The sequence below is a fragment of the Chaetodon auriga genome, chromosome 1 (genome assembly GCF_051107435.1).
Source record: "Chaetodon auriga isolate fChaAug3 chromosome 1, fChaAug3.hap1, whole genome shotgun sequence".
In the NCBI taxonomy this organism is placed as follows: domain Eukaryota; kingdom Metazoa; phylum Chordata; class Actinopteri; order Chaetodontiformes; family Chaetodontidae; genus Chaetodon; species Chaetodon auriga.
The window spans coordinates 17,156,429-17,432,766 of NC_135074.1; the positions used below are offsets into that span (position 1 = coordinate 17,156,429).

Below are 276,338 nucleotides of genomic sequence, written 5' to 3' on the forward strand. Positions count from 1 at the left end.
CCTTTATACAGTCATGTGTTCACGAAGTGGTGAACCTCGCTTATGAACGGCTGAGTCTTTCCAGGATGCCCAGGAACCCTAAACATAACATAACAAAACATCTTGTCTTTGTCCTGTTTCACCAAATTATCACATTCTGCTTTATTTATGTTTTACACAGCGTGCCAAATTTTTTTTATAGAATCTTAGAAAACTACAAATCATAAACATAAACTCTGTTTGTATACAAAATCTAAGTCTAATCTAATCAAAGTGACCACAGGATTAAAAGTTGTTTCTCAGAAGGAGCCTGACCACATTGTATCTGAATCAGTGGGTGAAGAGACAGCTGAGCATTGCATCAGTCTCCGTCCTGGTTGCTGCACTCTTTGACAAGACTGATCCCTGACCGCCTGATCTGTCTCCGGACAAGAAACACAGGAAGGAGCCCAGGAAGATGGTCCAGCACACAACTTCTCCCCTGAAAAGAGGAACAGTCAGCACACAGGCCATCTGGGGCAAAGATTTAGACAATTCAAGCTTTCTTTGTCAACTTTGGGTTGTGGGAATAAAACATGACTGGGAGGTAATCCACCCATTTGTGACAAAAAGGATTACATTAAGTTTTAAGAAATGTTTGTCGTGCCTTAAATACATGCCAGCATTTTGAGCACAAGAATTTACAGAAAGGACATCTTGAGAACAGACCCTCAGAGGTGGTTTATCTCATCTACTGTGCAGTACAGTGTGTGTGTGTGTGTGGGGGGGGGGGGGGGGGGGGGCAAAAGCACAGAAATACTGATAACCATTTTCCATGCATGGTGTACTTCTGTTTCATATTCAAGCAAAACAGAACTTATCAGTAGAAAAAGAAGGTGATGGATGTCGAGATGGAGGGGAAGACCAGGGTGGGGGTGACAGTCCCTGGGGAACCAGTGCCAGGGGCACATGAGAGCTGTATTGACATGCACCTCACAGCTCAGTGCTCACTGTATGTGTGTGTGTGTGCATGCAAAGCACGGAGGCGACGGGATGTGGGTTGCCAGAAAGGTGATAGTTATGAGGTAACAAATAAATACCTGAGAAATAGATTTTCTGCCGTCTCAACAGACATTGTATGGTTTTTTAATCAGTGTGTATACATACTGTATATAACAGATATACTACAGCTTTTAAAAATGGCAGACATTAATATTTATGTGCAAACACTCAGCGGCAATAAACCCTCTGAACAACATTACTCACACTTAGGAATGCATCTCTGTTAAACATAATAAAAAGGTTACCACAAGTATTGTTTGCTCCAAAACTTACAGCAGACATTTTTTTTTGTTTGTTTTTTTTGTACACTGCCGTGATAATTTGTGAATGCTTTTGTTTGCGCTTTTTATCTGGTAGGTGGTTGCTTACATGTAACTCTGTTATCGATTGAGGAACAGGATCTTTGTGGTTTTGAGCCTTGTTTCCAACTATCTATCGTTAGACCGACTTTATAAGTTACATTGATTACGCAACCTCTTTCTGAGTGAGAAGCCACACTCTGGCGAGGCAGCAGGTGCTGCTGGGATGGAGATTATTTAAAGTTGCTCTAAAATGGTTCTAGTACAGCTGAAGGAGCCTGTGGGCCAAGCGTCTGTCAACCACATGCCTTAGTAGAAAGTACAGTGACAGTACATACTTCCCCCTTTGAAAAACCAGAATCCAAACATGACCATCACATGACTGAGGTGGAATTACCTGGTGGCACAGTACTAATCATTTACACTATCAGTCTGTTTAGTTAATTTAATCATTCATCATTTGGAAACTGTGGTAGGTGTACTGTGTCGTCCTAGCTTTATAGATTCCATGATGAGGAACGTGACGCACTGATAAAAATGTGTTTTGGCCCAATTTGGGATTTTTGGAAGGAAACTAAATCTGGTAGACAGGAGAAATTGTGAACAATTTGCATGTTTAAAAGCAGCAACCCGGTGAGAGGTTCAAACGTATTTTTAGCACAAGATTTGCATTTACTGTCCTCTGCCGTGGAGAGGAGAGGAGAGAAAAGGGAGCAGCCCCGAGGAGCACTGAAGCGCGTCGTCTATGGCTGGTTTAACTGTGATGGTTTATACACTTACAGTTACTTACAGTTCACATCAATAGAAAGTGCACTGGGGAAAATCCTGCTTATGTAACTTAGGGCAAAAAGTAAGGCTCATGTCATAAGTGTGCTCAAAAGCAAGAGAAGGAAATAGTGAAACTTATGAAAAAGAGGAAATGGCCTTTTGTTGGAAGATGTTCCATTACTGAAAGATACTTAGTTTGAAGCATTATTTTAATTTTTCTTTTCATTGCTTTGTTTGTGATCAAAGATTTTAGCCCGACAGACTGAAAGGCAGCAGCTTGATGAAACGCTCAAAGCTACTACAGTTATTTGTTGCCATCTAGTGGCAACATAAACCAAAACCTTTTTACATTACATTACAGTTCTTCTGTGTTCACTTTGATAAATAAGTGTTGAAATTTATACTTTTGAGCCAAAACACACAAAATAAAAAAAATATTCATTTTGTAAGTTTTTTTTTTCTTCCTGTGCTCAGTCTTTCCAGCATTAGCACTGTTTTCCTTTTTGTTTGAACACTTTGTTTAAGATTTTAAGTTTTGCACTTATAATTGTAACTTCTTCTGTTCTGCTAGATAGACTAGAATGATGGTCTGTGATATTCAGACTTCATATCTTTAGTTCTGTGATAGAAACAGAAACTGCATTTTAGGCTCGCCAAGACCTACATTCTATTTTTTTTTATGTCCCCCAAATGCATTTGTGCTACTGATAACAAACAGGTTTTGGCTCTGTTTGGCAGTGTTGCTCATCTTGATGCACGATACAGTCAATTCCATTCCCTCATTTTCCAAAGTGATTCCTTCAGGAGAAGCAGATCATATCTATGCCCTTTCTGGGTAAATTGTTTATTTGTTATGACAGATATTTTCTTGTGATTGCCCTGCAGAATATGTTGCACACGTCTTTGTTTTAAATTTTGCATCGTCTGCAGCGAGCCTATTTCTTAGAGCTTCAATGAGGCTGTATTGTCAGAGAAGCTTTTGCTGTGTTTATTCAATCTAACAACTGCGCTCTTTTCCGTCACTCATGTTGGTTGTTGCAACAATTACAGCTGAGCATAAAGGGAAAGCAAACAGGAAAAAATAGATAACGCAAGAGACAGTTGATTTCAAAAGAAACTTAAGAGTCTCAGTGGAGCTTATTAAGGGAAAGTCAGCGGGGAGGTGCACACATTAACTAAGGCTGTGGTCCTGCGTAGAACTCTGAAGTCTGATCTTATCTGGAAACCAGTCATCCCATAAAACCACTATGGCTTAGTGTTAAAGTTACTATTTTTTTTTATCTTTTTTTTTTTCTTAATGTAAAAAATGCAATTCCCTCCAAGACATACATATGTAGAATTTTGGGAATTAAATATAAAAATAGTTTTGATACTAGACAATGTTATGTGAGCTGCTCGACATCTTTAATGTGCTCTCCTATCTTTCTCAGTTAAGTGATTTAATTAATGAGGCACACAAGCAGATGTGGGGAAGCCCTGGACCAATCCAGAGATGTCTGCCTCAATGTTTATGTGGCCTGTACAGAAACTATTTTTATTGCTAAGTCACTCAAGACATGATAGGCAAAATTCTCTCTCTCCCTCTCGCTCTGTTACACACACACACGCACACACACACTTCCAAGATTTTCCACATTGAGCCTGGCGATGATCTCTACGTCATCTACACCCAATTACTCACTGACCCTAATTGAATACTTGGCAGAGAGTGCGGGTGGTGATGGCGCGCACTGAGCTATCATCAGTCTTGGTCATTGGCCCCATTAGGTAGCTGGAGTGACCTATGATGTCATGATGTAGTAAAGCAGAGGAAACTAATGGACAACATCTTGTAACAAAGATGGCGCTCTTTTTTTTATTGCACGGATTTTTAGAGCTGAGCACTGGCTTCAACTCGTTCACATGTCCTCTTCATGGCTGTGTGAGAAGCATAGATAAAGTTGTTTTTCAGTGTTATTTTGGGCATGAAATTGAGAGAGTTCCTTCAAAGTTTGGGGATGTGAGAGTACCTTTTGTGGTTTGAACAAGCATGTTTCCATAAGAGAGGGGCTTTTTTCTTGTTTCTCACGTGGAAAGAGGTTTTCACTTATATTTTGATATTGCAAAACACTGCAAAGATCCAGTGTGAACTTGCGCATTGAGATGGTAAAACTGACTTGACACTGAACCTTGAAAAGGGTTATAGCTTTGTCCATTCTGAAGAATCAAAGGCCAATGACACTGCTCACAATGTTTACCAAACTAAAGAAAATGTAGAAGACTGAAGGCTTTTTCCCAGCTCACACTCAGACAGGATCATATTCACACTGAACACTGGGCCATGAGTGTATCATGCTGTAGTCATATCCTCTGATGACAAAGAATGTGTGTAAATGTGCATGAGTGCGTAAGTAGTCTGTGTGCAATGAGGCATCACAGAAAAAACATGCTGTATTTCTGGTTGCACCATACGGCCTTCGTCCTCAGCCCAGCACTCTGTAGAGTTTGGAGAGGGGACAGCTGGGGCTGAAGATTTACTCCACCTCTCCTTGAAGCTCTGCTGTGGCGGCTGAGCTCTCAGCTTCTTCATTGCATCCTGGATCCAGGAGAAAATGAGTGTGGAGCAGAAGAAGGGACCTGGTCCGCCTTCAGCCTCTCCCAGGGGCTGAATTACGATTTCCCGAGTACATATGAACCCAGGGAAACAGTCTGAGCGGTCATCCATCAGCCTGGTGTCTGCATCCTCCTGAACAATGTGTGACCCCTGGGCGCAAAGAAGGTCAGAAGAGGGGTTACTTCCACCTTCATGCACACACTTAGAGAGTACCACCCCACCCTGCAGTAAGAAGTCCTCAGAAAAAAACGACCCTGGGAAAAACAAACAAACAAAAAAATCACACAGGATGACTGAATTTTTACTATTTGAACAACAAAAACTGTATTCTCTTAAAAAAAACGTATCTATGAATTATTTAGTCGGCATTGCTGCATATATGGCAAGATTTGGATTTGGATGTATATACAGTATATACTATATATAAAATCCACATTTCAGTATTTACAATATTACAGTATTCAGAGTGAAATATCAGAATTCTGCATTACATATTAAGCCCACAATGACAGACAGAATAAACCAGGTATATTGGGTACAGGGATATGTATTTAGTGTATGTAATGTGTGTTGCTGTATGGAAAATAAGTGAATAAAAAAATACCAAATTCTATTATAAAGAAAGGATTGTTATAAAGATGTGATTCAGCTGTTGCTTTCTTTCATCATTTTTTCTGTATTATGTGGTTTTTTTTAACCGCTCTTTTATCTTTAATCTTTGTTGAAGTTTATATCCACATTTTTTGAAGGCCTTTTCATTACAGTATATTTCTCCTTGAGGTAGCAATTATGCGTTGAAAGCAGCCTAAATCTCTCAGGCTCTGTCTAATCTGGCAAAATTCACAAAAATTAGAAGGAATAAAACCTTTTGCCGATGATTGAGCGGTCTATTTCAAGCAACAAAACACTTACCCAATGCCACCATTATGTGTCCCCTTAGGCGGAAGGCAAAGGTCGGGGCATTGCTGTGATCTTAATATGTAGAACTTAAAATGCTGGTACTCAATGAACACAAGCGTGGCTTGGATTTAATATATTCCTGTGTGCGATTTGTTTTTCGGGGGCCTGCTCATGACCCCATCACCACAGTGAACTCATCATCTATTGGTCTGATGGTCATTAAGCTCGGCTGATAGGTGGGAAGGTTTATGGTGCTGTGTAGACCAAGTGGCAGTGTGTGGAGGGATGGGATCTATCTGTATCTCTGTCTGGGATCCTGACAGCTCTGGCTTTAGTCTGCACCCAGACCTCCTACATGCATGTCTCAGTGTTTACTGCCCCCACCTCATGCTCCTCCCTCTCCACACATCTATCACTTCAGCAGGACCACACGCACATACATGACATACACAAATACAAATACACACATGCATTCATGCAAAAACTAAGGGCAAAGGTTATTATCTCTTGATTTTAACCTTAACCTAAAACAAAGTCATCATCCTAAACTAAGCATGAGCACAAATCCTAAAACTCTTGACCAGCCCTTTTAAGAAGTTGAAAGCCCCAACTGATTCACACAGCGACTGCAGAAGATGAGCACACACACACATACTAGCTGAACCAACTCACTCCATACTTTAATTTTTGACCACCGCCTGTGTCACTGGGCTCCCCCCTCTACAGATGTCATAGGGAGACAGATCGGTGCTCATTCCACACGCAATTTCCTGCAATAAAAGCAGTTTGAGATGATGAGCTCTGAGCGAGCTGATGCCAGCTGGTGATACCTCGACACCGGGGAATTCTCCCCACGTCTGAGCCCAGAAAATGTTTGGTCAGCACACTGCCATCAGTGGACATTTACTTGGCCTTAACCAGTCAATTGTTGTAATTTGGTGTAAGTCTCATGTATGTGTGGTGTCAAAAGAGCAAATTCTGGCTTTTTACTGATGCTGTTTATGTTTATGTCCATGAATGTATGAGCATTTTTGAGTGTGAATGTCTTCATTGCTGGTAGGAAAAGGGAGATTGTTAATGTATGCTTAAAAACCAGGAGGAATGCCCCCACCCACCCCCAGCCCAACCCCTCCACCTCATATTTTCTTTCTTGCTCTGTCCATCCATCATTAGTCAGCTCCGGGCCCATGCACACTCTAACCATAACCCTACCTCTAACCCTTAAACCCAACCTGCCTTTGACTCTCACCTTTCCCACATTAAGAGACTTCCTGGGAGAGCTGGAGCTGCACTTTGCTCGCCTCCTCTCTCTCTCTCTCTCTCTCTCTCTCTCTCTCTTTTTCTCAGGAAATGACTTCTATCTCTGGCTACATGCATACTTGCGTGATGTTTTTCTTTTTTCCTCTTTTTTTATCGCTCTGCTAACCCTTCTGCACTGTGAGAGCATCCATCTGTTGGGCTGGGGAGTAGCGATCCTCAGGGTTATTTACACCTCTTATTCAGTGCAAGTGTGTGAGATAGTGGAGGGTGGAGGACTTTACTTGGAATAAAAGTGTTTTGTTCCCGTCTCTGCTGTCATGCATAAAAAAAAAGATTTGTAGGCAATTACATTTCAAAAGCTATGTGGTTAAAGGGTTGGATTGTTAAAAATACTTATTTTCTCACTGGTAATTAGCCATGCAGCCACATGCAGATAGTTTTGTTTTTATTTGTCCAGGTTTTTATTCATTTTTTTCTGTCTGAAATTATGTTTGCAGTTTTTTGCTGAATGATTAGAATGTAGCCTACTGCTCAGCATCTTAGTTTAACATATTAGCATGCTAACGTTTGATAATTAGCTCTAAACAAAAAGTGATGTCATAAACCAAAGTTTTGGACAAATTAAAACTGAACATGATGTTAAAGTAATGCCAAAGTGATTCCAGTTCATCCTGGGGAGAAGATAAATATCGGTACCCAGTTCAGTGGTAATCCATCCAATAGTTGTTGAGATTTTTCATTCAGCAACATCTCTTTTTGGAAACAGCATCCCTATTACTCTGGAAAACACAGGACATGCTATTTTTCTGTTGAATGGTCATTTATTAAGAAGAATAAGTATGAGAACATTGTTTTAGAATTACATTTGCCTCATTGTGTTGTGTTGGAGGAGATAGAGTAGCTCAAACTAGGTTAGGTGAAGAAAACACTGCATGGTAGGCACCACTATAATTATATAAAAACAAACTGCATTGAATAAAAAACAAAGCTAATAAAACAGCTACGTAATTACAACTTAACGCTAAACTTAAGATAATATGATGGCATGAAACTTTCTGTGTGTGTGTTTGTGTGTGTGTGTGTGTGTGTGTGTGTGTGTGTGAGAGAGAGAGAGAGAGACAGAGAGACAGACAGACAGACAGACAGACAGACAGACAGAGAGAGAGACCTTCGTGTTTTCTTTTTTTGGTCTCAGAGGGATTACCAGAGCCAACAGATTGCTGTCTTACATGAGCATTAGCACCAGGTCACACAGACAGGATGTTGATAACATCCTGCAAAACTCCACCTCTCTCCCTGTGTCTCCCTCCCTTTCTTGCTGCCTTCCTCCACCTTTGCGTGCACACACCAGAGAACGATTCATCATTAGAAAACATCACCAAACAAATAAAAACAAATAAGACACTATGCTTACAGACCATGTCTGCAACAGGTATTTATGTGAAGGATCACAAAAATAGTCTTCAGACACTTCCTGCTTTGCTGAATCATCCAGTGTCATCCATTTCTGATCCTACTCACTGTGGGAGACAACACTCGTTCTTCTTAGGAAAACCCATCATTGGTCAAGATGTTAAAGTTTCACTCTGACTGTTTGCACTATACATATACTCCCATGCAATCCAAAATAACTGAATTTAAACATACCAAAGCCATATTGTACCTAAATGTGTTGCTCAGAGCAGTGACGCTGACCCCCAGAAGATTTCTAGTGAAGCATGTCATGATGAAGGCTTCTTTCCAGGTGGATATTCATGTCCAATCATTTATAAATAATGATGTAGCATACACTTCTCTTATGGTAAACTCTTGATTTCCCAAATTTTCTCCTTACATTTCTTCAAATTAAGCAAACCTTTTCGTCTAACAGAGTCACATGCAGTATACTGAGTATCAGCATGTTCCAGCTATCACTAAAGTTATATGAATATTTACACTGAGAGAAGTCTTTCAAACCCAAGACTCCACGTTCTTTATGGCTGCACCGTTTCATTAGATCATGGAAGTTTTCCAGATTTCGAATGAATCATTTCATACAAAAAACTGTGGGGTCTCTGCTACAACTTAAAATAATGGTCAGGGTTTAGTTAAAAACATGATTTTTTTTTTTTTCCTGTTAATGGTCAGTGGAAAAAACTTTGTCATCAGTTTGTTTCATGAACTTGTGTATTTCCCTTTCTAACTAGACGATTTGCTGTTTCACATTTCATTTTGACACACTGATAGCCACACAGCCTGCATCCTCTTTAGTGGCACCAGTGGAGTCCAAGTCAAAGCTAATTAATTGAGTTATTCAACAGCTCTCAGCAGCGTTGTATAAATTTGTCCTCCATTCTCTGGAATTAGATTGAGTATGAGGTTTATGCTGTGTTTACTCGCACGCCTCCCGTGGGTTGGCAGCTGTCCAGCACGCTCAGGATTGCTCAAGCCCCTCGGCGGGTCCGGCCTGTAGGCAGGATCTTCTAGGCCTGATTACAATACTGTCACAGAATGACAGATGAAGGCTCTGAGGAGCTCTATCTTTAGCTCTGGGTAAAGCCTCCACTACTCCAGCCTCCACTTGGCTCTTAAGGCAAGAATGGAGGGATGGAGAGGAAAGGAAAGACGGAGCAGCAGATGGAGAGTGAAAATAAGTCACCGCATGGGAAGAAAGTCACCTATGTTATGGCAAGCTGTGTTTTTCTTTTAAGAAAAAGAGTTATTGGAGCAAGGAGATGTGAGGCTAAGAGAGGAAAGAAAATTGTGGCAATCTGTAGAATAAAACCTGTAAAATAAAATCAAAATGAAAACTCTGCAGCCGTGAGTATCAATAGTGAGCAATGCCAGAGTGTGTCTACAGTGAGAGTTTCTTTTGCGTCTTCACTCTCGAGCGCTGACACAGTTGTATTGCTGTCAAGTGAAGAAGACAAAGCAGCATTTACTGAGGCCTCCCTCTGTCTGCCCACCTCCCCTCTCAGGCCTCTGTTGGTTTAACCCTGGTGGGCAGCAGCCAGGCCTGACAGCACCCAGACACTGTCATGTGATTTATGGCTCGCTCTGAGAGTGGAGAGGCGATGACCACTCAGATTTGACCCCTGTTGTCTTATCAGCCACTCATCAAGAAGTAGACAACACTCAGACCTATCGTCATTTACTCACGCAAAACCATGAGCCGTGGCAGCACTGAGCATAGTTAGTCATAGCAGTTAGCTCAGGTAGTGCAACTATGGAGCTAAAACATACTGTGTATTTCTTTATCTCCTTTTTTAGCAGATGTTAAAATCTCTTTATATTTGTGGTTTTTACAGTGAGAAATCATCACCCATTTGCTGTTATTCTGTTATTCTGTTCTGTTCTTCATTTATTTGAGCGTGTGTATAAAACAGGATCAAGGTTTCCTCTTGTGTGTCTGTACAACATGCTGTAGTTTGGTGGCCTAATTCTCACAATCTATCACAGAGACCATAGAAATATCTTCTGCTGCTTATTATTTCACCACTTTTGCATCTATGTTGCTCTGATAATTTAAATAGCAGTTGTTTCTAGTGATGATGCTGGTATTTCTACTTTGCACTGCACTCTGTGTCCTGTAGGGGGAGTCCTGCACAATGCTATAAAACCAAAGGAACGATCATTTCCACGGCACCCCACTTCAGCAGATTTGAAAGCCTCATCAGAACCCCTCAACTAAACACTGGCCATGACATGAAATCAGGAAATGTTTCATCAGAAATTAATATCTAAATACAGAGTAGAGACATTTGAAACATATTACTTCAAAGTTGTCAAAAATTAGGACTCGTCCTCGCAAAGTCAAATCCCTGTTAATTCAGCCGTAATGGATATTATACGTATACCTGATGATTTCTTTTCCAACCCAAAGAAAAAGAAACATTTTTCCACAAAGTTCACCACAGAACATCTTTCAAAACAAGCACCGGGCTGGGTTTAAGGTGATGTAAACACAGATCTATTTCTGTGGCTATGACACACCGTGGTTTCTCTGGAAAGGGAACAGCAGCCCAACATTACAACAAAGGAGGCCACACAGACAGTGGTGGTTAGAGCATCTCTCTGGACCCAGACAAGGACAGATGGATGGATAAAGAGATGAAAGCATAGACCATTGTAGCCAAGTACAATGAATGCACAGAAACACTATAAACATATACAGTATACATGTCTTAAACTCCAAAAGTTAATGCCTGCTTCTTTACAGGCACAATCACAAGTGAATGTGCAAATGAGCTAAAATGTAAGCACATTATCTCTTCATATCACTACACTTTATCCACTGAGAGGACAGCATCCACTGGCAAAGTCAGTTCAAGCACCGAGGAGAGCACAATGGATAACGTGAGTGACTGGAGAGGGAAAAAGGAAGTAAGAGAGAATTTAATTTTACATTTCTTTAAGGTTTTCCAAAACTCGCTTCCATGGTAGAAAATAAAGAAGTGAGAGAAAAACATTTTGGAGCAGTGGAGAGAAAGAAACGAGCCAGATCACTGTGGTAAAGTCACCCTGACACAGAGACACAGAACAGACTGAGCTCCCCCTCATAAACTCAGCAGCGAGGCTTCAGCAGTCTGGCACACACTGACATTCAGTGACACACACTCTCAAGCCTTGACCCACAAATATAGATATTTTAACCGGTTTATGGACACTGTCTCATGCAAGGAGTTTAATCTGTGGGTGTATCTGCGGGTGCCTTTTATCTGTAGTAGGATATCTCTGGCAACCACCGAGCAGGGATCGATCAGGCGGCAGACACTTGAGGGCAGACGTCACCCACACACTCCTCCTTTCAGTGAGCCCTGGCCCACCCAATTTCCTCCATCAATCAGTGGATTAGGTGCCAAAAACACTCTTCCATAATCCAACAACCTCCCTCCCATCCCAAACACACAAACATATCACAACAGATCTTCCTCACTTACACTGCTGACCACGCTGTGGCTCATCTCCAAAGAGCAAAGGGGAACGGAGGGTGTGGTGGATGGTAGGGTGAGGTACATATCGGCTTAACTTTCACTGCACCACACACAGACAATCGCAAATGTGTTCAGGAGATAAATGTTACCGATAAGAGCTAATCTGAACAAGTTGCTCAGGCAGGTTTTGTTCATTTCGGTCCACTTGCCAAGCATGCTGACATGGGGAACAACGTGGGTATGCTATTCTCTTCATCACCTAGATATGTGGGAGCTGGATGATGAAGAGCAGACGATGTGCGCAACACGGATGCATTTGTCTGAGTGTATCGGAGGCGGGTGAACATGACACATCTGATTTTGCGATCCACAAAGGTCACAGGCCAAGGTGTTTTTCAGCTGAGTCAAGACTGGGGCAGATGCCATGTCAGCGTGTGAGGCCGAATCCAGGAGAAGGCTTCTTTTCTGGGGGAGTACACCAGAGCTATAGATCATGTGAAGACAACTATCAGGGTGGGTCAACCACTCAGTGGAAGCCCAGAGAGATTGAGGGTTGATAGGGTTTGGTGGCGTTGTCTAGCTGGTTAAATCAACAATGCTCTAGCATGTATTTTTTTGTTTTCACCTCCAGTACTATTCCGTTACCAAACCCCCAGTTAATAGCAAGACATTCACCGAAAGGTAAAAATGCCTCCAGTTAGCTGCAGACGCACGCTAATGATGACTAACTGGCCACAAAAGCGTCATCAAATTTACAAACAGATAGAAGAAGCCATTTTTCAGAGATGTTAACAGTGACAGCATCCCTAAACACTGATTTCATCTCCTGGTGCCCCTGAGTGAAATAACTTCACCATGACAGCATTCAGCAGCAACACGCACAAAAAAAGAAAAAAGTCCGTCTGGACTGAGGAAGCAAAAAGTGTCATGGAGTAAAAGCATTCGCTGATACAGATGATGATAAGATTACCGGACAAGTGTCCTGACACACAGCCTCTTGCCACTATGGGGAGTTGCTACAGTACATTATCAGACTGCCTGGGGTAAATCACTGAAAGACCTGTCTACTTTTCTTCCCTCCTTCATGTCACCCTTCCAGTGTTCAGGCCCAGCTTCTGGTTTATTTCCACCCAACTCGGGTCAAGTGTGACGCACATTTGAAATGGTTAGGAAAATAATTGCTGGTTTTTATTGCAGTGGTGTCATCCAAACACTAAAGAAACCTCACTAAGTTACTATTTGGGTCTCCTGCCTGGACTCACATATTGTGCAACAGCAGAACCAACTTGGCCAAGAAACCAATGCTAACACCACAGACAGGAAAAAAGGCTTTATTCTGGTGTGTCTGTGTAGCAAAGCAAGAAGGAGACCGGTCAGCGAAAGGTCTTCTGTATTTTGGGATTCAAGGGAGTGGCGTGATAATCTTCTTAAAAACCCATTAATGTCATCAGAAGACAAGAGATGTGCATCATCACAATAAACTCCTTAAGACCACAAATGGATCACCTTTTGTATTTTAGTCAATAGCTGTACATTGTTTTGCAGCTTTTGTGCTTGTTGTTTCTTTTTTTTTTTTTTTTTTTGAGTAAGCTGTGTTATTGATCATAAATATGATATGATATATCATATATATTTGTATTTGCTGCTGTTCTTTTTTTTGGGTTTTATTTCTCTATTCGCCAGCTTTACACTTATGTTGTATAATACTGTACTGTATTACTGTATGAGCCACCTTGTAAACAGAGATCTTCATGTTTTAGAGCAGTTTTGTAACTTAAAATTATTGAAATTACAACTGCAATATAATTTGTTATATAACAGAAAATTTACCTTGTATATACATCTATTACATTAATGTACCATATTTATCATAAACTATACAAATAATCCATTTCTCTAATGTGAACATTTTAGAAAATCAATACACATTGGAAGTGTTAGAAAAGGATTTTTTACTGTATAATACTGTATAATATTATGGGATGGAATTCCCTCTGCACATCTTATACAGCATATCTGAGTGAACAGGCCTGTAGTCAGTGAGTCTCACAGCAGAACAGTGAAGTCATGACTTCTGTTCGAAGAGCCTATTCATTTATCAGTTGTGTTGTTGTTGCGCTGACACAGGGGGTTAGCAGTTCAGATAATGCAATTTAAAAGCACAAGCAAAAATAATCTAATAGAATAATGTGTGTGTGTTCATGTGCGCTTGTGTTTGCATGCCTGCGTGTGTGTTTGTGGTGATGACGCACGTGTGCGTGTGTTAAACTGCCACTGCTTGCCTGCTTGTATTTCCCCTGCAGGGACTCTGATAGTCCTTCAGATAAGCCCCATCTCCATTTACAATTACAGCTCCTGAGATTGAGTCTTTTTTCTCTAATAAGTAAATTACCTCTAATACCTTCTGTGCTGTACTTGGCTGCTCTCAGCCTGGACAGGCCCTCATGGAAACCAGATGTTACACCAGCCTGCCAGCACATACATATGCTGTCTAATGTATACTGGGGCAGCACACAACCAGCACTCAGAGGCACTTACATTCACATACATGAACGTGTGCTCAGTCATCTTTTTTTTCTCTTTCAGTCAAAGGTGAACCCTTCACCTTACGTTCAACATCTTCAGTTCTATATACTTCCTTCCTCACAACACCACTTTCCCTCTCTCCTGCCTCTCTTTATTTTCCCCTCTGTCACCATCCCTCCTGTCCTTTTATCAGTATGGCCAGCTTTATCCCCACTGGACTCATTTTTTTCACACAATAACAAACACAGACTTCGTATTGTGGTTAGGGCCAAATCCAATTGGCTAATGAAGGTATCAATCGATCTAGTTGGAGGAGCAGACCTCTTGGTGATCAATAGTTCCACCTGGAAGATGTATTTACACACACGGTTTGTTTGACAATCCTCAAGAGCTGTGTATCAATAATGTAAACACCGTGAGGCTGTTAACTATTGCTAATGATATATCCTCAGTTAACGGATGTATCCATCATTGAGTTGATGATAACTTCTGGTTCTGAGGGTTAAACTGGTACCATATGGGATGCTTAAAGTTAGTACATGTATGCCTGTGTGTGTGTGTGTGTTTGTGTTCGTGTGTGTGTGTGGTTGCAGAAAATAGCGTGTTTGTATGTATAACCTGCATATGCTTTTGGGTCCAGTGGTGGTTCAGAGGGGGGGGTAGTGGATGCTCACACTCACGGACAGCCCTCCATGAGTGCTGTACCATGTGTGTGAGTGAACTTGCTGTTTCATAACATATGGTTTCCAAAAATACAGAAGTATGGACACAAGCTCACACACACCTCCACCCTACACAAACACACAGCAAACACTAAGCACAGACACAGTGAGAAAGCACAGGCTGAGCCTCCATGTGTGCTGTTGTCTGTGACCCTTACCTGTTTCTGTGGGTTTTACAGGCAGCTTCACACCGCTGTGTCACGCATCGCCACACTGAAGGCCCCCGAACACTGACTCTTTGTACAGTTACAGCAGCGCGTGGGAAGAACCGACTGCTAGACACCACACTGGGTTCATCTGTGTGCATGTGTCAAACACACACAGGCACACACACACACACACACACACACACACACACACACACACACACACACACACACATAGACATACACACAACACACAATAAATTGCACATTACACATTTTGCATAAAAATATATGATGAGCTAATAAAATAAAACATACTGCAGTAAATTAAACTATGCAATAGTACAGAAATTGTTCATATTAGCTCGGCCTTGATCAGGGACCACAGTGCATCTTATATGTTGATACATCATTAATGGTAATCTTGCAATATATTACAGTAATTATGATATTTTTATCTATAATATATATAAACTTTTACATTTGATTGTTACATTTTGCTACTTATGTAATTGTTTGTGCTTGAATAAGTTTGCATGCATGATGTTTACTTGACTGAGTATTGAGCCCAGTAATGAATATTTGAGATCGTTAAGGGACCAGTGTGTAGGATTTAGTATCTATTTGTAGAACTGGAATATAATATTCATTGTTATTTACTTTGTGACCTCTATCCAATGTAGAAATATTCAATTAACTCAGTTTTACAGTTATGTAAAAGGGATGTATCGGTTCTTCATGTCACGTATGAGTTTAGTATGTAAACCAGTGTGGGGACCCAACCACCCATTCAGAAGTGATTGGGAGAAATTTTTCCACATGGTCTCTCGTTAATTTTGTCATGATATGTGCAAAAAGATGGACATGTAAACCCCTTTCAACCCTGTCATAGGCCTGTAGTGAAAAAGCCAGGGCAAAGTCTGGGCTATCCATATTTCTGCACATTATATGCCATCTCAAATTATCAGCAGAAAGCAGCTGATTTATTGTTCAGACAGTGTGGTGTCATTACTTTATTTAAGTAAGTGACCTGAATACTTCTTCCACTGCTGAATGAAAAACATTCAATTTCCAACATCGATTTTTATTTGAATTTATTTTCTGTCTTCCTGTTTTACCTGCCTGTTTTCATGTTGGTTTGTTTTATGGTATTCTGTATGTCTCATCAGTGTGTTTAATGTTTGTGTGCATGTGCACGTGTGTGTATGGACATCCTTGGTGGAGGACAGTGGTCCATGTATTGGAGCAGTGTAGGGCAAATGAGACCCATCTGGAAACCATTGCAGAGGCTGAAGCCCTGCAGCTACAAGAGCTTCTACCTTCCCTATTCTCCATTCACAGGCCTCCACCAAGCCTCTCTCTCTCTCTCTCTGTCTTTTTTCGGTCCCTTCATTTGTCTCAGGGGTGCATACAAACCTTCACTGAAAGAAACGTAGGTCTAATGTAGATAAACTTTCAGAGGGACACATGTAAGCGTACAATACATACAGAGTGACTGACATGATGACATCACACACACACACACACACACACACACACACACACACACACACATAAATACACACATAAATACACACACTAACATCCCTGTTATTGGCAGCATCTCTTCCATTCTGACCCCAGAGGGAAATGGTGAACCAGGCAGGAGATCCCTATCATTGTGGCCCCAGAGACACTGATCTGATTGTGTGTGTGCGTCTGTGTGTGTTTGTGTGTGTGGGTGGGTGGGTGCGTGTGTGTGTGTTTTTGTGTGTGTTCACGTATGTGTGTGTGAGAGGTGGCCATAGAGGAGCCCTGAGGCCACAGGAAATCCACAGAGACAGACAGACTGAGAGAGTGAAGCCTGTCAGAGAGAGCAGAGGAGACTGTGAGAGAGATGGGGGGAGAGAAAACTGAGGGAAGTGGAGGCAGAGGGAGTTTGTCTGCTTGTGTCTCTCACAGAGACTGAAGTGCTTCAATAGATAAAGATAGACCTAATTTCATCTCAGGTCCGCCCTTTGACATCAATGCACGGAAAGTAACTATCAAAGTTGAGCGTGCTCATATAGAGGGCTGTGACATCATATTACTGCAACAGCCAGCTACTCTTTTAGATGTTGTTGGAGGTCATTTTTCTTAGCAAGTGCAAAATTTCACTTTTGATGGGTTCTACCTGTATGATCTGAGGGCCTGGTTGAAAACTGACTGGCTTCTGTCATGTATTTCGCTCCTCTAAAGAGCTCTTTGAGTCCTTTTTTTTTCCAGCATTGCTCATGTGAGCGTGGATTGAGGAGGCTGCAGTCAGAGCAGCTAAAGCAGCGGCAGGCTCTTATGACTCAAGGCCGCCTGCTTCACACCACTCCGACCTGGCTTTGGTTGTCCAACTATTTAAATCTATTGAAACTTTATTAGGCTAAACAGCCGACCCATGTATGTTTCCCCTTGTGAAAGAGTTGCTTTGTAGAGAGAGGCAGCCAGGCCCATCCACGGCCCCTCAGCATGTCTCGGCGGGACGCTGTTTTCCCCTCTCCGTGTAGTTTTTTCATTTGGCCATATTGTGATTTCATTCAGGCTGCTCCTGTGGCCTTTAACAGTTCACTTCCACTCGCAGTGTAGAACCTTCATGGCCATACGCTCGCGTTTCATGAGACCACCCACACACATACATTCATCTGCTGTCTCATTCACTCCTTTCCTCTGTCTCTTTTACAGGAACGCAAACGCACACACACACGCACACACACATACAGTGCACTATCCAAACAGAACAATCATCATTCCTACATTTATCCTCCATGATGGGAAAAATAATATAGGGGAAAAAATCAGTAAATAGAAATGCTGTGTCTGTGCTTTTCCTTCCAAATCTACCAGTGGATATGTGTCCTGTCCGTCTCTGTGTTTGATTATGATGACTGGGCTCACTCTGGGAACTTAGTCTCACTGGACTCCTTTTGGTTCCTAATCTATTGGTGCATTATCTGTTCAGATGTCTGGCCCCTCCATCTGCATCCCTCTGTGCCCCAGGCCTGGACCAGCTTCACCTGGGGCACAAGCATTAGCTGTGGTATGATAACCATAGGCAGACCACCACATTAAGGGGTCACCCAAATCAAGCACACAAAAATAATTCTTTGGCTCATCCTCAGTGACCTCCAAACATGCAGAGTCAATATAGGTGAAGAGTTTGCTGTGGTCAGAGCACAAAACAAAAAACAAAACACAATTTTAGCAGTATGTTCTACAAAAATGAAGAAATTGCCCAGTAACAATGCATTTCTCTGTGGATTTCACTAATTTGTACTTGTAATATAAAATGATTCTTAATTGAAACCGCTCAAATGCAAGTCTGTAGATTATTCAGAGTAGCCAGTGCATTATCTCTGACAGACATGTTGCTGTGTAGTTGCTCAGATGAAATTCACCGTTCACCTGTGTTTTGAGATTTTGTTTTAAACTTTTTCACTTTAGATGATATGAAGGAGGGAGGCTAACTGTCAACCAGATAATTTCTTATTTATTATGTAAAATGATGCTTATCTGTCTCAGTAAAGGGATTTAAAATAAATAAATGCGATTTTAATGAATGCATTTCGTTTTAATGCTAGCAGTATTGAATCACTGTAATCACAACGTGATTTGTTTTGCAGGAGGATGAATATCTTGTTATATGAGGTTTTATTATTGAGATGCATTGCAAACAGAGTAAAATAAAAGAAATGAAAATACCTCTAAAGGTTTTGTGTTTATGGGATGAGTTTTGGGGGACACTCGGCTGAAGTGATAACAATTCTAACTTCCTAATTCAGTAGCTTGTTCAGACGAACGCACATAGCCAGAGACACGCAAACACACACACACACACACACACACACACACACACACACACACACACACACACACACACGCACACACACACACACACACATGCAACCACCCACTGAGGGTTTTAGAGCCATGGTGGATATCAGATAGATGGCAGATCCTCTAAAGCTCTAAAACTGAGCTTGCAAATTACCATCACCTCCTCCAGCCTTTCACATGCATACTTTTGTTCAATCTCCCTCTTTCCTCTCTCCGTCTCTCTCTCTCTCTCTCTCTCTCTCTCTCTCTCTCTCGACATGCAGACTCTCATGTTACTTTGTGTAGCTTTTGCATGGTTTACAAGACAGTTAAGTCTGGAGAAAGCCCTGTAACTAAGACAGGAAGACCAGAGTTGTTCCTGAAAAGGCTTCTCAGTGACACTGTTTTTACTGGCAGTTGGAAGGAAAAAAATCAGCTCATTCAGCTCTCTGCTGTCTTTTTGATTTTGTTGTTTTCCAGCAAAAATATATAAATTCTAAATATATTATATATGGAAGGCATCAAATCTATAATGTTGTTTTATTTGGTGCTGAAGACTAAAACTGTTTTGCCAGTCAAGACAAACGATTACTTATTATTTTTACTGTAGTCTCAATTTTACTTAATAGAAAATGTCTCCATCATTAAACTTTCTCATGTTATAATCTTGACTGTAAACGCTTCAGTCTGTGTTTGAAAAAACACAAACTTTAGCCAGAAGCCAGAAGTCAGAGATCTTGTGCAAAATTCGATATACAGTATGTGATGGGAAACCTTTGATTTACAATGCAAATCGCATTGTATAATTTTATATAATTTTACTGATATTTTGTAAAAATTGGTTAATATTAACAGATGGCAACACAAACTTGTTTCTCATAATGAAAGGCAATATGGAATCAGTGTGAATGTGAACAGATCCTCATATCTCTACCACAACAAATACTACTCCATATACTATAACTACAGCTACTTTGACTAATGATTCTAATAAGAATGTATTATTTAAAGTTGGAAGTAAAGTAAGTGTGTTTGCTCTCGTTTTTTGATTTTCTATTTCATATTGTTTAATATATCACAGAGACTCACACATTTCATGCACACTCACATGTATGTGAAATGTAATGTAGCAGCATTGAGATGATGCTATGTATAATTAAAAAAAACATTCCTGGCCTCATGATTACACCAGTTACCGCTTATGTAAAATGATGTTCAATTCTTCACTTCCTGCCTCTCTTAAACCCACTGACTCTGAGTGTGTGTGTGTGTGTGTGTGTGTGTGTGAGAGAGAGAGAGAGAGAGAGAGAGAGAGAGAGAGAGAGCCTGAGTTCCCTGCATGCACATTGCATCTGTGTGCGCTTGTATGAGTTTTCAGGTGGCTCAGCGAGTGTATGTTGTGTATATGATGGTGCATGTGTGTATTTCTTGGTATGCGTGTGCGCATGCACGTGCGTGACAGAGAGAAGACAGAGAGACAGTACCTTGTTAGGTAAACTGTTTGACATTCACGTGGAAGATGTGATAAACAGGAAACAGTGAGACCCCCCGCAGTGTCCCACAGCCACACGCCAGGGTCATACCAAACATCCCCAATGTAAACATGTCTGATACATGGACGTTCATAGTTATCAGCCTTGTCAAAACATCAAAGCATAGCATGAACATTGTCTCCTTGCATACAAAACGGATTTTGTGATATGAGTCTGACTCCATGCCAAAAAATGAATCCAGTCCTTTAGTGACTAAATCCTGTATGTCATTTGATGAAACGTGTACGAAAATACATTCTGACCAGAATAAGAGCAAGTTTTGGAGAGGTTAGCTGTCTAAGACTAGCAGTTTTTACATCCATTTAATTTCTATTCAATATACTTTCTGTATTCTAGACAGCATTTTTAAAAGAAAACAGATTATTCTAACTTAAAGCAGCATCATCTATTTATCTGTCCATCCTCTAAAGTCAGTTATTGTTGTTTAGACTCACCTCAAAACATTCCTACTTTTCAGAATTTATTCTCTACTGTGAAACCTAAGGGCAAAGTCGAAGAACGCGGCATAAACGACATGTTTCTCTGTGTAGTACATCACTCTGGCAGTCATGTGGTAAATATTGTGTTTCCTGTCTCCTCCTTAACTGTTTTGGTAATTGGCTTGTGTTAACCCTGTGACCCAGTGACTGCAGGCCTGGGCCTGGTCTGTGTGTGTGTGTGTGTGTGTGTGTGTGTGTGTGTGTGTGTGTGTGTGTCCATCGGTGCATGACAGTAGACTGAGTGAGTTACATACATTTACATTTACATACATACTATAAATTGATTACTGTGATTAATCAGATAAAGGAAACACTTTGCAGTAACCACGACAATAATTCAAAGATTTGTTGAATAGAAAATACTGAAGGAATGAACAATAACTTAAAGACATCATCTGATAACAACTGAACCTCTTTATAGGCATTAACGTAGTATTTTGCATTACATATGCTTGTATGGATGTTTTAGTTTTGTTATCCTGGTTTTGTCTTCATCTCTTCACTTGTAAGAGTTGAAATTTGGATTAAACCACAACATATAATATATTAATACAACAGTAACTACTGCAAAACAGCAGCAGCAACAACAACAACGACAACAATAATAGTTGTAGTGATAATAATAAATGAACAATGAGTGATAATGTTATAGTGATTATACAGATAACAATATCAATTTAAAGAATAATAATACCATTTATATGTCTAATGTTATTCTGTTGTTTGATTTATTAATTTAAACGTTTATTTATTTATTTTGTACTTCCCATTGCCATACAGCTGTACTGTATGTGCATGTATGTATAAATGCTGCTTTGCAACATTTCTCTGGAACACATGCACACCCAAAATAAAGGAAATAAAAATCAAATTCTCCTGGACGGATGGCACGCTGCTATTATTGGGTTACATATACTCTGAGTGCAAGCTTAATTACCCTAAGATGAGGTGTTTACATGACAGTCAAAATGTTTGGAGCGTTGCTTTAATCTGGTGATGATAAAAATATTAAAAGTGCCCGTAAACACACTGATTCAGTAAATAAGAGAGCGAGATGAAAAAATGGAAGTCCCTTGGCGCAGAATTTGACATTGAGGTTGCATTAAGTGGTGGTTTTTTGACAGTTTTCCTGCCCAGCTGCCTGGTGGCCGCCTCAGTTCCTCCTCAGTACCGAAGCTGCCGTCCTGCCAAGTTCTACTGCATCAAGTTCAATCAGCTCTTAACAACTACGACTACTCACCCTGACACTGGCCACTGGACTGAGATTTTTTCTCTTTCTAAAAGAGGTCAGGCTAGATATCCTACCTGCTCCCTCTCTGTAGGCTGCTCTGTATAACAGTGTCAGCTAAGTGCACATTTGTAACTCTATAATAGCAAAACTGAACTTGGCTCCAAGCATCTTGGTCTACAATGATTTGTATTTTCCATGTCATGTACACGAGGAAATAAATTATTGTAACTGAATGCCATGATTACAAGTAAACATCTACTGTGTGGGCATGTGCGTGTGTGCACTCAGTTAGTCAAAGCACGGGAGAGCTTGCGGGCTGAGACTGGGGCCAGTTAGCGCTGCTGAGTGGTTGGAGATACAGAACAAAGGAGCAATTAGGGAGCTCCTCTGTACCCCTCTTTTGTCCTGGGAGGCTGATTAGATTGGCTGTGACGTGCTAACAGGCAGAGGGCTTTCAGAGACCCCTCTCTTCTCTCTTCCTCTCTCGCATCTACTCTTTCCCCGCAGTCGAGTTATCAAGACTTGTGCCTTGAAAAGTTGGTCAAACAAAATATATCATGTGAGGATTAAATAAATTTTATCTTACCAGAAACACTGCAAGAGTTTAGTCTGTAAATAATGTAAAATCTTTTCTCTTCAAAGGTGAGAAATATCAATTTGTCAGTGGTGACTTTGAATATCTTGAAAAACTTTTTCTGAACAAAAGGTGCACTCTAACACAAATAAATGAGGGCACTCATTTCTCTAAAGACAAAATTTAGACTTGGAGCTCTTCTCAGGTTATGAGCCACCAAAGCAAATAAACAAGTTTTACATGATAGTGATTGTTCACACTGAGGTTAAGATATAAATGAAAATCTCCAATTAGGCAGTGTAATAACATGAGTTAGACTTTGTGTTTGCATTAAATTGCACAGACATGTATGTGTGTAGATAAAGATACTCATTTTGTGAATAAAATAAAGAGAAACAATTTAAGTCATTCTTATACTTTGACAGCTGACATGAAAGTCATTATGGCAAGGCAAGGCAAGGCAAATTTATTTGTATAGCACAATTCATACACCAGGCAATTCAAAGTGCTTTACAGAAGCATAAAAATACATTAAAATCATACATTTATTATGATTTATTATGACATTTATTATTATGAGCAACTATGTGGCCACAACAAAATATTTTCTTATGAAACAGTTCATGTTTTTAGGGCAGAATCATCTGAGTTTTGTTCAAACTTTAGCTGATGAATTTCAGGTAGCAGACATTTTTAAAACTGACTCAAAATACATTCTGCAATGAAACCAAATCCAATATATGTAAACAGAACAAGCTTGCATTCATGCATTGCATAATATATATATTTTTTTCTAAAAGTAAGCGGTGCACAACCATGCGCCATGAAAAATATACAGCGCTATACAGCTTTAGCAACTGATGTCTTTATTTAGAGTCTCCTGGCTTAGCAAAAGTTTAGCATCAGTGACTAAACCTTTACTGATTTCATATGTATTTTGCAGATGCTGGTGTTTAATGAAACAGCATTAGCTGAGCCAGAATTTCATCATGAGGCCAGCAGTCTAATCGTGTGCCATTCCAGTTGGTGTCCAATTAGACCGCCTGCACTTCCACTCACCCATCCGGCCCTATCGCAGTCAGACATGGAAGTCCAGTCCAAACACAACAACTCTTTGTTTCCACTGGCACTGCACTCAGCAGCGCTGGCCTCTCATCAGCTCTGATCTGCAGCACTCGTCCACTCTGTAAAACTAATCCATGTGTCTGCGTGTGTTACGTTTCCCATTTGAGTGTTTGCATTTACAATTGAGAGAAAAATTACACCAAAGTAATAAGAAATTGTGAGCATTTTAACCGATTCCGTGAAATCCTGAGCCATGTGAAAGACTCAGATCCTAAGCAGAAATCAACAACGTGCATCAGTATTTTCAGGCTCTTCTGTGCTCACTGTTGTTCTCAGTAAAACCTGAGGTCTGTCAGTCATGGCACATGCCCTGCACTGTAAAGTGAAGCAAACTTGACTGGAAAACAAAAAGCATTTCCCCGCAGTCAAGTGATGAGTCATTCTTTTCGTGCCATGCATGGGGTTGCCATGGCAGTGCAGAGACGGGCTATTATGGTCCATCCCCGGGGAACAGGACACGACCAAGAGATATGAGAGGTATCTGCAGCTACAGAGTCCATGACCCCAGTGTGTAAACAGTGAGCTTGTGCGGGGACAGGGCTCATGCTCCAGCCAAAAGACACTACTCTCTCAGCCACTCTCAGTCTGCTATTCAACAACCTACAGAGAGAGGGGGGGTGAGAGAGGTGGAGGGAAGAAGACAGAGCTCATGTGGAAGTGTTTGTGTGTAAAAATAAGAAGAGAAGTGAGCATGTGAAGGAGAAAGAAAGAAATAAGGGAAGGGTAAATGTGTTTGCAGCTGTCTGTGCATGTGCATGTGTGAGAGAAAGGGCTGCAACCGACAATTGTTTTCATTTCTCTGCCAGTTATTTTTTTTTTGATTGTTCATTTTATCATTTCCTCAATAAAATGTCAGAAAATAGAGAAAAGTGCCTGTTCCAGAGCCCAAGATGATGCCTATAAATGTCTTGTTTTGTCCAATCAGCAGTTGAGACCACAGTGATATCAAGATTACTATTACATATGATCAAGAAAATCCTCACATTTGAAAAGCTGGAATCAAGGTAGAAAAGATATGTTTTCAGTCTGTCTCCTGTTGCAGTATACGACCACATTGTAATATTCTCACCATTGTTTTGGCAGTAGAAATACGTTTAAATATCATGGCAGCAAATTGAAATTGAAATTGAAATAAAGTGAGGGCAAATTTGTTATTTGACCATAAAACACACCCATGTAATAGCGTCCTATCGCACCACTCACGAGAGTCGAGAAAAAATCTGATGGAAAACCTTGACGATGTACAGACTCGGGAACGACAGAGATGAAACCTGTGAATCAGGAGAAGACAGGCTGTGTTTTACTGCTGATTCACTTCCTCACTGAATGCACCAATTATACTAAATTAAGAGAACTATTCTTACAGAAAGCCAGTATCATATGTCCAGAAATCCCCCGTCAGACAAATGAGGGCAAACATTTTGGGAGAGATCTCTTGCCTGCAGAATATACAAGAAAAGACATGAAATCACTCTTTTGTTCTACTGTTTTCTGTTCATCAACACTGTATATGTCTATAGAATTATTCTGCTTAGAATATTTGTCTTCTCATGATTTGTGCTTTATTTAAATTTGTTCTCTTGAACATTCAGTAAGATGTAAATTAACCTTGAGAACAATGCAGCATTAACATCTATGCCAACGAACATTGCTTGAGTTTAAGACAGAGAGAACGAAGCTGAAGCCACTTCACCATTCCAGAAATGAGAGAGTTACAAATAAACAGACGAAATGAGAGGCACAAATGCAGAGAGGCCGAGAAAGCAATGGAAAGAGAGAGAGAGAGAGAGGCTAGTACCACTCCACTGTTCTCCTGGGTGGTCCCAGTTAGGAGGAGTATAGAGGACAGGCAAACAGGCAGATGTAAACTGTAAACCAGCTCTATTCTACAATGGGCCAAACTGCCTCTGGCACTGGCCACAGAAACAACATAAGACTACTGCAGTGACGTTTAGGGAAAGACACAGCGACGATGACAAGAGAACATCGAACGCCGAGCTGAGGAACATGCTGGACAATGCAAATATGATGAGTCACTAAAGTCCAGAAAGAGGAGGGGGAAGGTAGGGCTACAGTTTCTTGAAAAGTAGAATAGTTGCCCTTGTCGTAGACCTCAGATACACAGGTCATATAATAGCCTGCAAACCGTTGGCTGACTAAGGAGATCAGGCAGCCACACACACACATGCACGCACACATACATACTGAGAGCTGCAACAAGTAGGAAATGACACAATTTGCTTGTGATTCCAACTGTCAAACATGAGGACGCTGACCCCAGCTGAAAGGGAGCAGTGTAATCTTGTAGCAATCAACTGTATGCTTAAACGGAGCCATGGCCCAGCAGTTTACCTTGTGCACAGCAGCAGCAGCAGCAGCAGCCGCACAGAGACATGTGGAGGTGGGAGACCCAGTGGGCTAGGGTCGAGGCAGTGGGGACGTGGGGGGTCTTCACAAACCATGTTTGGTGACAAACCCTCTCTTACGGGTGACCTATTGGGAAACATGCATGCCTAGCTTTCTAGCTGCCTTCTCTGGTAAACAGGGAAAGAGACATGTTGAACTGGCTGGGAGAGACAGGAGAGCCGAGCTGGCAGGCAGGCAGGCAGGCACTCATCATCCCTCACCACAGGAAATTAAAGTAAACAATCAGGACCTCACATCCTGTCCATGAGACCACACTATGCTCTGATCAGAAAAGTTTGTGCCTGTGTGCGTGAGTGAGTATGTGTGTGCACCTATGACTGGAGTTAACCAGTTCAAATCGGTCAATGTGCTCTATTTTCTGAGTCAGTAAAGGATCTGTGTGCTTTATAAATGATATGTTTCTCTTCATAATGATGTATCCTTCATGCATATGACCCCTGTTATGCAGAGATAGGATGCAGGCTGCTTTCCACAGGTCAGGGATGCTTTCAGTGTCCACAGTCAGATCAAAAATATAAGATAAGCATTCAACTAAAAATGGAGCTGCTAATAGCAGCTTTGGCTGTAACTGATCCACTGATCCCCGTGGACCTTTTATGATCAGTAGATCTAAAAGCATTAAACACTTCAAGATTCATAAAATGCTTCAGGGAAAAAATCTGGAAATTTGGACATGGAAGTACTTTCTGATACAGAAATTTCTCCTTTGAAATATGCTGTAAATATGTTCTGTGGAGGACAATTTTTAAAATGTGACTTTTTAGAAATATGAGCGCCACATGTGAAATTCTCAGACTGATATCTCATAAACCCAGACACATAAAACCAAAACTACAACTTACAGTTTTAACTTGGCTGCAACTAACTGTAACTTCACTAGCTTATTTAAGACTGGAGGAAAGTGAGAAAATGTCTTATAATTTGAGGGAACCATCCCTTCATTGGTGAAAAGAGGGTGTAGTGTTTTTTAATTATGCAAACGGAGAGACGAAGATGACAACCTGCTGATCTGAATCCCTCCTTCCAAACAGCTCATATAAAGTTCACCTGGGTTTGCAACTGCCAATGTTTGTCCAGCCTCACTTTTTGATTTCTGTCCTCTCCTCTATCTCTTCCTCCTCACCTTCACGTCCTGCTCTCTTAATCCGCCTACTTCCCCTGCCTTCTTCTGTCCTCCCTCCTTCCTCCACTCTTCCTCCCCTGCCTCCCCCTCAGGGGCTCTCAGGTTACCACGCGTCACTGATCCAGACAAGCTGGGGATTCTTTCATCGAGCAAATTACAGGCAATTAGGAGCCCAAAGGATAACATTTAGTGTGCAGGGGAAGGCCGGAGCAAGAGGAGAGAGGGTTGTGCTGTGGAACACCCAGATCCTGGACAGAGAGGGGAGAGAAGTGTGTGTGTGTTTGTGTTGTAGTAGGTGTATGTGTACATGTGTAGACTAAGTCCTGATAACCAACTCTGCAGTCCTGATGACATGGTAATCCAGCAACCACGTTCCTTACCCCAACGCTGGCACGCAAACAGACACATATACTCCAGAAGAAGAAAGTGAAGTGTCCTGAAAAGGACAGATACAGGCACAATGGGAGTGCCACACACACAGGAGTGTTTAGAGTAGCAGCATGGTTAAGTGAACCACAGCCATATAAACTGCAGCATTCTTCAAGACCTCTGCAGCTTCAAACCAATGTGTCTCTCAGTTCTGTGTGTGTGTGTGTGTGAAAGAGAGAGAAAGAGAGAGTGAGTGCGAGTGTTAGTGTGTGCTGCCATCATGCATTTACTATTCTGAACCAACTGTGAGAGGAGACTGAGGAGATTAGATCTGAATTGGATGAATAGAGAGGAATGGAAAAAAGTATCTCACCATCTCCGCACGATGGGGTTTGATTTCTCTGAATATCTCAAATGAGTCCAATTTATGCTGGGGGAGCTTTGTGCTAAATGCACATTTGGTTTGTGTTCAGTGTGAGTGGAGTTCAGGAGGTCAACGTCATCTCACTGATCACTGCTAATAAGATGAGGTTTCATCAGACAATGAGGAGAAAATTAGAAAGCGACTCCAGATGGATATTTTACAGTTTTTTACACAGAGAAAGACTAATTCTAACTAGAAAATCCTCAACAGGGCCTCAGAGCAACTAAATCTTGACATATTTCTCATAGAAACAAACGTCATGACAACCCTATGCTCTGTACTCTCTGAAAAGAGGTGAGAAAAGAGAGAGAGAGCAAGAGAGGATGAGTGCACAAAGGATGGTGCACTCTACAGCTGTGAACAAACCCGGGCCTGGAAGAGCCAACATCATAATTCCAGGCCTATCATTGTAATCACAGCTCCATCACAAAATGGATTTTGTCAGGGCACGCCAAGTCCACTAAGAGCTGCTCCAGTTAAACATTAAGCAGCTGGTCTCTCTCTCTCTCCCTCTCTCTCTCTCTCTCTCACACACACACACACACACACACACACACACACACACACACACACCAAGACAGATACATGCTGAGACACACAAATTCACTACATGGTTTTGTTTGTGTTCTTGCGAAGGATAAAAATCTTGTGCAGCAGACTTTGACTATACCTGTTTGTATGTACGTGCTTGCCTGTGCATGTGTGCGTGTGTGTGTGTGTGTGTGTGTATGTCTCAAGTGAAGCCTGGAGCTGGTTTGGATTAGCTCTGTGTCTTGTTCAATCTGACAAGAGTGACGTGTGGCCTGGTGGCCTGCACTATTGCAGCAGTGTGAGTGTGTGCATATGTGCCTGCGTGTGTGTGTTTGTGAGAATGTTTGTGCGTGTGCATGTGTGTACGTGCGTCAACTCGTGCACGTATCAGCCGCATCACTGCTGGCTGGGAATGCAGGGAATGCTCTGTCCCCACCCCCTTGTCCTGCCTGCCCAGCCCATCCACAGGGACATTGATGGGGAGTGATGGGGGTGCCGGTAGGGGGTGGTGGTGGGGTAGGGGGTAGTGACAGTTTAGTAACACTCACCAGAGCCTGCCGTCCCCTGTCGCAGAGTGGCATCGCCCACCCTCAGTGCCAGAAGGGAGAGTTTATTTTTTTAGCTCCTGCTCTCCCAAGCGCCGGCTACAGAGGACCACCGAGCGCGGGGTCTCTCTCTCCCTCTGCCCTAAGCCTCTTCTCCCCCGGCCGGAAAGAGATTTATTGGGGAGGGGGGAATGAAAGAAAAAATGCTTGTGACCTCCACTTAACTAGAAGTAAACACATGGCTGTGGTAGTTTAATCAAAAGTGCACGCTCTTCTCTCACTGTCAGAGCAGCGGGGTTATGGGAGTGCTGTACACAGGTTGGCTAATTTGGAGCATGAGATGGGAATGTGGGGACGTCAGTGCAGGGGCTTTTACAGTTTCCTCAAAATGTCAGGGGACACATCCAAAAGGTTCATTAAAAAAAATGATGACAGTTTCTTTTGCTGATGACTGAATGTGGCAAAAACATGACATCCACAGTTGTGGCATCTGGGTTGAGAGGATGAATTCTGTCAAACGATGTGACGCATCACATCAGTGTACACACCACGACAGCTGTGTCTAGGACAGCAACTCATCTCTGATAATATCTCCATCTGAAACCAGATTCAATCTTCCTGCCCAGCAATTAAAACACACACACACACACACACACACACACACACACACACACACACACACACACACACACACACGAATAAGCTTCATCTGTTTGACATTATATTTATTTTACAAATAAGAAGTCTCTACCACCGTTTGGGTTTTTCAGTCCAGTGCTTTTAAAATCAATCTGTGGGTAAAAGTTTCTACACACTTCTCCTGTTATAATCTATACAGTGAACTTAACCTTCATTTACTCATAAATTCTTGAAAATCTGTTCAGTTTCTGTTTCCTCACAAACCACCATGGTGATTCCTAATTTATATTCAATGTATTAATGTTTATAGACTCATCTTTCATTATTAGACAGCTTCTCGCCACAGTAGTTGATTTGGCATTTATAAGTATATAATCAAAGAGGTTTAGAACTGTAATGGAGTAGCAATCAAACAGATATAAGAACATTGCTACAAGTTACATGTTTATATACTGCTTATACTGCAAAATGCTAAATGCGGGTTGAAATGTGTGAGGTTTAATATAAAGTGTTACTGTTGACTTCAACTATTATAATGTGAAGATATACTGTTATCAGAAACAGAATCAGCTTTGTTGGCCAAGTATGTGTACACATAAAAGAAATGTGACTCTGGTTTTAAGTTGCTCTCAGTACTACACACAGTTCTAGAAACAAGTTACAGGATAGAAATAGGGCTAAAAACAAGAACATCAAAGCTGAACAAAGAGAGGTAAGAAATCATGTATTATATATTTAACAATAACACTGATACAGTTAAATCATTTAGTTTCATGTTACAATGTAATTGACACTGAAATTATATCCCAAAAAGATCCCTAAATCCTGAAGGATTACTTGGAGCTGTTTGATGTCCAGTAAAATGTCGAAAACACAGGTGCATAATTATGCTGATACAGAGCAGGAGTGAGACATCACTGTTAAATGCCAGTGATTACACCACTGTTCTGAGCATTGCCAACAGTTACACAATGTTTTTCACATATCAGTGAATAAGACAGGTTTTCCACTGGGGCTGTACTGCCAACTCTTCTATCCATTTCCCCCAAAAACATAGTCACTGATCCCTATCCCACCCCCCATATCTCCATCCAGCACCTTCCAGTTTACAAATGAACAATAATAACTCTCTTTGCTTGATTTCCGCTGTGTTTTGCACGCTGGCCTTCTATTGACCTCCTCCCGACTCCCTGTTTCTCCTCACCTCATGACATTTTCTTGGTTTTGAATTCGGTAGTCCGTACTGGGAGCAATGTGGAAACAGAGAGATGTCCTGTGCATCTGAAAACCTCAGTAACCATTTTAAAGAACAGTCTGTGGATACACACAGCTCTGTACACTAACAGAGCTAAATAAACAGGCTCTGCTCCTCTGGGGAGCGGGTGAATGTGGATCCAGCCCTCTGACCAGCTCCCCTCACAGGGCAGTGGTTGTGTGCGGCCTGATCCTGGCCTTCCTGTCTAGACCGGTGGAGATAGGGTTAATGAAATGCTCAACACTGTCTGAAAGCTGTCGGAACATCGACTGCGGCATCCATCTTCAAGTCATTCCTGCTGAAGCAGACCATCACACCTCAGCATACACCTTTTTTTCTTCCGCCCTACCCCATCGCTCCCTTTCCTCTCCACTGCCTGCCCCATTTTCCTCCACCCTCCATCCTCAACCACTAACTTACACTCAGTGTCACTGTGGAATTCTTCTTCCCCCCACCCACGTCTCTTCCGCTCTCACGCATGCGCTTTCTTCTCACGGAGAAGCACCGTCTATGAGACAGTCCTAGAATAAATGGTGGTCAGCAGTTCAGCATGTTGGCTCGTCCAGCTCTCTCAATATGGATGACTGGACCCAGCCAGAGGGAAAATGTGTGAGTGTCTGAAACAGCAGCTCTGCCAACAAGAGCACCTGGACGGTGTTAATCACAGCTTAACATAAACACCGCTTCAAAACGACTGCACACATACGACCATGTGCAAGTGCACGCAAACCGTGTCCTTTATGTGTGAGGACACATATATGCTAGCAGAGTGCCACTCAGACACCTACTGATGTAATACACACTGCACCCACGCAAAAGCATTCATTATTGTGTTTTCTGTAAGCGAGCCAAAAGGGAATGCAGGAAAACTCATCCCACTGGCCTGATATTCATGAAGGTCCATTTAGTTTCCACTTCATTGTTCAGTCTTTTTTCTGGTTAGATGTTTTCTGTGAGGGGAGGATTTGATTTGACAGGAGCAACAAAATACTGGGAAAGTTGTGGAATTCTCCAAAAACACCTGTTTGGAACATTCCACAGGTAAACAGGTTGATTGGTAACAGGTGATCACCCGTTTGTGAGCACATGATTGTATAAAGGACGTTACTACACGGACTCAGGAACACTTTATAAAACCATTGTCTGTAAACACTGTTTGCAAATGACTGCATTCTGTTTTTATTTATGTTTTCCATAGTGTGCAAACTTTTTTGTTTAAGAAGGTTTACACTGTATAGCAGGTAGTTAATATTAAGAATAAATATAACTCGCCATTTTTTGCTCAGACAGTGTGCAATAAAGCACAGCTTGGTGTTCTGACAGAGGACAATCACAAATAAGGCTGAGCTAATGTTAATTATCACTAACATGGACGTTGCAGTTTCCTGACAGTATACTGCTGTTAAATATATATAAATGTTAAATGTTCCAAAAGTTTAACTGTATACTGGGCTCACAATTATGCAACAAGATGCTACTCTCACAGATCAATAGTACAAAATGACACAAAAAAAAAGAAGTGAAAAAATGAAATGCACATCAATGGTCTGCAATTCTCACTACAGATTATACTGTAACACATTTTTTAATATGTGACTGGATATTGTTTTTAATCCATAGTACAACCATAACCTTTTTTTAAAGGTAAAAACTATTAGGCAGTCTTCTTCTTGAGAAAAGATGAAAAGCAATACACCGAGGTTTTCACTGAGCACACTCCTGCAGTCCTGCAGCCACACACAGACATACATAGACAAGACACGTTTCAGTAGTATACTCTCTCCACTACTAACGGGTTTGTGCACCAAAGCATTTTAAATCGCTTTCATGGAACTTGGCCATCCCAGTATTTATCTCTGTGAGACCTGGACTTGGCCATAATGGATCATCCTCACTGTCACATAAGATACAGTCAGCTTTGTAATAAGTAAACACATGCTGTCACACTTTAGCCCGCCAGCCAAGGCTCTCCAGGCTCTCCAGCGGAGGGGGCCCTCGGTCCAGCATCTCTGTGCCGATGTTTGTTGGGCAAACAGGAGTACACGTCTGGCCTGGGCGCTGAAAACAACCATGCTTTATTGCCCAATGCCTGGGCTGAGATAAACAGTCAGCATGCCACTAGAAGGTTGGGTGTATGTGTGTGTGTGTGTCTGTATGTGTGGGTGTGCGTGTGTGCATGTGTGTGTGTGTGTGTGTGTGTGTGTGTGTGTGTGTGTGTGTGTGTGTGTGTGTGCTCATCAGTCAAAAGAGAAAGACGTATTATCTGTTTGAACTTTCTCAACACAGTCAGGCCACACAGCAGGCCTGCTGCCGCTTTCATTTCAGCTTACACAATCTGGCCTTCCTCTCATATCTGCAATATTTAACATTTTTTAAAGAGCTTGACTAAATTTCCTTTCCTATATCAAGTGTCTGAACTGTAGGAATATTAAAGTATGATTGCTGCAGACAAGTACCAAATGAAAATTTAATAGCAGAGTTGACCGCTGAATTTCAGATAAACTGGTTTTGATGGTATTGATAAGTATTGAGGATCTAATGGAATTTCGGAGCAAAAGTCTTAATTTGTGTTTCTTGTTCCCGCCTGTCAAGTTAATCTGTGCTGCTGTGCTGTATGTTTCCCATCAGACTTACCATATGACATTCTCTGAATTGTTTGCTTACCCTCCTGTGTAATAAGCCCACAATCTGGCAACCACACTGTCCAAGCCTCAACCACAACAGACCAGGTCTTGGTTTTCAGGACAGGGTCTGGTTTTACTGGAGAAGGACGGGATGATGACGGCTGAAGTGAGCAAGTATATATTACTGGCAGCGGTGGAAGAAGAATTCAGATCCTTTATTTTAGTTAAAGTAGCAATACCACAATGTAAAAATACTCCATCACAATTTCCACATTCAAAATAAAAGCACTGAAGTATTATCATCAAAATAGACTTAAAGTATCAAAAGTAAAAGTACAAATATTTTACAAGTAGATTTTTATCACTCGTGCATTAATATGTAAGCAGTTTGATGCATTTTGATGAGGCTGATTATAATCATAGGCAGTATGTGAAACATTAAGCTTTTAGGCAAATAACAATTATAGCTGTTGCATAGTGGAACAGAAGCATAAAGTAGCATTAAAATTGAAAAAGCACAAGTATCTCGATTTTACTTAAGTACAGTGGAGTAGAGCACAGTATAGTGCATCCATGCAAACTTTACAGTGAGAGAGAATCTAATCATTTTACATGTTTGAAAGTAGAAAAATGTGAAGTTTATGTGCAAATCTTTCTCAGATGAAGTTAAGAAGTGATCAGAAATTCTGTGGGGGTTTTTTCTCCATCAGTCCCCGTGAGCTTTGTGTATTTTCTTCTTTTTATTTACATGTATATGCATTTTTTCTTGCATTGTAAGGACTTCGTTTTACGCTCTTGGACAGAGAAAACTCAGACTGAACCTGTGACCTTTACTTTATGGGAGGCACTGTAGTGGTCTCACTTCTCCTGTGGAGCCAGCTGGAGTCTCTTCAATTCCAGCCCATTAGCACTCAGTGGATCCAGCAGCGTCTCTGTCAGACAACAGGCCTGATCCACAGCACATTACCAGCTCCTCCTGCTTCTCTTCTCACATGAAGATCAAGCACACAGGAAGAGAGGTAGTAAACTAGGATCAACAAATTAGTTTCAGCGTGTCCCCTCACTTTTTTACCCTAGAAAACACACACATGCATTGCACACACACACACACACACACACACATTTGGTGACCTGTGTGGTTGTGAGGCCCAGACCTGCCCTGTCTACTCACACATTGATTAGCCCTGAGAGTGTTTGGCCATTAGAGCCCGATCTGCAGAAATCAAACCAATATGTGAACTCTGTGATTAGTGTCAAAAGTGTTACAACGCCTTTCACTCAGAAACCAGAGCTCGGTGCATTCCAGTCCTGCTCCCCATATCTCTGGTATGAAATACAAATACTCTACGATGAGGGAGAGAAGCACACAAGAGATGCAGGGTGGGGGTTATCGAGCAGCTACATTTTTTCCATGGCAATTCGGAGAACATGTCACGCTGGTGCTCCCTCTCTCCCACCTTCTCTCTCACACACATACACGCCATACAGATACACACAGACAATCAGTTATGAAAATATTTCTCTAATGTCAAATGTCCAGAGGCTACTGAGGCAACGCAATTCTCCCCAGTGGGAGGCAGATCAGAGGAGAAGCCCGCTCTCTACCTGCTTTACTGACAGACCTCCCTGAAATCCACTGGCTGCCTCTCAGCTGTAAAGGCAGCCGCAGCGAACAAATACAATCCTATAACCCCAGAGGGCGAAGGGCAGCAATACAACAGAGGCTTTCTCCAAGTGTAGACAGAGCCCCCGACTCTGAACACCAGCCAAAGACATAAATGCCTCATGTATAGTTAACGGTGTCCAAAAAACCCAAGAGCCAAGGACAGGAAAGAAAGAGAGACAGTAGGGTTACAGTACAATGGCAGGGCTGATGGAAGGATGGGGAGGCAACAGGAAGGACTTTTACCACACTGCGTGGGTGATGAGGACGCAGAGGCAGTACAATGGCGGAGTGGGGATGTGTATTTACACTAGGGGTGATTTCTCTGCCCCTTCCCCACCTCTGACTCAACGGCAATATGCTGACTGGAAACTGCAAGATGGTCACTTTCCATTTCACCTTGACCAGACATGTCTTTTAACTGTGCAATGCACACCAATTTAGAGGAGGCTTCTGACCTGGAGTTGAATATTTGACATAGAGCTGTCCCCCTGGAGACAGAGCTTTCTTGCGTAGCATAATAATCTAAATTGCACAGTCATAATTGAGATATGATATCACGTATCTCTCTCAGGGCTGGCTGGCTTGAAGGCAGAGGCCGAGCAGGAAGTTAGCGATAGGAACAAATTGTTAAGAGGAAGGAAATGTTTAAGTCCAGAGGGATGATAGCTGCTGATTCTGCCATAACACATCTCTTAGGACAATTTAAGACGCTATCGAAGTTGTGCAAACTGTCCTACCACTAAATCCTCTACGTTTAGCACTGCACACTGTTTTCCTGTACGGTCACCGTCAACTACAGGCATTCAGATCAGGGCGTCATTCATTCTAATCCCTTTTTAGATAGATAGATAGATACTTTATTCATCCCCAAGGGAAATTCACATTTTATGTTTCATTCATGTTAATTTGGAACAAGGAGTACACACTTTATGGAGGGTAGATGACTATGCTAAACACTTCATGTGTGACAGAAGCAATTTACACATCCAGACGTGTTCCTTCGTGGTGTTCCTACCAAGATCACTTGAGGACATTTTCTCTAAAACAATCAGATTATATTCTTGTAAACTATCCGTCTAGAGTGCTCTACAACACGAGGCTTAATTAGATCGACTGTCAAAAACCCAAGAGCCACATAATTACCAACAAGATGCAGGATAAAGGGCATTTGCAGGTATTTTTTGTTGTCAGGTTATGCTAGCCCCATGACAACAAACAGGACGTGGTTTAGATAATAGGTGGGATGATGGGATTTGCCATTATGGAACAATAAAAGGAACACCAGATTGTTGCAGTAAACATATGCAGTTTTGGAAATTTATCTGACACCGTATAACGGACATAACATTCACATAACAGTTACCTAATGATGGGTGGAGAAATACTTCCACACAGATGCACTGCTTGGTACAATTAAGCAGTTAACATCTAATCATGCTCTGTGGCATAACAACACTGAGCAGGACTAGATGATTCTGATTTTCTATTAACTGGTGTTTCAATAGGAACAGGGACTTCAGTGACATGAGCAAGTATATCTATGGGGAAGACATCAGTAAATAGGATCGCAGCTTGTGGTCAACAGTGCACATTTCATGATGGTGATATCTGTGCACTAGTGTGATATGTACGGAAAAACAGTTTCTCAGGTGACTTAGGACGTCAATGCAGGACGTGATCAGACAATCAGCAAGAACAGTCTGCCAGCAATTACACAAAGAGGGATATTATGGTTCAGTTGCAATGAATAAAAAAAAAACTTATTACACAGATGAATCTATTGGTTTTAAGGTACATTTACAGCCTACAACAAACAACAAGCACAGCGAATAAAAATGAGCCAGCAAGGTCTTTTTTTATTTAAGCAAGATGCCATTTAGAGTAATTCAGAGCTGATATTTGTGGCAACAGACCAAATTATATGATGAAAAAAAACCTACTTTGACACCTTGAAAATAAATCCATGGCACAGTGTTATTCAATCAAACTTTCAACAGCTGAACATCAAGTTAGGTTATTCAAAACTAAGCAAGACCCTCTGAATGACGTTGGAGTTGTTCCTTTGTCTTTTAAGGAACAGAAATGCAGATGAGCTGCTTATACTACTTAAACTAAAAGGCCAGATGTTGAGGGGGTTTTTCAGTGTCATCCATAATGATGTTACTTTCCAGTATGATACCAGTGCCAGATGGTTACAGGTGCAGAGCCATTTGGACGAGGCTGTCAGTTCCCCAAAAGCAACCTGTTTGATTCTGTAGGCATGAAGGAAGTTTGCAGAGATGAGCCAAAAGCTTTCCATGCACAAACCCTTTGTATTTGCTGAGTAACAACCAAAATAAGCTATACTTACCAAACAAGCTTAGAAAAATTCCCTGTCATCATTTCTGAGGAAGGAAGACATAGCAGGACAGCAGTCCACATGGCTGCAACGTCATGGGTCTAACAGGGAGGGGAAAAAGAAAAAGGAAAAGCATTTTTTGAAGAAAAACCACAGGAAGAAAGAGAGACTAGAACATTGTCAAAAATTAAACTTAAAAAACTTAGCACTGCAGATGCCAAATACGCCATACCAAAAAACAAACAAACAAAAAAAATTCAATTTGTAGCCGACAATATAAATAAATATTCAGTTTGAATCTTGAGACCTTAAGATCTTGAGAACTAGAGACTGAGAAAAACTACTTCCTCAAGTAAGTTTACTCAAGTGAGCTTAAGGAACTCTTTCATACAAACAAAAAGGAGTACATTACTTAAATAACATTAGCCAAATCAACAGAATACCGAGTAAAGTACGCTCATAAAATTTAAGAAAACACTGGCTTTACGTTACATAAAGTACTGCCTCTGATCCATACAGAAGGTAGTCCACCAGAGGCAGCATTAAGCCTGTGGATCATCGTTCCTCCCTGCCGTACGTGATGCAACATACCGGGCTTATTGACAAGTTTTTGTTGTAAATGGGGTGTGTAACAAGGAGTGGCCGCCTAGGCTGGATGGTGCACATGTGGGCCACAGCCCTGCGGTGGAGAGCTGAGCCTATGGAGGTCTGGAGCTCCTCTCTCCACAGGTTTAGTCTACATGACTACAGGACTAGGCCCCACATCTGGACTTGACCACCATCAATGCCATTAGCACTAACACAGTGCTGTACCCAACAGAGGGTATTAGAGGACAGTGCAAGCTATTGCAGGCACAAGTGGAGGCTGTAGTACTTTTATCGATTGCATAACCAGGATACCCAACAAACACATCTAATAACTAGATAACACACTTCTGAAGGGATTACGCAGTTCAGAAGTGACTAAAAATGTACGTGTTGGCATATTCATTTATTTTTTGCGCTTAAATAGTTTTGGATGATGAGAGGAGCCTCACTAAGTGTTAGGGAGTAGTAAACCGATATGGAGCAGAGCGGACTCTTATGGTCTACCTACCAGCAGGCCACTCACAGTTCACCACGTATTGCACACTGGAGTGCTCTTTCTCTTTATGACTTTCTGTCTTTACCTCCTCTGTCTGTCTGCTCAACTTTAGAACTGGACACAGTATCAGTTATAAGATGGGAGTTTGTCCAAGCTTACAGATTAAGACACAACTTTTCATATCACCCCTGATTATGTTTTGTTTAGACTCGATAAAGCCTCCTACCCAGCCCTCTCTGTTTCAGCACACATATACACACACATACACACACACACACACACACACATCTACCTACCAAAGCAGTACAAGAATATAAGAGTCACTTGATCACAAGGAAGAGACTGTTTTCCACTACCTCTCTTCTCTTTTTTCATCCTCTTTGTCCTTTGGTGAAAGATGTGGGAGAGCGGGAGCATCCAAAGTCGCATGTAATGGCAAAATTCCAGCAGCCTCACTCGGATGTCCCCTCTTCCTGCTATTCTATATATGTCACCAGGCCTTTTGGAGGGGGCTCTTATGGGAGCCTTTCTGGCGAGAGATTTGTCTTCACACACTCACACACACTTGGCATGCACATACATGCATATAGACAAGTCACACAGATGCCTGACCCACACACACCTAAAGAGGAATAAATGAGAGGGATCAGTTGCAGGGTCTGGGTTTGACCATGAGGAATGCCAGCCGAGGGTTGTGGTCTGACACCTCTCGCTGTCTGTGTCGCTGTCAGCCATGGGAAAGACTACAGCCCAGGAGAGCTCCGGCCAGAGGCTGACGTGATGGGGCAGGATGTGTTTCCAGTGGTGAGGTTTAGCCATGCATGTGGACACGCTCAGAGACCTGTGGAGGAAATTCTCAGCACCCCTTGGCCTCTTCGTCTCGTGGGTGTCAGGAGCAGTGTGCCCCACCAGCCACACACACACACACACACACACACACACACACACACACACACACACACACACACACACACACACACACATTTTCCCCAAAAATCAGCTCCTTCACCATGAAACAGTGTGGCATTTCATATTCAATTTCACTTGTTAACAGGGGATATTCACCTGGAATCTTCCTCGTTATTTGGCATTTACTGTATTTTATTTATTTTTTTTTTTGTCTAAACACACTCCTACAAACCAGAGGACCAGTGAAAGGCCCCTTGGTGACCATATGGAGTCTTAATAACACTAAATGGAGTGATTCATCCAGCTCTGCAGTGGAAGTTATGACTACTCCCTGATGCTCTCTATAAATCCAAGCCTGTGATAAAAGCATCAGTCATTTATATTCAAAAGCAATCTGGAATTTTAATTGTTCCCATTGCACCACATGTTGATTTCCTCTGACAAGAAAATGAGCGGTTTCTGTGCTTAATGGACTGTGACAATCCTTCAGAGTCTCACAACATGGCCACACGTTTCCAATCACAAACTGTACTCTTCCATTCATTCTCTTATTTCTCTCACTCCCTCTCTTTAACCTATCCCACTCTTTTCCTTGGCCTTGAAACCCTCTTTCTTGCCCTCTGATAGAATTAGGGAGTCCTTGAACCATGGTGATCACACTTCCTGAAGCAATTACTATTAAGCAGCGGTGGCCAGAGAGCATAGCGTGGAGTGTGCTACAGAGGCAGGAGGCTGTTTAAATGGAGCCCAGAGAGGAGCCTGGTGACACCCACACCAGAAGCAGCCAGAGGTGCTTTCCACAGGCTGGCAGAAAAAGGTTGGGGTCAGTGGGGGTAGAGGGCTTAAGGGGCACTGATCTGTTTTTACAGGATCCAAGCTGTCAGGATTTACCCACACAGTATGAAATGTTAGGAAACGTTACATTACAGACAGATGTACCTCAGCTTCACATGGAAAATCGGAGGTCCGGTTACACACATTGTATACAGAAAGACAAGGAATGAAGGCAAGATGAAGAGAGGCGGGTTGAGAAATGGTGAAACGAAAACCAGGGTTCCTCACATTCACAGCAATTTGGAAGTTGCTTATAAAATGGAGATTTTCTTTATACATCCCATGGCATGGTAAGCATGTTCCAAAAATTATCTGAAAAGCATCGGAGTAGATAACAAAGCTTGTTTTCTAAATTTTGACAGAATGTCCAGAATCGACATGAGACTTTTATAGCTCAGTGATAATTCATGTTTTTGTTGCACTATTGCATTATTCCACTCTATTTTGAGACGTCAGTAATGCTTTTGTATTCATGAAACACACATATCAAAGTTCTTTAGAACTTCTTTTTTTCAACAAAATTCAGAACCAGACCAACAGTCCTTCTCTCTGTGTCACCCCATCAGCACATCATTTTATTCAGCATCATGGTCTTCAGGACAAACTCAAGCATAAACCAGCTGTTTATTTTTGGACTGGTCTGCTTTAAATCTAATTTGTGCAGGATGGGTGCTGGTAGACCCATGAATCCCCTGCAGCCTTGGAGGAGGAAGAAGAGGAATGTGACCCCGAGAGGTCAGTGGTCCCCTCTCCCGGGTTACAGGGGCTCCTGCACAAGGGCTGGGCCAGGGTCACAGGTCAGTAGGCTTGCTCATTCGGCTCTGCCCTGGCGCCTGCCGGCACAGCCCTCAATTTGTAAAGCGGGAGAGGGTGACCCCAGAGGGCCTCTCCTGGCTTCCCTGGCCAAACACAGGTCTTAAACACTACCAGCCTCCCCCTGATTCTCTTGTTTCCCCTTGACTCCCCCATGCCAAAACCAGGACCCATAGTCTAACACACATACACACACACTCAACACCAAGCCATCCTTAATAAGAGGAATTACCCCAGGCGGGGGCAGAAGAGAAGGGGAGGGGGGAAGCAGGTATACCGCCATCCCCGCCTCATTACTCGGTGGATTTATGTAGGATCATATGCCCTGTGTTTAGTGGCACACTTGGGCGCTTAACTCCTTGACCTGTACTGTGAATAAGTAAATGAAAAAATACAGGGCTAGGATTAGAGAAGCTGGGAAAGGTTAATACAACAGATATAGTGCAGACAGTGTCACTGGCACCAGATCTAAGCTCCAAGTGGACTCCTAACCATTTTGATATGCATTGAACATGTCTTACATACTAAAATACTAGAAAATCATTGAGGCTCGGCGTCAGAACAGAGAGCCTCAATGATGCCAACTTCTGGAGCTTGGCTTTGGAAAAAGCAGTTGGTAACCTTCAACGTCTGACTGTCTGCATCTGAGTGAGTTGCCAGTCTGTCTGTTTCCACTGATGAGAGAGACTGAGCTGTTTCTGATAGTGACTGTTACAGAGAGACCAATTATCCTGGCCAATGAGGACAGGCCTCTGACAGCATAATTACAGGCAGCCTTGCCTTGCAGCAACCATAAGCTTGGGTATGGCTACCAGTCACCCAGCAGTTGGGAACAGGAGACGAGAGGAAGGCAGAGTCAGGACATGGGGGTGGGTCTGAAGGTGTCTTAATCCACCAGGACCCAATGTCCTGTCTTGTCCCAGACTCTGGGGCCTCTCCATGGGCTGCTGAGAGTCGGAGCTGGGGCCTGATTTGGCCCAGCTGGAGGAAGCGGGCGATCAGAGTTCAGTTGGTGCAGACAGAAGTAAAGTAAACAGCCGTGGTCACTGGGCAGGCCGTTAGCAGGCCTCGGACAGATGAGCAGGGGGCCAGGAAGACCACACACATACACATACAGCCAGACCACACAAGGGCCAGGGCTCAGGGGCCTACGCACGCAAGCACACGCCCCATCGGCAGGGTTCCCTTGTGGGCAAAAGCATGCTGCAGGTCAGGGCGGAGCAACATGGAGCACAGAGGAACAACAGACTGGCACAGAGTTGGCCTGGGACCCTCTGAGTGTCTGGATGAACCTTAACAGCATGAGAGAGATACTGGCAGGTCTGAGCCAGTGACTGGAGACATAATCCTCCTATAGAGCAGAGCTGTAAGAGACAGTAAACACAAACAGGAAGAGATTCATAAGTACGCTGCTGTTCCACTGCCAAATCTTAAAGTGCATTTTGGAGAGTCTTTCCGCCTCCATGTTGGAGGCACGCACTCTCGTCTGAGGGAAAATAACACGTACATTAGCTGGGAAATCACATCATGTTGATATAGCAATGGTCAAATAAGCAATTGTCAATAAGATTTATTTTTTGTTTAGTTATTTGCTTAACAAAATGTCCCATAAGGGAAAGCAGCTACATTATGGGACATAATGTGTTGTTTTATATGTTATTGATCTTTACATTCACAACTTATCATGTGTCATATTTTGGAGTAGATAAGTACATTTTGATACAAATATTCTGATGGTGTATGTGTCGATAGTGTAGAATTATCTCTAAATCTCTGATTTCATATTTAATTCCCTGGAGTGGTATTTCAAGAAAAATAAGACTCCCTTTTGGGGGGTTAAGAAAAAACAGAAATTGTCCTGGTGTGCTGCTTTAAAACAACACACAAACATGCACAGGCATAAAAAAGGTCCTGAAATTAATTCATAAATCACCGTGCTGTTTTTATTTTACTTAATCTGAAACTTCAGCGAAAATCAAAAGCACAGGAAAAAACTCTCTCTCATAATTGATGCATCTCTCTCTCTCTCTCTCTCTCTCTCTCTCTCTCTCTCACACACACACACACACACACACACACACACACACAATTAGTACTTTGGCAAACACATTAACACGCAGAGGCTAAACAAAAATAAATATGTACCACACAAACTAACTCCCTCTCTCTCTCTCTCTCTCGCTCTCTCTCTCTCCCTTTCTCTGTCTCTGCACAAGTCCACATAACCATCAGTCTCTTTCTTTATCTGGACAGTGTCAGAATGACCCATGGGAGAGCCTGTGAACGTGTGTGTGTGTGTGTGTGTGTGTGTGTGTGTGTGTGTGTGTGTGTGCGTATCACCCTGACATAGGGTGGAGTGAGGAGTAATGCTCTCAATCACAATTACTCCCCACTGCCACCAGTCACGCTGCCTGCCTCGCATCACCTTACCATGCACGCACGCACACACACACACACACACACACACACACACACACACACACACACACACACACACATTGAAACACAAGGTCAGCATTTCCACTGGAAACACATGATGTACTCTGAGTTCGGCAGCGAGTCCAAGCTCACCTTTGCTGAGGATCTAGTGCAGCTGTCAGAGGGATCAGGCGGAGCAGGGCTGGGCTGCAATATTTGCCTGCTTACAACACACACCCTCCTGTGTATCAGTAATCCTCAGCACCCTGCCTCCCTCTTCTTTCATCGCTTATCTCCGTATTTAATACCACATTTATGATAACGAATGACAGGTAGCTTGGGCTGTGATCCCCCCTCATCTGGCCTTTATCTCATAATGGTACGAGCTGCATTCTTCCCTCGAGCACAGGGCCCTGCAAGCCTTGATAAATCCTGATCACAGGGTGGGCAAACCGTCTGCTAAAAGTTTTTCTGGCTGTAAAAGTGGGCAGTTGAGAAACAAGTACAAGACTAATGAAATATGCAGGACACATGTTTGTCAGTAAGATGTGTGTGCATGCATTGTGCATTGTGCATGTTAATGGGAGGAGGCACAACCAGCAGCGTTGCCGTATTGTCTTGGGATGCACTGTTGAACTGACCTACAGATTCAAGGTCTTTTTGAGTAAAAGGAAGGACTCCTTAACAAAATCTGACTCAAGTCTCAAGTTTTTTGACCTTAGCAGAAGCTGACAATTTGTGTTTGGGGGTCAAGCTTGACAAGGACATGGGTATGGTTCAGTGTCTGCACAGGAGGCTGGGATCACTGGGGTGAGAAATGGCTCTGATTTGAGGTCATGTATGCATGTTTGAGGAAACAGACAGGCAGCAGTTTGTAAAGGTAGAAAATGCTATTGTGAGGCAGAGAGATGATTTAATGTTGCGATGGTGAGGTTAGGTCAGGGTTGTGGGGAGTCTGAGGGGTACTGAGGAGTGGAGGCAGAGAGTTTCAGGGGGAGCTGGACACTTGTCTGCAGGGTAGGGAGCTGTTGAAGGTCACGGAGCAGTGAAATATGGCTGACAGGTAGAGGGGAAGAATAACACAGACTCTGTCCTTCCTGCCACAAGAGCGTCTGGGTCCCCGCCGGGTGACACGCTGGGGTCGTGCCCTGTTCGCAGGCTGAGACGAGATTCTCACACACATAATCATGTAAGACGGACATTCCCTGAAAAGACATCCTATAGAAATGATTGGACAAGAAGATTTGCTTCTGCAAACAGGGAAGATAAAGAAGACAAGACCTGCTGGGGAGACACATTAAGCAACATAATTTAATTGTATTTTTAGAAATGTTAAAAATAATAATGACAGTGATGATAAAACAGACTAGTTTATTAAATATTTTACTCAAATGGAAAGTTTAATTAAGTCATGATATCAGTGAAAACATACAGTTTTTGTAATAAGCGTAAGACAATAATTAAAATGCAATATGCTTCCTGTTTACTGTATGATTCTTAGAATTTTTTATTAATAGATATTAACTGAATTATAATTGTATGGATTCTCCAGGAAAATTTCAAATGAACTAGCAAGAGTAAAGGCTTTAGTTTTAGCTATAATGTTAAAATCTTATATGGCAGGGCAAAAGTGAAAGAGACTCATTGTTGCATTTAATGTCTTTATTATATTAAATATGATAATTGATACTTGCAGAGGCCTTGGCCCAAAGGCTTCAGAGAGCAGGATATTACTATAGCTTGTTTTCAATGTTGACACTGAGCCTGATTGAAAGTTGAAAGACTTTGGCTCTGGTTCCTCTATTGTTTGATCAGACAAGAGAAGTCCTTACCTCTCTAAATTGGTCCTTAATGAGACACGCACGTAGGCCACTTCCCTTTGACCCCCGACAATCCCAAGCTTGTCCTGCAGTTCCTCCTCGGAAAAGGAGGACCAACTGGTGAGGAAACCTTGCTGAGGGAGTAGAGCCGCAGCACAGGAAGGCTTGAGAGAGAAAGAGAGAGAGAGGTGACTCATTTAATTTTTCAATCGTAGACATTTGGTCCTCAAATGCAACACACACTTCCTGTCTTGGCTGCTGCCAAATGCTGCGTCACTTGCATAGGCTGCACATATCAGTGACAAACCCCGTGTGTACAGATGAACTCTGAAAAATCCCACAATCCTAAATTATGATGGAATTATTTCTGAATATTACTGCTATTAAATAGACTTACAGTTTTTTCAGATGAACAGTTTGGACAATAGTTAAGAAAAACAGTTGCATCCTATCCTATAATGATCTTCTTATTCTTCTTCTTATTATTATTCTTATTTTTTTCTATTGGAATCCTGTACACCAATATTATATATAGGACATCTATAAATCACCTGCCGATTATTTTTATTTATTTCATAATGTGATTATGGATACAAAAATATTCTGTACTTTTTCTAATACTTTTTGTAATAACAGTTGTTGTTGTAATGTCTTGTTTACTGTGTGTCCTATTTATTGAACAGTCAAAATAGCAGCAGTTGTCTTTAAAACACAGAGTTATTCTCAATGGAAAATATAGGAGTTATGGTTTAGGTTTGTCAGACAAAGCTGGACGGATGGACTCAAAGTGACTCTGCGTCTGGCTTGTGGACATGTGGAACTCCGTCCAACTTTGACTGCTTTCCAGATGATGGCTTTTTTTTCTGTTATTATTGCTGTCTAACATGTCGAGTACCGATGACGCTTTGCACGGGTTATAACCAACACATTACGCATGAAACATTTAAGTCTGCTCTTAAAATAGCACCTGTGCACCGTCTGTTTTTCAGCTCTGTCTACTACCAAGCCCTCGCTTGTCTGTCCGAACCTACGTGTATTATTTATTTGTCACAAAAATAGAAAAGAAAATTGCCATCAGTCTTGTAAAAAAAATAAAAATAAATCAAAGATATCAGGGAGCAGTCAGGACAGACATTGGTCAAATGAGGATGCAGCTCTGTATCAAATTATTTATCACAGTGATGTGACCACAGAATATTACTGTTTCAGCCATCAGTGACTCCTTCAGGTGCAGCTGTAAGCAGGCTGTAATTTTGGTGCCAAATGATAAAATAATTTTACTCAGACATGTTTGAAAAATCTATTTAAATATTGAAGAGCAGGTAAAGCATTTCATCAGAATCTCCTCTAAAGACATTGACCATTAAATTTTTTCCTTCATATTCAAAATGTCTCCATATCAGATGAAACACAATCACACCTGAGATTACAGTTGTTGTGTTTCCTCTGCAGCTCAAGGCCAGGCTTCAACCCCTTTGTATAGCCTGAAAATGAAACAAAAAACACATTAATTCATCAAAAAGATAAGAAAAAAAAGACATTTCTGTTTTGCATTTTGCAGAAGATGGATGTTTAATGTTTTCTCCAAAAATAAATAAGACCGTGTTTCTGCTTATTGAAACTGAACAGATTTTTATAGCTATCATCTCACCTCATGAGAAATTGTCACATAGAGCCCTCTTTAATTTCTTGGTCTTTTTCATTACATCACATTAATCTGACATTCATTTTTTGTCCAAGGCACAGTAAATAGTTTCCATTCAGCTCTATGGCAGACAATGTTGGACAGACGAGAAAGGCTTTACGATACCGAAGAGCTATTTTAATGTTCACTAATCGATGTCACATAATTTCAGCGAGTGTGCAGCTGAGTGAGCGAGTGTTCGGTTTACTATTAGACCCCTCTAGGTGGCGTTAACATGCTTTAAGGGTCTGTGGGTTGTGATCTGAAAATAGATACTTCACTGAAAAAGAAAATCGTAATTACTGCTCTGTTATTTCAAACAAAACTGCTTCATAAAAAAATAAACATCTTTATTTCATTCTTTTGAATGACATCAGTGATGTGCACAGAATGTGTTTGCATTTGCCACAAGCAGCAGCTGATGAATTGCTTACTGACAAAAGTTATTTTGAGCGCACAACTGCAGCATAGTATTAAAAAGTATGATGAATAGGAAAAAATACAGAAAAATGTCTAAGACATTACATGAAAAAATGATAAAGAAATAGCTGAAAATATATTAGACTGAAAAAGACTGAAACAAAAAAATCTTCATAAATTAGAGATTCTAGAGCATCTCTCTCTCATACACACACGCACACACACAAACACACACACCCACACACACACACACACGCACACACGCGCACACACACACACACACGCACACACACACACACACACACACTGACCGGGTCATCATTCAGAGACTCTTTGGGGTGCCTGTTGCCCTTTCACATATTTTCACATATCTGCTGCACTAAATGCTCATAATTGATGCATCTGTCGGTCAGCTGGCAGCACATGATTGGGCTAAAACAGTCCTGTGAAGAGAGAAGAGGGGGGTGGGGTGGGGTGCATGAAGTAGAGTCTCACAGACCCCTTATAGCTAATGATTTGGGGTCCCAGGGTCCCAGGCTCCATGGCTGTGTGGTCCTGAGCAGACACAGCAGGCTCAGTGAAAAGCAGCCGTCCTCTGGGACAGAAACAACATTCATTCTCTGGATCAAATAGCAGCATAACACTCTAGTCCACATCAGATCTCACTGCGGCACAAAAGAACTGTTGTGTCACTCAATATCAAACAGAGACGAGCATTTAGACAACTCACAAGGTCAGTGTCACCAGAATGTGCAAACACCTTCACCTAGTGAGAGGATTTCACTCATTAGAGTTCACCCTGTTTTCAGTCAGTTTGTCATTCTCTATTCAATTTTGATGAAAACATAATAAATGGGAAAAAAAAAAAAAAAAAAAAATATATATATATATATACACATATATATACAGACATGATACACACACACACACACATACATATGCTTAATTTTTGGAAAGGAATTCATTAATTGCTGGTGTTTCTCATGAGTCCAAGCTTTTCCTTCATCTATATATAGAAACAGTAATGGAATACAATCCTGAGGCATCCAGAGATGGAATAAAAGCCGAAGGGATCTGAGTGATTGCTACTATAAAACGTCTCCCAGGCCTTGTAGAGCTGTAAAGGACAAAGAGAGATAGTTGGACAGGCCTGTTCTCAGGCTGCAAACAGGCGTCTGGCTGCCCTCAAGACAGCCCTGTCTCTCTCACTCTCTTTCTCTCTGAGTCCTGGCCTCTTTCTTTTTCTCACTTTCTCTTTGTTTCTCTTTCTGTCTTTCTCGTCTCTCTCTTTTCGCTCTCTTTTTCCCCTTAACTCTCTTTTAGCATAATTTCTCCGTGTCTCTTTTGGTCTTTCCTTGTAGAGAGCACCGAGCATTGGTCTGACAGGGCTATTTAAGGCTATGAATGTGTGTGTGTGTGTGTGTGTGTGTGTGTGTGTGTGTGTGTGTGAGAGAGAGAGAGAGAGAGAGAGAGAGAGAGAGAGAGAGAGAGAGAGTGTGTGTGTGTGTGTGTGTGTGTGCGTCTGTATTGGCAGGGGTTAAGGCAGAAGTCTGGGGAAACAGTAACCAGAGAGTGTCCCTGAAGTGTCGGATCGGGTCACAGAGAATCGTGAGTCTTCTGTGACCCATCATGAAGCAGAGCAGTCGACAGGGAGTTCTTATCACACCGCAGTGTCATTCACAAATCAACTTCTCCAGACACACACACACACACACACACACACACACACACACACACACACACACACACACTTTTCTCTTGACAGGCAGATAGACTTTTCTCCTGAAGTTCTGTATAAGCAGCTTTTAGCACCACTTATTTCATGCGCTAAAACCAAAACCGCACTATCCACTTTATTTGTTACTCATCCAGTTTCCCTTAAGACAGACACAAGCATGCGTAGGCGCAAACATGCATAAGAACGCATACAAACAAACACACAGATTGACGTCACAATCAGAAATTATGGGGTGATAAAATGATGTTGAGAGAAAAACCGAGGCTAGAATGTGTGCTGCACGTCACTTCAGCATCAAGGTAAACAGATAACATTTCAGAGTTTCCAAATCAGTTTTTCATCACATGCAAAAGCACTCAAGAGCAAGATGAATTATGAATCACAGCCATTAAATCTAAATTTACCCAAATTCCTGTGCACTCATCACGGGCAGTAAGTTGATTAATGCTTATGTGAGTGAGTGAGCGTTCAGGTACTTTAATTCTCGTCTTGTGTTTCTGTTGTGTGTGTCTCTGCCTCCATGGTGTGTGTGTGTGTGTGTGTGTGTGTGTGTGTGTGTGTGTGTGTGTGTAAGCGGTTGGGGGAGCAGCACAATATGAGGAGAATTCATGTTAGTCAGCTCTCAGAGAGGTCTCAAATGTCTGTTTTCCTGACGTGTGATCCATAAATATTTGAAGTGGAAAGGGCTGCGCTGCGTTGTAGGACAAATCTAATTAACCCAGAACTTCCTAAGGGTTCCTCTGTCTGTGGGCCTGCGTGGGTGTCTCTTACATCGCAAATTCACCTCCCTACAAGAGTCTGACTCCTCATTTAAACCACTCAAACCTTGAAACATCAATCAGTCACTTAAGTTAAAGACCTGATTTCAGTAAAGGAGTTCAGGAAGAATTATTGAGAGGAAGAAATGCTGATTTCTTCTTTTTTTTAGATTTTTAATTTGTTTTTATTCTGAAATTTCCCTGAAAAGTGTTGCGGGTTCACACTGCAACTCAAGAATTTGCTTAGACTAACTGGTAATGTAAATGGGATATTATTAAAACATAGTGCAGATGAAGCAACGTGTATTTTGACGCAGCTGCAGAAAAGATGATAGCCTGTATTTAAAGAGTGTTGCCACTGTGGTGAGACAGAAAAGAAAGACAGAGACAACCATATGACCAAAGAAAACCTCTTTTTTCTGTCATTCTGTCCCATTTCTCATCAGACGATCCATATAAAGTTCAAATTACGACTCTTGGCATTGTCTGTTTCTCCAGCCCAGTCTGTGTGTTTAGTACAGAACTACAGTAGCCTATGATTCAGTGCATTAAACATCTCTTCCCTCTCTGTTCTCAATCTGACCCGGGCAGGAAACACAGTGCCTCTGACATACTAAAGTGCTGCTGATTCCGAGATAGTCTGCCATCCTTTTAGCCAGATGGGACATGAGGCCTCGTCTTCTTAAAACCAGCGCTGGAACGCCCAATTGAAAAGACGGCTTGGGTGAGGATGTAGGGAATGAAAAGCCGTGCATGGATCTCATTCCTGAGGCCTGGGGTTGCTGATTTCATTAGAGTGCACCACACTATTAGAGCCGCCTCAGTTTGCTTTGCAGTCGCCCCCGAGCCTCACATTTCCATAATGCAGCAGAGGATTCAGTTTCACACGAGAGGGCCACGCTCAAACCATTTCCGCCGTAAACCGCTCGTTTAAGTTATTATACATTTTCACAATAAATACAAAGGGAAATGCGGCCAGCATCTCGTTAGAGGAGGTTAGCTCGAAAAGCCACGTCAACCCACATGGCGTTCCTGTCGGTACAGCGTCATGTGTCGATTTACTCTGCGATAGAAAAGCACTCCATCCTTCTTCATCGCATGCTCCACTATTTTTGTTTAACACTGGCAGCCAGCTGAGGAGTGTCTGCAGCTGCATGAGTTGAAATAAGGTGAAGGTGCTGCGTACTGTAACAGGTAAACCTTCAGTTCCATAAAAGATCACCGAGCTTGCTGGGAGGAGTACGGCCTCATGGGCAACCAATGAGCTGTGTTTGGGTCTGCACTCTCAGGCCTGCCAGCAGTTATTAGACACACAGAGGGAGGGCTAACGCCTGCTCCAGATGTTCCAGCACAAGCAGCAACAGGGAATTGGATGAGACCTTGAATTAAAAAGCATCACACACTGAGCATATAGTGCACTTCCCCTGTGCCCCTTAGAAGTGCTATACCATTTCACTGCATACCACCAACAGTGGACCACTGAGGCAGGATAATGAGAAGGGCCAATTAGGAGCTGTTGGACGGGATAAGACATTTCAGAACAATACTGCCTTTATTATGATTTCTCAGTAGCATTAGCACAGCCAGTGTGTGTGCTCATAGTTGAAGCTGCCTCTAGAATACAGTCACCACTTAAATCCTTCTGCTTTATGTATTTAGTGCTGACATTAAAAAAGGGGGAACTCTGATTTTGGATCAGAGGCATTTCCATTATTTTTTTTAATCTTTTTGTTTTTTGTATGCATGCGTAGCTTTGTTAATGGAGTTGTATGTGTTTCATGTGCCAACCAAGAGGTGTGTGTCTCCTGCAGTGACGGAAAGTAACTAAATACATTTACTCAAGTAGTCTTAAATACAAGTTCATGACCATTTCTTTACATGACAACGTCAAAATGAAATAATGTTAAAGTGCCGCTAAATAAAATAAGCAACATTTTGTAAGTAGTCATTGTACAGAAAAAACTTTTACTTTTTATACCTAAAGTAAAGTCTGTTGGCAATACTTGTGTATTCTTACACATATGTGTTAAAGGCAGCATTTTTAATGGAATATTTCTACTATGCAATATTAGATTACCCCTTTCACTTACATAAGGTTTCCAAATACTTCTACTACTGGCCCGACATGTTCCCTGGCTCTTTCTCTCTCTCTCTCTCACACACACACACACACATATTCACACGCATTCAGTAATAGGAATATACTGCATTTGTATGTGTGCAGCACGATTTCAGCGTCTGAGTTCAGCGTCACTATATGATTTGCTTCCTGACGTTCACAGAAACCAGAGTTTTTGGACTTTGTTCTACATAAAACATAGCTTTTATGTTTAAAATGACCAAGATATATATGGAAGACCATTCATGCTTTTTTTAATTTTTTTTTTTTTTCAGCTGTGATGCTAATGAAAGGCTACTTCACATAACAAATGAGACATTACAAAGAGTTGTTTAGTCTCAGTGGTTGTTTAGTGCAGACCACCTCAGGCCCTGAATGACAGACAGAGAGAGATTTGGTTTGGGTGAGTGTTTTCTTGTGCCTGTGCAGTCCCTTGTGGCAGCAATTAACCTCGTCATATAAGGCAGTCTGATGGTTTTTGTCAGTATCTATTATCAATCTTGCGTGTATCTTATGGTAAGAGAAATGAATAGCATTTGCTCAACACATTGCAGTCTGGCAGCTGAAGCAAGGCATTAAAATTAGCTTTAATTTTGATTATTTTGCATTGTCTTTCTCAGTAGGTAACACTGTGAGACAGAGAAGCTCACAAGGTTCTGCAAATCAATCAACTTAAAGATTTGCACACAGATACTGTCTGAGTCATGATTTCGATGTTTTGATTCTGTCGCTGTATTTGCCAAACCATGTGACACTATCAACATTTGTGGGAAGGTGAAAGAATCAGCAGCGGTGGAGAATACCCTGAACTTCCCAGCTCTGATTCACCGGCTACCCCAATTAATACACCCTCAAAAGGAGAAAATAGTCCATGTTAAGTGGTGCTGTACTTAAGTTAATTTGTCAGATAAAATGAGATGAAAAACATCATGTATGAACCGGACGAGCTGACAAGCATCAAAGAACGTCTTTGTAGATAGTATAATTATCTAACTCGTTGTTGAAAGCTATACCCTTATGAGTAAAAAAGTCAAGAGTTTTAAACCTCGAAATAATTGCTCCCCTCTTTCCCCTTCTCCCTCATTTGGTCTTATCTAGGTTGTAGCCCTTGATGGTGAGACAGTGTTAGACCACGGCGGGAAATAGAGAACATGCATGCCATGTCGTCAAGTCAGATAAGAGACTACTCAGAGTGCGTGTCTATGTTTAAGTGCAAGTTTACGTGTGTGTCTGTGTATGGCGTAGGAGAGTCTGGGTCTCTGATTGCCTTTGCTAGGCTTCCCACATTAAAGTGGCCTCTGCCCCAGGGAAGAGATTCCTGGCTGCATGGCAAAATGGAGAGGGGTGGGGAATATGGCAAGGGAAAGATATGGGAGAAGGGAGTAAAGTGGGAGGATAGGGGCATTTAGGTGAAAAGGAGCTGCCAAAACAACTCCCAGGCTTCATCTGGCCTGCATCCAACTGTCCGACACACTTGTTCACTCTCTCTCTCTCTTGCAAACACACAAATACACACAGCTTCGCCCCCACCACATGTTCCTAAGTGCGGACCGCACAGGGGGTAGCCCCCTCACCTCCCTGCCCCCATATCCCGTTCCTCTCTTCCCCCTCTCAGCTTTAATTGAGAAGACAAATGGATCTTTCAGAGCCCACTACTGCACCACCATACATCAGTCATGACAATGTTAGCTTTATAACGGTGGGCTTGCCATGAGCCGAACCATATGTTAGGCTCGCGCCACATGCACGAGCAAACACCTCAATACCATGCTAATGGCGCCCCAGTAATTGCCTGTTGTTTTATTATTAAAGGTAATTTAGGCCCTAATGGAATTCATTCAGCATTGTGCGTCCGCCCCACCCAGACGGCACTGTGGAGAGAGCACGCTTCCTGTGTCCCACATCAAGAAACCCTTTAATCTCCTGAAATAAAATATTATTCTACATGATGAAACATACGACAGAGAGCCGGATACCGTCCCGTTTTTCATGCTAGCCTCTCACTAGCCGCTGTAAGGCGATGTATCTTCCCATGGATAGATTCTTTCATCAGACTTATTCTCTTGTTTTCTGTCCATACTCTCAGCTAAATCATCATCGTCTCTCCTCAAAAGCTAACCAAGTGTCCTCTATGTACATTGAGTTTGACAAACCCCAAACGTGCCTGACAGAGATAAGACATGACTTCATGTCACACTTTCCTGCGTCTACCCAATGTTACCAAACTTGTGCAAGTGCTTTGTCTTTATCGAGCACAACCTGAGTCAGGTGAAGGTCGAGCTACAGAAAAAGTTAAGATGCCTCACATTAAAACTGTATTTCCCTCCTATATGAACTAACAAACAAGCTGGCAAGAACACCACTGGATGCAACATAAAACGGTGTGTCCAGTGTTAGCAACTTAGCAACTTAGCAAAGTTGTCTGTAGCTCTCTGTTTTTCAAATTTGGTGCTGATTATCAAGTTTGAAGAAACCAAAACAAAAGCAGAGCACACGGTGGTAATTCAGACATTAATATGAAAAGCACAAAACAACATAACAAGCCATTGTGGAATTAATGCATAAACAGTCACAAAACAGGTTCGCCTGTGCCTGAAAAAGCCTGCGTTCAGATGATCCTGCAGTTTTCATGACACTGTCTCATGGCAGCGTCCGCAATCTGCTCCAGATTAATATGAGTGGGAAGAAACAGGCCACTGAAGCCTGATTTATTAAAGGCCAGACACAGAGTTATGCGAATGTGATAACTTTTAGTTACACTATTGCTGTAAAAAAATATGATGGATAGTATGACAGCAGTTCATCTTAAAGAAAAGCAGATACTCCTCAGATATGTGAGAAAATGTCACTCAGACATCCACAAACTGAGAATCTGCCATAAGATTTACGAATGTGCTGTGACACTCTGGTGACTTTCTCAACCTCTGTCAGCATAAGCTCATTTATAACACACACACACACACACACACACACACACACACACACACACACACACACACACAGTAACAGACAAAGTTCTGTGTGTCCTTATCAGTTTATCTTCAGTGTCTTTCTTTATTCTTATTTTTTTCCTTCACTGAGATCTCCGGGGAGTTTTCAGTTCTTACAGCTCGATTACCACTGATACATTTCTCACCTCGTTACCCTTTATTGTACCTTTTCCTTCACTCTTTACACATTTCAAAATGACTTAGTCAGTTTCCCAACACAGGAAGCCAGCGTGGTACCCAGGGATCATCTGAGGCTGTGTGATCAACATCATCTCTTCTTCCTGCGTCTTGCTCCCATGGTTTTTCATGCCTGGTGTCCAGCATGCCTATCCTCTGACTGGAATTACTCTCATCTGGGGCCAAAAACACCAAAATAACAGTCGTCCCTCCCCTCATCTGCTCGCTCTTACACTCTGGTCACTTTTCCACTGTCTTACAGCTACCCACATGTGACACATGTCTCTGAGAGTGTGTGTTCTCATGGGCTGGTCACCGCGGCCCCACACTGCATTTTATCACGTTATTTTGAGCATGTTGAGAGGTGTAACCACAGCATGGTAGATTGTTTCTTTCTGTTTCTATGACTCCTAAAATTTGTCTTCTCTCGCTTTTTCTCTTTACCCCCGTCACTGTTTCTGCCCTCTCCCTCTCTCTCTCTCCCTCTCTCTCTTGTTCCCAGCAGCATGTGAACATTAGCCAGGGTTTTTATCAGAGGGCTTCCAGCAGAGCTCCAGCAGGCCTTCCCAGGAGAGGAGGCTACAGGAAGTCGTAGGATGATAAAACTGGGCCATTACTGGGCCAGCACAGGACCCCAGGGTTCATTACCCCCCTCCTCCTAATCTCACTCTGTAACTGCAGCACAACATAATCCTGAACACACCTCAAACTCATTATTCTGTATTACCAGTATGTGCTGGCCTATCACTCACATTCAAGTTTTGGTTCACTGAAATTGTGCTTGTGATACTAGAGGAAAATTAGCCCGAAGGTTTGACTCTATTTTGTTTTATGTCATTCACTATTCGAATCACAAAAAATCGGACATGTGGGAAGATTCAGATGGCAGGAACCAGGCTTGGTAGAAAATAGCTTGAAGAAGGTGTCTTTGCACAAACATATGTGAGGGATGACTCAAAGAACTCAACGAATTTTAGTATAGCAGGAAGGAGAAATTGTAGTGAGATAATTTACTTCTTAACAAGTAAAAACAGCATGAAAAGTTCCTCAGCATCAAGCTATTACTCAGCACTCTGCCAGCCCCTGAGTGTGGGTGCAAGGGGGACATAAGAATAAAAACAGCTGCCTCCAGAGTGATGTCACAGCCTTGAACACCGCTGATGTAGCTCCTAAGAATAGTACACAAAAACAGATCTTGAATAGTAGCTTGGGGATCGCAGAGAATTAATTGGCAGTGGTGGTCTTGTGGAAGTGATGACAGCTGATAGAGTGAGCAGCTGGAAATGACAGCAACACCACAGCAAAGCACCATGTAGCACTCAGCAGCAGCAGCAGCAGCAGGAGCAGCAGCACAGAAAGCACCAAAGAATGAACAGATACAGAGAGGGAGGGAGCAGTGGTCAGCTGTGGCTGATTATTTCATAGTATGACCAGGACAAGATTAAAAAGTTTATCCATTTGATAAATATGAAGCTACTGCAAGCCGCTGCTTAACTTAGCTTAACTTGAAACAAGTTACAAAGGGAACCAAATATGCCTTCCAGCAACTGTGAAGCTCACTAATAAACACATTCTTGTTTGTTTATGCTTAATTCGTACAAAAAAACAAAGTGTAGGCGCATTTTGTTTCTTTCGGACAGAACCATGCTAGCTGTTTCCCCCTGTTTCCAGTCTTTGTGCTAAGCTAAGCTAACTGGCTGCTGGCTGTAGTTTCATATGTATAAGCTTATTTTGCAAAATGCTGAACTAATTATGAAACCATGTGGACATAAATGCCATTCAATTAGTAGATGCGTTTCTAAACTTTTCCATTTAACTGTTTTGGGGTTGTGTGAAACTGAAAAAAAGAAAAAAGAAAAAAAAAGAAAGAGACAGAATTATTTATTTTTTATTTAACGCTCCACTTCAGGTCCACTGGAAAGCAGATCTGAGGAGTCAAGTGTACTTTTGTATTTTCATTTCACTTTATTAGAATCACCCTTCTTTACAGTAAGTAGGTCTATAAAATGCTTCTTATTGCTTCTGACATTCCTCTGCCAATCCAGAGAGAGCAGCCAAATGACCCTTATGCTCTTGGGACCCCCTGTTCCCCTCCCCGCTCATACCAGCAGATCAGCCCAGCCAGTTTCCTTATCTGTTCACTACTCAATTACCCTGTGCTGCAGAGGGCATTTGAAGCCTCAGACAAGTGGCCTGGAGGTTACAGTGGGCTGAACTGGGAGGAGGCACGGGCTGCTGATGGCCTTTTAACCCTCCTAACACAGAGATAATGAATGATAGGATGGGATGTAGTGGCTCAATGTTTGAGTAAGTTAAAGGTGCAGTGTGGAGGATTTAGTGTGACCTACTAGCAGACATGAAATCTAAGATTCATAGTAATGGTTTCAGTAGTAATCTTTGTGTTTTTGTTGCCTGTTTTTTTAGAGTGATGTTGTCAGACCGCTGCCTTGAAAATTTTGATGTTCTTGAATTATGTTGTTATCACAGATTAAGCATAAACATTTCTACTGCATACCTCTTGTTATTGATGATATATTGCCATCCGTAGAGTGAAATGTCATTAACAGAAAATAAATATAATTATAACTATATTGTTATCATCAAACAGACAGGTGCAACGTAAATTTCTTAATTGCAAATTGTGGACACAATCTCAATAATATTTCAAAATAAAAACATGCCAACATTTGACAGTGTGCACAATTTCACATTTCCATAAATCGGGTCAAATGTCATTGCTTGTTAATTTTTTATTTCCACTGTTTTTCTTGCCAGATTCAAAATCAAAAAGTTTAGGATTATCCCTTCAATGCTAAATGTATCACATATCACATGCATTTTAGTCAAACAGCTGAAAATGGATTAATTTGATTTAGCCTTCGATGTGAATCTCTATTTGTCCGCCTTCACTGGAAACTGCAGTTCAGCAGCATGTCATTGACGGAGGTAGGAGTCAGTGAAATGTGTGAAACATCCCTGGAAACCAAACCAAACCACACAGCTGGTACTATCAAATGTCATGTGGCAAAGCAGCAGACCTATGGAATTTACAGAAAATGGATTACAATGTACATGCGTGTTTTCTCAGGTGTTGGAACTTGAGAAAGGGACTGGCATATTTTACTATCTTTCAACTTTACTATTATGGAGATTATACACATCAAACAAGCACTTTTACATAATAACCAGTGAAGTTAAAGGACCAGTGTGTAGGATTTTAGCATTTAAATCCTACACACTACACTATTGCAACTAACTGAACACCGCTCGCTTCGCCCTCTGCTTCCAAGCATGTAGGAGAACCTACGGTGGCCACTAAAAATGCAAAGAACACGAAAGGCCCCCTCTTTAGCTAGTGTTTGGTTTGCCTGTTCTGGGCTTCTGTAGAAACATGGCAGCTCAACATGGTGGGCCCTGTGGAGGAGGATTATGTAGATGTGAGACTTTTACGTTGCATGTTTTCTTTCAAACAAGACACTGAACAGAGAGAGTTCTGCATGAATCTGCCTTTGAAACAGAGAGTCAAAGAGATGCAGAGATGGAAACTGAGGTGGGATTGAACACTCAGACAATGTGACTGTGGTGAATGGAGCAGGGAGCACTGCATGGAGAGCTGCCCTCTCTTGTCACGCCTGTGTCTCTGTGTCTGCAGGATGTTTCCCTCCTTTTAAGGCAGCGCTGATGCTCTGCTCTCTTCAGCAGTGCAGCTGCAGAGAGCAGTATAGCAGGATTACACACACAGATGTCCAACGAGCCAAATCTCAATTATCTTGATCTTCTCCATCACTTAAATGTCCTTACACACACACACACACACACACACACAAACCCTTGCCCATATGGTCTTCCCTGTTGTTAATTGTAATCCTTTCTGTTTCTATCATCTTGGATTTTTGAAGATCCAACCTCAATCAACTGATGATTAATTTACACTCTTTTTCATTCCTCTTTTCCCCAAACACACATGGGAAATTACTAGTTCTGCTTGTTTATAATTTTCCTTTCCTTCAACTTTTATGAACCCCTTGGTGCCATTAAATGTTCACCTCTTCACCATTTTATCTCACTCTTTGTCAGTACCATTAACATGGGAGATCAGGTCTGATTTTGCTACTCTGCCATGTTATGTTGTTTCATCCACAAAGAGACTTATCTCGCTGTCAGCACCCGGCTGCTTCATTTAAGCTATCACACTCTCGGTGACAGGGTCTCCTCACCTGTCTATCTATCACAGGCAAGACGCTCAGTGGCATCACTGGGTGTTTGCATGTTTATCAGTAATTACAGGGGGAGGTGTTGAGACTGAGACCAGCTGTGTGCAACTCAAGCTCAGCATCCAGTCAGCTGACATGAGTTGGACGGGGAGTTGACAACAGTGAGTGAGTTAAATCTATTCAACATGTCTGCAGGTCACACTATCCAGTGTAACTTCACATGAGTCCTGCTAAGATTATATTCTGCCTCTTAAAGTAATAATCATTGGCGCTGAAGTGATATTCACATGGGATGTTTTTTATATGAAGCACATGGTCAGCTGGAGCGTGCAGGATTCATTACTATGCCCAAGGACACGACAGCAGGGCAGATTATTACTGACATGAGGGTCTGCACCAGAAGCCCTTTGGTTGAGGGGTGGTCTCTCCACTCACTACAAGACTCTGCCAGCCTAAATGCCATCAATACAGAAAGATTTAAGAAAGACTTTGTTGTAGGTTTGTGTATATGTGCATGTGGGTCTCATGTGCATGTGTTCAGAAATCCGGCTGCAGCAACGTTCTCCCATCTCTCTGTTCCTTCATGTGTGTTCCACGTGTTCCAGCCACATTTCTGCAAATATTTATACCGGGTGTAAAATGCTCTTGATCTCTCTCCCCTGTTTACTCTCCTGTTCTTTCTCTTAGCCGACTCTCACACTGACCTTTTTTCATCCTGACTGAGAGTGACAGGAGGGAGGGGACAAACTCGGGGGGGGCAGAAAAAGAGCAAGTAAGTGTACAAGGAGGTCAGGGTAAGAGAGAGGGAGCAAGGAGAGAGCCTTTGGTAGAGAGGGAGAGAGCTGAAGAAAGAGAGGAGTGAGGAGAGAGTGAGTTCAGCGTGATGGATGACTTGTCATGTTAGAAATCAAAAGCTCAATCTACCAAGCCCTCGCTGCAAAAGCACACAATGCAGTCATGCAAGGAGGCCCATTGGGCTAATTGTGGAGTAATTTGACATCTGTTGATGTCTGAAAATGTGTGAGCTACTACTGAGAGAGAGAGAGAGAGAGAGAGAGAGAGAGAGAGAGAGAGAGAGATGTTGTAATGGTCCCTGCTTGATTTCTAAATGAGGCACATACTGCTGAACAAGATGGGTGCACACGCCTCTGAAATGAAACAAAAACACAGATCCAGTTACAGGATAAAGTATCATATTTTGGTCTTTGTCATTACATTAGCTGCCACCACAGCAGCTGGATCAGTGGGGTTTATGTAATGATATTTAACCTGAAGTGATGTGTTGCTGAAACGCAGACACACTTACTTGTCATCTAGCATCTTGTTCATCTTCCCAGCATTCAAGCTTTTGACCATCAAATCATCAAATTCTAATCAATGGATAAAGATTCCTTGTGCAGGATCAATAATGGATACTTTTTCTTACAACTAACAACAGCTGGATGTCATAAAAAGCAATGCACCAGTCATCTAATCTATATATTTTGGAGATACCTGTCATCAGATATATGGGGTATTCTATTAGACTAACTGTTAAATCATTAAATCTCTGCAGAGAAAACATTTCTGCTGTCAAGACAGCATTAGAAAAGCTAATTTGTGGATTATTTTCCAACAATTGGCATTTCAAAGCTGCTAACAGGCTGCTAACATGTCTCCAGCTGTGACAAGTCCTTCAACTCTACCTCCACATTCCTTCCAGTGTAAATGGCTGCTGTTTTCTGCCTGTGGAAAGGAAACAGAGCTGGTAGTTGGATTCCTCTGCGGCGTGTTGGCAAAAGCTGTGGAAGAGGCCTAAGGATCATTAGCAAGGTTGGCATGAGAGGTTGAAGGGGATCTGCTAACACTCTGCCATTATTCAGCAAGAATGAAGACAGCTTATGCCTCTGACTCTAATCACAGCGGCAGTTTTATTCTCTTTTAAATGGCAGCTGTCAAAATAACACAAAATAGTCAGGCAGCACAGGCACGTTCCAGGTCTCTGCCCATAAATGAATTGCTGACCATGGACTGCTGTGCACCTCCGTGCCCTCCCTCACACCCCATGCACGACCTCGCAACAGATCCGCTAGACTGGCCTTGCTCCCCTCTGTGCAAAAGTCTTTGGTGAACACCTGACTTAAGCAAGAAGGATGCTGTAAGCAGACATGGGAGAAATGGAAAATTGTTGGACATGAATGAAGAATCTGAGGCACAGCTAAAGGATGAGGGAAGAAAAAAGACAGAGAAAAGCTGTCCTTTCTGTGCACCAGTGCATGACATCACAGCACTCCCAGCTTCCATTAAGGCCTAATAAATGAAGGGCTAACGAGGCAGAGTGGGTGGGAAATATGGGGGGGGGGGGGGGGGGGGTACCCTGCCACTCCAAGGCTCTGTCAACCCCATCAGGAACACTTGAAGGAGGGGTGGGAGTGGAGAGAGGTTTGCAGCAAAGCAAGGGTGGAAGGAGGCTAAAAAAACCTCTCGGCCCATTAGAGAAATCAGGCCGGGACTCTAAAAACACCCTGAGAGCAGAGAGGCCGAGTGGCCCTGGTGTAAACATACGGTGGGTGGCAGCCCCCGAGCGCTCTGACAGCCAACGGCGGCCATGATGGATCTGTGGAGTTATCTCATTTTCCACTGTTTTAATTAGAGGCCAGGCTGTGAGCCTCAGCAGCTGGCTCTGCTGTACTGACTCCTGCGGCCTGACAGAGAAAAATGTCCGCCAACACTACTGCCAAGTTCAGACTGACCAGAGAAAGAGAGAGAGAGAGCGAAAAAAAAGAAATATTCTGGGATCCATAACCCTCTTTACTGAGCAGGTTGCACTTTAATCAATATCGCACTTTAATAATTTGAGTTGATTTTTCCCTTCATATTTATATACGTTTCACAATGTGTTTCGATTTTTTAAGTCAGTTCAAATGAGAGAGCGCCATGTGCATAATTTGGAGGAGAAAAAAAATCACCTATATTTACAGTTAATTAGAGCCATGCGTTTTAGATGACAATGATAGAATGAGTTAAGGTATCAGGTATCCGTCCACAAAATGGGTCTGGAGTAGAACTCACGGTGCAGCCTGTTATTAGGTGGCGCTCTTACCCTGTAATTCAGCAGAGCGCCACAGTGATGGGGCAAGAGAGGATGAGCAACAAAAGAGTCAAACTACCCCACACACTTTCTGAAGGGCGCATGTGAAGTAATGAAATTGGATGTAGTCAGGTATGACGGACACGTAAAATGAAAAAAATGAAATTCTCCTAAAATATTAGAAACATCAAAAGTCATTCGCCAAATAATGTAATGAAATGAAATGAAACGTTTTCTATAGTTGTTCTGTAATTTCAGAGGATTTAGTTGGTGTAGTAATCTAGTAAAAATCCCCTCGTTTTTCTTTTCGGTAGTTCTGTAATTTTAACAGATTTAATTTAAGGTTTATGGGGATCCAGAGAATTAAAGGCTTTGTGGGTAAGGAGCTTAGTTGTAGTTATTTTGGGCAAAGTCTCCTCTTCTCTAATCTAAAATCAATAAAGGTTGGTTCAAAAACTGCAAAAAAAATTAAAAAAAAGATGATTTTATTTCATTTGAAAATTTCCATCCTAATTTTCAGTTGTAATTTGTACTTTTCGTGATAAATGATTTTGTGTAAAACATTTTGCAACAAATTTCTAATGATGCTTCACCTAATTTTGAATGGACTCAGAAAAATAATATTAGGTGGAGAGATCGTTTTGAGTTTTCTTCTGCATCTGTTCACATTAGTTCAGATGATTTTATATAGGTTTGGTCAATTAAAGGATGGGAATACAGGTTGTGAGAGACTGAGAAGTTTAAAAGAAAAGCCGTTTGTATCCTATAAAAAATTTGACGAATATCTGAATTTAAGTCTGTTACGTCTTATCAGAGTGCGAACTAAGAAATTTATACAAGGACATTTCACAGTGAAATGCGTGTAACGAGCCTTCTTCTATCCTCCTGCTCGTATTCGTAGAAAAGCGGAGGGATAGAAAGAAAGTGCAAGCGTGAAAGTTGTTTTACTGCGCACTGGAAAAGAGGAAAATAAAATCATGTCATTGTTGTTTACACTGGACCCCCCAACTGAAAGCCTGTGTGTGTGAGTCTGTGTGTGTTCCTCCATTTTCACTGTTTAGGCTGCGTGTTATTGTGAGTCGGCCTCAAAGGAAATTTTGAAATTCACCACCATCAGAGACCAATTTAGAGTCACTTTGCTGCCGAGTATTTTTGTGTCCTGGGTTCACACGCAAATTCACATGGAGACTTTAAACATATGTATTTATTATGTTCTTATATCTATAATAAAACAATTCACGTTAGACAACCAACAGCACAATTTTACAGGAAAAATCTGATCGTTTAGTCCTATTAAAACTTTGATTTAAAGGTCATTTGTGAATATATTAGATATTTTTCTAAGGACAATAATCAGTGTATGTTGATGACCAACTGACCCACACACAAGCACATTCACACATACTTGTACTTCCATCCTTGTGATGACAGTCATTGATATAATGTATTCTCCAGCCCCCTACCCTAACCTTAACCATCACAGATAAATTCTTAACCTGAACCCAAACCTAAACCTGAATCTAACATAACCCTTAAACTAAGTCTTTTCCTTCAACAATTCCACTTCCAAAACTGTCCTCACTCTGTTGGTTAAAAGCTCGTTCCGGTCCTCACTATGTAGCAAATACAAGACACACACACACACACACACACACACACACACACACACACACACACACACTCATGCAGTCTTAACCCAAGTCTTCACCCTAAAATATAATGATTTACACTATAGGGTCTTGTATTTTGTCCCCATAAGGAAGGCAAGTCCTGATAATGTGACTGTGTAAACAGATTTGCACAAACTCCGTATCAATACAGATATAGATGCACAGTCAGTTGCTCACGAGCAAAAATGCAAACACACATACGTCCAGATGCACACACAGATGCTTTAAGACCTCAGCGAGTGTACTGATGGCTTTCTCAGCCTCTGTCATCTGTTGAACTTCCTGTTGGCACCGTTCACTAACCTGCCTCCTGCTCACAACACAATAATCAGCCTGGTCAGTATCTTACTCCTACACTTTCTCTACCTCTCCACGTTCACTCTTTCATTGTACCTCTCACCATTTGGCTGCTGTGCCCTCAGCTTTGTCGTCTGTCCTGACTTCTCCAGAATTTCTCTCGCTCTTCTCCTCTTTGCCTGTTTAGAATGAACAACGGCCTCCATTGTAGAATGGCAGGGTGTTATGACAGCAGGCTACTGTTAACTGTGTTTGGTTTGGGAGGACAGGGGAACACACACATGCAGACGCCCCGCACTGCACACACATACACAAGGACATTGACATCTTCATTTTCAGAACTGCCATTGTACAAGAGCAAGCACACATGCACACACACACAGACACACACAGACACACTTGCACACACACGTATCTGGCATCAGCTTCTCCAGATGGAGCTCATCCCCTCCATGCCTGCAGCCATATTTTGACTGTTTACTCAGAATTTCTCTATATCTGGCCATTGTTAAGCTCGCTTGGCTCTGTGAATACATTCAGAAACATGTTTGAAGTGGGAGTATAGTATGTGCTGCATGTGCCAGTGTGTGTGTGCGTGCGCGCGGGTGTGTGTGTGCGTCTGCGTGCGTGCTTCGGGTGAAAGCAAAAGGGTTTTCAATAAGCACTGGGTCATGAATGTGTAAGTGTTTGGTGTGCAAACATATCTGTGAGGCCACTAACTTGTGAACTGTTTGACCTGCGCAGGTGGGTGTTATTCTCTGAAGCGAGTCCTGCCTCCTCAAGACATTTGTTTGTACACATGATGAGTTAGTGTAAGCTGCAGCAGGATGTTTGGGACCTGAACATGTGTGAGAGTGCACATCATTGAGTGGGTGGGTGGATGGGTGGGTGGATGGTTGGTGTGTGTATGCGTTTGCACCCATACGTTACCATGAAAGTTTGAAATGCCCTTAAAAGTCGTGTTATCCCTCTGAATTAAAGGCTATCGTTGAGAAGCTTGAAATCTGTCATTGTGTTAAATTATATGCCTCCTATAGTCGTGTAATATACAGTATACCATATAGCTGCTGCAGAGAGAGGAAAATAAACACATTTGAATCTTAGAAAATAGTGGAAAAATGAAATGGTCGACAGAGCGGAGCCTCATTGCGCTATTGTCTTCCTCCTCTCCACATTCACTTTTTCCACATTTAGCATTGGCTGCTTTGATGCATGCTGAAGGAATGCAGGGTGAGTAATCACAGGGGGGAGAGGGAGGGGGGAGGAGAGAGGTGGATTACACTGATGAACTGAAGAGGTGATGGAGACAATTAAAGAGGCCACAGGGTGAGAAAAGATGGACATTTAAGAAGAAAGAAAGGGAGGACGGAGCTGGAGAGCAGGAAAGAGAAGTAGAGAGAGAGTAAGAGGGGCCTCCCTGGTTGTCGTAACGCCGTGTGCGATCATTTGCGTTGATTTGGATTAATGCTTTAATTGGGAAACACACACAGACCGTTAACATCTGTATCCCATAGCAGTGGAGTGGCCGCCAAGACAAACTAGTGCTGCGTCACACTGACAGATTCCCTCCAGTAACAAGAGAGCTCAAGCAAAGGCTCTGTGTGAGAGAGACAGGGTGTGTAGTCCAAACTAGTCCAGGCTTAAGACTGGGCAGCTCTCAGTCATTAAAGTGGCAGTGCCAGCCCAAAGCTAACAAAACGCACACACACGCACTCACGTGCACACACACACACACACACACACACACACACACACACACACACACACACACACACACACACACACACACACACAAATAAGAGCTGGAGGATTACAGAATTACATCTGGTTTCAAGGCATTTCCACACTGCCTATCTTGCCCCTGACGTGCAAAAGAAAACGACTCCCCTCCATGTACAATTCCCTGAAATATCGTTAGCTAGTTGAACAGATAAGCTTCATTTCCTGAAGTTTTTTCACCTGAAGTTTAAGACTCAACAGGAAGGTTTTGCGAAAGATCAAACTAACACAGTCAGGGGTCACAAATGATGTGAACAAGACAAAACAGCTGCAACTCTTAAAGGACCAGTGTGCAGGATTTAAGGGATTTATTGCAGAAATGTAATATAATATTCAAAGTTGTGTTTTCATGACTGTACAATCACCCGAAGATAAGAATTATTGGGTTTTGTTACCTTAAAATGAGCTTTTTACATCTACAGAGTGGGTTCTCTTCCATGGAGTCTGCCATCCTGCACCGCCGTGTTTCTACAGTAGCCCAGAACAGACAAACCAAACACTGGCTTTACGGAGAGCCTTTTCCACAACCACTGTAGAAGAGGGTGAAGTGAGGAGTATTCAGTTGGTCGCAGTCTGCAACCTAACCACTATATGCCACTAAATCCTACACATTGGACCTTTGATGTAAGTGTGATCCTGACGAAAAATATGTTTCTTTAACGGTAAGCTAAGTGCACGACCCTATCTAGACTGTGGTTGAATATTTTCAGTTGATAGTATTTGAGTACTGTCAGTAGAAGTGGAAGAAACAGCGTGTTGCTTTCTTCATGTTGGCCAATGTGAAAGGAAATTATCCCCTCAAAAAACTGGCACAGGTGATAAGTGACATTATGCACAAGATTGGTCATCCAGCAACCAGAGAAGATACAATGGTGATGTGATGGTTCACTCACCCGCTTTGCTTCCATCCTCTGTCCCTGCAGCCATGTGAGATATTAAGTGTGTACAGCCCAAAGTCGTGCACAAAACCATGCACACCCTCCATCCTCGGACCCTCAGTTCAGGCAAACGTCTCACCAAAAAACATTTCAATGTGAGATGAATTGAAGAAACCTCTGGAAAATAAGAAGAAATAAGAAGATTAAAATTACAATATGAAGAAACAGAACGATACAGTTCGATAGATGGATGACAAACATATATAAGGTACTATTATACTACCTTGTCTTTTACTGTACAGTGGTTGAAGTTTAATGACATTTTACCTGGCAGTTCTGCATTTGTCTTTCTGTCTAAATTAAATATCTACATATATCTTCTGTCAGCCTCCAGTACATGTGCATAAAATTCATGAGCACACACATTCTTACAGACAATTGTGAGAAAGTGTTTTCATAGTGACACACCGTCATTCATACGGCCGGGCTGCCTCAGAACAATGTAAGGCTACACACCCTGTCTGTGTGACTCTGTGACCTCTGGGACCCCTGTCCCCCTGACTGCCTCTCCTACCCACACTGGATCCCTACTGCACCACTCCAGCGCTGACCCCCATTCATTTGGACCGACCCTTCTTATCAGGTCTGCCAGTTTTAGCTGTCACGCACAGATGCATGTAACCAGCCCCACCTCCCCATCTCCTCTCCACCTCCTCTGCTCCACTCTCCCTCAACCATACACATGTCAAATCTCTCTAGTTCCCTTCTCATGCGTTTGCACACATCTGAAAGCGCATGCTGTGGGAAACCACGCTGACTCCATGTTCACAGACGACTCAAGAAGCAGAGTCGAGTGTCAAGGCCTCAGACTCAGCGCTCAAGGCCAAGAAATCAAACCTTGCGGAGGGTGATTAATACAGCAGAAAGCCCAGGCTTAGTGAAAGGCCGCAGCATCCAGAGAGCATTCCAGCCAGGCTCAGAGCGACGGTGTTCACACACACATGCACGCATACACACAGACACACACACACACACACACAAGCACGCACGCACACGCACACACACACTGACTGCCAAGACGGCTTTCGTGACTGCTTCCTCTGGTCCCTGTACGGTTTCACATTCAACCCGCTGCGTTTGATCATGTGAGCCTGCAACATACTCACATCACCATACCTAATTAACTACGAATGGTGAGGGGAGACACTTACACGCACACAAACACACAATGGCATGTACAGTGCAACCCCCCCCCACCGACATGAAAAACACACACACGCTCCTGAGCAATATGACCCCTTACTCATGTATGGATTAACAGTGCTGCCTGTCAGACACACACAGTCGCGCTTTGGCCGGGTACCACACACAGTGCCCATCGGCTCGGTAGCCACTTACACACAGTCTCTGCAGGAGCGCACGGCACAGTCAGAGTTATTAGAGAGAGTGAGTTAAAAATGGAAATGAAAAGGAAAACAAACACATAAGGAAACTCTTTTATTCACTGTATGGGAGTACTGACAGAGCAGTAGAGGAAGATGTTTACAACGCACATAACAACGACTCCAAGCTCCAATTTCACTTCTGTTTCTATCAAAACAGCAATCTGACTTGGAGAAGAGGAAAATCCCGAGGCAGAGCTCAACACCTCAGCAGACTGTGCCTCGCTCTGTCTCTGGGTCTTTGGGTTTTGGAGCTTTGGCCGACCTCACCTCACAAGTGTGAAAACTTAACATGCCATCTAAAACCAGCCCTGGTCTACTGAGACTTCAGAGCCGCCCAGAACTGTCTGATTGGCTCCATCATTAAGTTGATGGAGCTATTCCTGCCTTGCTTTGATGGATTAACATGGGGAGAATGGAGAAAATACCTGTTAAAATGTGCAGCTCACATTCTAAAGCAGCTGGAATGCTGCTGATGAACAGTTTGTGTGTTCCTGAGCCCATGTAGTAACATCCTTTATACAATCATGAGTTCACAAAGTGGTGAACCTCCCTCCATCCTTGCTTGTGAATGAGCCTTTCCAGGATGCCCTTTTCATACCCAATCATGATACTGTCACCTGTTACCAATCAACCTGTTTACCTGTGGAATGTTCCAAACAGGTGTTTTTGGAGCATTCCACATCTTTCCCAGTCTTTAGTTGCTCCTGTCCCAACAGTTTTTGTCCCCAAATGATCCTGCAGTGTGAGAGGCTTACAGACTCAATCTTAATGTTACCAACAGGATCTGGGTCTCCTCGACTTTGAATTGTGATATGACTCTTGTATGTTGTTTGAATGGAACAGCGATGGAATATTGAGCTGCAATTGCTGCAATGTTGAGTTCTCAGCCATGTCTTCACCCCCAGTTTTTTCCTCTTACTTTTGTTTTTGGTTCAAAGCATAGCACACACAAATGCAACAAGCTGACAACAGCAGTCTGCATCTATGTTTGTTTTTTCTGGAGTCTCATTTGATCACGTTAATTTCTGTGACATCCAAAGTCCCTGCGATCATCACTCTGAAATCGTTTAATGGCAACTGTCTGGTCCTGCATCTTGCCTGAGTCATCTGGTGTGTGCGTTCACGATTAAAAAATAAAAAAATGGTTAAATCTGCTGTTATGTCTGTGGTCTTCCACATTTTTAGATTCTTTAAAATCACTTAAGATTTGAAAATCCTGCTGTGTGCACCAGGCATAAGCATATATTTAGAGGTATAAGGTAAAACAGATATATTGTCTTTGTACTGTTTTCAGTATGTATCAAAAAGAAGTTATCAAATTCTCTCCCAACGTCTTTGGAATCGGGGTTGTCGAAGAATGTCTCTGTTTTTAAGCCTCTGTGTGTCTGTCCAGTTATGGGTGACCCCCCCCATCATTCACCAGCAGAAAAACAAAAAGATCAGGCAGGCCCCAGGGAGTATAAACAAGGGGTGGGTCAAATTATGGGTGCTAAAATGTGGCAGAAAAAGGTGGTTTCTTTGTGCCTATTTACTGTCTAAAAATACAGCAGTGCCAACCCAAAGGACTACGTGCCCACAGAGATATCCGTGCCAGCACCTTTTATATAAGGCATCTTCTCTTAACTTGTGAAGTGTAATGAGCATCCTGAAGCATTCAATTACAGATTTGCTACTAACGAGGTAAACAAAGCATCAAACGCAGCTCAAAACAAAGCTCTTGATGAGGAGTTTGTAGTCAGGTAATACTGGATGTCTCTGAAGTTACGGGGGTGGAAGGTGTTGACAGTGTTAGTGTTTTCCCTGAGAGAGCAGCGTTGGTGTTTTCCCATATTTACGTCAGTATTTACGTATGTGTGTACAGGTCCTTTGAGAGGTTTACATACTGAGGGTAATAGGATAACTCTGGCCTCTACCAGCAGAGAAACAGGTGCTTATCTTGTCAAAGCTGTTGTGCTAAGCCAACCTTTGACCCCTGGTTAAGAGCCAATTGAGAAATTAAAACAAGAAATTTGCACGCCTCCACCTCCCCGTCCCCCCACTCACTCTTCGCTCCTCTCTCTCTCTCTCTCTCTCTTACACATACACTCGCAGGCACAAAAAATGCATGCATGTGGTAAAGGTCAGCCAGATGATGAATCATTTTAGAGCTATTTCCCAGTATCCTTCACTAGCGTTCTGCAGCCCAGCTTGTTGAAGAGAGCAGTAAATGAGAAGCGAAAGACGTCAACTGGGACAAAAAAAAAAATGGAATGAAGAGAGGGATATGGAGAGTGTTTTACCCAACACTGGACACACACAGCTGAGTTTGTGGCCTAATGTGAAGGAAAGGAGGATTGAGGGGTGTGAGGGGGAGTGGATGGGGAAACAGCTCGCCGCTGTGTGGGGTCTATCTCGCGTGCATTCACCACTGGGGTCTGGGTTATTGATTTTCCGGCATGGAGCAGGAATATTGTCCAGGGTTTTTGCTTTGCTCTGCAGAGCCTTCCAAGCTCTTTCTAGTAAGCCTCCTCCAATTACACATGTCTCCCTGACAGATAGACTGACACTGTCTCCTCATAAATAAACTGCAAACTGTAATATAACCGCAACATGTGACCAAGCAACCGCGTCATTAACAACAGTGAGTCTGTTCAAAAAATCGTAGGTGAAAACACAGTTTTTCATATTCTTGTGGCATGACTCTGACATTTCAAGTTACTCCAAGGTAAATACAACCTAAATTTAGTCTTATGATTTTACAGCAAGTGCTGTCCAAATAACATTTTTTCTTTTTTCCTCCAAATGCTTTTAAAACCCAATGCAACATATGACTGTCTAAATTAATGTTTAGTGCTTTAACAGCTTGCAACATCTCATCTCATTAATGACTCACAAATCAACTATTTTCACTTTGACTTGACTTTTTTACAATTGTCACGTTAAACACTACCCACCAACATGCACAATTACACATCAAATCAAATGCAATACAAAGTGCTTTACAACGGTTAAAAACATTTATAAAGGAAAACAGAAAAACAGAGAAAACCCATCCCTCCCACCCTCTGTATGTACATATACACACCCACAACTACACACACACACACACACACACACACACACACACACACACACACACACACACTCTCACCACTGACTGACACTCACCACAGTAGTGAGACATGACACATCAAGAAATTAATGTGACAGTACTCTCTCTACCACAAACCTTTCCTACTTCTCAATCCAAGCCACGGTTGAATTAGCTTCAGTTTGTCCAAACAAAAAAACTTCTGCTGTGTGAGTTACTAATTGTTGGCTAATACAGCCAGAATCCACATTTATCATTGGGATAATTTTATAAGATAACACATTTCATGATGTAACAAACACTGAGTGTTCAAACTGTTTTGGGGAGATCTAACATAATCAGATTATAGTCTCGATGTATTTAGATTCATAAATGTTGGTTTAGTTCTCCGACCATATGCAAGTGACTTCATTAGCCTCTGTGATGTCCATCATCATCATACCCCTCACACCACACATACAGCACAGACACAAGCACACACATATACACACCGTCATGAACGCTCCTTCACATATGTATAAACAAGCAGCTGGACGGCTGAAGGAAGTGCTCACGCAGACAAAAAACACACATGCAGCACTCGGAGAGAGCAAAATTATACGATCAGTTACTTGAAAAGTAAAGCGAAACTCGAGCACAAAACACCATTTACTTTAGGATGCAACTTGTATACAATTCAAAGGAACACACAAACACAAGCGCATCGCAATCAAAAGACATTTCCATAAATTATTTGGTTCAGCAGAGCGCCACATAATGATTCTTTGGTTAATGTGAAAGACATCAATCATGTGCCACTGATGGAGCAGCGGTTCACTTCATAAAAACCCTCTTACAGGGACATGAAAGTTAAACAAATGAAAACAGTCCAGTGCTTTGCCGCTCAAAGAACGTGATGAAAAATACGTGGCCACGCAGCAGATATTGGAGGCCAGGAATAACAGCATGAGGTTAAAAAAAACTCATATTCATGTTTTAACACATCTCCTTGGCCTCAGCTACTGACTGCAATAAGTTTCCCTCCAAAAAAGCCATATCTGGGGGGGCAACAGCCCGGCCCACATCCTGACAGCCTCAGTAGCCCTGCTGGTCAGGCATCAGTCCAAACCTGTGGCTCTGAAAATATTCAAGCTGTCAGAATTAGAAATAAATGCACACGGAATTGATTTGATGATTTGTTCATGTCACCCTCTTGGATATGAAGAAGACACTCATATGTAATCTGGGCATCATGAGGAGAATAGATGGGCAGAGTTTACCACATCAGGACAGAAGTACAAACATATAAACTCTCTGATACTCCATGCTACAGAAGTGGACATGAATGCAAAGTTTAAAGCCAAAATAAGAATAAAACACCAACCAGAGAATGATATAAATGTGTCATTTTAGCATCCTAATGAATGTGCCAAATATGTGTCCATACCAAAATAACTCTTCTTCTTTTGTGGTTGAGTATTACAAAATATTTAACCTTGTCTCCCACAGAAAGAAGCTGTCAAGTGTTTGGGCTTAGTTAAACCGAGCCCGTGTGTCTCCCCAGTAATCTGCAGAGGGCCAGAGAGCAGCCTGCCCTGCTGCAGCCTGAGGGCCCAGGCCAGATCTGGGACCGAGGTTGATAATGAGCAGGGGGATAAAGTAGAGTTATGGAGGTCTTATCACCCTGAGCCCCAGGGTCACACGGCACTGCTGGTGGTCACAGGCCGCTTAATCATTACAAAAAGTCACAGCTCTGCTCTGCAAACAGGTATTAGCTGTTTATGAAGACATGAGTCTGCTTGAAAGCTACATTTTTGGCTGATGAATAGAGTAATGGATAACTGCACGTATGCTCTTTATAGGCTGCAGTTTAAGCGCAGCCTTACATCACATTATATATTAGATTTTACATGTTTATTGTACATGATTTGCCCAAAAGATGACCGTAAAATTGACTGCGCCTCCTGGTGCAGTTGCAGGTACTCTTGAGGACAGCATGGCTTGACTTCTCAGCTGAGCTTTAAAAATGGCCCCTGGGTGATATCTGTGTTGGGTGCTGCACCCGGTCAGAGTGAGCTGTGTGGGGGTCAGAGAGGGAGACAGAGATGAGTGTGGTGAGGGGTTAGCCAGACCTCAGGCTGTGATTTGTTGAAGCGCATCAGACGGGAGTCGACCAGAATCTGAATAAATCACCTCAGTGGCACCAGTGACAAAACCTTGATAATGCCCCTGCTTTAAGTGCATTTGTGCGCCTCTAAACAGACATTAACGAAGGTGAGCCGATAAGTGGGCCAATTGTTTAGCCCCTTTCACCTTTTTATGAGTGAAGGGTCACTTTTTTTATTCTAAGATCCCTTCTAGACGTGTGTTAAGACATATAAGAATACTCAAATTACTATTATGGAATCATATTAGTCTAATAATATTCGGTCTGATGTTTGTTTGGTTTTTTGCAGAAATGTTTAATTAACTACTTAAAAATCCTTAAAATTACATCGAACTCCCTCTCCCTCATTTAGTCTATGAATTTGATGTCTCCCATTGAAAAGAGCACACTGGAGGCTTCAAGCTGTCCCATCACAGTTGTATAAGTTGCCTGTCGGACTGAGACTAGTTTCCAAACTATTTGTGATGTCACAAACTCGTGCTCACACATACAATTTAAGATGAACACAGAGACACCAGATGCATTTAAAAAGTGTTTCCTAGTATCAACCTCTGCACATTCATCATTCTGCACAGCCAAGGTCCAAGAACATCTGAGTGATGTATCAATAAGCAGACCACAATTTTTGAGTGGCATGGGAGAAGAAAAAAACTGTAAGAGCTTCCCACCAAAGTTGCAATGTTGTACGATGCAAAGTCGAATTGGCACAGCGAGGAAGAGGAGGTCAGTGTAACTTGTGGGAGTATCATGCATAATCCCAGCCAGGATGAGACAAGCCGGTATTGTCTTACCATTACTATTCTTACTCCGGACCGACCACAGACACAGCAGCCGATGAAAAGATTGATTGGAGGAGGTTAAAAAGCCATTTGATACTGCTGAGTTTGATTAAATGACCTGTTTTAGGATTAAAACAGTATCAGCAGCAGAGGGTCAGCCAGCAGAGCGGGTGACAAGGAACAGAGCTGCTTTCTGCTAATCACCATTATTCCACTTGTGAGGTCATTTTCTATTGCCTGTTGAAAAAAAATAAATAAATAAAAAAAATCTGAATATCTTTCACAACAAACGTCAACACCGATATACAAGACTAGCAGCGGTAGTTCATCAGCATTTCCATGGCAACGGCAGTGAAAACAGGAGCAGGCCTCCACTTCCCCCCTCATGTCAGTATGTATCCCATTATGGTTGTACTGTGCGGACAGAAGAGCTCTGCCTGCTCGCCACAGCTTTATTTATTTTACTGTCTTTCATCTGCAAACCACTACCAATCTGCATCAGAGGGAAATCCACTCTGTGTATCCCACAGGTGTCATTTAGGATTGATTCCCTGGAATTAGCAGACGTCAAAGTGGAACCATGTGGCTGTCTGTCTGTCCATCTGTCTGTCCTTACCAACACCTGCGATAAGGACGCGGAGAAATGGCATATTACTGTCTTCGGTTAGCCGAGCGTTAATTATGGCCTCCGGGGATCCGCTGAAAGTTCACCTCATGAGTGTCTGTCACTGTCTGTTAAATAAGTGATAATAAGCAGGAAGTAAAACCCACTACTATCCAAATGTGAGATAAATGCTTCAGAGGCTCCTGTGTTAATGCCAGAATAACTATTTTTGCTCTGGCTAAAACATTCTCTGATGAAGCTGATCCCTTTACCGAGAAGACACTTGATTGATTATTCATTTATTTATTTATTTATCGTGTGTCTGTGTTGCGAAACCAATAAAATGTCCAAATCCAGCCACAGGAGACAGCGCCACTTTATTCTTTTTCAGATGGAGGATTTCTTTTTTTAAGCATGCTCCTCTGGTTCACATGACCTCCTCAGAAAAACGAATAAACCAACATGAATCCACTTTTAGCCAAGCAGAAATCCCAGGTCAAACCGCGTTAACTGGGCTCCAAGCATTTAAGACCATCATAGATCAGACACTGTTCATTATTGATCATCGTCATTGAGGAGCAGTGGCCACTTATTTAGATGCGTAGGCAGCACAAACTCTGATCCATAACCCTTTGGTTGTCGGACAAATCGTGTAACAGCGAAGTAAACAACAGGACCACCAACAGCTTCAATATTGCTGATTTATCCTGGCTGTGTTTATCATATGAGTCTCAACACCACCACAGAAAAACAGGGAATCCATCATGAGCTCCTTAAGTGGTTCTTTGCTTGAATTTGGCAACGAGCGAGACTTCGAGGCTAAATTCAACTCTAACAAAGTGGTTTCACACGTAGAAGAATTTGTATGAAGACTGTCAGTTACATTAAAATGGAGACTTTATATTTTGTTCTTGGCCTCGTCTCTCGCTTTTTTAGTGCACTGGTTTAGCATAATTTTCACTTTTACTCATAGAAACTGTGTTCACAATTAAAGCACTTGTATTGTTGTTGAATTTTCTTACTTTTGTGTGTTTGCGTCTTCATGTGTTGATCATTGTTTTTTAGATTTGATTAGATGAGACTTTAACAAACTTGTTGCATGGGGAAAAGCAAAGCAAGTACACCGTAGCCAAGCAGCTCAAATAAGACCAGAAGAAATATGAACAAGCAATTTCACGTTGCGTTAAATGAAAATTTATTATTGAAATTAAAATTAAAAACAAACGCTTATTCCAGTATCATCATTATATCCAAAACACTGTAGCTGCAGAACACAACAATGTAAAATACATTATGAATAAGGTCAAAATGAATTTTTCAAGTATTTCAAAAGACAAAAGTACATAAAGTATACAACAAATACCAATAAAGGGAATGCAGCATTGACACCTGTTAACCTCCAAATATCAATATGGGATATGAAAAACTTTCCACATTATATGTTTCACTTTGCAAAGAGAAATCTCAATATACAGGATACATAAATGTAGGTATTTGTACTGGAAATCCAGTTTGTGTACAATAAACTCTAGAATGTGTAGAAGTTAGCACTGTGGATATTGACTGTATGATCCTCACAGGCTGACACTGGTTTGAACGAGATACAGTCTGGTGGACCAGAGGCTCTCTCATACTGTCCTCACACATTTCTCACCTTGTTTATGGATCAATCATTTCATATACACACCACTTTACAACTGGCTTAATTGTTTTTGTCTAAGACTTTTTAAAACAATATGGCATCAGTGATGTTTTTCACTGCATGAATTTACATTTCCATGTCATTGCTATGTGGTCATTCAAGCAATTCTTCCTTCATTTGGTTGAAAGAGAGAGCAATAGAGAGCTGACTGATCCAACATGAAACATCTGCCACCTGATTGATTCCTGAATCAAATTGCCCATAGCAACAGCTCCAGCTCAGGCTTTTAAAAGAGCTATTTCGCCCTAATACATGGCCCATTACCAAATGGCCATTCATCACATTAACCCTACCTCTAGAGAGCTTCCAGTGTCTCAGTCAGTACAGTGCCACAGTGCTCACTGTCTCCAGTCACGACACACTCAGCAGCATGTCCACTTTGCCATGACTGTGTTTACCCCTGGAATACACAAACGCAGCCTGCCGCAGGCTCTATTAACGAAGCGAGAGGAAACCTCCGCTGATGCACAGAGCGTAGACTGATTGACCCTCTCCTGTTATATACAGACACTGTGCTGCATGTACCTTATTTGTCATTTTGCAGGTTACAGTACATTTTTATATATTGAAAAGCTTTGAAAAGTTTTTGCACTCCACATGCAGTTTATGCAGCATGATTTTCTCCCCGCCGGCCTTGTGAATAACCATGATCTTTCTGATGAAGACACAACACTAAAGGCTGGTACTAAATGTTCCAGAGAGGATACAAATGCAACAATCAGCGCGCTCTCATAAAACACAGACAACTATATTTTAAAAATTCACAAAAATAAACACTTTCGCCAAACCTTTAATTAGCATGAAGCCGTGTGCTTTAGCTGGAATCAAGGAGCTTCAGGCCCAGCTGTGGTGAGCCTGATTACTTAATAATATGGTGATAAACACAACTATCAATCAAAGCCCCTGACAGGACTTACAATTCAAGAGAGATCAGCCAAAATAAGAGCCGCTGACTCTCTCATTGTGGCGGTGCGTATGGGGGTGTGTAACAGGATACTCGCTACAGTCAGCAATGAAGTTACTCGCACCAACGTAATGATGGAAAGAAATAAAGTGTCACTTTTATTTACAGAGCACAACTGCAGTAACTACAGCCGTCTCCTGAAAACAACTGTTGTGCAATATGAAAGCTAAAGTCGCTCAGCGTGGAGGACGACAGTGACACTGTGTTTGAAACACTGGTCTTAGCCACAGTAAACACACCACACAGTACATTGAACATAAAGTCCTGCAGAGCACAATAGAATACGTGTCCAGTGGGGTTCATACAGCAAAGATACCAGAAGATCACATTTATCGTAACTACATTTTAGAATGCAATGAACAAAGTCTCATTATAGTATTGTATGTTTGAGGCCACAAAGTATCCAGACACCTGCACAGCATCAATTAATGCCAACATAAACAGATTCACAGACTGCTGCAAACGTAACGCTGAGACAGTTTAAGGGACGGGTGTAAAGACCTCAGCACCAGGCCTACGTCTTAATATGATTTCTTCCAAGTCATCAAAATTACTTGTGATTTTGGGATCTCTGCTAACTTGAATGTATTTTATGTTGTTGTTGTTTTAAATCTTGCTCACAATCACAGACTTCACTGGAGTCATTAGAGCTGACACTTGTTTTCATAAAACCTGCTTGTCACTTAAATAAATACAAACTGTCATAATTATACCTGCACTGCTATGATAATTATATAAACCTTTCTCTAGAAGGCCTGGGATGGGCCTGTAATAGACACAATGTCAGATAAAATATCAAACTGGCTTTGAAGCATCATGGAAGATAAAAAAAAAAAAAAAAAGTGCTGCATAATAATTCCTTGGGTAGGTGGTCAATTATTGTTAAAATTATTCACGTCCTTTTTATCCTGATATCAATACAGCAATGATAATTTAAAAAAATCTGAAACTTGGAATAATGCATGTCATTGCTGTTGGGTGAAAACCTTGAAACTCCTGATGTTACTTTTAAATCAAATTTAGCAATTAGATGCTCTCTATAGCTGAGAAAAATGGTTTCTGGAAAGATGAATTACACAGTGAAATGTGGAGCCATCAGGCTGAAAACTGGTTTTCTCAGATGAAGAAACACACTGTGTGATGAGATACAGCCACCTGTGTTTTATGTGCTTTAATACAACTGGATGCAATCAACAGTGTGTATCCGAGACTTTCTAAAATTCAGTTTACTCGTGTTCTCGTGATGAATTATCCTACTCATTGTATCTGTTTTTAACGTCTTGTTTTGGCTACTGCTCCGCTAATGTTGCTGCTTTCTGTTGGTCGAAGGTCTTTGCAGCAGAGATGGCGTGAAATAAATTCTGGCTCTGAGAGGTAAATCACTGCAGCTCCGGGGGACTGCAGCTATTCTCTCTCACCTCGCCACTTTTAGCAGACCGTGGCTGATTTCCTTCCTTGCGTGACTCCGGAGTGTAAACACGCAGCCAGAGTGACTCATCACTATTTCTCACTTCCATGGTCTGATATAAACACACGAAGGGGTCAGGTGTCATTTTGGGGTGGCGAGTGGGTGGGGTGGCGGGGGGGGGGGGCTGTATGTCTCCACGTAAGACATCTTCCATTCTCCAAAGAATTCACAGCTTCCTGTGGCCAAAGCCGCACGCCTGCCCACTCCTGCCTGGAGGAAGGAGAAAGAGAAACAGTTAGAAACAGGGAGAGAGAGACAGACGGGCGATTTGGGTGATAGATTACCTTCTCTGCCGCTGTGCTCTTCAGCAAAATGGAAAGAATGCAGTAGTGATGAGCCTGTATGTCTTTTCGCCCCAGAGAGGACAAGAAAAGACTGATGTTGGAGACAAGATGGAGGGGATGAAGTTGGGTTCAATTGTGTGGCGTAAATGAATTGTGTTTCTTCTAGTGGCGATTATAAGTCATGAAACCGTGTTTATATGCGCCTGCCAACTTGTCTTTTGGGCGGATTGGCACTTTGTTAAAATGGGACGTCTAAGAAAGTCCTGATCAGCACTTTGCCCTCTTGAGCCCTGCAGTTATTGCAGGGTAGTCGGGGTGGAAGGGAGGGATCGCCACTTCCTTTCAGGCCCCAATCTGAAGAAGGGCCAAATACAGTCCAACATCAATCACTTTGCACTCCGCAGCTTTCCCAGTGCCATTGTTATAGAGCAGACCAGCGGAAAGAGGCCGGTAGCAGGTGGAAATAAAAAGCCCTCTGACAACTGTAGGCTAAGATTCCTCCCAAGATCGTCACAACATTTACAGAAGCCAAAGGGAGCAAAGTCTGGCTGCCAGCGCCCGTCTGGACAGATGCACAAATATTACAGCATTCTCATATGCACTGATACATTAAGTGATGCAGCCATTGACAGCAAACACAGCGACATGTGAGGTAAGGGGGAGACGGAGTCACCAATATTTTAACCAGTGTGTGCACATGATGCTGCCATGGACATGCATAGAAATACAGACAGACAGGTGGAAGGAAACCAGATTCCTCCAACAACTACTATCACTGCTCCCTTGAAATGACATTAGAGTGTATTTTTTTTTAATCAGGGATGTTAATGAATGCAGACAGTAGCAAATAATATGCTCTGAACAGACACAAACGACATGCTCATTTTTTCAGTAATATTTGTTTTCACTGTCACCGGATTGATTGACAATATACCACAAACATCACAACCCTCCCTCTCACGGTCATAACTCTGTCAAACTGAGCCACGCAGACATCATACACACTCCACCACAATCAGCGGAATCACTCTTTACAGTGTCCATCAAGGATAAACATCCATTTAACAAAACTTCAGCGGGACGTCTCGTGATGCAGATTTGCCAAAAAAATTTCACAAATAGGCTACATGTTAAAAACACAGAGCTTTTCAGTTTGACACTCACATTCAACTGTGTCATCCTGTGTTCATATTGTAGCCTGGCTCCTTACACACCTTGACGTTAGATGGGAAAATTGGGGCAGTCTTATTTCAAAAGTCCATGTGAAGTAGCTGAGAGAGATTTTTGTCAATACCTTTCTCTTTTTTCTTTGAAATTAAATATATTTCAGACCAACTTTCTTTTCATCTGGGTTTCCTTCCTTTATATAAACAACCTTTAGCTAAAACAGGCACTATGACCCAGTGTACGCAGGACTCTTCCAGCTGTTAAAATCTACCGTTTCATTTCCTCCATTTTCACTCAGAAAAACGTATTAGCCCCACGTAATTTATTTACCATGATTAGTTTTCGCGTGGTCAAAAAAAATCATGTTATGTTGTGTATTTTGTGAGCAGCTACACTTAAACATACACATGCACAGTATAACCGGCACAAGAAAGAAAATTGCACACAGAAAATGAAGCAGCACAGATGATTTTTAACATCTTCGGGTGCATCCTCTGCTACTCAAATTCAAATTTTGCAAAATAACAGATACAGTAGATTTGCACTACACCACTATTGTTCCACTGTGTCCTTCCTTCACAGGTTGCATTATGACAGCCACGCTACGTGTACAGTATTAGCCTCTCCCTGTCCTCTTGTTTCTCTCCTTGGCACTACCAACTGCACCCACCACCCCTCCCCCACAGCTGTACTCCTCTCCTCACTTGGGATCACAGGCTAAAACCTGGCAGGATCACTGTCACATGATGCCCATGCGTGTGATGCTTCGCTGGGACCCCCCTCCACTCAGGAAATGCTCTCGGCCTTTTTCCCACCCTAGTGTTCCGCTGTGGAGAGCCGGGCATTACAACCGAATCCAGTTACCATCCCAAAGCATTCCTGACTGATTCCAACCACTGCTTGGCTATGGGTTCCCACAGACAATGAGGATATGCTATAATTTCAAACTGGCTGGAGCGCTGGGTATCAAGTTGTGAACTACCAAAGCTGTTTATGGCAGAACAGAGGAGTTTGAGCTCCACAATAGGCAATTACCATGCCCACTCAACCCCCTCCCCTTCATTCAATTTGTGGTTTGTCTGTAGGTGGGTTCGGTTGTACGCAGATTAAAAATAGCCAGCCCATTCCAGACAAAAACTGCGAGAGACATGGAACACACATTGCACAAATGATATCTCCCATTGTGGTGTACTGTTTGGGAATTCTTAATTGCTTTTTCCGAAGCAGTTTGCCACAGGAAAATCCCCCTTCAGAGCAAAGAAAAAAAGAGTTGGTGGGCTGTGCGTAAACATCATAGATATTATGTAAACGCGCATGTAAACACGTACGTATAAACCCATGTCACCCCATGTGCACCCATCAAACTGCCATCATGGCAAGTATCAAAGGAGCTAACCTGCAGCAGAGCCGGTTGTGGCCTGCGTCTGCCCTCCCTCTCTCTTTTGTGTTCTCCGCTGTGGTTTCTGCTTCAGCTCTTATTATTGATGTCTCTCCCTGCATCAGACAGACCATGATGGACCGGCCCTGGGAGGTGTGCAGGGCTGCAGGGTGGGGCACCAAACAGGCTCCCACTCACTGTGTGGGACTGAAGGCCACAGTAGAGCAGAGGGGAGAAGCCGAAAGGAAAACTTTTAATGTGTTTTCACTGGACTTTTTCTGGGAATAAACAACTGGATAGACATGCAGCATTTTTTTTTTTTTTATTTCCGTATTGATTTTCAATACGTCAATACTGCTTTGACTCAGCATGCATTAAAAATAGAAATATAATTAGATTTGATTTGATAACTGAAATCTGTACTTTTTAAAACAGGATTTATTTGATTAACATGTTATCAGGGGATCGTAAAATCAGCTGCCTCTGACAAATAAGAAATCATGGAAAGTTCTCCCAAATGACTCTTAAAACATCAGGATCACAATGATTCAGCAATTCAAGAGTGAGTGTCCCCGTTTAAATAGTCAATATTAAATTTGACTGAAACTTTATAATTAAAACATCCAGTATTTTAATTATTTTTCACTTAACATTTAAGGGATGACAAATTCTGTCGTCCAGTATTAATCCAAAACGACTTGGTGTCAGTGACTTGAATTCACCTTGATGAACAAACAAGGACTATAACAGAATGAAGTTGGACTTCTATTCCTCTATATGTTTGAAATATCAAAAAAAAAAAAAAAAAAATGCCCATTTCACTGCAAAAATTGAAGATACTCAGGAACATCGGTTGATAATTTCTAATCTGTCTCCTAATCTTGTAACTTTGCTCTAAGTGTAGATGAATACAAACTGTCCATCAAGCAGACATACTGTGTAACAGCCCACACTGAAGCCACAATCACATATTTTTCTTCATACTTTAACCTTGAAGTCAAAGCTTGAATTGAGTAAGATATGCTTTCATTGTCGTTGTTTTAACATTGTTTTCTTTAAGCTTAAGGCGTTTTGTACTGTTTCACACAGAAAACAGCTGGCCGACTTGCTGAAATGCCAATTTGCTACGAACAGGTATTTAAAATTATGGAACATTTTCCCTGCAAGTGCTAACCACATTTGGACAGTTTGGAATTCGTGAAACCTCTGGACCTGCCAAATCCTCCCCACTGCTGTCCTTCATGTCAAATTATGTGGTACTGCCTCTGATCACAAAATAAACCAGAAAGAATTTTGCATATGCCTTTCTTCTTTTTTCATTGTCTGAAAGGCACGTTTTCTTTTGGAGCTGTCAGAAGAAAACAGAACCAAATCTGCTTCAAAACGTGACAGCCTGGTGAACGCTGAAATAAAGGAATGTGACGATGTGAGTGGGCTATCTGAAATTTGACATTATGACACACAAGGGACTGTTTGCGAAGACGTGACGTTCCGCTGAGGAGGCTGAGGTTCTCACATTAACGACTGCAACCAGTGACTCATGTGCTTTGGCAAGATGAGCTCCTTATCTGGGGAGCGTTTGCTGCTTTTAGCAAAAAATGAAATTCTTTGTGTCGAACGCTCCATGATCCGCGTCACGAACGCCAAAAGACCACGTGGCCTAGAGCTCAGATCACTCTACTGATATTCATATTATTTCTGATGAGATGATGATTAGATTTGAGACTAGTCCGGATAACGAATTTCACACTGTTTGTGTAACCAAATTTTCGATTGAAATGACTCATATTTGAGTTCAAAGTGCAATAAATAAGTTTAAATATCCAAACTCACCGCTCTCAGTCAGAGCTGCAGTCCGCCATTGTTTCTGCAGGTGTGCAGCCGAGCAGACAGGTGGGTGTATGCCTGTTTGTCACGTGTGACACCTGCTTTCTACTAACCAATCAGAAATAAATACAGGAACCCAACTATTTAGTTATTACACTAACAATAATGTCGTTTCAAAATTGTACATGTACTGCAAAGTATAAACGGATTATTAAAGAGATGCGCGTGGCAAATTTAAAGGCGTGGAACAAGTCCAAATATTTCTCGGAAAAATATTAATGAAAAATGCATTTCTTATTCAACTCCCGTCATTATGACTGGTTGCGATCAGCCGCCCTGTATCATAAAGTCCATTGTTAAACTTGATTGAATCAAGTGTCTCTAGCTGAAATTCCAAACACCTATGTGAGATTTCCCTCTGCTCGAATCACGTGTGAGACTTTTAAACAACCACAACGCGACCAAACATCAGAGCACTGAACCACATGTGTCTGGCATCAGATTAGTAACCGCCTCACAGTCCCCAGCAGACTGTAGCACCTGCAACGCGACGCACGGCCTGGACATATGAGTTGACTCTACTGAGTCAGACAGCAGGGTCCCTGATGCCCACCAGTTGGGGCTCGGTGTCATGCTCAAGGACACTTCAGCAGGGCGGGTGTTTTTAATAAGTCCCCATAGGCCTGTTTCTACAGCGCGCCTGGACATCGCTGCGAAATTGTGAAAAGCAACATCACCACAAACATTTAAGTAGTCAACCTATTCTGCAAGGAACGCCGCGCCAAAGGACTTCTTTCCTTGGCGCCTTCACACGCAGCAGGACGCGCAGCAGATATCTCGCCAAGAAAATTAAAAAGTCATCGAGCGCACTTCTGCTGCAGCTGATTACTGGAGAGGGTGGTGCCCATCAAATACACTTCAAATCCATGTAGAGACCCAATGCGCGCAATCAGAGGTCTGCTAGCAATCCCGTCCTTTCTCGTTCACATAAACACCACTTTAACGAAAATATACACGGCCACCTACAGCGCAGGGAAAGTGATGAGGGGGTACCCACCTCGACATTACGCTGTTTTCAATTAAAGCGACAATGCTGAGTGAACTACAGGCGACACTGCGGAGACAAAGAGCCGGAAAACCAATTAGGATGCATCTTAAAATTGTTTCTTTGACAAAGACACACTGAATGCGTGAGATTCATATCATTTCATTTAAGATTATTGGCTTCATTATCGAAAAAATATGAACAATTAACGTTAATCTAAAAATGTAAAATAATAACATAAACACAACAATTGTTTATTTCGGAGTTCCTGTAACATAAAATGAGATAAATCAGGAGCACAGCTTTATTTTCTAAAACGCACTCTTGCTATCTTCAGTATTTCTGGGTAGACCTCATAGCTGCTTACTTGTATCTGTTCCATCTATTATTTGGATGTTTGTCCTTCACACTTTTAGTCCTACATAACACGAGAAAACAAAATCAATAAAATGTAAACAAAAAAAATCGCATTTCATAATCAAAATATTAACAAAAATAAGAATTCCTCTATTAAACTGGAAACCATGTGTAGGCCCTAACAGGCTAAAATGTACCATCTGAAATGTAGAAAATCCGCCATGTTAATACATTTCAAATTTTTAACCATTATGGGATTTTTAAAATGTATTTAACTTTCCACCGATTTGAATATTCATAAAAATTATTTAACATTTTCTCTCCACATTATATGGATTTTTTTTTTTTTTTTTAAATACACCCCACACGTGCAGTATAAAGAAGTTAAACATTTAATTTAGGTGAGTTGCTTGCTCTACTATAAACGATGTGTGATCCACATATGTAATTTGCTTCAAAACCTGATCCAAGTTCAAGGCGGGTGAATTTACGGCCAGTTGATCGATCACTGTCGCACTGTCCTCCAAACAAAGTCCCCGCGGCCTCTCGGTGACCCTCTGCGGCCCTCTTTCACCACAGAGGGCAGAAACTGGCTTATTTCTCAAAGATGATCGTTTGTAAAGAAAATATAATCCATAAATTTAAACTTAAACATTCACTGAGTCACTTCGACTCGGACCTCATCTGTTTCTGTGAGGCCAAATCAAATTATACTGCTGACCGCTGCAGCTGTTGGACCTATAATCCGCCGGGTGAATTTGCCTAATTGGTATGAATAAGCAATAATTTTGAAGTTAACCATGTCGTGACTTGCTGAGCTGATGGAGCACAATGTAGCCGTGTAGTTTCTGGGATAACACAGGCTGAAATATCAATTTTTAAAAAAATGTAATCTGCAGGGATGAAACTAATCCTCAAAAAAGCGTTGTAAGACTAAACTGAATGCACTGTAAATATTGAAATATTCTGTCTGACAATTAATTCAGGTTGTGCCAGAAAAAGGCCTAAATTATCTCTCTCTCGCCTATTTGTGTAGTGTGGCATTGTACAAGAGTTGAAGTTGACTAAAGAAAGAATAAGAAACCATTTATATGTACAACGCGATTTTAAAAGGGGTCCAGAATTGGTTTCGGTGCAGTAAATAACGGTAGACGGTCCGGAAAGCCTGTCAGGACTGTGCACTCTGCGGTGTACCTCCACCTAAGTGGCCGAGCATTCCTGAGGATGCAGCGCTGTCAAATATTTCATGATGGGACGTCATGGAAAAGTGCATGACTTCGTCTGCGATGGAGCAACAGGGAAGCTCTGACCTCGGGACTCAAGCCTCAGTAATGACGACCATAATTTGCCACCGACGCTGTTATAAGCAGCTGTTTCCTCTGAACGAGAAATATATTCTTAAATTGTGGATATATTGAAAAAAATAAAATAAAAATATTGATAATCTTAATGAATTACACTATTTTAGGACACTTGTAGGACACTATTTTGAGAACACTTGTTTCTGATCAGTTATCGTCTTATCACTGCTGAACATTAAACGCGTATGTTAGGTAATATAAAAAAAAAAAACAGATTTGGAGCTTTTTACTAGTGAAAGTGGGGAGTAGCGCATCACCATCCAAGACTGATGGTTGGCGTAAACATTTACGCACGGACATTGGCTTTGAGTGAACATGCAAATAAAAGACATATATATGTATATATGGCAGGTCTACATGTAACAAAGGAAGAATAACATGACATGAAGCGAATGAGCGTATGGGGGGGGGGGGGGGGGGGGGGGGGCTAATGGAATGAAGTCATCAGCAGTAATTAAATGCAGTGGGCAGAGAGAGGACGGGAGCGCGCCTGCCCTGGTGCGCGCTGGGTGGTCCGCTACGCTGATAAATGTGTGGCCCTCACTCCAGGCGAGAGGCCGAGCAGGCACCGGTTAAAACAATACTTACATTCATTTATCCATGGGCTTAAATCTCCTCTGCAACAGCAAAAACTAACAGTGGCACGTCTGTCACCTTCGGGCTGACAATGAAAATTTGACAATGAATTATGTTCTCGCTTTCCATGTGGCAAACTGCCTGAACCAAAAAAAAAAAAAAAAAAAAAAAAAAAAAAAGGAGGACAGCGCGTGTTTTGGAGGATGAACAGTTCCGGTAAAAATCAATATCAAATATCAAGTATTTCATATTTCAGTTACACATCGAAATTTAATTTAAATATGTTTCTTCAAAATTAACTTAGAATCATGCTGCCACATTATTTTACGGAAAAAAATATTACCGGGTCTTGGTGACCTTTACGCACTGGCAACAAAGTCTCCAAACACTGTCTGGTTTTACGCACAGAGCAAAAATATTCTTCCACTATTTTCTCCGGTGTTATTTTCCATTGTGTCAAAACCAACAGCCATAAGCGTCCAGTCGAAACAGTAACGCACAACAAGCTCAACTAACCGAACCCACGAAGAGGCAAAAGGCTGCAGGCTGCAGCTATCCAGATCTCCAGGGAACAATAAGCAACCTACTGTCAACAGTTTTAGGTTATGGACCGATCGTCTTTCAGTAGCTCGCACTCACAGCTGTATAAAAGGCAGTAAAACGAACCAAAATGAAACTTTTCGACTTTGGCAACACAAACAAACAAGCAGACTGGTATACGCGTCTCCCTCTGAGTGAATTACAACCCAGTTAAAGCAAAAACAGTCTGTAGAGCTTGTGGCATAATTTCCTTTCCTGATTATCCTTTAAGTTATTATGTCACATAAAACAAACTAAACGTGCCATTTTCTCCACCGTGGCACCAAATTCAAGTGGCCACAGTTCTGCTGGTGATATTCTGACTGAAAAGTGGTCAATCCATATTACCTTAATTCCTGGATCACTCGACGGTAAACTGCCTGCAGGAGTCGATCTCAAGTCCCCGTCCGAGTTTCTGTGCTCACAGTGCGGCAGAGCTTCCACCTCACTCCTCCTGCGTCCCTGCGTAAATATTATGACTGCATTACACAAACAATATTCATGTATGAAAACGTCCAACATCTACACAAGACGCTGCGAACAGACGGGCATATCACATCAGATTGAGTATTAGCTGATCTAAACTGGGCTTTTGCTTGATTTTTTATTTAAAGAAGGCCAGGGAAAATGTTTACATTTTGCTGTATAAACATCCTGCCCATGTTCCTGTCTATCTTTTACAGAAATCAGGAGGGTGGTTTTGAATATGAGGGGCATGTTCTCTGGTAAATGCTTTTCATACATTAAAAATGTTTTATAGAATATTTCACAAGTTTAGTACGAATGGAGACGTGACCCATTTGCCGTGTTGGTGCATCAGCTGTGTGGCCTGAAATGAAGAGATCCTGCTTGCACTAAAAGTTTATGAAACTACACAGTTTATATCAAAATAGTTCGTGTTAAAATAAGAATCAAAATAGAATTAAGTCATACTAGATAACAAGGCAATCAAAATCTGTATTCAGAGGCCCAGACCAGCAGAGTTTCTATCACTGTGTGATCGCGTAATAAATGATCAGCCATCTGCAGCCACACCGTTCTATTCCATCATAAAGTAGCAGATAGTTTATTACAGGCTATATTGGAGATATATTCCCTATTTCAATGTAAGGAAAGGAGGAAAAAAACATTTCCCTGAAAAGTGAACGCACGCAGATGTGCACTGCAGCCCACCACTCGAGTAGGAGGGAACTGGGCGGGTCCCAACATTAGGATGGCCAAGACATCCAGCTTCCAATGCGCTGATGGCAACAGATAAGTAAAAAGTGAGCTCCTCGGACGCACGACAACACACTAACTGAAGTGGAAAGCGGCTCCTGTTCTGCTCCTTATCCCATTTCGAACAAGGCGGCTCGGCTTCAGACTGCTGCGGGACTGAATCAACGGGAAGAAGTCAAGAAGAGTTAAGAAGACACTCTCGCCTTGGACTCGTGCGTTAAGTTTGCCGACAGTTTGCCGACTCTTTTTTTTAATTGTTTTATTTTTACTTCTTTATGTCAGCGAATTAGTGTCCAACTTCGCTGTGTTCGTCGGTAGAAAGGTGGAAATCAACCATTTTCGTTCGTCATCTCGAAAACTAAATTTAACTAATGACGGCAGAGGTCCAGCAGCCCCCAGCGCAGACTCCTGCTCAGAGCAGCCCGATGTCTGCTCCGGAGAAGCCGCACGGACAGTCGGCGGTGATGGAAACCGCCTCCTCAACTACGAAAACCAAAAAGACAAACGCAGGGATCCGCAGACCAGAGAAACCCCCATATTCATATATAGCCTTAATAGTCATGGCTATCCAGAGCTCTCCAACCAAGCGCTTGACGCTCAGTGAAATCTACCAGTTCCTGCAGAGCCGTTTCCCGTTTTTCAGGGGCTCATACCAGGGATGGAAGAACTCCGTGCGTCACAACTTGTCCCTGAACGAGTGCTTCATTAAGCTGCCCAAGGGCCTCGGCCGGCCAGGCAAGGGCCACTACTGGACTATCGACCCGGCTAGTGAGTTTATGTTCGAGGAAGGCTCCTTCAGAAGGAGACCCAGGGGTTTTAGGCGCAAGTGCCAGGCGCTGAAGCCCATGTACAGCATGATGAACGGCCTGGGATTCAACCACATCCCCGAGTCCTACAACTTCCAGGGGAGCGGCGGGGGCCTATCCTGTACGCCCAACAGTTTGCCTCTGGACAGCGGGATAGGGATGATGAATGGACACTTGGCAGGTAACATGGAGGGGATGGGTCTGTCCGGGCACACCATGTCACACCTGTCGACCAACAGTGGACATTCCTACATGGGAAGTTGTACGGGATCCACTGGGAGTGATTATCCCCACCACGACAATTCCGCCTCTCCACTGCTCACCAGCGGAGGAGTCATGGAGCCTCACCCGGTCTACTCGAGCTCAGCCTCGGCCTGGGCTCCGGCCCCCTCGGCCTCGCTGAATAACGGGGCCTCCTACATAAAGCAGCAGCCCCTGTCCCCCTGTAATCCAGGAGCAAACCCGCTGCAGCCGAGCTTGCCCACACATTCACTAGACCAGTCGTACCTACACCAGAACGGCCACAGTACTACAGATTTACAAGGTAAGCTCAGTGGTACAATTCCACCTTTAACTGATCTACTTCAAAACAGTGCAGAAAATGGGTGGAAAAAATGAATTCACAGGAGGAATTATGATGCGGGAATATTTACAAAAACAAGTAGGCTACCAAAGCATTTAATTACTGGAGTGTCTAAATAAAATTTTCCAAGGTCAAGTTGGCTGGTTCACACATTTTTAGAGTCTTGCCCCTAACGTGGGTCTAATGGAAACATTGAACAGACTCGCACTGGCCTGTTTAATTACCTCTGTAATTATTTTCCTGTCTCTAAATACCATCTTATCTCTGAAAGAAAAATGCTTTAAGGAATATGGTGCGACTGAAAGAAGCCATGTATTTTCTCCTACCAAAATTACTCTTCGTCACTGTCCTGCTCCCAGTTAAACAGAATGCATTACTCCAAAATAAAACCCAGATAGCAGACGCGTTCAAACGCGCACGGGTTCTGTTTCTGGAAATGGTTAAAGAGAGGGAGAGAGAAAGAGAGAGAGTGGCACGAGAGGGCAGGAACAGTCTGCCGGGACATCTTAGAGCCGTGCCAATCTCCGGACAAGAAAAACAAGCGCGGTGAGGGCCAGCCTGCCTCGCCCCGAGGCCCCGAGTCCTCCGGGACTGGCGTGCAAGAGGGCCACTGTCAATTAGCCCTGCAGGCCCGCCTCCCTCTTTTGACAATCTTAATCGTGCTTGCTAAATGGACTGCAGGTCTAGGAGGAATACACACATGTACGCAAGTGAAGGGCAACAGAGAGAAGCTTTATATCCGGCCTCCACCGATCAAATTAAACAGGCCTGCAGAATTACTTGAAATACAATTACTGATTTTCGAGAAACTGTTAGTAGGGCCTCCTTTCACACAAAAAGAAAAAAAGAAAAAAAAAACATGGTTGAACAGGTGTGGAAAAACACGAGTATCAGCATAGACACTCATTTAATTCAACACTTGATTATTATTACTATTATTATTATTATCATTATTATTAATAAATGTTAAAATGTCCTTTATTGCGAATGGACCCTGAAAACCAAGGGCAAGGCTCTGGCTGCTCTGAGAGGAAGTGTCTATCATGGATAATTGACAGTTAACAGTTAAAACCTGCAGAAAGTATTTATATAAATGTTTTGACCATTTCATTATTCGAGAGTTGTTGTTGGTTTTTTTTTTGTTGTTGTTTTTTTTGTTTTTTTTTTTCAGAGCTTCAACCACTTTCTTAGGTTTGGTCAAAGACCCTTTGAACCCGTTTGTGACATTACATATCTTCGTTGGTTTAACCTGTGAATCACCCTCTCCGCAGGTATTCCTCGGTACCATTCCCAGTCTCCGAGCATGTGCGACCGAAAGGAGTTCGTCTTCTCGTTCAACGCCATGACGTCCTCGGCGATGCACTCACCCAGCAGCGGCTCGTACTACCACCACCAACAGGTCGCCTACCAGGACATCAAGCCCTGCGTCATGTGATGCCTCCGCGGACGACCCGCAGACCAGAGGACGGTGTCACAGACTTGAGCCACGCAGCGGAGTGAAACGAGAACAAACGAGTAAATAACCACTGAGAGCCAGAGCGGCCTGCCCCGGCCCGGAGACAGCTCACTGCTTCAGAGAGAGCGGACTACTTTTCTGTGCCGTTTGACACATCAGCGACAGAGACACGGAGACGGGCCAATCACAAAGCAACCACATAATAATAATATATAATAATAAAGCCTTTTTTCATGCCATCAACATCGACCAGCGGGGTAAAGACTGGCTGTATGAGACCCTGCTGCTGTTTGGTACTTAGTCCTGCAGAGCGGATGACTACCACTCCTCTCCTTTGTTCATGTTTATTCTTCTTGTTAACGTAGGCCAATGTAAAAATGCACACGTCCATTTTCTCCGTCTGAACTTTCTACCTTTTTCTTTTTTTCTTTGACAAATTAGACTGAGGCTTTTTTTCCCCTCTTTTCTTTTGGACTTTCACCAGCGTTGAATTTCGAAATGAACATTTATGGACATCGCATATAAGTGTCCAAACTGTGTAAAAATGATGAAGGCACTTTTTGAATAGCCTATAAGCGCAACTTTTTATTTATTCAGTAGGCCTACATATTTTAATTTCAGGCGAATTGGCCAAGGAGGTATATGCTTTATTGGCAATATTTGTCAGGACGCTTGTTATTTGTTTTAAAATGAAAATTGAGGATATATTGTAAGCACTGTTCTGTCGTTTGTGTTAGATATATGTAGACCTTTACTTTCAGCACTGTATACTTGTATATTGCTAGGAAAATTAGCAAGGGTCCATCAATGAGGGCTGACCTTTAGGCTATATTACAACAAATCCTTTGTAAGAAATAAAATATATCTGTTGGGCTGTTTAAGTCTAAATCCACAAAAAAAAACAAGGCTAATTTCGATTTCTTCGCACACCCATAATTCATGGGGCATTTTGTGGGACGCTGCTAACAGATTTCTCTGCAGATCTTAAGTCTGCCAGCATTATTACACAACCAACCCAAAATCAGCAGGAAAAGAATGCCTAACGGGTGAGACAATTCCTGCTTTCAACAAATACATGAATAAAAAAGGACAATATTTCTGATAGTTCAACAGGATTCTTACATAAATATAGAGGCTTGTACTTCATTAATAAGGACTAATAAAACTGACTTCACCTGGGGTTAACCTAATAAATATTTGGAGATACTGAAGCCAAAATTGAAAAGCACAATGTGCATGGAAGGTCCACACTAGTACTACAGGAGTACTGCAGAAAGTAGTATAGTAGTATTACCACAGTGGTGTCTTGTGGAGCAGGTCAGGCCTCGTATTGTAAACTGACATTAAATGAACAAATCTGATTTTCCAATGAAACATCAATTCATTAATTATAGATTTCAAATTAATGGTTTTAAAAGTCAATCATATGATGCCCTCTGTGTAACTAGAGTGGATGCAGCAATTAAGGTGCAACAGAGGTCTCGCCCGCGTTGGGTTACAGGCTGAAATCCTGCAGCTCTGCTACGTTTACAGCTGTTTTCTTCAAATACATTTTGTCCAAAGGATGTTTCTGCTGAATAGCTCAGGGGTTCAAAATGCACAAAGTTTTGGACAATCTACACAAAGAATGGGCTTTAAGAAAAAGAAAATCCAAAATTAACAGCTTCTGAAGGCGGAAAAAAGGGTTCAGTGGGTTTGACATAAAATATGAAGGAACGCTGTGCAGGCGAAAGCTTTGTTCTTCTCTTAAAAACACTCTTTGCTTCTTAAATATTACGGAAAAATCAACCTCAAAATGTATTCCACAGGCACAGCAGGAAGACCCAAACATGCACTACTGTTGAATAAGTGAATGTCCTCTCACACCATGGAAATACCACAGCCACCAGTTATATTACAAAAGGCACTTGAGCAAATTTTCCTAAATGCTCTTCACCGGATTCCTTGTGACTTGTTTCTTTTCATAGTTGCAAAATTCACAATATTTTGTTTTACCAGCTACCAAAGACATGAAATTATTTTGGTTTAGTTTAGTCTGTGATGTCAAAAAAATCCCAGGTGCTCCCAATGTAGAAAAACATGGAGGTCGGCTGTCTATTTCATGAGCATCCACACACTGCACACCTCTTGTAAGTGAGAGAAAATAACTGAACTGTAATTTAAGATGTCTTGCTCACTTTATTTTGTAAATGATGCTGCTGAGACGTGTGTGCACATACGTGTGTACTTCAGGCCGTAAGCACGCTGTTTTACGACTTTGAAATCTCACAACATGACCACTGACTGAACCCCAGTAAAATGAGTATGCCATCGAGCACAGGCATGAGAAGGCTCAACAGCAGTGGAGCGGCGCATTAACAAACTGATGACATTTGCCGAGGTTCAGCGCTCCGGCGGAGCTGAGGGAGTGAGATGGGGCTCCACAGCTGTTCCTTCACCAGGCCTGGATGACAGCTCCAAAAAAAGCCAGAGGCCTGCTCTGTGCAGACAGACACGCAGTGTGCTTGTGTCTCAATACAATCAAGACTCCAGTGAAAACAGGACACTTGTGTGGTGCTGCAGACTGATGCGAGAGGGATCGCTTACCAGGTAATAGTCTGTGCAGAGACACAGACATGTAACATTACAGGCACGGGGGGCAGTTTACTGGGTGCTTAAATCTGGATGCGTGGAGCACGAATGTCTTTCACTCGGAGTTCATCTCTTGTTGAAAACTAGATTCTAAAAACAAGGCAGTAATGAATTTTCACCCGACATGATGTGGACGCATCATCCAAAGTTTGCTCAAAATTACTGCTGTAACAGTTAAACAACTTTACGTTTTAAAACACTGACCTTTCATTTATTTGCCTTGTATTTGTGTGAGACCCGTCAGCCCTCTGAATTTTGTCAAAATCCGATCAGCAGTCATGAGACATCATGCTTGCGTTCAATTACTGTCTCTTCAGAAGGACAATCTGTGGTATTAATACGGACAGTTTGAGGAGTAACAGGCTTTGCTACAAATGGAGTTTTTCAAAATGTGAAAAATTATCCCCAAAAAGCACAATCAGTGTCATTTAAATGCTAAAAATCAATGTGAAGATGCAACATCCCTCAATTACTTAAATGAAAGATACCTCCCAGTTTTGGTTTTATTAAAAAAAGACAGTGAGCTGGAAGCAGTGCAGTCAAACGCTTTAGTAGAGAATGTTATCATGTTCCAAACAGATGCATCAACACTGGTAGCATATCTTATCCTTTCCTAACCAAACAGAACACAATGAATATGTTATTTGTTATTAATAAAACATACAAATATCACTGTTGAAATGTACAGTGTGTATTTCCAAAACATTGTGAAAAAAAACCTAAGCGAGTACAAATCAAAAGCGCAGCTCCAATGAGGCTGCACAAACCTCTGCGTGAGCTATTTTTAAATAAAACAGGTTTAGATGTTTAGAATCTGCATCTAGATCCAGAGCTTAGTCAAAATACACAGATAGAGAATGACGCTGATGTTTGGAAAATACTTAAATCCTGGATCATCTGCGAGGATGAATTGCACAAATTTTCAAATGAGTCAGAATCATCATGACTAAATTACGGCAATTTAATGTATTAAATTACTGTAGAGTGGACAGAGTCTGTAATCAGCTGGTAATACGTTTGCATGTGCTCTAAATTTGGGTGAAACTGCACAATATGCTCAAGATTTATGGCAGTTTATATCAAATGGGCCACATCTATTTCACCAGTTGGCAGTAGAATAAAACAGAATCATGTTTTTAGGGTCAGTCAAATGTAACAGGTGCTGTGAAGGTTGGATGAAATCTGTAGAAATGGTGAAAAATGTGTTTTACAAAAAAAAAAAATCTGTGCCGTCAAACATTAGTGTGGATATATGAATATTAGGCTAGGAATAATGTTATACTAGGCTCCATGGCTCAGGACTCCTCAGGATTGTATGTATTGATTAAATGACCACATGGTGGCGCTACCTGTAACAAAATCTACCCTGTTCTTCTTCGGCCCATGGCCTTAGTCCAGTTTTTTGGAGATAAGCAGACAAACAGGTCTGAAAACATCACCTTCCTGGAGGAGGAAATACTGGCAGCTGGAAATAAAATGTACTCAACCATAAAATTCACTCAACACTTGTATTCTAATAAAAAACTGCATCTATCTCTAAGAATTACCTCCCGGACCAGGAGGTGAAACAAGGCACACAGATGTCTGGCTACGGACTGAAGTACTGTGAAGCGTTGGGATTCAGCCACTGCATTTTTTAAATATTCTGTGAAGCTTATTAGCCTTAGCAGTCACTTCAGATATAACTGAGGTCAACAAATCCAGATATATTAAAAAAAAACAAACTAAACTCTTCTTAAGGCTTTTCACGTCATTTGGCCTATTGCCTGCTGCGGTTACTGCTCAGTCATTTCATTGCTGTCACTCTTAGTATCTGGTGCTGTTTTAGCTTTCAGAGCCGCTGATGGTCTCGGTCTCCTGTTGGACTGTCCGGACCTCTTGCCTCCCCGCTGGCTCTTGGCCAGCTCGGCCTGCAGACTGTGACCATTTAGACTGAGATCCTGCAGAGCCATCAGGGCCTGCTCTGCAGCCTGAGGGTCGCTGTAGTCCAGGAAGGCCCTGTGTTGAGCTCCCTGCCAGGTGAGCCTGAGTGGGGCGGCCTCTCTCTCCCTGAGGGCAGTTTTCAGCTCACTAACACGCAGGCCAGCAGGGATACCCCCCAGGTACACGGTGGTCACACTCACAGGGAGCTTGCGCTGAGACATGACTTCACTTCCACCCTCCTCTGGGCCCTTCTCCTTCACATTCCCTCCTCTTCTCCCCTTTCCTCTCTCATTAATTTCTCCCTCTTTACCTCCACCTCCATCTCCTCTGCTTTCTTTCCTCACTCTAGCTGGGCGCTGTCTGGCTTCCTGTTCTGACTGCGCTCTTCTCTGCTGTCTGGATTCTCCCTCAGGATGCTGCTGCGTGCTCTGCCTTGGCCTCCGTCTGGGTTGTCTTCTGGGTTGAGCGGCCTCCACACCGGGCTCCGCTGCAGCAGGCGTGGCCCCAAGTGTTACATCCTTTCCAGCCTGCTCCTCCCGAGCATGCAGCTTCTTCAGGATGGGGATCCTCTCCAGCTTTTCTGTGTCCAGCTGAAGACACAAAACTGGACAGGCTCAGTAAGGTTCATAGGGGAGCACACACACAGCACACAGCCCTGCTCTGAGCCAATGCTCCATACCTTCTATGAGTTCAAGTCACAACAAAGCCCAAGCTGTCAAATTAATTGGTATTATTCCATCCTGCTCACAGCCATGCTGTAGCAATAACTATCTTTATAGCAGCAGGACGTTTCACTTCCCAAGCGGTTAAAAATAAAGACTGCTCTCCTGATTTGTTGGGCCTTTAAGTGTCTTGGCAGCCTTTGATGCTGACCAGTCCTGTAAAGGATATACGGGGCTATTGTTTTTACGCTGGCCTGTTTGACCCGTCGTTCCCCTGCCCCTGCAGAGCCAAGCTGGCTGGGCAGAGGAGCCTTTGATGATCAGACATGCCCTTCCTGCCAGTGAGGTCACTGGGTCCTGTTTACTTACAAGCATGTCTTAAGGAACCCAGAGGTTACACACAAACTCTGCACATGTTAAGAATAGTGATGCTATCATGTCTAATTCGAGACAAATTATCAGGTGGAAAAACACAAAACTCTAATCTCTCTGCTGGTGTCAGTAAATTAAAGCAGTTTAAGATCCAGGTTCACATCATAATATAGGCAGAAGATAAAGTATGTTTTCAAAATTATACACGCAGAGAATACTTAGTTTGGTTGGCTGGTTTTTCTTTTCAGCGTTTCGTATTTACAGCTGGGTGCTATGTGTCTTATGAATATATAGAATTATTATAGCACTGACAAACAAAGTGCATTGATATGCACAATGCACAGTAATCTGATGAAATGTGGTGTCATTGCATGTCCACTAGAGGACAGTGTTGCTGAGCAGAGGCTAAAGATTTTGTTGGGTGCTCTGGACGGAGCATCTCTGTGCAGTACAGTAAGCAAGTATATCTGTTGCAATTAAAGATCTATAGTCAGATTAGCAGGATACTACTAAAGCATTACAGCTCAATCAGCCTACAATCATCCAAAGACACAAACTTCATAAACAAAAATTTTAGTTGAGATGGAAAAAAGTCTGTCAGAATGTTCACTAAACTTTATGCATACTGTCCCACAGACAACAGATGATAACTTATTTTCAAGTGCTTTTAAAGGTTTTGAATCTGTAAATATGGTTTTATTTTTATCTCAACAACTGGTTAATCAACAAGTTGAATCATTTTATGTATGTAAAATGCTTATTTACTCAGTCTGAAGGAGACTCCCTTGCCTCTATACTGTCTCTCATTACATTTATACAATTAACACAAGGACTCTTAAAGGACCACTGTGTAAGATTAAAGGGGATCTATGGGCAGAATATGGAATATAATATTCAGAATTACTTTTTCATTAGTGTATAATTGCCTGAAAGTAAGAGTTTTATTACCTTAGAATGAGCCTTTTCCACCATGTTGCACCACCATGTTTCTACAGTAGCCCAGAATGGACAAACCAAACACTGGCTCTAGAGAGTGTCTTCCATGTTTTTCAATACAATATTTTTAAAACGAAGTGTTTAAAACCAGAAATGTAAATCTGACATGTTCTGTGTCTGCACTGTGGACTTACAGTCAGACGACATACAGCACAGTCCTTTCAGATTACCTTAGTCCAGATGATTCCCTGTGGTTTGGGGAGCTGGCAATTAGTTTTGATGACTCTGGTGGGTGTGAGGATGTAGTCCACTGTCAGGTCATGACTTTCTATCAACCCCTCTGGAATATCCACCACCTGAAAGCACAAATACCCCAGTTAGCTCCCAAATAACACGTCATTTATTAACCATGTGTTTGATCAACAGATACTTTTTTTGACAATTTTAAGAATTAAGAGAAAAGAAAATAATTTATTTCAATCCAATTGTAATGTTAAAATGATTACTTCTAAAATACGCGTGTACTCACACGGGTGTAAGTTGAAGACGTTTGAATTTCTTGTCAGGCATTTGCCATTATTTACACGCTGCATGGTAAAGTGATGGGCTGAAGAAATATTAGAAATTGATGAAGCCATAATTTTATCTCACTGCTGTACATACAGCAAGCAGCACCTGACAAGTGACAATTTTAATTCTATTCGTGTTCATCAGGTTTTTGTGCAGATAGTTTTAATTAAACAATAAATACAGCTGCTCTGGACAAGATAAAGAAAGTTCTATGGAGATTTCCTGAAAATAAGATGGTGGAATAACTGACCTGGCAGTCGTGGACAACAGTAACCACCACAGTGGACTCATTCACAGCTCCCATCGAGGCCATCATGCCATACTCCATGTCAGCATAGCCCTCTCCTTTTCCAATACGAAGGCCTGCAGGAGAACACAGGAGCCAAAACACCACCTTTAAAGGCAGGTTCTGCATTATGGGATGGCATTTCTTTGCTTGAACTCACAGATCTGCATCACATTCAGTTTTTTTTAAACACTCTGAGAATGGAGGTTTTCATCTAAAAACTGTACTGAATTATTACACATTAACATGCATGTTGAGGGCGGCTGTAGTGCTGTTTTCAATTCATAAAAACAAGTTAATTAAATGTAGACCGATGGGAACATGGATGAACCCTGTGCAGCAAAGGCTTTATGAGAACCATGTGGCATCGCACACTTAGAGCCATTTGGAAATGTATGCATTCTGGTAAACATGCCTGTTACACCGCAGCACCGCATCAGTTATCTCAGGCACTTTGAAAACGAGGGTCAAAATGCATTGTGAGTGATGGGACAATTTACATGGAGGGCAGAGCACGAAACAGGGAGCGAAATGGATCTGATTATGCTCATCTGCCCCCACTCTCATTTCTGTTCTTCTTCAGATCTCTCTGACAGGACGTCCTGGTGCCTCCGAGGGCTCAAAACACATGCAACGATCACAACACAATATTTAATATGACCTTTGTCACATGACAAGTCCTTTCAGTCTCCTGTCATTTTCCACAGTGTAATTAACCACCCTCGTAGGATATAACTTCTAATCTTCAAAGTTCTGCGTTCGCAGAGTCTGATGTTCATTACAGTGCACAACACATAAGTACAGGGTATGTGATATGCTGCTGATTTTGCTGCTCATACAGAGTCTTACCAGTCGTTAGTACTTACACTGAAATAAATAACTTGGAAGTTCTCTAAATCAGCAACAACACAGGCCACACACGTGCTTTAACTTCTGTTTATCTGATAGATTTTATTGTTCGTACAGTGAAGTTTTTTTTTTTTTTTGCTCTATTATTTATTGAGGTGTGTGGCACAGTTGCCGATAGTTACAAATGAGATTTTTTTGTGAGAGGTAGATACGTGTGTGTGTGTGTACAGATACATACAAACATACACTCAGACAGATAAAAACAAAAGGAAAATGGCAAAAATTGTTTAAAACCTGATCAGAAACCATAAATCCCACCCCCCACCCCAACAAACAAGAACCCAGAGGCCCTAAAGGGAGCAGTGTTTAAAATGAGGGTTGGAGGATGTTCCCTCCAGATGTTGAATGAAAGGTTGCCATATTAAATAAAAACCTGCCTGATCCATCCTTCAATATCTCATCCTCTCCACCTCAGCATGTTAGCAAGGTCAGCAAGCTTCATTTTGACATTAGGTACATCTTTCCCTTCCAGAGCATTAATATACACTTTTTAGCAAACAGGAGACAGAAACTAAGAAGATGTTTGTGAGCCGATGAGAGACCACTCATAGACTCAGATGAATTCAAATAGTAGTTTGGGGGTCTGGTCTCACTTGGCGTGTAAGCATTTTAGAAAGAGTATTAAAAACATTAACCCAGTTCACTGTTAATCTACCATATTTATAGAACACCATGCAGCTCCATAATTAAATAGATACTGTACATTATTATGAGGCACATCTTCATACTAACTGATCATCTGTGGGGCAAATGTGCATTATGTTTGGGCCCCCGGTATTTAACTGAACTGGTCCAGCGATGAGGTGAATCGTAGGTGGAAATGCCAACAGTTACCTTTCTCTGACACGGCCACAGAGCCAACCACCACCAGGTCTACCTTCACCTTCGCATCCAGGCCGACGGGCACGCTGAAGTCTTTCACACCCTGAAGGAAGAGGTTCAGAACACAGGGAGGGACAAAAAATAGGATTAGGTTGAATATGAATCACGGTGGAATTCTGGATGAAAATCTCATTAAGAAGAAAAGAAAATCAGCAAGTTGAAACCTGAGAGGAGGAACATATGCGTAGCTGTTCTTTGCTGGCCCCCTGGGGAGGAGTGATATTATTGAAAAGACCGGTGCGAAGACGGGGAGTTGGGACCAATAAAGTTTTCCGCGCCTGCGAACAAAAACCCAAAAATTAGCCACCAGACATTTACAGTTATAGTTACTGAATGTTATGTAGATTCAAATTCAGCAGATGCAAAGCACTGATGTGCCTGACATGAGGATGGAATACAGAAATTTACAATCTTATTAAGCAGCTTATTGAGTCTAAAAGAGGATGTGTTATGCTTACTGAAAAATTCTGAATTATCACTATTTTCAAATTTAAACATCTATATGTACATTAAAATGACGTGATTAACACAGATTAAACAGTAATCATATTCCTGTAATACAGCCTGAGGCTTTGTTCTTGTATTTTTTTCCCACAGCACAATGCTACCTGCAGCACTGCCAGGCGGGCACCCTCCAGAGGTTTATCAGGATCCACCTTCACCTCAGCTGTGTGTGTGAACACCTGCAGCTCAGACACCCTGCCACAGGCTGCGAAAGCACCCTGGTTGAGAGGACAGTGGGGGGGGGGGGGGGGGGCATAAGGGCTTTTTCCAACAAGTCAACTTACTTCAAGAGTGACAAAGCGTGCCTGCTGCTGGGGTCTGTCTGGGTTTACTTTGACTGTCTGGCTGGACTTGAACTCCTGCAGGTCTGCAAGCCTGTCGCATGCTTGAACTGCACCCTGGCCAGTGAGTTCACAGTAAAAGAGATGCAAGATGCACAAGACAGGACAGCCGGTAATCATTCAAAATAGAACAGCAAGAATTAATCAGTTAGTTGTCACCTACTGAACAAACTATGATGATAACAGATTAATTGGTTTGAGTACATTTTTTAAGAATTCTCTGATCCATGCCTCTAAAAAGTGAGTTTTTCTAGTTTCTTCACTCCTCTGTGACAGTAAACGGAATATCTTGGCCTTTGGGAAACACTGACTGACATCTTTCACCATTTTATGACATTCTATAGACCAAACAACTAATCGATTAATTGACAATGAAAATAACTGTTAGTTGCTGTTAGGTCTAGTTTTGCAGCTGGCCTTATTATTATTAGTCTGTTTCATTCCCCTGTTTGTACTCTTAACTGCCAGTACTGGAATTGGCCTGTGGACACGTGGCCCTCATGCAAAAAGCAGTTGTCGAGCCTCAGTGCAGATAAAACTTAATGAATGAAGAAGCGGATGACTGATGGAGCCTTTGTACCAGACCTCCATAACAATGTCGGCACTGTTTTTTTAAGAGTTTACATGGCAGTTTATTTCAGCTGGGCCACAAACACACAGCAGCACCGTGCTGGTCCTGAGGGGCTTTAACCTGCCTTGAAGTTTGGGATTCTGTTGTGAACAGGCCTCGGGAAGTTGGCCAGATTCTTGTCCTCGATATAGTCCCAAACTTTCTGACGGATGTCCCATTTCGACGCTCCTGCACAGAAAACAAGCAAAGACTTCATGACAAACTGAAACAAGTCGAAGCAGCGACACTTTTGCAGCCGCTGCGAGCCTCGACGCTCATTTTTAACGACAGAACAAGAGTGACGAACATTTAACCTACCAGGATTTATGACTATCACAGGCTCCATTGTGTAACTGGCCAAATAAATGATTCTTTTCAGCACTCTGCTAAACACGCAGCCAAACCATACACGTGAGCGCTGTAACGTAATGCTGAAGGAACAGCTGCTTGTCAGTGTTTATCATTGCTACGGCGGCTCAGGAAGGTCAATCTAAACTAAACGAGCAACCGGAAGCGTCCAACCGTGAAAGGCGACTGCCAGGAAACCGTGTAGAACACAGTACAGAAGTACAGTTTAAAAATAGATGTACTGTATGTGAGTATTTCGTTTCGTTTTGTTTTTGTTTTTGTTTTCCAAACATCTGCTCATACAATCTGATTTTTTGCTTTAGACCTTCCCAAGTGTGCAAAAGTATGAATACCACTATCACGAAGAAGAAGAAGAAGAAGAAACGTTATTTATTCAGAAGAATTCGTGCATAAAATACAGCACAGAGTAGTTGACATAAAAGCAAATAATAATAACACGTGATGAAACAATAAAAACAAAAAGCACATTTTCGACTGCAGGACTTTTACTTGTGATTTTTACTTGCAGTATGTTTAAACATTGCTACTTTACTTAAATAAAGGAGTTGAATGCATTTTCTAGTGGTGGTTGAGCACCTGTTTACCTGATAATTCACATTACCATTTTCAGATACGTAAAAATGGCAAACAATGTATACTGTGTGTAATTTCCAGCATAAGCAGTGATTTTGATTTCCCAAAGTTGAAAGCAATTTATGCTGGTTAAAACTGGTTAAAACCTAGGTTTAGCAGGCATGTGTATGTGCTATGTGCAAGGTTTTTTAATCAGGCAAGTCCAAGCGGCTTACGATGAGATTTGAGGGGACGACATAGGAATATTGACGCATTCCTGAGTCACTGATGCAAATACTTGAGGTGCCCAGCAAAATGGATCCCAGCTGTAAGAAGAGGATGAGGCAGCATCCCTGGTTTTATATTTTATATTTGGGAGGTGACTTTGTGGTCTTGGAGGTGACAGGAAAAGAAAACAATTAATAATTATACTAGTAAATGTGTGTGCAGAAAAATCTGATGTCATGTAGTAGGGAATACGGAATAGGGAAGATGCATGCTCAGGGTGACTGCTGATGAAGAGAGAATCTCTGGGATGAAATGGCAAGTGATCTGATGGAACAATGAGGGGAAACATGATAGCACGCCTGTAAAGTGTGGTCTGAAAATTCAATAAAGAAGTAGTGCTTCTCAAATCTGGACCTCCATCCACTGTAAGTCCTTCACCACGTGCTCATTATATGAAGTTGTAATTCTTCAGTCTTTCAGTTTAACGGAAGCAGAACATTTGACTCCATCTTCAGGTGTTTATGCTTCTTACAGCTGCACTTGTAGTCACTATACATAATATTATATTTATTTGATATCTAGATATTGAGGTATACACCTCCAAGGACACAGCTTCAACAATCGGTATGTAAATATGAATCTACTGCATTTAGAATTTAAAAATTCATTCACCAGATGTGTTCAGTGCTCACTTGTGTGGTCGTTTTGTTTAAAGGTGTCAGTTAGACAAATGAAACTGAAGGAGAAAGGAGGAGCACAAAGGCTGCAACAGCTGCATGGTGTCTCTGTTGAAACACAGTTATGTTATTTGTTTGCCCAGTTTTTATTTGAATTGAAATATTTATCAGGGTCATCAAGATATGAACACAGCAGACCCACATTTCTGTCTCTTCTTTTAACTACGCCGCCACAGTTTCTTCAATTTCACTGTGGATCAGTTAAACTGGAGCACCATCTGCATGCTTTTAGGGGTCATGCGCTACTCCATACAGTTACTGAACTGCACAGATTATAAAAATAACGTCCACCCACCTATCACCTGTGCAGTACTCTAAACCTAGATTGAAATCTCCATGATCTCCATCTTCACCTGAATTGTTTAGGCAGTCTACAGATGATTAGTTATCAATATTTACATCATGACCTGCGTATAATCTGAACACTGCATTCCCAAAGTCCCACGAGAGAAACCAATCTCTACACTGTGTACTTTACCTCCCTGAACTCACCACATTAAACCTCTGCATATGAGACCTCATGGTGCTTGAGTCATGTTTCCCGGTCAGGACTTTGCAGTGAAATTCTAGTGGATGGTTGTGTTTGTGGCGGTTTTGAAGTAGTTGCAGATGGTCTGAAATATCCCAGTGAAGAGAGAAGACTTGGAAAGCAAGAAGTGTTTGACAGTCTTCCCCTGGTATTGAGAAAATGAAGAGAGTCCTCCTCTGCCCCTGAGCACTCTTCTATACAAGGAGCTATCAGAAAGGAAGACACGAGGGGGAAAAAACCATTACAGCAGTGAGCTTATAAGGATCATTGTAACAATAACACTTTAATACATAACTGTCACATCTGTATTTAACTGGATGAAACAGATTCACACCATGCAATCTAGCACTTACAAAAACATGTGAGAATATAACTTTTATTCAGATCCAAAAAAAAAAAAAAAAAAAAAAAAAACTGGTTTACAGCATTAAAAAGACAAAATGTCAAAAGTGCAAAGAGTCCAGTAAACAAATTACATTGATGTACATAACAGGAAAATAAGATTACAGTGACAGTGACAGCATGCACAATACCAGGACCCTGAAACAGAAGCAGCTAAATGGAATTCAACCATCATTCAATTATTTATTTACACCTGTGCTTTTCCTACTTTGACATGTCAAAATGTCTTCTGTGACAAAGTAGAAGTCCACAATTAAATTCTAAAATGTAAAGGACAGTGAATGAGGGACAAACTTTGCTTTTGGGCTGTGATTTTATTAAATGGAAAGTCAGCTTTGCCTCATGCACAGTTTCCTAATGTGACACACAATCACCATCTTCGTTTAGCATGTTGGCAAGCTAACATTTGCAAAATAGCGTTAACCACAAAGTTCAGCTGAGGCTGATGGAGATGTCATTAATTTATCCGGTGTTTGGTAATACACAAAAGTTTTGGACACATTAAAATGTTGACGCGATGATGGTGTTGGATCAACAAAATGACTGGAATTCAGGCTCATGAATGTCTGCATCAAATGTGGAATCAATCCATCTAATAGCTGTTGAGACATTTTAGTTGAAACCACAAATGTTAACATAATGGTGACACTCTAGAGGAAAGGTCAGAGGATCACCAAAATCAGCAGTATTTGTCCTCTACCATGGATATTTATAGCAAAATGTCGAAGAAGATGTTGCCAGTGTGGAAAAGTTCTGTCACATTCCACTTCTGTGCAACAGAGCATAAACAAAGTCAAGCTCATTGTGAGGTACACAGGAGTAAACACGTTCAGCAGCTGCGTTCTCTAAAGACTTTCGCAGAAGTAACTTTTCTCAAAGTCTCTGACAGTTTTTAACTGATCACACAGGTCTGTTACTGCACAATGTTCAGCTGAGACATCCATCCTGCTATGTTAGGAGAGACTTTGATAACAGCAAAGTTAAAGTCAATACTTTTATTATGATCTTCATGCACATTTGGCTGTGGGCAAAAGATCCAAAAACTATTCATTCGATTGCATTTATATTGCTTTTAATTCAGTTGCTCAGTGGACTTCTGTGCTACCCTTTCCCCATTAAAACCAATTCTAGTAATGTAGATTAACAAAAACAAAAATACAAAGCATGATAGCGCATGTCTGTTTGACTTGTATCTGTATTTTCATTGTGCTCAAGCAACTTGATTGCTGAGTCTAATCAGTAGCATTCATTTTGGGGTGACTTAATAATGTTTTCCATGTTCTGCAACTTGCCATATACTCTAATCACAAAAATAGATGGATAGCGTGAGCCACACTGTTGACTGTGGTGTAGGTGGTGCTTTCTATTGGTCTTCTGGCACAATATAATCACATGATAACCTGAAGCAGTCTGATCCCACCACTAGAGGGCGAGCTCTGCCAACAGATTCCTCTCAGCGGAAACGAGCACCATTTCCTACATTTCAGAGGGCATGGCTTTCAGATAACCATCACAGACAAGTAATTCCATAATGAGTGTCTTTATGGTTTTTCATGACTTTTCAGAATGGCATACTGAAATGTAAGTCCTTAAACTCTTTGACTGATGTGTTTCCTTAATCACCTGCCTTTCCTGAGCTGTGTATATTTGACATGAACTGACCCATCATGAGGTTTAACATCCAGTATTGTGCCACATTCATGCACATGCACACGAGGATACTCATTCATGCACAATGTCCCCCCTCCAGGGCTCCATAAACCTCCCTGACACCCCATTCTCTTTTACTGTCAGTCTGAGCCGGCTGCCAGCTCAAACCCTCCCTTCCTCTCCCTCCCTCTTTCAGCCTGGATCTCTCTCTCTCTCTCTCTCTCTCTCTCTCTCTCTCTCTCTCTCTCTGTGTGTGTGTGTGTGTGTGTGTGTGTGTGTGTGTGTGTATTCTGTACATACCAAGCCAAGCCTCACAATGCTGCGTTTACTAAACCAAGTGGCTCAGAAATATGCAGTGATGTCGCTGTTCCCAGAGCTCCCTCTCTGTGGTGGACTCAGTGCAGCACCCAGACTGCTCTGATGGTGTGGAGTGGAGCAGGTGGGCTGCACGAGAGGAAAAACCCACATCACCTGTCTGGGAAATCTAGTGCAAGAGAGGACAAAAAAAGAAGGAGGAGCAGGGGGTTTGAGAGCTGCGGTCTCGCTGTGTCTGCCCATCCCACCCTACTCTCTCTCTCTCATATGCACACACACACACAGTCACACTCTCCCCTTGCCTCTCCCTTCTTCCCTCCCTGTTTGTCTCCGATGCTGGTGCGGTGAACAGCAGGACACTCTCGGCTGAGCTGCATGGAGGCACAGGGAGGGGCAGGGAGCCCAGGTAAGAGGCATTTTCTCTTCTTTCTTTTCTTTGTGCTTCAGCTTTTTGTCATGTTCCACGAGCGGGGTTGTTGCAGACTGGCTTTGTCTTTTGAATGACTTGTGCTCTGAATAGCAAGTGTCCCTCTTAAAACAGCATGTTCAGTGTGCTGAGAATGGACACTTTCTGAATGGTGGGACTGAATAATATTTGCTAGAGTCACTATATTTCTCTGATTGTCTATTCAAGAGTTAGTCACTGAGAAGGGCTCTGGCACCTCTATCTCTGATCATTTTCCTCACCTAGGATCCAGTTGTTGGAGGGTTCATTTCTATATTCAAGCTTCATGCTGAATGTAATGCCTGGCAGTGCAGGTCTTTTTATATCCACACACTGTAAATCAGCCACACAAAAGCAGGGCTGATGAAATACAAATTGGAGGACAATAGTGGACACATATGGCCTTTGTGTGAAGGCCATCCAGAGAAGCCTGCGCTGTGTGGTAGCACTGCACAATGCCACCATTGCACTGTACCATTTAAACATTCAAAGGGCTGATCATTTGATTGTGTTTATCTACAGTATAGAAGTATTTCAAGGTGTCTGAGTCTCAGATAACATGCTCATGTAGGACAGTTTAACATTAGCTTTTATGATTGAAAGATACGCATCTGATATGATTATTTTCATTTGTCAATATATTACATTAGTTGCCCCTGGTCCTACAGCGTGCATTCAACCACTATTAAAACATTGCTTTTTACACTCTATTGTACCTTCAGTTAAAACAATGTCTGCATCCAATTTAACCAGATATTCACAACAATAGTATTTTTTATTTTTTTAATGGGAGATGAGCACCACATGTTAATGGTGACAACCAGAGATACCTGCCCGAGACAAATTGTGAAATTATTTGCTCATTATGGCGGGACAGAATTAGAGTGAACATCGTCATTATGATGTATTACACGACAGAGTCACAAAGCGTGACCTCTGGATAACAGTGTTTGGATTGTAGCTGCTCTGAACCAACAGACACTCTGGATTAAGAAATTAGAATTAACATTGCTAGAAAATACTCCAAGATACTTTAAACTGTGAGGGAAATTAATTCTGGACTCAACATTTTCTTAACTCCATGTGCACAGTGATTCACTCACCTGTTTTTAGAGAGATTCATGTAAAAAATGCTCATTGCAGGGTGAATTGTATAAGCATTACTATAAAGTAGAGCCAATGGAAAGCAATCAGCTAGCGAAATGACCTGGCGAAAAGGGTGTTGGGGTGTTAATTCCTCCTGCCTGCACTGCAAATGAGGACTGATTTATTGACCTGAGACACTGAGTTTGATTCAACTTTTGGCAAACATACATTACATCATTCTCATGCTCCCTCTCTCTGTTTCTCTCCATCTGTCTGTCTCGGGTTGGCTGATTCACAGACAGTCACGGCTGGCAGCTCTAGACAGGGTCAGCCACTGCCTGAAAACACCACATTTCTGACAAACGACTGTCTTCTAGCAGCAGTAACTTATATTCTCGTTATTTACTCTGGTTTCTTCACAGCCGGTTCAGCAGGTGGCGGCAAGATCAGGCCATCTGTGTAAACATGTCATCCTTTACATGCAGATAATCCTGTGACTTTCTTGAAAGCTCTTTTCTTCTGTCATCGATTAACGTCCTGACTCAGATCCAAACTCATCTTCCACCAAAATACTAAGTATTTGGGCATCCATGTCTGAGCACACAAAACATGGTGACGCTGTATAGTTAGAACAGCAGGGATCAGTGTAGCTACGCAGGTGATCGTGATAGATTCATTTTGGACTTATGTTTTTATGTCCTGGATGTTTATCTGAGGTCTACAACAGGAGCCGTTTCTTTATGTGAAATACAGTAATGACGTGTATTCTACATTTCCTTGCAGAACACAAATAGCTCTTTGCAAACATGGGAAAAAAAACATTTTTTTTATGAATGCACTGCAACCCCAACAGCCCTTATGATGACATGTCTGTGCAAAAAATGTTGATTTTAGGGTTAATAGATAAAATTAGAGCTTAGTTGAATGGATGGATGGATGGATGGATGGATGGATGATAAACTGCTTCAAAGTAATGGAAGAGAGGTCAGGAACAGTAATCCAGCATGATTTGTACAGCGAGTGTTTGCTGAAGAAGGTGATGAAAATGGAAACCAAAGCTGCCGGTAGATAGTCTAAATATTGAACAAACATTTCATTATAACAGCAGAGGTAATGCTATCGCCTTCTACAGTTTGTGTGGTTCCTCGCTGGGGAAATCAATCAATAACAGAGCAACGAACACTCGGCCTCTCAGGGTGAAATCAGACTGCCTCATTTTCTGGCTTGGCCTCGGCTGTAACATACTTTTCATCTGAAATACGAAATTCAACTGTCTAGGAACGCACTGGGAATAGAATTGGTCTCAGCAGCCATCTGGTGAGACCCACCAGGAAGCTGTTGTACTCCCACACGACTCTCCATCAACTCTGCATGTTATCATATAAAAAGCCACACTGACATCATGTCGCTTCGTACACGCTGTTTCTTTCTGTTAAATGTCAATTTAAATGTCAGTTGTTTTAATGTAGTTTACTTTGCTGATAAATCTATAGATTTTATTTCAGGAAAATGGAGATAGTTTAAGTTTCCTGTATTCTTCTGAACTCCTGTCCTTACCTCAGTCAGCCTCATCACACACCCCACAGTGTTTTCAGCTGTGTGAAAACAGGTGAACAGAGTGTGCGTACTCCTGCATTTGAAGGGATGCTATTTTAAGTACTCTATTTTCAGACTCTGTTAACAGCCTGTGTGAACTTGTTTGTCTGTTCTGAATGGATATTTGAGAGGCTCTTAGAATGTGTTTTCTTTATGGGAAAAATGACAATAATGTAACAACTGTTGAATTAGAGTTAACCGATCTCCTTTCACAGAATCACACGTTTGAGCCTTTACGACTGCCCACACACATGCACACATAGATGTAAACAGATACTAATTTTATGGGATTGACAAAAGGCAGAGTGTGTACGCTTGGTCAGACTGTATGAAAGTAGTTAAGAGTGTATTAAAGGAGAAAAAAAATGGAGAATAAAATAATAAAACGGAGATATTCAAGCATCACAACAGACAGGTGAGAGTGAGGATTCATGTCAGGTCTAAATTTGGTAATTGAGTGGGAAGTCATAACATTGATTACGACTCCTTTTAGTACTTGAAATTTCTTAAATGATTTCTTCCCCATAATTACCCCAAGATGTGTCTTCATAGATTTTATTCCATTTTTCTGATGCCTTAAATTGCTCTGCCTTAGAAATAGACCTTTTATTAAAAATCTACGATCAATATCTGCCCTTTTTTATTCCCTCTGCTCCCTCTCTCTCTCTTTTTCTGTGTGCCATGTGCCGATAGAGCCCAATAAAGACATCCAGAAGCTGCTGAAGCCCTCCAGCTCAGGTGACCTATCCAAGGAGTTGTTCCAGCACCCAGCAGGGGGGGAGGAGGAGGAGGGTGGCCTGTCTGGGCACACTGCTAGCCTGCTGCACATCACTGAGAAGAGACGTGAGTGCCCGGGGACGGGGGTGAAGGGAGGGTGATATTAAGAATGTAAAACGCTAATGAATATTCATTGGTGGTAAAGAGGTGTTGCAGGCTAATTGCGGGTGGCAAATGCCTTCAGCGGGATAACTGATCAATAGCAAGTGTCTCCAACAAAGAAGGAGACAAGGAATGTTAAGTAAGGAGGGGAGAGGAAATGCTGCTCCTGTTGAAGAGTGTCTTATCCGTGATAGTCACTGCTGGGTTGATATTAAGTATAATATAGTAACACATAATGAGTCTCATAGGCCTGTGGACCACTAAAGCATTAGTTACACATATTTAATTCTGGACTATCTGCATCCTCATCCCCGGCAGTCCAGGTTGATTATAAACCTACTGAATGACCACATCCTGTTTTGGGTATTCTGGTCCCACATTCGGAAAGACCACTGAAACTTAGCCGTGGTTGAAAGGACTCATTGTGCATCAGCCCCATACAGAGGCTTCCCTGTACGTGCCAGACTCAGATCCCAGGGCACAGGACCACAGAGGGCTGCTGGAGCTACATGGGTGACAAGGCAGCCTTTATCTGCTTCACTAACTCAACACTTTTTCAGAGAGCCGGCTCATCCAGAGGCTAATGTCTGTGTCTCTGTGATTCAATGTGACCCTCTAGCCGTGCCACCTGGCAGGTCAGCTAATAGTGTCTGACTATGAGGCAAAGGGAAAGCAAGATCAGCATTGCTTCAAACATTCACACAATGCTCTTCAAATCCCATCCTGAGAAAACATTTCATCCAAATGATCATCCCTCTTATACACTGCATCAGCTCTCACTTCTGTCATTCAGAGATGCACCTGCTCTTTGAACTTTATGGAGATAATTCATTATGTCCACAGAGACACATTGCAGCCTCATCCTGGATGGCACGGAAAATAAACTGCTTCCTAATGCTGCAGTTTTATTTCCAAAAAGGGGACCACAGTTGTTCCTGAGTCGTCTGCAACATTTATTTTTAGGCCCAGAGCAAACAGCCTACCTTAAAAAGATAAACATCTTAGTATCCCGGAAAACAGCAAGTTGTCAGTTGGTTTGTGGCAACTAAATCACTGAAAAACACAAAGTGCTGGTGGAATAGATGCACTACTACATTCAAATCCACCTAAAGCTGCAGTGCGGATAAGTTGCCTAATGTTTGTGTGATTGGGTTGATGTGAAAGAATTGGAGATTAAAAATTTATGGTGACTGCTGTTCTAATAGTGTTTATCTGTTTGTGTTGATCTTTAGTCACAGAAACCAGGAGTCAAAGGGAGGAAAGGAAACGTGGGAGTTTACTTTACAGAATTTTCCAGTAAACTGTGCTTTATTCATCAAACATTTTCTGCTGATTTCAGGGAGGCGAATAAAGCGTGATGTGCTGGAGAAAGAGCTGTGCCACATGTTTTAATACTGATGAACTTGCACTGAAGCGTTCGGCATTTTGCTGTGTGAGTTCTCAAAGTTAGAAAAGATGACAGCTTATTCACCTGTCAGCTGTTGATTAGCACACAATGCAACAGAAAACATGTTTCATTTACTATCAAATGGTGCATAGGCGAGCCTGTATGCTCTGTCTTTGTGAGGGAAAAAAAACACTTTCCACAGACTATATTGTTTAGTTTCATCTGATCTATCATCCAAATACACAAGCCTTTTCTCAATCATCTTCACTCAGAGCCCAGGCATCATTACAAGCTGCTCAGGCTGAACTGATGACCTCAGAGCCCTGATGAGCTAGTAGAGAGGGAAGGGGATTACACAGATCCAGCAGGCAAGGCGCATCCCCTCTGCTCTCTTATCCCTTCTCCCAAATGTGAACTCCTCCCTCTCACCCATCCTCCCTACTCTTTGTTCCTTCAGTGCAATCTATGCGTACCATTCTACACGCAGAGAGAGAAAAAAAAGGGAGGGAAAAAGCTTTTAATGGAACATCAAATTAACCACATGCAAACATTTGTTTTTCTTACTGGGATATTCCAGATTAAAAGAAACATCAAGTTTCCTTCCGGTGAAGTGAAGGGACCTTTATTTCACACACATTAACAATAAAGGCAGGACTATAAAGTGTGACATTAAGGGCGTGCTGAAAAAATACTAATATGTCAAGAAGGAGGCAAAATGAATCAGGAGGAGGCATGCTTGCTGTTAGGAGAGGTAGTGGTCTTTTACATTATCCATCTGTCTCAGCATGAGTTCTCTATTGTCAATCCTTCCCACTGGCATCTCAAAGCCTCCCTGATTGGCTTTTGAGATGGAGGCAGTTATTTCAGTGTGTCTGCCTGGGAGAGAAAACGTACTGATCAATTATTCAAGGAGAAAGGGTGTGGGAGAGAAAAAAAGAGACGGGGGAGAGGTGGTTCAAAAACAAGCGCAGCAGAATGGGAATAACCTTGTAACCAATTGAAAATAATGACTGCAAATAATGCAGGGAGTGCTTTGTTTTACATAATGCCTTCCTTCCTTCCTTCCTCCTCCCTTCCCCTATTCATGTTTTACATTTCCCCCCTTACCTTGCTTCATCTCTCCCTCTTCTCCCATCATCCTGCCTCTCCCTCCTTTCTCTTCATCTCCTCCTCCGCAATTTCCAGCCTCCCTGTCTCACTGCCTCCAGTTTCTTCGCTCTTCCTTAAAAGGGGTCAAAAAAGACTGATAGCTGTAAGCACCTTCTAGCCTGAGGGAAAAGTAGAATATATTCACAAACACAGTTGAGAAGTAATCGGAAGTGATGGAAATGTGGACTGAATAAAAAACGCTGGTTCCATTTGATTCTTGTTCACCGATAATCACATATTGCAGTGCTTCTCAGAGTGTTCGCCGAATATAATCAAACACTGTCAGACAGCAGGCATAGAAAAAAGCTTTGGATGTGAAATAGTTCTGGCTGTTGACTGTCGATTATCAGTGTCTCAGGATGTCAGAACTGAGCCTTAGCTATAACAGAACAGCAGGGTGTTGGCTTGGGTTTTAGGTTGGGAACAAACGTATGGGGACTACAGTGGAGCCCTGAGGGATCCCACATGTGATCACTGTGATTTGACTGGGGTTTTATTGGGAGGTGGAATCTGAGCTGATGTGTCAATTAAGATTTAAAGTCTAAAAACATTAAAATGTCACTATCTCCTCCATTCCTATCCTTCTTGTGTCTTTGCCCTTTTTGTATTTTATTCCCTCATTTCTATTGTCGTTCTCTGTCCGTTTCTCTCTTTCTGTACACATGATTTCTAATTTTATTTCCTGTGGAGCATTTATATGCTGGCCACATGGTCTCTGGCTTTATTAATATTCATGCATGTCATATCTACCTGGCTCATGGCCGACATGTGACCCAGAGCTGGTTATGAGCATGACAGTAAAATTGAACTGTGCATTTAGAGGAGAGCAGAAGGTTTGGGGTGACATAGAGGCTAAGTGAGGTGGGTCTTTGTGTTTGACAGCCTTTAAAGATGTTCCAGCGGGACTTCAAACTCCAAAGTCTCAAAATTTTCATTGCGTGTTTCTCATTTGTATTCTTTCACTGTCACTTCTTCCTCTTTCCATTCCATGCGTCTCCTGGCATTTCTGGTGTTGAGTGTTTTTCATACATTTGGAACGTGGCACAATGACCAGCCACTCCTTCAGCATGATGATCAGTCTTCTTGAATCAATAGGCACTCTATCAGGAGGACGATGCAGGGAATTAAATATAGCAGCACACAAAGAGCAGCAGGAGAGTGGGCTCTGCGTCTTCAGCCTGAATCATTGTCTTAAACAGCCTGGAAAACAGCAGGCAAATGACGTGGGGTGATAACAGCTTTCAACCTGTCACGTAACCCATCGTTTTCTCCACAAAGTCACATCCACAAACAACCAGTCAAGTGTTTCATCCAGATTTGACATTGCTTGGCAGGCAGGCATCCAAATACAAACACACCTCCATCTGCCTCGGTGCAGTCTCCAAACATCTTTCTCACTTCAACCGCAGATTAGTTCACCTCTGCTACACAGAACTGGTTCCTTGATCAGGTGATGCTGATATAAGCTGATGTTTTAGGCTTTATGTATATATTACAGAAGCTTTGAATGAATCAAACTTTACATTCATTGAATTTAAACCTGAGGAGCAGCCTGATTGGAATGCTGAGCCCGACACGTCGCTGCACGCCACATGTGAATATGACCCTGTGGTGTGCAGCAGCAGTGACTCCTGCCTGTCGAGGAATCAGAGGCGTGTGCAGAAATGAACAGGTGCAACACACCCAGGAGAAAGATGGAGATCACAGTGCGTTGAAGGACTGGCTATTTTCATCTCCACTGACCTTACCTCTTATTTCCATTCTGCCTGTGTTAACACTCAGGTGTCGTGCTGACACCAAGACACTCGCTGACTACTGTGTCGAGCTCAGAGGCAGAATCCAAAAACTGCTGTGTCTGAAATATTTCAGGAGCAGAGAGGGCTTAAATTTACAAGTGACGTACAGATGAAAGTGGATAAAAGAGTGAAAATGCTCTTTGTAGAAATCGATTTTACAATAGTACTGCAAGAGCCAGCTATTGATCTGGTTATGTGGAGATTCAACAGCGGCATTACTGTACATGATGGTCTTTGTGTTCAGAGTATACACAGTTCCACTTCCCCCGCTTCTCTTTAAAGAGCGGCTTTTCTTCTGCGCTGTCAGCAATACGGGTGGATCATTTGAATCTCTCAGCCACCCCTGTTTTCTCTCTCTGCCCCATAGAACCACTGAGCAGTGTGTCTTCTTTGGAGGTGCACTTTGACCTCCTGGATCTGACTGAGCTGACTGACATGTCTGACCAGGAGCTGGCTGAAGTTTTTGCTGACTCTGATGAGGAGATCCACGAGTCACCAGCAGGTAAGGCCTGCTAAAAATTGTGCATACATATTCACAATAAATAAGAATAACAAGAAGAAAAAGAAGGGGAATCACCTTCATTGCAAAAACAGATAGACTTTAGACTGCTTCTTTATTGATCCCAATTTGGGAAATTATTTGTATTTAATTAGTTGTGTATCATAGCATCCTCGCTGAATTTGGACAATAGAGTGACTTCATGCTGTAAGTCACAAAGATGTAAACAATGTGTGCATAATACATGCATTTACACTTCAAGTGTGTTGTTACAGCATGCAGACATATCTGCTGACCTATGAGCCATGTTCAAATTCTAAAAACAGCTTCCTGCACCATCAAGATACCTTTATTGCACCTTTATGACCTGTAGCTTCATTTAGCTTGGTCGGGTCAGTGTGTTACACATAAAATTTGATTGTTGAGGGAAGCATTTCCCAAATTAAATTTCCTCCCTGCAGTCCTGCAGAATATTCACATCTTGAGGAGAGTTTCACATCAGTCTGACCCAGCAGGAACCTGCTGAGCCACAGTGATTTGAAGTGTAATGTGACTCCTTCAGAGACTCATCAAAAACAGATTTCCCAGTGTTATGGATAAACTGTCTATAAAGTGGAAAGAGCTGCCTTTTTTACATTGTCTCACTCTGATTGCTATAACAAAACAATTATATTTAGATTCTATCAAATAATAACATTAAGAATCACAACTAGGGATTCGAAAGGAAAGGCGTTGTGTTGAGCTGGAACTGCATCACACCAGTCACATGAGAGCCAAATTAATTAAAAGCAGTGGATGGGCCTCATGCACACACGCATATTAAAGAGGAGAGAGGAGAGAGTTCACCCTGCATGTGTGTCACAGCAGCAGGTACAGGATAAAGGCTAACACGTCCACAAAGGAAGCACAAAATCTTTCCCATGTTTTATTTAAGACCTGTGAGCCTCATGCTGCATGCACAAAGTGAACTCTCTCCTCCTCCAGCACTCCTGCCTCTTAGCATGCACACAGGATTTCACGCCAGCTCAAGATTCAAAGGGCCACTCACACAGTTTAGACAATGCCTTACAAATACTGTATGTTCTGTGCAATGACTGCTCGTCACAAAGTTTAAAACATGGTACTGTATCAAATAAGTTATTCTATTCTATTATTCTTTATTTTGATGGCAGCAGCATGTTTCAAACTAATTGGGAAAGGAGCAGCAAAAGACTGGGAAAGTAGTGGAATGCTCCAAAAACACCTGTCTGGATCATTCCACAGGTAGACAGGTTCATTGGTAACAGGTGACAGTATCATGATTGGATATGAAAGAGGCATCTTTGAAAGGCTCAGTCGTTCACAAGCAAGGATGGAGAGAGGTTCACCACTTTGTGAACACATGATTGTGTAAAGGATATGACTGCATGGACTCAGGAAGGCTTCATAAAACTGTTGTCAGTAAACTCAATTAATTTGGAAATGACTGTATTCTGTTTTTATTTATATTTTCCTCTTAGTCCCAGCTTTCTTGGAATCAGGGTTTTATATTCTGCTCTCGGCCACTGCTAATTTCCTCTTAAAGTTCTTATCATAGCATTTCCTTCTTCAACAACATCCCTCTCTTCCTTCCTTCTCTTTTCTGTTTATTACTAATGTTCCATATCGTGGCACGGCTTGTTAACTGTGAGTTATGGTCCCAGAGGACCATCTCTGCTATAAGCTGCTGTCTGCAACACCGCAGCCAATTATTTAAATTAAAGAAGTTGTACAGCACTCAGAGCAGAGGCGCATGTAGAACACTTCACAGAAACATCAAACAGTAATGCAGTTTATCATATACAACGCTAATGCTAAAATAACTGTAGCATAAGACAGGATTGTGGTTTCCCAGGTGATGTTGCTACTATACCAACTGAGCTACACTAGAATGACGCAAAAGATTTATTATTGCTATAAATCTGCTATAGCAGATTTCTTTGGCCACATGGGGTCTGAGAACACAACATTGACATACTGCATTATCATCATCATTACTGAACTTGTTAGCAAACATTTGCTCATTAACACATCCAGGAGTTAGAGAACAACATTAGCATTCATCTGGAGTCTTGATTCTATATGATGGAACTATTCTTTAGCTCTGTTTTTGGTCTCTATCAGCTCCTGATCTAAATATCTGGCTCTCTTGCTGTTAAATGCTCCACTATGTTCAGCGGTTAGTCACTACGTGTCTTTGGGTTTGCTGTCCGTTCCATTTGTGTGAAGATGATGACACAGGAATCATGCCTTGAGGGATTTTCTTCAGATTTGGCATGAACGTCCACTTGGATTCAAGGATGAACTGATTAGAATTTGGTTGTTAAAGGTCACTGTGACCTCAACATGTTTTTGCTCATAACTCAAAAATTCATACACAAATTATGACAAAATTTCACACAAATGTCTCATAGGATAAATTAATGAAGTGATGGCATTTTATATCCGAAAGGTCAAGAGTCAACTTCACTGTGACATCATAATGTTCTGCAAAAACACTTTTCTAGCCATTGTTCAAAGCCATAACTCAGGAACAGAGGGGGAACCTGTGACAATATTTCACATTTGGTCAGACAGAGAGTTGGTGACACTAATCTTGGGTGTCCACCTTCAAACTGTGCTGATTGTATAGATCGTCCGTGCTGCCGGGTTGACGGTGTGTGTGAAGATGATAATTAAAAACATGTACACCAATGCGAAGAATCTGAATTATTTCTACAGCCAAACATAAGCCTCAAACCACAAGAAGTCAGGAAATTATTCAAGAATATGACATATATATATTTACCTCCCTGTCCTCCCACAGCCGCGCAGACTAAACAGTTTTAGCTTGTCCACCCTTTTCAGCTATCCTCTCCCAGCACCACCACACCAAGTTTCCTCAGCCTCTTGTTAGTAACAGGCCACAGCTGCTCGTCAGTAGCCAGGTGCAGGAGATACAACAGCCAAGAGGCCTGCAGTCCAAGGCCTCACATCCGCTGCTCTGCTTTCTGCTAATCAAGATGAAGTCCTGCTGTCAGGACGTACAGCTGTGTACCAGTGTTATGATGTGAACGGATTTACACAGCCTCAGATCTGTGAGAAAAGCCAAATCCCAACAATGATTGAATGTTTACACACTCAGAATGACACACTTAGGTGATTGATATTGGGGGATTTTTTTTGTCGATTGATGCAGATGACAACCTCACAGTGAGCAGTGTCTGTCATTCACTCTTGTATTTTTACCTGCGTCAGTCATGAATAAAAATAGACCAGCCATGGCAAACATTTCCTCCTTGTTGAAAGTGTTAAACCTTTTGGCATAAGATGCATCATTTTGTGCAACGCCTTGCTTCAACTCTCACTTCTTCTGCCTGTGTGCTGTTTTTGTCTCACGCTCACCACAGACACAGTCCTCCTCTCCTCCACCCTCTTTCTCTGAGCTTACCTTCATCCATCATTCCCAATCTCTCTCTCTCCATGTCTGCCTCAGATACGCCTTGTATAGAGGAAGGAAGACCATGCCAGATAGATGCAGCCACTAAGATTGTGCAGGAGATACAGGCGGATGCCAATGCTTGATTTGCTCATTTACTTTCCATCAGACAGTTTTTCCCATTCTCATTATAAAAATGAATGTTTTTTAAATTGTGCAATAGTGTTTTAGATAATCTAAAACAGCAAAATTCTACATTTCACACGTGAACAGAGATGTCCTATTGTTGCATGCAGATGTTGTGCTGTGCAGACAATGCCTGTGGTGTGTGTGTGTGTGTGTGTGTGTGTGTATGAGAGAGAGAGAGAGAGAGAGAGAAACAAAGAGGAAGGATTTATCCAAACAGCGACTTACGGCACAAATCTCAGCTGTAAGCACCAGCTGTTCTGTTTCATCTGGATTCTCTAAAACCTCCTTCATTACTCAGCCTTGCAATCTCACGCAAGATGATTTTTGACAAGTCTTGAACAACCTTGTTCAAACTATAATAGAAGCATATTGCAAACTGAATTGTGATGAAGGCGGTATAATGACAGTGAGTACGTTTATTGGCCCATAAAGTTATCAGTGAGTTCAGCGTGGAGGAGAAAGAGAAGGGCTTGAATTTGATTAATTTCTGTCAAAGTTTGCATAGCTGATGTGGTAGTATGGAGCTGTGCTGTGCTGTGCTGTGCTGTGCTGTGCTGTGCTGTGCTGTGCTGTGCTGTGCTGTGCTGTGCTGTGCTGTGCTGTGTGAGCATTAGACAATATGGGAAACTGCTGAGCGTGTGTGGTTGGCATGTAGGAGTTGTGGGAGAAGAGGAGAAGAGAGGGTGACGCTGGGTGAGCGAGTTCATGCTAAATGTAGGTTTCTGAATAATTCACTGTTCCCTGCTGGGAACAAGCAGACCTTCAAAGCTGTTTAAATAGTTATCATAATTTAAGTAACTACACTAACACATGATTTATAGATGCTCAGATCTTGTCTGTTTTGTTTACTCTGCTGTCTTCTTTTCCATGTGTCCTTTCTCCAATCCCATGTTCCTCTCTTTCACTTTCAGCTATTTGTCAGCTTAAAGCCTATTTCATGGACGGTGCGGCCAAAATTAGAGATCAGACGTACTTCACGAGAGCTGAAATCATACAGCAATTAGTGTTTCATCAAGAGTCTCTTTTCAGAGCTGCTCCAGAGGCCCAGAACAAAAGGCTAAAGCTGTCCACTAGGTTTGCTCTTTGTTTCACACTCAAATGAGCTTGATGAACCATGAAGTTTACCCACATCCCTGAAAAACTACCACAGGCGTAACTTTGGCCTCCTATTCTTTGTGGTTGGAGCAGTAACGGGGTTTTAACTGATGACATTGCAGACTGCAACCTATTGTGTTTCTGTCTGGTTGATTTTTTCACATTCAAGTCGTATGAGCTGTTTATAGAGCATGCGTTTGATTTAAGGACTTGACCAAAAAATTCTGAGCACGAACTGATGCAGAAAATAGGGAGTAAAAAGAGAAATTCATTGAGTTTGTTTACTGCACACACATAGCATATCCTGTATCATTCTCTGATCCTCTGATGATATTGTTTGACTGCATTATATCGACAGTGAGACTCCCAAGAGAGTCCCATCTTTGACAGTTTATGTTTGATGTTTGCAGTGGAGGACAGAAAGATGTCATTGCAAACACAACAGACACAAGCAAAAACACAGAGGCACACACCCAAATCAGTGATTCAGGTGTGACTTGTTGAATCTTTGTTTCCGATCTGCTGTCAAATGTACCTGCAGCAGTGTTGTTGGTTGGGATGTAGCCAGAAGTGAAGCATGTTGTGAAGTTTTAGCCTGTAGAGAGGCAGCACAGCTCTCTGTTTTGTGCCATTTTGTCCTTCAGGAGCATGAGATCACATTTTTCAGACCCTCTTTAAAAGCTCCTTTGAAAGTAAAAGGTCAGACTCCAGTTCAACTCGTTGCCTTTGGGGTCACTCCAGGCTTTTACAGACATTACCATTATTTTCTTCCTATCATTGAAATACTTGCCCCAGTTCACAAACACTGACTGGGCGGTCTTAGACTCAGCATGCACAAATGAAAAGAGTGTTGTTTCCCTTAAATGGGCTGAAAGAGAACAGTGTTGTCCCAAATTGTGCAAGTGCACATACAAACACAAATTTGGTGTTGCACAAGAGTTGTTTTGCCTGCACCTTTCCAGGATTTCTGCTAGAAGAGTCGAGTGTTTCAGACACATTAAGTGTGGCAACATGCTGACTGAAGAATCTAATGGCTGCGAGCCAGCAGCACAGAGGGAACATAGTACAGTACCCCATAGCTCAGGGTACTCTGTGTCTGTGACAGCAAGAGAAGGAGAGAGAGGAGGGAAAAAAGGAAAATCTGTATGTTTCAGGGAGGTGTAGACTGACTTTACCCCTCAGGTGTGCAAACATTCCTTGATCTGTGTGTGTTTCAATTGTAATTGTCAGGGCAAAAACAGGTCAACAGAAATCTGAACAATGCACACAAAGAATGGAAAAATGACATGCCTCACACACACACACAGATACACAGATACACAGATACACACATGCACAACGCAGACACATTTAAATCACTGCGTAAACACAACAGGCAGTCATCAGCAGGTGTTCATGGTGCTTGCTGCAGCAGACTCCTTCATGCTGCTGAGGAGGTTGTTGTCCTTCTCATTAAAATCCAGTGGAGACGCCATCAATCTTCTGAGATCAATATGTCTTTTCCGCCTCCCTCTTTCTCTCTCTGTCTTTGTCTGTCAGTCCCTAATGATGGTCAGGATATGGATGTGGCTTTAGGGAGATGTATAAGCCAGGTTCTGAGTATGACCTTCACCTAAGATACCTAACAATGGACTGATATGGGCAGCGTCAGGCAGAGCCAGTTGCCAGCTCTCCATCAGCCATTCCCTCGGTTGCTTTGTTGTCTTCCTGGTAGGTTGACCATCGCCACCATGTGGTGTAAAGTGGAACTGTAAAACACATTCTTTGTATGCTAAACTATACTAAAATACAATAAAAGAAACAGTTGGTGTGGGATGAACAAGTTGTTGTGACTTCCAACAGAGACATTGTTGATGATGTTTATAGATTTACTGGTTTATAGAGAGATAAAGCAGAATTTATGTGTGATAAATAGTCTTATGGATCTTTTGAGATGCCTCAAATGAGAAACCAAAAAAAAAAAAAAAGAGTCTCTCAACCCCTTTTTAGCATGTCATTATCTCACTTTGATTCTATTCTATAAGAATCCCTAAAAATCTTAGCAGTGTGATCTGTGGCCTGTCTAGAGGTGGTTGGCGTGTATATGCATGTGCATGCATGCCACGTAAATGAAAGGCTTTCAATGGCCAGGGGGAAAGCAAGCAGTAGCTGTCTCTTGCACAGTCTCTGTTGCATTTTAACAGCTGAGCTCTGGAGGTGTTTACTTTTAGCTGGTGCACAGTTATGTCTACTGGTGTCAATAAAAAACACGACAGTTGTGTTTTCAAGGTCAAGCTGTGTGAAGCATGACAGTCATGCAGAGCCTTGTGTCTGTTTCAGTGTGCATCTGTATTTATATTTGCCAAGACTTTGGGTTCCTGTTGGCAACAAGTCGTTGTGTGTTTGATCCCCAGGTTCCCACCAGCCTGTGCTGCCCAGAGGTGGGTACATGCGCTCCCCCTCGTGGACACGCTGCAGCAAAGTTGAGCCTCCACGAGAGAGAAAGCACCACAGTGACTCGGACACCCCAGAGCCCTTAATGAAGCTGGAGAGACCGAAGCAGCCATGATATGTAGATGTGAAACAGCCGGATCATAGAGAGAGGAGACCCAGAGGAGGCAGGCAGACCAAGCCAGAGCGGGAACACAATGCGGACCAAGAGGCCCCCCATCTGCCACTGTGCACTCACATACTGAAACGTTTCATGGTGCTGAACAGACGAGTCCAGACTGAACTCTGGACAATGTGCTCTGTGTTCTAACTAAAGATGATGAGATGTGCAATACACACACACTCTCCCTCTCTCTCCCTTTCCTCTCTCTCTCTCTCTCTCAGACACACACACACACACACACACACACACACACACACACACACACACACACACACACGCACACACACACACACAGACAAATACACACAATCATTGTGTTTTTCAGGCAAGGATTTTTTAATGGGCTGCCATTTAAGCTTAGTTTCTGAATAGCAGACAGGGTATGAGGTCAGCAGAGTAACAACAGCACCTCCACCTTTGCAGCCTGTCAGGGTGGGGAGCAGCCTGGACGGCGAGATTTGGTTTCTAAATTGTGTCCACAGCGTGTGACCAGAGCTTCCCTGTGAAGCTCAAACAGTGGGATTCACATTGAATTACCAGGATATGATCTGACACATAAATGTGTTCATAAAGCTGTTTGAAACAAAATATCACGCTGAGGCTGTAACTTAATATGTTGGCTTGAACATATAACAGGGTTTTTTCTTTTCTGTTGCCTGTAATAAAGGTGACTTGATCAGTGGAAGTGGATGTGAGGCCACGCTCTTTCTATCCATCACACCTTCTCCATCTTAATGAAGAATGTGTGTTGTCATTGCCTAAATGAAAATTTTGCACTTCTCTCACTGAATTGTATTTACAGTGCCCCCCAGAATTATTGGCATATGGTGCAGATGACATGAAAGATAAACAGACCGAGTACTAAGCTATATGCAACACATTCTTCCATCGTCAAATTTATTGTTGTCGTTTCTGATTATGATTTTAAAAACGATGGCTGCCAGAATTGCTGCTGCTAAACTGATTGGTGTTGGTCCCTCAAAGTTGGAAGTCCAAGACAGGAATGAATTACTTGACAGGGAATACTTGAAGCAGTTAGAAGTGATGGGAGAATTGCACCACAGTCAGGTGGATTTCAATAAGCTTAGCACGAATGCCAAAAATACAACAAAGTGCCAACATTTTTGTAATCATCTATTAAAAGATGGATTTAACTTAGGATGCAATACTTCACATCTTTCTATGCGAAGGCTATAGCTGATTACTTGATTTATTTATCTCTGTGTGGCTCATCTATACCAGGAGTGCCAATAATTCTGAATGCTGTGACACGATGGATCACGATGGACAATAGAAGAACAAATAAAAGTCTTGAGTCAAGACTGTTTTACTGTGTCATTTATTAACTACACTTCAGAAAAGAGGCCTCATTCTGACCTGTATGGGGAATACATATAGTTTAAGCACTGTGGTATTCTTTGATGCCACTGTAGACAGATCTGTGGTCCACCATGTATAAAATTCACTGGTGCAGTATCCTCCAAGTGACATATGACATGTCCTTAAAACACTTCTGATGCAATTCTGGCTTGATCACACTAGGGCTCAATTTACTTTTGCACAAGTAATTTTTCATTTATTTGAATTTTAACTTGATGTAAAATACCAGATTTTTTATTAGTATAATACAGCAACTGCTTAGATCTCTGACAAACTGCTTTCCATAGTTCAGTTTGTAAATCATCAAAATCAGCTGTCCAGATGGTACTATGTGTTATTTGACAGCAGCAGACACATGCTCACTAATGCTGCAATTAAAATGTTATTAAAACAGAGATAAGACTAACAACTATTTTCCTGAAAGAGAACCCGGGCTGCTAAAACACAAATAAGATGACTGGAAATGAAAAATCAGACCAGTGGGTGTAGAAAATGTTTAATATTGGTGTGAGCCACAGCAGCCTCACCTTCTGGATGTTTCATTTGTCTTGACATCTAACATAAAATCAATAATCCTCAATGACATGTAAAAAGAAATACTCATCAAGCAAAAACAAGAACAGTGTCAAGAAGGCACAAGACACACAATATGTCCACATATGGCTGCTCATCAATTACACTTTTTTAAAATGTGGATTTCAATAGAGGACAAATGATTCAGTGTCACGCTGGTCTGTCTTTTACTCATCTCTTAGAAAACAGGATGAAAATCTTAAAAAGCGTCCACACTGCTGATACTGCAATGCACTAGTTCAAGTAAATCTTTATATTAAACCTGCTAGTTCAGCTCAGGAGTGACTGTCTTAAGACACGATTCACATTAGGATTACAGTATGTCACCAACCCGTCTGGGGCTGGTTCTCAAATACATGAAATGAGATGCTACATGAATACTTATCCAGCTTAGCTCGCTTGGCTCAATTAGGAATAACATCCACACAAGACACAACTGGCTGAGAGGGCGATTTCCTGAATGACAGCATTGTTGTCATGTTAATAAATGCTGGAGGAGCGTTTAGAGAAGCCAATCACATGAACGACAGTCGAGCACAGAAAGCATCAGCCTGGAAGTAACTTCATATAATTAATGACAGGACAGAACAATTATGCAGTGTGAAAAGTGTGAGTACTGTGAACAATGAATTGTTCAGTGGTTAATGTTATTTAAAAAGGGAGTTATGAATACAGAGACTGTGAGGTAGTGTGTATGTGAGTTAAAAATCTCATTTAAGGCAAACATGTCAGCATTGTGTGGTATCTGTTAGCTTATATTTGATTCTCACTCAGTTGAGTTGTCAGTAGCTCCAAGGTAACCATCATCTTAAAGTAATGGATGTCTTCATCAATGCTGACTCATGTTACTGTGGCGAAAACAACCTACAGTAGATGTGAACCTCTAACACTTAATATGTGTACAAAGAAAAATGTACAAACACTGACTTCTAACAGCTGCCTTCAATGATATGTTACTGAGAAAGGTTGAAGTCTGTCAGAAGACTATAATGGGATTAATGTATTTAAGATGTGACACAATGTCCCTGAAATATAAGAATGTCTTCATTTGAATACCAGGATTTAAAAAAGCACGGTCAAAGTACCTTTGAAATCTTCAACATGTCACAAAAAAGAAAAGAAAGCTGGTTTCCCACTCAGGGAAAACACACTTTAAATATATAGCTATCAACACAACGAACTGGTGGCTGAGACTGAAAGCATTCTTAAATCTCGACCACAGACTAAAGAATCATCAAGCATCTTTCTGCTCAGATTGAATGAGGTTGTATAAAGGTAATGAGCCTCACAATAACATTTAATTCATATGAAACCAGCACAGAGTGTAACTGACCAAAACACACCACAACAAATGAACTTGTACCTTTTTTTTGGAATTCCAGCTGGAATATAAAAAGTACAATAAAAAAATGCATAATCTCAGCCCGTTCAGACCAGTGCAACACATCGCCTTCCTTCCATTTGCAGCTGTCTGTGGGAGGATTTTTCGCAGAGCCCTGACAGGCTGCAGTTGGACCGGACGGTGCTGCACTTGAGAAATATTCACGTGAATCCATTGGAATATCTGCCTTGAGGCTGCGTGTGCACCTACAGGTAAAAGGCTGATTTGTTTTGCCTATTCTGCGGGTGTTTTTCATCCCCTTTGTTCTTGTTCCAGTGCCTCAGTCCTGCAGGCAGAGAAGTGTCCTCCTCAAAGTCCCCCAGCCCTTCAACAAACTCCTCGTATGATGACTTCTCTTGAAAGGGACGAGCTCCAAGCAGCTCCAGCATGTCGGCCTTGTCTAGAATTTCCTTTTCTAGAAGACGGTTTGCCACCTGCAACACATGACCAGCAACGTAAGGATTTTAAGCGTTTTAATGACGATGGCTAACTGCATCATCAATAAATATGCAAGTGGTATTACTGAGCACAGACTTCAACAGCAGATCTGCATTAACACTCAAAAGACAAAACAGGCTGTGGAGCAACAGTAGTTACATCTTAGAGTAGCATTATCACAGTTAGCTATTTAATTTAAGGTAGCAGCTCACTCACAATCCTTTCAATCAGTTTTTGAAAATGCTAATTTCAGCAAACCACATATGAGCATACAGTTGCTGCATCTCACTGTTCAGTCATCTGCTTCAGTCTCTTCATCTTGACTCCTCTCCATCCTTTTCCTCTGATCGTTCTCACCTTCTCCACTATTTCTTTCTTATCGGTGATGAGCTGAAGCGTCCGCTGGAAAGCCGTGTCTATGAGCAAGCGCACCTCCTGATCTATCAGCTGGGCTGTTGGTTCACTGAAGGGTTTTTGAGTCACCATGTCACCCTGCTGCGGGAGGTCGAAGGACAGCTGACCCACTGCCTCGTTCATTCCAAACTGTACAACCTAAAATATGAAGAGAACTGACTGTAAGTCAAATGAAAAAACTGTGTTGCTCCACTTCAAAGCAGCTGCTTCAAATACTTGTTCAAAGTGACTTTTTAATTGTGTTAAATGTGTTGATTACCTGTGCATAGGCAGACTGTGTGACTTTCCTGAGGTCATCCTGTGCTCCGGTGGTGATTCGATGAAAGAAAACCTGCTCAGCCACTCGACCCCCCAGCATCATGCACATTCTGTCAAACAGCTGCTCCTGGGTGAACAGGTACTGTTCCTTTGGCAGATACTGGGCATAACCCAAACCTTTCCCTCTGGGAACAATGGACACCTGTGGGAGAACACTTTAATCAATCCTCTTATCAATGTAATCATTTGGTGAAATCTTTATGTGACTGTAGAAGGTAAAAACAAATAAAATGGTGTAAGGTCTGCAGAAGAACTCATACAGAGGTGGGAAATGGTCTGACTACCTTAAGTAGGGGGTCTGCATGTTCTAGGAACCAGCCCACCACAGCATGTCCAGCCTCATGATACGCCACAGTAGTTTTCTCTGGAAGCTGCAGTACCTGAGTCTTTTTCTCCAGACCTGAAAACAAGGAGCATAACTATCAAAGTGCACTGTGTGTTTTGTACAAGCAATAGGTTATCAGGGTTGGTGTGTTCTTCAGGCATTCATGAGATAGAGTTGAGGGGATGGTGTCTTTGGGTTGTTGTATGAGTCAAAGACATAATGCATAAAATCACAGTGGAATCAAATCCATACAGAAAGATACATTAACATATGATTTAGACTAACAGTATATTAACTGATCAACATACTACAGAAATGAATCCAACCACTGCTTTTACTAATAACTAACTTTATTTAGGTGTTTAATCCAAATCCAACAATCTGTCATTTTATGAGTATTATCATCATATTAAGTGCATGAATGTGGTTGTTAACTTACCTCCAACAACTCTCTCGACTGCCTGCTCAAAGTGCTTCGTGCTGATATGTTGGTTGAGGTGACGTGCAGCTATGAGGGCGGCCTCATTACACACATTAGCAATATCAGCCCCTGAGACACACAAGGACACCCAACAACCAAGTGAGACTCTGGTTTGATGAGAAACACAACAACAGATACAGAAGACAGGCTGTATGATCCTTTTAGATCAACTGAGCTGAGCACATGAGCGCTCTTGTTCTTACCAGTAAAACCTGGTGTTAGTGCTGCTAGCTTCCTGGCCAAAGCCTGCACGTCTATACTGGAGTCCAACTTCAGAGGTCTTAAATGCACCTTAAAGATGGATGCCCTGCCTTTAATATCTGGAGGGCCTGTAGAAAAATTTAAAATATTATGAATTTTCTAATATTATAACACATGATGCTGCAGAAGTGACATCATCACACATCCCATCACGCATCGCAGAGGTGAGGCTGTTCTTATAAACTGCTACAGGTAACATAAGTGATAGAGATAACTCATCCAACCTCGCCAAGATCTGTAAAATACATCGACGTGTTGACTGTGCCTCACACTCTGATCCCTGTGAGGATTTCAAATTTACCAATCTTACAGAAGCTCTCTCAACACCTGCATTACAGGAATGTTGGTGTTTATTTTGTAGAGCTGGGCATCAAATCCTGGCAGCTGGCATGCAACACTGAAAGACAAATCCTGTGACAGCAATGTGCCAGGGGAGACCCATTTTCATGGGAAAGCAAAGCCATGAGGTCAATGATACTCATCTTGAAGACAGACTCTCAAGAACAGGAATATTCCGGGGCACATAAACACTATTCTTAAACTGACAGCTGAGAGCGACACAAAGGTAGTTGAGTGTGTGTGTGAAGGAGCATCTGAAGGACCTATTAGATCTGAGTCTTAAAGCAACTATTAAACCTGTGGCCTAATTCGAAGACTTTAACACAATGCATTATTCATGCAGGTTAAACCCACTCTTCTTTTTGTTTAAATATGAGGGACATAATGCTCGAACAAGTTAAGCAACTAAATACTGATCAAACTTTAATCAGTAATGTGACAGCTTTATGTGACAGTACTGTTTACATGTAACAACAGACAGGCTAAAGGAAAGGGAACACAAAAATCCAACAACACGGAGGGGATTGTTGTGGCCCATCCCTCACATTGGCCTCCAGTTGTCTAATCCTGCTTTTATAGAAAGCCAGCTCTCTCATTTTGACCCACTTTTCTTTGTCAAAGAGAAAACTGTCCTGTCCGCTATTGTCCAGCACTGCTGGCGTCAAGCAAATTAGATCTTAGCAGGCAGAAAAAGATCAACCATTTTAACCACAAAGATGAAAGCACACAATACGCTTTTAATGCCACATGAACAGGTGCAAAAAAATAACAGAAGCAAATCTAATAGGCTTGAAACTAATTGGTATGGAAATCATACAGTAAGTACAAAATATGGGTGTAAATAAGGTCAAGCTTGGCACCTCATCTGAAGCAGCCACAAAACACTAACAAGGTTAAGTCTGGGTCTGCTCGCACATTAGTGCCACTGAATTGCATTTGTTGCACGGCAACATATACATGCATCAACATACAATTACAAATGAGAGAGGAAAACAGGAGAGAAAAAAGAAAAAGGAAAAGCCTGGTTATTTGGCATGATTTCAGGGGCAAAGTGTAAATCACAACCTGCTTATCTCTCTTCACTCTTGGCACAGAGGTGAGCTGTTAAAGGAAACCATCAAATGATGAACTGAAATTAAATTGTGTGCATTAAAGGTAGACGTCATGAATGGAAACCAGTTCTCAGGCATCCAGGTGAGAGCAGGAACTTGTAAATCTGGAGAGGCAGACAAGTGCTGTACCTTACCTATGTATATATGTCGATCAAAGCGTCCGGGCCTCATCAAAGCAGGGTCCAGGATATCAGCTCGATTGGTGCCAGCCAAAACGACCACATTGGTGCTGCTGTTGAACCCTGTAATGACAAAAACAAACGGCACACAAAGGTCTCGTGAAGTATAGCACCAGGACGAAGGCTTGAACACGGAAAAAGACAACATAAATGCATACCGTCCATTTCCACAAGCAATTGGTTGAGGGTGTTTTCCTGCTCGCTCTGGTTGCCAAAGTTCCCTCTGCCTCTCTTCTTGCCCACAGCGTCGATCTCATCGATGAAAAGGATGCAGGGGGCATTTTTCCGAGCTGTGGCAAACATATCCCTTATCTAATACAGGACAGAGCAAAGAGAAATCCAAGTTTAGCATAATATCCTACATCGTTATCATTCAAGCACAGACAGCAATACGTAATTAATCATTGGCATGCATGAACTCCATGTGACGCATCATTCAGCCTCTACACTCTTGGCACAGTCGGGAGGTATTCAGTCCAGTACTGACCCTTGCTGGGCCCACGCCGACAAACATTTCCTGGAACTCTGAGCCGTTGACGGTGATGAAGGGGACGTTGGCCTCTCCAGCAGTGGCTTTGGCGAGCAACGTCTTGCCAGTTCCAGGAGGACCTGATAACACTGCACCCTGAAAACAAAGGTGGTCCGTAACAATCAATACCAGTGACTCAGCAAATGCTTCACCAGGTGGAGAAATTCCATTAATTGAAATTGACACCCTCACGCCCCCAACCCTGTGTGATCCTTTATGATATACAGTATGGCACACCTTTGGGATCTTGGCTCCTAGGTCCTGGTACTTCCGCGGGTTCTTCAAGAAGTTAACAAACTCCAATATCTCCAGTTTGGCCTCCTCACAGCCTGCAACGTCCTTAAATCGAACGTTGATGCTGTCTTTAATTATCTTGGCTTTGGATTCACTCATGCTAAAGGGGTTTACTCGCCCTCTGCCTCCACGACCTCCTGCCAACGGTCCCTGCCGTGTGGCAAGAAGGAACAAGCCAACCAATAGTAAGGATGGGAGGACGCTCAAAAGGAGTGCCCTGCAGGGAGAGAGAACAATGAGCATCAACATGAACAAATCCAATGTGCATAGAAGTCACTTCAGGATGAAAGATCCAGGTGCTTATCGGATGAAATTCCCACCCATTGTTGTCACTGCTGTAGAATACGGGCACTTTCTGTGTGGAGTCCAGACCCATTTCTTGCTGGGCCATCTCCAGGTTGTGCTCAAATGACTCAACACTGCCAATGTTGAACCACAAATAGCTCTGAAACATACAGACAACAGAAAGCATGCAGAATATATGCTCATATTCTTTAAACTTCAAAGCAAGCAAGACTGTGTTTGAGAGAGAGATACGTACATTCATTCATTTTCATGATGACCAAGCAGAAAACCAGTTTTTGGGGAGCCCATGAACACAGTAAAACTAAATCATGGTAAAACCAGGACTAACAGAGTGATCTCCAGTATACAAAAACCAGAGGCCATGACAGCATCTTCATGCAACTAACCACTTCTGATGAGTTCACTCCATGGGCAGGAATTACTTTGACATATTGCTTATTGACAACCTCCAGGTGACCCACCTGTGTAGAGAGCACAGTAACCAATTTGTTCACACCGTTGTAAAAACAGACGTGCACATAAAGAACCTCCACATGCTGAAGATGCCAGAACTGAAGCACGCTAAGCCTCTTACCAAGCCTCTGCTTAGGTAGTGATGCACAAAGTCCTTCCAGGAGATCTGGACCCCCGTCTCTCGGAAGTAAAAGTATAAAAAAGCCGAGGTCATGCCTGCTGCACCAATTGCAAAGTTCAGAACTGCCCTTTCATCCCAGGGAAAATCCTCCTGTTAGATAAAAGAAACGTGAGAGGAAGTTTGTTGGTTTGTTTCAACAGTACCATGTGACTAGTATGATCCTGTATGTTTAAAGCTAAATGTCAAAATTTGAAAGCTTTTACTCATTATTAGAATAAATACATAACCTAAACTGACATTTCTATATCGTTCAATAAAAATAATATTGTAAGAGTATTATAGACCTGAATACAGACCAAGAGAACACACCCACTCCTGCACTAATGAGTGAAAGAAGTAGAATCTTTCTCAGATGCCAGGATGCCTCTGATTTTGCACCTGAAAGCGTGTCCACCAGTGAGATTCTTCCTTTTTTCCTCCTCTTCGTCGTTCATCCTCATCCTCATCATCATCATCTTGCCCTTCCTTCACAAGAGATTCTTGCCCTTTGGTGTTTTCATCTGAAAAGCAACAGAAAATCAGTCACATCCTGCAGAGGAGTTGAGACCTGAGGATGTACAAATGCTGCTTCCTCACCTTCCTCTGATTTGTTGACACCTGCACTTTCTTCACTCTTTGGGAAAAACTTTTCAAAACCTAAACCAATTCACACACGCACAGAACAAAAGAATTAAGTGCAAATGGCTCACACTGACCAAAGACGCAGGTCCTTTTGTGCTCATTTAGCTACGTTGCATAACGTAACATACCTCTTGGTGGTTTGTTCGAGCTTAGTAACCGAGCGAGTGGGAAACTGTGCTGATATAATCCTCCACGTCTCCTTTGGATCAGTGACCTCTTCTGAAATAAAAAGACTGTTTGATGAATGTCAGCAGTTAAAAAACACAGAAAGACCTGTGGAAAAGAAATATACAGAACAGACATGTTATTTATCATTGATGTTCACCTAATGCAAACTGGTAGACAGGCAACACAGACTGAAACATGAGAAGCCACAGCCCCGTCCGGTCTGCAGCTGTCATGACTAAATATGAGAAATCTGTCTGCTGCATGTTTTTTTTTTTTCTAAACAACCTCAAACAACATTTTATACAGGATTACAACAATCTCATTAGGACTTGTGATGCTGGTCTGTGTCCCAGTTAACCTAATTTACTTATATACAACACCGGCCCAGGTAACCCACTTACACTAATACTATACACTGAACAGTCGCTATACATCTCACATGGTGTTTAATTACATATCTGTCACTTGGGCTTAAAAAACACAGAATAAATTATTCTTAAAGGTTTCAAACACTAAAATGTGTGTTTCTCACATACAAATGCAGATACATTTTTTAAGGCCAATACTATTATTGATACTTGAGAACAATAAAAATCTGATGATATCATGTTTGCTGATTTTTTTTTACATAAACAAATAATATAAACAATTAGTTTACATATCAAGATATATTTGAGTAAAGATGTTATATGATCAATACAGTAAATATATGCTGGCAGTAAAACATGTAATGTTGCAGCTTTGTGCTTTGCAGTCTCTGCCCACATACACACCAACACCTGTAACAACTGAGATCACACAGTGCCAGCCTGCTAAAAAAAAAAAGAAAAGAAAAGAAAAAAATCCCACAAGAACCGAACATTTCAGGGACAAAACTCGATGTATTACACATTTTTCTCATCCAATGGAAAATATTCACCATGTGGCACCAACAACACACAGCAGCTCAAACACATTTTCATTCAGACCAGTGCTGAAGTGCAGCTCCACTGAAGCACGCCAGCAAAGTTTAAGAGGCTTTAAAAAAATACTCAAAAACTTTAAGGTGCCAGCCCGCGCACACAAGCGACTTTTATTTCTACTCAGCAACTTACTTGCATGCTTTAACCTGTTTTACAAAGTGAACTGAATGAACCACAGTAACCGAGACACACCCCCTCCGCACTAAACATCAGGAAACCGAGGAAATTCCCCTCTAAACTAATCATAATGAACGGACATCTTCCAAACAACAGAGCAATGATACACAAACAGTGGAGCAGTTTGTTTGTTTAGAGGTTTACAGGGTGGGGGTCTGCAGGCTGCACTGGAACACTGTGTTCTTTCCCACGACAGACCTCCAAAACTCCCGTAGCACTGTCACCAAACACATCTGCGAGTGGCTGTTACAACACAGCAAGTCTACATCCAGTGTGAGTGTGCACGGCCAGAGAGGAAAAACACCAGCAAGAGGAACACAAACAACGTCAGCCTACCGACGCCGCTGCGCCGCTGGGGAGAAAAGTTGCTGAAATAGCGGATAAGTCTCGGCTCCACGTCCCAACCGACCGGACCCGGTTCCGAAGAGGGGCCACACTCGCAGTGAGCAGGCCCATCGCGTCCCACACTTCGTCTGCGCTCCACTCACTGAACCGGTCCACGGGCCATCCAGAGGTACAGCGCACCCAATGTCAACAACCACGCGTCATCTCGCGAGATTTTGGTTACAAAAGAGCAGCGTGAGATTTCGAATGCGGAACATTTGTCTCACTTTTGGTTTAAATCGTACATGTAACATGAAGAATGTGTTGGCGCAGTAACTACAAAGCTTAGGAAGTTAATTCAGCTTTTTTTGAAGCTCATGTTTTTATTGATGGGTTTTATTGGTGTTTTTTTTGTTTTGTTTTGTTTTTTTGTTTTTTTTCTGCCATATGTTACTGGTGAGTTCACTGGGTTCATTCTGTGCTCATATTGCAATATATTGCAATATTTTGACTGCGTATTACCTATATATTTTGTGCTGCAGACATGGGGCTATATAATGATTTGATTTGAATCTTTGTTTTAATTTTTTGGTATGACATAGGACATACTGTACTTTATATGATGTTGCATAATGACTGTCGGTTTTACATGTACCCCAGCTCATTCAGAAGCTGCATCAAAAGTATTAGCTAAAACCAAAAGGTTTGAACACATCACTCCGTATTTTAACTTCTCTTCACTGGCTCCCAGTAAAACTGATTTTAAAATATCTCTTGTTGTTTTTAAATCTATGTCTGGCTTAGCTCCTTTATCCTTGACAGATGTCTTAGATCAATTGAAGCTCTCCTCCGTGAGTTCTAAATCAGCTCATGGTGCCTGCAGTCATGACGGTCCAGCTCTCTTCCACATGGACCAAGGTCTGTTACAACAGTGTCTTCTTTTAAAGGCAGACTAAAAACATGTCTTTTTTGCATACTTTTAGTTAGGTTAAAAGTGTGTAGTTAAAGGATACAACTTCTATCTTAGAATCAGCATTATTATTATTATTCCCTTACCTTTTTGATAAGAACAACAGTAATAATAATACCTTCTTATCTTATTCTCTTTTTATTGTACTACTTTCTTATCCCATATGTTTTTATCTTTTGTATTTATGGATGTAATATATTATCCTATTTTTATTGTAATACCTTCTTATCTAGTTTTATCTTAAATGTTTTTATTTATGTAATTCCTTATCTTATATATTCTTATGGTTTTGTCATATATGACTTTTTCCTAGAGTCTACGCCGGTATATGATATGTGCTATATAAATAAACTTGACTGGACCAACTATTTAGAACATGAACATGTAGAACACATATTTAGAGGCTTGTTTTCTGTCAGCTTCAGTAACATAGTTGAGATGTACAGGATACAATTTATAAAAATCATTCCAAAAACACAGATGTGTGGGATATGTTTTGAATGTGCAGGTAGTTTTGAACATGAGCCATTAAAGTGCAGGGGTTCATAAATTAAAGCTAGGGTAGACTGTTTTGGCATCACTGGCCAAAAAGTCCAGAATAACCTTTCAGCATATTGTAATTCAAGTGGCCTGAGAGACAACCAGACTTTTGCAACTCCTTTATGGTTATTTTCAGGCTTTAAAAAATCTGTGAAGGGAGACTTTGGCCAATCACAGGTCATTTCAGAGAGAGGGCGTTCCTATTGTCTGTTTTTCAAACACAGACATGTACAAGTCCCTCCACATGTTAAAAGCCTGATTCAATGGCAGAAAATCTTGCTGACAGTGTGATAAGTTGGTAGCCTATATCGATGTACAGTATAAAACACACAAACTGGCTACAGCAGGTCCTACGAGGTATGAGGTTACACAGGGCAACTGGTCGGCATCACAGGAAGTAGGTTGTTGGTGTAACCCTGCCACTGGCAAAGTTCAGTCGGCATTGTCTGCCTTCTGTATGTTGCTGTTTTCAAAGACCCCACAGCTTCCCAGCAACTAGTCTTCACTCTGAAACTGGTCAGTTTTGATATTATCAAGGTGTCTTAATGCCAGGCCTTGACTCGCACATGCAAGTGTTCCACCACAAAAACAAGCTCTCCCCAACACTATTTTGCAAGGTGCCCTCACTGCATCGTTAGTGCCACCCAGATGATCGTGATGGGGCTAACGAAATACAAACCAGCGCGTTTTGCTCCCCCGTCTACCAGAATGATGTCATTGCCTTGATGCCGCATTCATATTTAAAGTAGCTGTGTGTCCCCCACAAAAGGCATTCACCTTAAATTGATCTAAAACAAAAACCCTCACCAGAATGCAGGAAGTTAGGGTTTGATGCTCAGATTTGAGTCAATGCCCCCCCCATGTTGAAATAAGGCATACACCCTTGAACAAAAACACATCCACGTTTTATTTTAATACAAGTAGAGAAAAAAAGACAAGAAAATCTCCGTAGACATAAGCAACTGCAATAGATTCAAAAGGGTTCACAGTGGCGCCATCACGTGGGCAGTAGAAGGCTGGCTGATGTTGAGGCTTCATTGGCAGCAACTTGTGTCGCATGTCTTCCCTTTGCACACGCAGCCTGAGGCGCACTTGCTGCAGCCGGATGGGCAGCATGAGCAGCAGCCTGCAGTGAGAAACAGTGACACACCAGCAGTCATGTTATCTGCTACCGAGAAAGACGGACAGCTGACGCCATCCACAGAGCACGTTTAGAGGCTAAACATGGTCAACTTAGTGGAGTGGGATATTATTTACACCTTTACGTTGTAGCTGATTAAGTCAATTTGAGCCACCTGGGCAGTCGCTTATGTCTTCTGGAAAAAGGTGATTTCAGCTATAAACTACAAGCATTAAGATGTTTCAGAGATATGACCATTACGCTACCTTCAGAGAATCCTAAGGAAATAAAACCATTAATGAACAGGGAGACAGATAAAGACTCGACTGTTAGGATGTAGTGCATCAAACAGCCGCTCAGAGTGGCTTAAGGCACGACTCCTCACGATGCGAGGATGTTATCGGACTTACTCTTTTTGCAGGTGGTGCAGGAACAGTTTGTGCAGGAGCAGGATCCTCCGCATTTGCAGGATCCACCTAGAAAATAAAACATCTCGCCAGATCAGTTTCATGCTGTCCGCTAATGGTTAAATAAAACACCACAACTATGAGCGAAGAGAGAGGGAGAACACTTACTCTTTGAGCAATCACAAGGGTCCATGTTTCTGTTGATGTCGAGGTGTCTTCGTGTGAAGATTCCGCGTCTGCAGGTTCAGAAGAGCCCGTGTTTTGGTTGTCAATGAAGGGGGCAGCTGTTTTATAGTTTCCTGGGAATAACAAGACCGGGTGCAAAATGCGCCATGTCATGGTGCACGCCGGCACGTAGTGGATGATTACAAAGAGGTTTGTGCACACGGCTTCTTGGTTAACCATCCAGGAGTGGGAACAGAGAGACTGTCAGGCGGAGGTCAATTTAGATGCAGATTGAAAACAAAGTTGTGGCACCGGGGGCCCATTTGTTCCTCTGGGGACTCTAAACCCCAAAGTAATTAACGTGTTTACATGATTGTATATGACACAAGAGAGAACGCAGGTTACGAAAATTCACAGATATCCCGCATTATTTCTTTTTCAGTTCTAAACAGGGACTCGAAATGCCACCAACATTTCTCATTAGAACAACATAGTTTTCAAATATTTTTTCAAATATTGTTTTTTACATGTGTGAGGTCAGCGAGTAACCACTGGGATTATATGGTGAAAATTCACCCGTTTCAATGTGGAAATCCGTGAGCACAAATTGCAGTGCGCAGTCATGAGTCATGTGCTGAGTTTGCGCACGTATTTACAAACTGGAGGAAGAATGTGGAGGAGAGTTTAGTCAAGATGCATTCAGAGTACGGCAGAGACTTCCGATAAATTGACTCCCTCGAAATAAAAGGTGTCTCTGGGGCATACTATGTAAAATACTGGAATGAGGTATTTTTACTCACTTAATGAAAGCTCCAAATAAATAAATAAATAAATATCCAAGGAAAAAAAATCCACATAATAGACAATCGGCCAGTGAAAGTGAAACCATGTCAAAATCAGAAGATGTTCAAGTCCCGCTTGTTTTCTTCTTTGGTTTTGGTAGAATTATTATCACATTAACCAACTTCTGCGTTATTCATCACAATCAAAGAGGAGTTGTACAGTTGATAATCAATACACTGCTTTGTCTGCCTCACTGGCTGTATATTACCTCCAGCAGGAAATTATAGAAGGCAATTTTACATTACACATGTCAAATGGGTCACCACTCATTAGTGTGTGTTTTCATTTAACTAGTGTAACGATCCAATACTGAATTACACTTTTGTTCATTCACTCATAATAAATCCCTCATTTTATTCTGGAGGACTTTTGTATTTCCGGAAACTTTGTGAGCTGTAGGGGCTCATAAAGTTATAGTTTTAAGGTTTTGTTATTTTGTGTTGGTAATAGAAAAAGTCAATGTTCTGATGGGGTTTAACAGTTGAAGCTAAACATTGGTTTCAGCTCAGGGACAGCTGTATTTGCCAACAGCAGTCATGAGTGAGTAACGTTTCTCAGTGTTTTCGTGTTTGTGCACACGGTACAAACTTGTGCGCGCTGTCGTCTCCCCCCTGCTCCCTCCCGCTGCTCTGCACCCGGCCGCTTCGTCCGGCGCTCGTGAGCAAACCAAAGTAAACAGCCTATTGTAATATGCTGCATTTAAGTACCGTGTGCTGTAGGACATATCAGATTCACGAGTCGAGTGCATGTGACAGCTGGGACTTTTTCTTTCTTGATGCTCCAGTACACTTGGCATCAGCTTCCCATTTGAAGCGACCAAGTAGGCGTGACTGATCCACAATGTTGCCACAACACACAACTTGGTTATATAGACTAACCAGTGGCGATAGTTACTGACATTTACTGAAGTACTGTGCAGTTTTGAAGTACTTTGTGTACTTTTGTGTGTGTGTGTGGGGGGGGTGTATGTACCACATATGATTAAAATAGAGTATTAACAAACACTTCACTATTAGAGAGTAATAGCATAGGCCAATCTTGCATTTTGGTGCTCTTTTGTTGGCATTTGTAAAACAGATTGTACTATTTAACACAATAGAACATGGATTGATTACCAGGCAGAGTTGCAGAGGCTTCAGGGGACCGGTCAGGAGGGTAGGATGCCCCTGAGGCAGAGCCTGTGCTTAAAGTGACATCTATCAATATTTAAATTAAATGGCTGAGTCAAAACAAGGGATGCTGAGTGTCTGCCAATACTGAGTGTGATCAATCTTTATTTTTATCACCATTTTATTGTTTTAGTTCAGGCAGAGTTTTACACACCATGTCATAGAATAGGTGAACTCAATATGAACACAACACAGCTTTAATGCATTTCATCACTTTTATTCATGCACTACTCCAACATGTTTTCCAACAGGGCATGACTTTTATACCATGTATGTCCATTAGTTTGAAAAAGAAAAATACAGTACATCATGCTGAAAGATAACACAGCCAAAACTCATTATTTTAAAACAAATACTTGAGGTCAACATTTACACATTACCAAAGGTGTCGCATAACATCTTTGCAATCTCTGGACAAAATGTGCTATATGTACTTTAAGACTGAAACCATTAACATGATGGTTAAGTGTATTAAGATGTTTGGATAACAGCTGTACAACCTGACAATCTTAGGCACACAATGTTCATGAGTATCTATTTGCAACACGCTGCACTAGACTGAAACAGATTAAACACAAATCAAACAGTCTACAATGAGTTCACAGTTTTGAATAAAAGGAAAACACATTTAACTCCCATATTCCTTTTTTTTTTTTTAGATAAACAATTCTCCTTACGATAATATATATACGGGAAATGCATCCTTTGATATATAGTTTTGCCAATGTAGGTATTTTTATTTCAAATCATGGCTTTAATGATTGTACATACACAACCTTTCTTGACAAGCAATTGTAAGCCATTTCATTTTTTCCACTATCCAGGAAGACTTAAATGACAGTGAGAGAAAAAATAGGCATGTAACATGACTGGAGGACGAGTATGACCTGCTTTAGTGACAATACATGAGCTAAAAAGTGTTGGAACAGATGATGGAATGTATGTGGAATATACAACTGGAAGCTGAAAGGCAAATTTCTGGTTAATCTAATTTTTGTGATTTTGGCTGGGAGCTGGAGTTACAATCCTTAAAATTCAAAACCATTTTCTGTATATGGCAACTTTAAAGATAAGTGTTCAGAAAAGTTGGCAGTGTAGGTTAATGCAGTCGAGGCTTGTAACGAGTTAGTATTCAACTCCTGCATGCATACGCACCTACTGGTAAGGTGGCTTTTCTCTACAGGGCATTTATTTTCTACATTTATACAAGCACACGCACACACACACCAATGCAAGTCACTCACAAACACACATACAGTGTTCAGTACATCCAATATGAGTATGGATTAAAAAGGTGTGTGTGTGTGTGTGTGTGTGTGTGTGTGTGTGTTGGTTTTTCTTGGTACCCTGCTCATTATGTAGTGCACAGGAAGATAAAGACACTCCAGTATAAACATATAAACATATGCACAAAGCAAAACAAGGACAAAGATGAAAAGCCAGTCTTCTATCGGACTGTCTTGAGCGCCACATGAGGCAAAGCACAACATCCAGTAACATCGGGTGGTCCTCTGCAGAGTTAAGCATCTTTCACATCGTCGTCCTGTTTGCGCTCAGTCATTCGGGCACAACGTGGACAAGTTGTGGAGTTGTCATAGTAACAATCTCTAAAGGGACGCATAACAAACACCAGCAATTTCTGTTAGGTAATCGTATTAGTGATGTCCATTTGCATTAAGTGGTGTTTTTCATTCTAGCTCAGTTGTACTGTTTTGCTACGTACAGTCTGCTGAGTGGGACAAGCTCCTTCATGCCTTTCTTATATTTCTGCATGCAACTTGGAGATATGTTAACTGGTGATCTTAGACTAAATTAGCCCAATAACTGGACATCTTTGGGGGTACTAGCAACTCCCCACAAAAAGAGGGGAACACACCTCTCTCACACTCACCTCTCAGTGCTGAAGCTTTAGTAGTTAGTACCTGTTATGTCAAAGTTTCTATTTTTCTGTGTGTATGTGTAAGCTCAATAAATTCTGAACGATCACATAACTTGCTGTATTTGTTAGTCTGACTGGTTGGTGGCGACTGACCTGTGGAAGACAGCAGAGCACTCGTGGCAGACTGAGGTGTGACTGTCAAACGGGAAGAGGATGTCTCCTTCCTTACACAGCTCACACACAAATCCTTTGGCCTGACAGCGCTATACATACACGCACACATACACAGCACGCGCACACACACACACACACACACAAGCAAGCAAAGACAGAAAGTCAGGGTTTGAGTAAGGTTATATGTTTTCTATTCCCTTAGCAATTAATATAACTGCCAATTTGCATCTATTGCATGATAGAGCTGCTACAAGATTAGGCTGTGTGATGCATACAGAGGCAACACACTAACTAACAAAGAGAAGTTATGAGTATTTTTCTTTGTGCTTCATGTGTGAGCTCACATCACAGTCCAGTTTGATGTGCTTAGCAAATGTGGTGTGGATCTCTGTGAGGGAGCAGCTGAGTCTGCCACTGGAGATGTCAATCAAATCCTGTAGTGAGTACATGTCGTCATTCTCCACAAAGTGCTGCCGGTCTTGTAGCTGAGGACAACAAATGCAACGCAAAACTATGAAAATGTGTTATAGCATCATGAAACATTATGCTACCTGCATACTGGAAGATCCAACCTTGCTGAGCGTAAATGTGTAAATAATTTCATGACATGGACGGAGCCCGAGAATAAAGAGGTGCTTCATTATAACTGTTGTGCACATGACAAATAAAAATACCTGAACTTGAAAAACCAGATGGACAAATTATAAAAAGCATCTGAGCTGATACAGAACATGTTTCACGAATACTCCAGTTTACTTGACCAATATCACACATTACTGTCTCAATTTTGCGACAGGAACTTTTCCTGATGCAGCGCAAGCTCTCCACTTTCACCACATGGTGGTGCTGCTGTAACATTACTTACTGGTCGCTGGTCAGTTTGTGGTGAATGGATAAATGCTGACCTGTAGTAATAGCCGAGCCTCCATGGCCTCTTTACAGGTAATAAAATATGGTTTCATCAACAGAATATCTTGACGGAGTTTCTGTGAAGGAAAACCCACACAGATACGCATGAATGCACACACACATTGTGTGGGTGACCAAACAGTAACTCAAACAAAGGTGTCAAGGTTAAATTATTTTAGGAGGAATTCCAGGTTAAAACTGAGAACATGACAGTCAATGATAATCAGAGCGGCTAACTTTGTTTTATCTACACTTCAAACTGTGCAACTTCTTGCAGGGCCTCCAAAAAACTGAAGCTACCCACCCTGATCTCAACCAGTTCCTCCACAAAGTTGAATAGCAGCGGGTTGATTTCTTTGAGCTTCAGCACAGGTCGTGACATCATCAGGGCCAGGTAGCGCATCGAGGAGCGGCAAACCTGAAAAAGAGACACACTGTCAGAGCACAGACGACACATGAACACACTCATATCGCTTTCATACCAACACAATGACAGCGGATAGGCCTGCACTGACAGACAGCCTGAACAGGTCAGGCGTCCTGACCTGGGTTGACCTGAATATAATTCAATAAGTGACACATTTAGCTGAAGCCCTTAAGAAAGTTTTCTCCTTGAGCCACACAGTAAGACTTTTCACTGGTTGCGTTGCTGTCATGGTCCTGGGGTTTGCTTAGTCTGACTCCTAACTCCTATTTTGCTTTGTTTCCTGCCTGTGTCTTTTTCCCGCCTGTTTTCTGTGTCACCTGTTTCATTTCTTACTTACTTCTTTGTGTATTGTGTGCTGTGTATTGTATTGTGAATTAAGTCGGTGTGTTTTCCTTCTTTCAGTTGTCAGGTGGTCTGTTTCCAGGTTCTGTATTCTGACGAGCGTCCCTCGTCAGTGTTCTTGCCTGTGTTCCATCACAGTCTGTTCTTAGCTCAGTTTCTGTATTTCCTCTGAGCTCTGGGATTTTCCTCAACCTGCTCCCTCAGACTTTGTTGCTTGTCTGTTTTGTCAACTGGAATTGGCTTTATGTTTATTAAAGCTTGCCTTTTGTTTCTTCCACCAGCTCGCCTGGTGTCCTGTATTTGGGTCCACTTTTGGGCTGCAAAAACTACAAAAACAGAAGCACCCTTCGTGTCAAATAAATTAAATTAATTTTGACATGTGAAATTGGTGGAGTGCCTGCTTAACTTAATTTGGTGCTTCTGTAATTGAATTCTGACCAGTTTTGATGTTTAGCAGTGATATCTGTAAGAGTGCAGTTGCACCTCCTGTTTTAAAGGGGGAAAACTTGACAGGAAGTCTCATAGATTGATATAAAAGTTGAAGATGAAGTTGTGCTGTTAAGGGTACCTTGCGTGGCTCAAACTCCCAGTTGTGGATGACACGAGCTGGGACGATGGCTGTGTCATTCCAGTGGCATGCGCTACAGTAATACTGGCCTGTGTAGTCACACTGTCTGGCTTCACTTGGCACGCCCCCTACAAGATAAATGTGGCACAGTATTTAAATATGTAGGTGAGAATAAAGATTTCCTCAAGAAAATGTTCCATGTTACATATGTGCTATTCCTACAGCTCAGTACTTGAGCTACTTCTTGATATCTGTATAGTAAGCTTATTCACGACAGTGTGCACATCACTTCAATGAGTTTCAATCATGCATCATGTTGCTTTTAAATCCTCCGTTTCTCTATTTCAACTCGGCAAACATAAGCCAAAACAGTACACTTCTACTCACTCAGTGAAATAGGAGTGCGACATTCTGCACAACGGTAGTCTTGCCGGTCTAGTCCGATCTCCGGGCAGATGCTGAGCTCATACTCTGACTGGTGGCTGACCTTTGACCTGACACAGGGCTTGGTGATCATGTTCATACACTTACTATGGCAACGATAATAGCAACCTGAAACAAGAAAGGGATAATCACTTGGCATGACAACTTGTTCTTTGTGCAATGGCATTATCACTATACCCAGTGGGTTATAGTGAGCTGTATGAGGATGTTCCCTCTGAGTCCACAATTCAGGAAATAAATTCTGAGAAAATCAGATGGAAATATGACAATATAAAATGAATGAATGAGTGTTTGAGGAGGTACCATATTGTTACCCTGTGCATGAAGGTTCAAGAGCACACAAAAGGACAATCAAATTGACTTAGTATGATCTTGTTTGGAGGTCTGATTTTTTGTCTGTAAGCCCTTAAAACATCCCAATCCATGCACAATGGCATGTTTTACAAGTTTGTTCCTAAAATATCTCCACACTGTTGTATGAGATGGATACATTGCATGGTGTGTCTCACCTGTGCAGGTGTACCAAGTCTGGATAAGGCCCCAGATGATAGTGCTACACTTGTCACAGGTCTGTTTCACACTTTTGCTCTTTTCCTTGGAAAAGCGGTGCTCCAATAGGATTCTCAGATTAGGCTCATCCTCTTCAGGGTCCTTTCAAGAGGCAAAATTAAAAAAAAAAATATCACTAAGACCGCCAACAGAGACATAGCACAGTTCATGTAGGCTTGTAAAACATATGGATTAACGCAAAATATGTACACAGTACTTTCACAGACTTCCGCACAAGTGCATAACTAAATATAATTAGGTTTAGGCTTTCTGGTAATAATTAGGCTTTAGGTAATAATTAGGTTTAGGCTTTCTGGCAGAAGCAAACTTCTCCAATGTGTGGTGCACTTCCGCCCCTTGTGGCCGAAATGAGTATTACAACAACATACGATACTTTGCCTCCACTTATGCATCGCTGCACTTCTTTTAAATTATTGTATTCTACTTGTTTTCATGCATTCTATGAAATCTGTCTTTACGTATGTTTTATTATTGTATTCTGTGGTTTTGTGCATTGTCTACATTTTTAGGAAAATTATTTTTGACAAAGTTAATCTGGCAATTATTTCAATCTGTTTCACAGATTAAAAACAACTGTGAGGAAAGATTATCTTGGCAAACATTTTTTTCAAGCCACATTTTCATAGCTCTTCTATTCTTGCCATGTGATCCTCCCTGAAGCCTCAAAGACAAAACATTAGTCTGTTCAACTTGCATAAGATGAGACACTACAGTGGAGCTATATTACGATATAGAACACAAACTGCTCTGGGAAAATTCCCTATAGTACACAGCATTGTATATGACATTCAGCTGCTTCACACGATATGGTTCAAACTCACATAATATCCATAAGAATCCTGTATAAGAGGATGTGGAAACTAAGACACAAGCTAAGTGACTGAGCTGCAGCCTCAAATATTTCCAGCATGTTTTATCAGTGATACCAGAGGTATGGTAAATGTGGAGAAATCACTGAGCCATTAATTCATGGAGAGGTGCCCCAAAAGAAAACCCTGCTAGGGCCACAAAAGCACCAAGGGTGGGCCTGGCTAGAGCAAATACATCAATACACACACAAACCGCCTCAAAAAAAGGAAAAGAAAAACAGCTCCGAAATGACACAGAAAATCACTAAGGTTCTGTTTTCCACAAAATGCATTCAAGTTGGGTTGTCCTGCAAGACACTAGATTGTAAGTAAGATTGTACTTTATGTACTTTAAAAAAACTCTCAAGAAGCAGAAACTGTGATATCTGAAACATGAGGACCTTCTGCAGGGAGTTACTGATCTCCACACACTCCTTTGACTCCTTATCAGTCTCCAAGAGCATCTGCAATGCTTCCTCTCAGTTATCTCATACAGGGCCAAAAGTGATACAATAAAATCCGAAGAAAGGCTTTGAACACTCAGTAGCCCCAGTAGGATTTCTCACAAACTTCTCGGACACCGATCTCCACCCATAAGCATCATGTCTCTGCAAAGACCAACTAGAAGACCATTTAAATTTACCTCCAAAACTAGTGCACCCATTAGGTTATTCTAATCCCTAAATTGTATATTTTCCAAATACACTTGAACGCAGCATTAGTTAAAGGAAATGCCTCTCCAGAAATACAGTAAAAAGACAAGCTTTACATGATACATTTCTATCTGCAAATATTTGTGTACAGCAGTGCATGCTGCAAAATCAAGAGTATGCAGGTCAAATTAGTCAATTATGAATTCGTCTCAACTGTCCCACTGAGCAAGCACCAACAGCTACCATAGAATACTGTGCACTTTTCCATTGGCTCAGTTCCAACCTTAAGCTCCTGCAGTTTGAGACGAAGGTGGATAAGTTTGACCACAGTGTCTTTCTGTCTCTCTGAGTGTTCTGGCAGCTCCAAGATCAGCTTCTTACACTCCTCGATGGCCAGTTTCAGCTGTTCAATGTCGGACGCCACAAAAGAACCCTGTAAAAGGTGAACAAGAGCAAAAGCATGTCTCCACATACACTGAACAGAAAGAATGTACTTTGAGTTTTACAACATTTCATTATGTGTGGAAAGGACGAACAGAGTTTTACTTACCATAGGCCTTGAGAAGTGGTCCTCAGCTAGACCGAGGTCCATGGTCCGATCTGAACTGTGGGTTCTGGTCCCAGAGAACAGCTCAGGCCTTGCTTCTGAAAAGAGAGCAGTGTGGAGTAAAGCACTGTTCTTCTTGCAAGCATGCACACTGTGGTCTGGGAAGTGCACTCAGTCATGCTTGCTAATTTCACACTCATGACTGTGGCCTCTCAAGACAATATCTATACTATGAGTCACCACTCAAGAGGTCTTGAAGAACAAAGGTCAAAATGGGAAACTGCAGGAATCACACATCTTATCAGTTCTGGTAATGTGTAACCGAGTCAGCGGGCAAACACACTCTTACTGTGTCATGAAAACCGCTGCTCACCAAGCAGGATGAACTTTGAAGCGCTGATCACTTTCACAGCTGCATGTTTTCAATCAATCAGTCCATAATCATTCACATGGTGTGCTCCTAAATCAATCATACCACAGTGCTAACATTCTTCTTCTGTACCCGAGCAACTACTGCTGCTACTATCAACTACTGTTTCATATGTGGTACAGTCCATGCAGATTATGACCCTATGGTCAACCCAAATCTGTCTGTCCATTCAAATCTGTGCCAGATCAACACAAACACATACCGACTACTTATCAACACTGTACTGAAATTATAAAGTATGATGACATTTGGTTTGGAAAATAAAAAACTGCAACAAATCTGGAAAAATGAAGCGAAGAAATGAAAATAACTCAAAAAGAAAACAATGCTTTAGATTCCTAATCTGTCACATGATGCATAGTAAACAACGATAATCACATATAACTTACTCTCCATCTCACTGAAAATGTGCACACAAATGTATTTGTTACCTGCATACACGTCAGCACAAAACATGTTGAGTGAATCAGTGGCAGAGAGAAGTGACAGTGGAGCAAAAAAAACACAGATGACAGCAGTGAAATCAGCTCAGCCAACAGAATGTCTCTCAAAGTTACTGTGATTCATAAAAATGGCTTTAATTCCCAAGTCCTAAAATACAGGAAGTGTTATTAAAATGCTGCTTACACTTGGGCTTTTCATTTCCTCTGGTTCAGGCACAGTTCCCAACTTCCTTTTCCTTGAGCTTATAGTTAACGACAAAAGTCCAGTGTGCTTGTTCTTAATGTCTTAGGATCTGTTCCAGACTTCATGAAAACAATTTAGTCTGTGCAAATAATTTAATAATTTGTCAAAATCAGTGTCACAAGGGAGCTACAGCGACATGATCCAAGCACCTAGTAGGATTGATGTAAGAGGAGAACCTGAGTCAACCTCATCAGCACATAACTGACATCTGGAAAAGCAGAAACCATGATCTCAGAAAACACCTCCCACTGCAGCACCAATCTGTTTAGCAGGGGAAATGTCAAGGAAATCTATACATTAGGCAGATTTCTACATCCCCTTTCCACCCATGGATCAATAAAATATCTTATTTTACCCCGATGTTCTCACAGCTCAACAACACAAAGAGAGCTGAGTATTTTTATCTTCCTAATGACAGACCACAGGCACTTCAATAGAAAACTAAGCTAATAAAATCCCAGCTTAATTGGCCTTTTCCACCCATAACAGAATATTGAAACAATTGCAGGATGTCTCCCAAAGTAAGCAAGACACACTTCCAAGCCAAGGTCAGAATTTGCATCATCAAGATCAGAGCTGAAAGCCATCAATTCCTCATCGTCCCAATTTTTTCAGCTACACTTAGACACGTCATCATTACATGGGAGATTTTCCCGAATGCATGAGAAAGTGTAACGGGTAAACCAGCATTGCCCTGTGACTGAATGCTACTCCATGTATTAAAATGTAGCAGATGACACATTGGGTCCAGTTGCAGTCTTGACTAATAATGATCTTAAGCAGCTTTTTCTTCAGGACATGAAGAAAATGAATCAAGTCATCAAGCTCGGTGAAGTCAGTCACCAGAGCAAACTTTGTTTGAGTTTCTCCATGTGGGTCAGTGAATGATGCAGGCTGACAGTCACAAAACTGTCCAACAAATGATGATTTCACGTTTACGTCTTGGTTAGCAAATATTGAGCGTACTTGGAACAGACTTGTACCTTAAGGTGACAATACTTTCTTTCCTTGAACTGAACTACTAGTGGGAAGGTGACCTTAAAGTGAGGTCATATTCTACACCTTAGATGGTTGCATCGTGATTTGCCTGTGAGGGACTTTCACCAAACTTTACCGTGCTGCGGGGGCGTCTTTCCTCCTTGAGGTCCATCTTCGTCCTCTCCGCGATCAAAGGGATTGAGCCGGGTTTGGCGGAAAAGTGCAAGTCTCTCATCATACTCCATTTCATCAGCTACATCTGAGGAAGACAGAAGACATTAAAGTCACGCTGGTTCATTTCTCTTCTTTTGTGCTACCAGTTGAAGCAGGAAGGAGGATCATGGCTATCTTTTAATGGAAGCCAGGCAGCTAACGTGTCCTCACGATTGTTGCCTTTTGTGCAGCCTGTTCCCATTCAGATCCCTGCAAACTGCAAACATGTATAATACAACGTTTTAACACGTTGTAGCCTCCATCATCACAGTTATTTTCTGTACTGTACAAAGCTACCACACAGCCACAGAAAACATCATACAACTGTTTGTTAAGAGGGTTAGAAACGGATCCATAGCTCTTACAAAAAACAAAAACAGGATGGCCAAACACATAGACTGTTTTCATAACCACAACCAGGAATGGACGTTTCTAGAGTTATCAGTGGCAAGTGATCTGAAGCTCTGAAGCAGCTAAATGTTAGCAAGTGATCACCTCATCTTCAGCTTTTCCTAAAGTGCCAATAAGGCAAAGGTACATCAAATAAATACAGCTTATTTATGATAGATTATGGTAGTGTTTCAAGGATGTATGTCGGCACAGAAATTCCAACTACATCAGCCCTATGAAGACCAGTCTGCTCCCATTTAGATAGAGATGTAACGCCATTGTCACTTCGCAGCAATGCCGGTAAACAGGAAGTCATTCCTAAATAATGACCCAAAACACAGACATTTAATGCACTATTTACCGAACTGTTAGCCATAGATTTTATCATGGAACTCAGCACATGGGACCAAGCAAGAAATCCCTGCAAAGCCAAAGAAACGTTGTAAACACAGCCTGCAGCCTCACCTCTCCATTTGTAAACAATCAGGGCTGCTGCTGACAGTCCTCCTCTACAAAACGGCCGCTTCGATCAGCTGTTATTCTCCCAATACCAATATTACTACTAAACATGACAGATATTGAATGTAATTACAGCTATGTTACTGGTTAAAAAAAAAAAAAAAGACATATCGACAACAAGACACAGATGTCAACAGCCTGCTAACATCAGCTAGCTAACTAGCCTTGAAGACAAACCAATCATCTGTTTTGATGCTAATGTTAGCTCAGTTAACAGGTCGTTTGGCCGGAAGCTCACCCCGTTGTTGACCGTACTTGACACCAATGAATCGGCAGCTGTGAAGTATATTGACTGGATGACGGTTGTGGTTAATTTGAACAGTTCCCCCCGTGTTGTCTCGTCTCTGTCATCAGCAACATCATAAGGCTAATATCGTCAAGTCACCCACTGTTAAATGTTGATTTTCGGTTAGGTTTTTCAAAATAAAACCTTCCATGACTCCCGTGCGGTAGCAATGTGTGATTAATACGAGGGAATTTACTTTTCTGTACGTGTTAAGTACGTAATAAAACTATCAGATAAAAACAAAACGCTTCCGTTTCTTGTCTAAAAATGCACATTAAGCTACATTGGCTTTTGTGGAAGTCATGTTTGATGCTTTCACTTTGAAAATAAACTTACCTTACGTTCGCTTTCTTTGTATTTCCGTTGAATATGAGGTTGCTTCCAAGCAACAGATGTAAACGTGGACTACATGAGGGCAACATGGACTTTTCTTTTCTTTAATGCATTGCAACTGGTTCTCAGAACATCTATAAATGACTCACTGTCCATTTAATCAGAGATGGCACTCGTGATTTAAAAATATATATATATATCAGTGTTTCATATCAGGGTATTCAGAGGTTTTTTATCACGTTTTCATGCGTGGTGTATCAAGGAAATCAATCAAGGAACAGATGAGTTAGTGGACATTTTGTCTCACAAACAGGATGAATATTGTTGTGACTCATAAGCTGTGGAGCTTCCTTTTTGTTTGACGATCAACGGTTCAATATAAAGCAATTCAAGAGGAATGTATTCCGCTGGAGGGCAACCTTTGAGGCTACATGTGCGCAGATGAAGAGGCAATGAAGCAATGATTAAAGAGATTAAAAGAGGAACAAAGCCATCAACCTGTTGCCTGTATACATGTCAAGAGTGGCACCAAGTGAAGACATCTGTCTTCTGTTGTCAGATGACAGCAGCCTCATCCAAATCTGGATCATGAAAACAATCACTCTTAGCGTCTTTCAAGTATATTTTCTCATTTCCGTATTCAGTATTTATAATTAAACCACAGGCTACATTTATATGTCTGTTTGTTTTTTTCGTTGTATCAAATTAAATCTAAGTTTTATTAAGTTTCAGTTTAATTATAGCTTCAGTTTGTTTGGATGTTTTTTCTTTACTATGAACAGAGTGGCTTTGTCCAGCTAAATGAAGGAAGTACCCTAACTGCAAACATGCTGCTGCTTGCAAATAATACAGTTACACTTTGGCCATCCTTGGGCTGATCAGTGATAATTACAGTCAAGTGACGTGTCTATGTCATGCCCATGTCTGACTTCCTTATTTATGACACTATTTACTTCACTGACAGTGATGGAAAGTCTTTAAGGGTGTTTCTAAAGGATTTCACTGTGTAACCGTCGATACAATGGTTGTCGTTTGAGGATTTTTATACAGTGTCAGACGGTGTCACAAGTCTGGCCAAACTGGTGAAGTATACAGTCAGAGAGTGTTTGCACTGAGACTTGTGCGTCAGTCTTGGAAATCATGTGTCTGAGAAACATGACAACTGTTTTGGGGTTGCACAAGGGAGCTGCCTTGGTTCGTTACTGTTTTCACTATACATGCTGCCACCAGGTGAGATTATTAGAGAGCACAATGTATGTTTCCATAGTTATGCAGATGACACACAACTGTACATCTGTGCTAACCAAATGATGCTGCAGCTGTAGACTCCATCACAAACTGTCTCTTGGCAATAAATAAATGGATGAGCAATTATTTCTTGAAGTGCCATAAGGACAAAACTGAAATCCTACTAGTCAGCTCTAAAACAAAGAGAGAAATGATGTTTGATAATCTGGGGAAATTAACTGGCTGGATTGAATATGAGGTTACAAGTCTTGGTGTTATTGTAGACTCAGATCAAACATTCAAGTCGCACATCAACAAGGTGACGAGAACGTCATTTTTTCACTTTAGAAACAGCTAGAGGATGGCCATTTTTAAATAAAAAAGATGCTGAAAAACTGAGTCATGCCTTTATTTCAAGCCGCCCTGTTTACAGTACCTCACTATTTACTGGCCTCCAGGAAAAAAAAAAAAAAAAAAAAACACTGAGAGACTTCAGCTCATTCAAAACTCTGCAGCTCAGCTATTGACCAGAACCAAGAGGAGAGGGTACATCAGTTCAGTTATAGCTGCTCTGCACTGGCTTCCTGTAACATTCACGACTGATTTTAAGGTCCTCCTCCTCGTATACAAAGCCCTAAATGAGACTAGGACCAAGCTACATCGCTAACTTGTTTATTATTGGTCTTCAAGAACACTGCGATCATCTACTGCTTGTTTATTGGAGGTTTCCAGCAACAGTCAAAAGAAAACCAGGGATGCAGCCTTTGTCCATTACACTCCAAAGCTTTGGAGCACCCTACCTACAGATATCAGGGAAGCCAGCTCGCTAAGTATTTTCAGAAGAAAGCTAAACATGTATCTCTACATTTAAGCCTTTCACTAACTGTGACTTCCTGATTGGTCTGAAACTTTTGTGCTTTGAATGCGGTGGTCTCTGGGGCCTCCAGACCTCAGGTGAATCAATATCTGTACAGAGGGAAGAAGATTCTGTTGTGTCGACGAACCACAGAAAGCTGAGACACCAGATAAAGAGTTCCTTTAGAGCTTCGTCCTAATCGACTGAGACAGTGGTCTCTGGGGCAATGCTGGTTTGTGTCCCACAGGCAGATAAGACACACAGTGAGATCACATCCATGAGAAATGTTCTGAGACGGCTGTAAAATGCCTGCTTTGGTATAATCAAGACCTGTGGCGAATCGGTATCTGTAGAGAATGAAAAAGATTCTGTTGTGTCGAGACACCAGGCGAAGACTTCTTTCAGATCAGATTTTTATCCTTTTTCTACTCTATCTTTACCAAGATTTTAATATTTTATTGTGTGGTTTTATGCGTTGTCTTTGTTTTAATTTTGATCCTCATCTCCATCTTATTTTACATTCATTTTTTAAATCTGTTTTTATGTCTGTGTCCAACCCTTATTAGGATTTTTTAAATTAATTTATGTGAGAAGAAAATGTAAAGATGGTAATTAAATGTGATGAATAATTTACACTAAAAGAAAAATAGTGAAATTTATTGACTAAACATTTGTGGATTCATTTCTACATTTATTGGCATTTTGTTTATCTATTAATTTAGTCAAAATGTATTTGTAAATTAATTTTATCTTTCATTTATTCACTGCAGGTCAGGTCTGATCGTACATTGTCCCAAACAAAACCAGCACAACTCTCAAGCACACTGACTGCATCGTCTACAGTTTTAAATCAAGTTACTGTCACAAAACAAGTGTTTAGATGTATTCTATGAACCTAATACTGAGCAGACTGTTACTAGATGATTTGAGTTGTATTGATTATCACCACTGAGTATTGTTAAAAAGCCCATGTTGTGAATTGGTGCAGACTGTTCTATATATCATTCGCTGACCTCAGTGTGAACACAATAAGAACTATCTATGCTAAAAGGTTGCAAATACAAGTAAGAGAACTGCTTAACTGTTTACCATAAAAAAAAAACATTACAATTGCTCCAAAAAAAAGTAAATAATAGCTCAGAGTGAGAAAAAAACTCAAAAGAAGTGTGCGTGTGTGTGTGTGCGTGTGTGTGTATTGCAGACACACGCACACATTTTTTTGCTGTCATGCTTTACTTTCTTCAAATGGTAAGACTGTGAGATTTTATTTTACTTAATTTTTCTGAATGATGGCTGCATAAAACCTATTACTTAATAGTACTATATAAAACAATTAAGTTCAGAATTTTCTTGAGGACAGGATGAGGATTTATATTCGCTGGAAATCCCCCTTCTTTTAATGATGTTATTTAGGCCTACAGCACAGTAACTGAACTTGATCATGAGTTTAAAAATGGAGCATTTCTAAAATGTCTCTGTTGTGTAAATATCAATGGCCCTGTTGTCTGCTGAGAGCAAATGTTGTATTATACTTTTTTTTTTTTAAGGAGAAAAAAAAATAATGTTGTATATCATTACCATCGCTAGAGGATCAAGCTAAATTACTGCTTGGTCATCCTGGTTTGGGTCAGTCATGAGCAGAACTGAGTCTTTGTAAGAGTCAGTTTTGAACAGAAGGGTCATTGCTTTGAAGCTCAATGACTTTGGAGCCAAACTCCACTGAAGACTGTTAACTTCACCCAAGTGCATTTGTCCTTGCAGCTCATCCAGTTTAGCATGTATCAAACTATAATGATGCTTGTACATGCACACAAACAAACCTCAGCACACTGGCTTTCCAAAAAATAAAAAATAAATAATAATAATAATAATAATATAGCACAACACTCTGCGTCTATTTTGACGGCCTCCATGATGCACTGACGTGACATCAGCTGCTACATGCATGTTGCATGAATGAAGCTTTTGGTTTGGATTACCATTTGGTTTCCAAAAAACTAAAACAACCTGCTGAGTATACTATGTCTTTACAAGAGGAAAGGTCATGTTTTAGTGTATTGAAGGTGTGATCTGTAATAATGCTGCTGTTATTCATTTACCACAAGCTCCTGTTGTTTTGGCCTCTTTATTTGAGACAAATAGATAACATGTAAACCATTTCAAAGAGTACATATTACACATGTTGCTTCTATAAAATAAATGTACAACTGTTCAAGTTAACATGGGATGCATGCTACAGTTTTTATATCCACAGCATTTACAATATGTGTTAAACCAGCTTAGGAGATACAACAAAGCACTGAGTGGTCATTACCTTTTAATAGAGGTTATTTGTAAGATTTATATAGCAGATACCAGACAACCATACTGCACATACACAATCCTCTGTAACAACTCCCACACCAAAGAGAAGAAAATACAGATATTAAAGTCCTGAAACAAAAACATATCACAGATACTATGAAACATAAAAGAAAAAGAAAAGTCAGTTATAATTCAAAATCAATAGAAAAATTACACTGAAAAATATTGAGGACTGAATTCAGTGATAACAGTCGGGACTGTGTAAATTGTACATTACAGCAGCAGCAAATACTCTGGCAGGATTATTCAAGTACGACAGTATACAGCAGTCTACATTATTGTCAACATTAACATGCACATTTCAACTTTATATGGCAGCCATCATCTAACCAGTAAAGTTTTATTTATTTATTTATTTATTTATTTTGCCTTGCCACGCAGTCTGATATTGGGATATGTGAGTCTTTTTTCCCTCAGTTTGGAAACAACTGCGCCAAAGCATTTATACAGAGTATTGAGTGGAAGAATCTACAGTTCATGGCTCAAATAAAGACATATGATTGCATTTCAGTTTTTCTAAAGGAAAAACAGTCAGATATAGTTTCAAATGTAAGTCCCGTTTACAATAAATCCTTAGGATCAATAGAGAATAGGATAGGATAGAATAAAACAAAATGCTAAAAGCCATACAGTTCATGACAAATTTCATCTGTTTAAATTGTCGATAAAGTCTTAAGACTGTCTCTTGGCAGTTCCATGTATATATATATTTTTGGGATCTGATGCCGAAAAACATACAAAAAAGTATTGAATGGTTTTTGTTAAAGAAAAAAAAAAAAAAAAAAAAAAAGCTGTGTTTTACAAGAAATTCCCCACAGGCCATCAATGTCTTGCCTATTTGAACCATGGCCTTCATAACTGAAATCAGGCTCCAAAGCGTTTACACACTTCAGAGAACCACACAAACTCCCACAGATAACTTGAATATGCTGTCTTTCATAAATCCTTTTGCGCCCTGGGCATCAGGCCCGCCGCCAAACGAGGCCGTTCATGTGAGGAGAGTCCAACCGTTTCTTTCTCCAGTCATCCGGACATTTATTTTTGGGTGAAGTAATTACATTGCAACGCCAACAAACAAACTGCAACAAGCGTTTCTCTGATGCTTCATATTCTCGGACTATATTTAATCCATTTCGTGCTTTTATTGCAACACGTTTGAATAATTGAAATAAATTGTTATATTTTCTTTCTTTTTTTCTTTCTTTTTTTCTTTTTTGGTTGATGCAAATATTACTTTAAAACAGTAAGAATTGGACGTTAAAATAACGTAAAGGAGGAAGTCCCGGCGCCTGCACATGAAAAGCAGCCAACAGCAGAGCTCACGTGGCAGTTAGTGTTCTCCAGCAGCACAATGTCTTCAAATCGCTGCATGACAAAGCCTCTACTGTCAAGCACGGAGCTTAGTTGACATTAAATATCAGCTCCGGAAGAAAAACATCTAACTTCATTTGTTCAGGGTTATTTCGGAGCGAAATATTCCCTTCATAAGCAGCCTCACCAGGCCGAAATTAAATCTCACTGACTGTGTGTCTAATGTGCACAAACTGCTGCATGTCAGTACGCTAACATTCAGGTTTCATTTAATGAATGGAAGAAACTCATTTTGTTGATCTTTAGTTTCTTATGTTGACTTCTTACAAGGTAGCTTTTAAAGGAGTTAAAAGTCACACATTTGCACCAACAAAAAGAGAAACTTTGATTTACAGTGGAGAAGACTTTTTTAAGATTTGTACTTGGTTTAACAAAAATAAAATGCTATTACGATGCAGTCCACTAGCCCACTGACTCTTATTTACGAGAGTTTCCAGTTTAATGACCTCTCTTAGCTCAAAGAGTCAACGTCCAGATGTGTCGCAGTGCAGAAACCTGTGGATGGCACAGCGCAACAATAAATAAAATTGAAGCCATGTGTGGAAATGAGCGTAAAATCCACGGCGAGATCTACAAAAACAATGATCAGACATACAGCCTTTGTCATGTACAGTGTCGCACATGGACATCATCTACCAGTTCAGTCAGCCATGGCTTACTACAGCTTCTGACGCAATGTCGTTTCAGTAAGAAAGGATAGCCGACATTGATGATGAGCTGATGCTCTAGTTGGCATCCTAAATTTACGTGATGTCACACGCCGAAGCACCAAGAACACAGGACCAGCTCCTGCAGGGTCTTACGCAGCTCCTGGCTCCGGTAGGCGTAGATGAGCGGATCGATGAGCGAATTACAGATGATGAGGATGAGGAAAAGGTTAAAGTTTCTGAAGAAACAGTTGCAGAAGGGGCTGGTGGGGCAGGTGAGGATGAGGATGAGGTGGAGGAAGAAGGGACCCCAGCATAAAATGAAGACCCCGAGCAGGATGGTGAGGGTGATCGCTCCCTTCATGCTCGTGGACTGGCGCCTGCTTTTGTGGAAAGCCATGATGCGCCGGGAATGCACGTGCGCCAGGAGGAACATGTGCAGGTACAGCACTGCGTTAAACACCAGGGTGGTGCAGAAGAAGGTCACGAGGCACACGATGACGGCGTTGTCGGTGTGGTACACGATGAACAGGATGCTGGAGGTGATGCTGGCGAGCCATACCACAGCGATAATGGTGACTGCGCGCTGCGTGGTCATGATGCTGTGATAGCGCAGCGCGTAAAAGATGGTGATGTAGCGATCCGCGGCGATGGTGCACAGAAAGGAGAGCGAGGACACCACGGAGCTGCAGATCATCACGTCGATTACGTTGTCTAGGTGGCGCAGCATGCCGGGGTGCACGTCCATCAGGCCGTGGTCGTTGAGAAGCATGAAGATGGTCTCGACCACGTTGCTGACACTGACCAGCATGTCGGATACGGCCAGGCAGCAGATGAAGTAGTACATGGGCGAGTGCAGGTTGCGGTTCTTGATGATGGCCAGGATGACCAGGATGTTTTCCACCAGGCTGATGAGCCCCAGAGCCAGGAAGAGCTCCTGGGGGATGCGGATCTGCACGCAGCCCAAAGAGTTTTGCTCTCCAAAGGTGAGATTCGTGTCATTCTCATCCATAAAGTCACTGAGCTGGTTGAACTCTATGTGGAGGATGGAGGGGTTATTCAGGGACCTGTTGCTGATTTCCATGTCTCACTTCTGATGACTGACAGGTTTTCTGTTCTGTTTATAAAAAAAATGCACAAAAAAAAAGAAAAGAAAAGAAAAAAGAAAAACAAAAATCAAGCGACTCGTCCGCGCAGTTGTTCAGTCCTTGAACCCATCAGCGGATTCAAAAGCTGTCAAATATCCAAAGCCCCCCTAACAACAGTTTACTGAACAGCCACTATTATTAATTTCAGCCATTAAATAAATAATAAAAAAAAAATGTTGGCTGCTGGGGGAACAGTCAAAAGAACGTTTGTTCGTGTGAAAAGTGCGTCTCTTCGCCGCAAGTCGTCTTCTTTCCTATGGATGCAACTTGTCCAGCACGGAGGTCCATAAAATGTCCTTCTCCATCAAAAGATTGCGCTCACAGTTCATGCTTTGCTTCACTCTCACAGGGTTCCTGACTCTCCCATCCGCAAAACGTGTCAGTTCAGGCTGTCGTGACAGACATGATGAGAGCGAAGTATCTTCGGTACCTCTGAAGTTGGAGACTATAACTTGCTTGAACATTTCTCTGAAGTGATGGACTCCGGAGCACTTTAGGCCACTCCTCTCAAGCAAACGTCAGCTGGGCTGGGCCCGGTCATTGTTCAGCCTAATCTTTCACCCATTTGACATATTCCATCGAATAAATGCTAGACCGTTTATTATCTTTATGAATATCCCTTTATTTTAGTAATAATGATGCCAGTAATTGATTCGGTCCTCACAGAGAATACCTGTGCGCAACAAGCGCAACAGCGTCACCTCCATCCAGAGACTTTGCGAATCGGCGGCGTATAAACTTTGTCCTGTGCGTGAGGTTTAAAAAGCACTTTTGGAATCTTGTTTCTGCATGTGTTCCTCAAAACAAGCCTCTCATGCATATATGTGCATTGATACGGCTGCTGTAATTGTAACGCCTGTCCATACCGGCTGCAGAGAGATCCCATCCCAAAGAAATCCAGTGTACAGTAAGTAACGGCTGAGACAATCCACAGTCCTTGTTCTGTGGAGAAATGACTCAGCTGAAGTTATTGTGGCTGCTACTTTGAAATAGACTGATCATATTTAGCTGATTTGTGGAATGCATTTTAGCTCACGTGTTCTCACTTACACAGACATTGCTCAAAGAGGGGGTCTCTTTGTGGTCTGCTCCAACAGGAGAAACAAGTAGAGCAAAGAAAAAATCTTTCACTGTGCAGCATGAAGAAATATAAAGCCCATGTGCACAGCCAGCCCTTAGGTTTTGACGCCTTCAGGTTTCTTGACCCTGCAGATCTTCCGTTTTTTACTGTAACATTGTTTAACAGCTGAAAATAGATCTGAGAGGTTAATGGGGCCAAATTCTGCAGTAAGTACTGTTGTTATTCCAAAGTCATTGGACATTCAGGTCGTTAACAAGAATCATGTGTTTGTGACTTGGAAGGGAGAAATCCCCAGCTGAACAAAGTCCAACAATCATACATGAGACATCTTTCAAAATGTGTGAAGGATGCCGTGTCATTGGACCACAGGGGAAAAAGACATGGAACTGTTCTTAAGGCTGCAAGAAAAATCAATTTTTCACTTATCAGATATAGAAATGTATTCCAGAATATTTACAGTGTCAGAAATGACTCCACCAATCATAGCTGAATCTGAGCAGCCCCCCCCCAGTGAACAGTTTTTTGCTGCGTAAAAGATGTCCAAGTGTAACTCCCTCTGAAGATAAGCTCAGTGTGCTGACCTGACATGACTGGACAGCGGTGCACAGGAGCGTTTCTGAAAACACACATTTAGGCCTGAAACGAATGATCAATTAGCCGATGACAGATAGTTAATCTACAACTCTGTTCAAAATCAATTAACCATTAAAGTATTCCTCTCTAATAGAAAGACCAAACACTCTCTATTTTTTTTTTTGACCAGATGATTGATCAGATTAATAATCTGCAAATCAATCGATAACACATCTTATTATCTGAAGCCCTCCACACATTTGCACGCGTTGACTTCACACCCTTTTATTTATAGCTAGATTGAAAGTAGTTATTGTTACTGTGATTTTTATTAATTACACAGTACTGGAAAAATTGCTTGTGCAGCAATGGCAGCAACATCGGAGTGGAAAGCCTTTCCACACTGGCGATGGATCACATGAGAAGTTCTGACCGCCTCAGCCATAGCTCCAGGTGAACTCGGAGCAATAAGATCAGTTGACCATGAAGCGCAGTCACGCTGCATTGTCATGCATCTCATTGAGTCACAGAGTTAGTGTATGGACAGCTGCTGTATGTACAGTTTAGAGGGGGATTTGTTCAGTTTCTCCTCACGTGGCTGTGACTGAAATGCCTTAAGGTTGAATATATCTTTAATGACAATCTGCTCAGCTAATTGTGACCGTAGAGCAAAAAGACAGACAACACAAACAAGAGCGCCCACTGGTATACTTATGTGATTTCCTTTTGTGTGAGAGGTTTGACAGGAAGACAAAATGAGCACATCATGAGACAGATTCTTCTTTTTGCCAGATGGAAACCATGCAAGGACTGTCAGGCTGAAACATCTCAGCATCTAATTATGACAAAAAACAGCTACACAGGAGTGAAATGCTGGGAAATAGTGAAACACAAGTGATGTCAAAGTGATGACTACAGCCTCAGATTTTAAGATTTTAAGTGCAGTGAAACAGCATCATAGAGTGAGGTCATGAGTATCTGCAGTGTCTTGCACTGAATATAAACTGATGGACAGAAGCAGACTACTGGAAAAATTTGGGCCATCGGTCCGTACTGTTTCATTGGGTGATGGGGAGCACATAAAGCCAGCTCGAACTGAAGTGTGAGAATCTGCACATCAGAGAAGGCAGAGCAGGAAACCAGCAGGTGCACTGCAGTAATGATAAGACATGCACAAACCAAAAAACAGATGGACTGTCAGACTGCAGTATTCCAATGAAAATGTGACAAACGTCAGAAAAAAAACAACACATAACCAACTTCCTTCTTTTTGGATAAGAATGAGGAACAGATTCTCAATAAAGTGATAGCTTTGATTTAGTGAATGCTGAAATCAGCAGGAACTAAACGAATGAATGTATCCACGACAGGTCACAACAGAAACAAGATGTCAGTCCCAACAGGATCTGCAGCAACTTTGCTAAAACAATGTGATGCAATGTGCGTCACTGTTTTTACGCTCAAATTAATTCATATGTTTTATGTGTTTGTTTGTCCCCTTTCTGGAGTATCTTGCCATGTTTTTCAACTTTTTAGCAAACTATGTGGTAGGAAGCACCGAGGTCTGAGGAGCACATAAACAGAGCTGCAATTTATGAAAGAGCTTTGCTAATTTATGCTTTCATTTAATATTTTATTTCTCCATCAGAGTAAACTCTGTACAAGATGATTATGGTGACAGCATCCCTTCAAAAAAGGCTTCACTGAAAAACTCAACCTAAGATCCTCTCACCGGTTGGCTGGGTGTATCTCAGCAGCCGGTCAAAAACGAACAAAAGTCTGTTTCTTTGAAGATGCTTGAAAATCGAAATGGGGCAAAACTATCTGAACTTTTCCAACACACAATCCCAACAAAAGAGGTTAATATTTGCAAAAATGGATTTAACAGATTAAAAGCGCCCATCTGTTTCAGGTATTAACGATACATGTTAATGTAGAAGAGGGATTCTGTGGTGGTCTGCATTAACGCTGCCAAACTAAGTTTTGAATTTGTGGTCTGGAACTTTCACTCCACACGTTCTTATTTCATAAAGCAGCGGCCCACCGTCTGTGAACATGAAAAACTCTCTGAAACCAGAGGATGAATGTCGAAGACAGCCCCTGAAAGTAACTGGGAAAGTAACTGGAGACGTTGGAAAGTATTATAAATAACACTCTACTTTACAGACACAAGAGGCTCAACTGACCAGTGTGTGCTCTGACTCTGGAGTGAGGTTCTCCATGATTGGCCCAGAGTGTGTTTATTTTTTTAATCAATGCCACTCAGGCTCCTCCTTTCATTTTAGTACTCTAAAACGGTGACAATTAAAAAAAACTATTGTCCCACTCCATCTGTTGTGAATTATTATAAACACCATTAAATATTTTCATTTTTCTTGACATCATTACATTTATTACGTTTCTGTGTTTGATTCCTCTTCATCCTCACACTTAAAATTCCACCGCTGTGTCGTTCCCCTCTCTCAGTCCCATTCCTCCTCGTCCCTGTAGGGGTTGTCATCTCTCGGCGGCTCTTGAAACCTGATGTTTGCCAGCATGTCCCTCATTGCCACCATGAGACGATTCACTTCCTGATTCAGTTCCTGACCAGCTCGAGCCACTTCCATGTCGTCCTCCTGCCTCAGTCCACCCTTAAAAAGAGAAGACAGGTTAGTTAATTTACAAATATCTGGACAGTATTTTCTATGTTAGTCCATTGCTAGTGCCCCTGATGATCATTTTATTATATATTTTATCATTTGTTAAATGTATTTAAGAAAATCCTGCCATTGTTACCAATAGTTCAACAGTCTCAGCTTGCAAGAAACACTTGATTTGAACTTATTAATACTAAATCAGCTCTGGACCTGGATTATTATGATTATTATTGATTCCACTTGATAGGTGCATAAGAAACCACAGATAATTAACACAAAGTACTTTTAGGGTCGTGTCGAGGGTTGTGTCACATAACACAACATTATGCTGTTTTCAGATATGTAACTCCATTTCAACACTAAAAAAGAACACGGCCGGATAACTTCCCCAGTCTTAACTATATTTCTTTTCTCCATATTGTATCTCTTCCTCTCCATCAGTGGATAACATGATCAGGATGGATGGAACTGTCCTGATGCCAACATGCCTTGGGCCCATCTGTTAACATTAAGCATGTATATGGCTGAGCCACAAGCTGTCCAGTGTGTGGGTGTACCTGATATATATATCTTAAAGTGGCTGCAGTTGGTTTGTTCGGCACACTGACATCAGACTAAAATACTAACGATGTAACTGCAAACATTGAAGTCTCTCTGTAAATATGTAGAGAGATAAGCATATGCTTTCTTTGTGTCACATTTCTGATGACCTGGGCACAAACACTGTTCCATGTTGAACAGTCATACCCTCGGAAAATTGTGATGCCACCTTCCACCATCCAGACTTCTTCTGTGCTTGATCTGGCCCCAGTAACATCCTTTAACAGCACCTCGTAGCCTTTGGATCCTTATATAATTCACTAATCCTCTATTAATCCCACAGTGGGAAATTTGTAGTGTCACAGCAGCAAAGGGGATCGTGCAATAGTAAGAAGCATCAGTGAAAAAGAAACAGACGATACATAAATAAACATTATAAGTGAAACAATAAACAATGTAACAATATGATATGTAAAACAACACATTCTAAAATAAAATATATAATATAAAACCTTCTAATATGTTTTTATACTGGGAAAATCTGCTAAAGTCATAAAGACATATTTATGTCTCTCTGGTCATAATGTCCTGTGAAATAACTTTCAGATACTACACGCAGCAGCTTTTATGACACACATTAAAAGGTGGAGATTTCTTGTCCATAAACAATTTCTGTTTATATTCAGAGTTACTCAACTCATCATCTGCTTGCTTGCCGTTGAACAAACATAATGAATGTGTTGTCTTTGAGTGTCTTGTCTCGTATGAGGGTTTTCTGACCTGCCACCTCTATGATTCAGCTATGTTTAAGTTTAGGTTTTAGCAACTAAAACCATTCGGTTAAAGCCGGGGAAAGATCACCTTTCTGCAGCCGGCACAACATTTACACTCATTTGACTTCAAATCCTTTTACCTGCACAGACGCCTATAGTTTCTGTCATTGAAATGAACACATCAGGTTCCACTAGAGGACTCACTGTCCTCCTCTGTGAGTGCTGCCACATGGTTTTACTGTGAATTTGTCCTCTTTTACACAATCTCAGCCATACAAAAGTCCATTCTGATGGAACAAGGGCTAAGCAAATAATGCTGAGTAAATTGAGTGGAAGGAGAAAACACTCATTTGTTGCTGAGGATAATATGGACTAAGGATGTCTGCTACAACTACTCTAAATGGGAGTACAGGACATGGACTCCCTTTTAGAGTCTTCAGGAATGGATGAACCAACCCCACCAATCAATACTGGGTTATGTAAAAAAGTGACTTGAGAGACTGTAGATTGGATTTTTACAACTAAACTGTGGCTGCTTGACATAATGTCATCATGCTGACGTTTTTACTTATAGCAAAACCACCCACAACTTAAAGTGACCAATATTGCTGATACTTAAAAGAATTTCAAATCTAATTCTTTTGTTTAATTGAGTTTACAATTTAATTGAGTGAATTTCTACTATTAAAACTAAAACACAGCTCTTTACCAAAAGATCTCAAACAATTTCCTGAGAGCCAAGAGTCCACGAGGATGGTCACTGGAAGCCACAGCCTCTGAAGTCTGTGTCTGTCAGTTTCATCTTCAAAAAAACATTCCCAACTGAAACACAGGCTGCGGGACTCGCTGCACAGGGTGTCCGTTTTGGATTGTACAATTCATGTAAGTCACATGAGTTGGAATGAATTGTTAAAATGGTTCAATGATTGAAGTGTTACCAGAAAACGGGAAAGTTCCAAGATAAGGCTATTAGGAAAGAAACTGCAAAGCCAAGACCACAAACATCTTCATGAATGTTGTTACTGTTCTGTTGTTCTTCAGTGACACACAGGAAAATGGTGACCAGTATCAACTGTTATATGGTCATATGCTTTCTTTACTATTCAGCTATCACCCCCTTAGGCTAGCCATGACTCTTTGGAAGAAATATTCCATCAGTCAAGGATGCGGTTAACATGGTTTCTCAGATATTTTAGCAGCTCAGATGTCTTGAATGGCCCTTGAGGGTCCGGCTGCAAAATCGGTACATCAAGTAATGATTCAATGTTGTATTCATAGGAGATAACTGTATTGTGTGTCTTTCCATTAATCTATTAATCTCACAACTTTATTTATTTTTTTGCCCAAAGCACTGTACAGCCCCTGACCAATTCATTATTCCAGACCTATCTTCTCTGATCCACACATCTCACCTGGAGGTTGAAGTTTGGCAGCAATGATCGGAAAAACAGCGACAACGTACTCTCATTGGATGCACCAACGTGCTGCCTATAAGCAGACACAAACACATACACACAGAAATCTCATCAAAATGTCAAAGCAAATTGATGATTCATGTGCACAGGTGTATGAGTCCTCCACTACCTCTCTGGTCGGGTATACGATATCACAGAGTCCAGTGGAGGCAGAGGGTCAAAGCCCATCACGGGAAGACTGGTCACCTCCTGAGGGTATCAAACAAATAAGCAAGATTAGAGTCACTTGCTCAGAGACACATGAATACTCCAGAGGTGATCAGCATTCTACTGATGAAGCCAGACGGGGAACCAAGTTACCAAGTTCCATCAACTTTGTTGTCCCAACAATCACAAACAAGAGGCTCTGAGAGGATCTTCTGAATGACACAGATCATATGGTTGTCTGAAGGTCTGTCATTCAGTATCTGTTATATACTGGTAGTAAATTACATTTTTTGTTGGTGTTCCTTTGGGCATTTTGCCTTGTGTGACCATAATTATCATAAAAGACAAAATTTGGCTGCAAATGATGGGTGACTAAGCACACAAGCCAGACAGTTAATTACATTTACAAGGGACGTGTTCCTAATGCCAGTGTAGGAGGCTGATCCAGGGCTGGTGACCTATGTGAGGTGGAGCACAGCAGGAGTCCGTTACAGTTAAAAATTACATTGGCAATGTTTTGCATGTGGAAAAAAACTGACAACAAAACTGGCTTTTTTCAAACTGTCAGTGGTTCTGGATTTTTGGTATAAATATACAAAAAACTAAGACAAACCACACATGCTTACACTTACGGAGGACTGTGAATGGACTACATGAGCAACACTGTCATCTTAAGTTCGAGCCACAGATTGATAGTGTGAAATCTGAGTTATAATATGTACACTGTGTCATGTTAATTTCCATGTGGGACCTCAGGGACTGAGAGGCCACATGCTTCTTGTAGGGTGATGAATTCATTTAACTCCTCTGGCTTGTGAAAATATTTCTTTACACCTCTCATGTCTGTTGGTGAGTGGACTGAGGGCATATTGTGGATACAGTGAACTGTGTTAAAGTGTGGTCGTTTCTCACTAGAGGCAGACTTGAGGTGGCGTCTTTGATCTCCGAGAGGAGGACGTGACGATGGATGTTCCTTGGTGCACTCTGGTACCTCTGCTTTCTCCTGAAACACGGTGATGAAAGGATGTTCATGTATGGAGCATAACTGCACAGGACCACGGGCAGCAGAGCAGCTTGCTGAGATCTTACTTGTTTTGGCAGTCCTCCACCACAGGGTCTTTGGCATCAACTCTACGCAGCACCTCTTTCACAGACTCTTCCAACCACAGCATTACTGCTGCCTCTCTCCACATGATGCAAGTCCTTCCAACAAACAGTGCAGTCAGTTCAGCCAGGGCTGGGGGCTGCCTAGAGCCACAAGGGAGGATGAGGACAGAGAGATTTAGAGCAGGAGTATGAAGTACAACCTTGATTCTAAAAAAGTTGGGTTGTTGTGTAAAACAACTAAAACAGAATGTGATAATTTGATAACCCTTTTTGACATTTACTCAATACTCAATATATTTTATGTCTGATCTCATGCAGAAAAGTGTGTGAAGCAGCTACACTCTGTGATATCATCAACATGCCCACTCGCTCGCTGTGTAGCAGCACATACACTGTGAATGACACTGTGTAAATAGAGCTTAAGCGATAGCTGTGGAAATGGTATTGCCAAATCTCTACTCGTTGACACATTTCTACTGTCACATAGCACAGACCGCCATATTGCCCAGCCCTAAAAGGGGGCATACATTACCCTATCTGACTCTTTGGGCCAAAGAAGGCATGTGCAGTGACTGTGGCATCTGGCTGGACAGTACACAGATCCAGTAGAGGCATCAAAACTGCGGAAAACACATTTACAGCAACATAAGTATGTGAAAATACACGTTGACAACTTCTTTGATGTGAAAGGCAATTATTCCCTTCTATAGTCAAGACATAAACAATGTGAAGAAGTGACTGAGGGGCACGCATATCTAGATATTCATTTAGTGGTAGCGGTTCATTTCTAACCTCCAGGGAACATGATGAGAGCGTTCTGCAGCATCAGGTCAGCTTTGTGTCTTTGTTTGTCACTTTCCTCAGGATCCATATCTTCCTGCTGGCTGAGATGGAAATGGCAGAGTGCAGTGGAGAACGCAAAGTTTGGCAGCTGGGACAGATTTCTGTGCTCCTGAAATGCAAAAACAAACCATTTCTGCATCAGACAAAAAGTTAACACAAAAACACACAAACATGTATGGAGGCATTTGCACATGGAAGCATACTTTACCTCCCAGTCCTGGTATAACTGGAGGAGAGGCTGGTACTCTCTGGAACGCAGCATCAGGAAATCAATAAGCAGCAGCATGCAAAGAGGGTCAGAGTCTGGGTCCAAACTGATAAAAGGGGGGCAGACAAGACCACAAGCAAATTATTATTACAAGCACTTGACCAAAACAAAGGAACAACCCAATATCTGAACCCAAGTACACTTAAAAGTCATCCCACACTGCAGGGTGGGACATGAGAAACAAACTCTCAACTTGGAGGAAACACTGTTCTGCTCATAAAATGCAGTCTTAGCTGACATTTAGCTGGAATTCATGTTCCCCACTTTGGTGTGAAATAAATAAGACACAAATAAACATCAGTATCAAGTACCTTCAAAATCCACCTCAATGCATTTAATGCTATCTGAGCATGCATGAGGAAATACTGTTTGTATCAATCATGTTGGCATTTTAAGCTGACACTGATTTAATCACTGCTGGTTGGAGGGAGGCAGCTGTCAGCTTTTATTCCCACACTGCTGCTTTGCAAAAGGAACAGAACATACAGTAGCTGTCATAAAGTCAGGAAGCCAGAGTTTGATGAAAATGGGAGATAAGAAATTGACCATAATATGGGTAAGCTGTAAAGCTCAAGTTATGTCAGACTGGTAGCAGCCACGTGTGGGAACAGCCCTCTTAGGAATATCTACTGAGTCTGATGACTGCTGTTAGTGGTTACTTTGTTCAGGGAAATAAGAGTTCTTTTTGTTTAGCTAGAAAGTCATGTGATTATATGCAATACTTCTTAGTGTGATGTAAAATAAAGAATGGCGAGTAAACTGCTACTTTCCTTCTTTCGGGTCTGAGATAACGGGACCAGAGTAGATATGTTAGTCATAAAGAGAGCAGGGCTGTGATGACTGGAACAGAGGTAAAAGCTACATTATTGGTCATCCTTTACATGGCGAAGCGTGTGTCTCTCCAGCATATCTCTGTAAACATAACTGCCTCTCTTTCACTCTATAGCTGGTCCTTCGAGCCCTTCCCTTCGTACCTCAGGATCAGTTTGCAGTATTCCAAAGCGGTCCGTGGGCATCCCCTCTTCTCCAGGAACATCATGTGCTTATAAAGAGCCAGATAAAATGCCCTGTAAACAGAGGCCATTGAACCATTGAACTGCTGAGTCCTTCAAATATGCATTAGGTTACAAATGATCATTTAGGATCCCACTGAAGACTGACAAAAGGAAAAAAAAAAAAAAGGAAAAAGAAACAACCAACCTGTTCTCTGGTCTCAGATAATCAAGTCTGCTGGTACCTGAGGTTAGACTGAACAAAGGGTGAAAAGCGCACTCAAAGCTGTACAAGGCCCTCTCTGGAAAAAACAAAACAAAAAAACATATTTATTTCATTACATTTTCACTGAAGCATCAGCAAACTGGGTATCTCAAAATGTACGGAAAGCAGTCATAAATACAGCTATTGATATGTGGCGAGCGCTGGACTGTGTCAGTAACATCAAAAGGCCCAGAGTTCAACTGATGTCGAGTTATTACACTTTCAGGGAATAAGACAAGTGCTCTTTGGTGAACAATCCCTCTGGTCTTTTACACAAACTTTGCTATCCAGCTGAGGAGCAGGCGTGTGATCATAAACCTCGTATTGTCCTCTGCATGGAGCATGAACTTTGATGGTTTAACAATGGCTGTTTTGTTGACAAAAGCAAATTGATAAAGAGTGTTAAAACAACTATTACTGATCTTAATAATGTGAAAAAAATAAATGAAATCATCAGCGATTTGACAACAGCTCTTTTTGCATCTTAGAGTAATATCTTGAGTCATCCTAACAAGTAAACACTATATCTATATACTATATATATATATATATTCAATACTATACTATATAGAACCACACACCACTGTGTCCACAGTCTGCTTTGCTTCACACTAATCTATGCAAAGTGCATATAACCAATATCTGAGATCATTATTACGAGAGGAGTTTGGATGCTAGTGTTGTATCGTTTACCAACAAACAAGAAAAAATTTTAAATAAAAGATTTTTGTACGTGTCTGATATTTTGTACTACTACAGTTTTGAGCAAATTAAGTGACAAATTAATATTAACAAATGCACAGTATATGCCTGGTCCTCTTAGCCATGATGGAAAACAGACTTGGACTGAAAAAACTTACTAATGTCTGAGGACGGACTGTCTTATTTCATATCCATGCCAAAATCGGGTGTTGAGAACAGCAGAAAACAGAGGAAGCTTGTGCACTAAGTGGACTCTTTTTGAGGAAAGGGAAAAACTCTGCATTCAGCTCAGAACAGTAACTTGTAAGTGTAATATTTGCTAAAAATTTAAAGATGTAGGAAGAAATCATTGTCATGCAGATACTGGTTAGTATGCCTTTCAGCTTCATTAATGAGGAATGTTAATAATACAGAATAATGCTCTTAAAGGTCCAGTGTGTAGGATTTAGGGGGATCTAGTGGCAGAATACGGCAGAAATGGAACGTAATATTCATAAGCATGTTTTCATTAGTGTGAATTAACCTGAATAATACTATAATAAGACTTGCTGTGATTTGTTGCCTTAGAATGAACTCTTTATATCTACCATAGGTTCACCTACACGCTTGGAAGGGCAGAGTGAGGTAAGAGGTCTTCAGCTGCCATCAGCAACCTCTCTGCTAGACGCTACTAAATCCTACACACCTGGTGAAACATAGCAGATCCCTGTGAGTGTGATTCTAAAAATACTGATTAGGCAAGTGGGTCATGACGGAGCCCTGAACACATGTACAGTCATGTCTCTGGTTTAGATTTGTTGCAACTTATGGAAGGAGTTGTTGATCCTCACCAATGAGGTCCCTGGCCATCTCCTGATCCTCCTGTATGCGGCAGACATCAGAGAGCTGCAGCAAGGAATCAATGTGGTAGGGATTAAGCTGTAACAGGGCCTGGAAAGGACAAAGACGGACAAAGACTTAAAGCCAGAATGCAGAAAATGCTGGACTGATTGATAATTTAGTTTGGTTAATGTGGTAAAACATGCGGTAAGTTTCAGCACAGTCTCGGTCTTGTACAGCTTGAATGAGGATATGTTGATGCAGTTGACAACAAAGTGCTATTTTTTACCACAATGTTATTGGGATCCATGGACTCGACGGCATCCAGGAACTTGAACTGTACTTGTTGATAGTCCCGGCTGTGCTCAAAGGTGAAGTACTGAATGCCATCCTTTGACTGCAGTAAGGTCATTGAGACTCCTGTGGAGATTTCAGGCAGATTTAAGAAGAAGAACAAAGAGAGACACAATGGGCTGTTTCAAGGTGAAGATATACTTAATTTGCGTTCATAAAAGCGAACAAGCAAGAGTAGGTGAGAGAAGAGATACTTGTGGTAGCTGTCCACGTAGCCACCTGCGTTGAGCGAAACAGCTATATTAATTCTGAGGCTGTCTAAAGTTTAGTTTCCCGTACTAACATCAAAATCTGAAAATCCTGACATGATCATTCATCCCTTGTACCTGTAGCCACTGTTGCTGTGTGGTGGAGATTTGTTTTCAGCAAGAAAACACATTGCTTTCATTAATTTCAGGTCAACACAGACAGGCCGCTTACCGAATAAACGCCTCATCATGTGTTTCACTGTGTTTGTGTCCAGCACAGACTTCTCAGCTGCAGCTGCTGAGTGCACTGAGCTAACACTAACGCTAGCTAATGTCAGCTTTTACCATGGCAGACTGTCTAACGTCGAGTGCTGTGGGTTTTTGGCAAGCGCTCGTTTCTTGCACAAATTTCCCAAGTAGAGATAAAATAAGTGATGATGCTTCAAATTGTTCAGTTTTATTTACACAACACAGAGAGTGTGAGCTCCATGGGCTGTGACTGGCATCAGATGATGATGTTGTTAGCTGTTTCCTGAACACACAGAGAGCCTGGAAGGGTGTGTTTTTCATTCCCCTCCTTACCAAATTTGTAGAATCTCACTATTCAAGATGTCATTTGAATCAGGCAGACGGACGATGATGATGAAGGTTGGATTAAAATGTTTCTATCAACCTAAGGTCTTATATTGTAAGAGAGTAAATGCTGCAATACAAGGGCATTATGATCTCTCTCTCAAGGTTTTATCAATTTATATTCACTGAATTGTTATCGTAAATATGGTATTATGGGAAAAAAAGAGTCATTTTCATTTTTGGTTACTGGGCCAGTGAAAACATACAAGGGTCCAGGAAAACTGATCCACTGGACAAGTGGGACAGCGAGGGAAAAAATGTTATATTGGATATTGACTTACATATCATGTCTGAAATCACAGTAAAAGTCTGATAAATCACATCACATTGCCCTCATATGAAATGTGAATAACAATCACTGAATAGAGAATTTATTTCAAAATAGAAAATGTTCCACTTCATAATGTATTGTAGTCTATTCACCAGGTGCGGCAGGGGTCCTCCATTACATCTGTCCAAGGGCCAGAATTTTTCTAAGCAGACACAGTGGGAGCCGGATTTTCAAATGAAATTAAACTACTAATAATTCAAATTAAATTCAAATTACATTCATTTATGTCTAAATAGCCTATTATTGTTCAACTCCCCATGAATGAGTCCTTATCTCAGATAAAAACTCCTCTTTGAGATCCCAGGAAGCAAACTTTCTCAGTTTGAGACTCAAAACTGAGTATCAGTATCAGAAGCTTGTGGCCCGGGTGTGACCCACGTGTCACTAGCTGAAGGACTTTGAGAAGCCCTGCTCTGAACAGTCTTGTGTTTACTAAGTGGTGAATCTCCCTCCATCCTCGCTTGTGAACGACTGAGCCTTTCCAGGATGTCCCTTTCATACCCAATCATGAAACTATCACCTGTTACCAATGAACCTGTTTACCTGTGGAATGTTCCAAACAGGTGTTTTGGACAGCGTCCCAACTTTTTGGAATCAGGGTTGTAGCGAGGATGCGTTACTACCTTACTTAGGTTGATGTTTGTGGGAAAAATGAAATCCAATCCACTGCATGAATGGAGGGATTACACAATATATCAATGGTGACTTTCAGTATGAACACAATGAGGCAGTCTTTCTGATGACGTCAGTATAACAAATAGCAACATTCACATGATTTCACTCTGGCCAAATATAAGAATATATATTGCTACTGAGGTAGTTTGACCATTGATGAGATGATCATGCTTCTGACTCTAAGGTGCAGAACCATCTAAAAGCACCAAAGGCTGTTGTGCCTGTCTATTTGAATTATGTTTAATAAAATCAGAAGAAAAAAAGATGTTTACATTGCTTGCTGTGTGAGAGGCTTAACTCCAATATTATAACTCAACTAAATGCGCCCATAAAATATCATAGTGAAATGGAAAAAGGCCTGTAGAGACACAGAAGAAGATAGCAGAGAAATCATTGTGACGAAACTAACTTGTGTCTGTTTTTGGTGCATGAATCTTGGCCCACTGGGCCACCCTGACACCCATAATGTTTCCATTTTTAATCAACATATCAGTGGGGTCAAGGTAATTCATATTGGACATATTTTTAACTGTATTATTCAACACTTTGGTGCTATATTATCAATAAAAGGCAGTGTTTAAAACTGGTTTTGTGAAGGTTTGCCAGTGTACCTGATTGCTGCACTTGTCCTTTAGTATGTGGCTTTCGGCCATCATCCAATCATCTTGCATGTGTTTTACGGGCAACTTTATAAAAAACACTGCTGACGAAGAAAGTCAACAGAGCAGACAAACAAGAAGAGAGAAACAGAAAGAGGTGGGGCAGGGCAGGCCAGTGTGTGTGCAGAAAGGCAAACTGATGATGGCCCGAAAAAAAGAAGAAAATGATCAATAAGTGAGCCAGGGCCCCCCGATGATGCATGCTACATTTTTCTATAGCAGCTCTGTTCAAGTGACACATTAAAGCCTGTCAGTGACCTTCAGACCTAGTATATAAAGCAGTGCTGACTTAAAGAAAAACTTGCATCTATCAGAATTTTAAAGATGGATTATGTTTCCAACAGCAAAGTCACCATCTTGTTGCCTTCACTGGTTCGGTTGGTTAGGTGTAAGCATAAGGAATGAGGCTGGTTAGGGTCAATCAGGGTCAGGGAACGGTGCTTCATGCAATTCCAATCCCAGGATTTTTTTTTTTTTTGTAAATCACAGTGTGATCAAAGCACCCAAGATGCATCTGATCACAAGAGAGGTCATTTATTCCTAATTCTAAGAATCTTCTTCTTCTCAAGAACACAGTCCTTCATGAGGGCTATGAAAAACTGTAATCACATTGAAAAGTAAGGAGTTACTAAAGCTGTCAGAAAAATGTAGTGTAAAGCTGCGTGCAATCGAAATACTCAAGTTAAGTACAGGCACCTTGCATGTGTACTTTCCACCACTGGGTACAAGCTATAATTCAGATGACCGTAAGGAAAAGCCTACCTGGGCGGCTAAAGCGAGGCCAGCTCTCCTTAGGATTGGTCATCCAGGTGCTACGGTGAAACTGTCTGTTTCTCTGACGAGGTCTGCCAAAACAAGACGAAAGAAATGAGCACAAGAATATACTGTGTACACACAGAGAGCACGAGCCATTTAAACCCAAACATCTTCCTCGTCTTTTTACCTTTGATCCCCTTGAACAGCTCGAGCACCAAAATATCTTTTCAGCTCCGTCTCTGGGTTGAGATTCCTAATGAATTGACAAAGAAAAAGTCTTTCAACTCATGACAGGCCAGCTGAGGAAACAGATTCAAAGGGAAACATGGGGGCTGTTTGATTTAGATATAGTCTCAACAACACAAACATTAAACAAACAAATAAAGCGTTAATGATAATAACCTGATAATTATTTTGCTGTGATTTTCAAGAGGAAATGTTGACAAGTCGACTAATAACCGTACTAAACAATATGGAAGGCCAGTTGAAGTAGTTAAGTAATCGCACAAGTGAGACACCCAATCTAAACCACACAGTTTATGATTGTTGTGTACAGAGACAAAACAAATGATATAACTGAATTATGTCTTGCCTGTTTTCAAGTGAGCAAAGTCAACTTTTATGCATTCAACTGTGTCTTCAGTCAAGGAACAAAAACTGTAGCCGATAAGGTTAACATGGAGGTTATATGAATAGTACATAAACATCTTAGTGGTTGTTAATCGAGCGCATGTTATAGACACTCCATCAATGACATAATGGCGGCTCAGAGTTTGCACATATAGATGGGGCCATCCGTTTTACCAGCAGGTGAGTTAACTGCTTCCCATGCATCAGTGTGGCAGCACTGCTGAAAACAGCAGCCCACATGAAATCACGTGCTTTGCCTTCGACGGTGAATTGAAATGGCCTGGTCCGGCATCGCTGGTTGTGTGGTCAGATGTGCAGTATGTTTCAACAGTTTTGAACCAGTGTTTCTTCACTGTAGTGAGCCCTTTCAGATACACAGCCTCCAAATAGTTTGCCTTTGTTGTATGAGCCAAGCGCCACCATGTGTTGGGAATTTGGAATCACACACATAGGTTTGACCATGCTGAGTGAGGTCACTCACTCGCTGTACTACGGCCAGCAGTCATTCAAGTCGTCAGGTCATCTGTGCACTGATTAAGAGCTTTTAATGACATGACTTCATTAAAGATAGTCATGTATACCTAATTATATATATTATATATAACTAATTGGAATAATACAGTAAACTAGAAACCACAGTGTTGTATGCATGTAAATGTAGAAATTAATACTTCTGTACCCACCCGAGTCAGGTTTTTCATTTAGTCTACATGAGTGACAGTGGTCTCCTCACCTGTGCTCCACATGCAGCACAGATCTTCTGTCAGAGCCTCCACAATCCTCATTTTGCAAACTCAGACCATTGGACTGCTCCAGGTTCTCCAGCAATAAATCAATGTTATCATCCTGAAAGATGTTCAAAAAAGATCATAAAAAAGAAAAAAAAAAACTGATGAAAGTGAGACAACAGTTAACTGTTGTTCACTTTCGTATATTGTGTGTGTGTAGTTGCTGGTAATGAGCAATGATTTCAAGACATTAACGATCAGTCAAATTAATTGCATTATATATTATGAATGAAAAAAATACAAATAAATATTAATCATTAATTCTTAGACTATACTGTGGATTATCATTTGTCATATTATAGTTTTACTACTGTCTTGTCAGGGCCGACACAGACTGCCCGCTCAACACTTTTACCTGTCCACCCTCTGATGCTACTTTTGTCTTCTTCTTCTTCTTCTTCTTTTTTCGGACTCTGTCTCCGGTCAAAGACTGTTAATAGAGATGACAGTTTATCATATGTAAAGATGCACAGTCAGATCAGCAGAGCGGGTCAAATCAAAGGATCACAGAAAGACTCCCTTCTCACATTGTTTTATATTTAGTACCTTTGTAGACGCCTCCTCATCCTTTTGTTCTGGTTCCTCAACATCTCTGTTATCATTCTTTTCCTCGCCACTTGTTTTGTTTCCACCTGGTTTCTCTGCCTCTTCATCGGGTGAGATTTTCTCTGCCTCATTGTCTGCATCACCGATCTAGTGACAATGTGAAATTGGCAAGAAACTGTGTTTGGTAAAGTGGTGCTGAAAGTGAGTAAAAAACAAAACAAAAACAAAACAAAAAACACAAATACAAACAAAACACAAACACATTGTCCAACATAAAGATAACTACATACTACAACTACACATATTTCCTGAAATCCTATCATGGCAATAATTCAACACTATCCACTACTCATGGACAAGAGGTGTGTGTGTTGTACAACAATATGAATCCGAGGTCCAGCTTGTGGACGGTTTGTGCCATGAATAAACTAGAGCTCAGATTTAAGGTCGTTATTTATCTGACCTTTTAACTGGTTGGTGTAAACTGCATTAAATGATCTTAAGATGCCAATGACACTGTCATAACTATTAATATTAACTTGAACAAGTGAGAAACGTATTTTACATAAGTCATGCATTCACTCATTCAGTCAGTCAAGCATTATGATCTTAAAGTCAAGTCATAAAGCAGATGTTAGCCTGACATAATGATATGACGTCTTGCTTTATGCTGATTTTTTGATCCTTGACACAAAGCAAATCTCATTTCATGACTGTTCATATCATTTGTATATCTTAAAATGTTATCACAAGTCTTCTGTACACTTTACATTCATGTATTACTGCATTCCTGACATCACCTTTATCAAAGGCTAGGCCTGTACAAATCCACAACCAACCTGACTTTATGAGTTTTTAACATTCACATCCAAATTTGTCCAACATTTGAACAATAACTCATGGACACTTGTCTCAACTCCAATCTATGTGTCTCCATTTTGGGTCATTTTAAGAAAACAATTTAAAGACTAGTCAACATGCCTGTTGTACACTTCACTGGACCTTTACGGGTGTCTTCTTAATACTGGTCATTTAGACAACTTCCCAGAGATTTCCCAAAGCGATAGACACATTGTCAGCTAACTTAACCCTAAATATAATGTACCTGAGTTTAGTGAAATAAGCTAAGAAATGAGCTAACGTCACACGGCTAGTCTGTGTTAGCAAGGCTTATCAACAGCTCGCTCTAACAGCACATTTACGGGGAGGAAACACATGCTGACGTTGCGTTAGGAGTAATATACAAGTTGGGACATTACACCGTCACCTTACCAATTCGTAAATGTTGCTGAAGTTTTTCTGAGCCTTGTTTTTCTTTGCCTTTCGGCTGTTGGCTTTCGTCGTGGACGGGGGAGAAACGTCCAGCTGCTCCTCTTCACCCGCAGCCTGCTCCTCCGGGCTGTCACCCAAAGTTAGATCCCCGACGTCCAAGGCCTCCTGGCCCCGCTGTTTCCCTCGGAGCCTTCGCAGAGCCCGGGTAGACATTGTCCACTGCTTGTGGGGGGCATACACTTCAATATCCGCTATTAAAATAGTTCCTATTTAGCTGACAGACACAACAAACCACTGCGATGGGGGTCAATTCCATTGGTTTGTTTTTCTTCTTCTTCTACATGTGTCTACGCCTCTGAGTGTATTACTGCCCTCCACAGGAGAGAAGAAGAATCGAGTCAATGACGACTTTTTAACGTTGATTAACTTCACTGCAAGTGCGCCGATGTTGGCCACGTGTCTAATTTTTAACTGTTTTCTCTGGATCCAAATATTAGATTAACCATCAGAATAAGAGACACGACAAAGAAGGAGGAGGAGAAGGAGGAGAAGTAGAGGAAGAAATCACAGACATTTGACAATCTCTTACACAAAGCATCCAATGGTCTCAGGACTGCAGGGTTTGCAGTGTCCAGTTGTTTGATCTTGTAAAATGTACAGACCTACAAACTCCCAGCCTCTGTCTTATTGATTCAATCATATCCCTCTGACGCCATGGCCCACAGATTTGAGACATGAACCAAAGTTTGAATAAAAAGTAATGTCTTCCTTACATCCACTTTTCTGCTTCTCCACTATTTCCTCCTCAATTCCCTCTTTGTCTTTACGTCTTAGTGCTATTCTGCCATAGGGGCACAATATATCCACAGCTTCTTTCTTTAAGTTCTGAGAATGTAATAAATTCCTTTTACCTTTCAGTTACAATGAAGAAGCTGCTGTGTTCATGTTATGTGGACACAGCAGGATATATGATATGTATTTGTTTAATATTTTAAGTTATTGTAAATATGCTATTTCTTTTATCCACTTGATATTGTAAAATAGGGAAATTCTTTTATGAATCTATTATTTTTCAATTCGAACAGCCTTGATGTATGAATGTGCTGTGTAAATTGACTTGTTTTGCGTCACCTTGCCTAAAAAGTTAATGCAATAGACAATGGTCCAAATCCAGTTTGTGGTTCTCTCATTTTGCAGGAGGTGGCAGCATTAACCTGAGTAAGGCTGCCTGAAAAAACCAGGAAGCATTTCAATATTACAGGTAAAAAACAAAGACACTGCAGGAATTTAACTTAGAACTATTCATTAGATTGCATTAAGTGTAATAATTTAAGTACTGTGTATTAATTCAATAATAATTTAATAATTGTATTTTGTTTGACTGTATTCATTACTGTTAATCCAATAGGAACTGTACATTGGCGCTGTGTCTCACATGCCCCACAAACTAAAATGAGGAAGTATCACTGTACCTCTGTTTCCGCAGACTCCAGCTGCTTAATGACAAAAAGAAAACCTTGAGACACGAGAAAAGAATGACACCAACTTGGAGAACTTGTCTGACAACCAGCAGTTCCATCAGATGTACTGCTTATTTTTTTTTTGTTTCCTTCATAAGAAAACAAAGGACTGCAAAACAACAGGGTGAGAAATATTGGAGGGGAGAAAGGGAAATTCTGATGTCTTGAAATTCAGTGTTTGCAAAAGAAGGAAGTTGCAAATGTCATCACTTAAAATAATTTTGCAGAGGAAGCTGGTCAATAAGATGTATGAAAGTATAAACCCTAAACAGATCATGATTCAGGGGCACAGGGGATTTATTTACAAGACATCGAAGTACAGAAATGGATAATATCAGCTGCATACATATGTGCCAACATGTCAATTGAATGCGAGTAAACTGTGCTATCTACTCCTACACTATTGATCAGTTGACTCAGATACACAAACACACAGGGGTTAAGAACAAAGTGTAAATACATAATACAATATATGGTAAGAGCTATGCATGGAAAGACAATGCAGTTAATGCAACACAGCTGAAAATACACGGTGGTTGGAGCAGAAGACAGGTACCGGCTTTATATTTTTTAACACTTTTACATTTATAACAGCGGTAAAAATACCAACATCACCAACAGTCATTTGACTTGACAATATCTGTTTGTGATTTTCACTTAGCAGCTACAGCATTTACATGAAACCCCTCTGATAAGTTTTTGTGTTCAAAAGTAAAATATGACACTCACTTTAGCCTGCCTTCTTAAACTCTCAGTTCTTGCTAAAAAACAAAACCAAAAAAAAAAAAAAAAACACACTTTCTCTGTTTTCAAGATATTCCTCTACAGGTTGAGGTATGAAGGTGTGGACCCAACATGTAGTTCAGTCACAAGCTTCATTAAACTTCAGAAAACTATTCATTTGTTTGGGATCCCAGAATCTGGTGCCGCTCCACTGTGACTCGTTCTGATGGGTTTAACTGATCAGGGATCTCAGGCAGACAGAGGATGGGGCACTGAACGGATTACTAGTTGTCAGTGACAGGTAAGGGGTTATCGTAGGCTGCGCTCTCCAGATCTGCCTGTTTCCTGCGCCCCTCTCCAGGAGGTCTTGGTGGTGGATTCTGAGGAGGATTCTTGATGCTCTCTCCGACTGGCTTTCGGATCTCCTTCACTGGAAGAATAGGCTCCCACTGTTCACCTCGGATAGCTGCCTACAAAGCAAGACAATGGCAAAGTCAACATCAGTAATGGCTGGCTAGTGTGATTGTCAAGCCCCACCCCTGTCTGGCCAGATTTCATAACTGCAGGGTCATGTCACAACAGAGGTACCAGTAATGAAACAATCTCTTCCTTGTCACCATTTCCTTGTTTCCTTGAACCGGCCACTTCCTTCTTCACCTTATCAAGGTTGAAAGTATTACCTGCTATACTTGTGATTTATGTGCTACCAACTTACCACAAGGTAGATGAGGCTAGCAATGCCGAGGCAGACACATCCAAGGACAGTAGCGAGCATAAAACCTCCAGGTACACAGATTCTATGAAAGACAAACAGGGATTCTGAGCACAAAAGACTAATGACAAGTCTTTGTTGAGAAGTCTGACTGTGAATGACAGGAATGCTGTCCAGCAAAGGAAAGTGGATCATACAGTATAATGGACTCACGCAGCATGTAAAAAAGCTCTGACATAGTAGTTCCTTGTCAGCGGCCCAAAGGCTTTTACACACACAGTGAAGCAGTACTGGCCCCTGAGGGAAAAGCAAGAGATTGGAGTGAGCCTCAGTGGCACTCATCACAGAACCTGTTCATCAAAGTACAGCACGTGTGTGTGTGTGTATGTATGTATATATATACACACACACACACACACACACACACACACACATATATATATATAAATGGCATCACTTACGTTCTCTCTACACCTGTGCCCTTAGACCTCTTGCCTCTGGGATATTCAAGCAGACACACAAACACCCCAGCAGCACTGGTTATCTGTCAAGGCTGTTTCATCTTAAAAGTTTCACTAAGTTACATGATAACTACGGAAGGACATTCAAAGCAAATCAAAATAAACATCTGTAACGATGAGCAGGTCCAGTAAGTGAAGAAAATGATGGCTGGACTGATGGCTGTTACTTCTGATATGAAGGAGAATACATGAACAATAAGGCAAGAAAGAAGGCAAAAGGTGGGAAAAACTACTTCTACCATGCTGGGCTTTAAAAATATGATCTGATTCATGTATGCAAACCATTGAGAATTATACATTGGTTGAAGCCTTAATACAACAGAAAATGATTCAAATGATAAACTGATAAAGTAACTACAGGTAGTGGATGAAACTGACTTGAATTTTCTTCTGCACAGACTTTAGCTCTGGTAAATTTCATATTCATGGTAGAAGAGGGACTCTAGATAACTAGATACTGAACATTTTCAGAAAGAGACAACTTAAGGGTCACGTCTTGTTGTTTTAGTGTATGCAGAGTATAAAGGATACACTGCATAAGCAGCAAACTGCCAGCCCCTGAACTGTCCCGCCACCCCCACAATGCCTCCAGTGAGCAGAACTGAAATGAGGAAACAGGAAGATTTTAAACTTACACAAAATACCTTTTACGAGTGCACTCAAAGAGAAAAGACTTGACTCTGAAATTCAGTTTCTTACTTATTGCTTGTTTTTGACGTGTTTATCATTAAAGCAGGCAGTTGATTGAAATAATAAATTAATAAGTAGCATTTACTCAAGCCATAAACTGGAGAAGGCAGCTAAAAAACAAACAAACACACAAAAAACATGATTTCCTGTGAAAACATTTCAGCTGTATTAACCTGCTCCTGTTTGTCAATCAGGCAGTCAGTTCTGATTAATTAATGAAACTGAACGAAGAGTCCCTTCAGAAAAACTTTGCACACTCACTGAGTCCTGAGGCCAGAGCCTGCTCGTTGGCCCACATCGCCCACTCTATTTTCCCCATCGCGTTCACCTGGACAGGCCCTCTGCGCACGGCTGCAACGCTCCACTCTGAGACGCACACCTTCGGATGATCTTCACAAGGAAGCGAATATATTTATTTACGAGGCGCGAGGTGTGTCGATGAGCAGGCTCAGGGGCGGGGCTTGTTCTGTCGTCATTTCCGGTGGGGCAGAACACTCAAACTCTCAGGACAGGTGCTGTGAGACGCGTTTACATTCCAGGTCTGGATCGTTTTTCCGCCTAAGTCACTCTGTATGGACTCCATGTACCAGCCACTGCAAACACGTCCGCTTATTTCCATGAAGTCATGACTTGTTTTTATTTTTTTATAGCACATTTTTTTTTAGTGCTTGCTATGCTAAATATGTCACCCTGAACATACAAATAAGTATGTTCAGAGTGAAGACAAAAGAAGAAGTTATTTTATTGACTAAAATATATTTTATTTAATGTCACAGAATAAAACGGACATAAGTAAAGTATGTACTCCAGGTCTGAAATGATGTTTTCACAGGATAAAAATGACAACATCATTCAAGTGACAGAAATTATAACACCATCCTCCTTAAACACCTCGACACACATGGCAATTCAAAGCCTTGTGGGCCCAAGCTCAGAGAGGTCAGAGAGCACAAGGTCAGCCACAGAGGTGAACTGCATTTATGTTTCAGTGCATTGCTCAAAGGCACACTGGCAGTACTCTTGAGCAAAGCTATCTGTTCAAATACCTCTAAAACAGTATCTACCTGTAGATACGGAGACATGCAGAGAGATATACAAGAACACACAAGAATATGAGTGATTATGAGATGAGAAACCCCAGTAACATCTGATAATTAAAGACATGTGAGCATCCATGGTGGTGAGGAAGATGCCTGTTGTTGATGTGATTTGTAGAAACCTAGTTACATATGATTAATGCTAATCTGATCTCTGCTTTATTATTGCTCAGTGGTGGAACTTCATCTGTTCAGGGTTGCAGGGCATCAATCAGTTTTCTTGGGCAAGCCATCAGATCCAAGTAGATGCTGATCCTCCACAACACAAGGGCCTGGTCCAGCCTTGAACACAAACAAGAAAAGGATATGTTGCTGACTTACACCAAAGAACAGACTTGTCCCCTGTGAGTGTGTCTGTCTTAACATCTAAAAATGCATCTGATTTTAAAGCTTGTTCCAGTAATACGTTAATAAACACTGCTGTTGAATAAATCATTCACAGATCAATTACTCGATTAACTGATAAACTTAATACAACATGCACCACAATTTTCCACTGAAGTCATGCAACACAATGTTTCATAACAGGAAATGTGGTCATATCCACTTGACCTGATAACTGATAAATTACAACTTTCTATTGTACATTATGCAGCCTTAAGACAAACACACCAAGACACAGAAATCAAAAACAGATGACATTGATTTTCAGTTGCTGTTTAAACAGATAAAAGAACTGAGCTAGAGTGACTATATCTGTGTGTGTGTGTGTGTGTGTGTGTGTGTGTGTGTGTGTGTTTGTGTGTGTGTGTACCTTGGTACTAATTATGTAGCTTAGTCCCTTTGGCGTGGACTCTAGACCAATAGCCTGTTTCAGTTCCTCAGAAAGAGCAACACCGTTGACTGGAAGACCCCTAATAAACCTGCAGAATGACAAAACACCAAATGACTCACTCAGAGAGGCTGAAAGACACACCTTAATAAACAACACTGTAAAACAGCTCATTTGGAGCTAACAAACACCCATCTGTCATTGTGTACTTAGGCAGTGTATAGATATTATATTTTTAGATAAATGAATGAGCTTATATATAGGCAGTATTTTGTAGAAGACTTCACATTGAAGCTAAGTAAGTCTGATAACTGTCAACTCACTGTCCTCCGTTGGTCTCTGGGGGGAAGAAATGACGAACCACCTGAACAAACTCAGGAACATGTTGCTGTAGAGTGAAGATCACAGCGTTGGGTCCTGCATCAAATGTGTATGCCACCTAGAGGGAAACAAACAGACTGTGACCGTCCCAGAAAGAGGGAGAGTTTTTCTCTTCCTCTATTTGAAAACCAGCCCAGTTTCACATCTTCATTACACCATCTCAGAAATTCAGCTGCATGACCTGATGCAAGTGTCTAACCCAAGAAAAGAAGAAGCCATGTTTCCATTCTATAGTATTTCATTTCATTTAGCACTGAAAACATACATAAAAACGAAGATGATGTGACTTGTGCAGGGTCTGTGCCAAACAAGCATCTCTATAGCATCACAGCGCTTCATTTTTAATGGTATGTTGTGACACATTTGACCTTTATCAAAAAATCGCAGCTCCTGTGATCTGGATAACATTTCAGGTTAATGATTCAGTCCTACTGCTACACAGACATTTTTCTGCTCTTTCTCAGAAACAGAAGTGTATTGTTGCTCACCCTTGTCTCCCCATAGTGTTTGTTATACCGATGCACCAAACTGATAACCTGTTGAGACACACGGTTGAGGTAGAAGATGGGAGGGTACGTGTCAAGGCAGGTGGCATGGAACTGGTTGCTGTCCTTCATCGTGAGTTCAGCAAATGCAGCAAAGTCCTTTCTTCGGACCGCTTTAATCATCTCTCTCATCCGGCCCGGGACCACAGACTCAGCCCGGTGCTACATACACACACACAACACACACACACACAGAAAAAATTAGCATAGACCCTCTTGTGGGTAATTAGTTATCTTTAAATGCTGTCTAAATACACAACCTCCAACAGTAATGAGTACACAGTTAGTGCATTTAGTGTAGTACCTTTAACAGACAGCTTGTTTGCACACTGGTTTGCATCCCAGAGGTGCTGCCCACAGGCTTCCTCTCAGCACTGACCTGTGACAAAATGCATTAATTACACTTGATAGATGTTTTTTTTTTTTTTTTTTTTTTTTAGTATTTTCAATTAAGCGTGCATTTTGTGTCATGCTGCTTCCTCTATGTGTTACACAAAAAAAAATCAGCTTTTATAGAAGTAAGAAATGAAGTACGTGACCTTTACAACAGTGCACAAATGTGGCAAGACATGACACAATCACATCATTCTGTCAGTCTCTCTCTTAGAGACACAACTGACCCACCACAAGCACAAGGATTCTGAGCTCAGGCCAGTGAGTCTCTGGCTCCACCTGCTGGGCCAGACTGTCCTTGCCATCATCTTTCTGTCCCATGATCCACTGGACGAACCCTCCATACATGCTCCGGCAGGCACTGCCTGAGCCCTGCCGTGCAATGCCGGACAACTCCCCCTCTACACCGAACACCCGGGCCAGAGTGTAAACTGCAACACAGGGTTGAAATAGGGGGTAAGAGGAGAGGAGGCTGGATACAAAGGAAATGTATCAAATATGTGATAGAAGAATGAGCACAAACAGGCAACATAACATAGTTTGAAGTTTGCATTCTAAGCTGAAAAGAAGCGGTTTCAACAAAATTGGTCCTCTGGAGTCATTCGAGTAATTTCAGTCATGCTCTGAAACAAACCTCTGTGGCTCTCTCACACACACACACACACACACCTAGACAGGCGAATCCAGCAGCTGAGGAGGCGAGACCGGCAGCAGTGGGGAAATTGTTAACCGAGCAAATGTGGACTTTGTGAGACAAACTAGTTGAATCCAAAGCAGGGTCCCCGTCATTACGTCTCTTCCTCGCTAATCGTCGAACTAAATACAGAACACAGACAAAAGAAATGACATAGTGGCCTGCACTCTCTCTCAGTTCTTTGCACTTTCTGTTCTTTTCAAGAGGAAAAATAAAGCAGACATGACTCACTCTCTCTCAGACAGGACTGTAGTCTTGGATGGGTTATGTCCTCCTCTTTGCCATTGAGCCATATCCGATCTTCCTGAAATGATCTGCTGGTTGCAACTGTTGTAGTTGTTTTCAACTTCACAGAATAAAGAAGACAAGACACACCTTATCATTAATATAATGCCCAAATTGAAAACTTTAGCCTGAAGATATCTGCACATCATATATGACACCGCTTATGCTAACCATCATCCAGACACAATTCAACAGCAAGGTCTATATTTTCTACAATTACAATCAGGTATTTGTACTACCTCGGAATTTTTCTATTGCATTTGTAAAATAAACTCTTTTTTCACAGACATACTTTCGTCTAACGAAGGGATGCCCAAACTTGGAAGGTCAAAACTGAAACTCAGTGGTGGGCCACTGGGCAAAAGCAAACACCTATTGTACTGTATTGTGTTTTTAAGATGCAAAATGGTTTTAGGATCCCAAGTTCACTTAACTGACAGACTTTCTGCAAAGTGCAAGTCTGCCCATCGTGCTGAGATTATGAACTCTGGGCAGCCCTGTTCTAATGGCAGCTTTGCTATCCATTTGTGCATGGTTTACAAACGGTGTTTACAATGCATGGGATAGCATGAATGAATATAAATCTTTCAAGGCTGACCATCCAAACTGAAACTACCAACACCAACACGCCATGACAAGCACTTTTATTTATAGAGTCTTTATATGATGACAGGAAAACACAGCTGTAGCAGCTCCGGACAGGACAGGAGCAACAACACTTTGAAAAGCTGACTGCTCTCCTACAGACACAACATTCACAGTCTGACCGATGAAAATGCAGTTTACTTACATACCTGGCCTTGGTGCAACGTGACGCTCAAAGATGAGTTTATGGGTAGAATTAATTCTTCATTTCTCTTCCCCCCTGAAAAGTGCGTTTACACACAGCGCATAGCTGAGGTATTATCAGGTCGATACAGTGACACAGTATGAACATGCTCGGCGCTAAATACACTCATTTAATGCCAGAGAGACACGACACATGAGCCACCACACATGAAACACATGAACTGGCGATTAGACATGATTTAGCTTTCTTTAAGTGCCAAAGCTACAGACCTGACAGGTGACTGACGTTAACTTCCACATGGCTAAGAAGAAGTCGAGGTGATACTTACAGTATTTAATGACAGCTATGTTCACAGGAGCGGTGCATGTAACTACGTTTGGCTTCTCCATACTGTCCTCAGACTCTGCTGGATAAGGAAACCAATGTTTGTATTGATGAAACTACCGGAATAATCTGAAATACGATGCACAAACTCCCTCTCCAGCTCAACACTCACCGTTTGGCTAACACTACTCAACCTTTCTGTAGCGTTTCCTCGAGGTCTCTCTCGATTGGCTGGTATTGAACATGTGGCTAACCCCACCGCCAATCAGAGCCGAGACACTTTGATTAAGCAGTGCGAATAGCCAATGAGAGATCATCTGACCACGCTCGTGCGAAAATGGGGCAAGGATAGAGATCATCCCACACCAAATCCAAACGAAATGTATACGGATGATATAAAATCCATACGACAACTCGGGGAAAGGAAGTGATGACTGTAAAATTTAGGGAAAAAAAGTGGAGGTAAAGACTGAAAAAAATGTAACCGTAATTCGAAAGCTGCAGTACGATAAGTACACATAACAAAAAAAAATATTGTAAGTGTTGGAAAGCAGGCGCCCAAGTCCTGTACTTCAGTACAATTTTGAGGCAATTACACACGACTATGTCCATTTTAGACTACTAATTGTTACTGCAAGAGCAAATTGCACTTTTTGCTCTACTGCATTCATTTGACAGCTATACTAATTATACGAACCACATCTGATCACCAATTATAACATAAAAATTGCTTAATGCTTTAGTAGTAATAATACAATAGTGTGACAGGGGCCACTGTATCTGCAAAACTAGTGTACATTTGATACCTGAAGTTCATGTTGTTGAAAGTACTTTTGTCATGGAACATTAACATTGTGGTTTTGTTAGTTTTACTTAAAGATCGGAAAACTCCTTCCACATAAACTGTGTGTAGGGAAACACCATGGTGACCGTTTCAGGCAGCTACTCCTCTTCTTGTAGAATTAGAAGTCCCTCTTGCTCCACTTGGTGATGCAGAAACAAACAATGATAAGGTTTACATGACAAATGTTAGAAGTATGACTAAATTATTGCGTTTGTAAAAATGAATGCAGGCTGTAAAGCCCTGCTGACTGGAGTTAACTAATTCAAGGCAACAATATGTCCTTTGGTATTTGACTGTCACTCGTTAATATATGTTGATTGTGGAAACAAAGCCAGCTTATTATCAATATTGTTATTAACTTCATACAGAGCATTTCTGATGAATAACTAGAAATACCATCTCACATTTGTATGCCTCCACCAATTAGTCTGGAATGGGATGTACATAAGTACTGGCCATGGCTGCCATCAGTATGAAGGCATAAATAATAAGATCATGCTTCTCCATCATGCTTTTTATTTCAAATGTAGCTGGATACATTTGGGAAGCTGATAACTCATTTCTGAAATGAAATCCAAAACATGAGATTGTTGGTTCAGAAAAAAAAAGTGAATCATCCATAAAGGTAAGTCAGCTCTTTGCATGGCAGTGAGGATACTGTGTGATGATGCTGCAAAGCTTCAAAACATAATTTGTGGAGAAACATAAAATGGAATCCTTTTCAAAAGGGTTGAACACACACTCACATAATAACTGATACTTTTAAAAAGATTTCACTTGAAAAACTTTTGAGTTTAAGGCTTTTTAATCTTTATGTAAACCTTTCAGAGACATGTCACCAAAAAGAAAATATCCAAGTGCAACATCCAAGACTAATGGGATGCTGGCCCCGAATAGAGACCAATGGATTGTATTCACAAAACCGTCTAGATAAAATGGACCAGGGGTATTTTATCTAGCTTCTTGTGTTTGAACAATTGAAGTCATCAACGGTGGAAACAAGGAAAATAGGGTAACCACTGAGAAGGAGCAGAGGAGTCAAACAGTGCCATGAGTAGTCAGGGGTACAACACAAGCAGCACACATGTGTGGTAAAAGAACACCCTATTTGACACTGTGTGTGTTCTCCTCCCTGCCACTTATGCCGCAGATTCAACTCTCTTGGTATGAAGTTTCCAGAGACACACAGCAGAAAGTGTGTGGCATCCCATAATTTGGCTAGTCAAATATGCTATCAGAGTCCCAGTAAAGCATATCCTCTCCCGACTTCTTGGCTCACTCCAGGACTTGGGTTTAAAATGACTAGTCATCCTCATCATCTGAGTCCATCACCCTCCGTCTGTTGAACTGACAGAGCACAAATGATGTAAGGTGGACAAGTGAGCAATGATTGATCAAACATAGGTGACATATCAGAGGAACTTACTGTGACAGTTGTCTTCTTTTGCGTCTGCTGACTGACTTTTTCTAGAATCTCGATCAAGCCTGACTCAGAAATCTAACAAAGAGAAAATCAATTCATTGCACTGCTGCCATGTGGAAGAACATCAACACTGTTAGTGCTTCAAGCACCAGGGATACATTTTCTTACCTTTCCTCCTAACTTTCCAAAACCAGCCATATGAATGAGATAGTTTTCAACCTCTTTGGCCTTCTCCGGCTTCACCAAAGCAAGATTGCTCACTGAAAGACAGGCATTATTTTACCACCCTGTGTTCACATGTGAGGGGTATTTGTATGTACACAACACAACCAAAGGAGCACTGGACACTTTTTCAAAACTCAGAGAGAGGAACCTTACACTTCCTAGATAAGTCCTGTATTACACTCCCACCAGACTGAACAGAATATTTCATATGCTAAACAAATACATATTTCAAATAATAAATCTGGTTCTACAACAGCATGATTAATTTCCAAAGGGATCTCATGCAACAGGCTAAACACTGAATCTGAGAGCTCACTTACATCTGGCACGGGCAGACTGGTCGAGAACTTGGGCCAATATAGAGTTCCTCGTGTCTGTTTCTCTGTGAATACAAATATTACCATGTCAGCACTGCCTGCTACTGTTATGTTGCCATTGGCTCAAGGACTGAGAGCAACACAAAGAAGTCAAAACTATCTATCAGAAGTAGGGATGCACCAATTCAACACTGATATCGGTCCAATTCAGACTCAAATAGCTGAATCGAATGTATTCTTATTTATTACATTTTGTTTAACAAAGTTGGGAGAGTAATGTTTAAATCAAGGCTGATGCTGCCTTACACATAAAAGAATGATCACAGTGAGGCATGCAGCTTATCGATTAAACACTGGTATCAGATTGGTACTCAGTATCTTTAGATATTCAGCATCAGATTGAAACTGAAAAAAAATGGATTGGTGCATCCATAATGAGAACATTAGCATGGTTCCACAGCTCTACTGACAAATTAATATTACATCCAGTGTTCAAATAAAGAAACTGTGCTGTATATAAGTCAAATTTAATCATTATATACTTATCTGCTTTTAAATGAATTATCACATCTTACCTTTGTTTGGCCTCTGCTTGCTGATTATTTGAAGCATCCTGAAAGAAAACATGAGACAGCAAAATCACATATAGGTTGTATTTCTGCATTCAGCGAACAGGAAGATGTTTCAGCTCATACAACGAAAAGAATTTCATACCAGCCAATATCCCACTGCTTGGTAATGGCTTAACAGACAAGCTTAACAACTGTCAATAATATGTTTCCCTATGCTTCTCTTGATAAGAGTTCAGTTTGACTATTTGATGAAAACCTGAGTTTTCGGCTACAGGTCTCTTCAAATTTGATAACTAGCATGATCTACAGTGCTATATTAATAACTATTCATGTATGTACATATGGATAAGTTATGTCTTAATCTTTGTGATATCACAATACACAGTTTCCCCCCTCTTTTACCTTTTAATACATTTAGATTTGCACATTAAAGTACTGTCCTTTCGTGACGTGACGTAGCTGGGTGTCGAGGATACCTTCTATCCTGAAAACTTTAGCAATGGTTTGTTAACCATTCCATCTTATAGATTTTAGTTCCTACTTTCTAATATTTCATAAGTGAGACACTGAATGCTGGTGCTCTGCATCGTGATAAAAGGTTGGTGGATTGTACTGAAACCATGTATTATATATATAGATACATGAATATATATACTGCATGTATATACACACACACATATATACACAGCAAATAAAGGTTGTCCTTGCAGTTTTTTTAAGTCGATGCTGAATTTTGCTCAGCTAACGTTGCCATTATCAGAGGGGCGTGCGCTGTACAGTCAACACTAAGCTAGCAGTATCAGTGACATAATGTTGATTAAACCTGTAATTTTTCTCACTAAATACTGAGCGAATCGTAGTTCATTTACACTGAACGTGTCTGTCACAGCTGAACTATGTATATCCCCTGAGTGACACTTAAGTTGAGTTGCGGTGGCTGGTTTAGCAACACTAGCTAGCAGGACACTGAACTCAGCATCTCCTTATAAGGCGGGCGCAAACACGCTTCCCGGCTCATGTTTTGTCCTTACCCCTTGCTTTGCCTGTAGTTCTGCCATTCTTTGCCGCCTAATTGCCTCCAATTCGTGGTCTGACTAGGTTTACGAAAGTGATATAGATCTATTAATGAAAAAAAAAAACTGAGGAAACGTAATATAACGCACTCTCAACTCCCATCAGAGGTAAGGCCCGACCGAGCTAAGGGGAGTGTAATCAACACCGGAAAAAAAAAACGATTCGAAAGGGTAAAGCAATCGAGCACAGGGCAAGGACCACATAGCAGGAAGTTGTTGAGAGCACACTCTTTCTGGACAGAAGATGCATGAATTTGTCGAAATTTCTAAAATGAATGTTCATTATATTGCAGCCATATACTTTCGCATATATAGCTTAGCTCTATAACCCATATATAGCTATATAATTAATCATACCAAGGATAGAGAAATATACTGTGGGATCTTTTTGAGAACAGAGTACATGTAATATAATTTATTTAATGGTCTTTACACAAAATGTGAATGCTACTGTGGATTCACAACCATGTTTACAAAAGAAAACAATAAAACAACTTTTCTGTTTAATATTTATTTCAATAAAAAGTCATATTGATCATAGCATCATTATTCAAATGAGGGAATCATCAAATGGACCATGGTGTCTTTACTGTGGTGCTGAGATGACTGTCCTCTAACTCCCTCTGTAGGTGCTGTAAGAGAAACGACTCAGGAGCAGAGGGATGTGGTACTTTTGGCCAGGGTCAGTGATAGTGAAGACAATCTGTAACGAAACAACAAACATGAGAGAGATAATCAGTTACACTGAGTGTTAGCAGCACGACAGGTTCATGCAGTTTCAAGAACATGTGAACGCCACAGCTGAAGCAGCAGTACTCGCTGAGGACGTCCACACATAACATTTCCTCACCTCAACATATGGGTAAAAGGAGTGCTCTCCCATACTCTCCCAGTACTGAGCCGTCTCAAAACGAAGTTTATACACACCAGATGTAAACATTTCTTTTGTGATGAGTCCTGGACAACGTCCATCCTCATTAGTGGTCCTGATGAGACAAAACAGGATTGAACACCAACAACCAAAAACATACATTATTGGGCTAATATTTGAAATTTTCCTGTGATCATATTTTATATGTGGTATTTTACATATGGGAGTCGTCCTCAGGTATTTTTGTCTGATGAAGAACACCTTGATGTTATGAATAAGTGTACATTGGAGGTCTGCAGTATGAGACCCGTTCGTTTCTTTACTGGTTATGTCTTGATTTGCTCACTTTCGCCTCAGCCCTGCCCTCTTTGGGTACCTCGGTGAAGTTGGAAAGATTATCGCAGATTCCACCTTAACTCATGAGCGACATGTTGAAACACAAGCGACGTCTTTGGAAAATCGGTATTTGCATCATTTTGAGCATTTTTTTTAATTGGGAAAAGTACTAATAACTTCACTCTATTACAACACAATGTCACTAAAATCATTTCAAGAGTCAATGATCTCCTGTTGTTTTGTACTACAACACTTAATTTTTTAACTGTTTTTTACGAAATAGAAAAAAAAATCTGTAAAAGGTGATACTATAGCTTGTCCACTTCTTGGTTATAAAACGAATCAAAATTCACAAATTATTTCACAAACATCTTTTCAAACTAATTGCTGTAGTAGAGTCAACAGGAGACCCCTGGTGGTTGAACGGAACTTGAGAGCACTACTCCACGTTATAGAATCTTTTTCCAAATAAAAATTTCTCCGAATTATTCAAAAGCACATTTTCCCAACAAACTTAGTGTTCTAGTATAATCAACAGGAGACACTTAGAAGCGATTTCTGAGGCGTCGTTTGTTTTAACAACATTTCGCGTCTTTCCAACATCACCGAAGTCTCTGACAGTGCGTGCAGACTCCTCTCTGTCCTCAGCTTTTTACCCAGTGGTTATCAGACTCCAGGCATTGTTGGAGGGGTCTTGTCGAAAGAGACCGAGGGCCATGTTGGAGCCAGGGACGCCCGCTGCAGTGTTCAGCACATGGGTGGTCAGAGGACTCGGTGAGCCTGCCATTGCCGTGATCTGCTAAACAAGGAAGGAAAACTACAAACTGATAATGTGATACTGAAGCAATCACACGAGACATATATGGAACAATACGACATACTGAATATGTAATGCTACATAACTTCACATTTAGCCTGTTTATTCAAAGACCTAATTTAGGATACATGCTTTAAAGTTGTGTGCTTACCTTATATCCAGGCAAAATGTGACCCGTGAGTTGCTGCAGTCTGTACGCACTCATGTGCACTGATAAATAAAATCCAAACTGGGTCAGCAGTTTTAACCCAAAAATGCAATTTTATGGTTCATTTAAAGGCATCAGGATAGTGTCACATTGTCTCTGAGCAATTCTGCACGCGCTCCTCTTCGGTATGACAGTCGGTACACACGCGCTTATCTTTTTGTCAACAGAAAACTGGTTATGCAAGAGCCCTTTTTATCACACTTTGAACTTCGTGGAAAAGGATGATCGAAGTGGAGGCAGAGGAGCACAATTAGTCGAGTTGAAAGGAAGTCTTGTTTATTTTCTGACCTTAGTTCATGAACCCAAAACATACAACCCACAACTTCCTGCTTGAATTACACAAATGAATCCACTGACACACGGTGATGCTTCCTCTCTCATTTTAATGATATTCAAGCCCGAACGTTCAGTCTAATATTTGATGGACGTTTTGGAACTAAATGTTGACGACAAGCACAGCTCAGTAAACAAACATGGTGACTGTTGCAGTAGACTCCATGTCTTCCTTCAGTTCACTGCTGTAGTTTGATGTAATTGTAATGCACCAAACTGTGGTGTAAAGCAGAGTTTCTCAACTCGTGGGTCGCGGGCCTTTGGCTGGGCAAAAATAAATAAATAAATAAATAAATCATCGATTGTGCCGTGTTGCTGCTGTGGAGCTGCTCACACCAGACAAAGTAAAACTGATCCAAAGTGTCAGTTTGCCTGGAATAATTCATGGAGATGAAGAAAAACCTGACGTGGAAACTCAATAATAGCAAGTGTCTGTGATTTGGCCTTCATGATGGACATTATCAAATAGCTCTCAGAACTGAACTTCAAGTTCCAGACAGCTTCTCAGTTTTCTGCTTCAAATGTGAAACCATTTGAAGTGAATTTAAAGCTGTGGCAAGTGCAGCTGGAAAGAGGAAGCACTGAGCATTTTCCTGCTCTCCAAGAACAAAAGCCCGCTATGACATCTGAATACGCTGCTGAGTGTGAAAACTCCTTCAGGTGTTTGGTGAGAGGTTTCAGGACATGAAAGTAAACAAAATGAACTGAACATATTTGCTACATGGTTTAATGTGGAACCAGCTGATGTGACTGACAACCTTCAACATGAAATCATTGAGCGGCAAAGAAACGACCTGCTATTGTGAGCAGCTCCTTTTAAACTGACGCTTGCAAAGACTCAGTTCTGCTCAAGACTGACTGACCCCAACCTGGGAAACCAGCTGCGAGTAGCATCATCATCATCATCATCATCATCATCATCATCATCATCATCATCACTACCATCTGACATCAGATGCCTTGCCAAAGAGAAGCAGTATGACCCTTGAAGGATGTTATAAAAATTGAAATGGCCCTTGATAAGAGAAAGGTTCCCCTCCTCTGCTTTATACTAAATTTCATTTTCATGTTTTCCTGTTCAGATACAACAGTTGAAGAAGTCTGTAATATGAGCTATAGGACACTTCTGTGGTAAATAGGGAACTTGCTCAGGTTAGAGCAGCTTTTCATCTATCATTAATACATTGGTCTGAACAATGAACATTAATTATTCCAATCTACATTTCCATGTGATTTGACACAGGTTTCAGTGTTGTGAGTCCAGCAGGATGCTGTGTGCTGTTGACAAGAGTAGCAGATTGGGAGGATTGTTCTTAAATCTTTGTCTTTAAAAACCTGTCTGCAGAAAATGCATCTCTTGATCTGTTTTTGATCTGGCTGCCATGTTAGGTGGAAACTGCTATGGTCTGTCTGGTCTGTGTCAGTGTGGTTTCCTCCTTAACAGGCACACAGTGGATAATAAATGTGCCTGAGGGTCAGACTGACCTTTGGTCCAATGCACCGAGGAAAAGAGATGCTATGGATTTAAAGGCAAAGGGATCATATGATGTAGCAGTCCACTCTGACTTTCAGATATTTTCATCAGGTTTCCTCTGTTCTGCATGGATTATGGTATGTAAGGTATTACTGTGTAAGTCATACACTTCACATCAGTCGCTTACTCAAAGTGCTTAAAACTATCAATGATGACACTTCACATTATTTCCCCCAAACATTTGTTTCTCTTTCATTCCTTTCCTCCACATCTATCCAGGTCTTCCAGAATAAAAACACACTCCCGTGTACTGTATTTATACTCAATATGAAAATACTTTTACTACTGTGACAATGAGCATTTCCACTTGGTTTATCTTAAGAATGCAAACAAAAACATGTAACACCATAGGAATTATAACAACAGTGTTGTTTTCTTTAAAAAACATATGAGAAGTCCTAAAGCAAGATTCAAATCAGACAGTTCAACAAGTACAGTAAAGTTTACAGTCATACACAATATTACACACTGACCTGGGCCTTTGCATGTCTCACAGTGCCAAATACATGGTGGAAGAGAGTTGTAACATTCCTCTCATACATCTGAAGTAGAGATAACACTATGGAGCATAACAAGGTCATCTGTATGACATTTGTTTGAGAGAGTCACACTCAGGGAAGCAGTGCACTGATACTTTGGAGCAGTTTCTCTCCTGGATCACTGTGACTATTAGGTCTCTCAAGGTTTACTTTGAATAGCTAATTTCTGATATCTTAGAAGTATACAATAAAGAGAAAAAGTGAGCTGAGTGTCAGCAAAAGGGATCAAATTAGAGAATGTGCAGATTTCTTTAGATTTTAAAATGCTTTGAGGTCTGCAGAGGAGATTTTCATGTTACAGTGCATGCACAATATTCTACTTATATCCTCATTCTGAAAATGTTAATAACATGTAAGTTGGCTGTTTACAGGGTTTATGGCTTCATTAAAGTTCCTGGTTCTACACTGTTAGTACATTATCTAATTAAGTGTCCTTCATAAACAGAAAGTCTTTTAATTGTCGTATCCCTTCGCTGTTTGGAGAAACTAGTGAAGCAGTGGAAACGTTGTAGCACCTCCAGCTACACATAAATTATTACTGTTTGTACAGTCTGACACTGACATATGCTGCCTGTTTCAGTGGAAGGCTTTTAATTTGAAAATGATAAACTGCAAGCTGTTTCCACCATGTTTTAATCAGAGAGCTCTATTGTCTCATTTGGATTAATAGTGGAACATTGGTGTTCATGCAAACCCACTGCGAAGGCGGGATTATAGGAAGTTTAATTTACCACTCTGCTTCTGGGTGTCCTTTGTAATTACTGTGTGGATAAAATCCCTCTCACTCCCTCAGTCCAACATAATAAAATTCTTCTCAATCACATGTGCACACACTTGGTGTGTGCATGTCACCTGTGTCCATGTTTCTGTTTTACTTGAAAGAATGGTCACAGAAACCGAGCTGCTGTGATACAATTAAATGCATTGTGTTATCTGATATGTACATCCCGCTGGAGGGCAGTTGAGCCTCTGCTATGAGTGTTGGCTTGGTGGTTGGTGTTCTCTTCCTCCATGTTTGGCACTTGATTCACGCCGTCTCATCTTCTCATATTTCCTCCTCAGGGTCAGAGCTGTGGTTGCTCATCTGTGACAGACGGACAGACAAACAGACAGCGACAGACAAAACAAAGAGACATTTCATTAAACCGCAAGCTCAGAGTGACTAAGTGAAATTTTATCGTGCCAGTGAAAATTGATTTCACAGTAGAAGAGTCTCAGGAGTAGTTTTATGTCTGCTCGTCTCACAAAACTGAAACATCTGGTTATCTTGTCTGTTTCGTTTTAAAGCCAAAACATTTCTCTTTGTAAATACAATTAGAAATTGTCATCATTTTCCTGTGTAGCATTGTTTTAACTTCAGACAAATTAATGTGTTTTGATCCACAAAATGGGGCCCTGACAGATGTAGAACGACTGCTTTAAGACAAATGAACAAAAAATGCAGCATCATTCAGTGTCAAAAGTCTCAACCATATCTCCAGAAACTAGCATCATGCTGCATTGAAAAGCAAGTGATGCTTGTTTTAGTCATTCCTGAACAAGTGCACACAGACTTCAGGTGCCTTTACCGTGTGGTGGTCATCCTCGGGCTCCCTCAGGTCAGGGCTCTCCCTGTGGATTCGATGGCGGGAGCTGGGAGGAGAGAGGGAGGAGAGGGAGTGCTCGGGGCTGCTGGCAGACAGAGCGTACGGTGAGCCAGCTGGACTGTCCTCTCTCAGGGGAGACCCTACAACACAGGAGTGAACACGTGCACACACATGAAGTTCAGGGGAAACTGTTTGGTGCAGAGCTCAGGTCAAGTTTTGTTTAGGACAGGAGTGTGAAGAAAACAACATGTTTACTGTGGGTCAAAGACAAAAAACACATTTTGTTCAGCATGACAGGCAGAAAACAGGCAGTGGGAGTGACAGGATGAAGGACAGATGAGGAGATAGTGAGAGGAAGGCGAGAGACAGCAGAGCTGGATAGTGAGGGACAGGGGAATCAAGTGGAGCAGGAGACAAATTAATATGAAGATGAGAGCTATCAATCGGCCAAGGTCATTCAAAATAGATCAAACACACACATGCGCACACACTTTCATAAAAGTGCACCTGCACAGCTAAACTACAGCAGCCACAGGACACATTCTACTTTTAGTACACCATCTATTTGTATGTTCAGCCTCATGTTACCATAATGGATTCAAGGTTCAAGGTGAAAGTCTGTGTTTTTTTACATTCTCGTGTAGCAGCGACTGAGAGCATAGTGTTCAAATGAGTGGCTAAAGTGTTTCAGTTTATGATCATTTTAATTAAGATCGCAGTAAAACCAATGTCCCTAGGAAGGCTAATAAATAAAGCTTTGTCCTGTTCAGTGACCGGGCTGTTGCTCTTGTTGCCATGTGCAGACACTGTGCTGTGTTTGAATGTCCACATGAGGGCAGCAGCGGCTCTTCCTTCCACGTGCACTGACATGTTCCTCTCAGGGCCTCATATTTGTCTGTTTTCTGAGGCTTCATCAGTCAGTCACTTCAGCCACACTGTTTGTTCAGCATGTTCAATAATTGGCCCACATCCATAAATCAAGACACCCGCTCTCCAGGTGTGATGAGCCCTGATTCAACTTTTTAAAAACATCCTGACTGGAGGGAAATAATTGATTTGTCAGGTAAGATGGGAGTGGCTCTACTGGTGCAGTGCTTTCCCATCCCCCAGTTTCCCTACAGCACAGATCCTGAATCATTTTGATTGGGGTTGTGACTGGTGGAGCTAATCAAGCAGAAATCAGAAAGTAGCATATCGCCAGAGTCCGCCTTAAAATGCTCTTGATGTGTGAATAGATTATCTATCATTCCATCTCACACCTACCTGCCTCCACTGTCTTTGTGAATGAGTGTCTCACCTTTGTGGTCGTTCCTCTGTGTGTCCATCCTGTCAAGACTGTCAAGCAGCCCATCGATCTGTGTCTTTATCAGAGTCAGCTCCTTTTTAATCACCTGCAACTCCTCCATGCCCACTGCAGAGAGAGAGAGAGTGAGAGAGAGAGAGGCTGAACGTAATGGGCATTCAGAAATTACACAACCTTAACACTTCTTAAGCGAGAGCTTTAAATAAGTAGTTAGACATGCAGGGAAATTCTTTTTTGCAGAGAGTTCAGTGAGACACCTCCGACTTGGAAACAAGGGGAAGCAGCCTGGCTCTGTCTAAACAGAACAAAATCCACCTACAAGCACCTCTAAAGGTCACTAATTAAAATGTTAGCTTTAATTTTGTTTAATCAGTACAAAACTGAAACTTCAATAGATTAAACAAATGAGATGTAATGTGTTAATTGTGGCACTTTAGAAGGGATTTGGCTTTACTTTTTGACAAAGACAGGCTACATGTTTCCCCCTGCTTCCAGTCTTTATGCTAAGCTAAGCTAGCTGGCCATTGGCTTTAGTGTCTTCTTTGCCATTCGGTGCAGATATGAAAGTGGTATCGAACAAACCAATGTGTTTCAAAAATGCTTACAGAGTCGACTAGTTCCAGTATTTTATACTGGAACTAGTACATGTTGCCATCATCTATGATGTTATGAAGAAACTGGGCGGCTTGTGCAGAATTTACTTGTGTTTCTGACTTCCCACTCGGGCTCAGATTTAGTCTTACAGCTGTTTGAATACAACAAATATTTCCACTGCATTGCTCGTCTCATCAGAGCAGGAGCAACAGAGAAAAAGAGGTTAAAACTGTTGACTGTTGAACTAAAAAGTGCGTGCTGTGACTTCAGTAAATTACAAAGAGGATAATTTGACTTTGACTGCCTTATATGAAAAGGATGAGAGGCAAAAGATACGACGATCCCAGCTTTATATTTAGCATTTGAGTTTTCTTCCAGTGACGCAAAAGGGTATAAATCAACCCTTTTTTTTGTGACTTAGTGCATTCATATTACTCACACTTGGCTGTGGATGAACTAGTGGAGTGGGCTCTGGAGCTTTTGGAGTGGGTTCTGTCTCGGCTGCGTCTGTGCCCGGTGGAGTAAGAGGAGGAACGGGAACGCTTGGCCAGACTGGGTCCCAGGGAAGGCAGGGGAGACAGGGATGCTGGCACACGCTGGTAGTCATACACCCTGCAAAAACGGTAAATACAAATTTTAAAATATCTTGAGCTCATGAGGCTAGTTTGTTGAATGTGAGGGTGGGTGCGCTGTGATTTTATTGTCAGCGTTTGAAATCATGATGAAAGCGAGCCTGCTCGCATTATGATGGAGTTAGAAACAACGGAATTTGCAATATATTGGTGAAAATGACAGAAGTGAGCACACATATGCACAGCAGATAGTTTGAGTTGTCCAAAGTCTCTGTTCTCTGATGATAAAAAGTACAATACAACACTCAAACTAGGATTAGTATCGAACCTCAATACCTTTTTTGTACCAACAAAAATGCGACTGTGGTACGATTAACTGTATCAACAATGCTCAAGCAATTAAAAAGTCTCTCGCAGTCTTGTTTACTTGTTCTTTGGTAGAAACTTTTCTTATTTCAATCCAAATTTTGCCAGTTTTAGACTGTATTTTGTTCAGGTATGGTTGCTTGTTTTTAAACAGCACTCAACACTTGAGATTTTTGGCTTTAGTTAATTGAAAGGGTGTTGTAGAAAAAACATCCTTACATGTCTTGAAACATAAAACAACACTCCAGGCATCGGTACTGAAAATGAAATATTGTATAAGCACAAATATCTTAGAATTTCAAACCCACCGCAAACCTCCCTCAAACAAGGAAGTGACAGAAGCTGGAAAACAGAGATACTTGAAGGAAAGACGTGACAGTGAAGAAAACCCATCTGTTCAAGCATCTCATAGAAAAACATGGAAATTTATGTTCAATGTTCTTTTGTCTTTTACTTTTTCTCTCTGCTTCTCTCGCTCCTGCGCTGGTATCGCCTGCTCCCTCTGGACAGCTGCATGTCTCTATCTGTCACTGAATGTAATTGGTTCTGTCAGGGCCAATCAATAGCTCCCCGCCAGGCTAGCAGTGCTGGTGACAGGGGGTGTATAACAGTCAAACTCTATGGTGCTTACGGAAATGACACTGTGTGTTTGTGTGGGTTTCAGTAGAAATAGAGGTGATGTGATTGAGGCAGAAAGTGATTTAGCTTCACATCTGACCTCAACAGTCACTGATCCAATGACCAGGTGGAACACAGCCATAAGATCAAAACCAAGCAACGGCCGATGAGCACAGCTGCTGTTTCCATTTAACTGTAGCAGCTGTAAACGCAGATTCACATTTAAGGATCTTTCAATAGCACACAGAATGAAATGAAAGGCCCTTTTCATCAAAGAATGATGGAAAAACAGTAGGGACGATTATGCTTGCTATATATAACAATAATTCTGGGTATAATTAAAGCAATTAACATGGCCTGGATCTACATAAGTTTAATAAGGCAATTGTTGGATGGATTAACCAATTTAAAAATAAGTTAATGTAAGTTTTTGTTAAAATCAGCTCTTGCCCCTGATGAGATGGTGAACTTGACAGTGATTGCTTTAGGGTTGATTGTGGTGACTGAAACACCACAAAAAAAAGGAATGAATGGCCTCTTGCTGCACCAGTCTCATTGGTAGTTTATAGATATAACGCCTCCTGAGAGTGTGCATCCATACACACAAGAAAAGATATAACTAGTGTGAATGTCTACAACAGGGAAGAGAAAATATCAAGGGCTGTGCAAATTCAATTTCAGACTGTTTAACACATTTTTTTTTGGGGCTTTTTGAAGAATGAATTCTTAATTTTAAGACCTGCAGATTATCGATTTCTTAATTATTCTGATCAACCAGAATAATTTTAGACTCATTGTGTTCTGTGATAACAGCAGTTCATCTCAGCTGGATCCAGTCACAATCTGGATATACCTGGATCGAGGACAGTCTAGGCACAGCGTAAAAGGTTTCTGCAAAGCCAAAAGCTTTGAAAAGCTCCTCTGCTGTATATCACAAGCCAACAACGGGGAAGCAAGCTGTCAGCTGCAAGGACTTGGAGTCAGACGGTGATGTAGATTAACTGATTGAGCTGTTAGCCAGTCAGTCAGATGCAGCACGGCTTCCTGAAAAGTTTTCTCCATTGTTTTCCATTCTGTTGTATTATGTGAAGCCTCTGTGCTTGATATTTCTGCAAAGACTGTGCTCTTAGCACATGCAGTCCCCTCCCACACACAGTGTCACATATGAAGTGTATTAGGCCACCATAAGTGTGTGAGATTAGAGGCTTTGAGCACTGTCCATGTGTGGAGACACAGAGACCAAAGACTTATGAGAGTTTAAAGTCCTTTAGAGCAGTTTGCAGGGGTATATAGACAATGTGTTGTTACACCAGCTTTGAAGTGTCATCTCTGAAAATGGAAGCTCAGACAATGAATGACTGCAGACGAGTGAGGATTACAGAAAAGTGTGTGAGTGTGTGTGAGAGGGAGTGTTTGTCTCTATGGATTAGACCCCACATGGAAAGCAGCTTTGTCAGCTTGAGCTGTTATCTGTGTGCTGAAAGACACTTTTCTTTCGTGTTCGCACAAGAGGACAGCACACCAAAACAGTCATTTCTCTCTTTCCCACATACTGATGTACACAACAACAAACACACACACACACACACACACACACACACACACACACACACACACAAAGACACAGAGTCACCCACGCACCGCACTAACACCCAGAGGCATGTGAGGCAACACATGTGTGTTCACATAGAAATATGCACACACGCACTTCCATTCACACACACACACACACACACACACACACACACACAGCTGTCAGTAGCGCTACCCAGCAGTATGGGGAATAATCATGCACTGTGTTAAAAACAAATTGAAAATCAGTGGTGAGTGTTTCCCCCTGAGCAAAGACAGAAAAATGCAGAGCAAGGAAAAACAAATGAAAAAAAAAAAGATGACAGTTAATACTCAGAGCAACAGAGCATCGACATGTGCTAGAAAAGCAACGGAATGAGGTGTATATTCTGTGTGTGTGTGTGTGTGTGTGTGTGTGTGTGTGTGTGTGTGTGTGTGTGTGTGTACAGTGTGACTGCCTTCTTCTATTCAGATGTGCTGAGTGGAGTGTTTATGAGTGAGGCCTGGGGGATGTAGGAAGGTCCCTGCACAATTTCAGTGAAGGTCTAATAACACACAGGCACTCTGAGTGGAGCTCCGTCTAACAAACTGCCTCCTCTACCTAACCGCTGCACTTAAGTGTACACTGCACAAGAGTGTATGCTGCAGTAACACGGAAGAGGTAAACACCCACTACAAGCTAAGAGTTCAGTGTGAGTCTCAAACGATGTGCTCTATTTCAGTGTGTTCAAGAGGTGTTATGTAAGCCTAATGTATGGTTGTTGTCAGCCCGAGCTGGCGGCTGGTAGGAAGTGACAACAATGGCCTGTAACCTGTGACGTCCTCACAACAGAGAGATTCAAGTTTGGCATGTCATTTTTAATGTCTTGAAAAATAAAGAATTTCAGCTTAGTTAGTCTTGAAAGGTTTTTGTTTTTCATTTTAGTTCTCAGGACCAGCTGTTTCTTTTCCCCTGCATTTACTTAAAAATGGAGACAGCAGGAAATAAAAGCAGTTTTTATTGTTTTTACACAAAGACTGAGAAAGATCAGTTTTGTGAAGAGCCACTTTTCCGTTAGTTTTGGTTGACGGAGTGCACAGCAACTCAGGTTTTCTGTCACTGTCAACACACTGACGCAGACCCACTCGGCACAAACATACTGATATAACATCTGTATGCAGCAATATGTCATCATTAGCTTTCATGCTAATGAGGAACACTGATGTGAAATTAACAGGGACTACGGAACGTGATCACTGGAACATTTGTATTAATACACCCATGTCATATTGCAATACTGTGGTATATCTTGCTATAAATGCTTAATGTACTGCCTTTTCTGTGGCTGCAGTTTAAGACAATGATATAACAAAATCTGAGCTTAGTAGAGATATATCAGAGATACATCTCATACTCATATGGGATTTAGTTTGAGTCTGTGTGTGAGTGTGACGGGTGAGCTCCTTTCTCTGATGACTGGCAGCTGTGTGGCAGACAGCGACAGGGAGCGGAGACTACCGAGGACAGCGAGGATGAAGAATCTGCTTTGGCCTCTTTTCCTTTAGCGTCCCGAGACACACAGACAAGCAATAAGGTGTGTGAGCTGCCATGCGTAGCTTTCTGACAGTACCTGTCATAGTAGTCCTCGTGGTAGCTGTCATAGTCCAGGTCGAACTCAGATCTGCAGGAGGGGTGGAGACGGAGATGGAGGAGGTGGTTAGTAAAGGATTTGTCAAGACTACATGATGCACTTGTGCTGGCGCTACCACATATTTCACTTAAACAGCGAGCGTGGTTGGTGACTCGGTGTGGAAATGTGAGTCTCAGCAGAGTTGCATGGTACAATCACTTCATCTGGAAAGAATGTCGTGTTCATGATATCCAGCCAGCCAGAAAAAGACATAGGATTTGTTCTGCTGCAGCATCCAAGGTGGAAAATCCATAGAAATGTCTCGTGTTCCAGCTGTACCACTCACTGAACGCCTCCATGCGTGAGCTCGGTGAGGCGTGTGTGTGTGTGTGTGCGTGTGTGAGAGGGAGAGAGAGGGAGTCAGAGGCAGGTGAGTGATGTGACAGGAGTGAACTTATATGGGCTGGTAGCTGCTGTGTACCTGCAGAACAGACCAGAGGAGGTGGAGGAGAGAGATGTGACACTAAGCCAGAGCGAGATCACACTCTGGTGTGTCAGACCTCAGCATTCCTCTCTAATCCCCCACACAGAGTCGCTAATAATCCCTCCATGTTGCTCACCCTCCCTCTGTCTCTCTTTGTCTCTCACGCTGACTCACTCCCTCGATCTGTCTTTGTCACTCTTTCGTTTATCTGACAGGCTTTCTCTTTTCTCCTTTAACCATATACTCATATACAAGCAACCCATGTTCAGACAAAATATTGGTTGAAAAAAGTGATTTTTCAGGACATATTTTGGGAAACTAACACACCCACAGTCCTTGCCATCTGTTTACGTGTCACTCAGGGAGGTGGTGATTCTCCTGGTTGTAGTCATTCAGCTCATCTCAACGAAGAGATTTTTTTTTTTTTCTATGTCAGGATAAACAGCAGGGGACTAAACCGAACACATCTCTGTCAGAATTACACACATGTATAAATATACTCAAACAACCATCACAGGGCTGTAAACCTCTGTTTGTGCCTGTGTGGGGGTCTCTGGATCTGAAGTGTAGACTTATTTTGGAGTGGACTGCAATCACGTCTCCTCCAGCGTTACTCCTCTCTGTCTCATACCAGCTGGTTTTCAGAGCTCAGGAGACAGGAAAGCACAAAATAATTCATAACAAGTGCTCATGTCTGAGCTGGACACTTGCCAGGAAGGGAAAGCGTGATTTCAACCCAATTTAAAGACTGCCTTCTGCCATCCTGTTTGAAATGGAGGAGGCCTGCATGCTGCTCGAGCTCATTCTGTCAAAGCAGTTGAAACATCCTGGACACAGACGCGAGGAGGGAGAATCCTCCTTTTACGTAGAGGTTAAGGACACAGTCACGAGAGGCACAAGGGCGGAAGACAAGAGAAACAATAACTCCTCAGCTGAGCTGAGCTTTCTGTTCTCCAAGTGAATTCAGCCAGAGGAGAGACAGAAAATAACAGCTATTCACTGGAATCCTCACTGAGGGGGAACTAAGCTGCTGTTCTCTCTCCGTTTGTTTCTTTCTCTTTGGTGTTCACTGAAGTTTACCTTCGTCACTGTAGTGTTTATAAGGCTCTGCGGCTGTCAGAGTGATTATCATATGTTAAATCACTTGTTTTTGTACAGACTTTCTGTAATCTTCAGCTTTTTTAAATTATTGTTATGGCTGTTGGCTTGTCAGTCGTTATTTTCTGCTGCATATCTTTTTAATACTTTTTAATATTTAAAGTCTGGTTTCCTCTTTTGTTTTCTTACTTTGATATATAACAATTCCCTCTATTGTTATATGTGAGTAATTCTTGCATTTCAATTAAAACTAGAATCACTTAAACTGTATCAATAATGATGAGTACATTTTATATATGTCCTTCATCATGTAGTAATTAATGCAAATGATACACTGCACATTTGATCATGATAAAGAATTCATTATAAAACTGTTGATATTAAACAGTATAGGTCATTCAGTTTAGTCGATTAGTTATTATTCAGCCCGTTAATAATAAATATTTGGTTATTCATTTTGTAACGTTGGTCATTAGAAATGTCACCATGGTGGAATAATGATACGACACAAATTTGATTTAGTGACGATAAATCTGTGACAGGTAAGCACAACTCAATGAGGCTGTAATTACATCTAAAGTGAGCAACCAAGTGCCTGGGTCACTGTGTGTGTGTGTGTGTGTGTGTGTGTGTGTGTGTGTGTGTGTGTGTGTGTGTGTGTGTGTGTGTGTGCGTGCGTGTGTATGTGTGTGAGAGAGTGAGAGAGAAAGAGAGAGAGGGAGAGAGAGGCAGATGGACAGCAGGGTCACTAAAGGCTAATTAATTTCTTTTCATAATTTCTCAAGTGCCAAAGCAATCCATTAGACATGGCTGGCTATAAATCATCTCAGCCTCAGCGTGCCCGTGTGTGTGTGTGTGTGTGTGTGTGTGTGTGTGTGTGTGTGCATGTGCGTGTGCGTGTGTGTGTGTGTGTGTGTGTGTGTGTGTGTGTGTGTGTGTGTGTGTGCATGTGCGTGTGTGTGTGCATGTGCATTAGGCAAAGAGGAGCTACTATTTGTGGACAAGGCGTCCCAGAGATTTCCTCCAACATGCACACTCAACATCCACCGAAAGCAGAAAACCATCAGTTTTCATGGCAGCTGAATCTATGGAAGAACCTCAAAGGTGTGTGTGTGTGTGTGTGTGTGTGTGTGTGTGTGTGTGTGTGTGTGTGTATGTGTGATGAATTATTAGAGATATAGTTCAATTGGCTTTGAGCCTTGACAGATGCAATTTAAATCTCACTGACAATGAATCAAAGTGACGTTTTATGTGAGATTCCTGTTTCGTTGATTGTGGCGACATCTTCGGTAATAAATAATCACTGCCGGCGTCTTTTGTGCTGCACTTGTTTACAACCAGTTCACAACATTGTCAACAATTCTTTGTCTGGGCGGTTAACATATATTGAAGTTAATACAATATATACAAATTACAGTACAAATAATGCAGAATTTCAGCTGTTGCCCAAAAGTCAGCACATCTTCTGTATAGCAATGGTGAAGATCTGTAAACATGCCATAAACATGTTTTAGAACTCATGTTGTGTTGTGACAATGACTGCTTACAGCATAACATATAGCTCTATAAAACAGCAGCTAAGTTTAGGCCCAACCTGAACAAGTTACTGAGTAGACTGCAGCTAAAAACAGCTCAAATGTGGTTCAAATGAAGAGTCACACCTGCATTAATCTTAAGCACCTTTTCATCTTCTCTAAACGTTCTACAGTATCTAATGACAAATGAATCTGTATGTTGTCTGTTATGTTCCAACACATCATGACTGCATGAAATTAGATGTACACACACTCAGACATAGTGTAGTCACACAATCCAGGAAGTAATGTGTGAAATATGCTAAAATTTCCTGGAATTAATGAAATGGAGTAACAATTTCCTATCATTTGTCATGCATAGTAGGAAGATTTGTAATGCATGCTCGTTGCAGGAAAAGAGGGAATTAGTTCCAGTTACTTCATTTCAACACCTATTATGCACTCTGTCTCCTTCAAAAATTGTGATGGCCATTGATTCACATTTGCATTCAGAATTAGGTGAAGGACAGACAGTTTCCTCACTGTCTTCTCCTCCTTCGAGAATACAGACAAGTTTAAGACAAGTCATAATGCAGGTTTACTTTAAAATGATAGAAGCACATACTGGAAGATTATTGAGAATGATACAGGAGAGTCATTTTAACGAGACTTTTCGCATTATTTCACTGTGCTAACACATCTTTCCTAAATGAGTTCTGCAGGGCACCTGAAGCAGCAGTTAGTTGGTTTCCAGGTCATATAAAACGCAGGTATCACATTCATTCACATTCACCACTTGGAATAAACGATCCGATATCTGAATGTAAGCAGCCTGTAATCAAAAAGCACATTGTCACGGTGCTCCCACACCGAACAAACCCTCCGCAGGCAAACAGGGCTAAAAGCGTTACATAGTCTAAACCAATCACCATGAAAAAATGATTATTTCATTCATTTGACAACAAAAACTTGAGTGTTAATTGAATAAAATTGGCAACACAAGATAAAACGGTATCGTCAGCAAACAGACACATTCGTAAATTGGGCACAAAAGAGACAAAATAATGGATATAAATGAAACAGCACAAGCCTCAGAATGACGTCTTCCAGCACACCTTGAGCAAACATCAGGAAAACCAGCCTGTCTTTCTCACACACTGAATGAGCAGGTAAAGTGAGAGGTGCAGTGTTTCTTATTGTAGCGTTCCAGGCCGCGTCTTTGTGCAGGGAAGCCTCCCAGCATGCACTGCGGTAATTTGTGGATGTAAGTCTCCTGTTCTGTGAATGCCTGCATTATTGAGGTTTCCTGCCAGATTATTGTCTAAACTATAAAAACGGTCTTCTACTGTTTTTCCCGATATAAACAGAGCATCAAGACATAGCAGCTGCAGAAATAATGCATGCAGTAAAATAAAGAGCACCAACCAACATCAGACCTTGCAGGTTGTCCCCTTTCCTTTGCTTTTACATCCCTTAATTCCTGTCAGAATTTCTTTCACACATATTAACGAACTTGTTCAGTCATGCTTTCTCCTATTAAGAAATAATTCTAGGATGAGACATATTCCCTGCTATAAAGTGCTGAGAAATTAATCCATGCTTTTGTGTCTTCACGCTTAGATTACTGTAATTCTCCATATGCTTGCCTCAGCCAAGGAGCTGCAGCAAAACACTGCAGCTCATCGTCTAACAAAGAGAGGGCACATGGAGAACATTACTCCAGTGTTGGCCTGTCTCCATTACATAGCAGTGGAGTTTAAAATAGAATATAAAACTCTGGTAATTACTTACCAAGTAGTACCATATGACACAATATGTCACGTGTAAGTTATTACACAGAATACATTCTTGGATATAATGGAAGTTAAGACAGTTCTTTATATGTTTCCTATGTGTTTATGGGAAGAAAGTGTTTACTTTACTCAGAAGTTTGCTCATTTTAGCATTTTATATGACTGTTAAGAAGTAAGCTGTTATGCTGAGAGAAGATAATTTGTATGGACATGGATCAAACATTATCCCGCAAAGAGTTTGAGAGGTGATGTAGTCTTTCATTTTTGTGCATTTGTGGTATTTTGTTATTGCTTATTATGAATAAGTCAGATAATGAGTCTCTGTGTATAAGAGGGAAGCAGAAAACGCTGTGTAGCAATTGTCAACCTAAAGAGATATTTGTGCATTTGGCAGAAAATCTCATTAAATGTGTAGCGTGTGTACTTTGGAGTTATTTTACCTCTGGTATGAGTTCATCCAATTTAATTGACATTTAAAAGAAAAAAAACATGTCATGACACATTTTTATTGTTTCACTTTTTCAGACTGATGCATTTTCTGTCACATATGCTTTTCCTGTATTAAATCTAATTTGCTATAGGCTTTTGTATCTGTTACAACTCAGCCTCCCTCACTTGATACTTCATGGTTTTAATAGGGAAGCTCTGCACTTGTTTTGAAATGTAGTATATAAATTAATCTCTTAAATTTCTTACTTACCTACAATACCAGAATCCTGGATCCAAAAGTAAAGAAATAATGCTCAGATTGAGGTCTGGCGCTGAAACTATACATTTGACACACACAGAAAAGATGAGACAACAAACCGGGTTTTTGTAATCCAAGATAAGAAGAAGGTCTGACCCCTTTTGATTGCACATGTCTCTCTTGTCCTAATGTGTGGTAGCTTTGGTCGTGTTTTTATACCATGAAGAGATAAACTGACGGCAGGATAAGTGGAAGAGATGCTCATGGGTTGGAAGGTAGAAAAACTTTTTAATAACAGACCAAGATACTGTCGTTGCCCCTTAAAGTCCCAGTAGTGACTCCCAGAGGTCGGAAGGGGCTGTTACACTGGGTACTTCAGTGGAGTGCAGTGACACGTGACAAAAATCCAGCTGATGAAACTTACAGACAGACTGACTGCTAGACTGGAGGGTAGGAACGGCCCAGACAAGACCAGTTCACACTAAATAACCAGACATTCACATAAAAAAAAAAAATGAAAAGGAGAGCGTAAGTTTTAGAGGGCAGCTAACTCTTAATTAAACCACAGTGTGCATTTATATACGGTACAGCTTTAACACACACCTGCTGACCAACCAGAGGAGAAAAGCAAAATGACAACAGCAAATCAGCAAATGCCAAAAATCTACATTAAACTGACAAAGTCCTCTACTGGCTGTAGAAATGATGAGAGGAGGTGGGGGAGGATGAGTGGGTCAACAAATGGTTACAAGCATGATCAGGAATGCTCCCTAACTTAAGCCAGTGGTTATTATTACAAACATGGCAATGACAGTACTCTAACCTTCACAAAATAATCCATTCAAACCACTGTCTCTATGTTTCAGTGCCTAACCTGACCAAAGCTTGACCAGATCATGAAACGGTTTTCTTTTTGAAACTGTGTTCTGTAAGTGCTTTACATGTCGACAAATGATGGCATCCTGTTTTTCTTAATACTTAATTGCAATGTGTCCTTCTTCATCTCCCAGGCAGACTTTGGAGTCCATTGCACAATTTCAGACTATTTATACAGTTGAATTAATAAATAACAAAATGACAAAGAGATACAAACTCAACAACAGCAACATCATCTTGTTGACAGCGGTATAAGAAAATACTTGTATGTGTCATTCTGAAGGACATGGCCAAAAAAAAAAGACAGATTCTTGTCATGCAATTTGAAAAACTCACTAGAACCTGAAAACTCAGCTACAAACAAAGGGTGCGTTCACCAGCCGACATGGCTCCCTGTCCAGAGTCATCATGAAGTACGACGAAAAAACATAACAAAGCAGAGTAATCAAGAGAGAACACATTGGAATACAACCCACACCTACACAGAGAGACTGACAGCAGCATTCAGTCAAGAAGAAATGAGATTACTGTGTGTACAAACTGCAGTTCTTTTTCTTCTTGCCATGCCAAAAACATGAGAACACTACATTTGTGCTCATGGGTTGACAATTAGAAGAGAGACAGAGAGAGAGGAGGAGAAGAAAGAGAGACCAGGGGATGTTAAGGGTGGGTATGATCAAGATGAGAGCAGAGAAGCTTTGATGGGGGAGGAGGGGGAGATGAATGGAGTGCTGGCAACTCGTTCTCTCCCTCAGACGCTCTCTAAGGACTGACTCTGAGCTAATCTGCTCCCTCTTTCCCTTTCATTTAATCACTGTTACCGCTATTCTCTCCATTTTACACACATTCACAATTCCTTTTTCCAAGTCATTTTCTGTATATTGAGCGATGCTTCGGACACCTGCATTCAATACACACATGCATACATGTGTGCATGGACACTGATAATAATAACAGTCAAATTGTTTGTTTATCCAGATGGGTTCTTATCAATTGTGTGTTTGTATGCAACAGAAGAGATGACAGTCAATTATTTCACGTTAGGGACACCAGGTCTCTGGTCGGAGTTTTAGACATGCACATGCTGTCAATCATATGCTGTCAGAGACTTTCTGCACTGTGGTGACTACACTGTACCTTGAATATTCCTGCATGCATTGAAGGCAACATTGCAAATCAATCAGCAAGACTGCTTCATGTCAATATGGGATTTACTGGATTTTCTCTGTGATTGATCTGACATTTTCCCTTCTGGCTATTTTATCTGTAAAAGATTTTTCTAATGAATTATCATGATATGTATTGATCACATTATGAAATAATTGCATTCCTATTTCCATTCCTTAACCACAGACATGCTCACACATGGCAGCTTTTACAGCTCGTCCTGAGGGAGAATTAACATCTCTCTCATTTCCCCAGAACCTACCTATATATGCAGCGATCACACGCTCTCCTGATTTAATCAATGATGTGTGCAGGATAGTAGCCAATCAATAACATCGCCGTGTAATCTCCTCCTTGACATCCATTACTGCTTGGCCTGCTGGTCTGCATCATTTGGATGTACAGTATGTGCTGCAGGATGGTGACACACAGCTTCAGGCCCAGAACATGAGAGGTACTAGAGTAATGGTAACTCAAGGAGCTCATAAATCTATATCCTGCTTGCATCAAGGTTAAATTATGGTGTGAGGGCAATTTATTCAGTCTGAGCAATACAGCTAGATAAGGGTTATGTATCAGATTGCACTCATCTTTCTTTACTTTAGTTTAAGTAGCCCTGACTGGCTGACAGCCCTTTGGGGTTGATGGCAGCCACACTGTCAGAAAGAGGAGCTTAAGAGCAGTGCATTGATAGAGAGGAGCTGGGGAGTGCTGCTGCATCAGGAAGGCATTGAACAGGAGCCAGGACTGGAGCTGGGGCACAACAGGCAGAACATATCACACAACAGACACACATCAGGGAACAGCAGACTCAGGAAAGAGAGTCCTACAGGAGACAGATTTTTTTTCCTTCTTTTGTCCAGCAGAAGGCATCACTCTTGTCCCCTTCCAGGTGCACTCATCAGAGGTAAACTAACACTGGACTGGCAGGAGGAGGCAGTGCCACCTTGCCAGAGAGCGGTTAAAGTGGAGAGGACGGAGAGTGAGGAAGGATGGGTGGAGCGTTTGTTAAAGAGACAAGGAGGACATGGGCAGAGAGAGGAATGAGTCAGATTCCCCTACAGCTGTCAGGGTGGGGACATTCCTGACTGATACAGTAGGATCAGCCATGGCAGGGACGAGGTGCGGCGTATGGTATGGTTATGGTTCGACCAGCCAATCGGCCAAAGAATGACACAGTTGGAAATAATGAGCGGGTCTCATGAATCAGCCTGTGCTTTTAGCATCATTACAAGCAAACAGTGGTGACAAAGTGACAGTTTCACTGTTACTCAGTGTGTGAAAAATGTCTGTTTGACACAGCTAAGTCATAAGAGACAGCGTTTTTAAATGTTTTCCCACAAGGGACAGAAGAAGGTGTCATTACACTCTGTTACCATTAGACCTTAATGTCACCATTAAGGCAGGGCTTTGATATCACAGCAGCTGAAGGGATTCAAAAGTGTGAAAAGATTCTCCACAACACTAAAAACATAAAAGAAGAGCAAGGGAGTGCGAGGAAACACAGTGAGCATATTGTATGGAGGAGGACAAATGGCACAGGACAGGCGCGCACTGTAAATGGCTCCGGACTGTCTAAATAGAAGATTAACATAATCTGCCTTTCAAATCAGACGGTGTTACAGGTGTTTACTGTGATTAAAAGCCCAAAGAGCTTTTAAATAAATTGCTCATTCAGCAGGACAGGATGTGAATAAATGAATAATACTGTACGTATTTTGTTGCCTCAGTAAAAACAGTTTATGTTATCCAGTCTGATCAGGTTCTCCATTTTGGCAAGGCTAAAAATAACTAGATTTACCACCTTGTATGCCTTCACCAATCAGTCAAGTTGCAGTTTACATCCATGTCTGTCTGGACTCATTATATATGCAGTGAAGACATTGAAGAATCAATCAATATCAGCAGAACCAATGAACTTGTGGTGGACTATAATGCTATTATGCTGCAAAAACAGTATAACGTGGATTCTTCACACACATCTTGAACCCATCAGCACAGAAGATCTAAACAACCAGCACAGCTCGAAGGTGGACACCCAAGATTAGAGTCACCAATTTAAGATCTGACCAAATGTGAAAACGTGTTTAGTGAGGTCACAGTAATTTTTGGCCCCCAGATCAGCTCATCCTTGAGTCCAAGTGGACGTTTATGCCAGATGTAGAGAAATTCCAGGTGTTACTGAAATATCGTGGTCATGGGAATGGGACTGATGGACAACCTGAAAACATAATGCTTCCATCCACGGAGCAGAGGCACAAGAAAAGGATCATAGAACCAAAAACTCCAACATACGAATTTAAATCACCAGAAAATAAAGAATACAATCTACATCTGTGTGTGTGTGTGTGTGTGTGTGTGTGTGTGTGTGTGTGTGTGTGTGTGTGTGTGCTGCTGTGACTTCCATTTGAGTGTACACACACAGTATATGGGTGTAGGTATGTCTGCGCAGCATAACTATGTGTATATGTAGATAGATGTGGGTTTAGCTCGGTGTGCATGTGCTGTCGAAACAACAGTCGACAATGTGGCCTAATCCTCCTGGAGGCAGAGTGTTTGTGGAGTGGGATGAGTCCAATTCTTCTGCATGACTTGAGACCATCTGCACACAACACATAACAAAATGAGCAAACAATGCTACTCCATTTTTTTTTTTTTTTTTTTTTTTTTTTTTAAAAACTGGCTTCAAAAAGGTCTTTTCAGTTAAAGTTGCCTCATGAAGGAGTGAGAAGGAGCTGGAAACAATGGCTGCTTAGCATGTCATCTGCCTGTTAGTGATGCAGTGCAAGTCCTTCTTCGTATGTGTGGCTTCTCTCCAGGGGGGTCGGCTACTTTAGCTCAGTGCCATTCATCAAAAGCTCAGGGTCTCGCTGGGAGCAGTAATTGGAAATTTCAGAGTTCAGGCTATTTAGTGCTAATTAGCAGCATTACACAGCAGTAAGGTGACAAGTGACATCCAGGGCGCTCACAGAGACCCCTCCCCTCTACCCATTACCCATAGAGAGCGTGAGGAGAAGATATCAAGACACTTCCTCTAACAGGGGCGACTATCCCCGTCAAAACCGACTTAAAGCGCAAAGTTAAAAGGTTACCCGGGGCTGCCAACAGTAATTAATCCTTCCAGCCTTTTCAACTCTGTCAAGCCCCTGCATCGTTTCCGTGTCCTGAACTATGCTGTTGTCCTGAAATTATTGAAGAATTAAAAGCTAAAAGTCATTTCAGCTCAACTGCATGAAGGGCAAAGCAGCATGGGTACACCGAGCTAAAATTAACTTCTTTGCTGGCGACCAAACGGAAAGTAAAAAAGACAAGACGCTGTCACAAAGATAGCAAAGCTCTGAGTGTGTGTGTGTGTGTGTGTGTGTGTGTGTGTGTGTGTGTGTGTAGCTGTGTCTAGTTAGACTATGTCATCCAGCCACAGAGCAAACAAATCCAGTTCTCTCCTCGGACAGTGAGGGAGGAACGGAAGGTTTGGGGGATATATAGGGCGAATAATAAGCTGCCATTCAGAAAGACCCTCATGAGAGCTGTCTGTGGTTTTAACTGTGATCGACAGGAGTGACATTTACCGAGTCAACCTCCGATTGCAGTCTGCGATCCTCACTGGACAAAACTTTAACCTCAGCTAACATTAGCTATGCTAAGTCATCAGCCTCCTGCCTCACTGCTGTTAGGACAGAGACTGAAAGAGGCAGAGAAATCCAAAGTGAAGAGACGGAGATGTGCTCAAGGAAAGATGACGTGAAGTGTACGACTTCAAGACATTGTGTTTGTACAACTCAGGCAAACGCTAAGTGGGCTGCTGCTACTGCAGCAAATGAGCCATTGTTATTAAGTTTAAGGAGATCCAGAAGTAATGCGGCAGAACTAAATGCCTACATTGGAGAATGTGATAGAAAATGGTCATTATCACATACCTTCGCAGGTAGTGATGATGTGTACACTGTGGCTATTTTCTCATATTTTTGTGAGGACTAATTTGAATTTTAGACTTTCAGAGAACAAACACAATTCAAATTAGGGTGGTCTGAACCAGCACTGAGCGATATGGTGATAATTTTGCGTCATCACAAATTTCAGATCATTTTTCTTTCTGTTGAGATCCTGCTGTCTCTCCCTTTCTGGTTGTATGACGGCATTATGGGCAATTAATTAGCTGAACTGATTGATGTCAACATTGGATTTTTGGGTCAGTGTGATGTGGACTTTTATTTGTAGGTGTTTAATTTGCTGGACCAATCAACAACAGATATTCTTGTGTGGTTATTTTATCCATTAACAGCGTACTCCACCCATTTAGCATTACACTTCCACAGTATAACATTGCCAAACTCACTATACGTAGTTTTTTTTTTTTTAAGTATATAATCCATACAGCAAAACCAGAGATATCATCTTGTATCATTCCATGCATTCTTCTTCCTTCTCAAAGCCTGATGCACACAACATGACCTACAATGCAACTTGACAGTTCAGTCTGAGATTTATGCTAGCTGTGGCTAATGTGGCCTCCAGCAGAGGTCACAGATGTCTGGTAAAACTCACTTCTTTCTAAATCCACACCTCTAGATTGTTTGCATTATCAGACTTGCATTATTGAGACCCAGCTGAGGACATTTATCAGACTAAGCTTTTTTTAAATATTGAATTTGTTTCACCTACGCTTTTCCTGCTATGAGAGGTCAAAATGTCTGCTGTGAAAAAAGTCTATGAATTAAGTCAACAGAGGAAGGTCTATGTAACGTAAAAAACACTGTGGTGTGGGTTAGGTGTGTGTGTGTGTGTGTGTGTGTGTGTGTGTGTGTGTGTGTGTTGTATTTGAAGGGCATTCATAAGTCGGTATCACAAGTTAGACTGAAAGAATTAATGGAGTGTAAAGCTGCAGGGAGGTGCTCTGAGGTGTGTGTGTGCATGTGTGTGTCCCTGGTGGAGGCCAGAGGTCAAAAAGAGGTCTGGCTTGGTTTTGCTGAGGCGTTAATTAGCATAAGTTGGTGCTCATGCACTTGGCACTCTGGTGGAGGAAGACCAAGCCACAACATGGTGTCCACTTAATGATCTATCTTCAAATCAGCAATGTATCGTGGCAGCTCAGTCTGGGGAGTTGCTGGTTTCCTCCTCCTACGAGGCACAACAGAGGAAACCTTTTGATCAAATTCACTAAATGCTTACATGTAAGTTTCTGGAGAGTGACTTCCATTTTTTGCTGTTGTGAGTGCATGCATAAATGTATGTATGCTTGGTTATTTCACTGTAGTTCTGAGGGTCACCGGGGTCACTGATATATTGTAATACTCCTTGGGGCATGCAGCCACTTGTACCTACACACTCAATTTTTTTTTATACACTCATACACTCATCTTCACCCCCTATTCACCCTGCTAACCCCCATTACCCCTCTGTGCTGACACAGAGCTTTTCCAGTCCAGGCCACAGAAAAGGCTCTCCTGCTGCCTCCCAAATGCTGACATGCTCAAAGACAGCCCTCCCTTCCTCACTCTTTTTTTCACTGCACTCCCTCAGTCTCTCATTGCCCATATTGCTCCCCTCACCCTATCTCTGTGTAATTGTGCAGCTCTCTCTGTCATCAGTGTGAACTTTGGGTTAGTTTTCTGTGTGTTTGGTCTCTGGTGGTGCTCTGTAAAGTTGCTGTCAGCTTCAATCTGGTGACCCGGGCAGCGATGAAAAGTGAGAAAAAGCACTGCGAAGGCCACAGTCCCTTAGACACATAAATGGGAACACTGGCCCCTAGACAGTAATAACAACACACTGGAGTCTGCAAGAGTTATCAAGTATCAGCAGCCAGTTGATGTTTCATTGGCTCATAACTTTGAGTACAGACGTTCATTGTGCTTAAGAAGCTGTGCCATGTGTGTGAAGAGTTCCTACACTTCTGGATCGGATTTTCTTAGTGTTTCCAGAGACACTGCGTGGTGAAAGTCACTTTTGAGCAATTGTTTATATGGTTTTATTTTTTACTGGGCCCAGAGAGGCAGGTTGCTCCCCTAAGCTGACTGAGCGACTAAATGCAAGCCGGTATTGATCGTCCTTCCTCTGGCTTTTCACACAGCCTTGCTGAGGACACATTAAATGTGTTATAAGTCATTAAGAGCTCCAGGCCTCAAATCTCACCTGTCTAACTTAAAATATATTGACATATTGTGCTCTGACAAACTTTTTTATTTTTTGACAAAGCCTCTGGGTGTGTAGTGATGCCTGCACAGTGTGTCTGTGTGTGAGCTTGTGTGAGTGTGTTTGTTAATGTGTCTATGCACAGTGTTCCCTCCCGGTACTGTGCTGAGCACTGGGGAGCATGTGTCAGTGAATGGTTGTTTTGGGTAGACGCAGAGACATTGAATCCGTGTGTGCTTGTGAGTGTGTGTGTGTGTGTGTGTGTGTGTGTACAGGGAGCAGGCTCGTCCTCTTGCTGCCCCGGGGGCTCTGAGCCCATTTCCTGTTGTGCAGTGTGATAAGTTTCCCTGTCAGATCCTCCCAGCACCACTATATTTCTGATAAGCTCCACTGCTAGTTTTCCCGACCTCTGGCACAGAGATCAATTTGAGATTGATTCAGAATGCCCTGCTGGGCCGAGCTGGAAGATCAATTTGAGATGGATTGTTCACGCCAGGGGGCCAATGACACGCAGTGCAGTGCTCACTTGCTTTCCCTCCTTTGCTTTCTTCACCCCTCACTCTCCCTGACTGTTGTTATTTCTTTCTCTCTCTGCATTTTTCTCTCCTATTTTATCCTCTCTCTTTCAATTGTTTCACACTTGTCCTCTGTGCTGTTGTGACTCTGTATCACACCCTGTGTTCCTTTCATCTTTTTGCATCAATCCTTATTCATGCCTCCTTTTCTCCCTCTCCCACCTGCTTGCCTTACTTTTCTCCTCCCAGCGTCGAGTAGGCAGTAAATATAGAGATGACTTCATTAGCGGAGGGACCAACCCCTGCAGAGTGATAAGCCTGCAGGACAGGAGAGATAACTCATCTGGCTTGGTAATGCACACAGCCACAGAATATAGACTGAAATGGTTAGAAAAATATTTTTACTCTCTCAGTTATGTCATCGTGGTCATTCTTGCTATCATGCCCTGAGCTATTGGTGTCACCGCCACTGACTCATGACCTTTCTCCACATAACATCATGTCTACAGGAACCATATCACTCTCTTCCACCTTTGTCACCGGCCCTCTCTCTCTCTCTCAATCCACCCAGTCTTCTATCTTCAGTTGGTCTCTGCTGTCTCAAAGGCTTTAGCAGTAGCCCAGAAATCAGCAGATGCACTCACATCCCTCCTCTGCACAGAATGACCTTTTCCCCAGCAGTACATCCACCTCTGACTGCACTGACCTTTACCTACAGTACAGCCCCCATCGTCTCTCCCAGGTATGGACTGCAGACAGCACATCGTCTGTGCATCCATGCAGAGAGAAAGCCGACAAAGGACAGAGGAGGAAAGCTGGATAGAAAAATTAAAATGGCAGTTACATTGTAAAAACTGATGTTGAAGTGAAAGGGGGGTGCAGTCGGCGTTGATAAAGAGTTAGTGGGTTGAAAAAGTGACACCTTGGCTGTACACTGTCTTGCCAATGGTGGGCTCTCTCCAGCTCACTCAGGGAAGGCGTGTGAGGACTAACTAGTGCACATGAAGTGTTGTCCAAACATGACATAGAGGCAAGTGTTCATAGCTGTTCCACAGTCAAAGGCAGGGTGAAAAGCCTGCCATCATGGGATGGGATGTGATGAATCATACAAATGGAGATAAGGGCAAACAGTGACGGGCAGTCTCTCCTCAAAGGCACTCAAAACGAGGCAGAAAAGGTTGTGTGAAGAATGAACAAAGACCTGGCTACTTTCTCACAGCCGCACATCTGATCCGTCGCCGTGTAAAGTGTACGTGCTGATTGGATCTGTTTCAGAAACGTCGTAAGCAGTGCCTCTGATGTGTGAAAAGATGTGTTCAGGTGCTGTTTGGCGATTTCACAGATCTTTGTTTGAAGCATACTGATGCCTTTACTCTTCAGGCTGCCTCACTTTGTTGAACCTCCTTTAGGGGAATTCTCTCCAGTGTTTCTAGTGTTACCACTAAAAAAGAGCGGTATGTTTGTGCTGCTGACAATTAAGATTATCAACTGAGCGTATATGTAATGAAACACACAAGAAGTAGTTGTGTGTGATCTTAATGAAAACTGCTGGCCAACAATAGACCAGATTACATACATTTAAACATGAGCTTGCATGTCTTTGGCCACACGCTCTTGTTCACAGCGATATAATCTGCAAAGCAAAGGTAACGGTGGCACAGACCCTCATGTTTGAGGAATTCTAAGGTTTTGCTGGGGTTTACATTGATTGTCCACAGTTCTTGACTGCTGTTGCGTATCAGCTTTGCCTGATTTTCATTCACAATAAGACAAAGATTTCTTGATTTATTTGATACCTCACACAGAATCGGGTCATCAGAGCCGGGTCTTACACATGAACATGAACAACTTTCACGTCCATCAATCAGAGGACCTGATTGGCCACATGGTGACAAACATGGCCAGAACAACATTGATACTCTAAATGAAAACACTGCCATGCACGCCTAGAACTCTCTCCACACTTCATTTAACTTCATTTTACCGAGGTGCAGACATAAGCAGAAAGAAAGAAAAGAGAAACTGAAGGGTGAGAAATTCATCACTGTGAAGTATTCTCTGAAGCGCTTTTCAATATTCAATAAATGAGCAACCCAAACCAAAGTCAAGCTGCATTTTCTCTATTTGTATTTTGCCTTGTTTTCCTATAATAATTGATTTTCTGAATATATATCAAAAATTATCAAATACTTGCTGCAATGACTTCTAGCCAAGTCAGCAAAGCACAGGACAAGTACTTTATATACCCTTTGAGGAAATGAATGTGGTGGCCTGCAGAATGGTTATCGCAGCCTTCACACAGTCACACAGCCCCAGTCATGAGCTCACACTACACTCCTGCGTGGACCAACCTGCACTGCACAGTTCACATCATAACCCAATATCCACACTAGCAAGGAGGATGGTGAGGGGGGGGGGCAGATCAAGCACCATTGCATTTGTTTTATATTCATGTGTTTTTATAAACAACGGCATGCTATTTTTCCAACTAATAAAAATATGAGTAATTACCTGGCAGTCTGTCGCCCCTGTGCATTATGCAACCCCCTGTCTAAATAATGTTTAATGGTGACATTTTTTAGAGAGGTGATCAGGATATCATGTGTACAGACTTAGCTCTGGGTGGGTGTCATAAGAGTTGGCAGACAGCTGTGTTGCGACAATGAGAGTGACGTCACAGAAACATGTCATCAGACAGAGGTCCTTCATGAACATGGGTGAACTTCAACACTGCTCTCTGGACTGCTGATTGCCTCCATTTGCCCTTTGCTTCTTCTCTGCTTGTGGTGGTTTTACAGATGTCAGCCAGCTGAGCCTCAGGCAAGATACACATATACAACCTTAAAAAAATTGTGACAAATGTTGCTTGGGAACAAATGAGATGAAGGAAAATGTGACTAAAAATATACTCGCAGTTAAAAAAAAAAAAAAAAGCTGCATACTGTCCCTTTACAGATTTCTTCCCAATACAGCCACAATGGCTGTTAAAAAATGTAAAGAATAATTCTGGTTTCTTGAAACTTCTGTCTTTATTTTAATTTTCTTTTTGTCGTAAGGGTAAGAACCCAGCCATCAAAGGGTCATTTGGCCAGATGTAAGTCATGCACAGCTAAGGAGAAGATGGGAGGTTGTATTCTCTCTCAATAATGTGACTTACTTGTTTTTTGCTAAAGTGTATGATCTTCTGTTTCTTGTTCTTGTCCAGTTACACACCTTTCAAATGATATTAAAACATTCCCAGGTTTCAGCTATCAACGTGGTGAGAGCAGTGTTACCATAACGATACAAACGGATTCAAAAATGACCTAAGTTATAATAAATCAGAATGATCTTTATCGCTGCTGTAGCCCACTTATGTGACCCATTTCTTGTCAGTCTCTTATCCATCTTTGTAATATCTGCCATCAGATTATCCCTAAAGTTGCAGCAGATACAGACAGGACATCGTCACCCAGGCAACTGCAGAGTTCATGCCCTGATGCCTCCACCTGTCCTGCTTGAGCTCATGTGACAGATGGGCCCGCTGCATCGTTTCCATCCAAACTCAAACTCCCCTATGACCAGCCCTTCTGATAATTAAAACAGATGAGAGAATATTAAAAGAATGAAGCGCATGGAGAAAGCTGATGAAAATACCAAAGACCAGATGCTCAATTACTCTGCGCTCAGGCCAGTAGTCTCTTCACTGACATGTAAAATGGAGCAGATAATAAAGTGAGCACAGTAATGACCTGAACACAGGCTGGACATGTATACAGAGGAAGCTACGGTCACACAGCCACGAGCTAAGGATCAGCGCTTGAGGATTGAACAGAATCCCTCAGAAGTTGTGCGTCTGGAACAATTACATACATACATATACACAGCACAGACTGACACACATGCACCTCTGGGGCTCTTCCTCTGGCACCTGAGCCTCCTTTTGCAGGCCACACAGTACAGCAAGCTTTTGTAGTAGTGCACTGGAGCACACAGAGGTCGCGGCTGCAGCTGCAGCGGCAGCGTCTGGGCTGTGAAACGCTTGCCTTCCCTCTACTCCATCCCTGCAGCCACAGCTGGGACTCGCTGAGCTAGAGGGGACCTGTGACAGTCAGAAGGCATGAACGATAAATGATGACAAAACCCTTATGTTGCCAGGGTCGTTCTAGAGCAAATGGCCTGGGGGGAGACATATGAGAGAGTAGCAGTGGGAGGAGAAAAAAATGCACCAGCTATCATGAGACATGAAATGACTTCGGCTAGATTAAGAAAAAAGCTTCTCTTGGGTTTAACCGTAGATAGACGGTGAAAATTAAATTTTTCGAGCTTGATAATCCAACTTTCTAGCAATAATAATTCACAAATGCTGGCAACCCGCATGCTGTTGCATGAGCAGATTACATTGCTTTAGCGTCTTAGACATGAGTTGAAAAGTTTGTAATCTAGGCCACAGGCAGTGGTGTTTGTTGGCCAGCTCTGTGAGAACAGTGGGAGGAGGGAGGAGACGGGGCACACTGCTGCCAGCGGCACAGAGCACGACTATTGGAGTATGGACAGAGAGATTTGGTGGCTGTCTGGCTAGAATTTGCATTTGTGACTTTAGTAGTATTATAGTTTCTGTGTCTGGAAAATGATCATGTGGCTTGGCCTATCTCATGATTAATTTCTCTCACTTTCCCTAAAACTCAAAATCTGTGCAGTGCTATGCAGGCAAAGGATACACATATTTAGATGCTGCCTTCCAACAACATGAAAGCAAAAACATTTTCTGTTTGCAGCTTCACATCGTGCGCACATCAATGTGTTGGTTTGTCAGCCCACTTTGGTGGTCAAGTCAAGCCAAGTAGAAAGTGTAATTTATTGGATGGATTGCCATGAAATGCTGCACAGACATTAATGGTGCCCAGAGGATGAATCCTGGTGACTGGTGCATCCCCTGACTGAATTGTTCACTTATCCTATGAAACATCACAACATATACCTGATGGGTTTGCACAAAATTTAGTACAAACATTCACAATATCCAACTTGTTTTTATTGAAATGTCTCAAGAACTATTTACGGATTGCCATAATTTCCCATCAGCCTCTGCCGTACTTGGTGTTTTGTGATAAACAGCAAGCATTTACATGCTAACATGCTAAACTAAGATGGCGATCATGGTCAACATTACAGATACCTAACATCAGCATGTTAGTGTTGTCATTGTGTGCTAACATCAGCATGTTAGCATGCTGATGTTAGCATTTAGCCTGTGTGATCACAGTCTCACAGAGCTGCTAGCACGGCTGCAGGTCTTGTTCTCGCCTTAGTTTGTTCCATAAACAGCCACAGAAAACTTGGTGTGCTTTAAGTTCATGTCATCTCTGTGAAAAATCAGGCGGGCCCGGGCTATATCAGGGTTCATACCTCAGGTGTGTTTTATGCGGTTAGTCATTGCGTGTCCGTGCCCGTGTGTGTGTGTGTGTGTGTGTGTGTGTTACGTGACTAACCTCATTAATGCATGGCCGCACGCTGTTGAATAACTGCATGGTGGAATGGGCAAATAATGTCTGGGGGTTTAAGGTTTAGGCAGAGATGGTCAGAGGCAGTGGTGGAGGCAGCACAGGCAGAAAGTCAGATTAACTGTTTTGAAGGACACGCTGGGGACATAATATATAATGTCCAATACTGCAATATTTACTGTATGACTTCACATACTACCGTGTGATATGATGACACTGACAGAGGGACAGGAAATGGAGCTGCCAGGAATGAAAAAATATCAGTATTTATTGTGGAGCTGGAAGCATATGTGGAGTCCCAATTATGCAGTAGAGAGAATGATAATGAGATTTGCTGATTAGGTGCGGGACAAACAAGTTGGCATTAGTATTACTACATCTGGTATTATTTTTCTATTCTTGTTTGTATTCCTTACCTCTTTTACATTTTGCACTATGGAGGATGCAAAGTATTTCATCATTATTTATTACATTTACTCCAGTTGCTTTAATGTGAGCATCTCTCCTCTCTATCTCCATTGTCAGCAAATAGCCTTGCAGGCCTGCACTGGTACAGCTATTCACACATTTTTTTATCTTTTTTTTTTTTTTTTTTTTTACATGTTTTGGAAGTGGAACTAAACACACATTTTCGGGAACACAATAACTATTGACATTCTTATAATAATGACATCCCCTTTCTCTTTTCTGATTAATTGATGTTTTCTAAGTGCCTTGTTTATTGTTTTTTCATGCATTGCTGTACGAAGGACCATATACAGACTTCCAGTGGACATGTAAGAGAAAATGCACTGTCACAGTCAGTAGGGTAACAGCTAAGAAATGAGAATCTATTGAAATTTCACACACCACTTTCCGTGGTTTATTCTCATTAAAAGATCTCAAACCTACAGAGCTGCAGCCAGAGCAAGAGATGCCGTTCAAGGAGAGAGTTGAAGGTAAGAGTAATGAAGCCATGAATGAATTTATACAAGCCCACACACTGTCGTCTCTCCCACTTCCTCCATTTCCTTCACCAGCTATCTAAGCAGACAGTTAATGTTAATGTAGCTCCACGGTGCTATATTGAACCACCAGCAATAAACAGTAATCAGCTCCAATCACATATGTGCACTACATCAACAGACAGATTAAAACATTGACCGATGGAGACAGCAGTCAATGTTTGGCCAAAATCAATAGCAGCTTACATACACGGCTGGTATGAAGCTAATAACAAATAATGGTGCATTGATTGCAATGCTGAGGTGCAGCTATTGAGTTGCAGATAAAGGGCTGCAGCAAAAAATAGATCACATGATTATCTTTGAGTGTGCATGGGGGCATGAGTGTGTGTGTGTGTGTGTGTGTGTGTGTGTGTGTGTGTGTGTGTGTGTGTGCGTGTGTGTGTCAGGGGAGAGACTCACCCGTAAGTGGTGTTGCTGGCCCTCTTACTGGCTGCCCTGGAGCGGCTGGACTTCAACTCTCCACTCATGCTCATGTCTGCACAGAAGAGCAACCAATTAATTTTGTACTGATACACCAAGAGCATCATAACATAACACAGCAGGGGTACAAAGCACAGAGAAGAGTGTTCAGATGATAAACTAACCTGCACACCTTGTTCATTGTCTGCTCGTGTTTATCTCAATCCCAAGTTTGCTCTTAATTTGAGCAAAATTAGCCTCAACTGCTAGAGCTGTTGTCATCATTTGACATGATAATGACTAAAGGGCTGGGTAAGACTGACAGTGGCTGTTTTTCACATACATCTATCACTCTCTGTTGATTGCTTCTGTCACACTGAGCCAGCTGTTCACCTCCATTTTTGTCTCTCGTCTGCAGGCGAGCATCAGAAGCCTGGTGAAGCTTTAGACTTGTCTCAAAAGCCAAACCCCTTCTCTCTGTATCTTTGTATATCTCTCCTGCAAACACCTCTTACGCACATGGTCCAATGGGCCAATTAACCACAAGCCATCTTGATTACAGGATATGTCGACAGCTCACTGCTCGTGTTGGTCGTGGCTCAGCAGTGTTTTACCAAAGGTGAGTATAAAAGAGAGGAAAAAAAGTGAAGGAGTAAAAAGAGGAGGAGAGGAGAGGAGAGGAGAGGAGGCTGGTCTGACATGGACAGATGGGTGGTGAATGGAGTGTGACTGGGCCAGCTGCACATACACTCACACAGCGTGACTGTCAAATGGCTGGAAGCTACAATTAATTAAGTATGGGTTTGAATGTGTGGAAAGAAATTTAGACACGTGTGCGCGCCTTTACCTCCCACAGCAGAGATAATTTCTGACAGTTTATAGTCAAACAGTGACCTGCTGGAAGGCTTCTCTGCAGCCAACAGTGTTTCTGCTGGTGAGGCACTGGCCCCTGCTGCTGATGCCTTAACTATTGCTTTCCTGAAGCCACATGTGCATGCACACAAGGATATAGACAAAAAACAATATGCAAACACATTTTATAAAAATGTATGGTAAGTATGGGTTTGGAATATAATGTTAAAGCAAGTAGAGGCATTAAATGTCAATTTCATTTGGGTAAAACAGTCTAACTATTTTAGAGTAGAAAATGTATTAATTTATTGTAAGGGACACCATATTATAACAATTGTCAGTGTAAAACTCTGACAAATAATTCATATGAAAACACCTCTGCTGGATAGGTCATACTTTTCACATGCCTGTGTGGCATTTTCATGTGACAGTAACTACATCTTCCTCCACTAAGATGACAAAAGACTGACACCGCATGAGAGAAATGATGTGTGGACCACTCTGAAAACATACTGGACAGTTCTTCATCAACGCAGAATGCGACTGAAGTGATTTTATGGCAGAAGGAAGCAAAACTGAGTTTTATGATGTGTTTGGTGAGCAACGTGATGACTGTATGATTGACTGCATGAAGGAGCCATTACACAGGAAGAGAGTGGAGGACGCTGCTGAGCACAGTTGTGTCGCTCCACAGGAGCAAAACGTCAGGAGGTAATCAGGCTGCTATTTGGTAAACAAAATCCTATACGCTACAATAAGCCTCTCCGGTGCAGACTACACACACACACACACACACACACACACACACACACACACACACACACAGACTCGCACAAACATACACACATGTGTTTTTGTTAAATGTATGGATGCAGCATTTACATTTTGTGATAATTTGCTGTTTGTGCTGAAATTTCCTCCTTTACTGCTATTCAAGAATGTATTTCAGGAGTGCTTTTTCACCCCCCACTTGGCTACTTAAACACAGGGGTCTGTATAAACACCAGTTAAGGCACACGCAAGTCTTCAGTGATAACCCACATTATGCCCAGTAATTGTGTTGACTGTGGAGATGATGAGTGCAGTGATAATGGTGACTGTTGGTTGTTGGGATGCAATTTAGCATGTTTCCCTTAATGCCATCCATATCAGTAAGACTTTAACCCTCTATTATTTCTAGCATGATATAAACAATGAATAAATGGTTTATGATGCACTATTTGTGTGCGAATAAAATAGCATTTTTAAGTGTTTACTAAAATGCAGCATTTGTTAAAAATACATCTTTTCCTATAAAGTAATATTTTATATTATTACAACTGTTTTTTATTGTCATCCATTATCTGTTTATACACCAACATCCACTTATGGGTGTCCACAGGAGGATTTAGTTGCTGACAAATACTAAAATGTTAAATACACATGGGCGTGTTAAAGTGAAGCGGTACTGATGCCAACATTTGATCTTTTGGTTCTCATAAAGATTGCATCTAATATTTACTGTATTTCTATTTATTTTGATCTTTTTTTATTGGATTATTGTGCAGGGGAAAATTTGAAAGAAGGGCAAGAAAAACATTTGACTCCAACAGAAAAGCACCATTAACAGATTGTTAGTATGTCTACATAATACGTCTGAAGAAACAGCTCAGGCTTTGCACATTGTTCCACCTTTGTTGTCTACAGAACCATACAAAACGACAGCACCACTGCAGTAAATGAACGACACACACACAGAGATGTTTGGATGCATCAAAGACAATATTATATTATATTGTGAACCATAAAATTGCCTGTATGGTGATAGTATCATTATCATGGGTGATGTGTCATTGAATGGTGAGTCATGATTCTCATTACAGACAAGCTGAATCAGGGACAAGTCCGACAGACTGCAGCTAAAAAACAGTACAGACAGATCATGCATAAATCAAAAGGCAGAATAGTCAAACTAACAGAGTGTTTGTAAAAGAGGAGCTAAGGGCACCAAAGGACACACCAAGGTCAAACGCAATCAGCCATGATGAAGTCTAAAGCCTCGTCCTCTGCCACAGTCTACAGTCCATCGCTGTGCTTTGTATCCACGGATGTCAGGCCGAGTGCCAGACTGTCACTTCATACTGGCCAAAGTGAGAGTCGACTTAATCACGCTACCTAGAAAACAACACAGTAACGATGTGGAGAAGCCTTTCTTATTCTAAATTATTCTTCACAGGAGGCGGGAGAGGGGCGAGTGCTTCACCTGCCTGGACAGCCTGTGAAGACCTCAGCCAGGCAGCATCCAGCCTGCTGAAGTGTCCTTGAAATCTCCAGCAGCTCAAGGAAAGCTGCTCTGTCAGAACCTGCACTTTTACCTCCCTGCCTACAGTGAGATGACAACTGCTCTGCCAGGGTCAATTAACTCTTCCAGTAATTCTTTTTTATATTACTACTAGGTTTCTGGTGATTCATGTATGCAACCATAAAAACTCAAGAATGAAACATTAAGGCCGTCATGGCCTCTGCGGAGGGCTTCGTGAACAGCATGCATTTTACGTTCACAGATTTCTTTGGCAAACAGACTTTTTCCCCCCGAATTTCATTTTTGCTGTTTGGAAAAAGGCCAACTTGCATTGAAAACAGCTCACACAGTAATGCGCATAAGAAAATATAATTTGCCACTATATGTTAATGTGTTAATCTGTGCCCTTTGAAGTCGCTGATGTGTGGGAGATGGGATCATAACATGATCAGATCAGATAAGAACATCCCGAAACGTTCTGTCTTCTATCATCATTTTCTTTCTTCCTGACAGTTCAGTTGTTCAATGGGCTGAAGCGCATCCATATATTTTTTTTATTTATTTTGAATAAATGTTTCGATCAAACAGCTAATTTCAGAGCAGAACACAAATGCTCAAGCTGACGATGGACACACATATTTTCAGTGGTGTCAAAGAAGACAATGTTTTGTAATCCTCTCACACATCTTCCTTTTCTCAAACCTTCCACCCAAAAAGACAAAAATATAAAGCAATTATGACTGAATGCCACTGGAACAATCATTTTAAGTAGGACAACCGGGACTGAAAAATTGATTTCACTTTAACTGGCTTTGGCAGATTTAAGAAACTGTTTCATATCTTGGTGATTTTTCTGCTCTTTTCTTTTTCTGAATTGTACATTTCCCTCACTGCTACTTGTTTCAATCTAATTGGTACTGACTCTGCTGAAAGCTACAACTTTTTTGATCATCTTAGCTCAGAACAAAGTTGCTGTCAAGATAAAAAGCTGTTTGCGATAAAGCAGCAGAAAGAGACAAGTGCAAAGTGACATATTTTCCAGTTGATTGCACTAAATACAATTTCTTCACCTAGTTTGTTCCACTCCTCAAATATGGTTATTTCCCTTGTGTTTTGCCTTAAACTTCAAATTAATCTGATCATCTGTATGCTCTGTTGTCACACTTTCTGTTTACATCCTGTTGTGCATTTTGCTGATGTTTAAAACATTTTAAAGCAGCCTTTCTCTGCCTGTTTTCTCTTTAAGACATGCACAGGCTTTTAACCCTCACTAGCCACAAAGTTAATTAGTCAAACCACAGTCTGGCACTCTACACATGAAGAGGAGGTAGTTTGTCAAATGTGCATATAGAAGCACAGCAGGCATTTCTCTTGCTGACAGGCTCTGTGATCTGTCATGCATGTCGTCTCCATTTCCCTCAATGCAACTGACCTCAGGTCAGACTTGGAGCCAAACAGCAATCATGCAGCTTTAGTTTCCACTCTCAGGGCTAAATGCAGTGTAATCACATTCATCACTGACAACATTAAACATTGATTCCACTAACAGATAAAACAAAAAAGCGAAGCCGATAGAAAAGATAGGGAAGGTTAATGTGACTAGATGGTATGTTCAGAAAGATGCTGGTGTGTGCCTTAAAAAAGACTGGATTTAAGCGCTACATCAGTGAAAAGGGAGGTGAGTGAGAGCTCTTGCATTACAATGAGTGGAGATACAGCAGTACCACAGTGTTTCAGCCTGTATTGAATTCTACTTACTCTGCTCTACTCTACTCTACTCTACCACTTTCCCAACAGACATGTAGCTTTTTGAGTAGGGTGCTGTTTCTGAGTGTGGAAGTTGTGAGGAGGTGTAGCCGCTCTGCCGAAATGCCTGTAACAGTACACTGATTGGGAACTGTTAGCACGAGAGATTCGTTCTACAGATGAAGAAAAAGAGAACAAAATGTATGCTTCAGTCCATCACCAGAGAGCGGGACTATGGAAGCATAAGTAAGGCTTCGGACAGTGCTGACCTTGCCAGTGTGGGAGACAAGTTGAGCGTTGATCACATGAGACTGTACATGAAGTTGTCAGAAACGCCTCTTAATGCATCATAATGTTTATATGACAGCCTCAAACATCCCATAGATCTTTCATCAAATCAGCATTTGGATCAGTGTGCGGGTACGGAGAAAGACAGGAGAAAAATAGCTATGAGGCAAAAGTGAGAAGGAAGCTGGCGTTCAGGATGAAGTGTACAGACTAGCAAACATAAGCTGAATCTATAACAGAACGGCTTGTAGAGGGACAGGCAGAGGATGGGAGGGGGAGCAAGAAATGAGAGGCACAGTGGAAAATATTGTCTTTCAGAAACCCTGTGCTGCATGCAAACATCCACTAACACATGCATGAACACACACACACACGCACACACACACACACAGGGATACACCCTGGCATACTCACATCTTGGGCTGAACAGGGTCATATCAGGGATGCCAAATGACCAGGAGACAGAGAAGAAAGGCTTGCCAAGGATTCTTTGCTTCTGTCTTGCAACTCACTCTTTTTAGGTCCTCACTCTTGCTGTGTGTGCCTGTATAGATGTGTGTGTCTGTGTGTGTGTTTTCAGGCTGCCGTTTGGCTGACTGCTGTGATACTACTGAGTCAGTAACAAACCAGCTAGAGAAGCACCAATGGGATGTACCAAATGTTTTCCTTTGGCAGGGGTGAACAGGGGTGCAGTGGGCTGTTCCATTAGCAGGAGAACTGGCAGGAGGATTGGATGAGTGTGCAGCTGCTTTCCCCTCAGCAACAGGAGCCTGGCTGGAGCTCAGGGCTTACAAATTCCAGCCAGGCGAAGAGGAAGCTGCTGGAGTGTGTGCAAGTGTGTGTGTGGATCTTAATGCACATGCAGGAACCTGAAGATGCAGCTGTACACATGCTCCACTTCACACTGACAATGTACAAGGACTGTATCAGAGACTGTGCACTGAAACAAACAAACTAAATGATACATGCACACTTACTTATTCAGAGGAAAAAAGAGACCTGACATGTTTCGTGACAATCATATTTATATTAATTAACGATTATCTAACAGAGGCATTCTGGGAATAACACACATATACACGATGAAGAAAGAAGCATACACAGTGTCTAGTGAGATTATGTAAGACACACAAAAAAGGCATCAACGTGAAGTCCAATTTGTGTGTCAGTGCCGCATATTTGATGAACTAATAAGCAATTAGAAGTCGGAAATGCTCAGACAAACAGTGACTTAATCTCCTCACTAAACCTGAACCATATTAAACAGGTGAGCCACATACAAACAGAAACTGAAGCTTTTAATGAAACTCCAGTGGTACCATTATGATAACAAAATTATTTCCATCACTGAGATCTTGATTATACTTAATGCAGCATCTGAAAACACACCTAGCGGAATCACTTATTGCATATTGCAAACTGTGCATGCTGTCTAATCGTTGTTCCATTTATGTGGTGCGGTAGTTGGAGAGAATACACCTGAGGGTGTTTAATCTTTTTGGCTCCCGAGGAGAGTCTTTCATGTGGGTTTAATTAGCTTCTTTAACAACCAACACAGGGTAAGACTGGCTGTAAGCCAGACTTTAATCTTAGTCAACTCTGAAATGATTATTACCTCTTTTCACACTACACTTAACCCAGGCACAATTGCATTATTAAACTGTTAACCCTTGGATAACTGTGCCCTCAGCAGTGTGACAAGGAGCTAAATTAGCCCTGGGCTATCAGTCTATAATGTGCAATACACAGAGGTATATATACATGTGATGTTAACACTCAGGGCTACAAATACATTCAGAAACTGTTTTTTGTTTTGTTTTTTGTATGTTTGTGTATGTAAACTAAGCTACCATGTGAGTCTGTGACAGCACATCTCAACCCAGATGAACATAAAGCCATACTGGCATAGTGAGAACATGTTTGCATAAGGAAACTAAAAATATATTGCAATATATTGCTCAAACACAGGTTATAGCTCAGCACTCCCACTGCCATGTGTGGGTGCAGCCTTCTCAGATGAGATGTATTTGGTGAGGTATGTATTTGGTCTGTGTTGCTCTTTGATACAATGTGTAACGCCTGGAACAAGAACATGCAGATAAAATGACAGTAGGCTTTTCTTCTGAGCTGAATGAGGAGGATGAACATTTGTGCTTATATATCTAAATCCTGTAAAAACAGCATGAACTGTGGAAATGCTCGTTTGTGTAGACTGTGATCATTTTTTGCCTTACCACAACCAGTTTTTCACTGTTTATGTATCTCTGGCTGAGCCTGGTAATTAGGCACATGTACAGTACACGTATCTACATATGTGCAAGGACACACTTCAAACATACTATAAATGCGCTCACTATTCATAACTTTCTAGACTATGGGGCATTCGGTTCACTGTCAGCTATCAAAGGGAGTAAAAAGAGAAACAGCAGAGCAGTGAGGGGGCTGAGAGAGGTAACGTAGGAAGAGACAGAGGGAGTGGAGCAGAACCCCGGCTTGATGCAGCCCAGCTGACTGACTCACCTAAACAGAGAGGGCTGAAGGGGAGGGTGCAAGCAAAGAGCGAGAAAATTAGCCTGCGGGCTCAGGAAATGGTTGGAATGAGTTTAAAAGTACAGGGAAAGGAGCATATATGGACCCAGAACAACAGAGGGAAATAACAAGGAAAAATGAAAGAGCTCTGAGTGCAGGGGAAAAAAACAAACTAGAGCTGATACACAGGCGCCTGGTTGAGGAATAGACTTACGTTAGGGTTTAATAGATGGTTTGGAAATTAACAGACTATCATGTACGTATGTAAAATAAAGAAGGGTTCCTGCTATGTACATAAGCATTATGTTGAAACTTGGCTATAGGTCTTCAGAAGGAGATTCATTTTAGTTGACGCACTCAAGCCGTGCTTATCCAGCTGACAAATCAACCACATAGCACAGCATATAGGCTGTGGGCTATATCCTGTTGATGAACTCTCACGAGGAAGCAGACTGAGGTTCAGCAGGCAGCTCGTAATGACTGAAACAAACAAAGAAGCAGTTGGCATGTAGACCCTCCAGAAAATGTGAACATTTTCCCTGCCTGGAAACTTAAGGGGGGGAAAACAGGTTGCTATGTCTGTTGGTTGTGTATCTCGAGAAATCAGTACTAGACCGATAGCTATGATTCTTACATCCTTGTTCTCAGGTAAAAACAAGAAGTCACAATGAGAAGATGCAAACATTAAAATAATACTTGAGCTCACTCTGGTATCCATAACTGAGGACTAAAAGGAAAGTGTTTGCTCCTTCCTCATGTGCTTTATTTTTTATTAACCATACTGGCTTTTTCATGCAATTTTTTTTTAGGGTTTGACTCATGTAATTCCTGAATATTTATTTTTGCCCTGAGAGAAAATGAAATGCACTTTTAGTCTTCCAATATATTATCTTCTGGTTATTTTTTAACCTTTGGTATCAGCTGTAGCCGTCCTGACCTCAGGAACGCTCCTGGCATTGGCTCAACAATAAAACAAAACCTCAAACCAATGACATTCATACAGAGCAGGATACACTGTGGGTTATTAATGCTGCTGCACTGTCAGGATGAACATTTATCCCTGCGCTGTTATGAAACAGCTTACACTACAGCCGTTTGCTCTTGAAATACAGCAGCATTTTAGCAACAGCATTGATCACATGACACAAAAAGTAGACATATCACATGGTTTGTTTAGGCTTCTTTCTCTGTGTATTTCATCATCATCATCATCATCATCATCATCATCATCAGTCTCTGGACTCACTGCTTATCTGGTATGTCAATCAGGAGAGAATTAAGTAAAGATATTATGATAGATGATATGTGATATTAAGTCTTATCTTTGGCGCTTAGACTCTCCAGGGAGATCTTGTAATCGAGGGGCATGAGGTGGAGGGGTGAGCATGAAGCAGCAGCATGAAAGAACTAAGGCTGAGAGAGCATCGTATCCAAAAAGACAGCAGCGAGATGATAGGCTCACAATGAAGGTGTGTTGCTGTGCCATTGGATAGATATAACCAGCTGATGAGAACAGCTGAGATCTCAATTGACAGACAATGTCCAGACAATGACAGCAAAGAAATTATGGTTGAGCATGTGTGAGAGGAGTGAAGGCAGGATGGTTTGTGAAATAACTGACAGGCCGAAGCACGTAAAAAAATAGTCCTCCTGACTGAACTTTCTCTGGAGCTTCATAACTGTTTGTTCTTTGTTCATGTTGTCATTTTGAACACATGTACAAAAATGAATTTGCAAAATGGTTATTTTTCCTACAATATAGCATCAGTGTAGCAGCTAAAGCATGATTAATGTTTTTATGGTTTTGTTTAGACACTTACACGCACTACAGGTCAGGGGAAGGAACCCAAGGGACCAGTTTCACAGGCTCAGGCAGCACCGACATGAGGATGTTGTAGGGCAGGTACAGCATGGACATGGGGAATTTCAGCTGAGCATAGCCGACCCAGTCTCACATCAAAATGTATAATAACTACATTAGTCAACAGTGTATTAGTTTCACAATAACGGCTCTAAAATTCTGAGATATGTATTTAAATGTACATTTTTTTCTGTCTGCTCTTTTCTATTGTCCTGCGTCCATGCAACCCAGTCTCACATTTGGCATAGTGCAGCCTTCACGAGGCAAAGCAACAGCAGTTGGTAGGTGGAAACTGTTTGTAGAGGAGATTCAGAAGCAGAAAGAGGCTGCCAGATGAGTCTCTCAGGCAAAGCGGGGTCAGTGGATGAGTTGGGAAAGTGTAGAAAAGAAGCTGGAGGGAAGTGTGGAGTGTGTGGAGGCAGGCAGGATTAGATCCATGCGGTGAGCAACTTATGATGTGCTTCCATCGCTCCAAAATCTCAGCAAACGGAAGGGCAAGGACCAAACATGGCCTTTATGTTCAGGTTCAGCTTCACTTTGGCACATTCTGCCCAGGACTAAAACAAGCCTGGAGTGTTCAAGTGTCCAGCAGCAGCTTCTGAAAGCAAGAAATTAGAAGTAAACTCACTGAATACAAAAAGAAACGAAGCTGAGATTTTGTTTGGTCTGTTACATCAGCTACATGTAGGTTCTGTGTTAAGTTGGGGTGCAGCGTCCACAGCTGTGTCATTGTTTGGTTTCACCATGAAGACATAAGATTCATCTTAACTACTCTGACATAATGTCCAAACTAACCAAAATGTTGTTGCAGGAAATGAGGTTTTCACTTCCTGTGGCCGGTCAGTGAAAAGCACTATTCTTAATGGAGTGTGCTGCCTGATTGCTGTAGTGGGCTGAGCAGCATGTTGCCGGCGATAGCTACAAGCTAGTTAGTTTGACATGGTGTTAGCTGTTATTAGCTAGCATGTTGTTAGCTGGGGATGTAGACCTGAATATAACTTGCTGTGGAGGGCTGTGACAGCATAGCCTGATGCACACTGCAGGGCCGAATGATGGTTAAAACACCATTTGCCAGGAATACTGGGCTTCCATGGGAACGCTCACCGGACTTTTGTCACATAAAATACGAGACGGCATAGGACGATGAAACACAGAGGAAACTATCAGTTGGTTCTTGTTTTAACTCAACTTAATCAGTTTATGAGATGACTTGGAGCCAACGTGTCCCACACGCACCCTCCTTTCCTGATTATCCACTCTGAGTGTTCACACCCAGACAGACGGAGCAGAGCGCAAACACCCAATGAAAATCAGTGTTCACCGAGGTATTACTGTATCTTGACATGATAATCTTCTTTTTAAATGCACCACCGCACTCTTTTCCCCGACTGAAGAGCGCTGCAGACAGCTCATACATTATCATTGAGTGCCTTTTCTCTTTCCTTTCCCTTCTCTGTATCACACCCACTGACTCCCCCGCACACCGTCCTCCCCCACCACTCTCTCTAGCTGGAGTGTCTCAGGGTGAAAACCTCATTATGTTCTGCTCATGGACCTGCAAACTCAATTGGACAGAGAGCTACAGTCTGGGTCATAGTCAGTTTGCCTGTGTTTTTGTGCGAGTGTGGATGCATGCCTGTTTGTGTGTGTGTGCACATACCTGTATGTGTGATCAGTGTTGAATAAATCAGGAAGGGCTCTATCAGTGTGACAGCGCCCAGGTGGTGAGATTTTCCTCTTTTTCGAGCATTAGGTAACTGTGGCAGCAGTGCGATTTGGTCAGGCTGATGATAAGAGGCCTGCGGCCAGCTACACATTTCACAAGGCTTTAACTGGCAGCTCATTCACTCTGCTTGCTGCCGGCCCTCAGCTATTACACTTAACAGACTCTCTTGTTCAATAAAAACCATTCTTTAGCACCGCTGCATCTTTTTTCATCCAGTATGTGCAAAAATATACATTACTATGGGAACTTATCGTTCCTTTTCATTTTAAAAGATGGCATAGTTTCAAAATCTGGCTATAATAGAGTTTAATCTACAACACTGGAGTCAAATCCTTTTTCTGCTTTGACTGAAAAATGTGCACCAGGGCACAGTGTTGTAAAAAATAGAAGGTGTCTTTGGTGTTAAGGTTTTCCTTTTAATGCTGGTAATTTGAATGTGAGATAACAGCGTCTCCTCTGTCCAGCTTGATCTCAGTTTTGGATGAGGTTGTCTGTCCCCGGAGCATCTCTGGGATACAGAACACACACACTGACTGTATGCCGCTTCCATTATTGTGATGTATTGAGCAAAGAAATCTCTCTCGAGGAGGAACAGAGCAGGTTCCTCAGAGGATGATCCAACTTTTATTGGCCAGTCTCTGATGAGCAATTAGAAGGAGGATTCAATTATGCTCAGAGACGGTGAGAGTGTAAAACTCAGTTAACTTTGCTTCGCCGCCTCTTTCCTTTCCTTGTTCATTGAGACAGACACAGTGGAGAGTGTGGCTGAACTGAGTAGCATTCTCAAACAGCCCCATTCATCATCCTCCACCTTGCTATCTTTCTGCGTCAGGGATAGCCTTGTTCATTCGGACTGCCCAGCTGTGACGAACCCCCCCCCCCCCTTAACTAACCACACATTTCTGCGTCAGCCAGAGAGTCTGACAGAAATCAGAGCAGAGAGAAACACACAAAAACCCACAACAACAAAACACTGCAGAGGAAACATGAAAATGAGTCTGATTAAAAAAAAAAAAAAAAAACACTAGGTGGCACGTTTGCAAGATATTTGTCCTCATGTATGTTGAATTCACTGTTGTTTTCACTGACTAATTATCCAATCTGTCTAAATGCAACAGAAATAATTATGTTCATGCAACAGCAATATTTTCGGCAGACTATAGATGGTCCTGACTGATTTTTATATCATATATCAGTACATCAACGCCTGAATCTAACTGGAGCTGAATAAACTAGAGTGTGTACATTTTATCACAAAAGTAAATGAGGAGTGGAGCTGAACACGCCACCATGTTTACTAGCAAGTTGCTAGCTTTGCCTGTCTGCTGTTTGGTGCGGAGCAAGTAGTGCACAGTGGGGGTTTAAAGATTTTTCACACAAAAAAACAGCTGCGTGCTTCAACCTGAAAAGAGGTTAAAGAGAGTGAACCAAAACAGAAGAGCTGCAGGCCAGTAAACCAGAACAGTGTGCTGAAAGAAACTATAAATGTCCACCGATCTGAGGTGAACTACAGAGTAAGGTGATAATGATTTGTTGGTTCATCACTAGAAAAAGTGACCCCCTTGCATGTTCCATTGCTAAGACAGAAATATTGATTATAGCTGCTTTAATACACAAACAGTATAATCAAGTCTCTGACTACCTATCTGCACCTTTAAATTGAAATTGTAAATTTCATTCTATGTATTTATATATTGTTCATAGCTCTGCACAACTTAACTTATTTTTCAGTGTTTTGTTTGTGGGTTTTTTTTTTTTTTTTTTTTTTTTTGTGTGTCCTGGTTGAGCTTTATGTCTTTTTTCCTAAGCAAGTGCATGGAGTACAATGTTTAAACCAGAGTCCAGTTCCTTGAGATTGCACACATAGTTGGCCAAAAAAGCCGATTCTGATTCTGATTCTGATTCTGATTCTGATTCTGATTCTTTGATTTCACCCTTCGAGATACTCTGCAAAGCACGAACTGCATCTGATGTTAGCTGCAGGGCAGATTATGCTCCATTTTACTTGTGCTGTAGAGAGAGGAATAAATAGATGAGAGACTCAATGGCTATTTTAGCATTCAGCTTCTGGTGATTTTCTCTGGCCAACAACTGACACTTAACTAGATAATTACTGAATATTATAGTTATTTTGCCTCATCTCTCTCTTCTCTCTCTAAAACTGCATGTGTTTTTGGGCAGCTGAAGGTCAGTCATGCCTTGTTCTGCACTTACCTCATGTAGCAACATTATGCAAGCTAATGGTCTAATGATATCCTTCCTGTCCTGGTTGTGAATGATTACTCATCAGGTTCAATTTCAAGCCAGACACCCAGATTTTGGGATCATATCAAGCTTTTCTACACTATATATTTGGACTGTGTGTGTATGCATGTGTGTGTGGGCAGTGTCCTGGATAATTTAGCAACATTGTACAATTAACGGTGGTTAGGCATGTTCCACCTCTAAAATTTAGTTGTTACTTGTAAGTCTGGTGTGTTGAAATGCACTAAATGTCACAAGAGCTCCATCACTTTTTTGATGCAGTAAGGAGCAAAACACTGTGATATAGCTGCAGTATTAATTCAAAATGCAGCAAAGATCTAAAAGGGAATTGATTGGGTGCAAACTGTTGAATCTGCACAGCAATATTTCACAATGCAGATTCACAACAATGAAGACAACAACTCAAAGTATTTCCATTCAGCCACAAACCTGAAAAATGTGACACATGCATTGATCACATTTGGCTGTATTGTTATCACTGCACTTGATATTTGCAGAAAGTCCTTCAAATGTCTCCTGCAGGTTAAGAATGAAATAGTTTGGTTGACTTTATGAATGCAGCTCTTATTGAGATGTCACAGAAACAGATAAAGGAGAAGGAAAAAGAGACAAGATAGAGAATGATGTAAAGACAGGAACACAACCTGAAAGGATCCATCAGCAAAGAAACAGTTACCAGATAAGAAAAAAGAAAAAAAATATCAAGGAACAAATATATCCCTTCAGTCACTGAAACTCCTTAACTGCTGCCTTTGGACATTAGAGCTGATTTTAAGTTATTATCTCTCTGGTCAGATTTGTCACCAAACTCCATGTTACGCTGTGTGATGCCAAAGACTCAAATATTTTTGAGGACTGAAGTCAAATGAACCTTTGCCTCCAAAGCCTGGGCTTTGAAATAATCTGATTTTAGTAGGTCACTGCAAAAATGCTTTACTTATGATGCAACTAAGATAATCTATCCTATCCAAGTGTTACAAAACAGGCATATGTATGACATTGTCTACTGGAAATGTGAATAAGAGTATCACTGCTGTCTACTTCTCTCCTCTGTTGCTTCATTGGAGCTGCTGTTTGTATCTGAATGTATGTGCAGCAGAGAGGATTATAAAACAAGAGCAAACAAGATCAGCAAGCCTTCCTTGGATGAATAAAGATTTTAGAAATCAAGAATAACATTTGGTTAAGTGTAGTGAAACTATTTAAATATGTCCCTAATTCGGCACTGATCAGGGGCCCATGGCCTTATTTTGGTCAAGTTCATTTGTTAAAAAATACGAAGCCCTTTTATATGAATACACGTGCTTATTGTATTGTTTTCTCTCTGTTGCAGCTATGGATTTTACAGAGCAAAGCAAAAATCAATATGTTGCTTTTATATGTGATAAAGAGATGGCTGTTAGAGGTATTAGGGCTGAAAAAATGAAAGGGAGAGAGAGAGACTGTCTGATAACGCGCCTTTTCATGACCATCGAAGTGTCTCAGCACATGCCTGCTGGTTCCTGTCAGACTGTGTAAGACAGACCAAGACTAATGTTACTGGGAAGAAACCAACGCAACAATGATTCATCCCAATGGCTGGACAAAGTCCCTTAGTCACAAACCATCTTTTGTGTGTGTGTGTAGGTGTGTGCGTGTGCTTAAATGTGTTGTGCATCAATGCTACTGTGTCTCCTTTTCATTCAAATTAATATTGTAAACAGGGAAATATCACATCCTGTATTAGCTTGACTGACATCTGTAATTCTCCTTACAGATGGAGGCTGTTTAGGCCTATTCTTGGGTTTTTGGTTCAATTCTCAGCCCCTTCTTTCAGCATGCTGAAGTGCCCTTGAGCAAGACACTAATCACAAACTTCTACGTGCATGGAGGAAAATGCACCATGTGTAATGAAGCTATACAGTTTTCATACTCATAGTGCATCTGTCCTGACAGCTGATGCTAATTTGGTTTTTAACATTCGAACTGTGTTGTTATGAGAAGTTGTCATAAGCATATCTGTGTGTTAGTTTGATATTGTTGATGTTTGATACAGCCATAACTTAACTGCTGTTATGCTCTTTGTTTCATACAGTATTTGTGGATCAAATGTATTTAAGAGGCGGCACGGTGGTGCAGCAGGTAGTGCGCGTGCCTCACAGCAAGGAGGTCGCTGGTTCGATCCCCGGGTTGGGCAGGGCCTTTCTGTGTGAAGTTCTTCCCATGCATGCGTGGGTTCTCTCCGGGCACTCCGGCTTCTGTCTATGTCGCCCTGCGATCGGCTGGCGACCGGTTCAGGGTGTACCCCGCCTCTCGCCCATTGCTACCTGGGATAGGCTCCAGCCCCCCGCAACCCCAAAAGGGATACGCGGGTATAGAAGATGAATGAATGTATTTAAGAGAGGTCACTTCTACACTCTCAGAAATGATTCATGGGGTTAGTGAATATGGCTTAAAAATAAAAGCTTTTTCCACATAAGAAAATATGTTTGTTTCATGTACATGCTTTAGTTAGTTTAGAACTTATTTTAAGAAGTTGGTCAAAATGAGAATAAAGAAAACTGTCAAACTCATATAATAATTTTAATAAACATTTCTGTTTTCACTTAACAACAGAAAAATATTAAGCTAGTTCAACCTGTAGATGAACTCTCTACAGAGGGTTTCACCTCACTGATTTGCTCCAGCCCACTGTTTTGGTTCACTCCCACCACTCTCATGAGAGTTGTCTACATCTGCAGCAGGCCGCTGATTTCAGCAAAAAACTCTGATAAATCCACTGTACAGTAACTGCCCCGCTGCAAATGGCAGCAAGCCAAAGTTAGCAACTAGTTGGTGAACACAGTGGAGCATTTAGCAGCTCAAGAGTTAGATATTTCCCTCAGGAGTTGGAGGAGAGCAAAACAGCTAAAAAAGATGAACACTGACATCTCCAAATGAATGAGTGTTGCTCTGTATCTGGTGGCTGTGTCAGCCACTGTTTGCTGTTTCCCCAGAGCAACTTTACAAAGTAATGTAAATGTGGCCGTAGCTCAGCTGTATTTATGGTAACTTTGTCTTTTTAACAAGCCAAGACGACACACACACACACACACACACACACACACACACACACACACACGCCTCACAGTTGTTCTCACACACAGCAAACAGCCTCTCAACAGGTGGGCTGGATCTGAATTGGCCTCCTCCTGATGACACATCATATCTGCAACTGAGGTAATGAGCATCAGATCCGTGTGTGTGTGTGTGTGTGTGTGTGTGTGTGTGTGTGTGTGTGTGTGTGTGTGTGTATCTTCACAGCCTGTTAAGAAGAAAACGTTTGTATCAGCGTTGTCTGTATTAGTTCACAAAAGCAGTAATGAGGAAGAGGATGCTCTTTTATACATTTGTCATTTTCTGCTGTGAGCCCTGTGCTTTTTTTGTCAGGCCGAACAACCCTCATAACAACACTGAATCGTCGCTTCTTCTCCTAGTTATTGTCATTTAACCACTCATCCACTAACCAGGGGCTGAGCCTCTCTCTCATAGAAAGTCATTGTAGACGATTATCCCCTCTTGACGCATCAGTCCTCTTCATCCTTTGCGCCGCTTCTCGTCTGCTCGCTCCTTCTCCATTCAGCACATGATACACTTCCCCCACTCACTCAGGCTGCATCACTCTTTGAAGTTAATGAGTCAAAACTATCAGTCGTTTCGCTTTTAATTAGAAAACGGACAGAATGATTACATTTATAATTGAAGCTGTCATTTTCAATTAAGATATGACATCCTTGAGAAGCCCTCTCCTCTCTCAACTCTTTATTTATTCGTTTATCAGCAGCCTTCTCAAGATGTTCCACTCATTTGCCTCCTGATCTCTTTCCTCTCCTCTTCTCTTGCTGTTAGGGACCTTTCTCGTCAAAGGAGGATGACGATGGTCCCTCTGTTATAATGCAAAACACTCCCACTGCTTTACATTGCGTAGTCTTTAATGTCGTATTCTGGCCACTGCTATTCAGATTCTTTTTATGCCCCATTTTTAAAATTTTTCTTTCAAGCTCTTTTTGTTGGTTCTCCTCCTTATTCTTCTGCTTGCATCCCTCTCTGTCTCTTCTCAGATATGTGTTCCAATCGAAGGGACGAAGATGTGTATTTAAGTCTCATGGCTTGATAAATTGACTTGTTTTCCCAGCATTGCAGCAAAACATGTTGTGAATTTGTTTTGTGGGCTCTACAACACAAAATACATACACAAAATACACCACATCCCATGAGTGCCAAGGAAATCATCTCTGTAAATCAGTAAACACTAGAAATAAATAATGTGTTGAAAATACGGAAATAATTTTGAAATTAAATGCAACTTTGTGAATTGCCTGAAGTTCAGCATGCAGAGCTTCAGCAACTCGAGGGCAAATACTTCTTTAAAATCAATACATTTTGAACCAAAGTTGCCTCCCAGAAGCTATTTCCTCAAAAACAGTTTTCTCTTACAGCATTCAAACTCAGAGGCGAGTTTCAGAAATTGAGGAAAGGAACAATTGGGAATAACCAGTGATTTCAGATGCAGTCTTAACTATTTCCTCTAACAGATTCTTGTCTGAGGAGAACAGGCTACTCTGCCAAGCCAAACTTTAATGGGAAAAGTTATCACCCTTGACACAGCTGATGTAAAAAAAAAAAAAAAAAAAAGAAAAAGAAAACTTCATCAAGATACGCCAAATTTCTCTGAGCTGCTACAACAATATAATCATCGGTGAGCTATCTTTGTGATTTTTGTGAACACTGCTTTCCTGTTTAAGGCTGGCGGCAGATTGTGAACACACAATGCTCTCCAGAAAGACACTGTGGTGATTAAGGCAGGGAATTAGCGGTGTGGATATTACTTGTCAAATGTAAGCTTAAAAAGATCCAGGATGGCTGGCTTCCAAGGCACACTGTCAGTTTGTTTCATAAGGCTTGAACTGTGACACGTCTGTGTGGATTCTGATAGTAAACATCCCGTTCATTTAACGCTTTCATTCCTCATTTTCTTTTCAGAAATATTGAACTGCGAACCATGAATATGTCACACTCTTCGGCCAGCTTTAAGATAGGATGTTATAATAACAGATTAGAGGCATTGAAATATTAGAAAAATGCAAACGTACAAGACTGTACTTAACAGGGAATTAACTATGGACACCATGAAGTGTGTGTGCAGGGCCATAGCTGAAGCCCGTCAGGAAGCACAGAGCAGGACGCTCAGAAGAGACAGAACTGCAGTTGTTCATCACAGTTCTATTATTTTGTTGGCAATTGCAAGAAAACCTTGTTCAGCCCTAAAAGCACATCATGTCTGACAGGGAAACAATGGTGACCAGGTTGTTAACCGATGGAGACAGCATTGTTTGTGCTGTTTCTGGTTGTCAGCAGAAACAGAAACACATCTAAGTGGTGGAGCTTTGAGGATTGGTGGGTAGAGTCGTATTTCACTGAGAATATGGATGAAAATCAAACAGCTTCAAAAGGAAAATGCGATATTGTAATTTCACAATCTTTACATGTCACAAATAAAAAAAATATTGCAGACCATGATGAAGGTTAGTACTGAATTCAGTCTCTAACCACTTAAAAACTCTTCAGCTGGATCAGTGTCACATATCGTCTTTGTGCCAACGCTGGAACAAAGTGCTCCAACAGGAGCAGCTGCAGCTCGAAGCTCTTTGTGTGAAATGAAAACCTGCTCTTCAAACTCTTCAAACATGTAAAAAGAAATCAAATTTGTCCGTAATGTTTGTCAGTGTGACTAAATATAGTACAATCAATATTATCAAGTTCAGTAAATTTAAGTCAAACATTTTGAAACGCTGGACAAACCTAACTTTAACCAACATTTTTAAGTTGAACCAACTCAAAGTGATTAACAGTGTTGGAGGTCAGTAACAGCGTTTTCAGTGTTAGGTTGTTTTTTAATTGAGCAGTATGGGGTTTGGAGGGAAGACTGAGAATGCACTGAAGCAAATATTGACATTTTAAAATGAATTGGAAGTTTGTGATCGATAACATGTTAATGCAGTAAGATTGTTTAAAATACCGTAATTACCTTTCAGTACGTCCAGGGGTGGATTCAGGCTTTCTGAGAGGCAAAAACAAGAAGAATTAATTAAAGGGCATCGGTTTTATTAATTGTTTTATTAGAAAGATTCTACGTATAACTACAACACCTCTGTAATTAAAACCCGTGAACGCATGAACCATTTACCCATTTAGAGGCAGACAATACGGCACTTAACCCCAACCCATTATGGGCCAACAAGAGATCATTTTATCACATTTTCTCCACTGGAAGGGCAAACTAGCAGTCATTTTATCACCTTTTCTTGCACACTGAGCAACTGTATGTGGCACTTCATTATGTTTTATCTAGCATAGGGCTTTTTCTTTTTTTTCAAACAAAACAAACCTGATTATTTTTGATTTGATTATGTTTGCCAGCAATTCATCCATATTTCTGTGCCTTGATCATATATTTCCTTTCCTTCCGTTCTTTGTCCTCTATGCCCTTTCTTTCCTCCTGTCTTTCCCTGCTCCCTTCTATTGTCTTCCTCTGATTCTCCTCTTGTCTTCTCCTCCTCCAAACCCGGAGGAGTATGTGGCTGTGGCTCTTTACGGTCCATTTCCTGGTGAGGAGGCTCTTGAGTGTAGCCTGAGCCATTCTTTCCCCGTACAATGCTGTGTTCTCATTAACTCTTATCAAAGTTCATCTTGCATCCAAATGCTGTGGGCCGCTCAATACTGACTGGCTGAAAGGAGAAAATGAAAAAAGACAAAGCAAGTGGAGGACACAGAAAGGGGGGGTGGGGGGTGGGGGGTGGGGGTAGATAAATGTAGATAAAGGACGGAGAAATAATGGTTTAATGGTGATTGAGGACGCACAGAATAATCACTGCAGTCCTCTGACTTGACTGAATATTGGTTTGATGTAAAATTAAACTGTGTTCATATCTGAAACCCAGATAAGTGTGTTTTATGTTTCTTTCTAGTCTTAGTTATTTAGAGCTGGAATGAAAAGTTAGAGCAACACACATGGCTCGAACAAATAATTAGATAGAATCCATAATCATAATTCAATCTCACTCACACAATAGCTGCTCTCTGAATGCCCTCATGTCATTTGCATTCAACCCAGCATCAAAAGAGAAATGCCAGCCAATGCTCACAAACCACTACAAGGAACATGGCAGAGATGAAACACTGTCCCAGTTCCACTAAGTACACGAGTAGTCGACACCTAAAGTGAGTACTTAGTGCAGTCCTATACTTGATTTGTTCTGATGATTGGAAATCACCCTCTAATGCTGTCTGTAAGTATCATCTTCGTCTCCTCAAAAACATACACGGCTGCTCCTCCTCCTGTATCATCAGATCCTACAGTGCAGCTGGATTTCCTCATTGAAATGTAAAGAGTGATAATTGGAGACTGATTGCAGCCTTCAGTGACTACCACAAGACGCTTAAGCACAGGAGAGCCCTATTTACAATGAGAAAAAACCCTGCAGTCTGATGAGAGCTCTCATCTAAATACAAGTCTTGTAATATCATCTGAGGGACAGATCCTCTCTGCTTAGTGCTTGAATGCTTATTATTCAGTCAGTTGCTCTATTTTCATGAAGATGATGATGGTGTGGTCATATTTTTTCTAATGGCAGCAGACAGAAAATGTCAACCTTTCCAGGACTGAATGACGTGACGTTAGTGTGGCCTTACCACGATGATTGGCAGCTAAGTCTAACAGAGGAGCAATTCATGTTGCAAGCTTGTACTGTGTTACAGATACAAGTGGACATAGTATTTGGTCTTCTATGCATGGAAGAATAAAGGATAAGATTGAGACATTATTGTATACTTTTCTCCTTTTCAACAAAATCAACGTAAAGACCAAAACTAACAAGCTCCCAACATGAGTCCCAAATATACAGCTTTTTTGAAATTATTATTATTATTATCTATTCTTTAAGACTAAATAATTTCCTACAACAGCTGGGTATAGTGGTTTTTGGCAAGCGTTACTCAAACACAAGCAATTAGTGAATTTGTCTGGGGCTATTTTCAGCTGCATACAGTATTTATGAGAATCTAGGACTGGCTTGAAATAAACCACAGTGCTCATGTTCACTGCTTTGTCAGCTAGTTCAACAGTTTGGCTGACTGATTTGTTTTTGGACAATGGTGGAGCTTTATGGAACAGAGCAATAAGCTATATCAGGCTTGTTAGTGGGATTGATTCAGCTTTGGTTTTGGTCTTTCCAAGGGATTTGTTGACAGTTATAGAAGTAGACAATAGTGCACGTTCCAGTTCATGTGGTCAGGAGAAAAGGAAAAGCTAATTCAGTGTAGGACTGGCAACCAGAGATTACACAGGTCACAATGTGCACGAAATACAGGAAGAGAAAAATCTATATCCTTACAGTTTTACACTTACGCATTTATAACATGCAAGACAGCAGGTTAAATTTTCTTTGTAATCCTATTCACTGTTATGTAGACCTTTTTTTGTCGTAGCCCGGCCTTCATTCTCCTCAGGCGGTAAGATACTCTATATGTGCTGCCAATTGACAGCCTCTGACTGCCCAAAACACCTAATATTGCTAAAATGAAATGAAATGCAGCAGTTTGGCATCGTAAGGTTTAAGTCAGGTTATTTACAAATGAGATGATCAATGCCCGAATGGGACATTAGAATTCTATAATTAGGCCTCCAAACATTTAAATGATTAAAATAGACAAGTGTGGTTATTTCAAATATGTGTTCGTAACAGTGTCGGCGAGGACAGTTACAGAATGTTTTCGGATTGTATAAACTGGGGAGCGTCTAAAGAGGATGGAGAAACGTGTCTGAATCAGCAGCGGAAATAAAGACAGAAGATGTTTTGAGGAAAGGTGGCCGCAGAATAAACGAGGCATTTGAGAGGAGTGTTTTTGTTTGCTCTGAGGAGAATCTCTGAGTAATTGTCAGTGCAGTGAGTGATTATTAGAGGTGTTGCTTACAACAAACCTATCTGGCTCAATAGGCTTCTTCTCAGCTCAAGGCTATCGAAGCCCCACAGCACACATTCACTTTACTCACAGCTCAGTAGCGTGAACACTTTCGAAACTCCTCGCCCTCCATCGTGACTCTGCCTCAGCTGCCAGATAAACACCCAGAGGAGACTGTCTGATACCATAAACACCAGCGAAGACGTTAACCATGATGGATGGTGTTGGAGAGTATCTCGGCTTTGCTCGGGAACTCTGTCCCCCAACTCCAATACTTAGGCATTTTCAAATCGATAACTCATGTTCCTGAGTCTGTGTACATATTGTGCTGAATAAACCTCTTGAGTTACTTAATACAAACTGCCTGTGCCCCCAAAAGAAAGGAAAAAGGTAGTTGAGGGGATTAGATGTTCTTTGTAAAGGGAAATTACAGTGACTAATGGGTGTGTGTATATGTTTGTGTGTCTTGGTATTGCTTAATGTGTGTGTTTAGAGACAGCCTTAGGTCTTTGGGATGGCGCTGTTCTGCTGCTCCCACTTTAATTGGCTGCTGGCCCCTCAGCCTCGCCTGAATGGAGAGTCATTTAGGGACCTTTCACTCTCATAGAGGATTGTCGGTTGCCGCTGCAGGAGAAATTGCATTCCTGTTTCCATACAATGGCTGGTCTGAGTCGGGGATGGGGCAAGAGTATCACTGTCATTATCATGACAATGGAAGCTAATTCCACTGCCACTGGCGCCGTTCTGAAACCCTCTGCAGCACCAGCTTATCAGAGGGCACCATGAGACCAGCAGGAAGCTACACGAGCACCGCGTCTGAGGCGAAGATTCACACACATATAACACACATTCACAGGCCGACACGCAAACACATTCAGGACACACTTTGTTTAGAGAGGATGCCATAAGCATGAACCAGCACATCAGCAAGAAAGTTTACTAGACAGCAAAACTCACTTTGTGACACTAGCGTGTGGCCAAACTACAACTACTTGGTTGGGTACTACTACTTTGGCATATGCTGTTAAATGGGCGGTGATGTGATCTAAAAGGTCACCTGGGCTTTCATTTCATCTTGAATTTGAGCGTTAGAGGAGCGGGTAAGGAGATTTTATTTACATTTGGACAAAGCCAGGCCGGCTGTTTCCCTCTTCTACCATTAAGGCTATGCTAACCAGCGGATGGCTGTAGCCTCATATTTACAGTAAAGACATGGGAGTTGTATTCTTCTTCTTCCTGTCAATTTTCAGCAAGGTGAATAAACTGAACTGAATGCAGTGTGAGCCAGATGCATGTGACAGTTGTTGGCTGTTAAAGAGATGTGTGAGCAAGGTTTCACTTTATGCACTCTATAGATGTGCTGTACATATACTTAGCTCGCAGAGCGAAAATAGAAAATGTTTTGAGTAAAGTGGAAACTCAGTAGAGCTGAGAGACAATTAGTGTGTTGGTTTGCTCCTCTTGCTCCCAGATGTTTGACCATGTGACCTCATCCCTGTCTTGTTCATTTGCTCCATTTCACAGCAGCTCTGCATGTCTGTCTGACCCCATTATCTGCAGCTTTTATCCCTCTCTTCCCTCTGAGTGTATCGTCTTCTACCATCCAGCAGGCTCCTCCTGTGTTCACCGAGAGGGCACCATGATGTTGGACCTCGGAGCCATCATTAAACAATCGCTGACCTGATCCACATTTTAACCACGCACTCGCACACAAAGCGAAACAAGGCCGCAAACGTGCACACACACATCCACACACGCACAAACACATGCACACACGAGCAAGCACCTGCACAGGCAGAATTCCTGTGATGTTAACGCATCTCTGTTGAATTGGGTTTGAATTCATTTACTTCACACATTGACTACATTTAAGAAATGAAAATACAAAAGCAATATATTGACTTGGACTAAAGATATCCCTCCCTTGAATATCTGTGTTTAGTATACTATATAATACATACATTTACTTGCTTGAATTTCTCTCTAACGTATCTCACTGTTGTAACTTTGACTGTCATGCTCAGCATTGTTTTTCTGTTATTACATGTCCTCTCCTCTTTTCTCTGGAGTCAGTAACTTGTGGCCTCTACATGCAGGCAGATCCACATTTGCTGCTCAGTCACTGTTTAGGGAGTGCTGTGGGCGAGTGACAGACACATTAAGCACCTTGAGGATTTACCACCTCCCTTCAGGTTCAGATTTACTCCTAGACTGAAGACGTCCTCAACATACCTGATGCCTCCCGGTGACTTAACTGATAACTAAGTTTCTGAAATGCTTCATGGCATTTGTAACAGCATTTGAGTTTTTGGGACATTTCCATTGCAGTTCTTCCACAAGAGAGACATCAGTCATCATCTCGACAGAGGCATTACTCTGACAGAAAAGTTTGCTGTCCGAGGTGCTGAATCAATCTTTTGGAAAATGGAAATTTCCTTCCAAAGTTTTTCATTACTATCTGGACCAGGATTTACACACACACACACACACACACACGCACGCACGCACGCACGCACGCACGCACACACACACACACACACACACACACACAAATTGTAATAGTTATTGTCTGCTTTTCCCTTCCAACATCACAAAGGCAGGAAGTAACACAAAACATGTCATGAGGACAGTATCTTTCAAAATAAAACAAGAAGCAGATGAAGCAGAGCTCTGAAACTACTGCAGCACGCCTTTTCTGTTGTGTCTAAATGAATAAAACTTTGAACTCTCATGTTGTTGTAAAGTTCTACTTATTAAATTTTAGAACATCAGAAAGAGAAATCAAGTCACTTTCAAAAAATAAAGCACTCTGTGTACTGTATTTTGCTCACTTATTGGATCTTTTCTTTCTCTCAGGTGCCTATCTGGTATATGTATAATACCAACTATGTTGGTATGACAAGACAACCAATCTCTCAAAGAAATAATTCACTTGCTCCCTACTAAACTGCATGTTCTGCCTCAACTGGTCTTGTTCATTCTTTAAAAATATATTCCCTTTTTTTCAGGATTTCTTTCTTGCTTCATTATTTTAGGGTCAAAGGAATATTTTCTGCCCATCAGACCATTAACGCAGGAGCTGAAGGTCATTCTACTTTTGCACTTTCTGAAAGTTACTCAGGTTAAGAGTGTCAAATAACAAGATTAAGTGTCTACAGCAGTGCTACTGGCTATGTGATGCTATATTGAAGCACAGCAGTGCTATGAGCTGGATGTTAACATCAGCATGCCAACATGCTCACAGTGACGATCCTAACATGCTGATGTGAAGGAGGTAATATTAACAAGGGTTGCCATCGTAGCTAAACCTGTTTGCATAACTAGCATTTGCTATCACTAAACACAAATTCACAGATTCGCCCTCTGAGGACCATGAATGTACAAATTTGGTGCCAATCCACCAAATGGTTGTTGAGATATTTCAATATAGAATAAAGAGGTGGACTGAGTGACACAGCAGCCCTCGAGCTATGCTGCCAGCATGACTTTGCGTGGTGCATCGTTTGCAGAAACTTACTCTGAAAAAACAAACTCCAGATTTAGAGATTGTGTGTTGCTTGTTTTTAACATACCCAGAATATACAGGACATCTGAGCTTTAATTATGTAGTTCTTTGCTTTAGTGATGTGTTAGTGCTATTTGTTCTGTCCCCTCTGTTCTTGGACAAATGATGTAGTTTTCAAGCAGCACACCATCATAACCGTGAGAAGGTTTCTCTTTTCCTTTTCCTCACTGCTCCAAGCAGCATTAGGAGAACTGAAACATTCTTTAATGATGGTGGACTAAATCGATTTTGAGGTCACATGAGGGCAGAGGATGAAGAAGATACAAGAGAAGAGAGCAGGGATATACGGCAGCCTTTCCACTCAAACTGAAGCTGCTCACTCAGAGGGTATATTCAAAGAATGAAACCATGTATTTGCTAAGTAACATAGAACCATTTAATGATAAAACATTTGCATTAAGCATTCAAACATGTACAGTCCATTGGTACAATTATTGACAAAACATATACCAACAACAGCAGCCACTGTCACAACCAACATGGGACACGCATGGCACACCTTGTTTCACCTGCCAACCTCCCACCTGGCAATGTGCTCTGCAGCTGTGAAATACACACAAACACACAAATTATAGAAACAATGCAAATAGGTGCAATTAAAATGTTGAGCTAAAAATCAATCACCAGTTAAGTGAGTTTAAAAAATGCAGTTTGTGCCTTATATCCCAGTAATCCTTCAATTCGACTGTGAACAAACTGTTAATAATGTAAAACATGACCTTATAATAACATAAGAGACATGAAACTGTAGAGTCATTTGCATGCTAAAGAAAATAAATGCACACACACACACACGCACACACACACACACACACACACACACACACACACACATACGCACTGCCAGTGCTCTGGAGAACCATAGCTTGGTGTGTGCCTCAGGCTGTGTGATATCCACTTATCATTTTATTACCAATTAACAAAACACAGCGATGAAGGGAAGAAATCACTCTGATGGGATGGAGGGATCAGTATGCTTTTAATCAGATGAATTTATGCATTTCACTCTGTTGCTTCTGTGTTTATCTTATTTAGAGAGGAAAGGTGGAAAAATAATTGACTGAGGAACACTCACACACGCTTAGCTTTGTTAATGACCTCTATACTACTGTAGCTTTACTGCTGCTCATATACGACCCTCGAGTCCTGTTCTACACTGACACAAACTACAAAGATGGAGATATTAAGAGGTTTTCAAAAAGCAGGTTGTAAAAATGTGGTCCTCCCAACGTTTACCACATTCAGAGCAGATCACTGTGTCAGCTGCGAGTGATCAATACCAGCACCAGCCACTTGCAAAGACACAATCATGTGGGCAAAACTAAACATCTGCCACCATCTCATTCCTTACGATCAATGTAAGTGGTATGTGTGTGTCTAAACACTGCAGGCCTTTGTGGAGCTGACGTATATTGATTGTTCAAAGGCTCTTGACGGTGAGCACTCAGTGCCATTGATTTAGACTGAGTGCCACGTTTAAATGTGTGGTAGTAATGTTGTGCTGACATTGTTCATGGACACAGTGGATTAGCATTTCACCCTGCTGTGATTATCAGTGACAGAGGCTGTGAAAGACCTTGTGCTAATTGTCTGGACACTGTAGAGCACAGCAGGTGGAGGGGGAAAAAAAGTAAAGAACAGCCAATATTTTCAGAAAACAGCCCTTCTACTACCCAAACAAATACAAAATGTTGTAAAACTCCATAGGTAACTTTTTGAAATATTAATTATATTAGTAATTATTACAGACTCAATCAAGTCAGTCTGCTTAAGTTGCTTCAGTTCTGCTGAACTGACCAGATTTTAGCCACTTTTAGCTCACTGTTTTAGTTTTCTGGCCTTCACATTTATTTTATGAGTCTGTCTTATCACTCTCATAAAAAAAAATAAAACCTAAAACAACCCTTTCCGGTAAACATCAAAATATTTCTCTGGGGTCTCGGTGAACCGGTGCACTCCCTTGTGTCGGGGTTAAGCACGAACCACATTATGGTACCCCTGGTATTCTCTCTAACGTCACCAGTAATAAAGGCATAATACTCAATAGAATACTCAAAAATATGATGCGCACATGGATGTGTGAATATTAGGCTCGAATCATGCTGTAATATAATAACTTGAGAAGCAACATCAAGCTTGTGTTTTGGTCTATCAGAATGGCCTCACATGATAGTTAAGAGGCTGCTGGAGTCACTCAGAATCACACTTACTGAGGAACAGGCTTGATGTCGTGACATTACTGTAACACAAAAATAGACATAAAAAGGCAGGAAGCCTTTCCTCGTGCCGTCTCTCCTGGAATGGCCAGTCACCACCATCTCCACCAATCACACACCGCCAACGAAAATGGAGGTCTTTGGTGTGTTTTTGCATCCACAGACAAGTTTGAGGAGACATACAAGAGGACAAACGAGTCTCCCTTGCACATCATCCGTGGACGTGCTGCTGCATTTCAAGAAATGCAGCCAGATCGCATTTATAGGGTGACACAGTGACTCAGTGATGAGCAGTGCAACCTCTTACCCGGAAGGTCCACCAGATTAATAGAAAACCTTCACCCTCTCAACACTTTGATCCCCCCTCTCCCAGAAGGAGCCTTACCATGCAGGCAAATGTATCGGTTCTGTGTTTTGCAGCGCTGGTCGTTCCAGTTAAAAGCACTTGATGCCTGCAGCTCGACGCAGTTTCCAAAGCTAGACAGAGAAAGAGGAGGAGGAAGTCGTTCTTATTTTTTGACCTGCTGATTAAAAAAGTTTACTGTAAAGAAAAAAATTTTGAACTTTTAAAGCAGTGGACGCTGTTGTCTTGCTTATAATAATTCATTCATTCAGATTCAAATATGGAAATGATATTTAATTTATAAAGGACTGTATGACTAAAACTAAAAGATACTGCAGATAGATAGATAGATAGATAGATAGAACGGAGGAGCCACGGAAAGAGAGAGACATCTAGTGGTCAGGGTGAATATTGCAGTCGTTCATTGGCTCGTCCTTATATAAAAACGAATATATAAATGTCATTTTAAGTGCTTTTTAAGTGGTCTCTTTTATGTCAGAGATAAAAACAGATGAAAGATCAAACTACAGCTCTCACACAATAACCTTCAAGTCATACATGTTATAGTCCCACAGGCAGACACATCTACATAACGATAAAGAAAAATCAAAGGCCTGAAGCCCCCAACACAAGTCATTTTCTATCTTTCAGCAAATTTCCACTGTATTTCAACTGTATCCTTTATTTGTTTGTTTGGTGTTTGCTTGGTTGTTAAGCTCCACTGCACTCTGCAGTAGCTAACGTCTGTTGGTAAATGTGTCTCTTACCCTTGGTTGTCAGGTTGCCCGAAGGCAAAGCTGCTGAATTGAGGGATCTCTCCTGTGTCCCACCGAAATGAGTCTTTCAGAGGCTTATATGTCAAACCTGTGGAGCGAAAATACTGCTGTTTTATCCACGCAGCCCCTCCACAACTTCCACCTGGCAGCACATCTGATCAGATGTCTGCCATCTAATCTGGTGCTGTCCAGTGTTGGAAAATGTATTTGCATGACAAAGAAGAAAAATTACCAATCCAGAAGTTTCGTGTCTCAAAGTCAGTGTTGGTGACTTCATTGCTTGTCTCCAGCAGACTGAGATAAAAGGCCAGGATGTCCTGAACCTTCTGATTGTGGATGTGAGCTAGAATACCTCCTTGTTCCTGGTGGGTTAAACAAAAGAAAAGGCCACACTGAAAGCACAATCAAAGTCCTTATATAGAGGTTTCTATGATGAACTGTGGCTGGAGAGCTTGTCCCACTCTCTCTGTGGGCAACACACACCTGTCTCTCACCTGACAGTGATTCTTGGCTCCATAGTAGGTGTCAGCTTCTGAAGACACCATGAAACAATCACCATCTATCGTCACGTCACAGTTCTGAAAGGGAAACTGCACTTTCTCTGTTGAGACACAAACCACCAAAAACATGCTGAAAATGAGCAGTAATGATACGGAGCATCAGGTTCAGTGAACAGACTTAAATATATTGTAATCTTTTAAGCCAGTGTAATTGGAAATGTGGATGAAATATGCAGAATTATGTCCTGGGAAATTAAAACCAAATCAATTTACGGGAAAATAATTTTGCATCTTGAAGATATGAGTGCACAGGAATACACTGAGACAATTTACACTCGGTAATTAAAGGTATAGAACTGCGCCTTCCACTTGATATACACTGTAGCTACACATCAGCTTTTCATCATGTCACCAGACTCGACACCCCTCACAATAAATGCAGAATGTAACTGGAACCAGATGGATTTTCTCAGCATGTGTGCGTCTGTGCATGCTTTTCAATTTTAAACCAATCTGTGTCTCCGAGTACAAATTGCTGAGGTGCATGAAAACACAAAGAACCATATACTAAACCACAGTGCACTTGCCTGCACACTCAGCACCACCATAGCCAACATCACACAAGCAGGAGCATTCTTCTTCTTTGAAACGACCGTGCACACACTGCACGCTGCATCGTACTGAAAAACAGACCCACAGCGCAGTGAAATACGCCTCTCCACTGTGAATATCAAGATGCTAAGACATAATGAGGCTTGATCCCGGTATGTATGTGAATGTGCTGATGAGCGGTACCCTGGCAGAGGCGTCCAGTGAAGCCGGGGTCACACTTGCACTTGCAGGATGAGACATTAAGATGACCGTGCTGACCACAGCTCATCCGGCACGGATTCCTTGGGATCTCTGTTAACAAATGTGAATGCACACCAACAAACACACGCACACACAAACAAGCAAAATGAATGTCTGGAAATTGTACATCTGATCATTTTTAAAGAGCTGTCAACATCACTGCAGCACAGGTGTGATTCCATTTGAGTGATATCAACAGAATACATTCAAAAATTCATACAATACATATTTACACACACACACACACACACACACACACACATATAGATAGATAGATAGATAGATAGATAGATAGATAGATAGATAGATAGATAGATAGAGGTACTGCGTATATGTATATAGTCTTACCACATAATCCACCTACATGGTCCCACAGTCTGAAGCAGCCCGACATGGAGGAGGTGCAGAGAGAGCAGTATAACCCCGTCTTATAGGGCATCACCAGCTGACCATTCACCTCCCAGTTACCCCTGCAGCGACACAAATATACACTGCAAACCACACACACTTGCTGGAAAAATGTATTGATACAAACTGGATTGTCCTGGTTTCAATCTGAGTATCAATTGAAAAATATTAAATAGCCATCTTTGCTTTTTTCGGGTGAATTTAACTTCTTCTCTCTTTTTCTTTTTCGGGGTGGAGGCGTGTAATTGTTACCCAGGGAAGTATGCACAGACAAATGTCTCCCAGAGGTCTCGCTCTCTCAGACAGAGGTGGCTGGCACAGCCCACATGGCTCGAAGTGGCCCACACCAGCTACACAACAACAGAAGGTTCAGACACACAGCATCAGCACGTCCACAGGAAGAACTCTGACATGTCTGTAAACGTACGACTCCACGTGAACATACAGTGACGACAGTTCGTATCTGCTGGTTAATACCTGAGTATAGTGTAGACAAGTAGCGTTCTCTCTACATTTCCCACTTAAGTAGAGAAAATCTTTTCCCTCCTCGAACCAAGAGTCAATGACGTCAGAAAACGAGGTGACACCGTAGGCAGAAAGATGTGTGTTCCAGCCAATGTGACTGGAGGATGAGGAGTGCTGAGGGGGGTCGTCTGCGTGACACAATGCTGCCCTCTCCTTTGCAAGTAACGCCAACTTGTCACCCCACTCCTATAAAGACAATTTAACGTCATTGCACATCTTGAATATTTAGCAATTATTTACACGTATTTTTACCTTCTCTGGCAGGGTCTTATATGCACACGGGAGATGCTAACCAGCACTAGTCACAAGAAGCTAATGTTAAATTACTTTACTTTCCCTTTAGTTTTCAGTATTGGGGTCCAACAAACCTCAATTCCTTTTCTTTTTGTCTGTTTATTTTAGATTTTTTTTGCAAACTGATACAAATGAAGGAATTCTGAAGCCATTTAATTCTACATGTAAAATGAAAAAATAATTGTCAATTACATCAATAATTACGAACACGAATTTTTCATCACAAACTCATTTAATTATCAAAATATGTTATTGGGGTCTGTTAGGCTTGAAGCTGCACTTTTAACCCGAGATAAAGCTCATATTGTAGTTTGCATAACACTGATTAAAACTGGATGAAAGAAAAACCCTTTGGCGTGAAGGTCATTCCTCATAGTACCTAAGTGATTTTCTTAACCCACTTAATCCTCTTCAGGGATCAGTGCCAGTCGTGCAGCGGGCAGCAGGCAGGGAGACACCTTGGGCAAGCTGCCAGCCCACGTCAGGGCCGGCAGACACAGACTGACACTCATTGTGTGCTACACTGGTGTAAACACTTCACTTAGTGGTGCATTTTCCAAGATTTGCAGCAGCTGATTCAAGTAAACAACTGGTTTCCACACAAACTTTCCACAATCACTCTGCCACATTTGCTGTAGTGCAAACATCACTTCAAGTTCTCTCACTACTAAGTTAGCTAAACTCCACTGATTGCAAAAAATATGAAACTCTGCATAAATTCATAGATTCAAGCTTTGTATACTGCAGTCAGGGATTCTGGGGCTAATGTGATTGTCATTACTACTTATAAACCCTTAATAAACTGGGCTATATTTGAAAGTGGTATACCGAAAGAAGCAAATATTCACAACCATTTTCTGATCTTAAGTGACAATTCCCTCTTTTCTCAGAACATTCAGGGCATCCTGCTCATATTTTCTGTCACATTTCAGTCTGTGCCGTCTATTAAAGACAGAATCTCCAAATAAGAATTTGGGACAAAGACATCAGAGGGACGACACTGATGTGTGATGGAGGAAGGTCGAGCCCCCTTGAGTTCATTGTTCATCTGCTCTCTGATGTCAGCCCGCCTGAGCCATCGGCTCACACTTTGATGTCACCAGAGGGGTATAAGGTCACCGGGCAATATTTCATCTAAGTGGGCGGTGGGATTTCAACGTCTGTGAAATCTCTCTCTAGGACAGATTTGTGTTCATGCTCTGGTTTGCCTTTGTTGTGCCACCGTTAACAACTGCTATGTTATTGTATACAGAATTAGCTAAATTAATGAAATTAACATTAAGTGCTGGTGTCCGAGAAGTTCTGAGAGAGATTAATAAAATATAATCTCACAAACAGAAGTTATGATTTACATTTCAAAAGTAAATACTTGAACTTCTGGCTCTGAGAGTGATGGCATGACCTCATTATAGTTCTTAGCCTCTTCAAGCTCAAAGAAAGCCTGAAGACAGGGCATTGGGTAAGAAAGGGAGGAGAATCATTCATCGCTAAAATATTGGTATTTTATCTCACCGTGAAGGCAAAGCCTAAAGGACTATATTATAATCACTTCAACGCAATCTCACCACAATGCTTACTGTGTGAGAAAAAAACCCTTATTCAGATATTCACAAACACAGCAGAAGCCTTGAGCCTTTTAACGTTTATCAGTAAAGCTCTTTAATATGCCTCTTCAGCTCGGCAAAGCTTCCTCTGAGGGTTTTCACAGGGAAATTACCTGTAATACCAGAGTTGTGAATGCAGAATGATTATCCACATCCTCTTTTTCTCATTACGGTCTTATCAGCTGAGAACAGTTCTCGGAGGCTGAAGAGCAGTCGAAGAAAGAGGCTCAGTCTGTATGGGTGGCTTTGATGATGTAATCTACGACAAAGCGACAGTTTGCCCTGGCACAAATCTCATATTAGGCCCGGAGGATATCTACTTCATTGTGACTTTCATAATCCATCATTACCTCTTGGTCATAATCACTTGCAGGCAGACAGTTGTGCAGATAAGCGCTGTACGGCTAAGCAATAGATGGAATAAGATAGGGACAGGATTTAGCCAGGGTGTTTAGGAGAAAGTGGGATTAGAAAAACCTGAGTCAAAAAATAATATTACGAATTGCTGCGCAGTCAGCAACACCTCACAGCGAGCCTTTACCTGTTTTTATCACTCACAGGTCTGCTTTTGTGCACAGCGTTTTAACAATGTGCGGTGATCAGCGGTAATAAGAGACAAACAAATTAGAAAATGTTGCCTAGGTTGATTCTTATTCAGCTAAAAAAAACAAACAAAAAGACTCACTGGTGTCATTTCATTACGTGACCCTCACAAGACTACACACAGCTAATTGATTTTGGCTCAGTTCTAACGTCCACACTATCACTCAGCCTGCAGCAGGACACAATAAATGGTGCACTAACTCCAGTATTTCACCCTGTTGAGACTATCAGCACTACAGAGGAAGACGGCTCAACTAAAAACCTCTTTTAATCCATGCCTTTGTTTAATGATTTCACTTTTGAAAGAAGACTATTTTTCAGCAAATGGTCACACTGTGAGACCTGTGGGCATTTTGTTGATTAAGTGCTTTGTGTGTGAGATTGTGCTTTCCCTGTGACTGTGCTGTGACCATCCCTGCTGTAGTTAGAAAAACAGTAAAGACCGAGCTCTGAACCAAGTTTCTGGACTGTTGTTCTCTGCTTCTCAGAGCTGTTGCCTCGCATGCAGATCAACACGTCAGAGCATCACGGACACCATCATCATTACGGTTTTTCTCTCTGCAGCTGCGAGGGCGAGAGTAACTCTTTCAAAGAGACAAATGTTTACTGCAGAGAAAGACTAAACTTTGGTGTGAAAATCAGCAGTGTGGACAGTGCACCACGTCCCTTTTTTTTTACAGGATGAACAATGTTAAAGTGCCTTAAACTCACATTCAGGCGACAGCATTCATACCATTCAAACACACACAGAAGAAACAGACAATGCATGCCACAAACCATTTTTTGCATGTTAGCTGCCATGGGTTGGACCCGGCTGCGCAGCCTATTGTGCTGGGCAACAATCTGCGAGCGCTCCTTCACCCCGAGCCCTGGAAGAAAACAGAAACGCTCATTTAGTATACCTCTTATGGCTGTCACTGTGGCAACAGAATGCAAATGTTTGGCGGGATGTTTGAGTGTGTGTGTGTGTGTGTGTGTGTGTGTGTGTGTGTGTGTGTGTGTGTGTGTGTTTGTGTCTGTCACAGCTTCACTCATAACTCAAGCCAAGGGTCAGTCAGGTTAAACACTCAAAACTCAAAACAATATTTTCACAATTTTTGTTATGATTGAGTGAACAAGCTTCCCTTAAAAGCAGATGTAAAATGTCTTAATCACCTGTTAATATACAAACACATCATACAATTGAAGGCTGTTTTACACATATATCACTAAAGTGCCCTTAATAATATCCTGGTAAGTAAAAATGTACAATAGAAAATAGGAGATGTTATAAATGTAAAGACAAGGTACAAACGCTTCAAGTGTCCTTTTATCTGCTTAGAATAACTACAACAGTTTATTTTAGGCTTATTTACTGCTTATAGACAAAAAGGTTAAAGTAAAGTCACCTTACTCTGTAATCTGGGAAGCCATGACTGAATCAGCCTCATATCACATTAAACTGGGCCTCGAATCCTTAAATCATTCATGTAAGACTGTGGATTAATAACGTTTAGCAATCACGCAAATGTACTTATTCTGCTCCTTAAATTACAAAATGATTTACACAATAAATTTACACATTACATCTGAGCCCATTTGACAAAAAAAAAAAAAAAAAAAAAAAAAAAAAGAGAGAGAGATCTAGCTCCGCAGTGATGGTCTAATAATTTGGTGTTTGGCGAATTACCATCCAAATGGCAGATTGTTAAGATGCTGCCAAACTTGTGTAGCACAGCGGTTAGTGACAGAATTGGGCTGTTGGTGCTTTGCCAGATGGATCTGGACAGCTCGGTGTCCACAGCTAAAGGACAGACACCTGATTCTGTCCTCCACCAGTAAACTGTTCTCTTTGACTTACTCGCTCTAACTTTTACACGAAGAGGAAAAATGTCTAGATTCTGTTTAGGAGTCTGAGTGAGTGCGAGCTGATGAAGTTCACCCTGCGCCACGAGGGCTCGTCCAGACAAGTGTCCCTCGTGGATACCTGTCTCGTGGACAAATTGAAGTGTTGTTTACCGGTGGAGGTGGACTTCAGCAGGTCCGGTGTGTCTCTGATAATCCGATGCGCGGAGATAAGGAGAGGCAGCAGAGACAAAACGGTGAACAGATCCAGACACCGGGACGCTGAGACGGACTCCATCGTGAACTCCTGAAGAGTCTCCAACATCAGCGGCCACTCTTATCCTGCCTCCATGAGCTTCTCCTCCCTCTTTCCACTTGAGCAGCTTTCACCTCGGGCTGCAGCGCATGCAGAGCACGTCCCTATTCAAAGAGTTCACTCTCCCTGCAGGGACTGTAGACCCACCGTAGAGTGTCGTTAACCTCTCATTATTCCATTAGATCAACAGGGTATTCCTCAAATCCTCTTTTTGAAAGTCATCCAAGCTACATGACGCATTTGACATCTGATGCCTTTTCTAACGCAAATGCCCCAAGCGATTCCTGCACGTTTTGCATTGGAGGTGGATGCGAACAGCATCCACATGGAGGTAGTGGTGGAAGGAGTATTCCGATCCTTTACTCAAGGAAAAGTAATAATACCACACTGTAAAAGTACTCTATGATAAGTCCTGCATTCAAGGCCTTAATTAAGTATGTAAGTATTCAGCGAAATGTCCGTAAAGTATCAAAGTAAAACTCAGTATGCAGTAAAATGATCCCTGTCAGTGCTTTACTTTCACATATGATGTTGGTGGATTCATACTACCACTTCATGTCCTGTTGAGTAGTTTAAGTTGCAGCAATGCATCATATGCTGTAGAATATATATCTCTGTCCCATCAGAACCACGTATCTCCAAAAAATCAACTTCTCATGACCCCAGAAAAAAAGCCCTGTTTCAGCTTAGTGTCAACGTGTTCTGCAGCTAAAGTTTTACTGTGACGATTCATTTAGTTTGAGAAGTAGGCAGATTTTGTCACTAATAAATTAACTGTTAATTAGTTTATTTAAAAAAAATCTATTTCAGAATCACCAAATTCACCAATTTGTCACACTAAAGAGTGTGACAAATTATAAGCTGAAACTAAAGAGTAACTAAAACTACCACGCAAATGTAGTGAAGTAAAAAGTCCAATATGTGGCTCTGAACTGCTGTGGAGAAGAAGTACAATGTCTTGAGTCAATGTACTTCATTACTTCCCACCACTGCTTAGTTACAAATCTTTCCAGGAAAAAAATACTGTTCAATTACTGTTTTGTTAAAGTACTTCTACAGTTTTGAAAGTTGAATAAATCAAAGAAACTTTCTCATTTTTCTATATATCTTATCTCACTTTTGCTTTTGAATATCAGAACCTTTGAAATAGATTTAAAAGTTTCAGTTTCTTTATGTTATTACTTCACTTAATAGTGCAGACATCACAGCAGATGGTGCTACAGCAGCTTCAACACATCAATAATGTGATTTGTGTGCAAAATCATGTTCTGTAAAGTCAGACAAGGCTGTAAAATACATGTATTGGAGTAAAAAGCGTTGTCTCTAAAATGTGGTAGATGAGAAAACTGAAGTAACAAAATGGAAATACTCAAAAAAAGTGCAAATATCTCACTGCTGTACTTAAGTACATGAGAACATTTAAAGTAAATATTTAGCCTACAGACAGCAAGTGTGTTACTAGGACCAGTCAGCCAGTGAAGACAAATTGTTTAATGGTCTCTATCATCATGTCCTGATGACAAACAGAGAGGTTTACTCATGGCTGAGCGTGTATATTCATCACTGTTAAACGAGGGGACGTTTGTTTTGAGAGACTGGTGTCCGTCATTCAGATGAATCACAGCAGATGAAGCTTGATGGGCAGGCTGAGATGCAGGAAGTCTTTTTTTTTTTCAGATATGAAGTTGCAGCAGAACATGAGGTGGCAGAACTTTAAGCAGTACAAAATGTCCACATAGGTCAGAGTGTGGGAAGGTACAGGATGGAGCTGTCTGGGTGTCTGTTCACACATGGGGACAATGTTATTTTTATGGACCCAGTGTGGGAAGCATGAATCATGATTCACACGTAGTGGGGATGATTCAGAGTCTGGAGATGACTGCAGCAGAACACAATGGACTCCCACTCTTTTCTCTCCCCTGTGGGCTGAATGGATTTTGCACTGAGGACTCAGTCCCCAGGCTGCCCAGTTATTTCTTATCTCTGTGATTTTACTGCATCAGTCAGGGACTGCGTGACCCCACTGAGCCAAATGACAGCTGCAAACACAGTCTGTTCTGGCCTCAGTCAGACGCAGCCACCCACTACGATGATTTCTCAGGTGAATCCAACAACCGAAGGAATCATTGTAAGCTCCTCGCTGCTTGAGCTCAAAGCAGTACTCAAGAGCCTGAGCCCCCTCATTAGTCTTTGAACTGCAGCGGTGTCGGCTACACACACGGAGGACAAAAGTCCATTCACACAGTAAATGTTTTCTCTTCGGCAGCGTAGTTCATTTGCAAACTTAACCGAGACTATCCGACTCACATATTTACAGTTTAATTTAAATGATCTGATTTTCCACAACGGCAGTTTTGTCTGCTGAATCAATGCGATTTTACTTCCTCTATAACTAAGAACAGAAAAGAAGATGCTGACAATTCAGACATCTTGCAGAGAGAAAGTCACAAAGTCAATTTGAAAGTCTTGTATTTACTTTGCTGGCTTTGTCAGCCTGGACAGATGTAACCTGATTACCTGACAAACATTTCTCAAGTGTCACTGCCCCAGCTAACGTGCAGCTTTATTGTTTTACCATACTCCACCATAGTGACAGATGTAAGAATGGTATTACTGTTTACATGCACTGACTGTTGTACTGCACTTTCTCCCACTTTGTACTGCAACTGCTGCACATCAATTTCTCCTCGGGAAAAATGAAGGTCTGTCTGACCGTGAAGAGCGTTGAATTTCAAAAAACAACAGCTAGCCAGGCACTAATTTTCTGAGTTAGTGATGTAGTGAGGAAAAATAAGGGAATGAATCTTTTCATAGCTGTAAATCATCATGTTTGGCCTGCAGCGGTAATATATATAAGGAGAAAGTAAACATTTACCACCTGTCATCTTCATCCATCTTGTTGTATTCCCTGACCCCACTGTCAGGACTATATCGCCACTCAGAGCCCATTACCATGATGTACGCAGGTCAGGTTTGTAACCTGAGAGAAATGTGTGTTTTTTAGTTCAGTTAAACTAATTTTGAGTACAGGAGTGTATGTGTGACTATAATCCTGCAGAGGGCACAGCCTCTCCGTAGCTTGTCTCCATCACTGGTAATAACCATTGTGTCTGATATCAAGTTGAGCTGACTGATCCTAATCAGATGAATGGATGTATAGTAATGTCATTATTTATTTAAATATAATTGAAAATATTGACTGAGTTTACTCTTGAGCTTACAAATATTATTGCTGTAAACATGCCTTTAACAACGTCAAACATTAAAGCTAGTGATAGCATGTTCTAATCCTGTGTTTTTAAGTTTATCCTTTTGTTTGCAGTTTGCAAAGTGCGACATGTCTTTGTCCTTCAGAATGAGTCTCATCTGGTGTTTCTTGGCAGATTGTGCATGATGCATCTTTTCTTGCATAATTCAGTTTTCTTCCTCCTCTACATAAACATGATATAGGGAGGAAGTGCACACTGAGTTAACCAAAGGGATAATCATGTGGTCACATTTTTCTTAAAATCTCTTTCCCTGATTGGTTCCTGAAGAGAAAAACCCAACATTCCTCAGCGGTTTGCTGCAGCAGCTTTTTCCACTGCCAACTGTGGTCAGTCTCTCACCTGGAGTCCCTGCACACACTCAAAGTTCCCACTGCCTGCAGCTTCTCACACATCGGAGGACTGATCGTCGATTGGATTGGAATCAGTGGAAACATGCTTGCGTCAACTGCGATTGTCACCATCGTGCTTTGCTTCTGCTCGTTCCATGCAACTTTTGGACAGGTGAGTGAGCGCAGTGTCTCGGGCTAATGAGCCAATCAATGAATTACAGCCACAGTTTGGTGCCTTATCTTACTTCAGTTCTACTCTATCTATTGAATTGATCAATTTACTTCCATGCATGGCTTAAAATGCAAAATCTGAGTAAGCTCTCTTCTCTTACCGTGAGTAGAACAGGCCCTACTGTGAATGTCCTTGCTTTGCATCACATAGAAAGTTTTTGACAGAGAAAAACTGGAGTCACCTTCATGTTGCACGCTAGCTTCAGGAACAAGACCCCAGAGACTCCAGTGAATGAATGCCCTCAACATATCTATGCTGTGCTTCACTGCATAACCTGCTAGATATTTCCTGAAAGCTGCATCTGTCTGTCAGTGTTTCTCTTTTGGGCTTTACATGCATGTCTGTGTCTGTGCGTTTGTTAGTGTGTTACTACTGAGAGATATAGCATGTTTATGTGTTTATGAATATCCATAAGGATGTGAGTGTGATGCTTTCGGTCTTGTATATGTGTGCATGTTGTTTAAAGTTGCATTTCAGTGTTTAAAAGTTGTTACACACTCAATAGTTTGATAAATCTGGTAGATTTAACAGTACTGTACTGTAATCTGTAGCTCCACGCTGCATGCCTCCTACACACTGTCACCCAGTTAACATGAAGCCGTGTGAAATGTAGCTTAGCATGGGCAGAAAGAGGCCTTTGACAACTACAATATAAACACCAGCCAACTCCCCCAACCGACTGAAGTCTGTCCAAACCCCAGTTCATTCCAAATCAGAAAGGTGTTTTCAACAAATATTGACTCTTCTTACATAACTCTGGCTGGATGAAAACACTAATTGGTTGTCTGAAAACATGCATGAGAGGACAGGGCAGAAGGTGGAGAATGACACTGTTGAACGAAGGAGAAAACAGTGCCACTCCCTCGCCCCTCCAGCCAATCGAAAGGGAGGCTGTAACACAGGTGATGTTTATGCTGAGGGCATTTATACACGTCTGGTTTACCCCACCACATTACAAAGAGCAGGCTAAGTAGCTTTTGCTGATTTCATCCCCTTTCCGAAAGTGACGGTTACATAACTTGATGTAATGAAGATTTGAAACGTCCACACAGGGTCACACCTAAAACCACACAGTAACTGGTTACTTTCAGAGAGTGTTCCTGTGTTTATGACTGAGTTACAGTATCTAACTTTGAGAGGAGGAGGAGGGTCCTGCTTGCAGATACTTACAGTGGCCAAACACACTCTGATCCCACTGCATTTACTCGCTCATCTAACAGCCCGGCCTCTGTGCTGCACAGGGCTTCGAGTGCACTCCTTCAGCAGACTTTCATTTGTTGACATGCAGTGGAGCTGACTTCGGTTTTACTTTTAATTAAACCATCTGCCTGCACAATTGAGTAACAAAGCAATGGATTTACTTTGGTAGAGTAGCCTTGGCAATCCACGGGCATTTGAGGGGATCAGATAGTTTTCCCTCGCAGCCATATTCAAAAATAAATTCTTAATTAATGTGAGATAATCTGGGAACTGAAATTTTAATTGTAGACAGAATTGCAGGAGTGCAATATAATGATGAAAAGGTGAACAGAAAACTTTTTGCACGAGGTACATTTTCTGTCTCAGACACTTTTTAAAAAAGGGAAGATATTTTGGTTGTAAAAATCTTTAGCATCGTTTTGAGTCTTGTGAATGAATAGATTTGCTGGAATGAATGGAAAGTTAGTTCTCCAGCTCACACATCAATGACATCACTGGCTTGTGGAGCTGCGGTCTCTTTTACATGTTGACAAATATTTATTTTTAACTTACCTGAGCCAGAGGAATAGCTGTTCTGTATTCATTAAGGCAGCAAAACAGCCTTCATTTTTAAGAAAAGTCGTAAAGTTTTAAAAGTTTTAACACCAAATATGCAGCTTTCAAGATCCAAATAGTAGCACTATGTATAATGCAATACACTCTTAAATGCTCCTGAGGCTTAGAGGAATACTGCTTTAACAAAAATCACAATCTTCTCACATCAAAATGATTGAATGAAAGCACATTTATTTGCGAAAACAGCAAAAAAATTTGAAAATTTTGGTTTGATACACTCAAATATATATTCTGATGATCTTGTCAGTAAGTTGCAAATCAGCTTTGAACAAGTTGCTGTGAAATATTTATTAACACTTATTGACGTCAGTCGTCCTCTGTTTTGTTCCAGGACTGTCCAAGTAGACAGGAAATACAGGGCTCTCTGAGGCAGGTGCAGAAGCTTCTCTCAGCCCATGAAGCCTCGTATTTGCAGAGTCTTCGCAACCTGAAGAAGAAAATAAATCTGTTGCAGAGCAATGCAGGGAAGCAATCAAGAGCCGTCAACAGTAAGCAAAAACCCTCAGACTGATTTATTCAAATGTTAGATGCTGAAATACCTGTAATTCTCCTTTTATATTACCTTCTATCTTAACTACAGGTACCTGCCCAAAACTGGACGCACCGGTCAATGGGAGGAAACTTGGCAAGTCGCACAGCGTGGGCCATGAGGTTCACTTCCTGTGTGACCCTGGTTATGAGCTTGTTGGATCAGAGAGCAGAGTTTGTCAGGAAGGCCTGACCTGGAGCGGCCAGCAGACGAGCTGCCGAGGTTAGAGAGCAGCACCGGTCTCCTGCCACCTGATCTCACTCTGATGGTCACTTTCTCCACTTCCTCCTCCTCATCCTCTTCCCACCAGCGTCTCTCCTCCTCTTCTCCCTGACCATCCACAGATGTTGTTATCTAAACCACTGATCACATTTTCAAGCCTGTCATCGTCCTCTTTGTAACCTCTCCCTCTCCCGCTCTCTATTGCCATTCCTCTTTTTGTGCATCGTGCATGTCACCAGTGTTTTTCCATGTAGAGATACATTTCATATGTGACCCATGATCATATTTCCTCTTTATGTATGTTGGTCATTGTCCAGAGAGCTGATTGAATGCTGTGACATGCGATATTCCAACCTCTATGTCGTCTGACAGCTCGCTGACTTTAAGATAACAGCTCAAAGGCTGTTTGATCAAGATAGGCTTTCCCCTACACTTTGGCTGCACCTAATATCAACTCATCCGCTCCATTTTGTCCTCGCTCCTGCTCTAGCATACATATGCCATGATGTCACATTGTTTTATCTTTAAGCATCAAAGATATTTGGTTGCATACGTCCTCGTATCTCTGGAAGTTTCCTCGTACAACCTTCCTCTCTGTCTTTTCCCTCAGACATCAACGAGTGTGCGTCCTCTCCTTGCATGAATGGTGCGACATGTGTGGATGAACTGAATCAGTTCTCTTGTGTCTGTGCCAAAGGCTGGTCTGGATCCACCTGTCAGAGCCCTGTGCCAACATGTAGGTGTACTACACACACACACTCACACTCTCACACACACAGTTTTACTTCTCAATCTTACTGCTGTTTACACTTAAACTTACACTTAACAAGTAACAGTTCAGATCCCTATAGTTTGGGTGCTGGCGGACACCAAATGTTTTGACAATACTTTGATGCTGAGCACATTTTTATAGGCTACAATCCAAATGCTCCCAGTCTGCTAAAGGAGATTACACTGACCAGTGGTTTGGCTTGCCAATACAAGCCAGTGCTACATACCACAAACTGGGTTTTACTGAATTCCAGCCTGAAGTCCAAGACGGTGCTGGTTGAGTGGCAGCTTATGTGGATGGTGGAGTTAACACACAAAGACAGACTGTGACTCTGTTGAGCCCAATGTGTTGTTTTTCTCAGTCTATTTAATATTTCATGTGGGCCATTGTAGAGACTATAGCCCAGCCCATACCAGGTATCAGTACAAGAGAGTTCTGATAATGAACAATAATAATATATTGACTGAATATGTAATACAGACAAAGATTTTGATAAGGATCCTTTTTATAATTAAAAAAAAAAGATATATGCTTACCCTGTATGCTTATCAGCACAAGGCCTGTGTTGCTACAACTTATTTATTAGTCTAATTCTAGCAGAGGCCAATTGCCTTCATTAGAAATCACATTATATCACACATTATCTGTGTGAACAGATGAAGGTTGAGTGATGCCAATATTTTTACATGGTGAATTTTAAAAAAGCACGATATAATTGTTGCAAACCCTGAAAAAAGATTTCTAACTGAATTACATGAATCATAAGCAAACTGCAGCTGACATTTGGAGGTATGTCATGAAAAACATGGCAGGATGATATCTGCACACTGGACTAAAGATGGATTAAAGGCACCTTTTCTGCCTCATACCAGCATTATATGAGAACTGTATGCTGATAAAACCCAGTCACTCTGCTCTTTAATTCGATCTGAAACTGGCAGTTGTGACTGTCTCACATCACAATGCTCTACACATCAACAATGTCTGTTACACATTGTCTGTTAATGAATGACTGAACGCTGCTGAGCAAGGAATGAAAACACACCGCTTATTTTACCTCCTTCCTGTCCTTTCAGTCTTTGTCACCATGACAAACACCTCTGCCTCCACCTCCCCCGCCACTGCCGCTGCCTCTACACTGCCTGCTGCCACCACTGGACCCTTTGTTCGTCCGTCGCGCTGCACGATAATGCAGGGGACCACCCACTGCACCTGTGAGCCAGGATACACCATCTCTGGCAGGGACAGCAATACTTGCACTGGTATGACAAATATCTGCCCTGTAACTAAATCAGGTGTACACATTTATGTGTCCTTGGATGTTCACTGTGAATGCATTGTTCACTTCAGATATAGATGAATGTGAGCTGTTCCATAATGGCCAGGCTGGGAGACTGTGTTTACATGCTTGTGTTAACACGCCTGGGGGCTACCGCTGTTCCTGTCCCGTTGGATACAATGTGACCCGCGATGGACGCAGCTGTAAAGGTGTTCTTCTTTTTCTGTGTTTTGTTTTTGTGAACACTTTTCATTTTAATCTTGAAAATCTGTCCTCAGCATTTCACATCTAAACCACAGTATTCAACCACGACCACCTCTGATCCATTTTTACATATAACATATGTGCTAAGCCTGTTATGCTTAAGACGGTTACTTTTTTTCCTGGAAGCTGATAAGTTCAACAAAACAATTGAGAATTTATTTCTTGTACAGTGTAAATAACATCACAACTAACTTTTCTGTCTGAGTAAATGTCGAACTGTGTTGGTTTTTCCTCACAGACATTGACGAGTGTGCCACTCGACAAAACAACTGCACAAAGGACCAGATGTGCATTAATACTTATGGTGGTTTCCAGTGTGTCCGTGTGGACTGCCCCAAAATCCCTCATGCTACATATGTCAAGACATCACCTATGTGAGTATCAGCTGTAATTACTTTTTATATCTAAGTTAACTCCCCATTGTGCAAACAAGACTGACTCTTCATTCGAGATGCACAGAAACAAGTAGCCATGTGGATGAAGTCCACATTAAAAGTTTGGATCCATACGTTGAACCATTTCTCACTCTGGAAATAAGTCTTTCAGCTACATCTTACTCAGTTTTGACTTGTGTCTCCAGGCGCTGTGAACGTAACCCCTGTCCTGTGGACAACAAGGCATGTTCTCAGGCCCCCAACTCTTTCTCCTACCATTACCTGGCTGTGGTGTCCAACCTGTCAGCTCCTCGTGTCATGTTCAGGGTCTCAGCGCTACGTCCAATGGGTGACACACTTCGTTTCTCCCTGCTGGGGGGAAGGCAAGCCCGCCGCCACTTCACAGTCCAGCGTTCAGACCGTGTGACAGGTCAGCTGATGCTGGTGAGCCCCGTGCAGGGCCCCGCCACGCTGGAGGCAGAAGTGGAGATGAGCGAGCTGGAGAGACGAGTCCAGCTGGGGAGGTACATCACCAAAGTCACCATGTTTGTTTCCCAGTATGACTTCTAGAAAGAGAGAAACACATAGAGCACAAAGGCCAAACAGGAGTCTGGTTTGGATTTAGCTAGGTACTCTGTATTCGGTCATGGATGTGTAATAATCTGATGTATCGCGGCGACCATCTTTGAAGTCACCTGTACTGTTGCTAAAGGAGTTGCTGCAGCTCAAAAGTGTAGTAAACATGAGTCAGCACATTGACTCTCAAGTGACGGATGGATTAGCACTTGCCTTGCACACCTGCATGCAATAAATGTTTTAGAATATGGGTTCTTCAGGGGCATAGGTAATAAGCTATAGGACGCAAATGTGTGATGTATATTTGGGTTGACTTAACCATAAAAACAAGAGTTTGTATGGATTAACTAAAATATATTTATTGCACAAAGATAATGTAGGAGATATAAAAGGTTAATGACTTGATGTAGCAGCATTCAATGTCCAAAGTCCACCCTGAAAGAAAGTGCTATTTTTGTAAATGACAGTCCTGCTGTGTTGACGTTTGTGTTATGTATACTGGACATGTAATCATGACGTGTGACATTTTTGTAATTCTCTTTGCTACTTTACTACTGTTTTATTTATATTCTGGTTTCACTACAACTGTAATGTCTTTGCCTCCAATACAGTCATTAAAACACTATGTAAACCCCCCAAAAGTTGGTCTTTTACATGCAATGTTTGGTACAAGGAGAATGTTTAAACTTACTGCACTCCCTAACTTGTGAACTATGCTGTAAGTGCACACACACACACACACACACACACACACACACACACACACACACACTCACATATATACTGTATGTGAGCAGTGGTTGTTTGGGAAACACTTGAGTTCTTGCAGTACAGAGCAGTGCTGTTCAGCAGCAGCAGCCAAAGACAGGCTGCTCAAAGAGCCACTGTGCTCTTACAGTGGACGAAAAACTTTCATTTTTTACTTCGTAAAACAAGCGCACACACACAAAAATGCAGGAGTCACATGCACCCTTCAGGTAATGTGTCCTTTCATGAGGAGGTGTGTATTTAGAAAAACTGTGATGAAATGTGTCACGTCTGTGCTGCACCAGCCATCTATCTACTCCTTGGCGTGACACAACTTTCTGAAAAAGAAGCCGCACAAAAGTACATCTGTGGATAGTGAGGAAAAGTGTAGGTTCACTGGAGACTAACAGGATGTCTTTAGTTGCAGAGGGGGCTCCGCACTGTAGCTGAGACTCACCGATGACTCCACTGAAGGGGATTGGGGCGGGGGGGGCAGCTTTAGCCACAGGATACTAAAACGAGATTGCATGCTGAGTGAAGAAAAAAAGATGCATAGAGATAGAGAGGCAGACAGAGAGTGATGGCTGAATAGAAAAGGCTGAATAGAGGACGATTCACGCCAGCCAGTCAGTCAGTGGCTGAGTGGTGCAGGCTGAATTAAAAACTGCTGTCTTTATTACCAGCACAGAATAGACCTCTCACTGTTCTTCACCCTGTTGCTGCCTCTTCTGTCTTAATGGAAGAATAAGCAAAGGGAGAGGTGAATGGGAGGCCGTCCTTATGTTTGCCCCTCAGGGAGAGGTGATGATTCAGTATCCAGACTGCTTTTCTACTCCTGTCCCCTCACAGCTCCCATCCCAGAACTCATATAAAACCCTCCTCTGCTCATCGACAGCTTATCCTTTCTCTGTTTTACCGTAGCATTGCTTGCTGCAGGTCCAGACTGGTGCACAACAGCCACTTACACAAATATAAATAAACTAGACTCTGAGAAAGAAATCTGGTGTTTTGTCTGTGCTCTTTCACCCCACACTGTCCTCTCATTTCCTCCTCCCTCTACCATATCATATTACATCCACCTTCTCATCCTTCTAACCCCACTCCTCCATCTTCACTATCCTTTCTCTACAGCTCTCTCCAGTGAGTCACACCATACAGATTTAAAAAAAAAAAAAAAACTCCTAATGAGTGCTGGCAGTGGGTTCGGGACTGAAATCAATATCCTGATCTCACTCTGGTTGTGAGGTACGGTCATAAGAAACCAGCACTCTCTCTTCGACAGCAGGCTGGGTTATCGCTGGTACTTTTTGAAAGGGAATACCTCAGTCTCGTCTGAAGTTTAATGGAACAAAGGAGAGTGTGACTGGGTGTGCTGGGGCTCCAGGGAGAGCAGACAGGACTTCACAGGCAGTTTGCCTCAGGACTGTTTGATGTGGGCATGCAGGTGAGAGGACGATGGAGGGAGAGGGGATAGCAGGCATGCCAGCCGTGCCCACAGTAGTTGTGCTCAGGCCTGTGCTGCAGGTCAGTACAGTACAGAATGGTAAATCAGTCACCCTTTCTGCTCTTGCACCATCAAGACACTGATGTTTTCTTCTTTTTTTGTGTCTTAGCACAGTGCATATTCAATTATTGTCCAGTCAAATGTCAGTAAGTGTATCTGGTGTTGCGTTTGTGTCTTGAAGTCATTGCGAAAGAAAACTTGTGTAGGGGCATGTGCATTTTCAAACCATGGTGTTACACTGCCCCCTGCTGGTCCCAGAGGAGACAAGCTGCACACTCACAAGGAAGCCATAACACAAACATTAATATTTCCTGATTACTGGCCTTTATTGTCAAATGCATTTGTTGGGTTCATCACTCTGGAGTGTGTCATCTCAGTTTGCAACATACACAGAGGAAAATGACCAAAGTGCATTTGCAGTTTATGGCAACACAAAGCCTTTACATTAAGACTTATATTTCTGAGGTTGCACCAGATTTCTAAGAGTGATATATGTATATTTGTCTGATACAGGTTTGACAAAAACAAATGCTGCTGGATATATTAAGTACATGAAAGGTACAGTGTGATCAAAACCTAATTAATGGCCCATGCTCTTCAGCTCTGAGTACAGGTTTTACAGTGAAATTCATCTGAAACTATGATTAAATCTATAAATTCATGCTCTGCATATCACACCACAAATGTCACTTTATTGGCTCAAACTAACCAAATAGCAAATTCTTTGACCAACAGAAGTACACGTATTTGTTTATCACCTTCCTTATGGGGACAAAACACAAGTCTCCACAACGTAAATCATTAAATTTTAGGGTGAGGGCTTGGGTTAAGGTAAGGCTACACTTAGGTTAAGGTTAGGGTAAGGGTTAAGGCCAGGCAGCCAGTGGTTATGGTTATGGTTAGGGTAAATTTCCAGGAAATGAATGCAGAACTATGCAGTGTCCTCAAAAGTCATGGAAACACCTCATGATTGCAGTGATTCAGCGCTCAGTGTTGGCAGTTTTTTTTGTTTTGTTTTGTTTTGTTTTTTCTTTTTCAGCAGATATTTTACATTGCGGGTGTTTTGGAATTGTTCCTGTTCAGTCTGTCTACTCTGGTCGAACCTTGACAATGTAACCTATGTGTTGTCTCCCCTTCATTACACATATTCTGGACACACAGGCTGTACTGCACTCCCTCTTCGCCACACACATGGGCCCAGACACACCAGGCAGGGATTTGCTCTCTACCAAGTGCACTCTTAGTATTCACAGATACATTTGGGACTTAAGATTTCACATTGGCTCATTTTTTTTGCACTCTTTCATTTTATCTTTGAGGCTATTTTGATAAGATGGTAACATTTTGGCTTGCAGCCTCAGTTCTTTAAACATCACAACATTGCCTGTTCACAGTCCCATATATGATACCTATCTTCACCGGTCTTGGTGCTGTAGAGACAACTGCAGAGGATCAGTTGTATTGGGTGTTAGTGTCACTGCACTGTACGCCTGTAGGCTGTCATTATTGATCATTGTCCTCAAGTCTCTTTAGTTGCTCTCTATATTGATCTCAATTAAACTCCTTGAAGATTGACATAAAGGGTGCTTATTGAGCTTTCCTCATCGATGAGATCTTTCCTATTTTTGATTTTTTATCTCATCGACATCATTGTTCTCTTATCATACAGTATGTCGCAGTTTTTAATGTCTGTGAAATGGTGCTGTGCACTAGTTCACACCAAATAACTGATTGTCGCTTTTTGATGAAGGATCACATCACAGCACCTAAAAAATTACTAATGATGTGAGAGGAAGATGCATGAGTTGAGTCAGTCGAAACATAGTCCTGATAATGAAATGAAGTCTCATTATAACTTCAATTTGACGCCCGATGGATGAACCATGCTGGGACTTTGATTACCAATGTTTTTTGTGGCCTGGCTTTAATTTCTAACCCTCCACATTCACA

The 276,338-nt window shown here is 41.6% G+C and overlaps 15 protein-coding genes and 2 long non-coding RNA genes across 24 annotated transcripts; 3 read left to right on the plus strand and 14 right to left on the minus strand.

Annotated features, from left to right (window-relative positions):
- Nucleotides 1–36,615: 36,615 nt before the first annotated feature.
- Nucleotides 36,616–41,160, minus strand: LOC143318667 (uncharacterized). Its single transcript, XR_013077022.1, has 3 exons — nucleotides 39,313–41,160; nucleotides 37,885–37,973; nucleotides 36,616–37,786 (listed from the first exon to the last, which is right to left on the minus strand). It is a non-coding gene; the product is annotated as an uncharacterized LOC143318667 (long non-coding RNA).
- Nucleotides 41,161–45,811: 4,651 nt separating this feature from the next.
- Nucleotides 45,812–88,857, minus strand: LOC143324803 (uncharacterized). Its single transcript, XR_013077485.1, has 4 exons — nucleotides 88,645–88,857; nucleotides 67,560–67,721; nucleotides 47,171–47,234; nucleotides 45,812–45,914 (listed from the first exon to the last, which is right to left on the minus strand). It is a non-coding gene; the product is annotated as an uncharacterized LOC143324803 (long non-coding RNA).
- Nucleotides 88,858–89,569: 712 nt separating this feature from the next.
- foxf1 (forkhead box F1) lies at nucleotides 89,570–93,233 on the plus strand. The gene is made up of 2 exons (XM_076737556.1): nucleotides 89,570–90,864; nucleotides 92,175–93,233. The coding sequence occupies exons 1-2, from the start codon at nucleotides 89,886–89,888 to the stop codon at nucleotides 92,336–92,338; spliced, it is 1,143 nt and encodes a 380-aa protein (XP_076593671.1). The 5' UTR covers nucleotides 89,570–89,885; the 3' UTR covers nucleotides 92,339–93,233.
- A 2,292-nt stretch (nucleotides 93,234–95,525) lies between these two features.
- Nucleotides 95,526–103,482, minus strand: mthfsd (methenyltetrahydrofolate synthetase domain containing). Of its 2 annotated transcripts, none has more exons than XM_076727131.1 (8): nucleotides 103,304–103,482; nucleotides 103,071–103,174; nucleotides 102,319–102,432; nucleotides 101,695–101,808; nucleotides 101,483–101,573; nucleotides 99,704–99,816; nucleotides 99,114–99,239; nucleotides 95,526–97,503 (listed from the first exon to the last, which is right to left on the minus strand). In XM_076727131.1, exons 1-8 carry the CDS (start codon nucleotides 103,329–103,331, stop codon nucleotides 96,766–96,768), a joined length of 1,428 nt encoding a protein of 475 aa, XP_076583246.1. In that variant the 5' UTR covers nucleotides 103,332–103,482; the 3' UTR covers nucleotides 95,526–96,765. The 2 variants fall into 2 exon arrangements, with proteins under 2 accessions (XP_076583246.1, XP_076583254.1); XM_076727139.1 differs by lacking the exon at nucleotides 102,319–102,432 and adding an exon at nucleotides 102,139–102,252 and having other exon boundaries at nucleotides 103,304–103,472.
- A 4,266-nt stretch (nucleotides 103,483–107,748) lies between these two features.
- On the plus strand, nucleotides 107,749–125,237 carry dbndd1 (dysbindin domain containing 1). Its single transcript, XM_076727150.1, has 4 exons — nucleotides 107,749–108,173; nucleotides 111,588–111,737; nucleotides 116,473–116,607; nucleotides 123,718–125,237. Exons 1-4 carry the CDS (start codon nucleotides 108,143–108,145, stop codon nucleotides 123,870–123,872), a joined length of 471 nt encoding a protein of 156 aa, XP_076583265.1. The 5' UTR covers nucleotides 107,749–108,142; the 3' UTR covers nucleotides 123,873–125,237.
- Nucleotides 125,238–125,778: 541 nt separating this feature from the next.
- Nucleotides 125,779–135,349, minus strand: LOC143318697 (mitochondrial inner membrane m-AAA protease component AFG3L1-like). 2 transcript variants are annotated; one of them, XM_076727163.1, is made up of 17 exons: nucleotides 135,146–135,349; nucleotides 133,631–133,721; nucleotides 133,458–133,517; nucleotides 133,260–133,381; nucleotides 132,822–132,971; nucleotides 132,634–132,708; nucleotides 132,262–132,386; nucleotides 131,885–132,158; nucleotides 131,606–131,743; nucleotides 131,277–131,430; nucleotides 131,074–131,181; nucleotides 129,431–129,556; nucleotides 129,186–129,296; nucleotides 128,706–128,821; nucleotides 128,363–128,563; nucleotides 128,047–128,241; nucleotides 125,779–127,685 (listed from the first exon to the last, which is right to left on the minus strand). In XM_076727163.1, the coding sequence occupies exons 1-17, from the start codon at nucleotides 135,263–135,265 to the stop codon at nucleotides 127,458–127,460; spliced, it is 2,394 nt and encodes a 797-aa protein (XP_076583278.1). In that variant the 5' UTR covers nucleotides 135,266–135,349; the 3' UTR covers nucleotides 125,779–127,457. The 2 variants fall into 2 exon arrangements, with proteins under 2 accessions (XP_076583278.1, XP_076583284.1); XM_076727169.1 differs by having other exon boundaries at nucleotides 133,631–133,718; nucleotides 135,146–135,322.
- Nucleotides 135,350–137,526: 2,177 nt separating this feature from the next.
- mt2 (metallothionein 2) lies at nucleotides 137,527–138,496 on the minus strand. Its single transcript, XM_076727178.1, has 3 exons — nucleotides 138,339–138,496; nucleotides 138,174–138,239; nucleotides 137,527–137,769 (listed from the first exon to the last, which is right to left on the minus strand). Exons 1-3 carry the CDS (start codon nucleotides 138,361–138,363, stop codon nucleotides 137,678–137,680), a joined length of 183 nt encoding a protein of 60 aa, XP_076583293.1. The 5' UTR covers nucleotides 138,364–138,496; the 3' UTR covers nucleotides 137,527–137,677.
- Nucleotides 138,497–140,423: 1,927 nt separating this feature from the next.
- Nucleotides 140,424–151,315, minus strand: def8 (differentially expressed in FDCP 8 homolog). Of its 2 annotated transcripts, none has more exons than XM_076727190.1 (12): nucleotides 151,164–151,315; nucleotides 149,940–150,062; nucleotides 147,712–147,806; nucleotides 147,445–147,594; nucleotides 145,600–145,741; nucleotides 145,034–145,198; nucleotides 144,647–144,774; nucleotides 143,614–143,727; nucleotides 143,306–143,386; nucleotides 142,745–142,885; nucleotides 142,380–142,489; nucleotides 140,424–141,954 (listed from the first exon to the last, which is right to left on the minus strand). In XM_076727190.1, the coding sequence occupies exons 2-12, from the start codon at nucleotides 150,046–150,048 to the stop codon at nucleotides 141,867–141,869; spliced, it is 1,323 nt and encodes a 440-aa protein (XP_076583305.1). In that variant the 5' UTR covers nucleotides 150,049–150,062; nucleotides 151,164–151,315; the 3' UTR covers nucleotides 140,424–141,866. The 2 variants fall into 2 exon arrangements, with proteins under 2 accessions (XP_076583305.1, XP_076583312.1); XM_076727197.1 differs by lacking the exon at nucleotides 151,164–151,315 and adding an exon at nucleotides 150,872–150,986.
- A 6,732-nt stretch (nucleotides 151,316–158,047) lies between these two features.
- On the minus strand, nucleotides 158,048–159,203 carry mc1r (melanocortin 1 receptor). Its single transcript, XM_076737569.1, has one exon. The coding sequence runs from the start codon at nucleotides 159,091–159,093 to the stop codon at nucleotides 158,116–158,118; it is 978 nt and encodes a 325-aa protein (XP_076593684.1). The 5' UTR covers nucleotides 159,094–159,203; the 3' UTR covers nucleotides 158,048–158,115.
- A 2,223-nt stretch (nucleotides 159,204–161,426) lies between these two features.
- Nucleotides 161,427–178,567, minus strand: tcf25 (TCF25 ribosome quality control complex subunit). The gene is made up of 18 exons (XM_076727210.1): nucleotides 178,211–178,567; nucleotides 176,939–177,085; nucleotides 176,748–176,822; nucleotides 176,338–176,450; nucleotides 175,162–175,227; nucleotides 174,981–175,063; nucleotides 171,668–171,798; nucleotides 171,390–171,489; nucleotides 169,801–169,894; nucleotides 169,575–169,667; nucleotides 168,541–168,646; nucleotides 168,282–168,441; nucleotides 168,022–168,109; nucleotides 167,472–167,630; nucleotides 167,295–167,385; nucleotides 166,345–166,424; nucleotides 166,173–166,248; nucleotides 161,427–163,441 (listed from the first exon to the last, which is right to left on the minus strand). Exons 1-18 carry the CDS (start codon nucleotides 178,421–178,423, stop codon nucleotides 163,274–163,276), a joined length of 2,043 nt encoding a protein of 680 aa, XP_076583325.1. The 5' UTR covers nucleotides 178,424–178,567; the 3' UTR covers nucleotides 161,427–163,273.
- Nucleotides 178,568–180,009: 1,442 nt separating this feature from the next.
- On the minus strand, nucleotides 180,010–182,778 carry cyba (cytochrome b-245, alpha polypeptide). Its single transcript, XM_076727223.1, has 6 exons — nucleotides 182,638–182,778; nucleotides 182,218–182,287; nucleotides 181,627–181,701; nucleotides 181,379–181,462; nucleotides 181,169–181,250; nucleotides 180,010–180,923 (listed from the first exon to the last, which is right to left on the minus strand). The coding sequence occupies exons 1-6, from the start codon at nucleotides 182,693–182,695 to the stop codon at nucleotides 180,738–180,740; spliced, it is 555 nt and encodes a 184-aa protein (XP_076583338.1). The 5' UTR covers nucleotides 182,696–182,778; the 3' UTR covers nucleotides 180,010–180,737.
- Nucleotides 182,779–183,120: 342 nt separating this feature from the next.
- Nucleotides 183,121–187,857, minus strand: mvda (mevalonate (diphospho) decarboxylase a). Of its 2 annotated transcripts, XM_076727286.1 has the most exons (10): nucleotides 187,662–187,857; nucleotides 187,338–187,408; nucleotides 186,490–186,604; nucleotides 186,234–186,380; nucleotides 185,796–185,995; nucleotides 185,476–185,550; nucleotides 185,115–185,333; nucleotides 184,569–184,684; nucleotides 184,228–184,336; nucleotides 183,121–183,755 (listed from the first exon to the last, which is right to left on the minus strand). In XM_076727286.1, exons 1-10 carry the CDS (start codon nucleotides 187,720–187,722, stop codon nucleotides 183,681–183,683), a joined length of 1,188 nt encoding a protein of 395 aa, XP_076583401.1. In that variant the 5' UTR covers nucleotides 187,723–187,857; the 3' UTR covers nucleotides 183,121–183,680. The 2 variants fall into 2 exon arrangements, with proteins under 2 accessions (XP_076583401.1, XP_076583410.1); XM_076727295.1 differs by lacking the exon at nucleotides 186,234–186,380 and having other exon boundaries at nucleotides 183,123–183,755; nucleotides 187,662–187,840.
- A 1,143-nt stretch (nucleotides 187,858–189,000) lies between these two features.
- On the minus strand, nucleotides 189,001–192,276 carry pdcd5 (programmed cell death 5). Its single transcript, XM_076737582.1, has 6 exons — nucleotides 192,070–192,276; nucleotides 191,042–191,079; nucleotides 190,470–190,531; nucleotides 190,093–190,184; nucleotides 189,928–189,999; nucleotides 189,001–189,848 (listed from the first exon to the last, which is right to left on the minus strand). Exons 1-6 carry the CDS (start codon nucleotides 192,094–192,096, stop codon nucleotides 189,804–189,806), a joined length of 336 nt encoding a protein of 111 aa, XP_076593697.1. The 5' UTR covers nucleotides 192,097–192,276; the 3' UTR covers nucleotides 189,001–189,803.
- Nucleotides 192,277–192,616: 340 nt separating this feature from the next.
- Nucleotides 192,617–194,518, minus strand: uraha (urate (5-hydroxyiso-) hydrolase a). 3 transcript variants are annotated; one of them, XM_076738460.1, is made up of 4 exons: nucleotides 194,287–194,518; nucleotides 193,975–194,114; nucleotides 192,962–193,097; nucleotides 192,617–192,814 (listed from the first exon to the last, which is right to left on the minus strand). In XM_076738460.1, the coding sequence occupies exons 1-4, from the start codon at nucleotides 194,338–194,340 to the stop codon at nucleotides 192,725–192,727; spliced, it is 420 nt and encodes a 139-aa protein (XP_076594575.1). In that variant the 5' UTR covers nucleotides 194,341–194,518; the 3' UTR covers nucleotides 192,617–192,724. The 3 variants fall into 3 exon arrangements, with proteins under 3 accessions (XP_076594575.1, XP_076594566.1, XP_076594583.1); XM_076738451.1 differs by having other exon boundaries at nucleotides 192,666–192,814; nucleotides 193,975–194,117; XM_076738468.1 differs by having other exon boundaries at nucleotides 192,666–192,814; nucleotides 193,975–194,135.
- Nucleotides 194,519–196,461: 1,943 nt separating this feature from the next.
- LOC143318763 (uncharacterized) lies at nucleotides 196,462–231,922 on the minus strand. 2 transcript variants are annotated; one of them, XM_076727246.1, is made up of 7 exons: nucleotides 231,705–231,922; nucleotides 226,124–226,199; nucleotides 204,971–205,021; nucleotides 200,672–200,844; nucleotides 199,633–199,746; nucleotides 198,318–198,475; nucleotides 196,462–197,833 (listed from the first exon to the last, which is right to left on the minus strand). In XM_076727246.1, exons 1-7 carry the CDS (start codon nucleotides 231,724–231,726, stop codon nucleotides 197,795–197,797), a joined length of 633 nt encoding a protein of 210 aa, XP_076583361.1. In that variant the 5' UTR covers nucleotides 231,727–231,922; the 3' UTR covers nucleotides 196,462–197,794. The 2 variants fall into 2 exon arrangements, with proteins under 2 accessions (XP_076583361.1, XP_076583370.1); XM_076727255.1 differs by lacking the exon at nucleotides 204,971–205,021 and having other exon boundaries at nucleotides 231,705–231,902.
- A 20,649-nt stretch (nucleotides 231,923–252,571) lies between these two features.
- Nucleotides 252,572–262,521, minus strand: LOC143318753 (C-type lectin domain family 18 member A-like). The gene is made up of 12 exons (XM_076727235.1): nucleotides 262,335–262,521; nucleotides 261,114–261,205; nucleotides 257,788–258,021; nucleotides 257,563–257,660; nucleotides 257,251–257,372; nucleotides 256,846–256,953; nucleotides 256,638–256,730; nucleotides 256,045–256,151; nucleotides 255,783–255,912; nucleotides 255,542–255,638; nucleotides 254,817–254,908; nucleotides 252,572–252,758 (listed from the first exon to the last, which is right to left on the minus strand). Exons 1-12 carry the CDS (start codon nucleotides 262,483–262,485, stop codon nucleotides 252,721–252,723), a joined length of 1,362 nt encoding a protein of 453 aa, XP_076583350.1. The 5' UTR covers nucleotides 262,486–262,521; the 3' UTR covers nucleotides 252,572–252,720.
- A 3,559-nt stretch (nucleotides 262,522–266,080) lies between these two features.
- On the plus strand, nucleotides 266,081–272,774 carry LOC143325299 (fibulin-7). The gene is made up of 8 exons (XM_076738294.1): nucleotides 266,081–266,246; nucleotides 268,453–268,609; nucleotides 268,702–268,872; nucleotides 269,483–269,608; nucleotides 270,721–270,906; nucleotides 270,995–271,132; nucleotides 271,426–271,561; nucleotides 271,768–272,774. Exons 1-8 carry the CDS (start codon nucleotides 266,178–266,180, stop codon nucleotides 272,129–272,131), a joined length of 1,347 nt encoding a protein of 448 aa, XP_076594409.1. The 5' UTR covers nucleotides 266,081–266,177; the 3' UTR covers nucleotides 272,132–272,774.
- Nucleotides 272,775–276,338: the final 3,564 nt, after the last annotated feature.

Excerpts from the sequence above, each read along its gene's own strand:
- foxf1 (XM_076737556.1), top strand. The coding sequence starts at position 89,886 with ATGACGGCAGAGGTCCAGCAGCCCCCAGCGCAGACTCCTGCTCAGAGC. Across the intron at positions 90,865-92,174 it reads CAGTACTACAGATTTACAAG|GTATTCCTCGGTACCATTCC; the intron begins GTAAGCTCAGTG and ends CCCTCTCCGCAG.
- mthfsd (XM_076727131.1), bottom strand. The coding sequence starts at position 103,331 with ATGGAGCCTGTGATAGTCATAAATCCTG. Across the intron at positions 99,240-99,703 it reads CTGTTGTCCACGACTGCCAG|GTGGTGGATATTCCAGAGGG; the intron begins GTCAGTTATTCC and ends TTGTGCTTTCAG. Across the intron at positions 97,504-99,113 it reads AGGGAATCATCTGGACTAAG|CTGGACACAGAAAAGCTGGA; the intron begins GTAATCTGAAAG and ends TTGTGTCTTCAG.
- dbndd1 (XM_076727150.1), top strand. The coding sequence starts at position 108,143 with ATGGAGGCACAGGGAGGGGCAGGGAGCCCAG. Across the intron at positions 108,174-111,587 it reads GGGAGGGGCAGGGAGCCCAG|AGCCCAATAAAGACATCCAG; the intron begins GTAAGAGGCATT and ends ATGTGCCGATAG. Across the intron at positions 111,738-116,472 it reads GCACATCACTGAGAAGAGAC|AACCACTGAGCAGTGTGTCT; the intron begins GTGAGTGCCCGG and ends TCTGCCCCATAG.
- LOC143318697 (XM_076727163.1), bottom strand. The coding sequence starts at position 135,265 with ATGGGCCTGCTCACTGCGAGTGTGGCCCCTCTTCGGAACCGGGTCCGG. Across the intron at positions 132,159-132,261 it reads TACAGCAGTGACAACAATGG|GGCACTCCTTTTGAGCGTCC; the intron begins GTGGGAATTTCA and ends CTCTCCCTGCAG. Across the intron at positions 127,686-128,046 it reads AGAAAGAAATAGTGGAGAAG|GTGGCAAACCGTCTTCTAGA; the intron begins GTGAGAACGATC and ends CATGTGTTGCAG.
- mt2 (XM_076727178.1), bottom strand. The coding sequence starts at position 138,363 with ATGGACCCTTGTGATTGCTCAAAGA. Across the intron at positions 138,240-138,338 it reads CCCTTGTGATTGCTCAAAGA|GTGGATCCTGCAAATGCGGA; the intron begins GTAAGTGTTCTC and ends TTTATTTTCTAG. Across the intron at positions 137,770-138,173 it reads CTGCACCACCTGCAAAAAGA|GCTGCTGCTCATGCTGCCCA; the intron begins GTAAGTCCGATA and ends TTCTCACTGCAG.
- def8 (XM_076727190.1), bottom strand. The coding sequence starts at position 150,048 with ATGGAGTATGATGAGAGACTTGCACTTTTCCGCCAAACCCGGCTCAAT. Across the intron at positions 145,199-145,599 it reads GACTTGGTACACCTGCACAG|GTTGCTATTATCGTTGCCAT; the intron begins GTGAGACACACC and ends TTCTTGTTTCAG. Across the intron at positions 144,775-145,033 it reads TCGCACTCCTATTTCACTGA|GGGGCGTGCCAAGTGAAGCC; the intron begins GTGAGTAGAAGT and ends TTTATCTTGTAG.
- mc1r (XM_076737569.1), bottom strand. The coding sequence starts at position 159,093 with ATGGAAATCAGCAACAGGTCCCTGAATAACCCCTCCATCCTCCACATA.
- tcf25 (XM_076727210.1), bottom strand. The coding sequence starts at position 178,423 with ATGTCTACCCGGGCTCTGCGAAGGCTCCGAGGGAAACAGCGGGGCCAG. Across the intron at positions 171,490-171,667 it reads TGGATCCCAATAACATTGTG|GCCCTGTTACAGCTTAATCC; the intron begins GTAAAAAATAGC and ends TGTCCTTTCCAG. Across the intron at positions 166,425-167,294 it reads CCACCTCAAGTCTGCCTCTA|GAGGTGACCAGTCTTCCCGT; the intron begins GTGAGAAACGAC and ends TGATACCCTCAG.
- cyba (XM_076727223.1), bottom strand. The coding sequence starts at position 182,695 with ATGGGGAAAATAGAGTGGGCGATGTGGGCCAACGAGCAGGCTCTGGCC. Across the intron at positions 181,463-181,626 it reads GGCACAGGTGTAGAGAGAAC|GGGCCAGTACTGCTTCACTG; the intron begins GTAAGTGATGCC and ends CTTTTCCCTCAG. Across the intron at positions 181,251-181,378 it reads AGAGCTTTTTTACATGCTGC|AATCTGTGTACCTGGAGGTT; the intron begins GTGAGTCCATTA and ends TGTCTTTCATAG.
- mvda (XM_076727286.1), bottom strand. The coding sequence starts at position 187,722 with ATGGAGAAGCCAAACGTAGTTACATGCACCGCTCCTGTGAACATAGCT. Across the intron at positions 186,605-187,337 it reads TCACGTTGCACCAAGGCCAG|TTGAAAACAACTACAACAGT; the intron begins GTATGTAAGTAA and ends TATTCTGTGAAG. Across the intron at positions 184,337-184,568 it reads CCAGAGACCAACGGAGGACA|GTTTATTAGGGGTCTTCCAG; the intron begins GTGAGTTGACAG and ends GTCATTCTGCAG.
- pdcd5 (XM_076737582.1), bottom strand. The coding sequence starts at position 192,096 with ATGGCAGAACTACAGGCAAAGCAAGGG. Across the intron at positions 190,532-191,041 it reads CAAGCAGAGGCCAAACAAAG|AGAAACAGACACGAGGAACT; the intron begins GTAAGATGTGAT and ends TTGTATTCACAG. Across the intron at positions 190,185-190,469 it reads CCAGTCTGCCCGTGCCAGAT|TGAGCAATCTTGCTTTGGTG; the intron begins GTAAGTGAGCTC and ends CCTGTCTTTCAG.
- uraha (XM_076738451.1), bottom strand. The coding sequence starts at position 194,340 with ATGAGTGCGTACAGACTGCAGCAACTCACGGGTCACATTTTGCCTGGA. Across the intron at positions 193,098-193,974 it reads TGGAGTCTGATAACCACTGG|GACCACTAATGAGGATGGAC; the intron begins GTAAAAAGCTGA and ends TTGTCTCATCAG. Across the intron at positions 192,815-192,961 it reads CCTTTTACCCATATGTTGAG|ATTGTCTTCACTATCACTGA; the intron begins GTGAGGAAATGT and ends GTTTCGTTACAG.
- LOC143318763 (XM_076727246.1), bottom strand. The coding sequence starts at position 231,726 with ATGACCCTGTTCAGCCCAAGAT. Across the intron at positions 226,200-231,704 it reads GACCCTGTTCAGCCCAAGAT|ACATGAGCATGAGTGGAGAG; the intron begins GTGAGTATGCCA and ends TCTTCTGTGCAG. Across the intron at positions 197,834-198,317 it reads CCGAGGATGACCACCACACG|ATGAGCAACCACAGCTCTGA; the intron begins GTAAAGGCACCT and ends CGTCTGTCACAG.
- LOC143318753 (XM_076727235.1), bottom strand. The coding sequence starts at position 262,485 with ATGTTGGAGACTCTTCAGGAGTTCACGATGGAGTCCGTCTCAGCGTCC. Across the intron at positions 256,731-256,845 it reads CACTGGACGCCTCTGCCAGG|TACGATGCAGCGTGCAGTGT; the intron begins GTACCGCTCATC and ends TCTGTTTTTCAG. Across the intron at positions 255,913-256,044 it reads GAGCCAAGAATCACTGTCAG|GAACAAGGAGGTATTCTAGC; the intron begins GTGAGAGACAGG and ends TTAACCCACCAG.
- LOC143325299 (XM_076738294.1), top strand. The coding sequence starts at position 266,178 with ATGCTTGCGTCAACTGCGATTGTCACCATCGTGCTTTGCTTCTGCTCG. Across the intron at positions 269,609-270,720 it reads TCAGAGCCCTGTGCCAACAT|TCTTTGTCACCATGACAAAC; the intron begins GTAGGTGTACTA and ends CTGTCCTTTCAG. Across the intron at positions 271,562-271,767 it reads TATGTCAAGACATCACCTAT|GCGCTGTGAACGTAACCCCT; the intron begins GTGAGTATCAGC and ends TTGTGTCTCCAG.